Below are 224,624 nucleotides of genomic sequence, written 5' to 3'. Positions count from 1 at the left end.
TTCTTGAGATACTAGGGGAAAAGTAAAATGGTTGTTAGTTTGCAAATGCAATAGTCTTAAACTGATTTCCAGTTAACAGGCTGTGTTTCCATTACATTTTTAAATCTGCCTGGTTAAAACACCTTATATAAACACTAAAAATTACAAACAAATAATGAGATACTATACAAGGGTACAGGTTGTCTGTCAGCCTGTGAAACACATTACTCAAGGTGGCCAAATATATTGTTCTCTAGACTTAAATTGAAACCAGAGGTTTTGCTTTTAGCAAGAGTTATTCCAGGAGAAGCAGAGCGATAAGGAGGAATGGAAAAAGTCTTGTTCTGATAAACTGATAAACAGTAGCAGAAGATAAAGGAGATTGCTATGTCAGTAAGAGAAAATGAAAATCAAGTTAGAGATCTATCAAAACAGATTCTTATTCTTATTTACAAGTAATAAATAGAAGTGGTATTAATGGTTTTATGTTTTTCCTGAGATGAGTTTTTGTTAAAACTGTTTTTTTAACAAAATCCTGTTTAAAGAAGTGATCCAGAAGAGGGCAACATTAACAGCTGTTCTAGGATTCAGGATGAACAAATGCTTTAATGCTGATGGAACATGCTATGATGTTTTGAGAACAGATGGTGAGTAAAATAAAAGAAGGTGAAGTTAGAATGCAGAAAAGGGTAAAATAAAAGGAGTACCTGAAACAGAAAGGAAATATGAAAATATTAATTGCTAGATACTAGCTACAAGGGCTTTTTAAAAGTACTGTAGAAAAACAAGGCTAAAAAGCATCTTAATGATGCTAGTTACATCATACTCCAAACTCTACTACTGCTTGATGATATTTTTAGAAATACTTAATTATAACTCAGTAGATTTCAACTATTTTTCTGCTTGCTTTGATAGCAGTTTCATTTGGAATTCACCATAGTATAGCAAATTCTATGCGAAGGCACAATTCAATTCTCTTATTAAATTCTGTTCAGTTCTTCCATAAAACATTACTGGTGGGTTGTTCTGGATGATGGGAATCCTTTGTCTCAACCTTAAAGTTTTCCAGAAGTTGGGCGGCACATAATATGGAAAGTAAATATCATTCTCAAAAGAGAGTTGTTTTAGTTTTGAGGTGATGAAAATGAAGGCTAGAGCTAGTAGAGCTGAGAAAATATTTATTTAGCACAGCTTTTAAAAAGCTTAAAGCACCCATATTGATATCTTCCAGGTAAAAGTCATAGTTATCAGAGTTACAAGCCCGATCACTATTATCACACCATATTTCATAGAATATCTAGTATAAAAATATTACTGCAAAGTGTTAATGAAAATTATTTTAATTTCAACTTTAAATTAAATTATTATCTCCTCTTGTTGCCTGAATAGCTGTCATAGGCTTTAACAGGGATGGTTAGGAAGACTGTTAATTTCACTTCAAGCCAGATTATTTTCATAATCTTGCTGTACTGTACTTTGAAGCCTATGTCCTTTTCTTTCTCTGTTATATCTATGACAGTTTTTCTCCCCCAAGTCTGTTTTTTGGCCAGCTCCATTCATAGAGGCACAATCGAAGAATGCAAGATCAAGCTTAAAGTTCATCTGCTCTGTTGTGCCTACATGTTCAACAGATGTAAGCAGTGAATGAGTCAAGAATTAATCTCTAAGATGCCCGGTTTTCAGTAAATTGAAAGATAGTTCTGTGATTCTTGCCAGATGAACATACAATAATTTCCAAGATACACATTACCACTTTTGGCATTTGCTAGTCTGAAAAATAATTCTCAGTCCTTCTCATGAAATATAGCTCTTGCTCTCCTTCAAAAAACAGTTCCAGATGCAAAAGTAATCAAGCCAAGTGACCCTTTCCTGCATCAGCCATCATCTGACCTCTGAAGCCTTTGCTAGCTTGAACCATATCTAGACTAACAAGTCCCAGCCCTGCCGTCCTGCCTAATTTGTCTCCCAAACGTAACCATTATCCCTAGCTCTAGGAACCTCACTCATGCAATCCTGAAGACAAAATCTGTTTTGGCAGATTAGGCCAGTCCTCACCCAATACCTTAATCAAGGTCTGGTTTCTGGTTTCAGCCACAAACCCTCCTATCTTCCTCACACAGCCCCTATCTCTGGCCTTTAGCTGCAGCTCAGCAACACTGGCTACGCCAGCCCTCAAACTTAAGTCTGTTGATATGAACTTGTATAATTTCCTAACCATGCCCTGGTGACCCTTGCTAAGCTCAGCCTGATCTCCTGGCCTGCAACCTCACACTACAGTTGAGTGACTATTCCTATGAGTCGGGCCACTCACAAACCCATACCTAAACTGAGCTATACATCTGATTCTAATCCCAGCTCAGACTTTACCTTTAAAACCACTGATGTTTGGTTTAGCAGAGCCCCTGGCAGTTACAGCACCACTGCACCACTAGTGCTCCTAGTGGTGGTACCCCTTGGTGCCCATGTATGATCTGTGATCTGCTCCACACTAACTTTGGGCCACAGCACGTAAGAAATGCAGTAGTTTCTTATAATGAATTTTTCATTTGATGTTTAAATTAATTATAGAAAGCATTCAGCGGGACTGAATATAATAAAAAACCACATCTTTCTTCTCAGAGTTCTTTCATGGTTTACAGAATAGAAAAGTTTCCTTCAGCTTTTTCCAAAATTTCAAGTTCCTGTGTGACATACATCTGTTCATCAGATCTTTCCACTTTCCAGCCTTTGACACCTGAGACATGGGATCACAGAGGGAGAAAGGGTGGATGCTGCCAAGAGACGGACTAAGAGTTAGGACCACTTCTTCAACACAGCCTCACAAGAAGGGAATATTCCCAACACAGCCCAGCACTATCACTTCTTCCTCATCACACGTCCTGTGCCCCATACTCCCACCACCCTCACTCTAAGCAGCCCAGTGCCAGCTCACACACTTGGAGAAATTAACATTGCAAAGCTTGAATTCCAGAAATTTAGAAACAAGAGTTCTGGGTGATACACAGGAATGGTATATGGACTCAGGAATTGACTGGGTGGGCTGGGCTGAGACAAGAACTCCAGTGAAACTGCCCTGCAATGCTGATGACTCTCTGATGTAAGTAGTTCAGCAATTTAGTAAAACCACAGCTTTTTTTGTTCTGCATCATGAAAAATAAAATCACTCCTCCTCCTCCAGCCTCTTAGTTACTTCAGCTGGAGCAGCACTTCTCTGAATAGCTCAAGGAGTGCATTTAAAAACCTGACTAATGACAGTTTATCTTCCCAGCATTACACTAGAGCCTTATTGATATCAAAGGACCCAACTCGTCTGTGGCGTCAGCAGTATTAACATGCATTAGCACCAGGTTCTGAGCCAGAGCGCGGTATGAGTCGGGAATCAGGCTGCTTGCCCAGATGCTGAAGATGAGTGGAAAGATTAGAAAAGGGAAGAGGACAGAAGAGCAGGAAGGTCAGTGAGCAGGCTGGGAAGAGCTAAAGGAGGTATGAACTGACAGCAGCTATGGGTATTTGCTTGCGATAAAATGAATAAACCCTTCAATTCAACATACAGACCCTTTGGCACTATGGGATAGTTACATCCAGAGGCAGAAAAAGAGTATCTTCCATGCATACTGAAATCCTTCCTACCTTCTATATACAGAATAATCTTCAATAATCATCAAGCTTGAGTTAGTTTAACGTAGTCATTAAACATCTCTTCAGAATTTACCATGGAACCCTTATGCTCTGGAAAGGAAAAGCAAACATTTAGAAACAATGCAATATTAATTTCAAATTCTGTTATTTGCTCCTAATCTTGAGGTGCTCAGATTGAATTAGTGTGAGGCTGGATCTCAAAACTATTCACTCTCATTGATCAGATATTGATACAGGCTACTCTTTTTTTCTGGAACTACTGGGTTTGCATGCCTAACCTGAGAGACCTTGAGAACTGATTTCCCAAGGCTTTTGGAAAACCCACCACTTTTTCAGTGCTTTGACATTGATTCTGTGGCTTTAAAAAGCTGCTGTCTTGAATTTCAAGTACACAAAATCATTAGGCATTTTGGAAAATCTTATCCTAAATACATACTTAAGGAGAAAGAGTAAACCCATAGTGAGTCACTTTCACAAGTAAACAGGCTGATTTCCAAGACTGTGGTCCACCCAGAAGCTCTGTCCTAATGTCCTTCCTAAACTGAGAGGTAAGACACATGGTCTTTTCTAGTCCGTCTTGGAAGATTCATGTCAGGAAATGACCAGGGATGACTTATATGCTAAGGTAGACAAGAGGTCAAGAACAACAAATCCAGGACCTTTTTTCTCAGTGCATTTGTTCTTCCTCCACCTTGGGTCTTTTTTTTCTCTTGTTTGCAGCATTAAGCTCTGTAAAATGGGGCATGCCTCTGTCGCAAAGGGGGTGATTTAGGGTTCTTCTTGCTGCAGAACAGTGTTTAGATGTCTTAAATCTGCTGTGTGCATCCACCACAGGCTCTTACTTCATGTCTATACAAGTGCCCAGGTGTACTGCTAGAAGAAATAATCCGTATACAGGAGAGGTACCAGTAAGACTGGTAAGAGCAACACGACTGGTGAAGGGACTTGAACACAAGACCTATGGGGAGAGGCTGAGGGATCTGGGCTCGTTTAGTCTGGATAAGAGGAGGCTTAGAGGTGACCTCATCACTATCTAGAACTACCTGAAGGGAAGTTATAGCCAGGTGGGGATTGGTCTCTTCTCCCGGGCAGTTAGCAATAGGACAAGGGGGCATGGGCTTAAACTCTGCCAGGGGAAATTTAGGCTGGATATTAGAAAGAAATTCTTTCCAGAGAGAGTGGTCAGGCATTGGAATGGCTGCCCAGGGAGGTGGAGGACTCATTGTCCCTGGAGGTTTTTAAACTGAGATTGGACATGGCACTTAGTGCCATGATCTAGTAAATGGACTGGAGTTGGACCAAGGGTTGGACTTGATGATCTCTGAGGTCCTTTCCAACCCAGTCGATTCTGTGATTCTGTGATTCAGGAATGTGAGGAGCAGTGGCCTTTGCTGTGTGTGGGAAGGATGCTGGAATGAGATTTCATTCAGATGGGATGAAACATGAGGAGATTGGTTTCACAAACTTGATGTGTTCCATCTTACTTCTTTTTTGTGAAGTGGTCAGGGTCTCTATGGTGTTATGATTAGTTCAGCCAAGAGCTGACTATGCAGGAAGCAGCTTATGACCACAAAACTCAAAACTTGTAAGGTAATTTTGCTTTCTCTGAAGTGAGTCAAAAAATGGCAGAAAATAGGAAATATTTCCCCTCCTTCTAAACCTGGTGGGTGAAGTACTGTGCTCTGTATTTATTCAGACTTCTACTGAGATGTCTGAGAATGTTTCCTAACTACAGCTTGCAGAATTGCTCCTCTCAAGTTCAAATTATTGCACACTTGAAGATCTTTTTAGAACTTATAATCTGTAGCACTCTGTGAGAACTTACAGCATCCAAATCACATTTAGGATTGAAAAAATACAAAAGAGGCTTCTCTACCACTATTTTCATTCTTGTATCCATAGAAATAGAGGTTGAATCAGGAAAAATGTGCTATGTTATTTTAAATAATCACCATATAGTGATTACTGTAAAGCATGTACTTTGTTTTAACTGGTCTGGCACTCATTTCCATAGAAACAGAGAGAGGATAGCAGCCTGCTTGTTTGAACTGTTGTGTGGATTTCATCTGTGTCACAATGTAGGAATATAAAGCATTTTAAAATGTGGGAAAAGCCTGGGGTTTTCTACTTAGATTTTTTTTTTACCCTCAAAAGCCAAAGAGAACATTAGTGAACTTCTTAGAAACTTTATTCTGGGACGAGAAAATAAAAATGACATAGAAATTTATGGGAGAGAAAAGAGTAAGAAAAAGCAGTAGGAGGTATAGTGGGTAGATGTGTATATGTATGTGAAAAAGTATTTCTGAGATTGTCTTTTTCTGATAATTTTTGTTATGGTGCTATAGATCTTGTGATTTTTTTTTTTTTTACTAATAGAAAATTTTAAGCCATCTAACTCAACTGTCTTCTATTATTTTACATTGTTTGTTTATTTCCTAACTGACAGCACCAATTTTATTAGAATTTCCATACACTAAGCCATGATACGAGTTTCAAATTGGCAATTTGGCTAAAGTTCAGAGAAAAATGAATAATATGGAGAAAAAATAAATTAAGAGCTCAGATTTTGGCTTTGCTCCTGAAAAGCTTCCATGCCACAACACAGTTCCTGCATTTTTGACACTGTGAAATGATTTCTTTTGTCCCCAAGTTGAAAAGAAACTGTTTGAAGCAGACATGATATCTAGCCTGCATTTGAACTTACAGCCTGAAAGAAAAAATGAATCTCACTCCTGTTACTTATAAGGAAAGGCCAAGGCTGAGAGATTCTGGAATTTTACATGCTGAACGTGTCTGGATTAGTTAAATTGTCTTCCAATGACTGAACATTGCCAGCTTGTAGAAGCTGCTTTCAAGGCTATGGCAAAGAAACACATTCTGTACATCAGGATAAATAATGCTTTCTCCCTTCCTACCTTTGTGGTTTACACTGCTGAGGACAGCAGGGATTACCAAAAACATTACAGATTTTAGATTAATGTTGAATAGCAAAGTAGCTCCCATCCGGAGGGGGTGGGGGGAGAAATGGCAGTGCCATTTTACTGAAAACATGTCTTCAATTCCTGTTGGCTACAATGTCCAGAAGTTGCACCCCTCCACAGGGAGGCTTCCCTAAAAGGCAGACATCTACATATAGGAGCACCCAGCAGCCTCTTGTGTTGTTATTCAATCCTCACTGCTTCACCTCCCTGGGGGTTACCTACGACATTTTGAACCTCTCCAAGTTTAGTCATTGCGCTTGAAGACTGCCTTTGCCTTTGGGTTATACTTGCACAGTGCCAAAAACATACCAGGCTCATTCCTGCACTACTGGGATGTTTTTTTCGTTACTGGAAAGAGAAGATTCACAAGTTCTCATCAGGCAAACAGCCACGCAGGATCTTCTGATTCAAAGACTTTCAAGCATGAGTACATGATATTTCTCAGTGATTTTTGATGTTTTATATGTTCTTCTGCATTGTTTGTGCATTTGTCACAGTTCCACTGTCTACTCAGAGTCACATACAACAGTTGCCATTGTTGACATCTATGCTCCAGGAATTAAGGAGCAATTCACAGAGAAGAAGGTGAAACACCTCCTGTTAGAGCTATAGCAGGTGGCCTGAATACGAGAACTGTCTCCAGGAACTGTACAGGGACTGAGGCTCTGGCATCCTGAAGCCATAGATCACCTGACTGCACTCACTTGAAGCTATTGTAGATATGTAGTTACGGTAGACATGGCAGGTAGACAAGAAAGTTCACTGTAGTCATCTAAACACCTTTCTAGAAGATCCATGTGTGATCCATGCTTCTTTTATGGATGGGTAAAAATCTATGCCACTTATAACATTCCCCTGGCATTAATTTCTACCTTTGGTGGAACTGACCTCTCAGTTCGAGTGCAGGAAGTGTCAGATTAAATGACCAGGTATGGCAATATAAAGGGAAAAATTGAGAGGAGTAGGCAGGAGACTCCCACAAGTCTCCTTCCAGTACCACAGTTGGAAAGCACAGGGCAACTGGTTCAGTTCAGAGGCAAACACTGTCCTTATCTGAAGCAGCCAGAAGGAAGAGCTTCACACACCTGGCATGCTTGTTTGCAGTTGCAGATGCTTCAGAGCTGTTCTATTTTATCCTGTTTTTTCGGCATCTTTGATCCCAGTTATCTGAATTCAGTAAAACTTGATGCAATGTCCCTGACCTCAGGCAGGTTCATGTTAAACTTGGTTTGCTCTTATCTGCCCAGGACTAAGGAAACTTGGCTATAATATGTGTGTTACCCAGTTGTTGTTCTGTGTGTGAAGAGGGAGAGGGTGAGGAAAGAAAGTGGACTCAAATTCAAACATGAAGTTCAAGCTGGTCAAAGTTCAGTCTAACCTCCAGAAAGAGGTGCCAAAGTTTGGAAATTCAAACCTGGACAGGATCCAACTTCAGTTGGAGCAGGAGGAGAGGAACGGATTTAACAGAATTAGTTTGGTTCCGTCATCTCTCACCTATTCATGTTTTTTTTTTCAGGAGAAAGATCAGTGTGAACATGCATGACAGGATGTAAACAACTTGATGTTCTTCCCTACCCACTTTATACTCGAGCACATCCCCAAGGCAGAAGATGCTTTTATGCCCTGTTTCCAGTGTTGTTTCTAGGCTCTCTTTCCCAAGGGCAGCTCTTACAGGAACTAGGAAATTAGTATCCTGATTTATTTCCTTTAGTCCGCTATACCTTAAAAGGAGATTCAAATTATATTTGATGGTGGCTTAGCAGGTTGTAACGACAATTTGTTTGAACTTCCCACTGGTTTACTTTTCAGCCTTTCAAAAGATTTCAGGGAACAACCTGAACTCTCTCAAAGTAACGTCAAGATGTTTTCTCACTTTGCAATGCAAGCTTTCAGCAAGCCTACACACTTCAAACTCAGCTATGCTGAACTACACGAGTCTTAAAGCTAAGGGCTGCGATAAGGTGTTGTCAGGCAACAATATGAGGAAACGGAGAAAGGGAAAGTTTCTTTTGCAACATGGAAGAGTCAGGGCCATTTCTTAACACAGCTGTTTGCCCAGTGAAATCTCCCATGCAGGGATCCTGCCGGGCGTAGCTGTCAGCTGGGCTTTCCCCAGAGACCTGTGAGACAGCGTCTGAAGACAGGAGGCTGGGCTGGAGGGGTAGATTTGGCAGGGTCTGAAGAAGAAGGTCTGAAGGAGGGGAGGCAGGGAAATTGTGCTGCAGGGGACAGGGAGTGATGTAGAGCATCTTGCATCTGTATTGGGGATAATACAAGCAGGGAAAATATTGTCACATGAGTCAGGGTGTGCGTCTTAAGTCCGTGACAGCTGTCTATCCATTGCCAAGCAGAATGAGGGGGGAAGAAATAAGTTGAACACAAAGCCCTCCGCACAGGGTGTGAAGGCGAAACGACGCCCCTTAGCCAAGAGGGAGGTGCCGGGACCTCGAACTGCCCGGAGAGGGGTGGAGAGAGCCGGGGGAGGGCGGGCGAGGTGCAGCCGGGTCTGAGTCAGCCCGGCCCGCACGATGCGCGTTGAGGGCAGTGCCAGGCACGGCGCCGCCGAGGAGTCGCTTCCCTGCCCCACCGCCCCCGGGGGCTCCCCCGCAGCGGCAGCGACGCGTCTCCCGGGACCCCACGCCGACCGGGACCCACTCCCGCCGCGGCGGGGGGCGGCTGCGCTGCGGCCTCGGCCTCGGGCAGGGCTGCTCCGCCCTCCTCCTCCTCCTGCGCCCCGCCGCCAGCGCTGTCCCGGGGCAGCCGGCGCTGCCCCGCGGCGGAGGGTGCCCGGCGGGCCGGGGGTGGCAGCGCCGCCAGCCGGGGCCAGCTCCATCATGTGAGGAGACGGGTTTGCCCCCCCGCCCCGGAGCTGCCCTCTCCCGCACCATGAGGGACGGGGATGCGGGGCAGCACCCACGCCGGAGACAGGTAGAGCCCGGGCGGCTCCTCCGCCTCCTCTCCTGCCTGATCCTCGTGTGCAGCGCGGAGGTGGCGGCGCTCGCCGATTTCTCAGGTACGGGGCGGGCCGGCGGCGGCGGGGGAAGGGCCGGGACGTGGTGCCCGGGGCTGAGGGTCGCGGCGTTAGGGCTCGGGGCTCTGCCGTGGCGGCTGCGGGGCTCGGCGGCGGCCGCCGAGGCAGGAGTAAGGCACCTGCGCCAGGGGTCTGGCGGCGCTGCCGGCTGCCTCCCCTCCGTGACGCCGCCGGAGCGGGGAGCGGCCGTCGCACCCCGGCACCCCCGGCCGGGCGCGGGTATAGGGTGCCGGGGCCACCTGCCTCCTGCGCTCCCCGGCCGGCTGGCGGACCCCGCCCGAAACAGCTCGGGAAGCTGCGTATTGGACGGGTGAGCTCTAGGCACGGCGTGTCCCGGGGCCCGGACACGGGCCTGGACCCAGGGGAGCAGGGTCGGATGATTCAGATGTGCCGGAGCCGCGGTACCGTGTGAAGGAGGGAGGAAGGAAGAGAGGGGTGAAGGACTTCCAGAGGGGTCAGGTGGGAAGGGACGTGAGGACTCGGAGTGTCGGTTTCTTCTGAGCTGCGCGGTGGGAAAGCCACGCGTGAATCGGCCAGGGCCTGACGCGAAGTGCGTGGAAGTCCCTGGAAATGTTCCCACTTTCTCCTGGAGACTTGGAGTCGGGCCCTGAGTGAGCCGTCCCTAACTCCGGTAGCAAACAAACGCTGCGCTTCTCTCTGCTGGGAGAGCGTTTTGGCTGGTAGCGCTGGGATGGTGAGAGTCGCTTCGAAGCGAGCCGAGGGACTAGTTGTCATTCAGTAATAACGTATGTGATCTCTGCAGGGGTGCTGTCTCATTGCAAAATGTTACGACTGTAGAAATTGGAAAGATGTCCTTGTTTCCAGCAGAACAGAGAAGCAATTTTTCTTTTCTGATTGAGAAAACCGCACTCCTGTAACTTTTCTTGTGCTCCAGGACATCTCACTGCTGTTAGAAAATGATTTAGAAGAGCGGTTTCTCTCCTTTATGTATTTCACAATAAGCACAGCATATTCTTGGCAGTTGCAAGCTTAAGGAACTGCCTCTAGGGCAAAAAACAAACCTTACCCTTAATGAAGAGAGGAGAACTTTCCAAAAGTCAGTTGAGTGCACCAGAACAGTGTTAGTATATAATTAATAGTCCAAAAGTGTTGTTATGCATATTAATATAGTTAATGTTAATACAGTTCAAAACGCTGGTGATGGTTCTGCAGAAACTATTTTCTCAGCCATGGGAAAATACAGTTTATGATTTTATTATTGTGTCCAGCTCTGTAAGCCTGAACATTTCTAAATAAGCAACCTCCAAATATAAAGACCAGAATTATATACTTGGATAAACTACCTTTCTTCTATTAGATTCTTTTCTACATGTAAAGGCTTTGAAATGCTTGCTATCTCATTCTTCAGTGTTTTTTTGGCTTGACTGCTGGCTTGTAGATGTTAGTTTTGGAATCACGTAGTAGTTCTCCACAAGAAAATAAAGTAAATGTTCGATTTTTTCCTTTCAAATAGCCGCAGAGTTAAAAAATATCCCTTCATTTTATCTAGCAAAGTTCCTCTCACAAAAGTCTATTCACATTTCAAATGAAGTTATTTAGATAAGGTTATCCAAGATACATTTCAGAAGTGCAGCTGTATTCAGTGTTTCATTGTGTACTGAACTTTCTGAATAGGTAGAATGACCAAAGTAAAATCTCTGTCTCACCTCAGAGATCAGCATTAAAAATGTCCTGTGGACAATTTAGTAAATAAGTTGTAGAAAAGAAAATCCGATTCCAAAATTCTTGCCAGACTGGGAAGTTTCCAAGCCTGAACAAATTATGCTCCCATTTCCTTTTTACTTTTAACGTGGAGATGTAATCCAGAATGACAGAAAAGTCCAAGATGTTATGCCAGCCTTTTAAAAAAGGGTATTCAGAGCACACAGAGAAGTTTTTAGCTACTTCAGAAGTAGGTGCAGTGGGCCAGGAACTGTCAGAGGTAACAGGGCATCCTGCAGTGCCATCCCCAGTCTAATACCTGTTGAAGAATTACAACAAGCTCCATAACAGCAGCTTCAAGCTGAGCTTCTAAAAGTTCTTGAATTTCTTTCTTTGCACCCTCCCTCAGCAGGAACAGTGACTTGCTTTTCGTAAGCTCTGCTGAATTTACACAAAAACAAATCTGCCCGGTTTAAAGGGGCAGCGCCCAGCAGCTGCCAAGGTGCGGGCAGCTCCTGGGGGATTATCCCGAGGGATGAGGAGCGGGGAGCTGCTTCCCCCGGCTTTAACCCGCCACCTGCGCTTCTTTCACTCTTACAGAAAGGGTCAGGTCTAACTCTGCCCTTCTGAGGGTAAAGCTTCCAGGCAGCAGGTTACAGGTTTCCGTGTGATGGCAAAAGGAACTGAGATCTGGACCGTTAGTGTGCTCAGCACAATTTGACCTGACACTGGGAATTTAGGAGTGCACAGACAACTGGAAGTCCAGTGGCTTAAACTTTTCCTCCTTTTCACAGATTTCAGGCTTTTATACTCAGATTATCAGGTGCATGCTTTCTTGGCTCATGGCTTTTTCCACTCTGTGTGCTTCCAGCATCAGATCTCTACCTCAGCAGCCCAAACTCTTCCTCTCTCCTTCTCCCCTTGCCCCCCCCATTCTGACAGCTTTTTCTAAGCACTTCCCAGCCTGCTGTCAGATTGCAACAACTGCATGTGGCATCTCTGTTGTTCTCCTAATGTGTATATTAAATTGTGCTAGCAATTCTAACCCGCCCAGAGTCTGTTTGTTAATCACAAGACCTAACTGCTGCTTGTAACAAGGCGGTGATGACCCCTCTTGGGACTTGTTTGATGTTTTGGAAAGGGGAGCAAGGAACAGTGCATGTGGATAGTGAAGGGTTATTTTTTTTTCTTTTTTTTAATGTTTGACTTGTATTTATTTCCCCATTTAGAAAACTGTGGTTATTTTTTATGGATCACTTCACAGAACAGAAGCAGTGAAAGTATTACAGTACTTATTCCTCCCTTTTCATAAGAGAGAGGTTGGTGGCTCTGGCTGCAAGTAGAAACTCTTCATTTGTGTATTGCAGGTCAGTTGCCATTGTGGTCTTGTTATTACTCTTGCCCTTACAGGACATACAGCTGCAGGTTCTTGTTCTCATATGTTTCTCAGTCTGGCTTTTAACTATGAAAAGGTTTCTTTGTTGGTGGGTGTTGGGTTTTTTTTTGAGCGAGACATTTCTTCACCATGCACTAACATTTCATGAACTGGTATGTGAACTGGTGTTTTATAGGGAGAAAAATGTTCTGAAACAAGACGCCAGCAGCAGAGTTCTAAATCAAATTCTGTGAGGAGGACTTAGTGTCAGTAAGCAAAATTAGTTTCTCCTTTAAATAACAGGAGATATTTGAGGTAAAGGAATGTCAATACACATGATACTTGAAGATCTGTATAAGCTATTATTTTCTAGCAGTTTGGTGGCAACAAAGAACATATTTAGTAATTGCATTGGTTATTGAAAGTGGAGGTTTACCCTGAGGTTTGCAGTTCTGTAAGGTGGAATCCAAGCATGTATGCCCAAATTTGAAACTGCAAACTGGGGGTCCGGAAGAAGAGAGATTTAATCCACAGTTCTTTCTTTACATCTTCATGCATGTTGGTTTGATCCTACAGCTAGAGAATTTTCTTTTCCCCATGCCTGCTCTTCAAAAGACATCTAAAATACCTTTTCACCAAAATAATTATTCATGTCCACAGTTTCGTTCCTACTTGACAAAGCTCTATCCTCACATTGTTTTTCCCAGTGATTACTTGCAGCTTTCACATTTCAGATGAGGTGCCAGTCCAGAAGAATGGACACTGCTGTGAATTTTGCTGATTCTCTCATCTCTGGGAGCCTAAATCCTAAATACTCTGTGCTCCCAGGAGGCTGTCAGAAGTGAAGAGGGACACATTTTTCAAGAAATCAGGGCCGCATGACAGTTATTTCCTCACAGCTCCTCTCTGTTCAAGGACTGTTTCCCAAACCAGGCAAAATAAGGAGCTGGCAAGACCAGCAAACTTATATCCTGTACTTATATTGGTGCAATAGAAAGCCCAGTGGTCTGATACCACTGCTGCTGAGGGAGGGTTGGTTTTGCTGGGGCTGGTGGCATTTGCTCAGGAGCGTGTACCTTCCCAACAGCAGGAGCCACTGCTCCCTCGTCTCATCTCCCTGCCCTCCTTGCTGGCAAAAGTGACCTGTTCTCTTCTGGAAAAAAAATCCTTCTCCCTGGCAACACTGAGGAACACCCTTTCGCCTTTTTCTGTACTGCTTTCTTCCTCCTCTTCTTCTTTTCTCCATGCCACTTTGAGCTTAGGCTCTCAGCTTGAGCTGGCCTCCTTTGCTCACTTCATCAATCTCACTCTCTTTACCTGAGTCCCAGCCAGGTTTTCTGGGCAGCTTTCAAGAAATGTGGCTGTAACCGAAGATCAAAAATGAAGTAACTGTGTGATTGCATAACTGGGCTGAAGAATGACTTTCTGGATGTGAACAGAAAAAGCAGCCGCTGCTTAGGTAGAAGCTTTTCATCTTTGTCTGCTGGTGTCAACTTTTCTTTCTTTTTCCAGGGCAGTTCAGACAGAATTAGGCATTGCTTTAAATCCATAGACTTGATCTTCTGACCCAACAATAGAAAACAAATGGATCTAATGAAAGAACAAACCAGTTCACCCAAGAAATATAATCTGATCTTGTGGCCTTTCTGCATTAAAAGTTTCCATTAAGTTCTGTGGCATTCACCCCTCCCAGATTCCCCCAGGCAAAAGGAAAGCAAACCAATGCTTGGAGCAAATGCTTTGTTTGTAATAAGGTGGCAGGATCAATAATGACCAACCACAATGATGCAGAGGGTTTTTTGTTGGTTTTGTGTTGGTCACATAAAATCCTGTATAAATTTTCCCGAGTCGGTTCTGTTGACTCACCATGGCAAGTGGAGCTTGTCCTTTGACCAGGATATTTAAAGAGGTGCTAAAAGGAGTGATGTCAGTGATGCATCTTCTTGATACTGCTTTGTAAATGTCAAATGCAAATTTTGGTTGCTTTGTTTAAAGAAAAACATTTCATTTTAGAAACATGTTTCACTTCAGTAAGATGGGAATTAAAGTTCAAAGTAGTCTGGTTTAAAGTTTCTCAAAGTGGAATGGGTTTGGATTTGGGATTTGTTCTGCGGAACAAAGAAGTGTGTGTCAGAAGTGAGATTTTTAGTTTAGATCGTGGTGCTGAGATTCAAGGTTTAGTTTCAGACTTGTTGCTGCAGTTCTCACTGCTTTCCTGACGAACTGTGGGTTATGAAATCCCATTTTAGATGTGGATTTTGCATAAGATTTTCTGTTAGATCCACTGATCAGATTTAATAATCCTTGTTAGAGAAGCAAAATCTTTGGTTGTAAAGTTCCTGCACATTTTGTGAGCATCCCCAAAAAAGGATGCTGCTCCAGAAGCTTCCCCTGAAGTGAGTTAAAACATAGTGTGATGCTTCTGCCCCTACAACAGATGTTAGGAAATTCAAGCATGAGAACCAGACCTAAAGGAAACATGACTTTCTGAGGGCCACTGCTCAGAGACCAACATGTTTGAGTCTGTCTTGCAGATTCTTACTGCACCTTTAGGGCAGGGACTCCTTTTGTTCTCACTGTGCAGACTGCTGGCACCTGATACATCATACATTATTTTTATTCAAAATAAATAGCAGGGATTAGCTCCCCCTGCCTTCCTATTCTATCTGCTGCTGATACCCTTCTTAATAAGACTGAGCTTCCAGACAGTCTCAGGTTTATTAGAGAAAGGGGCTACAGACTTGTTCCAAATAAATACTCAGATTTTAATGGAAGTGTCCCCAGACAGAGAAAGCACTGTCTGACCAGTTAGCAGTTATCAGAATTCTGTCATCTGCCAACCGTAACCTACAATTAAAATTGAAATATTTTGATACATTACCAAACACAGAGAAAATAGTGTCTTAAAGGGGGCTAAAGAGCAGAAGGAGGGGTGATTGTGCCTTATTTTTCAGCATTGGTGAGTCATTTAGTCTGAATTTCTGTGCATTTTAAGAGTTTTGTTTCAAAGGTCTATTGTGTGGCTTCTGGCAACAAATTAAATACCAGTGATGTTTGGCTCTTAATTTAGAATTAATTTTAAAACATCACTCATAACATAAGAACCGATTGAAAGCCTATGGAGGTCACTGGAAGGATTCCCAAGGATTTCACTGGGCTTTGGATAGGGGTTTCGACCCACAAATATCTGTTTATTTTTCTTCATTATATTTATACTTGGACAGTAAAATAAGCATTAATTTTTCAGAATTGTTTTGCAATTTGGGACTTTTCATTTCCTCAGGCTAGAACTGAGTTGAGGAAGATGAAATGTTGTAAAGAAAATCATCAGGCTGTGAGGGTAAGGATGAGGTTTTTGACTTTTCTGACTTGGACCCACTGTGCTATGAGCCATCCTAACACTGTAGATCTGTGGGCTGCCAGAGGATGGACTCAGTGATTCAGTTGGCAAGTTCCCTTATCTCTAATTTATCTGGTTTTTTGAGTGTCAAATATAAATGGGAATACAAAAAATGTAGACTTTGAGTCAGAGTTCTGCTTACAAAATCAAACCCCATCTGTTTGTTTTCTGAAGGGCTGGCAATGAACAGCCCCCCTGTCTCAAAGTTTGCATGGGGGTTCAAGTCAATAAATCCAAGAAGAAATATTTTTCTCTAGTCCCCAGGGTTCTCCTACTTGCAGCCTTTGGAAAGATTATAACTTTAGTGTCTCTTGGGCATAACGATTCACTTGTTTTTTCTCCAGAAGCAGTTGCCACCCGCTGAGCCTTTCTCTTGTTATTTCTTCTTCATGGCACTAGAAGAGGCTACTCTTGTCTCCAGTCAAAAGAAGGATTTTCTGGCAAGGGCAGAAAGGAGCGTCACAGTCTCTCTTAATGGTGTTGCACCTCTTATCAGCATGTTGGGATAGGAGGGAGAAAGTCTTCCTTTTCTACTATAACAGTTCCATATTAAGTCCCAGGACAAGTGTTTGCCCTTATGGCTTTGTGGAATAGCTGAGGGAAGTGTAACCGGCCATAACATGGAGTTTACTACAGACAAAAAGTCTTTGGGGATCAGTAATAGTTTGCCTCTTCCTAACACAAGAAGGGAAGAAGGAAATGAAAAGAGAAAGTGAGTGAGAAAAAGGAAGCACATAAGGATCTCTCAGCCATTGGGATACAATGAAAAGAAGCATCTCTTGGGAGACAACACAAGGCAATATGAAACTGTATATCTGGAGGAAACAGAGAATATCTGTGGAAGGATATGAGAGAGAGAATAGGCAGCTGGTCTGTGAGTGCAGGATTCATGGATTTTCACACTCTGGAAAAAATTAATACACATAACTGCAAGTGTGAGCTGAGTGGCATGAATAGCAAGAGGTTATGTGTTTCCTGGAGAAACAATGACCATTTGGCATAACCAAAAAGCCACAGGAGATCTGTGCTTTCTTCGTGATATCTTGGTTTTGTTTTTCTAAAAAATGTCTATGACTTGCTTTCTTGTGTATGCTGCTACTCACTGAATAAACCCTGTTCACATACTAGTGTTTGAGTGGGTTCTTAGGCTAAATTATCTGCTGGTTACCTGAGTCCCTTCTCTGGCTTAAGTGTAACCAAGCTCTTGCTTAATTTGACCCTCAGATTTAGCAGACAGTGAGACTTAGGTTGAATAAGAAGGTCACAATGCAAGTTACGATCCATGAGGCATGACTATGAGGGAAGAAATAAATCAAAACACTTTCCTTAGTAAAGCACACATGTTCATAAAACAGTTCATGGAAGACCTGACTGAGGTCTTCATTACTGATGCCTGCTTTGGTTGCCAAACTGTCCCGAAAACACTTTCACTTTTAACTTAAGCATGTTCTTATTGAAGGCTTAATCCTTCATCTGTCATTAAGGCCAGTGAAAACAAATTGCTCCATGAGCAGCAGGCTGATTAACTCCCCAGTAAATGTATGCTGTCCCTTCAGCAGCCCCTTGACTTTTAGCATTAGTAAGGGATTGAGTTGGAAGTGACAGTTCTTATTTCAGTCTGTCTGCTCAGGCTTCAGTTTTCATGAAGCTTGTAGGAACTTTATTTCTTTGAGTCCTGTGCCCCTCAGGTTTGAAACTGGCCATGGAGCTTAAAAGTTATTGAGTAAAGCAATGGCAGATGATGATCTCATAAGCTTCGTCCCCTTTAGAAACAGTCAACTGAAAACTCACAAGGTTTGATTCTAAGAAAAGTAACAGTTTTGGATGCTCTGAAACCAAACTAGACATTTGGAAATTGGAACATTTTTTATGGTCGCTAGCTTATCAGTGAAACTAGATTACCACTAGGTTCTCCAAACAAACATCTATCCCCTTGTCAAAAAAGTTTAGATAATATAAAAAAATACAGGGATTATGCAAAAATTATTGTCCTTGCTTGGCAAACCAGCCTTTCATGCCATCTCCTGCTGTACAAGCAAGAGGACGAAGTTAGTAGGGCAGCAGTCACTCATAGGAGTGTTGAGAGGAATAGTGGAAAAAGGCATACTGGAATAAAAAAGGTTATGGAGGGAAATTAAATCAAATTAGTGACTATGCAAGACAGCATATGTTAAGCAGGTATGGATTTTTATGGGCATCTGCTGAGTGAAACTGTTACGCTGACTTCTGAACAGTGAGCACAATAAACAGTGCTTCTGCCTAAGGGTACTTTTTACTGATAAAATATGGTAAGAGGAAGCCTGGCTAGAATGACTCAAACAGTATGCCTACAAGGCATTTGGATGAAAAAGCATAAAATTATGGGGCAAGAAACATAATGCTGAGAATTTTAGGAACAGTGTCTTTCGTGGATAACATTTTGCCCTCTGTCACAATTATTAATTCTAAAAAAGATCTGTCACAGAGAGGACTTGCAGCAGCTGAGGTGAGAGACTGAAGAGAATTCTGAAAGCCGTGACCCTGACCTGTACGGTCTGTGGCACAACTGCTTCTGAAGACCAGTGGAGGGTATGGCAGAGGGGATGCGGGGGGAAATTTAAGGGTTTGTTTCTCTTCAATTCTTCCTTCGCAAACCAATGGAGAAAATATTGCAGGGGAAGTACTGCAGCTGGATCCCAAATGTCGATAAATATCAGATTGATGCTCCTAATGGTGTTTCTAATAGGCTTTATCAACAATTCTGTTATTACCGCATGAGATCTCTTCCTTCAGACTTGCAAGTCTTCCTTGTGTATTTTTAATGTCTCTTGGCACAGTTCTTCATAAAACTGTGGGAGATGATGTAGATTTATCAAATGGATTAGCCTTCTGGGACTCCCATAACAATATGTGTGCTATTTCCATCTATTTTGATCTAAAATGGATTTTTATGTCTTTAAAATGAGCAAGCAAATTGCTGTGCTAATTAAGCTAGATTGAATGATGCACAGGAACTAATATTACTGAACGGGTATATAAAGGCCCAATTCTGAGTATCCTCGTAGTCTGTGTGCTACTCAGCTTCAGACTCTAAAAATATTACATTGCAAAGCTGCTGTCTTGCCAAAAAGACATTGCATCAGTCAACACTGAGATTGCATTTAATGTGTGCTAGGCATTAGACTCACAGCTTGAAATGCTCTTCTCCTTGATGCTTCCATATGGTGAGGTTCATGCCAGTGCAGTGAGACTGGGCAGAATATACACATTTCTTTTTTACACTGATGCTGACAACTAAAAAAGGGCCTTAAGGCCTTGTGTTAGTGTCTTCCACCATAAGGAATGAATCCAGCAAATCTGAGTACCCTGTAGTGTCTTGTGCCATGCACTGGAGATGTAACACATCATTTTGCTGACCACGTCCAGGCTTTTTGGTAGTCATATTTTTTTAAACTGAAACTTTCTATGGTCCCAGTTTTTCACTGTTTTTAAGAGGAAAAAAAAAATCCAGATTTTCATACCTTCAGGTTCACTGCTGCCATTATTGTTGCTATTCAAAGCAATAACACCAGGGGCAAATGTTGAGTATAAAAACCATAACATTTTAAGAACTTTATTTCACACAAAGTGGTATCTGTTTACAACCTTTACTTCCTTAGGCCAGCTATTTTTGTCTGTCATTGTCATTACAGTTATCAGTCCCCCTTTGCAAGAAGAAGTGATCAGTAAAGATTAAAGTTTTGTTCAGTTGCTCAGCCTCAGTGTTTTGTGTGTTTTTCTGGTGCTGTGTTTTTTTTAGTTGAAGTTCTTTGTCAACACAGTGAGTGCTGTGACTAATTTGGCTAATTCTGGAAGAAAGGATTACGCTTGGAATCTGCATTGGTGTTTTGAGTCTCAGTAAAAAAGTTACAAAGAGTGAGTAGTCTGGGTTATGCAGGCAGTTGAGTGGGATGATACGTTCTGGCCTTCAAATCAATGGGATCTGTTTATTGCGGTATGATTCAGGCTCAACTTCTGAGCCTGTCTGTAACATCTTGTAGATTATTTTGTATGCAGAGCACCCAATACAATGCTTATGAGTGTGTGTCTTGGATAAATGGGAAAGCTCCTAGTGAGGCTTTCACACAGAGGCGTAGAGATGTTGTTTGAGCTCTGCAGTATTGCCAAGTTTTTCTAATTTAGGCAATCCTCACAATAGTTGGCATTTTCTGTAAAGTTTCCTGTTGTTTTAAAGATTCACGTTTATTATTTTGAAATAAAGACAGAGGAAACCCATAGTCCTGGTCATTGCAGAATAATGCTTGAAGAAGTGACTGTCATTGCTAATTACACCCCTTTCCCCCCCCATATCTCCCAACAACTCAGAAAACAAAGAGAAAAAAAACATCAGTTTTAAAACCTCAAGTTGTCTAAGGATTTTTATAGGGCCTGTGTAGGATTCTGTATGCTTAGGGTAAGAAACCCCAAAACTCACAAGTCTTCTGGTTTCTCAGTAGCTGCACATGCAGCCATGACCTGACTCCCTTCATGCTGGGACAAGCTGTGGTTGTGCTCCAGCAATCCCTGTGTCCTGCTTTCCAAGGGAAGGGAATCTCCTCATGTGCTGGCCGGAGAGAAGGTAGCAAGTAGTCCCCTAGCACGCATGGGACCAGGACTTTGAGGTGTGTTGTAATCCAAGCACAGCCTCTACCTCCCATATTAGATATTCTAAAAAAAAAATAATCTTAGAATTGACAACTGACATCTTGATTAATGAAACAAATGCAAACGAAGAGATTCTGAACAACAAATAGTGCCCCAAAGTGCCTGTAGCCCAGGCAATGTGCTGGGTTGATGCCTAAAAGTGACACAATCCTGCTGTCGCATTTGGACGGTGGCACAACCCCGCTGTCTGTTTTGGATGACCTGATTTAATTGTGCCAGTTGAGAGAAATGCAGAAAAGGAAGCGTGCCTCAGAAAGAGCGATGTATCCATTCAACTGTTACAGTCCTCTCTCTCCTGATGATCACAGCTGTTATTAATTGTAGAGACAGTAACTTATTTTTTTCCCCCCTAACCTTACATTGCTGTTCAGCTAAATTTGCTGCCTCCAGGGAAGTGTCTTTCTGTACCAAATTTGGTAAACAATATAGGGATGCTCATGTTCTCGCGACGATGAAGTTTTGTACCAGAGTGACTAGAAGGCCGCGCTGCACAGGAAAGGTGGGAAAGCAACTGGAAACTGCTCCCTCCTTTGCAAACGCTGCTCTGGGACCAAGGTGAGAGGCAGCAGCTACCGAAAAAAACTTCATTCCCTTGCCAAGCACAAGGCAGGCAGTGCCTGGTACATGAGGAAAGGAAAGAAGCTGGAGGTTTTGAGGGGAGAAGCCAGAGGAAATCATGACTTCTCAAGTGGGAATCTCTTCCCGCTGTGGCTGTGAGCTGCCCATTTGGCACTGCTCATTGCAAAGGGCTGACCGCTCCACCTGTGTCTACAAAGTGTGGTGCATAGTAATAAAAAATGCAGGTTTACGTGGACTGCCATGTGAGGCGAGCAATTCAGATACTAGTACGTCACCACTACTCGTATCAGACAACATTAAGTTTCAGCCAGTTTCCATTACTATTTTTATCCTTTATTGTGTGCAAATACACAAGCAGAGTCATTTTAAATGCCACTTGGAAGGCCAGAGAGCATGATGTCTTATTTTCACCAGTCCATCTAATGCTATTTTTACAAGTGAACCATATTGCTTATACAGATTGAGAGCAAGTTTTTTATAAGGGCATTTTTTAGAAGGATTGAATAGTTGCAATTGTTGGAGAAAGGTGCTTAGATACTGGATTAGGAATTTGCAGGATCAAAGTAGCAGTTAAGATGCCAGGGAACTCATCCAAATCACAACATAGCTGATATTCTTTAGGGAATACTGGGCTGTTTTGTGTACAGTACTCTTGGCTCCAAGTAACTTAAAACCTGAAGAACTGAAATGATTACAAATATCAGGCTAAATCTTTCAAGGTGTTGAGTGTCCACAACTCACGTTAGGCTGAATACTCTTTTACACTGTGACCCTTTATGCTATGATGGCAATGTCAACGGCATTCAGTGGCAATAAATGCCACTGGAGGCCCATTTATGGTATCTGACCGTAGCAAAGTCACTTGGGTGCAATTGGGCGTTCGGCCTATTTTCCTGGCAATACGCAGCACCTTTCAGGATCATGCTAACAGAGGGGTGGCTCTGGCAGGAGAGCTTGATTATTGGTGGTCTCAGTTACACAGAAAATGCAGGGGATGGATTTGTTGCGGTTTTGTTTTGGCTTGCTTTTTCTTTTGTTTGTTTTTGACCTGTGAGAAGTTGCCTCATTTCTGCTGGGCTGGTCTCCTTGAGGTCTAGACTGCAAATACAGGGCATGAAATTCTCTCCATCCTGACTTTAGTGCCAGCGCTCAGACTGGGTTCAGTGAGGTGAGGAACTCACGTCTTTACTGGGCTGGAAGGTGTGTGTAGCTGACTCCTGCCCTCTCTTGGGCTCTATATGTGGAACAGCAAACACAGTAGTGGAGTAGGCTTCGCCTTTCTCCAGACTTAGTAACTGATAGGGGAGCTGAATTTTCCCATCCAGTTGCACAGCTGGAGCTGGAAAAGATGCCAGAGAGCAGAAATATTTTGTTTTCCTATCATTTATTTAGAACACTTACATTTAAAACCCGTTTTTAAACTAACTTGTCTTTTATTAAAGGTTTAAACACAGCAAAACATGTGAAAGTGAAATAGCGTGAACAAACTCTCAAATTTTTTTTGAGAAATCTAATTTTTCTTTTAATGATACCAAAAAAAAAGTCTTTCTAGTCCTGATTCAGTCACCAAAACAAGAAAATAAGGTGTTTTTTTTCTCTGTTATACTTAATGGCAATAATGTTGCCGTCACCACAGTGGGCAAAGCAAGGCTTCTGAGGAGCAGATGCTGGCTTTTGTCTTTAATTAGGCCAATTATATGTTTGGAAAAGAGGCAAAGATGGGAAAATTATAATGTTGTAAATTAAAAAGGTACATATGTAGTCATGGTCTCAGTTTTTAAACTTCTAAAAATCTTTTCTCAAATAAATCAGTGGAAGCTCTTAGTTGCTTTCTCATTACTTAATATGTTGCATTTGAAGAATTTTGTTTGACCTGAATGTGGTTGATTTTAGAGAGAATTATACAGAATTTAATGCATGTGTAAGAATAAGGCAACTATTCAATTATAGTTATTTTATCCACATTAATAAAATGTTTGGCTAATAGTAGAAGAATTAGAAAACAGATTTGCTTTGATTGTAGTATATTGGGTTGTCATAAAACTCATGGGGGAAAAAGTGGTTGTGGGTGTAATTTCCATGTATTTATGGATGAGGGATGAGGAAAGATATTGCTTCATTTGTAGACTATTTTGTATTCTTTATCTCCCCTGTCCCTAATGCCTCTTCCTCCCCTTCACCCACAAACCTTTTCCGGTTAAAGATAAATTGCAATCAAGTGTGACAAAGTGGTGGAGATATCAAAGCTTCCTAAGTATAAGTGAGGAAAGTCTTTGAATTAAATTGCTCCTAATAGTTTCCCATCACAGCAGCTAATTCGTAATGGTCAAAGGTATCAGCCTGTATGTTTCCATTAAATTATTCTGCACAACAGAGAGAACGGCAGTAGAGGTTAAGTTCATAAATATTTGTGGTGATAACAGAAATCTTGGGTAAAGAGACAATATATGGTGAAATACAACTCAGAAGAACAGCTGTCATTAGCTCTGCTGCTCAAGGACCTGTTTATTAGGAGATGTGAATGGCTGGTACTGCTGGACAGCTGTATGCAGATCCTGCCTCTCCCCCTCCTGGTAACACCGACAAACGCTCTAGCAAATACAAAACTTTTGTGTATTGTACTTCTGGGTTTCTGTCCAGCACATATGGTGTCCAGCACTTCACAGTATCACAGTATGTTTGGGATTGGAAGGGACCTCAGAAGATCATCTAGTCCAATCCCCCTGCTGGAGCAGGAACGCCTAGGTGAGGTCGCACAGGAACATGTCCAGGTGGGTTTTGAATGTCTCCAGGGAAGGAGACTCCACAACCCCCCTGGGCAGCCTGTTCCAGTGTCTGTCACCCTTACTGAGAAGTTTCTTTCCAAATTTAAGTGGAACCTCTTGTGTTCCAGCTTGATCCCATTACTCCTTGTCCTATCATTGTTTGCCACCAAGAAGAGCCTGGCTCCATCCTCATGGCACTCACCTTTTATATACTTATAGACATTAATAAGGTCCCCCCTTAGTCTCCTCTTCTCCAAACTAAAGAGACCCAGCTCCCTCAGCCTTTCTTCATAAGGGAGGTGCTCCACTCCCTTAATCATCTTTGTTGCCCTACGCTGGACTCTCTCCAGCAGTTCCCTGTCCTTCTTGAACTGAGGGGCCCAGAACTGGACACAATATTCCAGATGGGGTCTCACCAGAGCGGAGTAGAGGGGAAGGAGGACCTCTCTCGACCTACTAACCATCCCCCTTTTAATACAGCCCAGGATGCCATTGGCCTTCCTGGCCACAAGGGCACAGTGCTGGCTCATGGTCATCCTGTTGTCCACCACGACCCCCAGGTCCCTTTCCCCTACACTGCTTTCTAATAGGTCATTCCCCAGCCTATACTGGAACCTGGGGTTGTTCCTGCCCAGATGCAGGACTCTACACTTTCCCTTGTTAAATTTCATTAGGTTATTCCCCGCCCAACTCTCCAGCCTGTCCAGATCCCGCTGGATGGCAGCACAGCCTTCTGGCGTGTCAGCCACTCCTCCCAGCTTGGTGTCATCAGCAAACTTGCTGATAGTACACTCTATTCCCTCGTCTAAATCGTTAATGAATATATTGAATAATACTGGCCCCAGTACTGACCGCTGAGGCACTCCACTAGATACTGGCCTCCAACTAGACTCCGCACCATTGACTACCACTCTCTGGCTTCTCTCCTTAAGCCAGTTTGCAACCCACCTCACTACTCTATTGTCCAGACCACACCTCCTCAACTTAGCAACTAGGATGCTATGGGAGACTGTGTCAAAAGCTTTACTGAAGTCAAGGTAGACCACATCCACTGCTCTGCTATCATCCATCCACCTTGTTACATTCTCATAAAAGGCTATGAGGTTGGTCAAGCATGACTTACCCTTAGTAAAGCCGTGCTGACTGCCCCTAATAACCCTCTTATCCTTGATATGCCTTGAGATGGCACCAAGGACAAGCTGTTCCATTACTTTCCCAAGGATGGAGGTGAGGCTGACCCGTCTATAATTACCCAAGTCCTTCTTCTTGCCCTTTTTGAAGACTGGAGTGACATTTGCTTTCCTCCAATCCTCGGGCACCTCTCCCGTTTCCCAAGACTTGGCAAAGATGATGGAGAGCAGTCCAGCAATGACTTCAGCCAGCTCCCTCAGCACCCGCGGGTGCATCTCATCTGGACTCGTGGATTTATGGATGTCCAGACTACTTAATTGCTCCCTAACCCAGTCCTCATCAACTAAAGCAAACTCCTCCATTGACCTGGCTTCATCCGGGGTCTCAGGGGTACAGGGCTCCCCAGGACAGCCTCCGGCAGAGTAGACAGAGACAAAGAAGGCATTCAGTAATTCTGCCTTCTCTGTATCTTCTGCCACCAGGGCACCCACCCCATTCATCAGTGGGCCTACATTGCCTCTGGTGTTAGTTTTATCTGCTATGTATTTGAAAAAGCTTTTTTTGCTGTCCCTGACCCTTTTCGCGTGGTTTAATTCTAAGGAGGCCTTGGCTATCCTAGCTGCCTTCCTACATCCTCTAATAGCAGCCTTATATTCCTCCCAAGTGGCCAGCCCCTCCTTCCATGACCTGTAAACTCTCCTCTTCTGCTTGAGCATACCCAACAGATCCCTATTTAACCACGCAGGTCTCCTGGCTCCCTTCCTTGACTTCCTACGTGTGGGGATGCTCTGATCCTGAGCGTGGAAGAAGCAATCCCTGAATGCCACCCAGCTATCTTGGGCCCCTTTTCCTTCAAGCAGCCTTGCCCATGGGATTTCCCCCAGCAATTGCTTGAGAAGGCCACTTACGGGCCACCTTTCCTCTGTTATCGCAGCATCTGATTCAGCGATACAGAGAGAATCACTTTTATTATCGCTTGTGTGAAACACAACTGCCTAGGAGCCCAGAAGTGCAAAGCATCAGTTTAAGATGAGGTGTGAGGAGCACCTTAGCGAGCTGGATTGCAAGAGTCCAGCCTGCAAATCCAACTAATAGCCCTTCCGACCTCTGCAGCCATGACTGGCAGGGACCTGAGCCAATTTATTGTCTGTGAAATGACACCTCTGACGCGGTGCCGGTGCCAGAGTGCTGGTAGGGCTCTGACTCCCTGCCGCGCCAACTCTTGTTTTGCAGACCTGAGCGTTACTAGCGTGTAGAAGTTGACCCATTCAGGGAACTATGTGGTGTGGCAGTGGGCCATACGGGTAACCTTGAATACAATGCCCTTTCCAGAGACTGATTGTGGTTTTCTTATTATCTAACGAGCTTGTCATTTCCTGTACTAGTTGTAACAGAGCTGAATATTTTCTAGGTTACCTAACCAAACTTCTGCAAAATCATACTGCCTATGCCTGCGATGGGGAACATTTGAGTCTTCACTGTCCTCGGCATTCAACAATAAGTATTCAGTCAGCATTTTATGGGCAAGACTACCACATGTGTAGTACTCAGGAGCCTGAAACCAGGATGACAGAACCCGTAAACTGTGTGGCACCCACCTCTTTGCAGGTATTGCACGTTGTAAAGGTTCTTAATGCACAGAATGTTTTTGATGGTTTCCATGCGGTGAGCTATGATGTGTGAGAACTGCAATTATTCACAACATTGAATGAAATGACATCATGTCTGTGTCAGATTACCATGAAAAGTATTAAAACTGAATGGATTTGTCTGGCCAGCAGGATGTTACCATAGGATTGTGAAAGCTTTGTGGATTGCCTTCTAGTTTAAAAAGTCTTGCTTTGGAAACCTTCTTCCCAAAGTTCTCTAGAATAATGAGTTCCCTTCTAATCAAGGGCTGGTCATGACTGAGCAGACCAGTCTTAATCCATCATATGGTCTCTCCTTGTCCCCAGGAGAGGATACAAACATCTGATGGAGCTGGGTTACAAATCCACTGAGTAAGATGGCGTTCTATTTGATGTTTGGCTTGTTCCATGTCTATCTTCACTCATGAGAAAGGCACTGTGACAGCTAAACATCAAATCCTTCTGCAGATGGCTGCATTTCTGTGAATACATTATTTGTATTGGTAATTTCCTATGGTTTGTCTTCTAGGCTCACTTAAGTGTAGCTTAAAATGATTTCTACTTCACAAATTATTACTTTCTGCTGTGGAGATTTTTGTAGCAAGACCTAGAAGGTCTGACTTACTGCTGTCAAATGTTTGTTTCATCATAGTGAAAATGCCTAGTGTCAAGCCAAATTCAGTAAATCATTGCAAAAATGAGTAGTCAGTAGAATCTGCGCATGTTCTGTTGGTGAAGCTGTTAAAAATGCTCTATGGAAGCTTTGATGAAGCTTGCAACATTGGTGCTTGCAGCCAACACATTGCTTCTTGACAACGTGGAACGTTTGTTGCCACTAGTGAGCTGAAGAGTTAAACAGAGTGCTTTGGTGGTCGTATCCTCTCTCCAGAAACAATATGAGCTCAGTTTTCTAAGTGTGGCTTGCCCCTGCTATACTGCAACTTCTGAAGACGTGCCAGGCATGACCTATGGGCCATGTGAAAGTACAGCTCCCTTCTAAAAACAGTAGGCCAGATGCATCCTTGATGTCATTTTACTGACTGCACTGAAGTGACACCAATGATTTGACCTTTGCGAGGTCTCTGTGGGTAGTTTTTTCCCTTGAATATCATAAACACAGCATGGAATAACTATTGTATAACCTATCATCGTCATTCAGGCACTGTCGCTGATCAAAGGCCTGAAGGCATTTTGACGAGGTCATGAACGTGAGAGATACGAATGCTCTGCATGTCACGGAGTTCCGGTTCTGTCAAGGAGAAGCGGCACATCCTGTGAACTGATTTCTTAGAAAAGAGCACCAGTGATCTCATCCCTCCTCCCTTTCCCTTTGGAACCACATCTGCAGTCTGCATAATTGGGCATGATGCTACCCTGCAGTCGGGAGGAAGCATAACAGGCATTTTTTACAGTGACCTCCTATTTAAAGGATCTCTACGAAGTTAGATCTGTCTCGAGATATTAACAGCCCAGTGCTGTTTCAGTATGAGTATCATTGTTTGCTTTTGTGGTCGCGTGTTTTTCTACAGCAACACGATAGAAAATGCGACTGCTCTTTACATTAAGTAGGAGACAATGCAAACAGATGCACAGGAGATGATTCAGCTCAGGTGCAAACAGAAGGTGACTCTGTAGGGCACAGCCATCTCCACTTGCTCAAGATGTAACTCTGTTTCACTGGCCGGTTCCAGAATAATCCCAATTAAGGAGTTATTTGTTTGACTTCCAGCTCTGTAAGAGAAGATTTGACTGATAAAATTAAGTCTGCTGTGCTTTTCCTTCCCTTTTAAACTCTTTAGAGTGCACTTAATGCTCAAAAAGTGCTGGATGCAAGTCCTCTTCTACCAACGGGAACAAAAAGGCAAGAGTGTTACAGGATCACTGCAATGTGCTGCCAATGTGGGTCGTTTCTGCTCGGGAGGGATTGCTTCCAGGGATGACAGGAGAGATTCAGCCACTGCCAGATTTCTCAGCCTGGAAACAAGAGTGCAGCTTGTGTTATCACAGTGGTAAACTTCAGATTTGGCCTTTTGGTATGACAGAGACCCCCTCTGATGAGAAACAAGGCCAACATTCCCATAGATTTTACAAGAGTACCTAAAACTATCAGAGAATGATACAGTTACTGCTGTCAAGAGCGGGGTGACCCAGAGATAGCACCCTCCTTATCACAGTCTGCTGTGCTTTTAAACATCAAGAATCCTGGGCACAACAACACAGAATATCCAAAACACAGTGTGTAGAAAGCCCTCTCTAAACTGGGCTTTGAAGGTGATTAGGAATTTCATAAGTATACTGCTGCATTTAAACTGGGGTTTTTTTAGGTGCTTTGGCTTGTGACTGTGTTAAGGTGGACTCAGAGTTGTCTTGGGCAATGTCTTTGTATTTTCTGTAGCTACAGCTCTGAAACCACTGATGAAGTGGGAACGCTAATGTGAGCATTAGCAGTACTTAATCCTTTTGCTGGACTTGGAGAGGGTCCACATGACACTTGTATATAACACTACTGACTTTTTTATTGTCCTCCTCTGTTGCCACTCACAGTGAAACAAGTACAGTAAGAACCACGGTATATTGCTGGGCCAAAAAATCTGGGGTAGATATGGCCTTAGAACAGCATAAAAAAAAAAAAAAAAAAGAAAAAAAAAAAGAAAAAAGACAAACAGGTTTAGGGTGGGTAGGTGCTTTTGTGCTATCTGATCAAACCAATTCTGAAATTTCTTCAAGTGGCAAATCAAGTAAATATCTGCAAGCAAGAAGTAAGTGCCCCTTAAGCAGGAGGTCCTACATATGGCTTAAAGGTTGTGCTTAAGTGTCACTAAGGGCACCAAGTCCTTAGAACTGTTTTAAGTGAAGATACTACAGAGCATGATCAGGTAAACTTAAGCAGATCAAGATGAAATGGTTAAAAAGACATCTTTTTGAGTTAGCATGCTTCACCCAAACATTGCATTCCCATAAATGTGCCTCAGGCTTGTCAGCAAAGGGGCTGGGGGCTGAGCATGTTCCCACTTGCTCTGGGTTCTGTATGGAGTCCCAAACGTCACCAAGGTGGTGGTGGCACACAGCAAGATCTGGCTGACCCACTTGGGGCAGAGGGAAGAGTGTCAAACTACAGCAAATTAGCAACATCCTAAGTCACCATGGTCATCAGCGTGATGAATGTGTTCCCATAAACTTGGCCATGACGCAGAGTCCAGTAGAGATGTGGCCTAAATCCAATGATACAGATGTTTCTTACATGTTTAAAGCAAAAAAGTTGTGAAGGAATGATTTGTCTCCTGTATAGAACAAAGTGCAACTAATTGTCTCATTGGTGTATAGTTTCATACCTTGTTTTCAAGCCTGTCCTTTTTGCCCGTTGTTCTAGAAAGTACTGGATGAATGCCAAAACCTGAGATCCTGCCAACTCCTTGTCAATAGTCGGGTTTTTGGACCTGATCTGTGTCCAGGGACCACTAAATTCCTCCTTGTCTCCTTTAAATGCAAACCTAGTAAGTAATCCACATGAGGCAAATGTGTTTTTGTGTGTGTTTTGTCGTTTGTTTTTGTTAAAATGCCACTGCACAAGGCTTTGCATAAATCCATGTGAAGCTTTGAGACTCTTAGATTAGTAGCGAATTGCTTTTTCTATTTTACCTTAGCACTTCATTGTGTTTGCAACTTCATTGTGTGTACTGCCAATTTCTTGACCAGTGTAGTTTGGCAGAGTCAGATGTCAGACATCAGACTAGAAAGGAAAAATGTTTTGGAAATTGTTTTTAAAGAGCTGGCAATGCTAATCTCATGTTAGAAAGATAGAGCTGAACAGCAAAAACAGGTGTTTGGGCTAAGGATCCAAATGATGAAGAGGATATCATAATAAGGAATATGCAAAAATGCTTAAGGAGGTAGCACCAAAGCTTTCAAGGATTCTGTGTTACTGCCTCCCATTTATAGAATAATGGCTGGAGGATACACATGCATGGCTAACTTTATCACAGAATTTCATTGTAGAATCACCTGTATTCTATGCGGTCAATTGATGGTGATACGTAAAGGGACACACCATGCCTCAAAGAGAATGCACTTCGTAAACATGAGAAAAGTGTAATCATCATGAGGTTTCATTTATTGGTGTTCTTTAATTGTTTTTCTTGTTGCTATTGTACATGAGAACAAGCCCCAGTAGCCCAGGGGCTCAGCTTTTTTTGGCAGCTAATCTGCAGTGTGGCTGAACTGGATCCCAAAGAAAATAGTTGGATGATGATTTATGGGTAGGTTCACCAGCCAACTCAGAAGTACCATCCCACAACTAAAGGAGAAAGCACAAAGGAGATTTTCTTTAATCAGAGCATTAAGATAGGCATCATTGGTGGAATCGGAACAGGGGTGGCAAGCAAACTGAAGGGCCAGTTTATGCAGAGTATTGAAGTCAGAGCAGAGATACGGGAATAGAGTGGGCAGATGTTACCTTTGGCAAAGCACTGACACAAGAACTCCCAATGAGATTTACTGGGCCAATCATCAGGGAAAAGAAAAGAGATGAAATTTAAAATTTTAATTATCTGTTTTATTACCTTAATAGTTTTTTGGGTTTTCTTCATGTTACAATTACTTCATGGTTAATAGTAGATAGATTTGAATATCATAGCTGTGTCTGTGTCATTAAAAAATCTCTTTTTACTAATCAAAAGTGGATTGGCATCCTGTTTGTTACTTTCATAAACTGCTTAATATTTTCCCACTGGAAATGAGCTACTTTGAATAAATAATCATATCTGTGGTCTGAATTTTACAAAAGTTGGTCAAAAGTGTATTTAACAACAAGTGCTGCCTTTAGAATTGAGAAATAGTCCAGTTCCAGTGCAAATTGCATGATTTCATGTGACAGGAAATTTATATTTGTAGGTAAGATACCAATATTGTTATGCTTGGCTGTGGAAAAACATCCTTTCTCAGGAAATCACTTTAATATAACTTTATTTTACAGTCTCCTTGCCTTCAAATGCGCACTTAAGCAATTGCCTGAATCCCTTTGTTTTTCATGTATTTAGAACTATTGTTGCTGTATTTCTGCAGAAGTCTCTTGTATTCCTACCCCTGTCTTGTACCACGTGTGGGTTTGTTTTGTTGTCTGTATTTCCATGGCCTCTCCAGCAACCACAGGGCACAGCCGTACAGACACACAGCCCAGCTTCAAGCTGTCAGCCCTTGGGCCAGAGCCTCTGTTTTCTTGGCATGATCCCCATGGGTGTACGGTGCTTCTGCAGAAGTAACAACCTGTAGTAGGCCAAGTAGTTTTAAAAATCACTGGGTTTAGGCTTAAACTTGTGACTGCTGATGAGCTCAAATGGAAGAAACTGGACTATTACCAAGAGCATTAACCCTTTTTTTTTTTTTTAAATCTGTTCTATTCGAGATGAAACAATAATGTTTTCTTTATTGAGTAGATAGGAGGTTTTTCTCTCTCCAGTTCCCCTAGCACCAACACTCACGCTCCACTCTCAGGGATACCACTCAGTAACAATAAGCTTTCCCTTTTCTCCTGCTCAGCTCAGGAACCTCCTTTTCCTGTTTTCACGTTTTCGAAGGACAAAAAAAATGGAGCAGAATAGACTCTTCTCCCTGGCCTTATCTTCAGTAAAAAGTTTTGCCACCATACCTACACCAGGAAGACTTGAGCACTAAAATGCTGCAAGCAGGGTGGCTGCTCAGGCCGGCAGGGAACCCCCTTGGCCAGATGGCGGATTTTAATGGGTTCCCCGGGAGGGATGAGCCGTGCTGTCTGGAGACCATCTCAGCAGCTTCCCCACCTCTGTGCCTGTGCCAGCCGAGAAAGGGAGGGGGTGTATTTTTCTCAGGCTCCTGATTCACATCGCCTTGTCAGCAAAAGCTTTCAAATGAGCCCGTGTGGGATAATCACGCCCAGGGAAACCCACTGGTCTTGGTGGAGCCATGGAAATAGAGCTGGGAGGACTCTGTGTCTGAGGATACGCAGCCCGTCCCCGTGCCTTTGTGCCTCCCATTCTTCAGCGCTCGCTCAGTGCTATGTGTGATGGCACGGGGTGATGGCAGCCCATCCCCATGATTGATGAGCGGTCGGAGGCTCTCGGCACTCCGGCGGGCATCTGAAGTAGGCACAGAATGCAACATTGTCCTGGGGGGAGACAAAAGGGAAGGAGGAGGCTTCTTCTGCTGAGCAGCGGTGGAAAGCAAGCCAGGAAATCAGGCGGGAAAGGGGGAGGCTGTTCCACTGGGAGAGGAGATTGGCAAAAATTAACTTTTTAATTCCTTTCAAAAACGAGCCGGAGGCTTTAGGTAGTCATATGGGAGCAATTCAGTTGGAGGAAACACTCCACTTTGCTGTTGGCTTTGCCTCTGGTTGCAATAGTGCCAAGTATCACTTGCAACAGAACTTGCAGAAAAGCTGTTTTCTGTCATTCTGCTATTTGCTATTAACAGTCCAGCCGAGTGAATTGCCTCATGCTACCATATTGTTGTTTGCTTCTATTTTAGCTGAATACAAAAGCAAATCAGCATGTGAAAACCAGGAACTGAAACTCCACTGTCAGGAGTCCAAGTTCCTTATCATCTACTCTGCCACCTATGGCAGATGGGCACATGAGGAGAACGTCTGCTCAAGAGAAGTGGAGCGTGTCCCCCCCTTTGGTATGTTTTTATGCTGTTGATAGACATTCTCTAAACAGGTGCACAGAGAAGGGGAGAAACAGATGGGGAGAAAACTTCGGGCACAAGGGCAATGGCATTTTGGAAGAGACAGTGGTTGAAACATGGAGAGATTATTTCTGGAAATCAAACAAATTGCCTAGTATGAGGGAGAAGCAAAGTAAGAAATGCAGACAAGTAATAAACTTTCATATAGTTAATCAGTCCTTAGTAAGGTTAACATCAAAAACTCTAGTTCTGTTGGCTGTCTTGAACTTAGGTGATGTTTACTAAATATCAGCTGTTGGCCTCTCTTCTTCCTCCAGCTTCAGGCAATGATTAGGCAACCTGAGTGTCACAATACCTGGTCTTACTGTTACCTTCTTCTCTGATCTCTCTTTCTGCCAACTCTTCCCTGGTTTAAGTGCAGACTGTAAGGCTAGAGTCCGTAGGTCAACGTCCATTGCTTTAGATGCTGCTGTATGACCAGACTCCAAGACTGTGCACAAAACTGAATGTGCCTGGGACTTCCCCCCGGCACCAAGTCCATGAGGCAGGAATGTCCTCTTTATGAAGTATTAAACTCTTCCCTCCAAAGCAGGGTGACTGCACGCAGGCTGCCTCTTGGGGCTGCTCCCTGGTCTGTGCTATGTCCTCAGCTGTGATGAGGAGTTACTGGGAGGACGCTGTTGGCCCAAGCCAGATGAGTGCAGGGACCACATTTATCAGAGCGGAGCACTCTGTTGTGATGCCAGAAACATGCCCCTCTCACTGCTGATTTACTGATACAGGTGTATCCCAATAGATATATTAATATATAATATTAATATCACTATATGAGTAGTTAACGTATAAACAATATATTAATGTTGCTATAATGTTAATATTACTTTGGTCAGACTCCGAACACTTTCAGGCACAGACTGTTTGTTTTTGAACAGGTAAAAGAACCCAAAACATCCTGAGTAGTTGTATGGTCTACACTGATAACCAGTCATCAACTTCGCTGTCTCAGATGGTGTATGATTAGTGACTTATGACTCACTTTCTATCGCTAAATATGTAAATGTATAGTAGTATGTGGTTGTGAGGGTGCTTGATGCTTGTATAAATAGTATGTGCAGCGTTTGACACCAAAGGTATGAAGGTAAATGTTCATGCCACGGAGAAGGACAGCACAGGATACGTGTGCTATTCAAATCCCTTAATACCACACAGGGAAGGACTTAAATGACTGATGCCAGCCCTGGGCAAAGGCTGACCTTTACTCCTAAGAAATATGCTTCAAGTGAAACATCTAAGAAGCATCTCTGAACATCAAGAAGAGACCGATAATTAGTCTTAAAAGCCACTTGTCTGCAAGCCAATGTTTCTATTTAGTTGTAGAGATATTAAAAATGTATTGGTTGAAAATTGCAATCTGGTCTTACACAAGAATCTATTTCAAATTGCCAGGTCTGTATTTCACACTGTCTGTCTTGTGTGGTGCTTCACACAGACTTCAGCTCTGCCTGGGTGTTCTGTGGAGAAAACATTTTTGCAAGTTTCTGACAGACCCATATGTCCTTCGTGATGGTGGCGTTAGCATATGATGCAAGGCAGAGCAGAGATAGCTCAGTTGATCGAGACAGGCTGCCATCGTACTTATTTCTTGTACTTCATTCACCTCTGGAAATCACTCACTTGCCTCTAATGGCAGCGCTTACAGTTCACAGATCAGAATACTGCAAGCTCCTCTGACTGGATAAAGTTTCCCAGTATAGAGAAAGAATTTGCAACAGCAACAAACTTGTCTGCAGCCCCCTGCATATGAGCCCTTCTTGAGCAACACCTTGGCTGTTGCTGGTTTTGTGTTCTATAAAGCGACCTGAAACTGTGGTAATAGGAGAGAGCATAAAACCTGAGACAAACACAAGGTGGATCTGTAGGAGGTAGATCCTTGTATAGATTTCCCATTACTTAAAGTGCTTGGCCTTTTCCCACATGGCGCCAGTAACCCTCTGCAGTGAGTATAATTTTCAAAAGCACGTGTGTAGCCTGGGAATACACATTCATTTATCGCAACAGACTTAGCGCTTGGGAGCCAAATCCAATTGACTCCAGATCAATCCATCTCAAGCTTAAATCTTATTTATGTGGTTATTTAGGCACATATAGATGTGAGTGGTGCCTGTGTACCTTTCTCTAAGGGAAAGCAATGGTAATTTGAATGTCAACTTGATTTAAATGATTTGAGACAATTTAGAAAACTTACTTCAGCTGCTCTCCATTCTTGAATCAGAGCCCACATACACTTGTGTTTGCACCAAGAGCTAAATCTGCCCCAAGACACACTGAATTGTTGTTTCTACCCATGTTTGTGCATCTCAGCCTAAATACAGAGCTTGAGCCTTTCCATTTCTTTCAGTGCATCACAGGGAAGCTGTGAGGTGTTTTTAGTACCATGCAGAAGAGAAGTTGTCTGTCGGTCCTAATGACATGTATAGGAAGTCTCTGTTGAGCTTAAGAGTTTTGCATCTATCCATACTGGATATGGCCCTTCTAGGAGTACTGGTTATTGAATTAATTAGATATTTCTCTACATTTTGGTGACCTCGTGTTACATGTAATATAGCTTATAAGCAATTAATGACAAACAGCAGCTTTGAACTGAGACAGATGTATTCTGAATTATTACTTTTCTGTGAATAATCTGTCAAATTGGCTGACAGATTTTTGGAGCTTTGCTTCAAAGGAAACACAGAAAGACATAAAATTTCTTTAACATAAAGGCACTTCTCCATGTAGGAAATAGAGCATATAAATCCATCTCTGGTATTGGTGATATCTGTGTGGCCTCAGAGCACTTGTAGGATCCTGAGCCTCAGCTCAATATTTAACATGACTGCCTCCCTTTGGAACTAGTTTTCTGTGAAGGTTTAATAACATAAATTCGGTGCCATTTTCAGTACAGAGGAGGAAGAAAAGCAATGGCATAATGGTGTCCTCCCTGATAGATAAAGCCTTTACAGTAGACTTGTCCCCTGGTCTGATTAAGTCTCACACTAGGCAGCAAAACAGCTTTAGCACGAGACAATGCCAACCAAACAGCCCATGCAGGATGGGTTATGGAAACACACATTCAGGTCCCTATTCTGATTTGGATAAAGGTAAGATTTGAATCTGGGTAAGGGTTTGAACTACTGGGCACAAGAAACTCTATACCATGTATCACAGTCATAAGACAGCACTACTTCAGTGCCAAGACTGATATGTAATTATGCATGTAACTTGCACCCTTCGTTTCCAATGTCTCTTGCTTTGGTTAAAAATGACCAGAAACAAAAAGCTGCACTTGGAACAACTTATCTTGTTCAGTGCAGTTTGGGGAAGGGGGAGGATTTGTCAAAGAATGTGAAATTTCCATGTAAGATCACCATGAAACATTTTTCGCATTTCTAACACTTTCACCATCAAACTGAAATATGGTGTTTTTACATGTCTCTGATCTTGCTCTCTGACTTGTCATCACAGCCATTGATTACAATGAGTAGTCACCAGTGCCCACTTTAAAGGACAGTGCAGAACACTTGTCTCCAGGCATTTTAGGATATTTTGCCTTCGGGAGAAGTTTGTTCTGCAGATTAAGCTCCTACTGTAAGTAGTAGAGTTCACTGAAGCACAGGGAATTATTTCCATTATAAGATCACTGTATCTTCACAGGAGAATAAAAAACTCCTGCTTCTGCAGCTGTTCGAATGACTGGCACTGGTAAGACTGTACAGAATTTACAGAAAGTAGCTTCCCTGTTTTACTAAGATTATCAAAAACGTCACAAGAAAACTAAAACTTTTTTGGGTGCGGTTTGGTAGCAGACAGTTCTGCTTAGAGGAATCTATTGTGCCCAGTGCCAAAGCAGGAAACTCTAGCTGTTCTTGTGTGAGTTGTTGCCTTTTTCTGGCATATTATCTCTTTTCTATTTGTACTAACATGTACACAAGGAAAGAGAAAATTTATTGGCCAAAAGACGTTAGAGAGTTGTGCCAGAACAGGTTACTGCAGAGAGTACAAGGACGATTCAGGTCAACAAACACTACTCAAATCAGAAATTACTCCTGTTAATACATGAAAGTATTCGACAGAAGGCTTGGTAGCGGGTCACCTCTAGCTGCAACTTGCAAGCTAGAATGCTAAAATGTCCTTCCCAGAAATATCACCAGGATGTGCACTGGCTGGTCGGATGTGCCCTTCTTCCAGCACTAATGACCAGCAGACCCCTGAATTGCGTCTCTTCTCTGCTGGGAGGTTGGGTCCTTTCCAGCACAGCCCTCTCTTTTGCCTGTTCCCTCTTTTGCGAGCTTGAGAGGGGAGGTGGAGAATTCAGGCACTCATCACAGTTTGCACCAGGTACGACATAACCTGAGGCTGAGTTTTGTCCTAATCCCCTCTTTCCGGTGAAATGGCATTCAGCTAAGAAGAAAGGATGTTAGCAAGGCAAGAGAGATTTCCAAAATCCTGCAGGTTCCTTCCAGCCCAACAAGGCGTCCTGGTTTTGTTATATAACAGTATTTTTGTGATACTGCGATTCCTTTTTTTTTTTTTTTTAAATCAGTATTGTGGACAATTCAAAAGACCTACATCTCTTATTCCCTAACGGTGATTGAAAAGCTTCAATTTCAAGTTTTTTGTCCTAAGAGATGGATACTCCTCCTAGTGTGAGCCAGTCCCTTGTATACGTCTCTCGAGAGCAAATATAAAGGAAGTAAAGGTACAAACAGCTATAGGCCAGTCTGGAAATGCTTACACACAGCAGTTACTAGGTTCATGCTAGCTATAGACTTCTAGGTGCCATAAAACACAAACTGCGTAAGCTGGCCAAAACTTAGGACGTGCTGGATATTGAAGTACAGACACTTCATGGAGCACTTAGTCGAAGTACACTTGGCACTTGAGTCTAAAATAAGCCAATGAACTTCTGCCTGGGTATAAGCAGACCCAAATGGTGGAAAACAAAGCAATGAGCATTTGAACAGAGGGAATCTGGTTCCTGCTGTCGCCAGCAAGTGTGGAGCTCCACTTGTCTCTTGCCCTTGGTGTCTGTGCTGGCAGATGGATCCCCCACTCTGCACATATGCATGTGCAAGAGGGAGAGAAAGACCAAGGGTTGTTTTGGTTTTGGGTTTTTTTTGTGCAAAATTCTTACAGACTGAATTCTGAACTCAGAGCCACTTGTAAATAAAACCAAGCAATGGGCTAATCTCATGCAGGCTTACAAGGGCCTCACAACAGGCACTACAGAGAGGGCCAGAGGGAGGGTGCAGCTTTTCAGAGAGCCTTGGTGCTGTATTCACTTCCAAGGAATGGCCTCTGCTGGCACTAAGTAGTATTTTTAGCATATTATACTGCCTTGTTTACTGACAGTACTTGGACCTGGAATATAAAGGTATCAGCACACTATTTGAAAGTGCTGAAACACTTCATAAGTGCTGCTCATCATATTGTGTGTTTTTGCTAGAATCCACAGTTCAAATGGCCCTTTTCTGATGCATAGGCAGGACCCTGTGTGCCATGCTCTTGCATAAATTACCATATTATTATGGTAACTTTCTTTAGGAGTCTGCAGCCTTAATTTGCTCTGAACTTCATAGTTGCCCCTTGTCAGTTCTTACCGCCAGAGCTGATATTTGGGCTCCACAAAGCACAAGCCATCCCAATTTGGTAGTGTGAAATCTCTGCTTTCAATTGATATTAAAAGCAAGCTCCTTATTCTTTTGCATGTAGGCACAGCCCGAAAAGCATAAAGCACCATAAGTTGGGATGAAAGCAAGGAGCGGCTAGGCTCCAGTGACAAATTTGTGGAGGGGCTCCTCTTTTGGGTGGCCTGGTCCTTCACTTTTTATGTCATGCAGATCTACATTTGAGACACGTCCCCTACCCGCCACGTCTTGAGTCTTGGCCTGTGCATAGTGATATGGGAGAAGGTGGCAATCAGTGCTGTCTGGACAGGGTATGACAGGATGCTGTTGGCAGAGCTTGGCATGAGATGCTCAGACCAGCTCTGGCAGCTCCATCACCTGCAGGGTCTTGTATGGCAGGGTGGAAAGACAAGGAGGGAAAGCTCCTGCTGTCTGCATTGAGAGCAGCTTTAAGAAACCAAAGACAAATTGCTTCTCATTAAAGCCTGCCTAATTTATGGCATGTCATTTGCATGCCAAAGCTTCCCTAAACAAAGCTAATTAGGGAGCTGAAAGAGCCTTTCCTCCAGAAACAAGGCTTTCTACACTAACTGTTAAATAGCTGCAGTCAGATTGATAGTTTATTACTGCATTAAGAACCTCTTCTTGACACCCGTATTTCTGGGCCATCCATATAAGTGTCTGTTTCAAAAGACCCACCAACAGTCTTGATGTGTACCAGGCAACTTTGGGAGGAAGGCGTGAAAAACAGAGTGTTTTCCCAGCCACACATTGCTGCTTTTTCTATCACTGCTGGTGGGTGCCCCCAGCCTCCTAGCATGCCAGGAAAGTGCCTTTCAAGAGGCAGTTTATTTTAAACACATGGTACCAATTTAGCAAGCCCCATGGCTCACTTAGATATTCAGGAAGAAGACACATGGCCTGTTTATGTTCATCTCCTGATTCATGGTTTCTTTGGGACCATTCAGTAGGACCATTCATTCATTTACTCAAAATGCAGCACTGACTGAATCCCCTCTTCATTCAGACCCTGCAATAAAGTGCTTGACCAGAAGGAGGACAAGTTATTCCTAGTGCAAGCTCTGTGTTGCTGCAGCTGGATTGCTGTTAGACCCCAAGCAAGTTTGGCTGAAACTGGCTTGACCATCCCTTTGGCACACACTGATGCCTCTGACTTTGGTGCGGAGACACTTCTGTAATGTCTGCTTGTGGGAGATTGTACAGATGAAGCTGCAGACGTTGGAAAAGTAGCCTTCGGTACCAAATATACAGAATTCCTCTGAGCTGAACTCATTGTTCAGCTGGCATCGTAGCTGCCAGGAAAGCTAACGGGGAGATAACAAGGATGCACATAAACCTGAGAGAAAAAAATTGAACACTTTTTGACTTAATCACTAAAAGCCAAAATCTTGTTAGATGACAGGAAGCTGTTAAATATATTTTTGTTGTTATAAATCTTTCCAGTTAGTTTCTGTGCTGTCCTGCAAAAGCAAGCCAGCCTTGCATTTGCTCACCTGTGACACCAGGCAAACCTTGGGAAGTTCTCCAAAAACTGGCCAAGAGCCTGCAGGCATATGACGACTGGCTCCTCAGGTAGAGGAGCCAAATCCAACATGAATATAGATGATAAGGAGGTATTAACGCCCACAGAAACATGAGCAAACATCTACCAAAGGCAAAGTGAAACATGTATTCACTGTACCACTGAATTTATAGAAAACCATTAGCAGAACAGCCGCCTGTGTCTTAAGACACTGTGAGTAGCTCAAAGGGCAGGAAATTTTGTAGAAAACATAATTCAGTTTGCCAGATTGCTCTTGTGCTCCCAATCCATTCATTTATGAATCATCTGATATTTCCTCCTGATATTCTTTAGCTGTTTTCATACTTGCCAAAGTAAGCTACTTGGCTGCCTCAAATGTCCACCCAAATAGATCCTTACTCATCTAAAATGGCCAGGGAGGGAAACAGCTGAGTTGCTTAGAACTACCCAATGGTTTGGGTCACCCTTCCCTGCCTGCCCAGCAGCCTCCCAGGACACAGGGGCATCAGGATTTTAGGTCTCTGAAAAGACAAAAAGTTGTTCTCCAAAAAGTCCATGTCCAAAGGTAACCTGCAAGTCCTTTGACAAGCAGACAGATCAGCCCAGTATCTCCCAATGCCTGTGCTCAAGTATATGATTTATTTAGGGCTGGTGTCAGGGAATTAACTCTAAAAATCATGAATGTGCCCCATTTTCACATACTAAAGGTGAATATTCTTTGTGAGAAACTCCAGTCTCAAACTTCCCGTTCTTTCCAAACAAGACTGATTTGAGGAACATTTGGAGTGTCTTTGTGAGCACTATTTCTCCTTCCTCTGAAGAGGCATAAATAAGCTTCAGCTGGAGGGTGACAAGGTGCCATGCTAATCTGGATTTTGTTATAGGAAGAAGGACTGGATTAATGCAGTATGTTGTCAGACCTCTATATTGTCCCTACCTCAGAAGACTGACGTGAGAAATATCTGTCATCCACAGAAAGTCACAAAATGCACGAGATATCGCTAACTGGAAGCACACAGCTTCAGAAAAGCATTACTTACTCCAGACTGTTTAGAAACCAAAAGCATGGCTTGTTTTTCCCTTGAGGCTTGGAGTTTAGCACATGTGAATAATAGGAATTCAATCACATCTCTAGATATTATTTCTTTTTTAAAACAGATTTTTAAAGTTTGTCTGATGCACACACTCTCCCACTCAAATAATTGTAGCGTCACTGTAAAATCCTGGCAATCAAATTTTATTATTTTATAAATTGTGGTCAAAGGCGTAAATCTTGAATAAGAAAATCCCAGCTCCAAGTGTAGGTGTTAGCGAGGCAGGTTTTCACACACAGCACATGCTTCTTACTCAGTCCATAGGGAGAGGTTCAGCAGTCCAGAGTCTCTTCATCTGCACGAAATTGGGATAGTTTAGGCTGCTTTGAAAATGTTGTGGGTTACCTCATGTAATGAGGGCATGAAGGCAGTGCAGTGTAGATGCCGTTGAGATTGCTTCAGGCAGGCAAACTTGGCTTGTGGTGGTAGCCTTACCAGAACAGCCTGGAATTTGGTACGGGAGGAAGAAGCCAAATGCTTCCCTGGTTAAATATTGAGCCCATTTTGACCTTTTCACCAGTACAGAATGGCTCCTACCAGCAAGAGGCATAGAAAAACAAAGCTACATTTAATACACGGAACTTCACTGTAGCCCCAGCTGTTGTGACACACAAAAATTGATCTCACCTGACTTGAACCGAATTTAATCATTCTGTCAAATCATCTCAATAACCCAGGGACCAAGAGAAAGATCTGCAAACAGGATTGCATCTCCCTTTATTTGCACACTCATCTTGAGATGGAATAGATGGAGAGCTTCCTTGCATTGACAAATCTCAATATTTAATTCTGAAATCCTGCTTAGGCAAACATATGCCTGAAGTCAATAGTAGATTTGTATCTCTAGTCGTGCATGTAGCACCTATCATTTCTAATAATGTCAGTGTTGTATGTTTATGCGATGTATTTTTCTTTCAGACTGTTTGTCTTACACAGCACTAGAAGTTTTATCAAAAAGGTGTTACGGGAAACAGAGATGCAAAATCCTTGTCACTAGCCGGGATTTTGGAAGTCCATGCCTACCTGGAGTGACAAAATACCTCAACGTCAGCTATGCATGTGGTAAGAGCAAATGTGCAGTCGTTTTAAAGCTGTCTTTCTGCTTGCAAAGCAAACCAGTGCCAAATGGTGCACACATACGGGGATAGACACACACACACACACACAAAGGCTTCCTGAATCTCCCTTTCCTTTTAGCCTAGGAAGTTTGTGACATAGCCATACAAGAACAACCAAATATGCAAACAATCCACACCTAATGTAAACTTGGGCAGTAAGGGGATTTTTTTCCCATAAAAATGCAACTGACAATAAAATATAAAGTATGTGTTTTAATATTTTGAGAAATGCTATCAAAATAAGAGTCTGTTCTACAGAATTCATCTGCAGCAGAACTAGGAAAAATAACCTGGTGTTGACTGCCACCAGTGCAGGTAAAGCAGCCCAGCATAATTGAAGTACTGTGTGCAAGCCCAGTCCTGAAATTTGATTCACCTGAGCACACCTACAGCCTTCAGCCTTGCAGAGGGATTTCCTTTCTCATGGGCAGAGTCCCATGAAAAGTAAAGGCCTGAGGTTATACATGCCCTGCAGGACTGAAGCCTACGTCAGCTCATTCTTCCGACAAGTGGGAACAGTTTTCCATATTCTTTACCATAGACTAATATATTTACATCAGGACAAAGCAGAATTCCCTGAAGTGCTTTTTCTCAAAAGTCAAGGCCATGGGACAGCAAAGTGTAATCTCAATAAAGGTGAGAGAAAAGGGGTTGCAGAACTTCAATGTGGTGCCTTATTTTGGCATTGCACATTTTTAGGAATGGCTGCGCGTTTCCTCAGGTTCTGCTTTCTGCTGCTGGCTGTGGGGTGGAAGCGTGAGGGTTGGGGGCGATTGTCTCTCTCACAGCTCCGCTTCAGCCAGACGATGCGGTGAAAACTTTTTCACGCAGTTACCACTCTGCTTACCATGCGCTGTTTGGAAAGCTGCCTGCCCTGCTCCTTTCTGGCTCTTTTTCTGGTCCGCAGGGAGTCACAGCAGTAGGTCCGTGGGGACAGATCAGAGAGACCTTTCGCTGCATCTCTAGCGAATAGTGGTCCAAGGGCACAGGTTATCTGAGACGTGCTTTTGGGAACAGCAGTGTAGGATTGATTACCAGATCACCGTGTACCTGAAGATCAGAGGAAAATGAGCCCTGGCTGCTTCCTTGCTGGCATGAGAGACTTTTCAGCCTCCCCATGAGTTAGTTGTCAGGTGAGAGGCACTGCAGTAATTCAGCTTTATGTTGTTGAAGAGCCTTGGAGATCTGTCTTTGCACTGATATGTTATGATACTGCACAGTTACCTTCATGCTGTAGTAACTTTATGAATGAGTTAATGGAATTTTCTTTAATTGGAGTAAGGATAATTACAACAGATCATTCTTTCTTGCACATCTGTTTACTAGAAAACCAGTGTATGTTTGTTTGCAGTGAGGTTATGCATTCTGTTATTTAGTGAAGTGGTTTTGCAAAAACACATGGGTAATAGTGTTCTTGTGTGTTACTGGCACATTTTGAAGTCATCTTCTTCTGCCAGATCCTACTGAGCTGTGCAATCTGAAGCACTAGCCAATTATTTGCAGGTCTAATTATTTCACAGATTATCTAGTGAACATGGGAAGAGTTTGGCCACATTCCAGAATAACATTTTACATTCTTTTCCCTCACTAGAACATCCCTGCTAACCAACCTGATGCTTCCCAAGATAAGGTAAATAGGCCTCCCCTGAAGTGACAGGAGCACAACAGAGCAGACCACATTCTCTGAGGTCTGTGCCACATTTGAAAGTATTTCTATCTTGGTCAGGAATGTCAAAAAAAATCATACTCCCCACCTCAGTGGTCAGCAACTGTTTAGGGCTGGTTTGCCTGGCTGCATTTTTATTTTTGCAGTTAATTCCTGCTAGAAGAAACTTCACAGGAGCCAGGAGGTGCTGGTTTCTTGCAGGCTCAGTGCCCCTGATGACCTGCTCAGCATCATCTCATGTTTGCATGAGGTGACATCTTCCTGGCTCTTGCTGAGGCTGGAGATCAGGAGCCTGTATCTGCACTCCTTGGATGCCAATCAAAATCCGTCTGTGGGTACCTTTGGCAGCTCTCTGTAGGTGACTGCCTCCAACCCTACTTGACAAAGTAGAGCTGGCACAAGTTGTAGCACAGATGTGATTATCTTGATAAAAATTCCTCATGCTAGTAGCAGTTACTCTGTTCAGCGACCTGATGCAGCCTGTCCTAGTTAAAGTCCTTGTGTCAGAAACAAAGCCATAACAAGTACGTGCAGTCAAGGCCCTTTTTTGTCCATGCTGTTTTGAACTCAGCATCCCCCTACAGCAAGTATTTGAATGGTGTATTAAATAGCTGTTCAAACGTTATGGGAAGACATGGGGAAAGGATTCAGTCCCGTAGCAAGTAAAGCCCTGGGAGAGGGGCAGGAGGAACATCAACACAGTGAAGGAGCCCCTGGTGGGCACCAGGCCATGCGACAGGAGCTTCAGGTCACACAAAGGCTCTGGGTCTGGTGTGTCCTCCCAGGATGTTGTTCATAACACATGCACATTATCATAACAACCAGGCCTGCAAATTCAAAGTGCAGTCTGAACACAAACCAACCTGCTCACTGTCTGCCTCATGCACCAACAAAAGCGCTCTGCTGCTGGAAAACGGTTCAGAATTCTGATGAGGTACAAGCCAAAATAGAAATGAGCTCATTCTCCCCTATCTCTGTTGGCCTTCTTTTGCAAACAGGAGCTAAGAGTCCCCGAAAAATTTCTTCATCGGGAAAGGACTTTGAGCCCACACACAAAGAAAAGTTCTGTTCAGAAAGAGTGCTATTTTTAGTTGTTTTTCAAAGGCAAACCATGCTAAGCCCCAAACCTCAGTCTCTTCTGTTCCATTTAACTTTCCCTAATGCTACTTCTTGGTAAATGTTTCTATGTAGGATAGAGGTGAGCTTCATACTTGACATTTCTTCCTTTTTCTCCCCCTTCACATCAGTCTGAAAATCAATCAATCTGCCTTCACGTAGTACAGGAAACAGGTGCCAAGATCTGGGTATCTGAAAGGCCCATTCATCTAACACAGAATATTTGAACTCTCGATGTTTGCATGATGCACCTGCTTTTAGCTCTTTTAATTATTTGAAGAAGAGTGTGAAAACTTATCAGGAGAAAAAAATTAATGAAGTGAGAAGGATACAACCCACTCCCACACAGTGCATCTCAGCCCGTCCTGAGCACCTTGCCCCCCAGTGACCATTTGTCTCAAAGGATGTGCAGACATTTCTCTAAGAATAAACATTTCTCTGAGAATTCCAGTGAACTATCTTCATTGAAAAACAGTCTCTAGACACAGTTTAGCCCAGTTGTTGGCCAGTATTGTCTCCCATGCACTGGTTGGCACATCCCTCATGGGATAAAAAAAGGGGGGGCCAAAACCAAGGGGGCAGATCCCTGCATTGTGTGCAGCTGCACTGGTGTTCTGGAGCTCCAGGTGGCCCAGGGCCTGGTGTGTGAATCCAGAGCTGCCCTTACTGGCCTCTGGCAAGAGATGACAGCATTCAGTGTCTGTTCCTTTGGTGTTTTGCTGATCTTTAGGTGAATATTACTAGCCCTCTCCCCGTGCTTCCCATCCCTCACGCTCACTCTTGCCAGTCACACTTGCCTTTTTCTCCCTTCCCTGCTCACCTCACCTTCCTTCCAGTCTTCTTCCCAGTTACTTTATTCCCTTTTCCACCTCCTTTCCCTTCCCACCACTGCTAACTCTGCGAGCAGCGTGCTCTTTGCCACCATCCTGTGCAATCTGCTCTGGGTGAACCTGCTTTAGCAGGTGGGTTGGACTAGATGATCTCCAGAGGTCCCTTCCAACCCCAGCCATTCTGTGACTCTGTGATCCTGTGCCGCAGCATCCTAGTGCTGTGCCTCCTGGTGCTCCAGATCTGTACGGGGTGGTGGAGGGAGAAGGACGTGTCACTTAGCACAGCCCCTCTTCTGGGGCATTTGCCAGCCATCAGGGTTAGAGGACAACTGGGTTAGTAAAAGTCAAGGTGACCCAGCAGCAGCCCCAGCCAGGGCTGGTAGGGTGGGATAAGCAGCACAGCTCTGCCTGGGGCTGCACCACGCACCACCTCTGCAAACACTCCTGGATTTCGGGCACAAGGCAGCATCTCTGGGCCACCAAGGAAGCTCAGGCTGGCTGCAGCACCAGGCCAGGCTCGCACACCAGCAGGGCTGGTATTTGCCCTCGCTGGCTCCAGGCACAGGTGCCCACTCTGATTTCTGAGCAGTGGAGCCACCTGCTCCAATCCCCTCAGTACCACCATCAGAAACACAGTTAATAAACCCAGGGCTGACAGGGGGGTTGGTAATTAACTGGGAATCTGGTTCCTAAAACTGACAGTAAACAATTTGTCTTTCATCTTTTCAGTTCCTAAATTTATCCTCACAGCTGTCAACCCCCTGGTCACTGATAGTAAGTCTTCTGTCAAACAGAATGATGGTACGTACTATCAAAAAAATATGGTTTGCTGCTTTCCTTTGTCTTTGATTGAAATAGGACTTGTTCCCACTGCAGAGCTTGGTCTGAGGGACATGGGACAAGGTAATGGAAACCCTGCTGAAATAGCTGCTGTCACGGCACCACTGCAAAACAAGTGACCCCTCCAGATCTACCCATAACCAGCGTGCTGTCTGCTAACTTTGATTGAACCATGGGAAGAGTAACAATGAAACTACAATTGTTTCAGGGTTAGGACTCTATTAAGAGTTATGTCAACACCTACTCTTCTAAAGACAAACAAAATTAATGATGTGCCTGCTGCATATTTGCTGTCATCAATAACAGGAATGTCCTGCTGGGAAGTCCGTTTGAGAGCTGTGAAGCTCAATGAAGTAAAATTATTTCAGAAATCTTAAAGGGAATAGGCAAGGGCTTTCATTTGGTAATAGATTCTTTTAAATAAATTTGCCATTTTCTAGATATTCAATATTTTCAATATATTTCAATATTTATTTTATTTATCAACCATTGTTCAGTCTAATGTTCCGCGAGGTTCCTACTGCACAGCACTACCCTGCCTGTGTTTTAGGTGTGCTTGCTAGTTTAAAAGTTATTAGGAGAATATCAGTTCAGTAGCTTCGTCATCTATGATGTGATTTAATGTGCTTTACCACCTTGTGTCACAGGTGTCGACCTTGATCCAAAGGAATCAAGACTTCCAAAGAAAGATGGAATTTTTGTTAGCAGCTCCTTGGCTACATTTGCATACATTAGAGGTAGGAAAATGAGGCTGAGATTGTTTGGTTGGTTAGATGGTGGCATTTGGGGAAAAGGGAGGATTACTTCAGAAGGTCATGACTGGTAATCCCATGTTTATAGTAATGGTATTATTACAATATAATCATGGTCTTGCAGATGGGACAATCGCAGCATAATTGATATTTATAGAATATTTTCCATCTTGAAGGATCCAAACTCTTTTAGACACTGCAGCCAAGAGTTTTTTTTAATGAATATTTATAATGGGGACTGTCGGTTGTTCAGTTTTTTTGGAAACCTGGTCCTGATCTGGGAGCAGTGCTGGAGGCATCCATTTTAGGAAATGTTGGTTTGCATGCATATGAGGATCACTGAGGGGCATTTAAAAAAAAAAACCAAAAACAAAAAACAAACCACACACATGCACAACAACAACAACAACAAAAACAACCAAACAACAACGACAAAAAACCCACCAAACCCAGCCATCTCTGGTATGAGACGTGGCAGGTTTTGTGACTTAGCAACACTAAGGCAAATTTGTTCAGGCAGATAAATTTGTGATCCGCAGATCTCTAACACCATAGAAGAAGTCACAAATTTTAGAAGTGAGCAAAGGCTGATGTTGAGAAATGAACATGCTGCCCAGAGAGGTTGTGGACTCTCCTTCTCTGGAGACACTCAAGACCCACCTGGACACATTCCTGTGTGATCTGCTCTGGGTGAACCTGCTGTAGCAGGTGGGTTGGGCTAGATGATCTCCAGAGGTCCCTTCCAGCCCCAACCATTCTGTGATTCTGGAGTGAAGACTGCTACTCTTCTAGAAAATGGCAAGAACCACGGAGCTGCTGAGCATCATCCCACAGCCTTTGCCAGGGCTTCCCCCACCAGCAGCAGCAGGCAGCCACGACCTGCTGGCACAGAGAGACAGGCTGTCCTCAAACCCGCAGACCCCACCACCCTTGAGACCTCCCAGCAACACCCCCAGTAGCCAAGGCCACATTTCACAACCCATCCAGAAAGGCCATTTCCACATCTGTCTTACTTGTTACTGTACTGAGAAGTGATCTCTGACTGTCTCAAGGAGTTAAAACACTGCCTACCCAGCCCGGGCCTAGAGATGCTGCCGTAGCTTCGCAGAGCCCAGAGTTGCATTTCCCATGCCCCCTCTTAGCAAGGGTAAGGCCCATTTTGGCAGGATGGCTGGGAAAAAAAAAAAGGATGTGCTTCTGGTAGCTGTTTGAGAATGCTAGGAAGCTGCTAATAAAAAGACAGGACAATGTTGTTATTTTATAATGTTATTAAGAGGCTGGGATTTTTGCACAGTAATTGGAAGAGGCAGGGATGGCAGTGTTCAAACTGCAAGTGCAGGGTGGTTTCAGTGCATGACAGAAAAAGCCTCCTCCCCTGACCCCCTCCCATCGTTATGGCTTCATAACGTGGGGTGCTTTGGAAATGGGAGCTGACTCTCATTGTAGCTGGGCTTTGGCAGAGTTTGTAAAGTGTTTAAGCACTAGCTTTCTGATTTCAGATCACCTTGAAAGAGCCGCTCTCCTCTTTGTGTCCAGCGTTTGTGTGGGATTATTCTTCACGCTGTGTGCTTTGGTGATCCGCGGGTCGTGCTCGAGTGACTTCCAGAAATTGCACAGGAAGAAGGATCAGTTAGTGCCAGAAAGTGACAGAGTGTACGAGAACAGTGAAAATGAGGAGGAGGAGGAAGATTCCTCTGATTCGGATGCCCAGGATGAGATAGCGGGACTTTACAGACCTTCTTACTCAGGTTATAATTCAGCAGCGGCAGCAGAACTGGCTGAAAGGATAGAGCGCAGGGAGCAAATAATGCAAGAAATTTGGATGAACAGTGGTTTGGATATGACACCTCCTAGAAATATGAATACATTTTATATTAATGAACAATAAATGGCTTATTTTGGATGATGCCTTAGCTCTTTTTTAAAAAAAAATAAATGTACCTTCTGTGAAGGAGCGTTTGTATGAGTGCATATAATTATTTGTAAAGTAAGAAGAAATATATGCAATAAAAGGAGAGTTTCAAACCCTTGACTGTCTATAAATAATTTTTTGAAAAACATGTTTACAAGCTTTCGTAGTTTAAAGCTATGTTATGGATTACTTTTCATGGTAATTTGGGACCAATTGCCATATGCAGGTTAAGGAATATTAAAACAGGACAAAAATATTTAAGCAGCATAACATGGAGAAACATCTGTATTAGGACATGGCACTTGTCACCAGTTAGTGTGTTGCGGCTCATAAATTATATGAGAATATGCTCTGTTGATGAGAAATATGAATATTATTAATAGAGTGAGCAGGACAAAGTGAAGTTAAACAAACGTTCTTTAAGATTTTTCTGGTGTTTTATTAACCAAACCATTCCCCAATAGATCCCGTTCCTCTGGTAACAGTGATCTTGATTCCAAGGGGGTTAAATTCTGCTTCCTTGAGTCCAGCTGATGCAATTACTTAGAAGACAGACGTGAAAGAAGGGTCCCTCTGGGCTGTGAAGTCTGGAAACTGAACTGCAAAGAAGTGCCTAGTATTTCAGTGAAAATTTTCAGGGTTTGAGAATTAGTTTCCTTAGTAGCAGTCCTCTGGATGTTAACTGCACCTGAAGTCAGGCACACTTCAGTGTGCAGAGATTTCACAATACCTCTTGGCGTCTACAGCTGCTGTTTTAAAGCGCACAACCAACAGAGTTGGCCAGCCCCAGGCAGAAATGCATTGCTGAAGCATGGACATAAAGGCCTTCTTGTTAAGGAAAAGATCACCATTCAAGCATCAGAGGATACCTGCCTGAGATGTAATCCTGCTGCTCTCCATGCTGGCACATGTGTGAAGCATAAGCTTGAAAATGCTTGAAAATGCTCTCATAAAAGGCCCTGTAAGTTGATATGTACTAAGAAGACTTCCTTATATCCCAAGTTAAACGCTGTGTCAGTTTTTCCGATATTAAAGGATGGTTTAGAGCCAGCATTTGATTGAAGGTTAAATTCTCAAGATTTTTTTTTTGAAGTTCAGAATCTTCACTTGGTAATTGTTCAGGCTAGTCAGATTTGGTTTCAGTCTGACAGAAAATTAAATCAGAAATGGGTCTAAGTTGAAAACACAACCTTCCTGTCTTTAAATAAAATGTCTCCGACATTTTAACTGCAGTCCACAGGGAATTTACTGAACAAAAGGAGGAAAAGCATCACTTCCTATTGGTAATACTTCATGGGTTCATTGTGCTTTCCCGCTCAGATGCTCTGCGTCTAGGTACAGTGCAGTAGTATGAAACGCTTGGAAATAAAGTGACATGACTTGTCATTTCCTACTGATACAAAGTCAAATTAAGCATGGGAAAACTTTAATGAGAGGAAGGGGGCTTGCTCGGATGACTAAGGCACAATCCTGTGCTCAACTGGAAAAATCTTAGCAGTGATTAGCATCCTATTAGCGGAAGGAAGAGGGGCTTAAGAGACGGACGGAAAGCTGAGGTCGCCGTGGTGCTGGGAAACCACATGAAACCCACGGTGCAGCCCAGGAGCCGGGCTGTGTGCCCGCTGGGACTCAGCTCTCCAACCCTTCCAGCAGAAAGTCATCATAGCCTGTGCCACTGCCCAATATTGATGAATAGGTTTTGGTCTGAAAGAAACCTCATGCCTTTGTCCTGAGGGTGGTGGAATGCAGGTTTTCCTTTCGCCAGCGCTGTGTGGGACAGCTCTGGGCAGGAGCTGGCTCCTCCTTCCTGGCTCATGGGGGCAGGTGCCACCCATTTCCTGGTCAGGGAATCACAGAATCACAGAATGTCCTGGGTTGGAAGGGACCCACAAGGATCATCGAGTCCAACTCCTGTCCCTGCATATGACAACCCCACAGTTCACACCATGTGTCTGAGGGCGTTGTCCAGTCTCTTCTTGAACACTGTCAGGCTTGGGGCCGTGACACCTCCCTGGGGAGCCTGTTCCAGTGCTCCACCACCCTCTGGGGGAAGAACATTTTCCTCATGTCCAACCTAAACCTCCCCTGGCACATTTTCCTGCCATTCCCTCAGTTCTGTCACTGGTCACCAGACAGAAGAGATCAGCACCTGCCCCTCCTGTGCCCCTTGTGAGGAAGCTGTAGCCACCATGAGACCTCCCCTCAGTCTCCTCTTCTCCAGGCCAAACAAACCAAGTGACTTCAGCTGCTCCTCATATGACTTCTTTTCCAAACCCTTCACCAACTTTGTAGCCCTCTCCTGGACACTCTCCAGTAGATTTATATCCTTTTAATCCTGTGTTGCCCAGAACTGCACACAGTGCTCCAGGTGAGGCCGCACCAGTGCAGAGCAGAGCGGGACAATCACCTCCCTGGCCCGGCTGGCAATGCTGTGCTGGATGCACCCAGGACACGGGTGGCCCTCTTGGCTGCCAGGGACACTGTTGGCTCATGTTCAACTTACCATTGGCTCATGTTCAACTTACCAGAACCCCCAAATCCCTCTCCACATCAGCAGGCTTCCCTTGGTCAACTAGGTGGGTAACCTTGTTGTAGAATGAAATTAAGTTGGTCAGGCAAGACTTTCCCCTCATGAACCCGTGCTGGCTGGGACCAATGACTGCGTTGTTGTTCAGATGTTTTTCAATAACTCCCGGAACAGCCTTCTCCATGATTTTGCCAGGCAGAGAAGTGAGGCTGACAGGCCTGTAGTTGCCAAGGTCACCCCTGTTGCCCTTCTTGTAGATTGGGACAACATTTGCCAGGTTCCAGTCTTCCGGGACCTCTCCAGATTCCCAAGACCATTGAAAAATCACAGGGAGACATCTCACTACAATGTCAGCCAGCTCTTTAAACACCCTTGGGCGGATCCCATCAGGCCACATCGACTTGTAGCAATCTAGCTGGAGTAGCAGATCCGTACAAGTTCAGGATTGATTGGGAGTTTATCGTTCTCGCAGCCACGGTTTTCCAGCTCAGGGTTATGGAGGCCCTCAAGTCCATCATCAGCGTTGAACACTGAGGCGAAGAAAGCATCAAACATCTCAACTTTGTTTATGTCCCTGTTAATAAGATCAGAAAGAAAGGGGAATTGACCTACCTCCAAACAATTCCTCCTGCTGACAAGCCATCCTAGTAAAGCAGAGGCCACCATTTCATTGCAGAGGGTGAGCTGGGCTCCACCACAGGGTGAGCAGGGCCGAGGGCAGGGGCTCCCAGGGGCTGCCCCTTCCCCAGCACGGGGCCCTGTTCTGGCTGTCGCCAAAATGCTGAGCCCCAGTCAAACTCCCTCCTGAAGAGCCTGGGGCCCACAAGCCAGCTGATCTCCAGCAGACCTATTTTTGTAAGTTATCTGTCTGGCAGTTAATACTCACTAAAATTTGTGTATTTTCTTTCTTCATTCTTTATCTGTAAGCTCCTGTGAGGTTTTAGTTATTAATCTGGCATCAGAACAAAACACAGCAGTTAGTCTTCCAACCAGACTTTCACTTTGCTCAAGCCTAGGTAAAATTAGCACATCCTAGGGTGGTTGAGGTTGGAAGGCACCTACGGAGGGCATCTGGTCCACGCCCCCTGCTCAAGCAGGGCCACCCGGAGCCAGTTGTCCAGGACCATGTCCAGACAGCTTTTGAGTATCTCCAGGGATGGAGACTCCACAACCTCCCTGGGCAACTCGTGCCAACGCTTGGTCATCCTCGTAGTGAAAAGGTGTTTCCTGATGTTCAGAGGGAATCTCCTGTGTTCCATTTGGTGCCCATTGCCTCTGGCCCTGTCACTGGGCACCACAGGTCCTTTTGCTGTTGTTTTGCTCACTTCATCCATGCGCATTTTCCATTTGATAGTCCTGCTTTGTGGTTCCCAGCTGAAAACAGGGGTGCTTATTCCTGGTGATGAAGCAACCAAAGTGGCAGCAGATCAGCAGAAACCAGTCTAACTTAGAGGTTGGACCCTTCTTTGGAGAAAAACTGCAAAATACTTCACTTTTCCCACCTCCCAGTTTTCTCAACTACTTTTACAACCCTGAAGGAAAAAAATCCTCTGTATTAAAGTGAAAAAAAGCAATTTATTTTTCTGTTACCTTTGCCTATTTGCCTGTAAATGACTTAACAGACCAGATTCTCTCCTGAATTCCCTCCCTACCTGCTGCCACAGGCTGCAGGCGGGCAGTGGAAGATTTCCATGGGTGACAGAGAAGAGCCTGATTCCCAGTCTGGAGCATTTCACAGCTTCAGGGAATGTGTTTTGAGAAAAAAAAAAACAAACGTGCTTAATAATGCATGCCAATTTAATGTATCCTCAAACATGGTGGCAAAGCCAAATCATGAGCCCCAATACCAGGAGTAACTCAGCAGAGCAGGGAAAGCAGCTTTTGCTCCAAACTGGGAGGTCAGGTTTCACTCGGGAGCTGTTCCTTTGACTGAATTGTTTATAGTCTGACTTTGGGTTGCTATTTTATTCTTTTTGCATAAACTTTCCAAGTCTGACTGGGGAAAGCTACCAATTAGTGGTTCACTTCATTCTCAAATGTTCACTGTTCCCAGCAGCCTGAAAATTAGAATGAAAACAACGAAAAACCTGAGAAATAGGCACTGAATTATTTCGATCTTTCTGCAATGGCACCCTCTGCGGAGAAAGGATCCAGCACAGAAACCAGAAAATTAATGGGGAGCTTATTTACCTGACCCAAGCCCATGCAAATCACATTTTTATGGAAAAACACAGCATATGCCCATTAAACAGCATTCACATTGAGTCAGGCTCATTTCAGTGGCAGGTCTGCTTTACTGGAACAGGAGCAATGGTAAGAAGAAATTGGATTTGCCTGGTGATTAGTGGGATGTGTAAACCGAAAAATAATAATTAAAAAAAAGAAGCAGAAATGCTGCAGCTGATATCTACTTCATTTTGAGGCTAAGGACAGAAATATTATTGAGGAGGGTGCCATAGGGCGGCAGCACTATGGCACTATGGGGGGTTGGGGGCGTTCAGGGCTGGCAGCAGGATGAAGTTTCAGCAGTAAAATCTGTGCAACTGCCCAGAAGAGCAGCCTAAGAGGAAAAACAGCACAAAGGAGAGCTTGCAAGTTGTTTGGCCGTAACTATTAGGTTCATGCTACATGCATGGCTGGGGAATGACATGTTTTTGAAAATGACATAACCCAGCATTAACACCTAAACTCCCTGGAGGGCAATGTGCACTGCTGGTGCGGCTGTTCTAGCTCCCTGGTCCTGCCTTTAAAATGACCCAGAGTTCACCACTGGGAATCCCCGGCTGAGGCTGCAGGAAGCAGTAAATATAATAAATCCTTCCGAAACTCGCACCTTTTATCAGCAGCCACTGAGGTGTGGCATCTAATGCCAGTGTGATGCTGTGGCCAAAAATCCCCAGTGTCACCCCAGTGATTTCGCAGGAGGTACCTGTGATCATCAGGCCAGCGTGCTGGTGCCCAGGGGGCCAGAGAGAAGGGATAGAAGGTGCAGGCAGGGCTGGGGGCGAGTGGGGGTGAGGGCAAAGCCTGGGAAAGCAAAACTGTACATGAGCAAGGAGCGAAACCAGGTGTGGAAAGCATCCAGTTGGCTTCATCTGCACGCTGGGAAGCCTGAGGGTTAAATGATCACTAACAGGTTTTTTTGTAAGATGTGTGGCTGAGCAATGGAGGATTGAAGCACAGGCCAAGAGAGGGGATTTCATGTCACCTGTGGTGTCACCTGTGGTGGGTTTTCTTGGGCTCACAAAGCCCTCCCAGACCCTGTGAAGCAAACAGGGGTCACCCTCCGGGGAGCTTTGGAGCTCAAAGCAAAGCACCATTGAGGCAGCAGCCCTGTTGTCCTCAGAGGAGACATGGGTTCAGGTGCCAGAGCCAAATTCCAGCTCGGGAACATGAAAGCAACAGATACCCTGCCAAGGAGCATGATGCAGCTCCGCAATGTTTGCAGCGTGCAGAGTCACGCACCAGGACCCCACATTGCCCAGGCCTGTGCCCAAAACACCCCATGGCTGATGCACCTCACCCCATGGCTTCAGCGGTGCCGAGGGTGCTCCCCACACTGCTGCCAAGTGTCACTTTTAGACATGAAGAGAAAGTGGGGATCCTGCCAGCCCCCGAGCATTACCACCCCAACAGATCCCCCAGGTGGCTGTCCCACAGTGGTCACCCTTGGCACAGGTGCTCTGAGATGCTGCTGGCAAACCAAGTCCTCCATGGATCTCCTTCAGCATTACAGGACTGTTTCTGGAAGAAAAAAGAACCCAGCCCAACAGGTAGTTGGCCCAGTACTGTAGTAAAAAACTAATTTTCCAGCACTATGGAAAATGGCTGGACTCGTGGCTTCTTGTGGAGAATGAGACAAATCCCATCTTGATGTTACAAACAGCTCTGGTGACATCCTGGTTACAGCCTGGGCAGGCATCAGATGCTGGGAACATGCCTTCAAACACAGAGCGCACCTGAGCAACATGCATCCAGGGAGGGGTGTGCATTAGTGACTGTCCAGTAACAATCCCTGTTGCAGACTAATTACGCCTATAGAGGATTGCTGGTGTGCCAGCCAGGGGGTGAGCACTGACCCAGCTGGGACAGCTCCCCAGACAATGGGACAACTTCCCAGGCTCTTATTAAAGACCGTTGCACTTTTAACACCATGTATTTTTAAGACCCAAAGACATGATGGCAATGCCCAGTCGCTCTTCTCCTGGGGTAATAAGTGCTCGAAAGCATCAGGCAGAGCTCACACCTTGATCATGCAGTAGAGTCAACCAGCTGGGAGATAAAAGTCTGTAGGAAACCTTTGTATAACAGGTCCAGTTGCAACAGAGCTGCCTGTTGTTTGTTTTTCTTTTGAAAAATCAGGACCTCAAGCAACAAGATCTAGTTTTGAAGCTGGATCAAGTTCAGAATCAGGCCCCGCTCCAAGGGCATGGGTAGGACCAGCTGCCCTCAAGAGGCTCTGCTGATCTAAGCTGTTTTATGAGCCTGTGACCAGCGCTAACCCCACCTGGACACCAGCCTTTGGAGCTGCAACAAACCCCCTCTCCAGCCTTTTGGTTGTGTTGCAACTCCACTGCCCTGCCAGTACAACCGCAGCAAAAATTTAAAACAGGGTTTCCAAAAAAATCACCGATGAGCAAAGAGATGACGTGTCCTTTTGTGAATGAGGCCACAGGGTGTTGCTGAGGGAGGGGGAGGCAGGAGGAAACAGAGCTTGCAAACTCAGGACTGACCACTGCGCAGGGGACAATTAGAGGTTGAAGCCTTAAACTGCAGGAGCTGTCTCTTGAGTGAGAGATAGAGCAGGGGTGGTGTGAAGTACCACCCCACCTATACAGTGGTGCCCACAGAACTTCACATGGTAAGGAGCAGCAGCTGCATGTTGATTATCAGGGCAAAAAAATCCCCACACAAGAATTTTTAGCTACGCCATTGTAAGTACTCAGGCTGTATTACTCAGCCTTTGCTGAGGGCTGCTCTCACAAACATAACTTTTGGAATAAAACAATCATTACCTTTTTTTTTTTTTTCTTAAGGAAGTGCCAGATTTCCTATTTTTGCTATAAACTTCCTCATTCACAACACAACTCCGCTGTAGCTGCTGTGCAGCCTGTACTCACTGGAGCATGGGGACACACACGGCAGGCAGGTGGGTTTGTGGGAGGCACATTTGCACCCCCAGCAGGTACACACAGCGGGGCTGGGTGGCAAGGAGGGAACAGCTCACCACTGCCTGGTCACCCAGCACCCTGAGATGGTGGCTGAGGATGGGAACAGCTGGAGAAAAGGCACGAGCTTGTGCTCTTGGTGACTCCCAACTCACACGCTGATGACAACCAGGCAGGTGGATGTAATTTGTTGCACCTTCCTTCAAGACCGGTGTGCCAGAGCACACAGGCTCGGGAGGTCACCAGCAGCTGGGAAATCCTCCCATCTGCTGACAAGACCTTGCTGCCCGTGGTGGCAGGTCTCCTCTGCTTTCTGGCCTCACCAGGGCAGACCTTTGCAGGCTCCCATGGCTGTGATCACTGAGCATGAACAAAAGCTGTGCCCCAGCAGGACATCAGGGCTGCTGAAAGCAGTGGCTCCCACTCCCTGCACCCACTGGGCCCCCACCTCCAGTAGCAAGTTGGGGGCCAGGGGCTCACTTCCCCGCAGGGTCACCTCTGCAGCAAGGGCAACCCATCACAGATACCCCATCACGCAGCCATGCAGACAGCAGTCCCCTCCTCACACTGGGAAAACCTCCGACTGAGCACAGGAGTTTGTGGGCAGAGAATGGGGGAATGGAGAGGGAAAATAATCAGGAACCGCCACCAGGGTATTTTAAACTGTGTTGCATACATTTGGCTCACCCTGCTCGAAGAGCTTCCAGTACAACAGCCAAATCCCAGCTCCCCAGTGGCTTTTGCCACTCATGTGGTAAAATGAAACAGGACAATACATTTGCGGAGCCAGCAGAAGCCACTGGTGGGCATGGGATGGGCAGATGCCTGGAATGTCGGCCGTGTCCCGGGGCAGAGCAGCGCCCATCCCACACCCCAGGGAGTGTGGCCACCATGGAACCATGTCCATGCAGCACCCAGTGCCTGTGCCTTGCTTCCTTCCTCCTTTTCTAGGAAACCTCAACAGCACATTAAGGACTACAATGGCATTAGCAACTCTCACAACACATAATACAAACTTCCATTAATCAGGATGGTGATATGGCCACAAAATAAACATTTCAGCAACGTTTTGCTGTGTGTGTCCTTTGATAGAGAACAGATTTTCCCTCTAGAAGGGCATGTCTGCTATCAAACTTCCAGAAATAAACAGTTTAGAAGAAAGATAAAACGCTTTCACACATTTGCAAACCTATGTATGGTGTTCCTATCTCATAATTCTCCAATTCTTTAAAGCAGATATATAATTATATGTAGGCTTTGCTTTGTTCCTTTGTACTCTTTCATCTTTCTCCAGCAAGTTCATTCAGTTTCAGCCACAACAAACGAATCCAGCAGATCCACACATGCTGCTGTGAGAACTCAGAAGAGCATTGATCCTACAGACCATTTCCCAGCTAAAGAAGAAAACTGCCAATTACAGCAGAGAACGGCAACCAAAGGTACATAGGATAACATGGAGTTTCTTATGTGTTAAGTACTTCCTATGCCTGTTTTTCCCTCGCTTTTAGAGTTGAAATGACAATATTATAAACACCATAATCAAAGGTCCTGTTCAAACGCCCCCCTCAGAATCCTCCATATAATGGTAATTTTGAAGTCTCTTTCCCACTGAAACAATAACTGTCAACAAGTCTTGGAAACACAATGAAGCTTCTTGGGCTGCCTTGACACAGGTACACCAGCTGCAGAGAGAACTCTGCTGGGAGGAAGGTGTGAGCAATGTGTGAGTTTTGCCACAGAAAACCATTTACTTGTGGTCATGGATGGGCAGTGGGGTTTAACGAGCAAGATCCGGGGATTACAGATATGTTACTGCTCATGTTATTTGTATTTTGCCTCCTCTGCTATTGAATACTTTCCTGGCATCAAGGACATTAAATCAAATGGCCAAAAGCCAATGATGACTTCAGTTATTTACAGGACTGGGAGCCCACAGAACAAACCCCTCGGAATAGTACTAATCTAAGATGAAAGCTCTATTTGTAAGAGGGATCCAGTTGGATATTTTCAAGCATTTGTTACAACTGATTCAAAACATCTGGGAAGCTTCCTGCCAAGGCCACTGATCTCAATGCTGTGATGAGAAAGTAATTTAAAAGAACCACTTTCAGATCACGGGGAGCAGGCAAACGAGTACTGGGGTGCATAAATGCCAATAAATAAATACCACTAGGTAAGGTCACGTTGCAACCCCTGATCCCAGAGCAGATCCCCACCTTGGGTAGCTCTCGGGCAGCCCATCTGTTGGGAGTCTCCCTCCCAAGATGGCAGGACAAAAACCATGTGGAACAGCTGGCCATCCTCAGCTGGTTTGTCAAACAGAAAAGATGAGATTTTGGGGAGGGGGAAGTGTTGTCAAAAGCAGCACAAGGAACAAAGCGACACCTGAAAGAATTCAGTTTGGGAACCACCAGGTTACAGCTCCCCCCTGGATACAAAATGTACCAGGCTGCCATAAAACTTGCTTTAAAAGCTTATAAACAGGGCTACATTTTTTCTGGCTGTCAAAAGGCCGTAAATATTTTAGAACTGTATTGGAAAAGAGGAAAACAAATGCGCAAAAACCCTAAGACATTAATCTATAAAAAGTAATTTGATTTTTTTTTTGGTATATGTATATATATATATGTGTATATATATATATATATATATATATATATATATATATATAAAAGAGCCCAAACAAAATAATTATTTCCAAGCAGGACCCGTTTTGAAATTTGGGCCCTTGGCCAGCATTTGCACACACCCCTGTGAAACCCATCAAGGAGAACATCGCAAAACAGAGTGAGGAGGAAGGGGAGGCTTTGTATCTGTAGAAGCCCCCTGAAAAGCCACAGCAACACCTCTGGCAACCTGAGCCTCTTACAACTGGCAGGACTGAGCAAGAGCTGGAGCTAAGTGACTAACAACCTTATAACAAATCAATGACTCTTAGGATTTTATAATGATTTTCCCGAGTTCTTCAAAACCCAGTTATCGATCGAGAACATTCACCATGCCACTGTGGGTTGCAATGCCAGTGATACGACAAAATTAAGTCTTTCCAGATTTTCTTCACTCCATCCTTTGATGATAGCAAAACAGCACACTAGGAAAAAAGCCTTCAGCTATGGGAATGGTTAAAAATCTCCAAAGAGTTGTACAGTACGCTGATTTTCATCTGATGAAGTTGTAGAACAAAGTGCACTGACATTCAAGAAAAACTACCAGACATCAAACTTTTCTAATAGTAAAAGAATCAGTGATAAAGTAAAAACACCATTAATAGTTCACTGGATGGCATTAATTCTCTTTTCTGCATTTCATCTTCCAGCTGCAAGTTCAGCAAACACTTCAGTTTCACTTGATCAGTCTCTCTTCAACCACACTAATACTTAACGAAAATGCTGATTTTTTTCATCATCAAAAAAGCACTAGTAAAACACTTTATCTTTGTTATTTCACAATGACGCAAACAAGCAGAGAGATTTAAGCCATAAGTACTGAGATTTGTGAATCTGGAGAGCCACAGCCAGATATTTTTAGGAGACAGTCAATGACCACAGAATTTGCTTCCATCATTTGCACTGGCAGGTTGGGCAAGGCAGAAAGCTTCTGGCTGATGATATCTCAGAAATCTGTGATTTCAAGTGTCTCTGCCACTAAGTCTTCCTGACATGAGGATTAGCATGTGAATAAAACAAAAATACTATCAATGACAAACATCAAATGCAGGTGTAAGTTCAGGCAGCAAACATAACCCATCTGATTGCCAGAGCTGCTGAGCAGCCCTAGCACCACAGTGCCACAACATAGCCATCTGCAAAAAATACTTCACATTAAAATTTTACTTAAACTACATCATGATGAGCAACTGCCTGTTCTTGAGACTGATGTAGTTAGTGAACACGATCCAGTTTGGCTCAGGTGGAAAAGAGGCACATGTCTGTAATGGCCACTTGGTGTCCTGAAGTCTACTGCAAACTACAGAACAAGACCCTCAGCTGGTTTGTCTTTTCTGCGCTGCAGAACTGTAAAGGTAGATGTTCTCAGTTCCTTGCTGCCCTAGGAACAACTGCTCTAGGGTGTGAATGAAGACAGCACTTTAGTTGTTGGCTGTGAGTGCCCACATCGGTTCACTTCTTTTTAAAAGATTCAGTTGATTCTCACAGAATCACAGGATGGTTGGGGTTGGAAGGGACCTCTGGAGATCACCTAGTCCAACCCACCTGCTGAAGCAGGTTCACCCGTAGCAGATCACACAGGAATGTGTCCAGGCGGGTCTTGAGTGTCTCCAGAGAAGGAGACTCCACAACCTCTCTGGGCAGCCTGTTCCAGTGTTCTGGCACTCTCAAAGTAAAGTTGTTTCTCCTCATGTTTAGATGGAACCTCCTGTGCTTCAGTCTGTGCCCATTGCCCCTCATCCTATCATTAAGCACCACTGAAAGGAGTCTGGTCCCATCCTCTTGACACCCACCCTTGAGATATTCATAAACATCGATGAGATCCCCTCTCAGCCTTCTCTTCTCCAGGCTGAACAGACCCAGCTCACTTTCAGGGCATGCGGGCTTTCTGCTGCTCAGTGACCTGATGAGGATGCATATCTGCCTCCATAGAAGAGCATCTCCTTTAAGGATACAGAAGTCTAAACATGTAGAACTTGAGCAACTTGTTTCTAAACATTAATGATCTACCTAGATAATTCTAGAAATTTAATTATCCATCAGTTATGCAGCATCCCAAATCAGAATCCTCCCTTGAAAAACAGACACAATGTTTGCTTCAGGCCTGCTGGCATTTCCTTTGTTAGTCTTGAACCCAGAACTGACTGATGATATGTTTTAGAAATGGTAACAGGATCCTAAACATCAAGCATCTAGTGGAAACACTCTTCAATAAATTTAACGATTTATCATTTAAAAATGCTGATTTGTTAGAAAATACACACTTCAAGTAATAATCTTAGAAGTACTTCCATGTTAGAGATCTGGCCGTATTAAACTTGGTTTTATTGTATCCAATCTACTTGCAAATGCTGCTGAGTTTTCTAAACAGATTTCTGCCAATCCTTCTATAAAAGCATCATGGCTAACAGCTTGTTAAACTGAATCAGATCATTAGGTTGGCTTCCAATGTCAGTGAAAACTAAACCAAAAGAATGAAAATGAAGCATTCCACAAGGATTTTAATGTTACTTGTGTTTATATAAAAATATCTCCTTTAAACAATTGCTAAGAGGTCAACTCATTTTGAAATGATAGTTTGGAACTAGCTATGTTGAAATGCAAACAAACACAGAAAAATCACCAACTTTCACTGGATTAGCCTGGGAAAACTGATTTCTTATCAAATAAATTACCTTTTACAGACCATATCATCTAAAAGAAATGCAAGAATCAGGAAGAAAGTATGAAGACCCCTCAAAACAATACCAAACAGTCTAGTGCATATTTACTAGATATATTATCTATTAAATAGCTTAATATTTCAATATTCAAACTACAAATTTCTAATAAGAAAATGAACTTAAACAGGATTGATCCTATTCGTTGCAGAGACAAGTGCTGCCACAGTTACATAATGATGTAAACATTTACTGAAAACCTAAGGCTGAAACAGGCATCTGCTACAGAAGTGACAATTTCAGCTTTTGTCAGCAGAATCTACCGCACACAACACAACTCCTGGTTGCAAACAAGTCGATCAACCAAACAGCTTAAAGAGGCAAAAAGGTGTTTGCAGAGCTTCATCTCGGCCCCCATTTGATGTCTTTTACACCGTGAAATTGCCTTTTCAAAGCGTGGTTGTCTGCCCACTCAGCATTTAGAAATGAGTCGTCATCATCCTCTTCTAGTTTCTGTCAACAGAAGTGAGACATTAAGGTGACAGCAATAAACGTAACCTGTGGTTAGTGGCTACAACTGCACAGCTCACACACAGTAAAAAGACACTGTTACCTTAAGTTCCTCCTGCTTTTTGTAGTAATACATCATCATCTGTTTTTGCTCTTCATGACTAATCAGAGGTTCACGCCCTGGAGCTCCTTGTCCTTTCTGAAAGGGAAATAATAAATTTTATTTATGATGGCGTTTGCGATATGAAAGAGAAGCTGCTATGCAGAGATAGAAAATTCTTTCTTTCAGACAATAGGGTTTCTCAAAATTAATAAGGTCCCACAGGACAGGAAAATAAATGTTGAGAAACTTCTGCTGCATTCAAGTAAGAATTATTTTTTCATCTCAGCATCTGAATCAAGCTGTCAAATTTGTGGACATCAATGGAAGCTACAAACAGGATTGAGTATATTTTACTTCTGCTGTAAAAGACATAATAAATCTCTCTGCTTTACATCTATTCTAGATGCCTCAGGATGGGCCCATCCACCTCTGGCTTCCCTGCTAATGCAGACTCAAAATGCCATATGACTTAGTAAAGCATGGAAAGAAGGCAGTTACAAAACACTTTTATTTTATTTTTTACTACGAATGTTTTTTTTTTTTCTAGGCAACTGTCTCATGGAAGAAATGATGCACACAGCAGAAAGTACCTGATGACAGCTATTGTCAAAATAGCAAATACAACAGTTTGAATAGAAATGGTGAACCCTCTCTGGAACAAAAAGGGTCTGAGGTGGTTTAAATTAACTCCCCAAGCCAAGAATGCAGGCATTCCTTGTCAGATAGAAAATGACCATACTACTTTGCATTCTCTGAAGAGGTCCATCAACTAACAAAACAGCAAGACAACTTTCCTGGGTGCCTATGCTTTAATGGCTGTTAAACTGTCACACAATTTTTCAGTCACCGTAATAGGAAAGAGAAAACAATTCTAGTCTTCTAAATGACAAACACATACATACTTGACTTATCTTTGACTAATTCTATTGCTGACATCTGCAGATAACAACATCTGTCATAAACATTAATGCTTTCTGTGGCAGAGAAACTCTGACTGACACAGAAGCAAAATGCAGCTCCAGAATAATTCTGAGCAATGGTTAAGTACTCTGAGACATTTGATAATCACAAAGCACCCTTTGAATGTGGTTATTTTATAAATATATATACATATACACACACACAAAACACGGGTGAGCATCTTCTGACAAAGCTCTGAAAGTCACTTGAAACATCAAATATTCTTCCCTTGAGCATGGCATTCTCAGAGATGAACACAACTGCACAGTTAGCACAAAATCACTTTGTCCAAAAACTAATGAACAGCCCCAGGAACTTGGTGCTAATTCTGATATTGCAAGAACATGACCATTGCATCAGACAGTGGTACACACTGAATGACTGGGTTTTGCTGAAGCATCAGGTCTACAAACTGAGGAGCAGCAGATCTTTGCCTCACTTTAGCGCATTACTTCAGTGGATGACTCAGACGTGTGTTCACAATTAATATAGACGGCCTCATCTGCTTCAGCACATCTGATGACTGGGAAGTCTAATTTCTTTAAAAAAATTTCAGCTGAGAGCTTTAGGTGAGCTGGAGCCAACAGCGCAACTGGGTGGTGCAGGCCCAGCAGCTTGTTCTTCCTTCTAGCACTTAGCAAATTCTCACTGAACACTTGAGGACCACATAAACTCAGGCCCTTCCACAACCTGTGGCCTCTCAAAGAGGAGACATCCACATTTCCAAGGCAACTGAGAGTTTGAGGACCTGCTGTCAAGAAACTCAGGACATCACAGGCAGGAAATTCCTGAGTTACGGACACTTTCTTTCAGACAATGAACAGAATGAAAAGGGGATGAGAGGTATCCACATCACATATGCGCTAAACACTAAAACTGCTTTTTAAAGGCCAGAATAGGGACACAAAAACATTCACAAGTACAATTATTAAAACTGAGCAGACTGAATGATTGGGTCTGTTCAGTGTTCTGCACTGAGAACCAGCTGAGGTTTTTTTAGACTTTTCAGTTTGTATTTCACCTACTTTTAAATACCTCTTTGCTGTACTTTAGAAAGTGCTATGAAGCAAGTAATAGCAACTACAGTATTTAACTCATAGGCAAATGAAAAAGAGAAGAAAAACTTAGAATAAAATAACTAAAACCTTAAAACAGATGTACCGTTCTAAGATACTCATCTATTCGATTTTATACATCTACTGACAATTCTCTTCCACACAGAATTAGCCAAAGATTAATAGTGTGAAGAAATTTTCAAGTGATACTTACTTTCTGTATCTTGACAATTATGGTTGTTTTCTCATTTTTGCCTACATAGTCAGACAGCAACTTTGTTTCTTTCAACTCCTTTCCTGCCCACCATAATTGTGCTTCTGATTCTTTTATAACTTCAAGTCCAGCCTGTGACAAATAAACAAACAAGCTGAAGTGTTGGAGGATGTTGGTTTTTGCTTTTTTTCAAAACCAGCAAAGTTTTCCAGGATTTTTTTTTCTGGAATTCCTAACAGAAAAGCCAGTGTAATTTTACACTATACCTCTGCCACATCTTTCTCCTCATACTAATCGATGGCATTTTTGTTCATATTCCATTCAATCTTGATCTAACAAACACTTTGGGCAATAAATTCTCAATACTGGCATTAGAAAGAAATTACAAGCTATTTAAAATGAGTCCCAGACTTATCTGAACTTTGTATGTGACATTTCAAACAAACTTCATTCATCTTATTTCTAGATAAGCTGTTGGTGTGCTTTTACATAAATTATCAGATAAAAATACTAAACAAAATCTGCCATGCAAATGAAAACAGCCATCATTGATAAAACAAAGAACAGCACAAGTTTATCCCAGGTACTACATATAATCCAAATACATTACTGCATACATGAGTTCCTGACAAGTCTTCTTTATCTTCAAGCTCCATCCTAACTGGATCATGTGGAGGCAATCCCATGGGATATACAATCATCACAGCCCCTCGGAGCTGGTCCAATGCATCTTTCACCATCTCCATCGTAACACACACATTGGCCTGAACTTGTTTCTGAAATACAGGCAGGGATCACGGGTAATTAAAAAAAAGTACGTAAAAAGACTTTGCTTTGCAGTCAGTTCAAAGGTTCAACAGTGAGATATTTGAGCAAAGCTAACTGGCTGCACAAACTTATTAGGAGTGCAGATTTTCTTATTTGAATATTGACTTCTGAATACATCCCTAAACTTTTGCCCCTTCTAGTTTGCTTTCACTGGTTGGGGCAGGGGGAAGAAAAAGGGAAAAAAAAAAAGAGATCTTCAACTAAATTGTGTAGGACACATTTAGTAACAAATGTCTGTGGGATACAGGCATTCAAACAAGTATGCATCTGATCACAGAAACTAGACGGGAAGTCTTTTCTTCCAAGTACTTGTGATTCATGAACAAGATTCAAACCAGCAGAATCCAAGTGAAGGCTAAAGAAGGGGCCTAAAACTTGATGGAAAAAACAGAGCACATCTGAGCAGAAGAGTAAAGCTTGGCATATTGCATGGCTTATGCAGAGATCTGTAAGATCAGATACTTGAGATCATTCCAAACCCTACTGCAATGGATAGAGGAAAACCAAGATGCATCTGGAAGAGAAGAAACAGAAGTTTTTGCTTACGGATTTAACAGTTCCAATATTTTAAGTAACTAGGTTTATTAAAAAAGAGAGCAAGAGAATGTTGCCTCCTTGTGGACATTCTTAAACTAGTTAACTGATAAGTACTATTGGTTTCTCAGTCTCAGATTATCAACTTTTAAAATTTTATTTCAGTAAATACACAGGCGTATGTCTTCATTCTCGTGATTGTAAAGTGATGAACCTAACAAACAACTTCCCTAACTGCCCTTATCTTCATTCACCAGTGAATGGCAGTAATTTGAGGAGTGAGCATGCAGTGTGTCATTTTTGCAACTTTTGATTGTTTTTGGTATATAACTGGAAGTTTCACCCAGGAAGATCTGCGAAGTGGAGACCAGATCTGCAGATATTTTTGACTCAGGAAGTAAAACTACACATTATTCATTTCCTCCCTGTTTAGAAACAGAGCTGATGGGATGCAATCCAACAGAAAAAAAAATAAAAAAGTCCACGTGGAGAAAATCTTTATAGTCCAGAAGCTTTAATCTGAAACACCTCTCATTTTGTGTAGATTTTGCTAGGACTTTCGACACTCTGGCTGAAATCCTACCTCAATTCAGGAAAGGTTTGCTGCAACTCAGTGCACTGGAAGCACTGACAGGCAACAGGGCGGCTCTTCACTTGCCTGCAGGAGGCCCTTGGAAACACTGAGCTGCTCACTCTAAATAACTGATACGACACTGTTATGAGCAACAGAACAGTCAAGAAGGCCAATTTAAGTGCACAGGCCACACTAAAAATTCAGTAACATTATCTACTTGCATAACTGGTTTGAAGCTTTTTAAGGTTCTACACATACCAATTACCAGAACTGTGAGGGAAGGGAGAAGAAAATCACTTGCGCATGTTTACAAAGAAGAAATCTGATAATAAATATTATTTAGTTTGTGTTTCAGAGTCATATGAAAGCTGAGACACAACACAGAGCACCTACAGGTTTGGTGAAGTTGAATAACTGAGACCATAGCCCCATCAGGGCATATCCTCACGCTTATCTTTAAACATACAAACTCACTGGGACTGAGTGTGAGCCCAACCGCTTGTAAAATCTAAGAGATTAGAACACATTCTTCAATTAATTATACATAAAACTCAAAAGACTATCTTAACGAGCAAAAGGTATTTTATTTCAGGAACATCACAGAATGCAGTTAATTTTTCACCAGAAACACGACAAGCATTTGCCTAAAGAATGTATCAATAGCAAATTAAGAGCGTGTGGATAAAATTAAATGTGATTTAATCATTCAGTGTGGTCTTGGCTGCCAGCATTCACTTGGAGTTTAATATCTGATTCCTTAACTTGTTGAACCAGCTTGCCAAAAGCCATTAAGAAAATCATTAACAGAAATGTCAGTTTTTATTAGACTATTCACATCACTTTGTGATACTAGTCAAAAACGGTCAGCCCTCGCCCTGAAACAGTCTATTTTTTTCTTAAGTTGCCCAACTACACAGAACCTATTAAGAAAGTCCCACATACCACATGTTACTTCAGGAAACTCACCTTAGAGATTAATGCCTTGGCTTCCTCTATTGTCTTCTTAATAACTTGCTGCATTTTTTCATTTGGAGCTAAAAATAACAGACACTTAGTTAAGACGCTACACTTACTATAAAGAAACCAAGCAAACAATACGACCAGCTTATTCTCTACAGTAAGCAAACGAAACACTATTAAATCACAAAGCAAGAGAGACATTATTAAGTTGCAGCCTTTTTACCAGTTTGATAGTTCATTGCCACATTTCTGACTAACTTATGAACAAAAAACCCAACAATATCTCTTCCGGGAGAGTCAAACTGACTTTTCCACAAAGACACCTGACTGGTATTTGGAACTTCACTTGGGACAAAGGTACTGAATAGAAAACAACCACCATAACCTCATAGTCCCCACAACCAAAACCAGGACTTTCCCATGGCATACTTAGGACTATTGTGGGCTTTACTGGCAAATGTGCTGTAACCAGGGACAACAGCTTGGAGTTTTCTGACTTTTTTCCTAATTAAAATCTCAACCTAACATTATATGCAGTTTTTTAAATACAATGTGCATTTCATATTGAAGTTATCTATTTTAATTGTTATAAAAAGCCTCTCCTCAACACAAAAATTCAATTAAATCATACTCATTCACAGCTGAACACTTAAGTGCATCATTTGATAGTATTTAGTTTGGCCCACATTTATACACTGTTCAATATTACAACTTTGTTAATATTACAAAGCTGTCCTCCCACTGACAAATAAATGCCCAAGTACAATACTAGTGGTACTGTCCTTATGTTACCGTTGCTTGCAAACTTCTGCTGTAAGGCCTGACATTGCTAACAACCATGCGAAACAAGACAGGCTTTGTCTGCATGCCTACACACGGGACACTCAGCTGTTTCTGAGAACACAGGAGGGAAAACATTCGCCAATAACATAAGCTCTTAATCAAGTTCATCAAAAGCTTAAATTTGATAGGGCAACATGTTGTGTTGGAAGAATTATTTTCCCTAAAATAAGACACTTCGAGTAAGCGGTTTGTGTATTACAGGTTAAGACTAATTCAAAGATTCCTGCTTAACTGAGCTGTCCCGCAATCAACGTCTGAAGGGCTGCAGACCAAATGAGAGCCGTTGTGGTGTCTGCGCAGTGTCCAGAGCAGAGGGACAGACACCAAGTAGCTAAGAGTGGTCCCTTCTGTGCAATCAGTCCCCAGGCTCTTGACTCTAAAGTGGTGCTCGATATACATATCAAATGCTGAGGCAAAACCACTTGGCAGCAGTTGCAAAAAGAAAAAGTGACAGGAATGAGTTCAGTGAGTCTGAGTCCCAGTGAATGAGAAAAATGGAGGAATATTAGAAAAACAACGCATTATGCATCTTGGAGCCTCTGGAGAAAAACAGTATTCAAGTATACATTTACAAACAGGGAGAATAAATTAAAGTGAAACAGTCAAACTTGCTTCTGATAATTGTTTACTTATCTTCGGAGTTTACTTCCAAGTACTACAGTTGTAAAGCTAAACAGCGTATGTGCTGAAGTGATATATGACTATTTAGGCTTTTAATTTAAATTACACCAGGTCCTAATCCAAGATGGAAGACTTATGTATGTAACTGACAGCTTAGCTATTGTGAAAACAGGCTCTTGAAATAGCTACTAAACAAATTTATAACTGCCTTTAATATAGTTTATTTATAGGATGATTTTTATAATTAGCAAATAAACATGAGCCAGCTGGCATGCTGGCTTAAAATCGAATTATACTTAGCATCTACCCATTTTTTATTTCTTCCAGGGCAGTGAGGTAAAAATGAAAGGTCCAGAATTATGGTTTCATGTTCCTCATTATATTGTAGATTATCTGGGTCTGCAGGGAAAGAAACAAACATTTATGTTTGATTACCGTGTCCATTTCTTCGCCCAATTTCATCCTTCTTGAAGACGCTTCCACCGCTTGGTACACACTTGTCTGCCCATTCATCCTTTAATTTCAGTTCTTCAATTTGCTCATCTGTCAGTCCTTGCATATTATAAGGCAAGTAAACACCATGCTCTGCCAGATCCTCCATCTCTTTACAGCAGTTAGAGAACAAGATTAAAAATGTGTTATTGAAAACATGATGTTTACAAAACCCTATCACATTGCATACATGCAGGCAAAATCCTACTCCTAGTCTTCAGTTTTTAGAGTTATGTATATGGAATAAATAACAATGTGTATAAATACAAGTATACAGATAGATGCACTGTAATTATATTACGATTCATACATTTCGCACACATATGAAACAATGTAACAAATTATACAGTACAGGTATGAAAGCCTAGATAATACTTGCCGGCCATTAACTATTTCTTTTTTATATTTCCTTGGCTTTAGCTGACTGCATATTCCTTTTTCAAAGTACTTTTGGGAAAGCAACTTCTTTCAAAATGTAAACATTTTACTGTTATACAATAATGGATTTCTTTGCTGTTCAGAAAATATGTAACTGGACTTGCTATAACTTTGTCAATATGACATCCAATCCAAGGGGTCAGATTCACACCCAGTACAAAATTAAAAATGAACAAAAGTCTCTATAATAATTTATTTCTAACCAAGAAACAACAGTACAGGGGAATTCTAGCTGAGACAACAGAGAGGTGTAAATGCTAGTTAACAATGCACAGTCTGATGCAGGGAGAACAGAAAGTACACGGATGCATTTTCCTAATCCTTTTCTCTAGCTGATCCATGGCCTGCAAGCTACACTCACTACTTTCCCCCAGAACAACTTATCCAGCTGTCAGCCCACTTCACAGCATCCTTTTCTTGAAGGCCCTCCAGCCTCTTTCCCATCACCGTATTAATTAAAGCAGATCCATCTCACAACAGACACACCAGAAGTACCCCAAGTCCCAAGACACGGTAATTCTGTTTCCCTGGCCAGGAATATAGGCACACATATGAAAACATAAAGGCTAAGACTAAATTAGCAATTACTGTGGAGAAACGGCAACAGATCTTTACAAAATAAGAGTGCTGAAAATAGGGTAACCACAGTATCTTGGGGTTGGAATGTTTTTTATTTCAAATTACTCTCAAAATGGCCTCATACACTACACATGTATTTGCAGCTGGAGCTCACCAAGTGTAGGATGGGCTGCACCCTTCAGGTCAGACTCATCTGAAGGGAATCCCAGCTCATGTGTTCCCAGACTTAGCCACAATGCAAGGTGTGGTCAGCAGAGAAAAACAATAAATGTTTTTCAAAGCCAACTCCTGAATTGAACTAAAGAATCAATTTAGACACATCCAGTGATTCTCCACCACATGGCAAGTGGACGCCTTGCACCATGCATGCACTACGAAACACAAGAATTCCGTTTGCATATTCAGTATACCTCTGGTCACAAAGAATTTATGCAACCGCTGTGGGACAGAACATGCTGCACTTCACAGAACAGGATCACAGAATTGTTTTGGTTGGAAAAGACCTTTAAGATCACCGAGTCCCACTGTCAACCCAACACTGCCAAATCCACCTCTATACCATGTACCTAAGATCCTCATCTCTCCATTTTTGAAACCCCTGCAGGGATGGTGACTCCACCACTTCCCTGGGCAGTCTATTCCAACCATGAAGAAAATTTTCCTAATATCCAAAATAAACCTCCTCTGGCATGACTTGTGGCCATTTCCTCTCATCCTATCACTTACTACTTGGGAAAAAAGACCAACACCCTCCATGCTACAACCTCTTTTCAGGTAGCTGTAGAGAATGGTAAGGTCTCCCCTCAGCCTCCTTTTCTCCAGGCTAAACCACTGCAATTCCCTCAGCTGCTCCCCATCAGACTTGCACTCCAGATCCATTCAGGGGTGCAATGGCCAAATTTTCAGCCATGTACAGTAGGAAGGTCAGAACTCCAAACGGCCTCCAAAAAAAATAAGTACTACGAAAAAATAAGTATTACTAAAATACCAGAAAATGGGAATTCGCACATGATTTGACAGTTTCGGTGGGGATGTGCAGTTCTGTTAAATTTAGGGGGCGATGGCTTTCCTGAAGCAAGGCTGGGATTTGAGAGGTATTTCTTAAACTCTGCCAGCACAGAAGTCCTGCGAGGCCGCAGCCAAGTAACCTCCGAGCGCCGCCCCTCAGCTCCCAGCCGGTGAGCAGCGGGGCACAAACTACTCAGGAGATCGAGCAGTGAATGCGGCCTGTCCCCCCCGCCTCAGCGCTCCGCACCCGCCCGAAGTGCGGCCCGGCCCGGCCCCGCCAGGCAGCGAGCCCACTCCAGCACGGGGGTAGAAGCCAGCGCCCGCCGGCTGCCGGGGGCACGGGCCCGGCGGGCCGGTACCTGAGCAGAGGCGCTGCACCTTCAGCCTCCCATTGTAGATGCGGGCGACGAGGGGCGCCAGCTCGGCCAGGCGGGTGCTGCCGGCCGCCTCCAGCAGGAACTGGCTCTCGTCTGCGCGCTTCACGTGCAGCCGCACCATGTCGGGGCCTGTGAGGGGAGAGGGGGAGAGCGGGAGGCCGTTAGTGCCGTTACAGCCGCCGCCCGTCTCCCCTTCCTCCACAGCAACCGCTCCGCGTCCCTGGATACCAGCGGTGGGAAGGCAGTGGAGGGGGGAAAGGCCGCGCCCGGCGCTGTGAGCCCGCCCCGCTGCCACTGCCCGCCCCTCGCACCGCCCGAGCGCCCACCGGAGCGGCGAGCAAGCTTCACTCCACCCGGCGCCGGCCCTCCGCCCTTCCGCTTCCGGCCCTCCCGCTGCCTCTTAAAGGGCCCGCTCCACCCCTCCTAGCCATAACTGCCAGCCCTGAAGCGCTGTGGTAAAGAGGGTACCTGAGGCACAAAGAAAGAGGAAAAAAAAAGCTAAAATTTCTTCAGGGCAGGTATGTTTATTTCATGAATACACCGCCGCCTTCCACAGGGCAGACAGGGTTTCAATAGGGCAGCCCCGGAGAGGTCGCGCAGCCGGGAAGAGTTCGTGTGCCACAAGCCAGAACATCGTCACATTGAACAGAGCAATTTGCCACAGGGAACACACAATTCATGAAAACGTGTTGAGCGTCTCTAATTTTAATTCTTAGTATTTTCAGAACTCCTGCTAGTAATTATTTTCGTTAATACACGGTCACAGTGGTTAGCTATATATAGATATATATATACACACACTATATTTTTTGAGCATTTCTTGTGATCTTTGCCATACTTTGCCATCAATTTCTGTAATCCTGTGAAGTGTAGAGGTGCTATATACCAGGTACATTTTAGACAGTAGTTTTTAATCACTGTAATTAAATATTCAACAAAGAACATATTTATCACGGAACTCCCACTAGCAAAAAGTTACCCCCAAAATTGTTTTGCTAATGTAAGAATATACCAAAACACCAATCACACAGATGTTTATAGCAACAGTTTAAAACAAGGTAATTCACATACTGAAGCACAAAGAGTATAGTACCACTGCTGTTTAAAATGTACGAGTACTGTTTAATGACCCAAACAGAAAAAAAGCACAATATTAAACGCACTATCATCACTTCTCTATCCAACTGCAGCTCATGGTTAACCATATACTGTTTAAAGGAAGAGTGGATTATTTCATAAATAATGTTTCAATAGCATTTGAGAATTTTTAAAAAGTACTGTCATCGTGTATTTTGCTACTATAAATATAATGCTAATCTGTTGTGTTTCAGTCCCTGGTTTTGCAGAACCAGAACAGTTTGTTCAGAAGGAAGCCAATGTGTGTAGGCATGTGTTTGCAGTCCCCCGAGAGGTGACAACATCGCGACACATTCAGCTTTGGATGAAGGTTCGCAGCTGCATATACCGGTCCTGCCCTAAGACGCTGCCAGTTGTAAGGAGAACTGCAGGGTTTTATAGCATACCTAGGTGGAGCTATGAAAATCAGCTAAATTGCCTCAAAGTAACAAAAGATCCTGTTTTATGTAATCTCCTGTGAGCTTTAGAAAATCATAAAAGCAGAAAGAATTGCGTGTTTATAGCATAATATGTGGAACTGTGACTCAGCCTTCATCAGCCTCAAAGCAGGACCACACAGAGGACGGTCCCTGTCTCTGGGCGAGGAGGAGACACTCATTCAGTTTTAACTGCGGAAGTGACAGAATGATATTGTTCAGCTCTGAAAATTACTCTTCTCTGGTTTCCTTCGAAAGTAAGACTTTAAAAACACAGGAGTAAGTCCAGCAGAGGGGGAGGATGCTGAGCAGACAAGCCCAGTCACAGGAGATGACTTTCTCCTTCACTGATGTTGCAACATGGTGGCTGATTCCCTCACTCGGGCCTTTCTACAGGACAGGAAAGCCCTTCTAATGTGCAAAAGAGTGGGACAAGCCAGCTGCTGTATCATGTCTGCAACTGGTAAAGCCTGCTTTGTATCACAAAACCCAAGGGGAATTTTTTTCCGGAGGTTGAGGGAAAGCTTACTGTATCATATGTTTCCAATCTGTGGGAAAAAAGTATCTTTAAAATAATAATGAATAAATGGATGATATGAAACAATTATGCTGAAGTAATGCTAGTGAATATATGTCACAATAGTATTTAATAGCTGAAATGTACTGACACAGAAAATTAGTCAAATATTGAATATATTAATGTGCACAGTTTTGCTTGTATTTTGAAATTAAACTATTTTTGTTGTGCCTCAAATTCAAATATAAGCCTTACAAATAACCATAGCCTCTGTTATAAATCAAACAACTTCTAAACAATACTTGTCAACATTCAAATCTCAATAAACTTTGGCAGTTCTTTGGTAAATACTTATAAATATCAATTAACAAAACAGTAAAAAGGGAGTTGGGAGGCTACCAGCAGGGAGCCTCTATTTTTGAAATTCCACAAAGGGGAATGGAAATGAGAGAGCTCCCTAAGCAAAAACTATTTCCAAGACTGGTATATTTTAATGAGATTAGTAGCTCATCCTGCTTATCTCTGTCTATTCAAATACTATCACATCGGGATTTTAATAAATTTCAGACCATTTTTTGTGCTCTACCATATATACATATGCAAAATTTATACACCAACAATAGTGGCTGTTTACGAGTAAAGTTAAGTTTCAGTGCATTTGACAGTTAATTATTGCACACAGAATAATCTCAAATGCCCAATTATTCTACTGGAGAAATGTAGCAATAAATGCAACCTCTCATCTTTTTGAACATCTATCTTTCTGTAAAATCTTGCGTTGGTGACACCTTAGGTGCCAAAGAAGTGAAAGGATCTGCGGGGGATCTGTTGCTGGTTGTTCTTGATGGGACAGGAGGTGCAGGTGGTCTTCTTGCTGGCATTGTGTAGAAGCAATCAGTAGAACTTTTATTCCAGTCATTATCAAAGTTAAAGTCTGAACCAAGAAAAGTATTTTGTTCAGTGCACAGCAAATCTGGAGATCCAGCTGACTTCCTGGAACTGATTTGCTTAAAATCTGTAACACTTTTAGATGGCTTTAGCTTTGCATTGAAATTCTCCTCATCATCATCAAACGTTACCCACGCTTTCCGCTGTACATTTTTTACCATGAGAGATTTACTTCGCAAGCAAAAAGTGTTTTCAGGTGCATCAACAGAAAATACAGGTTTGCTTGTATTACAGCTGGGGGTAGTTAGAGAAGGGAAGGGATTGCAAGCGGCACGTCCTTCTAGTAAACGTGAAGTTATTTCGGACTCTTGTGTTTCTGTTCTAAATGGGTTTCCAGCACTAGGAGTTCTTTCAGTGAATGGATTTGTGCAGTTCAGTCCAGCAGTAAATGGATTTGGAGAGCTGCGCTTATGTTCCTGGGACGTGTTAAAGGCCGGAATCGGAGGCATTGCTGGCATGCAATTTACGGTATTCAAAGCATCAGCATTTCTTTGTGTTGCTGAAGGCAACTGTATCAACTCCTTTTGGTTTAAAGTCGGAAGGTGTGATGTTCGAACAGATGTCTGCATCTTCGACACAAGCAGCTGAAATGACAAATCTTCAAAAGGGTCACTGTTCAACTGTGTTTCAAGTTTAGTGCAGTATGTTCCATTTGTTTTAGTCTGGAAAGAAAACGAGGTGCTTAGTAATCACGCAGCTGGCTGTTTTGAGATGATCAGTAACTCCCCAGTTCTCAGTCTACTTATGAGAAGAAAAGAAGCTCTTAACCTGAAACTTCAATACAATTTGGTTGCAATGTGCACAATGCACTTGTAGTAGAATGATTGCTTCTTTTCTGGAAAACAATAACCCTTAACCCCTTTTCTGAAGAAAAACCTACAAGTTGTTAAACACAATTTTCCCCCTTGCTGGTTGATGCAGCTTGACTCTACTTCATGCAGGTCAGAATCCTAGCCAAAAGCACTTGTGACCATTGTATAAGAAAATCTTTAAGAAATTTGGGAAATGTTGCTGAATTCTAAACAAGGGATAACCCAGCACAAATATGAAATAAAAAATTCTAGGTTTCATTGTTTGAGAGTTTATAACACTGATGTTACAAGCAGTATTTAAGCATCACAATGAAAGGAAAAATTAGTGTTATTAGTATATGGCTTCAGACATTTCTATGTACATGTATGCATCTGTAGGCATCTCCAGTGCCTCTTGGCATGCGAATGTACAATCATCAGTTTCTAATACTTTAAAATGGCAAGTTATCATTGTTTAGAATAATACCAAATGGAGCCAGCAGAGTTTTTTCCACAGAACTTGTCATCTTTTAAAAACAAAATATTCCTATTTTAATACATTTCTGCAAACAACGATGCAACATTTATACCTTGTAACAACTGTCCAAAAGGCAGACTATCTACCTTTGTTCAAGTCATCACACTGACAGAACAGAGTTTGGAGCTTTCCCTTATAAAACAAATGCAAAGAATTAAGCTTAAGTTAAAACAGCTTCTGAGAATTCAAATTTCACAAATTTGCCATTTTAACACATCACCTTAGTATATCCAAAGTTTGGATATTTAGCATGACAATTCTGTTAACTAACGTTTTGTTGAACTGGGATGCTAATTAAAACTGTCAACAAAAATACAATATTACTATAGCCTGACCTTAGTCTTTAAGCATCTTGGTTTTACTGTGTTTATCGTTAATAGTTTGAGGCATGTCTCCACGTAACTACTGCCTAAGCAGCTACGCAAAATTAGTCTGCAGGCTTTAGAGACTCTCAGGAATAATAAGAATATTGTTTCTCCCAATGTAACCAACATAGCAATTTCCTTAAAAAAACTGTATTTGTAATGTGAATTGGTCGGCAGGAGAAATGAAGCATGTTGGCAACAATGCATTTGCTCTGATGTTTTTTAGGAAACAACGATGTCAGTTACATGCATCCCTGGCACTACTATGTCAGAGAGTTTCTAAAATAGATGAAGGCTCATGTGAGCAAACCATAAACAGAGTAATTCAATATTGGTATTTTTATAGGTATATAGTGTTTTACAAAATAATATCAAAACAAAAGCATCAAGTAACTGAGGGGGGAAATGTGAAAAACTGAACTGTAGAAAGAATATAAATCAAATGCAGCTTGGCACCAGCTGGTTAAGTCTTGTGTTCATCAACCAAGTAATCAAAAAGTACAAGATCCCAAAGAAACTACGAATCCCAGTTGGTCTTTATTGTAAGTAGAATTTGCTCTGAACAATTCTGGAAGCAAATGCTTTTAAAATTGTAACAAACGATATATTTTACTTTGGGTAACAGTAAGTTATCGGTTCTTTGAGAAACGTGAAATATGTGGTTTATTTTGAAAAAACTTTGATAGTGCAATAGCATCAGGATTTATTTGCCTTAAAAAATAATGTTAACTCCAACACCTACTCGTTTTTTTCCAGATGGACTGAGATCAGGAGATTCAGCAGTGACTAAGCAACATATGTGAGGTTGTAATTGTTTCATAAAAGATGATGAAGCACAATATTTGCTATGGTGCTACTAAATACAGTTAACAGTATCAATTTTAATTGCATTATGAAAGGAAAAAGCAAACTATGGTATGACAGTCAATTCATTAATGGGGACAGGTGATTTTTAACGTGGATGAGACTGCAGATGTATGAAAACAAGATTCATACATCTTTTCTGCTTGAATAGATGGAGACCACATACAAGATTGGTAAATAGTCAGATACCTGTTACCCTGATGGTTGCTCCTGCTTGTGAAAGAGAAACAGACATCAAAGGAAAGAAAATTAGGAAGAAAATCCAAGTCACAAAGCAACCTCAAGTTAAAAATACTTCAAGTTTTCACAAAGCCATTTTTGGACATATGAATACAAACCAAAAATATCTATTACACACTACACTAAATTTTAAATTTCTGTTGTATTCTATTGTAAGACTTACAAGCTCTACCATCAAGAGTCAAAAAACCCAGCTCAAGCTAATTCTGACATTATTTCCATACAGACATTCATTGTGCAGCTGATTGTGGCTTTTTTTGAAGACTGATTATAAGAGTTGGACTACTGATGGTCTAATTCTAATCATCTGTTAACATGAAAAGCACTATAGCCCTCATTCTGGGAACTGTGTGTGTATAATCACTCTTCTATAGTAATAGTTTTCCAAGCTGAAAAAAAACATAAGACTTCTCATTCAATCAAAACCCAAAATCTCCTTAATTTACAATAAATAAAACTATTTAAAATAACTACTTTTCTTTTTGAAAGTATTGCTCAGTAATCTATAGAGTCCTGAATATTCACACTGTATGCAAGCAATTATTTTTATAAGGAGAGATTTAGGTTATTAAATATCACAATTGATCTTTGAATCAAAGGATGGGCTTGGAATCCACTACCTCTCAAAAGATTTTGTATTTACGTAAAGACCTTTTCCCAGAAAACTTTGTATTTACAATCAAAAATCAATAAATGAAAGAAAGGTTTAACTAAAAAAAAAAGAAAAAAAAGAAACAGAAATAAAAAACCCTAACCTGCAGACAATCAATGAAGCTGAAAGTGGGCCTTCCTTGTGATTGCAGAGCCTGTGTTAATCAAAGAAATCTGATTGCAAAGAAAATTAGAGTTCCATGAACTAGTCTTAAACTAGCAGGTTTGGATATTGTTATCAATCTAGTCACAACAATACGTAGCTCAAAAACCTCTTTACAGTGTTCTTGAGCATATTTTTGATTGCTGTGTATACACACAGATAAATGTAATTTTCATAACAATTTTGAGAGAACTGCTTGCACCTCTTCCACAAATCTGTTTCTATTCACAAAATCAGTTCGTTCTCAAGCACCTTATGCCTCCATGTATATTCTCTGCTGGCAACACTTCATACTTTCTACCAAACTGCAAGAAGTCCTGATATTCTATCTGTATATTCAAAAATATCCACCTTTTTTGGCCTAAGTTTCCAAAATGAAAAAAAAAAGTTAACAGGCAGAGAGAGGTTCAGCAGAAAGAAAGGAAAAGCATTTAGATTTTTCAATTAGAATTCAAGTCAATGAGGACTGAATTTGGCTTCTTCGTTGTGGTACAAAATAGGTATGAACTAACTGCTTTAGTGACAGTGGGCTTCAGACGTAGAGATAAGGTAAAATCTAAAATACTGATGAAAACTTATGTAGTTATAAGTAGCTACAGCTGAGTTTGTTTAAAAACACCCGAACACCAGAAAAAAACCCCACAAATTTACTTTTGGTAAGAACTGGGCACAAATCCATCAGGTTCAATAAATTTGTGCTTTTATTCAAGTAGTGTATTATCTGGCCTAGCACCTGATATTGTAAAAACTAACAGCACTGGCCTTTAGAGAAGAAGTTTAGCCTTATGTATATATAGATAACACTGTAAACCTACTTCTGCATTTTTTAAGCAGTAGTAAGAAAAGAAAAACGTGGTTTTTTTTCAAAATAACACTCTAAATGGTCCCACGAACAGAATATTTATGTTAGTGTATTAAATGTTCAGATTGTTTTGATATCTTTCTATATTTTAACTGACACTGGTGAATGGGGAGAAATGTATTTCTATCAAGTATCTATCAGTATCATCTTCCTGCAATGAATTATTATAAACATAAACCACCACATCATGCAATCTATAAAGCTTACTTTATAATCAAAGCCTCAGTTAGCTAGTTACTATAGAGCTGAAGTCATGCATGTGTCATAATAAAATGAAATTTCTTAGACTGACTTTCCATACAAAGCTGCCAAATGACAATGTAATTTTAAGAGCAAGGTGCCCATTAAGTTATAAGTCATCATACAAAATCTTAAGTTATATGTTTAGTATTTAAGATGTCATGGACACTACATAAGCAATTAAGTGTTACCCTACTAGAGCCTGATGATCTTTGAATGTAATCTTTTGACCTTTATTTTTGTTTGTTTGCTTGCTTTAGGAGTTTTTCACACATCCACGGCATTCAGTACAAGCTATGTTAATTTACTTAATTAAAAAAACATATATACAAGGTTTTATTACTTACTTGCTGCTGCGAAGGAGCAGATTCAGAAGGCAAACTGTGAGACGATCGGCTACGAGGAGGCGGTTGTGGGGGTTCCAGACTTTGTGGGGCACTTGACTGAGATGGATGTGATGTCACAGGTATCAGAGGTTCCTGCATCTTCAGCACAGGTGGTGGCTGAGTGGTGGGCTGAGTGGGTCCAGCAGCCTGAGGCTTTAGTGGTTCAGGAAGCACTGGTGAGCCTGTAAGTACATTTGCAGTGGTCTTCACTGTAAAGAATTGTAACAGAAATCTTAGGAATGGCAAGAATGAGAACACGTGGCTGTGGAAGTACCAGACGGAACTGCAGAAGGTGCTATAAAAATGATGGCTGTTCAAGGGCACTAGATTAGAAGTCATCACCAGTAAAAATTGTTACTATAGACACAAAATAGAGAACCAGAAACCATGTAATTCTTAACTATACTTCAGTTGTATTTAAAAGCATTTTGGAAGTCACTATTATAAAATGCATATTTTGATATTAATGCAATTTTAAAAACACTTTAAGTCTAGGAAGTGGCTTTGAAAGTCAAACATAAACACTATTCCAAATATTATGATTACAGAGAAACCACTCCACAGAATGACCAACACCTATGACAGGACACACCAATGTGCCCAGACCAGAACACAGCAATCCAATCAAAGTTTCTGATGGCATGAAATCTGTGGGTCTAGAGCTCCTCTGACTGCTGCCTTTTATCTGATGAGGGTTTACAATACTTGTGAATAATCAACACTAACATAAACTGCCAAATGTTACTACATTAGAGAATCCTAATTTCTAAAGAAAAAAGAGACATCTGTTGAAAACAAAGCACTCAAACCAGAGACAGCACCTCTTGACTGAATAGTAACTTAAATATTTAACTTCTAAAGTAAACTTACCCCTTGGTGGTTCAGCTGGTTTGGTTTGAGTTTCAGGGGCTGGTCTTCCCCCAGAAGGACGGACATGGCTTTGTGGTGCACTAATAACTCCAGCTCGAGGTGGAACAGTCTGACAGAATAATTGGTAAAAAGAAATTATTTTAGCTCTACTTTGGATCTGTAGTCATCTACTGTTAAATGATTCAAGATGATTAGGATTCTGTGAAAAATACATTATTTCATAACAGTTGCTGAGCTAATTTTTTAATGCACATAAAAAAGCAAAGATATATTCTCATAACATTATGAGGGTTCAATTCAAAGTAAAGAATTTTTACAACAGTTTTCAACTTTATATAAATATTTACCTGTGCGGCAATATTTGAAATACTTATTATTTTATTGCTCCTAGTATGGCTATTTTACCTAAATCTGCAAATTGTTGTAAGCAACAAAAACAACAACTACTTTATTTGGAGATCTCATAAGGACACAAGGACAACCTACTGTCAATGCAGACTGTAGACACCATCTACCTTTTTAGGCTATAGTTAGAGCCTGCCATTTGCAAATAGCAGCTACAGTCAATTTTATGTAGTGAAAGTCCAAGATATGCATATAAGACCATGGTTAGTTCTTTTCTCTGAAACTTCTCTTTGCTAACTATAAGGCACTTACTCTTGTTCCTCAGCAAACAGTATTAATGAAACATACATTCTGCCTCATCTGTAGGCTTGAGTCTTCCCACACTTGTTGGAATAGAAGTTAATATGCTGGGAATGGAATTGCTCTCAAAACAACAAAATAAAAAACTCAACATCAGTATTTAAAGAGAAATAGGAAATTATTCCAGATTACAACTGAAGCTGAATGAATTACACCACCACATTGGAAAGATTAATGTAAAGTATTTGGAAAAAAGTTGCTAGATTTCGGGGAAAAAAAAGAAAAGGAAAAAAAGAAAAAATGTAATCATGAGGCAAGATAGTTTGTAAGATTTGTTTCTTCTAGAATTTTGTGTACTTGGTATATTCTGACAAAATGTATGTTCTTGAAATGGTTTTCAGAGCAAACCCCATGACACAACTCTATACACAAGCATGACTGAAGAACAAGCAAAGAAACTTTACCACTACAAAACACGTATCCTCCTTGATCCCACTTTTACTAGATGTATGTACTTTAATTCAAATGCTTTGCATAAAACTTGATTCATTATACTTGTCTGAGTCCATTTAACAACGGGAAGGGGAAGGGAAGGAGGAAGGGGAAGGGAGCAGTGACACTTTGGTGACTGTCCCTGGTCCTGAAATCAGTGACATGAAACGCTGCCCAAGAAACGACCTGAGGAAAAGGAAAGCAGCAGGGAAGGGATCCCAACAGGGTAGAGCTAAGTCTTGAAAAGCCAAGCAGATCTTAGGTGACGTTTTTTTCAAGACCTTCTATTATATTTGCTTGGTTGGTTTATTGTGTTGTTGGGGTTTTGTTGTCGTTGTTTTGGTTTTTTTTAAGGAAAATCTTATCATCTGCAAAAGAAGACATGCAGTCAGCTTTGTCTTGTCAAATTATGCTGGCGCTGCAGTACTGGTGTCCTTTCTGGAAATGGGTAAGCAGCTCCAACTGCAGTCCAGCCTGGGTGTTGAGAAGTGCACCACAAGAGAACAGCACTACTTTTTCTGTGTCTTGTTCAAATGAACAAAAATTCTTGCACTTTTGCCAGTTCCAAGATACTGGTGGAGTCTCTTCTGTATGCCAGGGTTTTTTTTATTAAATTATTTGATATAGAAATGGCAAATCCTGTGCTGGCTCCAGATTAACAACAATATCAACAACAAAAAGTGGGCCATGTAGTGATATATTAATACATTATTTCCTCTGTATACTACATTTTCTTTACCCAGATTTTTAGAAGAGGACATTTTACATTTCTGGGAAAATAACATAAAAGTGCAAAGATCAAGTACTGTTCACTGTGAGATTCAGTCTCTTTAAAAAAAATGAATCAGCAGAAAGTGATTCAGTGGTGGCTTTCAGTGGTTTCAATACTGTACAAGAGTTCTATAGAAATGGCAATAGCAGGAAGGTAAAACTTTTTTAAACTCTACAAGAACTCTGGTATCTCTGCACTGCTGGCAGCATTCTTTTGTTTCTTGCTCATTTAAAAGGTGGAAAAGGAACTCTACAACCATTTATAAATTTATACAGATTTAATTTAAACTCTTGTGGTTAGCTGCACAGCTCCAAGTCTGACAACATTCAAGAAGCAATTGGACAACGTCCTCAGACACACGGTATGAACTGTGGGGTTGTCATATGCCGGAACAGGAGTTGGACTCAACGATCCTTGTGGGTCCCTTCCAACTCAGGACATTCTATGATTCTATGATCTTTAACAGCTTCTTCACACATTCTCTCTTTCTCTCATTCACAAAAACTGGTCTAACCCTTTACCTGGAAGAAAGATACAGCATTAAAGAAGAGGTGTGGTATTTGTTCATAGGTCAAAAAACTCATTGGTATCTATCCCACTGACATTTATGCAAGCAGAATGCTTTTCACCCTTACCAAAAACTCCTATCTGTGCTCTCCACCCTGTCAGTGTCTTTGTGAACATTATCCCAATGAGATGAGTGAAATGCCTTAGAGATGGAAAACAAAGTTCTCTAATGACCAAGAAACTAATAAGAAAGAGACAACTTTTGCTGATTTTTAGTCTGAAAAATGTCTAGGTATAAAGAGGTATGATCTAAGTTAAAGAGACTGGAACTCACACAAAGGGCACAAAGTAAGCACAAATACTGTGGTTGATGTAGACGTAGAAAGAAAAGTCCTTCATGCTGCTGCAAAAATTCCCTCTGAAATACGCTGCAAAGTCTAAAGAATTATCAACAAACAATACCATTTCTTAGTAATTCTTTAAGATGACCTATAGATATTAAAACACTTTCTCCTTCCCTAACACAAGGCTCCTACTTGGTGCTGTTAAGAGAAATAACATAGATGTCTTCCATCTCTTGATTTCTTGCTTGTAGTGAAGCATCCAAGTGCCCACGAATCCTTCATTCAATTCCTTCATTTCAATTCCACAAATAAAGAATGAAATGCAGAACTAATGTTTATTGAATGTTTTGTTGAAATAGTTGAATGTTTCACTTTTACATTAAGAACCTTATCAAAATTAATTTTTAAAACAAGGTACAGAATTCCATTACACATCAAGTAATCAGCAATATATCAGTTGCCTATATAATACATTAACTGCCTGTAACCAATTAACTGCCACCAGGATATACATTTCAGCACAGAAGATAATACATTTTATCATACAAATCAGGAACATACAATGCAAAGAATAACTTCACCCTTCACAGTTATTTGAAAGTGGACAGAAAATACAGAAAATACTATATAATTTGGGAGCCTATGAAGTGATTGCGTAGAGTGCAAAACAATAAAGTCATGTCCAGTATATATATTCTGAAGTATTTTTAGTCAACAGACAAGAATTGCTGGGGGAATTAACTCATATGAGCCATAAAATGACTAGTTAATTTTGCAGTTTTCTTACATCTGTTATGACTTACAAAACCCCACTGCCAGTGTAATAAACTGCTGAAACTTAAGAGAAGAATGATTTTAAGACAAAACACCTACCGGTCTGGTTGTACCATATCCAGCAGTTCCTGCGCTTGACATTCCAGTTGAAGGTGGAGGCTGATTACGAACTGGAACAGATATCAGAGATTGCTGACTTAGAACTTATTTCAAAATGAACTTCTTTCTGTATTATAATTAGTACAAAGCATCTATATCTGTATTACCTAAGTTATCTTTTCTTTGTGTTCCAGGACTTTTTGGTGCTTTGAAGCATGGAAAAAAAATTAGATTATCTTTGTTAGATAAGCTAGAAATGGGTATTATACAGCACTGGAACATTATCACTAATGGAAATGGGAGCAAAAAGACATTAGTGATTTAAGTTTTTACATATTAAAGTCTAACCATCAGCTATGCTGTTACTCTAGCACACGCTTATCCCATGGCACACGTGAAGCAATTTGACCCTTTGAATTACAAATTAAGTCAAATCACCTCCTATTTGTTGTAAGCTAAAGACGCCCACTTGTACAGGCACCCTGTGTTCTCAGTCGTGCTAGAAGCAGTTGTTTTCTTTTGTAGTATATTCTGCAGATATTCTAACAGCAGTCTTTAAAACAAAGAGAGCTTATGTAACATGCTGATTCAAAAGTCATGCGATCAGAAGAGTACATCTAATCATACATGGTTCAGCAAGCTACAGGGTCTACACCAAAGTTCTTGAACCTACTGTCTTTGTTTATGGGATAAATATATTACAGCACCAACCTCAACACTTACATGCTGATGCTAACAACAACCTTGTATGCAACATTCAAGTTGTGAAGTGCAAGATATGAAAAAATTACCTTTACCTCAGAAAAGTGCACAATTTCTAACAGGCAAAGAAGTTTACGATTCTGGCTTGTGTTTCTGTTGCCTGTTTCCCAGGAAGGTAAAATCACCATGTCAGTTACAGTAACTGGAAGGAATATTCTGTGGTACATAAGACACTTAGTTTATCAAATTGACTTCCAGTTTTCAGACAACCCTGCTTTCTTAGAACCTGTTAGAATGGGCTTCTGGGTACAGTTCTCAGTATTGCAACTTGTACCCTGAGCAACCTGGCACTAGTTTATCCTACTTTGAGCAGGGCGTTGGACTAGATAACCACCAGAGAACCCTTCCAACCTGACCTATTCTATGCATATTGTGATTTTGCCAATTTAGAAAAATGAACCAGCAATACAGCAAAAATTAATTGTAATATACAGGAGGACACTTTGATTTTAGCTATATTAGAACTTTCACTGCTATACCTATATTTGCTGCACAGGGTGCCATTCCTGAGGGAACATGAAGAAACCCCAAAACATAACTCCACTGGCATGGCTAGAACAGGACCCATTCAGCACTACATGTGTATATTCCAACTAGAATAGTGCAAGAGAGATGCTCCTCATAAATGTACATCACATACACTTAGGCACCAGAATGAAAATACATACACTGTATTTTGTACATACATCTCTCAAGGAAGCGATACAAACATTAAATTATAGGCTAAATTATTTAAATGGAGTTTTTTCTCCCCAAAACATATGAACATATGTAGTTCTTTATGGAAAAATTAGGCTTCCTAGTTTCTTGATTTAGTTGCAGGCATAGTATTTACTCTAGCAATCAGTCAGCTACAGCTTCTTCTTCTGAGTCAGGCTCCAAAGTGTTGTTCTTGATTAGTGCAGTCTAATTTTCACTTCATTTTTCATAAAGGAAGACTGCCTTCTATAACAATTCACACCATGGCTGAAAAGCAGCAAGCAACTTGCCTGTCTGAAAACTGTTAAAGAAAAGAAAATAAACCCTACACAATAAATACCTTCATGAAACCACCTTTAGTATCACAAGTGCAACAATATTACTTGGGTATTAAATTAGAAATCTGTTTCTAGAATACAAAAATTGTTATGTTACCTTCTACTTCTCTCCTAGCTACCCCAGGACTGGGAGGAGCTCCAAGACCTTTTCAGAGAAAGAAGAGAAGCTGTACATTGCATAAGAAAAGCAGTAGATTGAGAAAGTAAAAACCAGAAAGAACACTGCCACAAGACAGTTTGACATAACTTAAAAATGGCCTAGCTAGATTGTAGTTACTTGTAGGAGATAACTGTTCGCAGCAGCATGGGGAAACCAGACTGATATGAATTAAGCATCAGCAAGTACAATCATGTCTAGAAACATGCTAATATTTCTATTTTACATTACAGTTGAAAGAGAATTTCACTTCTTCAGTATTCACTCTCCACAAACTTATAAATTCAGAATGATATTAAATGTCAGTCTTGAAACTCTTCTAAAGCAGAGCACATACCTATGCTCAAACACTTGAAAATAAACCTGTACATCAGTTATACCCTGCAACATTAAGTCTGTTTCCTGTAATTCAGGAGCATAGTGTGTTTCTGCCAAGACTACGCATGAATAAGCAAGTTTGTGGATCTAATAAGTTTCCTATTTTATACAATGTAATGTTTTCTACAGAACTGTATAATTAAGTTCTCTCCAAGCAGCACTCTGTATGTGGCAAAGCTGTATTCAACTGGTGCACGGTAGGTGTTACAGTTCAGATCGAGAGAATGAAGATTTTCAGTCATGCATAACCATGCTGAATTATTCTATTGCTGCTATATGATCAAGTATATACGGCATCCGTAAAACTGTACGGTAAAAACACGGCAGGAAATAGATAACACTAGAGGGTATGCAAAGGAGAAATCTGTAAGGCATGCGCATAGGAATAACTAACAGTAATATCTGGCAACTCTGGAGTGGCTCAAGTACAGAGGAAAGAAAGGGAGCCAGTGTTCAAGAATCCTACCTTAAAAGCAACTTTTGCCTTAGCGATGACACAGCCTCATGCTTTCTCATCATGTGCCAATGTGTGGTATCTGCTCAGGAGCTCTCTATGATCTGGAAAGAGTGCTGTGAATTTTGTCAGATACGGGTGGAGGTGTCACTCAGAGTAGGAAGAGTGAAGGCTGCAGATGAGGCTGGTATGCGACTATCTCCAGAGATGTCAAATCTCTGGTTTTGCTGAACATCTGGTTCAAAGATGTTAAATACCTGCATATGTTATATATTCTGGGTGAGTTCCAGGCTCTGCCAATTAACCTTAGATTTCCATCACAAAAGCTTCTGACAGTGAACTTCTCTGAGAGAGAAACAGCGCTGAGGAGGGATGAACAGAGATTGCTTGTAAAAAGGGGCACAGGAGGAGAGTGCTGTCTGGGAACGTTTCATTGCCTTCAGGCACTAGCCCTGAAACCCAGAGGGACCCTGGGGCTAAAAGTGGAAACCCACAGGCTACAAGAAGCCTACCTGCTAACTGGGGGAAAATAAAGGGAGGTGAAGAGTAGCTCAAAAGAGTACAGGATACTCCTCTGAACCCTCTGTGGTTACAGAGTCATAAAGCTAACTGTGCATCTCAGAGTATTAATGGAAATGGACAGAATAAAACCTCTCCAAGGGCAGGGAACCAGCCTCTTCATTTCACAGATCTTCTGCACTTTCCCCTCCCAAAGCTCAACTCAGCCTGTATTTTGGACAGGTATTTTCAGGCTGCTCCTGTTAAGCAAGTCCTGGTTTATGCAAGATTGATTAATGAAATCAACTCCTTTCAGGAGAAGGAAGGCAGAGAACCTCTTTGCCCATAGCATATAGACGTGTTCCTATGTTGGGGTACCATGTCGGGGGGCACGGACTTCTGGTGCATGAGGTTTTGCAAATTTAAAAATGTTCATTATGTAGAAGAGAAACAGCATAAAGGTCAAAGACCACAAATTTCACTTACTAATAATATTCTTCAGAGATAAAGCAAAATTATGGTGCTGTGATAATACTATCACAGTGGACATTATAGGAAGATTTTCATCTTCAGGACACTGAAAAATGTACATCTTAACTTGAAACAAATTTTTTTGGGTATCATTTTAAACTGTTACTGTAGTCTGCATATAGCTTGAAATCTCTATTGCAGTTTGAAACAGTGCTTTGCAAGTAAAGATTTCACATACTTGTTTTAAATAGTATTTTAAAGAAAGGGGTTGGATTTATACAGAAACAACCTGTAACTTATGCCCTGACACATTTTAGACAGAACTGCATGTTTTGCAAAGACTACATTTACACACTAGCTTAATGGAAAATAAAGCAACCCCACCTTCTCATAAAGTAAAGCGTGCATTTGTGTGCACATGTGTGTGTGTGCGCGTATACATAGATAAAAAATCCAGGCCATTTGCCTACATTTGAACAATGCATTTACTGCTTTAGCATTAAGGCTTCTTGTTCCCTCCATTATTGAACATTCCTTCTTCAGTAAGAAAAGTGCTCTTCCCCATATTTTTTAAAAACAAACAAACAAAACCCCAACCAAAAAAAACCCCAAACACCATCAAAAAAAGCCTTTTCAAAATGACTGCTATATCCTAATGCACCCAAACCTGAACTCTGTTTTGTAAAAAAACGAAGAAAAATAAAAGCTGCAGGGCAAAAATAAAGATGTTGGGTGGTTCTTGCAAGGGTAAGTTTAATGCGTGACCATGAATATCAGTGTATACTACTAATAAGTACATGCTGCTTGGTGCATGTATTGTCATAGCTTAACTTACTTGCATTTCTTTAAATGTCAACTTTATTTCTTTATTTTCTAGGTTTATTTATTTATTTGGAGGATAATCACAATGAAAATAAAACAAATTTTACCCAAATTATTGCATATACTGAAATTACTGTGCATTCTCTCAATCTTAATGCCATTTTAACAGTTTAAACCAATGATAAGATACAACTGTATACCTTTCCTGCATTAATCAGGAAAAGTCTAATGTTATTAAAGGAAAAAAAGAAATACAAAACAAAAGTTATCTTTTAACTTCAAGTAATCAAATATCAGCCTCTATAATTTTTAATGTTCTGCAAGAATCTACTCTGTAATGTATTAAAAAAAATTCCTGGGTAAACAGAGTGCAACATTTTAATTTTTAACTATAAAAAATTGAGAGCATGTAAAATCCTCAGTGGAAATCTTCCATACCTCCATATCCATATCTACACTTTGCAAACCCCTGCAATGTGTACATAGCCTTGTTTCCTTGAATTCTGAGTTACTTCTGATATAAAATATGACCAAATTCTAAAAAAAGCTTTGGATGCCCAAATCCTGTTCCCATCTTCAAAGCATACTGAGCCATTAGAAGAGATGCTATGGGCACTGAAGGAAGTGAAGCACTCAGAAAATAGGTTAAAACACACGGGGAAAAAAAAAAAGCGTAACATTTAAAATGTACAACATTTTAAAGACATGATCAATGTCACTTTGCTACAGAAGTCTAAACCCAAAGTTGAATACACTTTAACAGTACACAGGGATATTTTCATGGGGCTTTCGGAGCTTTCACTCTAGGTAAGTGAACCAGATGCCATTTCCCCAAGTGTAGTGACACACTATGACACTTATACTGCTTCCAGTCCTGTGCTAGCTTACTCAGAGCTGAGCTCAGGTAACGCTGAAAAGCAAAACATTGTGACTTATAAATGTATGCCATGAGTGGAAAATGAAGAGGGTAGAAAATATACTACCGTCTCTTTTAAAAGATTGCATAAAAAGCAAGTTTTATGCAAGCTACAATTCTTCATGGAAAGCTATGTTGGGAAAGGGTAAAAAAAAGGTGACTGCTCTTGGCGCAATTGAGAGAGACTAGGCAAACAGGATTGTATCAGTGCACATAAAACTACCTAGGACTGAAGTAGTACAATTAATTAAATCTTACATATGTTGTGTGTTATGTATAAACTGGCTGTTTTCTAAAACTTCAGCATTTTAACTAATGTTCAAAATATTATGCCTTTGGCATAATAACCTCCTACCCTCAACTGTATCTAAGAGCCTTGCACATCTCCAGCCAACAAAAGAATGTTATAAGTTAGTTGATATTTATATACTGTGTAAAATAGTTTACTTATTTTCTGAGATTGCTCAAAACTTCTGAATTATTTTCTCAAAAAACCCTTCTTTCCTACCAACTCAGTAGCAACATCTGAAAAGCTATTAAGAAAGTATTTCAGAGCCACTAACTATTCTCTACTCCATCCCATGTATTAATGAGCTGATTTAAGTCCAAGCAGGACAGCTCAATGATGAAGTGTGTGACAAAGAAGGACAAGGATTAGTTTCATGTAGAAGCACTTTTGAGAATGTGTGAGTCATTATTACATGCAAACCCAGATCAAGCTGGTAAAAAACAAAACTAGCCTGAAGGGTTGATAAGGCCATCAGCATTATCAAAAGGGACGGAATTAGGGGAGAATTATTTTGGAATTTTGTTATTTTGCAAAGACCTGCAGCTCTCGAGTGCCTTGAAAGTAACTGAATAAATTATTTTGCTAAGTTTGTGTTTCTGAATTACATGCTGCTTCCAGGAACTATGGAGGATGTTTCATGTCTCTAGGAAGGCCTTAGAAACACATTTCAGACTTGGAAACAGAAAATAAACTACCTATATGTTAGTGTTCAGCTTAGAGACAAATACAGCTCAGTCATTTGGAGCTCTCTGTTAACTGGTCATCATCCAGGGGAAACAGGGCCAGACCAGCAGTAATGACAATTTGAACAATTAATTAATGGATAATGACTGCAAGTAGCTACAATCACAATCCATTGTACAATGCTCCTTGTCATGGACTGTGAGGAAAAAACTCCCCTAAACTAAAGACAAGTTTCTGCTTTCACAGAAATGCTAGCTGGGTGTATTTTGACCAGGACAAAGTAGTAAAACCCTGGACCTATCTGATTATAATGTACCAACATCTGGAGAAATATTTTTTCACTAAAAAGTCAAATGTAATTCAGAAGAGAAAACAAACCCCGAGAAAGGAATGACATTGATCTTTAAGAATTACTGATTTTTATACCTTTGAATGTCATTGTATTAAGTATTGTCACAACAGACCAACATAGTAGTTTTGCTATGTAGTCATTCATATTGAAAACAATTAAAATAATTACCTCCAAATTCTTTTCTAGCAGGTGCAGGACTCCTACCGCCTTACAGTATTTAAGAAATGAATGCAGCAATAATGAAAAATATCAGTACAGTAAGAGGGAAGAAAAAGAATGAGAAAGTTAAAAATGACAAGGGTCAGTTTGTTAGTAACTATGTTGCCCATATGCTTCTGAACATCCAGTTTCTTAGTGCTCAATTGCTTACATTCTCAGATGATCCAGATGAACTCTACATTAAAATCTCAGACATGACAAAATGCACACATACTGATGCAAAAATTAAAGGAATATAAATCAATGAATGTACAAGATTATTTACCTTTCATTTAAAACATGAAGATGCTATAAAAATGAAAATGTTGAGTAAACACTGCTGTGGGAAGCCCACATATTTAAACTGTGAAAATAAGTTTATAAAGATTTTAAAACTTATTCACTAAGCAAAGACCATAATATTTAAATGGTACGGAAAAATGTTGTTATTTCCCATGCTGTTATTGCTATTAAATGCATCAACTAAACATTTTACTGAAAAACTGGTATGTTCCATTGAGACCCAAACCAACATATAAGGTGTACTTTGGGCATGGAACTTCAAAGTTTAGCTCACAGACCTGAAACAAAATATTCCTGACCTCCTGATGTACATCACCACATTACCTGATGGTGGAGGTGGCCTCTGTGGTGGAGCAGGGCGTGCAGGAGGAGCAACGGGACGAGGTGGTGGAGGACGCTTAGGCTCCAGGCTCTGAGAAGACTCTTTCTGCTGCGTACTGTGCTGAGGTTCAGCTGGAGAATAATGACAGAAAACAATGAAAAAATTAAACACTTGTATATTCTAATCACACAAAAGCTTTTCTAATAGCAAGTTATTTTTACAGAGATGACAGTCAGTCCCCAGCCCTGGAAAAAATGATACAGAAATTTTTGCAAGAGGGAAAACAAGATTAACAAATTCCTGGTGAAAACAAACAGATTTCCTAAACCAAGATTTTTGTCTCATATGCTCTAATCAGTATATGCTTTTCTTAAAACCTGCAGGTTCCAAATTTTGATTTTGATGCTAATCTATTAATTAAGTGCTCTGTAAAAAAAAGCATTACAAGGGGAATTCTGAAGGCATTTTATCAGTCTTTATAAAGTTACTCCAAATTACATTGACATAAACTGTTCTAGAAGCCATTCCAAACACCGTAATTCTGAATGTACACTTTTTCACTAAAGTTGCGTTTAAACAGAAGCCTTCATATTATACACTCCATTTACAAATCTGCTGATTACCATTTACATAGTAGAGCTGAGAGAAGCATTAATTGAAATGGGCTGTATTTGAAAAGTATGGCTAAAGTGAACTGGGATTATACTGACACATTGCAACAGAATCCTTGAACAGAGGTTTCAAGCTAATCAACACAGAAAGCGTATTAATCGCATAGTTTTTTGAGATGTCTCTTTCATGATGAAATACTAAAGAACTAGAGCAAGTTATGCAGTTTGCAGCACCATAGATCAGTGGACAGTGTATTAAATATGACTCAGGAAACAAAGCTCTTCCACTGCCCGTTAGGAAAACCAAGACACAAAGAATGAGGTGATTTACCCAAGGCCACTTATGCATAAAATGCTAGACAATGACAAGAATAGCTTTCTATATTCTTCTAAAGGCTCTATTAAAAATCACATATAAGGTAGCACTCTACCAGTGGGCCATGCGGCTGCCAGATTGTATAGTAGTAATAGAGGCAGTTGAGCAATGTAATACACACTGTGTGTGGAAACAGGTGGTCCCGGGGTTTTTGTTGGTGCTCGGCTCGGTCTCACTGGTAGTGTAGGTCCATCTGACAGCGTAGGGGATTGACAGGGACTGGAACGTGGTGAAGAGCTCGGGGAGGTTCCAAGACCAGAGCCTGAAGTTGGCTGTAGATGCTGAGGAAGGATTTCTTCTACTTCAGCACTATAGTCATCGATGTCTCCTAAATAATAAACCCCACCCCCACAAAAGAAAAAGCATGTCAAATAAAGAGAAGAACAGTTATTTTACAGTTATTTTTAAAAGTGGGGAAATTATGAACTGATTCTGGGCATAGGATTTCCTGCAAAAAGCCCTCAAGTTCCAAGGAATTAGCTCAACAACGCAAGTATGATTCTTGCACCATAAAATTACACATGAAGAATGCATGTGTATTGAAACCAGTTGAACACACTCCAAATGCACAATATATATTATAGATCTATATTATAGGTAATTATAATAGTGTGGCAAGTGTAATGTTGCTTAATCTAAGAAACAATTACCTTTACAAAGAAGACCTTTGCAAAAATGATGTCCTTGGTTTGCAAAAGATGGCAAGCTTAATTTATTGTTCAGAAGGCTAAGCAGGGGATTTCAAGATATCTGCTATTTGTAATACCTTCTGTTTCAAAAGGTGATGATGTCTAAAAAAAAGGTTCAACATGGACATGTCTTTGAAAAGTAAACTGTCAATTTAGAATATTTTGATGTTGATGTTCAAAATGCCTAAACCAGACAGTTAGCCAATCACACTCCAGTAAGTCCACAATAACCTTTCTTCCATAACTTGTAGGCTTCACTCTCTTCAGGTGTGTGAATGACACACAATGCTCTACTGAAGTTCCAGCTCAGCAGTAACAGAGTAACCAGGCTACTAATTCGACATTAGCTCTTGAGCTAAGAGTCTTGTAGGATTTGAGATGTCACATTTCAAGAGAAACACACAATTTCACATACGACTATTAATAAAATTGACCAATCATGCAAGCACCTAAACTGGTAAAGTCCCATTTCCTACCTGCACTGGAAAACAGATAAAGTATTTCGTGACACCGAGACCAACACAAATTCCAACTTTTCATACAGGTTTTCCCTATCTGTACCCTTACCAAAACATATCTTCCTTTATGAAATGCCCGTACAAAAGCCCCTTAGTCTACTCTTTCCAGAATATATAACTGCCATCTCTTTTCTTGAAACTTTTGCAATGTTACGTTTGCCACTAAGGAGCTTTGATAGAAATTCAAAGCAAATGAGCTACTCAAACTTAAAATAAATAATTACAGACACAATGACTACATCTAGAAAGTACACCTCTTCAAGAAATTACAAAAAAAGGCCCTGTAAAATACATACAGGAATGCAATACAGAGGAAGTGTCAGCAGGTAAGGTGTGAGACATCTATTTTGCTGCTGTTCGAAAAACATGTTTTACTTGCCAAGGATGTAAGAGAATGTCTTTTAAAGTAGAGAGGGAGTGAAGCAGACCTTTCATTAAATTAATTAATAGTTTAAAATACAAGCTGTGACAAAGTACATAGATTAGAAACATGCAAGTAAAGAAAAGCAGAAATGCAGAGGCACAATTGCTGCAACAGTGATATTCAGGAACTTGAGGATTTCACTTAGAAAGGTATGACACAAAAATATATAGAAACCTTTCAGGGAAAAACCAAATCCAACAAAAAACAGAGAACTTGAAAACAGCAACTCATCAGTGCCAAAGATCAGCCTGTTTCAAGGAGCAATGGAGGCTGAAGGTTTCCTTGCCCAACTCACATTTGCCTGCCAGTCAAAGACTCAACAGGTGTCTTCTGGGGGCTGGTAAGCATATCGATGCTTAGCATGGGATCTCATTAGACCTATTAATCTATTATGTGTATTGGCAAAACAATAATTGCTTTGCATTCTGAAGCTGTGTATATCCTGCTTACAGGCAGTCTCCAGGAACAGTAGAAGTTGCCTGAATGAAGTGACCCTGAGAGGGGTGGTCACAGGATGAAGTGTGAAGAATAAATAAAATGTCAGCAAATTAGTAAAACCTAGAGATACAGCATGAACTGACACTGCTCAGCAAGTTGTCAAGGTACTCTTGGAAATAATGTGCTTTCTAATTTATCTGTTTTAGATGGGCATAAACTTGTTAAATAGAAGTATTGTACATGCATTAAATTATTTAGGACTGTAAGCATTTCAAAACAAGGAATACTTTATTTCAACAAACCTTCCATATCATAGTCTGCAGTAACCTCAGCATCTTCACAAAGCAAAGTGGAGCTTGTTGATGAAGGCAGCCCAATATTAATCTTCTCTAGATTCATTTCTTCTTCCAAAGTTCTGATCCAATCTGGATTTTTCAAGCTTATGTTTATAATCCTTCCTAGTAGCTGAATTGCCAAAAAGGTATGCAAAAACCAGAAATTGTTAATAGTAGGAACATTAAAATTCAGCATTCTAGATTTAAAAAGTGGGAAAAAAAATACTGAAAATATCACAAATAAGGTTATCAGAATTTCTGGGACTAAACAATGATTGTAACAAGTCAAAAAATAATTATCCTTTTCATTTTGTTGGGGTAAGTAAGTATGTTTAGGTAGTTTAAACTGTTAATTACAACAACAGTTTTCTAAAAAAAGCTAACAACTTGTTTCATAACCGTATTAATGAATTATTTTTAGAGACTGATAAAACAGCAGGCCTTCATTCTGCAAACTGACACATGACACTGAGCCCCCTCCTGCATGGACTGTCAGCAAAACTCTCAGCAGATGCAAGGACCCAACTGCAAACATCACATTACAGAATCCAAGTCTTAGCAACAACACAGATCAGTAAGAAGTTGAACATGAAAATTAAAATTTTTATAAAGATTAAATAGTGGCCCTACAGAAGTCAATTAGAGCTGAAATGTTGACAATTTAAGTGATTGCAGTACAGGAGTGCCGAATTTAAAATAATTGCAGGCTATAAATATGATAAACTGGTTCATACTACAAACTCAAGGTTAAAACTCAGCTTTTTAAATCACTACAAAAGTATATATTAAAAATCCCTCATTTGATGAAAAAGCCCCTCAATATAGGATCTTCATTTCTCTAACAGCCCATTCCTTCTAAAAATAAATTAAGTTTGGTACTTCTCTCAAATGGCTTTTGATAATCAACATAATGCTACGTGGCTATCAAAAGTGAAAGAAAGAAAAGAAAAAAGAAAGGAAAAGAAAGGAAAAGAAAGAAAGGAAAGAAGGAAAGGAAAGGAAAGGAAAGGAAAGGAAAGGAAAGGAAAGGAAAGGAAAGGAAAGGAAAGGAAAGGAAAGGAAAGGAAAGGAAAGGAAAGGAAAGGAAAGGAAAGGAAAGGAAAGGAAAGGAAAGAGAAAAGAAAGGAAAAAGAAAGGAAAAAAAAGAAAAAGAAAAGAAAAAGAAAGAGAAGGGAAGGAAAGGGAAAGGAAAGAAAAAAAGAAAAAAAGAAAGAAGAGAAGAGAAGAGAGGAGAAGAGAAGGAGAAGAGAAGGAGAAGAGAAGGAGAAGAGAAGGAGAAGAGAAGGAGAAGAGAAGGAGAAGAGAAGGAGAAGAGAAGGAGAAGAGAAGGAGAGGAGAAGGAGAGGAGAAGGAGAGGAGAAGGAGAGGAGAAGGAGAGGAGAGGAAAAGGAAAAGGAAAAGGAAAAGGAAAAGGAAAAGGAAAAGGAAAAGGAAAAGGAAAAGGAAAAGGAAAAGGAAAAGGAGATGCAATTGCCTAGTATGGAACTTGAAGAACTTTTAAGAATTAGAAACAAACAAACAAACAAGAATCCACCCAAGTATTCTTTAAAAAGTTGGATTTCCCCTTGCTATACATGAGTTCAGTAATTTTTACATTACCTCAGTACCATTCAAATTCATAACATTCAAAGCAGAGCTTCCTTCCAGAAATGTTACCCACATCTTGTCTTCCACGAATCTGCAAAGCCCATTGGAAAAATTAAAATAATTTAATCTACCTACTAACTTTTGAAGCCTCTTACTTAAAGGTTTTTCAATGTTTCACTTGACGGAAAAGAATAACTTTAAGATTGCTAAAATATATATAATTGGGTAACAAGCTTTAACTTAATGTATCCTTGCAACAACAACAACAAAAAAGCAAAAGTGAACCAGGTTAATATCAGACACCAAAAGCACTGTCCTCTTAAAAATTATGTGACTACAGTTACATATTCAATATTAATTGTGTGGCTACAGGTTAGGTATTTGTATTGAGTGTTCCACGATACATCACGCTATGGACTTGGGGCTATGCTGCTAGTCTTCTGAAAACAAAAACAAAACCAAAACACACACACAAAACCAACAACAACCAAACTAAAACAAGCCCCCCAGACCCCAAACAAAATACCACAACACTTATAGTACAATTCACAGCTCAGTGAAAATGCAACATTCACAGGGATCCTCTCATCTTCAGTTCATTTAAAAATACTAACCTAATTTTAAAATACAAATTTTGTATAAAATTACATAAGTGACAAATTTTAAGTGTGACTGGTTTCTGAGAAAGTCAGTAGGATACTCTATCTCCAAAACAAAGAGTATCTGGGAAAATTAAGTCTGAAAACAGAGTCACATACGGGTATGTAAGACTAATTTTCATTAAAGTTGAAGTCTAAATGTTAAAAATGAGGCAGATCATAACTGAAATGCCCGCTAAGAAAGTAACTTTATCCAGGAAATAGGTGGGAACAATGAAAAAGAATAGAGATTAAAAAAAAAGTGCTTTTAACCTTATCAGTATAACTTCGCCATAGCTTGCAAATTTTTGAAGAAGTTCATCAATCAAGTAATCATCAAAATAGTTTTCTTCTGCTGAAGAACTTCTGATGGAGACCATTATAGTACCATCAGGTGGTCCTTGCATTGCAATCACCTCCTTATAAACTTTTTGTCTCTCTTCTGCTTCGATTTCAAATATGTCGATGTCAATCAATGCAACCACAGGCCTTGGAAAAAAAATACATGAGAAAAACCTGTAAGCAGAGTATCTGAGCAACAAAATATACAGCATGAATACTAAATTTTCCATGCTTAGGAAGTAATGTATAAAATAAAACTGAAACCTGTGATCAGATGTCTTCAGCTCTGCCCTTCCGTAGTGCAACAAAGTACCAGGATTCCATGTATAAGGGACATTAGTGTCATCATGAAAACTAGCATTTAGAAGATCCAGGTCTTCAGCTACATTCAGTATTAATGAAAACAAAAGGGGAAAAAAAAGGGATTGCAGGAATATGCTTTACAAATTAAGCTATTTGTAAAAAGATCAAAAAGAAAGTACATCAAAACCAAGTGTTTTACAGAAAAAAATAAACAGAAGTTCCTCTTGAATTACAGAAATATCAGTAACTGGTATCTAAATCTTTATCCTCCTGTTCAGCCTCACTGTATTTACTGCAAATGCTATTACAAGTTTTCTGTCTTAGGCACAGTCAGGGACAGAAGCTCTGAATCACTGGCACTGTGAATGTAACTACATGGATTCTATAAGCCAGTTAAAAGAATATTTTAAACAATTAAGGAACCAGTCAAACCTGATCGATCAAAAGGCCATTTTCTTCTTCTCCAAAGAATACGGTCCGTCCATGCTGGTGTGCGACATTTTTCACTGGTGTCATAGTCATCAGAAAATAGATCATATTTGTATGTAGGAGCAAAATTTATTTTGCCTTCCAAAAATCCCCTAAAAATCTGTAAGAAACAAAGCACTTATGTGTCATGCCAGAAGACAGAAACAGATGGGTAACAGCTTGAAACTAATCAGAATTCTCTTTTCTAACAGTGAAAACCTGTATACACATCTCAAAAAAAAGAAGTTAATTTGAAAATATGAATCCTTCTCCCAAATTATATCTGCTGAAAACATGCTGCATTTGTCACTAAGACTAAATAGTGACCCAGACCTATCACCATTAAACAGAAGTATGTCAACATTTCTATCTTTAAACCCAGGCTCATGAGCAACCTACTGTTCCTCCAATGTTGTTCAGAACTTGAGGTCACCCAGAACACAGATGCTGTCTACAGCATTTTAATTAGTTGATCAGCTGCTCATGTGTCAGCAAACATTGGAATTTAAGGTTTATATTTTATGTACCTTTCTGAACATGCAAAACGTTCCCCCAGGTTGACACAAGATGCCCCAACAATAAACCGGAGATAAGGAGGAAAACAAAAAGTCTTTAATACATTCAATATTTCAATATGAACTGAAAGATTGGAGAGCTAATATCACCATTTCTTCTCAAGTGAATAGGAAAAAAAGAATAAAAAGAGATATGTGAAATTATGTGTCAAGGTATTGTATTTAGAGATACAGTCAGCTGAAAGGAATCAAAGAGTCCATTAGGTACTTTGCAACATAAACAGTTACAGCCAGCTGACACAACACTCTGGAAGGCCAGGAGATTTACTCACTCCTGAAGTGTTTAAACTAGACATAAGCTAAAACCCTTTAGTTAACCAGCTCCGGTCTTGAGTTTAATCTTGCATGGTCAGTTTTACTTCACATCAGAGATCTGTAAAATATAAATCTAACTTAGATCTTATGGTCTGCATCAGGTTAGCCTGCTTTTCTTGTTGGAAATAAAAATTGGAATCCAATCAACTTAAAAATCAATATCAGAAGATCAGTATGGGAAGATCCATAACTTCTGAGTCAATTTATTAATTTCTTTGCCAGCTGACTCCCTCTGCTGCCCTGCCAGCCACTTCCAAATACTGGAATGTTAGCCCAACAGTGCAATGCTATTCTTGTCCCAGCCAGGAGACTATTTTAAGTCTTCTTCATATTCCAGTAGTTTCCATAGATCTTCCCAGTTTCATAACTACTGGAAGTGTCCCCAAGACCCCTACACCTCTCTTGTTTCGGTTGAATTGACAGGCAATCATGCTGTCTGCCCATTTGAACATATATTGCTTTTTCTCGAGGAACAGGGCTATACAAAAAAAAAAATAAAATTATCAAGTGTTTTTCCTCCTGTTCTGGCACACAAGACAGCAGCACAAATGGAAGAGAACTCTAACTCAGAAAAAAACACTGCTTATGATCAAAGTGCTGGCAAGCAACCAAAACTAACAACAGAGGATTGTCTCTCATTTTACCATCTACAGCATTCCCACGTAAAGCTGGAAAGACATATTACTTTCACACAGAATTTGATTCGTTACAAATTTAATTGCTATGTGCTGCCTCTCAAGAAACCCTAAAAATCTAAAATATGGAGCCTTCTCCATACTTTGTTATTCCACGCTCTTTTCCTTTGTTAAGTAAAAAGACTACATTTTGGACTACTCCTTTTTCCAACAGAATGACAGTAACAGCATTAGACCTTTTACTGCAGCAATTTAAAGTAAACAGTAACATCACCAAAAGTACTTGGATAAATATTTTTTTAAATAGTTGCACCTGATAAAAAGAAAACCATTATAATTAGTAAATTGCAACACAAAGTTCTAAAAAGGTTATAGAGTTCCTTTTTTTTTCAGGAGAGAAAAGAAAAACCTCACTCCTACAACTAGCGGCTGTATTTGTATCACAGCCTCTTTAGGCCAGTTATTATGAATAAGTTACTAAATGTTGCTGTGTCCCACCCTTCCATACCAGTACCTGGACAAAAGCAATAAGTAAAATATGCTGGGGATATAGATTTACAGAAGCACCACAAAAATTGCTAAAGCAAAAAAGAAAAATAAAGTATTCTTAAGTGCAGTAACATTTGTAAGATACCTGTCCAGAATTCTTCTGATTGATAAGCTGGTCTCCTGCTATAAGGGGATCCCAGTTCTGTTGTCGTATTAGGTCCTTAACCTCCTCATTTGGAATATCTATCCGATAATTAAAGTCACCACACCAAAAGATATAGTCATGGGAAAAGAGCATCCTTCCCTGTAAAACAAAAGCACACAATGAAGTTAAAAACAACCGAGTGACCAATTTACTAGTTCCAGGTGCAGAAGTTCAGTTTTTGGCTGTAAAATATGCATCAATACTAGCAGATGAGCTGTTAGTATTTAGTGTTTATATGGTTAGAACAACATGGCCAACTGTATGGTATTCACACATATAGAATATGAAAGAAGTAACATTTATTTTGTAGTTTGCATTTCTAAACAAACATGAATCATCTGAATTAGATTCTAAAATTCTTCATCTTTCTAATCCTGTTTTAGAAGCCTGCTCTAAGATGACGACTGCTACCTGTGTCATAAAGAGGTTAGAAAGAAGAACAAAACACTACCCTAGGATCTTGTGGCACAATATCCCGACAAACTGAAAATTGCTTTATTATTCAGATTTAATTGAAGACTCTTCAGTTACATACAATTTTCATGGCTAGGGAGAGACAGAAGGGCTCTATTAGTTTAAACAAAGCCTAGGGTTTAAAGTGAGAACTTTCACTTCCTTCTTTGTTTTGATTTTTCCATTGCCCTTAAGTAAATCAAAGCAGATACACTGGTAGATTAAAACAGCAGCATTCGAGAAACTGTTTCTAGGGACCATAAGAATACAGTACTTTCAAGAAAAAGTGAAACTTGACCATGGGGTCAAATTCAGAAATCAAAAAACTCTGTAAAATAAGATGTCAGACTCCTGCAGAGTGCCATAGAAAAGAACAAAGGACAGTTTGACTACAAAATTTAAGACAGGTTTAAGTCTCAAGGAAGCGTCTTGTTGCAGTGATAAAACTATCAAGTATTTACTTGGTGTTTGGTAATCCTTTATGAGGATATGGTACAGAACTGTACAATCCAACATGACAAAAATGAGTAAGCAGTAAGTTAAAATTAGTTAGAAAAAAATCTTTCTTGTGTACTGAAAATAGTGCTATTTCCCATGGAAAGTCAGAAATCTATAAGGTCTGTTTTCTATGCTAAATCCTTGATGCAAGTGAGTTCATGTTTCACCCTTCTCTATCAGTCATTGTAATGGAAAGGTCTATTCTTTCTGCAGTCTTCTATCTTAATAAAAATTGTGGGAACTTAATTATCTCTGAGATCTCCAGCCCAACGAAATTCGATTTCTACAGGAATCTGGGGAGAGGAAAATAATAAACAGAGCTCTTGGATGACACTGCTGCAGTTCAAGGGGTGTAACTTCTCATTCTTTATGAAATTTTAACATTGTTGCTTACCATTGGAAAACTGAGCTTGCGAGCTATCTCTACGAAGTCTTCATTTCTCTCTTTAACTTGTGATTGCCCTGCAGCAAAATGGCTGCAGACAAAGCAAAGACTTGATGTATGAAACAACATCCGAATTGCTACTGCACCTTTATTACCAGTGGCTCCTCCCATGCCGGTCTTTACAGTGTCAACAGCAACATCCCTAAAAGAGTTAACAACTATTAAACCTTTAAATACAATGGCACAGAAGTTAATAGATGTAAGTATGTCTGAGTATGACATTATGTTGGTAAGAGAACATTTTCACACTGTCCTTTTAGCAGTAAGGCCACTGGGCTATTTTTAAAATGTGCCAGCAGCTATTGAGCAGGTAACAATATAACACTTCAGCTTTTCAAGCTTTCATGGCAACTGATGTGGCATTGAAAAACTAAGATAAAAGAATTTAAGCAACTAGCTCCCCAGAAGATGGAACAGCTCTTTTAGAGCCCCATATGCTTCTTAGTACACTTGTGTGTTCGCTTGCAACACAAAGCAAATTGAAGGTGACCCAACTTGGGCACAGCTGTGTGTTCACTGACCTGATAAAAGGAGCGTGCTGGGGCCTGATGAACACAAAAAGGCAGACGCCCACCAACTGCTCAGAAGCCAGCAGCACATACTTGTAATCTCTTGATATGGTCTTCTGCAGTTCAGCAGCCCAGAGTTTCTGATTGGTTGTGCTAGCAGCAAGATTAAAAATGCCAGTTTTAACATAAATCAAACCAAGCAGGTATCTAAACTGTACATCCAGTTAAATAAACTTCATACAAGAACCTTAACCAAGCCTTGACGTAGTAAGCCAAAGCCAAGTTTTGAATGGTGCTCAAATGCCTCTTAGCAGAGACACAGGCTATAGACTGTCATGACATCATCATTTCAAATTCAGCCTCATAAAATGCTGCCTCACTTTTGTCAACACCACAGACAATCTTAGGAGTCAAAGCTCTCTTTCCTGCATTTCTGAGGCTGGACTACAGGAGCAAAACCTAAGATTTTTTCTAGGGACTTAGTTCCAAGCCTGGAGCTCAGTCAATACTGGAAAACAGAGATGACCATGGTCTCTGATCAAGAAGAAACTTCCTTGGAGACCTAACAGATTATGGTTTTCAGAGCTAGCACATATAAATGAAAAATATCAAACCTGGAAATGGTGTTAACTCGATATAGTATGAAATCAGGGGATGACAAACTCCCACTTTGTCCTCAAGACAAAAGCCTGTGCAAAGGCTAACAGTGCTACAGGCTTTAGATGCTTTTTCTCAATGAGATGAAGCTTTCTGAACACCAGAAAACATGCAAAACAGGCAGACTAAACAATGGACAAAGTGTACACGATGCTAAGACTACACATAAAGCCTTCATCACTGGTATCACCCAGCACTTGAATATGGAATGACAGTGCAAACTGACAGTATGGAAGGAAGCCTTGCTTTATACAGACCAAAATCTGATGCAAGACACTATATAAAGGCGTAGCAACAATACACGCTTTTGGAAGAAATTTCACAGGACTTGGTGTTCCCAGCAGTAGGAAGGCAGAGACACTACAGAACACTATAAGCATTGAAGGTAAATTCCTTCAAAGTGTTAAATGAAGGAAAAAGTGGAGGGTCTGCTGAAGGTGTAATCCAAAATATGGTCAAGTGATGCCTGTTGGGATCCTTTATATTACATTATACATGATCTTAAGTGATCGCAGCATTGCTAGGAAAGCTGAGATGAAGTCTGCAGTCCTGGCACAGAAATCATCTGAGAGAACTGAATACAGCCAAAAATTAATCCAGACCAATCCCAACCATTACAAAACAGGAGAAAAAAATGTAAATAACGTTTTACTCAAAAGATGTGATGATCAGCTGAACTAGTACTGTATAGATTGTATCACCTACCTGGCATTCACAATGTTTCCTGCATTTAACTCCACCATTTCTTCAAATCCAATAGCAAATATGTCTACGGCCTTGCTTTTGCGATCTGCATTTAAATATTAAAAAAGCTGTTTGTCATTTATAATCAACTTAAGAACTAAGACCTCATATATCTATTTTAATGTTTACGAGCTAATTATGAAAATCAGATTTTTCAAGAAAAAATTGAAAGAATACAAATCCTACCTTGGAATTCATGGACACCAGCTAATTTGGGTGCATCTAGAAGCCAGTCAGTGAGGGTCTGATTTCTAAAAGCAATACTTCGAAACTGCTTCCCCCCGTTGACGTTCCATGTCCCAACGCAGACTCTAATTTTTTTCGGTTTTGCATACTTATAAAAGTTTTCACACATACTCTTTAGCACTTTTACAGATGCTGAAAAAAACATTTTAAAAGACATCATTTCTATATAGAATTTTCCTTCAGAAAACTTGGCAATGAGATCTTTCCCTTTAAAAAGTGGCAACAAATCCATGCACAGACATATAGAAAGTTAAACTGTGAAAGCAAGATGAATGCAGCTTTTCACGAGGGAAAGTATATTTGCAGACATATTACTTGTCTTGATAGGATACTGACTTAATAAAAGACAGTAGTAATTTGTTCAAAGTAATATATATATATATATATATATATATATATATATAAATAAATAAATAAATAAAAGAATTGTGATATCTATGTTTTCTAAATATCTGTCATTCTTTCAGCCTATCTGCAATTCTCCATGCACACCATTATTTTTCATATATAGCAACACATGTATCTACCTCATTTTCACAGACTAAAGTTATGAAATTCAATCTCATTGGACATTACAAAAACAACTTATAGATATGTTAATTTCTAGCAGTGTAAAAATGACTGATATATTACATTTACCCAAATAGATAGGTACATTATTTCATCATATTAGAGTATGCCTATTTAAGCCACAAATCTGAATTACTTTTTAGGTCAGCTGAATTCCTAAAATTCTGCTTTAGTGAGGAAAGTAGGCTAGGATTCAAAACAATTCAATTAATTTCTCTGTCACACCAGCCCTTCTCTGTGCCTTGTTTCTAATCTGCCAGATGGGAGAGTAATGGCCCATCTGTAAAGGCATTGTGAGAAAGTAACAAGATTATTCAAAGGTCAGACACTAGAGTTACAGAGATTTTAGAAATCCCTCCATAAAACAGTTGTGTAATATACAGATACATTTCCTGATGCAAACAAATATCTTTTAAATTATGCTCCTTTTTTCCTTTAATCTCAGTGGAATATAATTTTGCATCAGGTATAAACAGTACTGTTAGCACTGTACCTAAGTGGTACTAATTTACCTATTTTCAATACTCTTATGGTTATGAGACTCTGAGAGAAGCTGATAAACAACAGTAGATGGAATTCTTCCCTTCACTGCGTGCTGTCTTGCAAAATGGTCAGCTAATGCGCACAATGTTTTCATTCCCCAAAATAGGATGACTAGTGAGCTGTTGTTGTCTTTTTAGCTATTCTTTTTAAGTTCACCACCTTTGAACTTGTTACAGGATCTTGGCTGCCCAATTAAAACAAAAATCAGGGATTGTCTAGTCCTCGTGGTTTTAGAAACAAACTGGAAACAAGAGAAGAAAAAAAATATATTGTATTTGTTGTCTGTTAATTCTTTTCACAACTGAAGAAATTGTATATCCATATATGGGCTAATCGCATCTAAAAGACAACAAACTGACTGGTGTCTCCTTGGGGTACTACAAGCAGATCGTGCTTGGGATCATGCTTTCTTTATCATTATCCAGGTAAATGAAGTCAAGAAAGCAGTAAAGAGCTACCAGAATACTTCACACCTTCAGGTGAGAGCCCACTACTGAGTCTACTTTTGAATGTCTCCACACACAGGGTGACAGGCCAAGAAGTCCAATAAATGCCAGCAAAGCCCCTGAGGGTCAAGGACAGAAGCTACCCAAGCACCTGACCACTGAAGAGAAACCAACCCAAGAAATATTGTAGCCATGATACATCCAGGTACTGAAATCATCCAAAGGGTGATCTGAACCCAGGGAACCCAAAATAGCAGGACGGCCAGCTTTGAAGATGCGCTCAAATGAGCCTTCCTAGTACTCTGAGCAAGTTTAAAAGCAGAGTTTGGACTTCTATTATCTCCACTTCAGTTCCCTGTTTTTCTTTTGGAAATTTAGCTATTTTGAGCTTAATTTTAAAGAGTTACTCAAAATAATTCATATTTGCTAACAAGCAGCTTTCAAGAAAAGCTGTAAAATTGAATTATTTAACTCCTGACATTGTCATGAACCCCTAATAAGAAAAATCTTAACAGGACAGAATCTAATGTTAGAAGTGAACTGCCAACACACTTACTACAAACATGAAATTCATACCCTTAAACTAGTAAACTTTCTAAATTATAGAATGACTCTTTTCTAAATTAGAATAAATACATTTTTTTAAAAAGATTAATTTTTCATCAGTTTTCCAAAATAGTGAGTGAGCCAATTGTTTTTCAGAGCTCCCCAGCCTCCCACATACATAATTTTCTTACATATTTCAAGCTATTTAGCTTTTCAAAAAAACTGTGTCTCACTCCACAGTGTTAAAAATCCAATCAATTACATTTTCCGTTATTTTGCAGCAAAAATACTGTAACTTCTGTTCATACTATGTAGGCAGACATTTGGAAATCAGTTATATGAAGGGAATACTAATTTTATACTGTGCAACTTGATTGAACTATTTTACTACAACATCTAGATTACTGTAGATATGTTTCAACATATGCAATTTGGATCCAGATAAAAACCACAGTGAAAGGTTACATCAAAAAGTTAAAAAATAGTTGACATGTATGACTCTTTGTAAGTTACAAGTTCAGCTGATATAGTATAGATGGTAACACCATAAGTGACAATGTGACTGTTTATTCCAATAAACAGTTTTTAACGAGGATAAAATGCCAGTGAATCAGTTAATTTCAGGTGTCTATTACCTGTGACTCAGCTTTCATTGTTTGAGTACTCAGTAAAAGTTAAGTAGATACAGTAAGACACTAATAGCAAAGAAGTGGTTTTCCAAGGGGAAAAAAAAAGGGTGGAGATAGTACTGCAATGTGTCAAAGCAGAAGATATGGGGTTAACTATAAAATTCCCTCTTCAGGCCTCCTCTTCACCAAGAGTTTCACCTAAAGAGATGCTCTAATACTTTCATTTTGTATCACATGCAGAGGTAACCGTATCTCAGTGTTTTGACTGTACTTTTTCTCCACAAAACACAAGTGTGAGCACATTATTTCAATTCATTCCAGTACAATATTAATCTTTGCTGGGAGATACTACAAAATCAGTCCGTTTCATGCAAGAACACAAGCAGGTAGAGCCTTCTAACAGCAAAAAAGATGAAGTTACAAATTGTACTGAAGAATTTTACCTCTTATCCTAAAACAAACCATTTAGATAAAACAAAAATACAGAAGCTCCCAAACCAGATAAAAAAGCAAATTCCTCTACAGCTAGAATAAAGGTTTTGCAAAAATAAAACCCACAGGATTGATTGCCTCTTTTCATGACTCACACCCAAGCACAACTGCAACATTTTTCACCCTTCATATTTTCACATTTCTTGTATTAAAGAGCTTTTCTAGGATTCTGGGATTTTGGGGCACAGGAATGCCAGATCCAAACACTACTAGGAAAATGTGAGCCCACAACCAACTACTATGCAAATAGGCACAAGAAAAAAACCCAGAGAAGAACAATAGTTGCTCAGATATTTACAGCTTAATTTACTATACTATACCTGATTGTAATGATTGCTCTGAAACTACGGATGCAGTAAGAAGGAAACAAGAAAATAATTAGTCAAATAAGTAATTGCTTTTAAATTTTTTCCAGTAACATGTGAGAGAACATGCTGTAATCTACAGTTTATTACACATGAGTATTTGCATCAGTTAAAGTACATCTTTTATGCTGCAAAATCTAACAAGTTCCACAACAGTATTAAAAAATTCACTCTTCTTGCTTTATTAATAATGGATTTATATATGATGAAGTATCTCTCTAGTTAATTCACTGCCTAGCAGACAATGCCAAGATAGTATGTTCAGTGAAGAGGGATTAATGTTCCTCAGCTGACAGGAAGTACAAATATTGAAAGGATAGCTTGCATTCATAGAGAAAGTGAGAAGAAACAAAAATGACTTGCAACTAATTTTGAGTTGAGGCTGATTTAGCAGGTTTCAGATGCAGGAAAAGTTACAATAACATGAAACCTCTTGGTAAAGAAATGAGAGTAAAATAGTCTTTCAGGTTCCACACAGGAAATCTATAAACACCCATAAGATGACTACAACTGGGCAATAATTTTTTTTCTTGTGTGCCACAGATTTGCACTTAAGCTTTGACATTCTTTTCTCATTCTAGGTTGAGAAGTGTCCATGAGAAAGGTGGGGAAGAAAAGAATAGGAAAAATTAAGAATTTTGTTAAACCCTAAAAACAGCAATAACCCACCATTTAGGACATCCTTACCTGGGATCTTGGAAAGAAGACTCAAATTTAAGTTCTTTCTTTGCCCCAAAATTAGCTTCTCTAGTTTTTATATCCCAGGAAAGTACTCTAAACAAAGTCCTACATCTGGCCCACTTAGTATTCCCTGCCCATCAGACCTGTGGAAGGATGGGACATGGCCGTAGTCCTGGGGACCATGTAGGCCACACCTCTGTTTGGGGATGCAGGATGCTGTGGTTGAGCTCCCTCCTCTGCTTAGGTGACCCACCTTCCTGCAACCAAACCAGCCAAGTCCCACGTGGCTACTCTGCTTAAGCAGAGTTTCTTAGTGAAATCTCTCTGATTGTGATGTAGAATTTCACCCACAGCCTGACAAGCTTTTGTGGTGCGCACGTTCCTGGGAAAGACGACTTCTCACAAAAAACATTTTTGTGATGGAAAATCATTCATCAGGAATTTTATGATAGCTCTTGTTATCTTAAATTTTCTTCTATTACCAAAACCCCTTTTGTTCCTCAGTACCTTAGAATCCAAAATGAAGATAAATACCAGCATTTTTAAGCTTGATAAGAGCAAAAATGCTTCCTATCTAGTTTAACACCATGGCGAGAATTTCTTCAATGATATGACCAATCAAATTAAGGAGACAGTTAGCAAACAATAAAAACCCCTACTAGCTTAATAAATCAGGAATTTTTTTTCCCAAATTGAGCATGTAATTGTCATGATTAACACTCATTATAAATGGATTTGAAGAACTGAATGGAACATATCTAACATTCATCTTCAGTAAAGTTCTGATAAATATGCTCCACAAATATTTACTATTATACCACCAGACACCAACAAAATAAAAACAGTAAAGAAACTACTGCAGCATGTTAGTTTAGTAATATTAGTAAAGCAGAAGTAACTTTCATCTTTTAATAAGCCAACAGAACATAAAACAGCATTTATACTTTCCAATATTGCTTTGAAAACAGACTCCATACAGCTTTCTTAAACCAAATAGTTATCAGACAGATTAAAATCCTGAAAGACACATACCGCGTAAACTGCTGGTGGTTAAGAGAGCCCGTGCTTTATCTGCTAAATCACTATTTAGGGTATTTCCCAATAACAAAACATCAATGGCCTCCTGCTTGGAGCTATCAAAAAAGTTATTTTGGATCGTTCTGGTCACAGAACGAGCACCATCCTTCAGCTTTCCAGCCTGTTAGGGAGGAACACGTATAAAATATTTTATGTTGGACACTGCTCACAATAACATTGTCAATATTCAGTAACATATTTGTAAACTATGGTTTTAAAATCAAGTAAATGTCCTTCTTTAAGTGTTAAATAAAGTCTTCTGAGACTACTGTACTATGTGTGCTTCTGCCCCCGCAAATGCTAAACAACACAGTAGTACCTTCAAGGCATATCTAACAACCAGATTATTCCAGTTTAAATTATTTAAATTAAACAGAATACTACAGAGAGGGGTATATTTTCTTCTTCCCTAAACCTTTGGTCTTCAAAAATTGAATTGATATGATGCCATGCTTAGACCACGATATAGGATTTTGGGCTTTTCCCCAAATAGTGAGAGATGAGCAAGCACTTGAGTCCAAATGTCATGACACAGGAATATGTATGTATATACACATATAAGCACATTAGTTCAGAATTCACATTCTGAAATATCCATGTTAAGAAAAGAGACAGCTTCAACTTAACCCCCTAACTTTTTAAAATAACATGCAAGTCTCATGCAGTATCCCAGAAGGAACACATACACTAATCTATAGCTACATACATACGAAGACACTGTTGTTGCACACACTGCACACAAGTGGCACGACTGAACAGTGCTCCAAAAGAACAGTGTCCAACCACCTGAACTAAACGAGAATCTCCAAGAGATGTACTGCTACTACAGATATTCCCTGGGGGTCAGACACCTAGGGGATAATGTAATCAACACGCCATATGGTCTCAAACTTGATTAAAAAATCAGCAGTGTTAATTTGTGTACACAGCACTGACAATGATGGGCACAAAGACATTTTCTTGATTACATGGTTTATTGTGTCTTATGCAAGTAAGTGTATTTTGCCTGTGGGGTGTCTGTAAACGGCCTCAAGTTACACAAGAGGAGGTTCAGATTGGATATTAAGAAAATATCCTTCACGGAAAGGGTTGTCAGGCACTGGAACAGGCTGCCCAGGGAAGTGGTGGAGTCACCATCCCTGGAGGTGTTTAAAAGGCATTTAGAGGAGGTTCTTAGGGACATGGTTTAGTGCTGAGTTAGATTAGGTTATGGTTGGACTCGATGATCCTGAGGGTCTCTTCCAACTGAAATGATTCTGTGATTCTTTGTAAATACATGCCATTGCATGTATATGAAATACAGATCGTAATCCATCAGGGATGCTGCATGGTATTAAATTATTATTAAAAATACCCCAAGTTCACTGCTTGCATTGTTCTTGAAGGTCTCCCAAATGCATGAGAAAAAAAGACAAAAGCTTAAGAAAACTACAAAACTAACCCATAATTTAGTTCTACGAATTGTACTAGACAACAAGAAAGAAACTACTGTTTTGTCAAGGATAAGTAGTAGTAAACTGGCACCATGATTTTCAGAAGACAACATGGATGAGGTGTTGATAAGCATACTATTGCAATAGGATTTTAATAGGATGCTACTCCCTTTCCATCAGACAATGTATGACTTATGACATGATCCAAAAAATACACTCACCATTCACATATCAGGCAAATAATTGAAAGGAGACCAGAGAAAGCAAAAGAAAGAGTAGGTAAGGAGTTAGATTTAATGAGTATCGTAATACTTTAAAAAGGACTCGTTTTCAGTATAGAAATGTATATTAACACATTTAAGGTTAAAATATTTTTTATCCTATCCTAAATTTCCATATTTTTACTTCTAAGTACTCTTGGACTTTGAAGAAGCAAACTGACAGGCAAGAAGTGGAAGAATTTCAACCATTGAACTTCTCATTTTAGAAATGAGAATACAACTAACAACTTTAAAACTACATTTTAAAACATATTATTAGAGCACTCAAGAAAATATTGAGTAGTGACCTGGTCAGGTTTCATTGAAACAATGGCAAGTATTGCATGGCTTTGCAAGTATCAAAGATCCTCTTCAAGTAGATGGACTTCTGAGGGATGCTGTGTTTGATTTATGAGATGCAGTACTCATTAACGGTTGTACCAGGGCGGGTATCCTGTGTTCTTACACAGACAGTAGAGTAAATGTACTCTGTGTTTTAAATATTAAACATCAAAGTGTAGATACAATAAACACATTTTTTAAAGTAAAAAATTTAAGTAGCCACATGAATGGCAAAAACTATTAATTCGGGAAAAGAATCAAGTAAAGTTGAATGAGAAAGTCAGGAGAAAGGGAGACATCCCTTAAAATACTTACTGTAGTTTTCCTGATGGTCAGGGTGACATTTTTGTAAGAAAATAAAACTAAATGTCTTTAAACAAATTCCACTTTATACTAAAATGCAAGCAAATCCCAAATGAAAAAGTCTTGTATGCACCAATTAAAGGCAGAATAAACAACAAGTCTATTTTATTTATTTTCTTTTTATGTAGCTTACTGTGATGCCTTGTACATGTGCATAGAAGGACCCTGATATGGTATAAATGAATGACTGATGGAAAAACAAAACTGCTGACTATGAATATATAGTATACAACATGCAATATGGAGCAGCGCATTCTTTGATAAAAGAATGGTATGAAAAGAAATTCCTGAAGGAACAAAGGGCAAAAATTGCTATGGTTCAACATTTGTTTGTCTTGACAGGTATCACCTGATAAGAGAGAGGATAATGGAAACAAACAAAAAAAAGCAACATTGTTAGAAGAAAAATAAAAGATAGCATTAGGAAACATGAACAACTCAGGCATCAATAAAGACAAAACAAGAGAAACAGAGCATTACACCACCATGTAGTGCATTAGAAAGCAAGACAGAAACATAATATGGGTTTTTTTCAGTAGTTGCAAGACTAAAAAGAAACAGCTGGAGGAACATGCAAATGAAAAACACTCAGCTGCAAGCTGTTAATTTTTAACACTGTTAATAAACACTAGAGGCATAAACAACAACATTCAGTGAAACACATTTTAAAGGAAAGGAGATATACTGAATGAAACTGAAACCATAGGAGGCAGAGTCGCAGACAGAAAAATGAGAATATTCAAAGAAACTAAAGTTGATTTGAATATACATTTTTCTTGGCTATGATCTAAAGAAATACAAGTTTTGAGCCTCATTGTTTCCTACAGAATGGTATTGTCTGGGAAGCACAGGTATGGCTGAGAAAGGATGTACTGAAACAAGATCTGGTTATCAACATAAGCAACCTTTTAATGTTAATTTTTTTGTTTGTGTTTTTTTAGGATTACAACAAAAGCACATAGTTGTTATATTAATAACAAAATGTTTTAAATCCCACACTGAACACTGTTAATGTTTTTAATAAAAGGTACTTTACCTTAGCTTTTCCTTCAAGGGCTCCAGTTCCAGCATAAATTTTACTGACAGAATCACCATTCACAGACCACATGGATCGGAAAACTTCCTGAAAGCGAGTAACCAACTGAGGCTTCTCAGCTAATCCCAGTACCTCCAGTTGTTTTGTTAGCATCTGCAACAGTTGAGGACAACATTTGCAAAAGAAAAATCTTTACATCTATTTATTAAAGGTATAACATATTTATTCAGTATATATGCACCCCCCCAAAAAAAATCTTCGGTTTATATGTATCATTCTGAACAAACTGACACCATGTCATGTTTGAAAAGCTGCATCATACATGTAACTTTAGCAACAGCGTTTCATTTTCTTCTAAAAATAGGTAGTAAACTAGGAAAGTAATTATGCAGTTGATTTGTAAATATTTTCATTTAAAAAATCACTAGTTACAAGGTAAGCTATTTTTCATCTTTCTACTTACATAATTGTGAATTAGAGCAATTCATGTTCTTCCCAATAAAAGTGTAATACCAAACACACTGACCTCTATTATAAAAATGCAGCAGCAACCGAGCTCTGTGATCAGTGAAACAGCAATGGCTTCTGTCATTCACTCTTTTCATGCATAACACGCAGCAATCTTTACCCTTCCAATCAATATACCTGAATTAATTTTCCACGGTGCAGGGTCTACACTAAATGCATTTTGATTGTATACATATAATACATATAAGTGTATGGTTTTACATTTAAATGCATTACTTAAATGTAGCATTATGCTCCTGGATGTAGAATGGGTCACTGTAACATTTTTGAAATCCTGGTTTATGGAATCATGATTATTTTTTAAAAGTCAAGCAAGCTTCTAGTGTTTGTGGCTACCAACGTGATACTGAAAATAGATACCAAAAATTAAAACTAAATTAAAAAGCTATTTTCAATAGCTTTAAAAAATCTTTAAAACCTTGAGGTGTCCAACAGCAAGAAGGAGTCTAAAATGATGAACATAAAATGGCATAAAAGCAAAATTCTGAAGGCTGGACAGAAATTAGCAGGAGTCAAACTTAGTTTATTAAGATGAATGGAGCCATCAAAAGCTTTTCAGAGCTACTCTTCTAGCCCGATCAGTACTATTTTACTCCATCAATTCCTGTCAGGTTCATGTGTTCAAGCTCTATTTTATAAGCCCACAGGCCAGAACCTTTGTTTCAACAGCAAGCCAATATGCTGAAGCACAACCCTGCAGGAGAACTAAATCCCACAGTTAATTTCCAGCTGCTCAATTTGAGCGTGGCCGAAGCTTCAAGCATGATATCATCCCATGAAGAATTCACAGCACAGCACTGTGAAAATATGAAGACACAGCCCTGGTAGATGCTAAGAACAGCAATTCTATATGCTGAAGAACTTCATTTAATAGAGTTACTGTGAATACAAGTGTTTTTGTGAAGGACTAAAAAACCACTTCCTCTTCTGCAAATGCAAGCCTGAACCTTAAGAGACATAGGAAACTGATACCTAAAAAAGAATGAACATTTTTCGTAATGCTGCATAACTACTGTTTAATTACAACTACTACACAACTACTGTTTCTGTAACTACTAAGATCTGGTTCCCCCAGAACGAGAAAAGTATCACACTATAAATCAAACTGCCATCTACAAAACATTGCAATTCATCTTTCATGGGGAAGGTAATGGTACTTTTACAGCCTAATTACTACAGAAGCATCAAGAGCAGTTGTGTATCTGTACACTGTTTTTCTTACCTCTAAGCCAAAGAAAGCCTGCACGCTGTTTGTTCTATCCAGACAGTCCAAGCAGTTTGTTCTGACAGTGCCGCTTTGAGATCTGTGCCAAGGACAACGAGAGACAGAGAGAAAAAAAAAACTGAAATAACTACTCATTTAACACACATATCACCAACAAAGACAGGGACATGAAGATCTGAACCAGAACAGTAAATCAGGGTATTGCCAGTGCAATGCTACTGTCATCGTAAGTATGTTTATAAATGCGTCAGCAACAGAGGGTTATCTCCAATAACAGCAGTATTCACTATACAAAAATAATTTCTTTTCTGCAAATAACATGAATCTTTCTTATTCAGTTTTTCTCCATCCTCCTTGCTTGCTCAGTTCAAGTGTTACACAGGATTAAGTTTTCTTTTCAAACAATCCAACTAACACACTTCCCAAGAACATCAGACAGAAATAATAACTCTTAATTGAAACAAAAATGAAAAAAAAAAATTACGACACTTATTTGATTTAACTGAAGTAAAAGCAACAAATTTTTGTGATAAAACTAAGGCAAATTCCAACCCCTCACTACTTTATCTTTCTTCCCCAAATAAAAATGAAAAATAAGCTTATCTCCCTTAGCTTGACAGATGCTTGAGGCACTCAGGCACTCTGAACTGCTCCCCCTTCTTTGGAGATGCCCATTAAATCGCACTATAAAGCTCTCAAAAGGATCATATCAGGCAACATCCATGTTCTTCTTGCCTGGCTCTCCCAGTGATACACACTTATTCATCAGTAAGGCTTCATAACATTTAATCGGAGATGTAACCATAAACTGCAGAAAGTTTTGAAGAACTTTCTCCAAGATTGTTTTTCATTACTATTTCTGTGTTTGATTTGAAATGTAAAGCAACTTGTTATCTGTGTTAGAAAAAAACCCCCAAAACTTACATTGTCCATGAACTTGTAAAAATCAGCACTGTGTCTTTTGTTAACACAATTCTTCAAGCTATCACACGCCACAGCCTATTTTGCTTTCATTCTATTTTCAGTATTTTTGATAGGTGATGATATTATTTGAATCACCATCGAGACCAAATGGCGTTCTCCCAACACAAAGCGTCACACCACTTTTAAAGCTCTTTAGAGCATGGTCGGTGACGTTTTGAGGTGAAGATGGGACCTAAGCTCACTCACACTAAATCTAATGTTATTCAAACCTACTAAAACTTGCCCTTGGAGGATTTAATCCCACAGCCAGGCTAGAGCACAGAGCAGCACTGAAACCATCCTCTCCTCTCCCACCGCAGCAGAAGATGAAACCCCACTGCATGTGGCATGGACTCCTCACTCAACAATTCTCATTCTCATGGGGAATCGCACTCAGCAGTTTGCTCTGGTATTAATTAAAAGGAGGAAGGGTGTGGAAGGGAGAAGAGCAGGAATGTTGCCTCCTTCTAGCCCTGCTTCCCTTGGCCTGCTGAGATTAATCACCACAGCCTTTGCTCTGGGAAGAGATGTGGGGAAATGGGCAGAAGCACAAGTACAGCAGAATTGGGAAGTGCAGTGCAGGGCAGAAAACATGCATCCCATTCACAGTTTGTGGAGAACTGAAGCTCTCGAATGGGGGATCCAGGTGCAAACAAATTTAGAAAAAGGCAGAACTGAATATCAGCATTTAGAACAAACAGAAAATGGTATGCTCCATTGCTGAGGAAAATACGAACAACATTATACACGAAGATGGAAAAATATTCATTCTTTAATCCCATGTGGGTATTCCCAAGAAAAACGACACTTGCCCATTTTCACATAAATTGTGAGCTCATAGACCTGAAAATAATTCCTGCTCCATCAATGTCTCAGAGGTATTTTGCATTAAGATTTTTAGAGCATATTCAGAATGAAACAAAGTTTTAATAGAGTAAAATAAGTGACTTCTATTTCAGTTGTTGAGTATCATCGTGGATACAATAAAAACACAATAACACAAGTAACATTTTTGCTATTATCTTCTTGCTAATGGGTGAAAAGCATCCCAGAACCATTGTCTAATTTGAAGAAATATACAGAAATTATACACACAAACCTTTTAACTTCCTTTCCATCAAAATAAAAAAATCCACATTCTAAGAATTTCTGGACTTGAGGTTTAAGCACACTGTGTAGTTTTTCTGCCTTTCCACCTTTAACCATCTGATGATAGTCAAAGTTCACCATTTTGATGTCAGCTGAATGTTCAGATGCTTTCAAATGGCTCTGACATTGTAAAAAGAGAAGAAAAAAGTATAAATATACCGATATCTGAACACATAGTAGTACAAGCTAAATAAGAGGCTACAAACATTTTTAAAGCTGTTTAATTAGCCATCTTGTTTATTACATGCATTCTCTTAGGTAACATGAAATCATTTTTACCATTGTTGTTCACCAAATCACTCAGAACTGACTAACATTTCACCTGTTTTTTTCTTTTTCTTGTCACAATCAAAGTCAGTTTTTCTCTTGTTATACTAGGGGTCACTAAGACAGTCTAAAGCCTCTCCTACTGTTACAATTGCTTCAATTTGCAAAAAGCTGTTTTGGTGGAAACCCTTTTCACTAACAGTCACCATTTTAGACATATCTGCCAGCAACACTCCATAAACTACTACTGAAAACACCAGACAAATGGTTTAGGTTGCTGTGGAGGATGGCTTGAGCAAAACTTTCCCTGCTAGTCTCTGAAAAATCTTGAAGAGCTCACCCAGTCTTTGTTGGCAAAGCTGTGATCTGCACTGGGCATTGATACAGACCTGGGAGCACTAATGTCCCCTCCCAGGACAGCTGGATACAAAGAGATGCTGGGGAATGGCCCAAGATATTCAACCATTATCATACAAAGGAAAAAGGAAAACAACAGATGGCTCTTGACATGTTCCCTGGCTTCAGACAGAACTTCTCAATTTGTCAGTATTTCTGGACTACAATGCGACAGTTATTTTTAACCTAACCAGTGGGAACTCATGAAAATGGCCAACCATAGTTAACAGCTTCTGAACAAGCATTTCTATTTAACCATGAAGCAGCTTTTATGTTTAAATTGATCAATTAGTTTATGATTTTTTTTAAATATTGAGGAATATATAAGGAAATCCAAGGAAAATATTATTAAAAAGAAACATTACAGTATTAAATATGACAATGTATCATTTATTCCCTAATTTTATAGTGCAAAAAAGTTTTATTTTATAATTAAGCCACTAATAAGGAAGAAATACGAAAATAACTGAAAATCCCTCAACATTGTCTATGTTGCTGTTATAATTTTTCAGTAAAGTAAACCAATCTGAGCATAATGAAACACTAATTGCATATAGAGCTTTTAAAAATTCACTTCACCTTATGTATCTTAAGCAGTGCTTTTATGATAAAATACAATTTTAACTGCAAATGGTAGTTGCTCCAGAGCATAGCAGACCTGCTTCGGTTGTTGAAGCCTATATACAAGATTCATCACAAACAGGCAAATTCCAAGGACACGTACCGTAAGAGAATTGTCATGCTCACCTGAAAAGCTTTGCTGAGCATGTGCTCCCCTTCTTTTGCTCCAAGTAAATTTACAATAATTTGCTTGCCATATAGATTTTTAAGAGTTTGAAAATGCCTGTTAACAAAAGAAAAATTCCACACTCATCTTCTGGCGTGCAAAAAATTAACACAAACACCTGCAGCACTGACTGAGACACTGCAGAAATGTACCAGCTACTCTAAGAACTGCTGCAAGTCTTTTATTATGTCGTGTCCAAACAAATCAAAGTAACTCAATAACGGCATACAACCATTGTCTGCTATTTAATTAGAATAATAGCACCAATTTAACAACATAGGTGTAGCTAAAACCATAAGGCCGTGAAGCTGAAGTGCCATGGCAGGAATAAAACCAAAACATAAATTTTACTTATATACAGCAGCTGACAAATATAGGCTATTCAATTTAAACATGCCATAAATTTTTTAAATTTAACAAATTATTTCACTATTTTAAAATTTCTTCTAACTTTTCAACAAAGCTTTCAAAGGTCCGAGCAATACTGTAGAAATTTGAAAAAGCTGCCCAGGCAGTTAGCTGCTTTCTGAATCACACATTTGTATAACATGTGAAAACCTCCCATTTGGAATAACATATCCCATCCCTCTGATGCATCATTTATCAGAGGTTTGTAGTGCATAAACAAAATTTTAAGACAGTCTTTCACCTGTCAAAAGCTGGTGCATTCGCCTCAAAACCCCTTGACATTCTGACACGATGAGATCCCACCTAAGACATGAAGATTACAGTAAGTTATTGGTCTTTACACATTTGATTAATCACTTTTCAAAGACCTCTTTTGATCCTAAATATGGCCTAAAAATTCATTTCACTTTCTAAATCTAATCTCCAAAATGTATTCTGCATGCTATGGTGTGCATTCTTTTTACAGGCTTTTCTTAATGTCCTTTTCTTTTTCCTAAAAGAACACTTTATCACTAAATCTACTTAGTCATATAATCTAATACTTCTTCAGTAAAAAGGCATGTAAATGTTTCAACAGTTCTATTGCAAAATGCTTATATGTCTAGTTTAAGGAACCTAGAGTCACTGTAAGGCATGAACATTTGTTAGCCTTGCCTGCAAAAATTGTATCACAGTAGTAGTCGCTGATACAATTCCTGTTTCAAATAAACTAGGATGCAATTATATTATAGCAACTCTTGATCCATATTGACTTCTTGAAAAGACTTATCCTCAAGAACAATTCAGAATAAAACAGTCTTTTTGGGTTCCCTTAGATTACTATTTTAAAATAGCTATTTAAAGTAAAGGATAAAAATCCAGAACTTCAAAGAGAAAACATCTAAAAAGCAATGGACATTAAATCTTGTGCAAAACAGCATTCAGATACTCAAAAGTGGCAGGCTTGATGAATTAACAATAGCACCAACTTGCTCCCAAAGGATAACCTCATCCTGACAGGTAATGGTGCAGAAGAGCCTAAATACTACTGTAATATGTTTAAAAAGACATTAGTAAGAATTATCTGTATAATTAAATCTATCTCCTGCTTACCTGCAGGCCTGGCTGTTCCCAAAATAATGGAACAGATCCTCGAATCTGTATAAAAGATGACACAGAGTCATCTAAATATATCACCTGTTAAGAATAAAAGCATGGTATTAATAGGAATTAAAGGGTGTAAGGTTTTAGGTTTCTTAACCTTAGTTAAACGTAAATAAAATATATTTACATATTACATATTCCACACTACAAGCTAAAATATTGTGTTCCCCAGACTTTTTTCTCTATCCCCTCTGAACAATTCATAAGAGAAATTCTGGCACTCTCATGCTTCCTTGTAGAATCATGATTCAGAATATCTAAGAAAACACAGCAAGCATTTATTATTTGGGCCTGAACAACATCTGTGCTAAGAGTAACTTGTTTTAAAAAGCTTGATAAGTCCTTCCTGTAGGTTGCAATGTAAACCAATGCACAGATAACAACAATGCAGCCTACTCAGAACACCTGCATAGATTTTGTGCATCAGAATCCAGAATACAATGGTCTAGTAAGTACAAAGGAAAGGAAACCTTAAGTGGAATGATATGCCACAGTCACTGAGTGACATTAACCTGCCAGGAAACTTGGACAGAGAAACTGTAACAACAGTGTTCTGACTAAACTCCTGAAATCAGATGTGTACAAGCAGAGTCCTTCCTGGATAAAATCCTGCTGAAGTCAGCTAGGCTTTGCAAAGAGTCAGTGAGTCAACTAGAGACACCAGCTCACATGAATACAGTTGCAGGAACAACATCTTGGTAACTAGGTTATTGTAAGAAGCGAGCAAAGAAAAGCCAGCAAAGAAAGATTTACTAGCTTCTTACATTTCTGTATAATAAGGGCAAGGATACACCATCAAATGCAGTGGAATTACAGTGGCTTTAAAAATTACCTTTCAGTAGAGCCATGTTAAGTAACCATAGGAATGCTTTTATCTTTCCTGAACCACAAGGTAACAGGTATTTGCCAAAAATCTCTTTTGCTTGTTTCTAAGGTCTTTTACTTTACAATCAGCTCAGGGCAAAAGAAGTACACGCTCATCTACAGCTCAGGAGGCTAAAAAGAAGTACAGTCACCTACACCAGTTCAGCTGATGGATAACAGCTTCTTAAGCTATTGAAACTCACGCATGCCCTTACCCTAAGCTACACAAAAAACCAAGATCATCAAATTATGTAACCTACTTAGATTCCTTATTTAGCAGCAAAGGAATTATTTCAATATCTGTTGGTTACAGACTTGACTCGTGGTCTGCTGATTTAGCGCAAAAATCTAACCGCACACACGCTTATCTTGAGTTCATCAGCCAAGCAATGTGCACTGTAGCGTAACATACCTGCTCTGTTTCAACAAAATTAGCAACATGACCGTCATCGTTTGTTCCCCGAACATTAAATCTGGTGCCAGCCCGCTCACAGCTTAGTCGTGAAATGAGACAAGCCTTTGCCTGCTTGTGAGCCGCATAAATTGTCCTTATCTCCACTCCTCCACACATGAGACGTAACAGCCAGTCATCACAGTTCACACCATAGTGCTTCAGATGTAAATGGAGTGACTGGTTCCTATTAGGAAAATAAAATAATAAATTAACTGGAAGGAAATAAAATACAGCTCAAATTGTTAAGTCAGCTACTGACTTCTTACATTTTATGTCCACTACTACAAATAAGCAAAGGAAAATAGGCATGTTACAGTTTTATGGTATAACTCTTATTTAAACATACTCAAAACAACAAAGTTTACAAGAGAACAGCTTAAACATTTGCACAATGAGAATATGGGGTGAAGCCATGTATTTTAACTCCTTAAAAAAAACTCCCTTATAGCCTCTGCTCTTCATCCAAGCAAAAAAACAATACTCCAAGTTTGTTTATGTTTCTCTACTCAGCCTTGCTTTGAGAGGCCACACATTACAGACTCTGGGAAAAGCAAACCAGAATTCCAGATTTGGGGTTATTTTTTGTGATGAGTAAAGCACCATTCAATTTCACACCACCGTAAAATAAAGCTAGAAAAAAATTCTTGTCAAAATACACTGATTATTTCTATTATACATCACCATAATGAATCACTTGCCCAGACAAGCTTCTAGGAATACATTCGTAGCAAGCTGATTTTCAAATTTCTGTAAATATCAATTTCAAGGTTGAGTGTTGGAACACTATATACTGCATATACCATTCTCTAATACCAGCTACTGCTCAAATGAAAGAAAGATCCACAGTTTGGATATACTTGTGCACTACGCAGTACCAATCAACAGGGCAGTAACTAAATAAAACTAGAGTTTGGGTTTTGTGAGTTTTTTGTTTTAAGTCACTCTAGTGGGGCCTGGCTTTTGATTTTCTTTGGAAACATTCACTTGTATAAAAAGGAAGTACAGTTTTCAGCATAGCAAAGACAAGTAAACTCTAGTAAGACGGTTGGTTTTGTCACTGCCCAGAAAATTCTACATTAATTGTAAATAACATATTTGGTATAAAGGTCAAAGCTATTCATTTTAATGTTAGCCTATTCATTTAAAAATCCAATTTAAAAAAATCTGCAACTTATTAAACATCTCAGTTCAATCATTAGTAAAGATTCAAATTCTGTGAATCAATATGCATTCACTTTACAGAAAATTTTACAGATGCATTACAAGAGGTGATTGAAAAAGCAAACAACATTCTTTCCCTGGGCAATACGAGACTGGAACTTTTGAACAGAAAAAGCCCAAGAAAGCTTACTGAAGTGCACAAGCAGAATACTTTCTGTTATTGACTTTTAGTGTTTACATTTTTAGATCTTGGAATCTGGGACATTCAATCTACCTCCCGCAAGGACTGATTTTTACTGAGAAAAAAAGGTCAGATAACATAAGTTTTATGACCGGGGTCAAAAGCAGCCAGGCTGATTTTGATCGGGTCAACAAGCATCATCATTCCTCAAACCTCAAAATGTTGACTTATCAACAGAGAGCCTGGTCTTCTTCCAGATGCAGAGAGAGACAAACAGCTAGGTTCCTATAACTCCTGTTAACCTACATCAAGACAGATGTATTTCTGAAGACTACAGCTTATTTTCCACCTTAACACAGATATTTTTGTCTTATATAGCAATCTGATCATATTGCTCTATCTGACCAAAATAGTGGCAAAGAGTAGAATAGCACTGGCGCATATGCCAGAGCTGGTCTGGTGTATATTGGATAGAAGAGGGAGGAAGATGTAGCTCTTTACTTGTTCTAAGAGCATACTGCCAAGTTTTTAGGACCCTTCCAAGGCTCATGGACACATACATCTTTTTTAACAAAGGCTGAAAACATGGGAGGAGAATTTCTTATGTGACGGTATGCATCACTGGCATTATTTAAGCTGCTTATTGGCAGAAACAGCAGTATTCCTTTTACCAAGAATTCTCTGTGTGAAAACCTATACTTTATTCAAAAATGTTCTGTAAAAAGATAGTGAGTTCAGCAGCCAAGCAGTGTGCACTGTAGCATAACATACATGCTCTGTTTCAACAAAATCAGCAACATTACAATTATCTGTGCAATAAAACTTGTAATGCCCTTTCGTATGTTGGAAATCCACTTGGAAATTATATATAAACACCACACCATCTTAGAATCTAGAATATTCAAAAGATTAAAGTTTTCTTTAAAGTTCCATTACCACACTCATTTTAAAAAACTGACATGCTTGATGAAGAATTGACACCAAAGCCAAAACACAACATCACAACAATTGTTCAGGTCAAAGTACAATATCATAAGCAGTGAAAATCTGTGTCTTCCGATTAAGAAACTCCAAGTGGCCATGGAAACATATCATTAGCACCATATTTTTGCCCTTAGAGTTAAAATAATGCTGTTCCCTTTCATCAACATTTGTGGGACAAAGGCATACATTTAAGAGCTGATAAAGACAAGGATAAAAACTTGCCATGTCTTAGTTTATACAGGCAGACATTATTCTGTGTCCGATAAAACACATTATGAACTCACCAGAAAAACCTATTGTCAGTGGTGTGCTCCTGCATGCTGCGGTGAGCGTTGAGACTAAGATCTAAACTGACACCAGTTGCAGACCATGCAAAATAAAAGTTTCCTGAGTTCAAAACTTTGCGCACTTCTGAAATACGATCCTCATCTGTTGGTTCAATTCGTAATGATACGAATTCAGTGGAAGTAACTCGAAACACTTCAGAGTCTTGAATCTTCCCCACAGACATGCATCCTGTTACTAGAACCAGATAATGTAACAATGTGTCTCCTGTAAAACAAGACAAGGCCTGGGTAACAATGAATCTTACTGGAATGTGATGTTGATGTAATTATACGCTTAAATGCACACAATCTAACCTCAGTTTGCCTGAAAAAAAGTACAAAAAGAATCAACATCAAGAACTTATTCTTAGGTTCTACAGAAGAAAAGGAAATGCAAACAGGAAAAATTACACTGCAAATAAGAAGGATTGTGAAAACGGAAATTATTTTTGTCCACTCCCTCATTTCTGGGAGTGCTCCAAACTTGCAAGATAGTCTACAAAGAAAAAAAGAAATAAAAAAGAGAACCCAGCTCCTGTTGCAAAGATCCTGTTCTATGCAGTTTTACAGGAGCTGTACAATTTTCTTGAAAAACTAAGATTTAACATATTTTACTCACCAAGGTTTAATCTTAATACACCCAAAAGCCCGTATGCATCCATTACTTTGGAGTAGGTATTTTTGATTGTGTCTTTTTCTGCAGCAGCTATGGAGAGAAAACATAAGATTTTAAGATATAAAAGACGACACACTATGGCAGGGAGAATGAGTCCACTCTAAACTGAAAATCCAAGGAGAACGTTGGCATTTTTCACATCATCATCTCCTAATATAAAAAGCATCTAAAACAGGCAAATGAGTTCCATGAGAATGCTCTCCTGCAAATAGTTAAAATTAGAGTAGTGCTAAATGCTTTTTTTTTCCTGGGAAGAAAAAAAATCCTTTTTATCCAACAATAAAACCATGTAACAGTATTATTTTCAGATAAGTAAACAGGACTGTCACAAGTGCATTTTACCTAGTTTTAGATATATTCCAAGCAAATCAAAACTCTTGGAGGTCCACAATATAATGTTATTTAAAAGCCATATCTTAGATTAGGAAAACGAAATTTTCATAGACATAAAAAAGTAATATTTTAGAAGAAATTGAAGTATATCTACCATTATTCACCCAGGAGTTAATGTTAGTGTATGCTTTAGAACTTGAATCAGCACTTGAAAAATCAGGCCTACAAGCTTGACTACAGAGGCAGGGGACGAAGACGCTGCAGAGCAGAACCCGGATCCCACCTGCACTGAGCTTTTGCTCATGACTAAAACAGCACCTGAAGCACAAGGACTGACAATCCCAGCTGTGCCACTGGATGCACAGGGACCGAGATTTCTGCATCACAAAGGATCAGCCCCTTCTACCACATCAGAAATTATCTGCTAATTAATTTTCACTCTGACACTGAAAAAAATCAGAATTTGACATAAAGAAAAGTGTAAATTAAAATACCTATTGCCTTGGCATTCTGCTGTGCTCTCTCTCACATTTTCTATATTTTCTTCAGTATTGCTGTTGTGAACCTTTCTAAGGACTATTCCCTAAGCTTAGCATAGTCCTGCCTGTGCACAAGCCTATCCCTTCTGTTCAAATGTCCGCGAGCTCTGTTATTAAAGTGGATCAGAAACTCCAATATAGATGAAACAATATTTAACTTCAGCCTGAAATCTAAGCTCATCCAATGTTTTAAGTGCATTTTAAAAAAAGCTTCTTTGACTATTCACACTGATACACTGTATTCCTGTAATCCAGTTGCTAAAGATAAGAGTTATAGCAGCATGATTATTTGCAAAGTCCTTAGTCATAATAAGTGTAAAGACTCACAGACAATTTAAGCACATGGTTTACAGACAGTGATTTTGTCGGCATCACCAAATCATGTTTTTCTTAACCAGATCACCATCAGGCTGGAAAGAACAACTTCTAAACTTCAAAACCTGGTTCTTCCAAACCATTTCTCCAGCAAGCATTTAATGATATAACCGTACTCTCCTGAACTCAGCTTTTGGTAACCAAAGAATTGCTACGGTCTTCTTTTGCATTTCAAATTATTAATGAAAGATGAGGTTTAGCTTCAAACTTTTTGCCAGCATTTAATGACATTTCAGAACAATAGCTTTTCTGTCTTCTATGGATTTATTCTCTTTTTCCATTGCATAGAAGCCCTGTTATGCTTGCTAAGCCTTAATAAGTAAATGCTTGAAGTAAATTAAGTAATATGAGCTTTGCAAATTCAGATCAACAAAAAAGGCCATGGCTAATAACACAGCAAAGGGTCACAAAAACAAATTAAAAAAATGGAAATAGAAAAACTTACTGTGGCTACTCTATTATTTTTCTTAACAAAGCATCCAAGTACCAACCAAAAGCAGTTCATGCCACATTTTTCAGTTTCATTAGATCTAATACAGCGTGAACTCTGACCAAAGCTTTTCCACAGTGAGCGTGTAAGCATTTCTACCTTGTGCTGCCTGCACTTGTCTCATTGTTTTCTTTTGAAGGCCAAAATTCGCATGGGAAAATGGCAAACATCACACAGCTCAGAAGGTTCACTTCATCCATACTGTCCTGGCCCATCCTCACCTATCCTAAGAATCACCGCAGAATCTGAGTCTAGGTACAAGGTACATTTAACAGGCCCTGCGGCAGGCAGCCAGGATGCAGAAGAGCTTACATGCACCATGCTCCTACCACCCTCCCATAAGGCACATCATAACACATCTAATATAAATTCATACGGCAGATTCCCCTTCATTGAGAGCATCCATTTGAACCTCTAGCTGTCAGTGTTCATGAAACCTGAAAGAATTATGAGATTTGGTGATGACTGATATCAGCCAACACAGAGGGATTAAAAAATGGTTATCAGGCAAACTCATTTTTCTTAAGAAATGGAGCTAAAAAGAAAGCAGTCACAAAAGTAGCACCGGTAGCGGAAAAGGGAACAACCCCATAGCACTGCACTGCTGCCTTTTCCCTGCCACAACAGCACCAACCCACACTACGCAGGGATGTTTGGGATGGTTGACTGCAACAATGCACAGACTGAAGCATTGGAGGTTCCATATGAATATGAGGAGAAACTTCTTTACTTTGAGGGTGCCAGAGCACTGGAACAGGCTGCCCAGAGAGGTTGTAGAGTCTCTTTCTCTGGAGACATTCAAGACCCACCTGGACACGTTCCTGTGCAATCTACTCTAGGTGAACCTGCTTTAACAGGTGGGTTGGACTAGATCATCTCCAGAGGTCCCTTCTAATCCCAGCCATTCTGTGATGCTCAGGCTACTTTTGGGATAATGCACAATAAGGGACTTCCCACAATCAGGAGTGCTACAATATTGAGAAAAGGCACTTGAATTTTCTGAAAACCCAGATGAAATCAGGAACAAGACACAGCTACGCCATGCTGCTTTCCATTTTCTTCCATTTGAACTGTTGGGACACCATGGGGAACACCATCTCTCCGGGGGCTCCCCCAAGGAGGTAGGGCAGGTGGGGGCACTGGATACCGGGCACATCCATGGGGGTGGCCTGAGGCCAGGCCAGGATGTCAGTCTGTGGGCAAGGGTCAGGTCTGGTGAGGGTAACCAGGGCCAGACACAGTCCCAGGATGGCCAGGCAGGCCACAGGGACAGGGATAGGCCAAGGCTGGGCTGGGACATCAGCCCAACTCAGCAGGGCTGGGACATCAGCCCAACTCAGCAGGGCCCATGTGTAGGCTGGGCAAGGTTGTGGGAAGCTGAAGACCAGCCCTGCTGCACCACCCCTGGAGCATGGACTGACCACCCAAGAGGAACTAAAACGGGGTCCTGGGCTGTGGGCAGGGTGGGTGGTGCCCTCAGTACCTTGACATGAACAAGCAGGAACACTGTGAAAACTTGCAAGCGGTTGTACAGCTGGTTTAGAACAAAAGTTCATTTGGCCTCCAAAAATTTACAGGAGTTTCCCGAACCAGCACCTCCAACAGTGCTAGCCACAAGGATGCCTTTCCTTTACAGACACGAAAAGGAAAAAAAAGGGAAAAAGGGAAAAAGGGGGAAAAAAAAGGAAAAAGGGAAAAAAAAGGGAAAAAGGGAAAAAAAAGGGAAAAAGAGGAAAAAAAGGGAAAAATGGAAAAATGGAAAAAGGGAAACAGGGAAACAGGGAAAGGAAGACCACCCAGGCCAGAGTGTAACCTATTCTGACTGCCACTGCGCATGGGAATTCCCATTTCTGAAGATACCAAAATTAAATATACAGGTTTTCATATCACTCCCTACCAAACAGTCTGAATAACAAAGTGAGATTCTCGCTATAAGTATCATATTTAACTCTTTCTTCTTCACCAAAGCAGTAAGCTTCCTGAAGATCTGTGCTCCCTCACTTCATTCAGCATGCAAAGTCATCATATTTGGCCAGATGTGCAAGAGCTGCTGAAGTTACAAAAACACGTGGCTAAGACCCCATTCCTATAATATCACTACCTAGTGTTTGCAAAGCCAACTTGCAGTTTCCTCTGTGAATGGTTGAAATTACCAACTGGGTGAACTGCAGTTTAGAAGTTAAACCACAGGAAGGCTAAGGTAATCCTGATAGGAGCGAGCATTTCCAAGAGCATTTCCCCATTTCCTCTGTAACATTCTTAATTAATGGGAACACCTCTTCCCAGAACTGTAGGTTGGCCAGCAGCCATGAGAACCCTTTTGACTTTGATTTATGAGCTCCATATTTTGAAAAAAATGCAGCTAATATAAATATGCACTTAGAAAAACATATAGTCTTACAAATTAATGAACCTACTTCTCCTTGAGAAATTGACTTTTCTATTTATTCATCTTTCAATAGATGGAAATAACCAACACAATTAAGGCTGTCTGAAAAAGAAAACATAAACCACTTTTACTCAGTAAGAAGAATGACGATGTACAACTTCTAAGGACACAAATTTCCAACAGGAATGACAACTTTCATCCATAACACCGGACTTAACAGATTTCAAATTTTACTGTAGAGGAGCACTGAACAGTGGACAATACAAGCATTCATATGTCTGTGTATAAAGATGGACACAAAACATTATGAGGCAGTATTTCTTCTATTACTTTGTGTCAGTTCAGATGCTAAGCAAAAAGGAAATTAAAGGCAGCTTCTTGATTAACCTACTGCATGACTTCGATTCAAGCTGATTAATTTCTAAAACAGAAATAATGACTCGCTATTTAGCAGTACAAAACAAACAAACAAAACATAACACTTTTAATGTGGTTTTCAGGTCCAGTTGTAATGCATTCTTGTAGAAAGCCAGCAAGCCTCATTTGTGATGTCAAGAGAAAAATAAAATAATTTAAAGTCAATCTTTATTAAAAATTAATAGGTCATAGTATTTTTAAATGTTACGTTCTCATCTGTTCCAAGTTAAATCACAAGCATGCATGTGTAACAATCACATCTTATCAATCACTGCCTTGTTTAAGAAAGGTGGCTGATTAAATTATTTTAACGGGATTGTGCCAGCCCTCTTACTGTTACACAAACAGAACCCCATTAAAAATTCTGCCTTCAGGACAACTTGGTTCAACATGTATTCTGTTTAATTCCAGATCAGAAATTAGTTTTGTAATTTTAATATCAATAAAACTAAGGCTGCATCAGAAGTTATCATTTAGGCTTTTTACAGTTATGTTCTCTTCTTGGTGGGTTCACAAGGTGCCACGATGACACATTGCAAGTTAGTGGCTACAACTCCCAGTTAGAACATGCGACCCCAAGTTGGGAACAAAGACACACTCCTGAAATTATGTGCAGTTCCTTCAGAAACAAGACATCATTCAAGTTGGACAAGAAAAAGCTCATGCTACTATCGCTGTTAGAAGTTAAAAATCTAAAAATTTATGAACTATTCTTACACAGTTTGTTTTTGAGCTTTTACAATTGAGTTTTTCAAGCTTTTTGTCAAATTAGTACAGTTAAACTTTCAGTGTTTAAACTAAAGCTAACAATTTAATACTACCACATAAGCGACATTAAAGTGACACCAGAGGAGTCACCACTTTCATTTACAAATTAACCAACCGAAGCACCATTTTATTACTTTTTATTCTTTGCTGACATGAATGGATGCACAGAAAACTGGACAACAGCTGATATTTAAATCTGCCATAATTCATATGATATTTGCTTTGAATTTACAGGACTAATTTTTTTCCACTCTATTTGCTATAGTTCAATTTACGAGGTACCATTATTTACTCCACAAGGACATCTACACATTACCATGATCAACATGTATCTTAAAATTACAGGAAGGAACCCCCACATAACAAGTAATCTCTACCCAGCAATGAAAAAACCCTAGCTATCTCTAGATGTTAGCAATTATATTTAAATACTACACACCAGAAAAAAAAAACTCACTGTTTGGAACAGCAAAAAATAACTATAACAGATGATCAAATAAAAGGCATGGTTGCTTTAACATTATTTTTCAATATTATGCAAATTTATTTCACAAAATGTATCATTTCATCTAACACCACTGAAGGGGGGATGGGAAACAAACTGAGAAATAAAAGTATGAAAACAAAGTTGACCTATGTAACATCCTACAAGCACTTCCTTTCAATCAGATTTGGGCGTTCTGACCCAGTTACATGTTCTACACTGAAAACAAAAATATATAGCACCAATAATCTAAATATTTTCATCTAATACTGAATGCTTTGATTAAAATAGTTATTTTCACAGAATCAAGCCAACTGTTGCAACTTTTGCCTGTACAAATCAATTCACAAAATGACAAAATTTTCCATTTAAATATGTGCTAGGATGCAAAAATCTACCAAATTATCTGAAACAAAGAAATGCTAATTAGTTTTCCTAAATGATGTCTCAGTAACTCCAGAAGTATGCAAACTAAACTTCTTAACAGGTATTTAATTAGCAAGAGCTCTCACTCACTGGATGCCCAGTAGGGCAAAACCAAGACTTTTGCTATCACACGTGCTACCATAGAAATTAAAATGTACTGAATTGAGAAAAGAACATTTATAAAGAGATTTATTTGTTGCCAGTGCAATCCCTTGTTAAAATTATGCAAAGGGCTGTGGTACACATGCAGAACAGTCTTGATTATTGCTGTAAAGCTAGTCTACCTTAAGAAGCAGAAAGCCTTCAGATTTTAAGTAACAACTTTCTGCAATTTCCAGAACTGTGGACCAAATCTTTGCAGATCCATTATGCCATTCAAAGAGGTCATAGTCTTCCCAGGCAAGAGTTACTGTCTCCGCCGACCTCCTGGGAAGATTCACAGAATCATTCCGACCATACTTTTTGTACTTTTCAAAGAGTGCTAGGCTAGCACTGTGATCTTTGTTAAACCATGTGATTTTGTTGGAAATGCCTGGAAAGCAATGAGCAGAACATCTTCCTAGTAGATTTGAAAGGACAGTGAATTCTGGTAGAATCCTAGGAAAGGCAGGAGGACAGGTTAAAGCCTCTTCCACCAGCACAGCTGCTCTTGGCATTCACTGGAGCTGCTGCTTCCCTGCAGCTTCTTAAGTGTTTTAAGATACTGTTTAATGGGAAGGCGTAGTCCGGAAGATGACACTTAGTCAAAACAGTAATAAAGACAGGAAGGTGAAATTGCTGTTTGCCTTTGCATCCCAGTCCCTTCAAATTGGCTTCAGATGAATATAACATTACATCAAAATACATTCCAAAATTTTTTCTACCACAACCTGTATTTGAACTTTCCTCTCTAACATAAAGACACCTTTTCGAGAGGACAAATTACTGCTTGAAGAAATTTAATTCTTCTTATTATTGTACATTTATATATGTACATAAGGCAGGAAAACACTTACATTATACTTATTTTGTAGCACCCCATCACACACACACAAAAAAGTAATATAGTAATTTATTTTGAAATATTCTCCTTCCCTAATTAATGTTTTAACTCTGCATAAACATTATCTGGGAGTGGGAAAATATCACACATTGGTAGTTTATTACTGGTGGCAGCAAACACAGAAGTAAACAAACAAACAAACAAAAACAAACAAAACACAAAACAAGACCAAAAAAAAAACCCCACACACAAAAAAAGCCCACACCACCAAAAAAAACCAAACCAACAACTCTGGTTGTGAGCATACAGAAGAATGTTACCCTCCTTAATAATTATGTACATACAGCAGTTGTACATACAGCAGTTGTATTTGTCAGCATGTTTCTTGTCTGGGTGTCTAAGTTTCCACGGGCACCATACCAGCTTAAAATGGTTTGCAAAATTATTATATCCCGTCTGCTACTGTGGACAGATAATAGCATATCTGCCTTTTTTTTTCCCCCTCCCATCAAGAACGCCGTGTGGAAGAGTTTTCTTTTTAAAAAGAGGTGGAATGTGAATAGCTGATAGAGGAGTGTTGCTAAGCATGCCAATGAAAACCAGGATGCCTGCTGCACACAGTTTTTTACATCTCCTGCTTTATGTAGCTCCACAGAAAGCTCAGCTTAGGGTGGGCATAAGTGCCTCTTCGTGTTCGCACCTGCTCTCTTCTCAGCTTTACCATAACATTGAAGTCAAAGGATGTGCATGAAGCTTCAGCTCTCTCCACTCAGGGCTCAGTATTTTCCCAGACAACAGAACATTCTCCTTTACTCAGAGGCGACAGGAGTAAAGACAGCTTCCCACTCATTTTGTTATGACTCACCAGAGAGGAACAGTGAGAGAGAACATCCTCCTGCTCAGTCAATGAATCTTTACAGGTAAGATATCTCACTAGACAGTCTTATTTAAAGGAATAAATATCCTGCCTATTTTATACATCAAATGAGAAAAAAATGACATCCTCCTACTAAATTCTAATCAAATCAGCAGTGAAGCTGCTGACATTTAAAACTAAGTGCTCTTACAAGGCCTGGAGAAGCAAGTTGGCAGGATCCCCTCAGACTTCAGCATCTTGGGTTAACTCAATACTAGGAGTGAATTGATAAAAGAGATACTGAATATACAAAGGCAAGCAAAATATTTCTTAGATGTTTCGGTCACAGTAACATTAGCTAATCCGCGTTACAAGCATCACATAGAACACTGCCAGCAGAAGCAATGCTTGGGCTGTTTCCAGGTTAAGAGTGAATGATTATGCAATAGCCACCACTGCAAACACCCCTTCCACCCTCTTCCTTTCTTCCATCCTATTTTATTGACTTGAATAACAGATTCAGCACATGTACAACACGCACTGAAAAAAAATCGCACACCATAGAAGTTGTATAGCATTTCATACATAGGCCTAACTAAACCCTCTGAATCATCTTGCAATGCTTCATCGAATGTAAAGGGGATGAAGGTTAATGCTGTTATCCTTCCCTTAGCAAAATGACAGATGTACTTCCTTTAAGATGACATTTAAAGGATCAGCAAGCTTTCATGCCTTTCTCTTAGCCCATTTCAAATCCAAATTTCTATATATGGATACCTCAGAAGATGCAGTTCACTAAGGCTCTCAGAACTGAGCCACATGAACCACTTTTAATGGTATTTCACTAGGTTGTGCCTCTATGATACATTCTGCATACAGGTAAGAACCATGATTGGGTATAATGCTGGATACATTATTTTATCTTCAAGATTTATTAAAATATTTTGAAAAATGTCAACAGTTTGAGATCAGTATTATCAATTTTTGTGAAGTCTAAAAAACATCAACACCATCAGCAAAATATGACTCTTCAACAGTCTGAGGAGATGCTATTCTGGATTTAAACCGACATATACTTGATCTGACCATTTTTCTATCTATTCAGACAGATTTTGCAAACATCTGGAGATTCTTCCTAATGGCCAGTATTTCATTAACTGTACCTTTTAGATTTGTAGCAATATCCGAAAGTTCGTAAGGCTACAGACTAGAATAATCTGACTGGTTTCTGTGGCATGACCAGAGAGTTGAAGAAGTACTACTTTGCAAATCTTCCCCAAGCACTAACAATTGTACTCCTTTAAATCTGTATTAAAAAGAATAGATACTAGAAGCAAACAGCAAGGAGAAAAAGAAGGAAAAAAAATCCTGAGCTAGGGAACTGTAGTGCTTTTTTTTGCTGTCAGTTTAAGGGTATGATTGTAATTTTTCAACCATTAACAAAAGAATCATGTTTCAGTACCTAAAGAGTTTAGGTGCAAAAAGGGAAATAAAGCAAAATGCCACAGCTAAATATGTATTGGGAAAATATGCCCATTTACCAGATACAAAAAGAGCAAGCACTTTACTGGTTAAGGTTACTGAAAACAATATTTAGAGTAACTACTTCTAGCTAAGCACAAATGTTTACTACGTTGTAACCTAACAATTAGAATACCAAAGACAAACCTTTACAAACCTTTAATAACATGCTATTACTAAGTACAGAGCCCAAGAGGAGAGAGCCTTTCAAACTTCCTTTGAGTTCTACTCCCTCTGTTTGGTAACAGTGTGAGGCATAGAAGAGAGCAGGAACTTTGATACAGCTTTTAGAGAAGAAAGTTTATCTAGGTGCCCACAGCGTATCATAGCACAAAAATCAGGTAACTTACTGTCCTTTTTGAACATAACTTTCAAGAACAAATTCTTTTTAATAGATTGCTCCTTAAGTAGCTTAAGCATGTTTAGTAATTACTAAATACATGATAAAGTTTTTCACAAATTTTCAAAACATTTTTTCCTGTTTTACAGATTCCACTAAACCTGTTCACTAGCTTTATGACTCCACACTTATTCCCAACCCAATCCACACTACACTGTGCCTTTCAAATACTGCTGCCAAAGTCAACGAGATTACCTAGATATGTAGCAAGAAGAAATTGCACCAGAAAAAAATAAACAAACAAACAAACAAACAAAACCAGTTCTCAAAACCAGGAGAAAAGCACCTCTTTTCACGTGGATGGTCATACAATTACAGCTATAATGTCAACCACGCTGCATGTCCCATTGCCAGGCCTCTAACAGTTAATGCCAGCTTGTTCAAGTCACATATTGAAGCTGCAGATGAAGCTGTATGCTAGAGAGCACTTGTTCTTACAGCCTGTCCTGTATAGACGACTCTATAGCTTGACTTCTAAGTACCTTACACAGGACACATGGACAGGCAGGTGCCTCAGAAAGGGACCACATCACTGTCAAGGAGCACTCTCACATACCAATTACAAATACCAGAGAAACGAAATACATCTCAAGTTCCACTCTTCTTTGGAACTCACACTTCTACCTCTGAGTCCTGTTAAAGAATGCACTCCCCATTCAGCCTACTCCAGTCTCAAAGCCAGAGCATCCTCCTGAGGGGCAGGTCTCTGAGCGCTCTCAGGCTTCAGGCAGGGAATCAAATCTGATCAGGTGCTTAGAATAGCTAGGCTAGAAAACTACAAACAGGCACCAGAATGAGTTAATCAAAATGTTATTGATTAAAAAAAGAATACTTCCTTGGTATGAAAGCTTTCTATAAAAGAGCCAAAAACAAGCTTAGAAACCCTATGCAACCAGGTGCTCAGACTTCCTGAAGAATACAAACCAAACTACATTTTAAAACCCTATCTATAGGCTTCACGGATCTCTTCTGCACTTCTCATTTTAGTGTCCTCCTTCAACTATGACTTTAAAAAGGGGGGTGTGGAGAGAAAAAGAATTTAAAGGAAACATTTAATGCATTTATCACTGAAAAAAATGTAAAAATAACTTTGCAATGCAAGACACCTTGCTCGAAATATTACTCATTTTATTACAAGAAAAACCAATACAGAGTCCAAGATAGGTTAAAAATACAGGAACAAAATAAAGCTAAAATCAAAAAGCCACCAAAAATCATGATACAAAATGAGATTAAAAACAAATTAGGATGATATACCAGTTAAGAATATAGAACTTTTTATTATGAAATACAACATAGAGAATTAGCTTTTCAACGAGTTATCGTGTATTCAAAAGGAGGTTGTTCAGAACAAGAGAAATAAGCAGATGTTGTTGGAAGCTATTAGAAGAAAATTTAGCATACATGAAAATATACATGCATGATGAAATGTAATTAAATGTGTAAAATTCTCTCTCAACAGATGAACATATGAAAATGGTTTTTTTTTCTCATATAAATCAGAAGCCTCTCCATTAGCAAATAAGAAAACAGAATAGTTGCTTCTTTACATTCCATAAATAAACAGCCTATACCATGCCAAGTCTGCTAACTTTTTACATTGTAGTTATCAAAACATATCGACTTACAGAGGACAGCCACAGCTCCGGATTCAAACATGAGACATTCTTCTCTGTTTCTGGTTTCCACTATCACACTGAATGGAAGTGGATCCAGCTTGTGATAGACACGGTATCCTTTACTGAAAGCCATTTTGCCTTTATCTGCGGCAGTCCTGTCCAACACAAGATGATGTTAGTGAAACCTTCTTGTGCTTCCAGATACCTTCTACAAAGCAGGTCTGACTTGCATCCTTTCCCAAGGATTTTACATGTTAAACAATAAGAAAAAAAAAGACCTGCTAGCTCTTCCTACCTCATGAGACTTATTTTATCTCACGTTCCAAAGCAAATATAGGGTCTATCTAATGAAAACATAACGTTTCAAAAACACAATTACCCAGAGAAACATCTTTCGAAATAAAGGATTTATTGAAACGTTTCTCAGAGAGAAGAATTTATTTTGCAATACTTAATAAATAGGATGAAAAAAAATAATGAAAACAATGTTTTCTAGTGGCATCTATCTTAATCATAAACTAATGCCAAAATCGGAGCAACAGACGCCTGGGCAGGCTTCAATTTTCAGATCTACTTTACTGATTCTGACCTTGTACAAAAGGACAGCATATTTTAAACGCCAAAGCTGTTAAGACGTTTTAAAAGATCATACTGAAACATTAACCTATTTTTTTTTTTTTAATGAAAGTAGCTTTTTGTTTGGATGTAAGCCCTCCCCTGCAGTAGCTGATGCCTGAAACATTGCAGTATTGTACTAGTGAAACTGCCTGTAAGCCACAGAGATAAGATCTTCCTTTAAAACAATAAATAACCCCAAACAATAAGAAACTATAAACAAACACAAGGGCAGCCAAATTTTAAGGGCTTAAGCTCAGGACGCAAAATTCTTGAAATCCAGGAGCAGGGTTTTCTGCCCTGTCCCCTCCCTTCGGCTCGGTGTCGGCACCTCTAGGGCGGACACGGACTTTAAGCCGCCGGTACGGAACACGCCGGTGCCTACCCTCCAGCTCAACCCCGGCGGGCGCAGCAGCAGCACCGCCCGGGGAGCAGCGGCGCCGGGCCGGCCCTTCGCCCGCAGCCCCTCTCCCCTCCCGGGCAGGAGGGAAAGGGGCCGCCAAACAGCCTCCCCAGCGCCCGGCCGAGGGTCCGGCCCGGAGCCCACACCGGGCCAGCAGACCCCCACCCCACTACCACCTGCCGGCCGGGGCAGGCTCGCACCGCCGCCTGCCACAGCCCGCGGCGGCCGGTGCCCACAGCGCTGACAGAGCCTCCATCTTGTCTGGCGCCAGCGGCGCCCCCGCGGCCCGAGCCCCGCAACGGCGACAGCCGGGCCGGCTCCGCCGCGCACTGTCAGGCGCCGGGCTCGCCGCGGTAGTGGTGCCGCCGCCCTCCGCCTCCGCCTTCCCCTTCCCCTCCCGGCCGCAGCGGTACCAGCGCCTCCCTCACCGGCCGCGCCACCTGCCACCAACGGCCGCCCGCTCCGCTCCGTGGCGCGGGAGCCGGCGGAACCTCACTTCCGCTCCGGCGCCGCCGTCCCTTCCGCATTGCGCCTCCCGCCACCGGAAGTCGATAGAGGGCGTGAGGGGACGGCGGTACCGACCGCGGCGGGGCGGAGGGAGTCGAGGGCTGGGGGTGTGGAGCTGGCGCGAGTGTGGCCGTTAGGGTGGCTGCAGGCCGCCCCGCGGGGAGAGGGAGGACGGTTGGGCGGCGAGAGAAGGGGCGGCGGTGCGGGCGGGGAGGTGTTGGCTTGCGGGAGCAGCGGCACTGGGCCAGGTTGAGGCTTTGCCAGAGCTGGGTTCCCGTGAACGTTTAACGAAAGAATGTTATTTATACAACTGATCTGGCGCCTGACCCCAGCAGGGGGGAAGGACTGAGAGACATCAGACTAGGAATCCTTAACGAAGCCTCTTCGAACTAATCCCAGAACGCAAACTGATTCCTGTATTTAAAAAGTTAGGCTAGGGGGAAGGGTAGCCAGAGAGCCGGGAATCCATACTTTAAATCGATAAGGGGAAGGGCATGGTTAGAATTAGATGAATGAGATATGCAAACTGAGGCAGGTGTCAGGTCATCTCTAAACCCTGCAGTACCAGCCAGTGGGGAACAAGGGAGGGAATTTGTGGCCGGGATTTGGGGGGGATATAACCAGGGGCTTTTTGCCCTATTGGGTGTGCCTGCCACTAGGTAGAACACACGGTCTTGCAAAATAGTTAGTAAAATACGCTTTGCTGAGAGATCCTGCCTGGGCCTATTATATTGGCAAGGTAATAGTTTGCTACAGTTGCCGGCACCCTGCAGGGGAGAGGAAGGGTGGTTTGTTGGTGGGAGAAGGGACGGGCGTGCAGGTGGGGAGGTGTTGGCCCACGGGCGCAGCAGCACCTGGCTGGGTGGAGACTTTGCCAGAGCTGGGTTCCCGTGAGTGGCGTCCCTCAGATAGACCCTGTATGGGGCAGCTGAGCTGGAGCGCTGGCAGTGAGCATTGGGCAAGGCCTGCTGTTGGGGTGGAGTTCAGCCTGAGAAAACCTGGCCCCTGAGGGAAAAGAGGATGGCCCTTAGAAGAAGGATCTGTTCTCTCTGACACGCTCATCGTTTCTCTCCAGCAACCAACGACAGAACCCAGGGGAATGGCAGGAAGATGTGCTGGGGAGGTTTAGGTTGGACATGAGGAAAAGGTTCTTCCCCCAGAGGGTGGTGAAGCACTGGAACAGGCTCCCCAGGGAGGTGTCACGGCCCCAAGCCTGACAGTGTTCAAGAAGAGTCTGGAAAACCCCCTCAGACACATGGTGTGAACTGTGGGGTTGTCCTGTGCAGGGACAGGAGTTGGACTCGATGATCCCTGTGGGTGCCTTCCAACTCAGGACATTCTATGATTCTGATTTTGCTTTTGGTGTTGTCTTATGGCAGTGCCAGATTGCAGGCTTCAAAGTTGAAAGATGTGCTGTGGATGCACTGCGAGGCTCTGTTAAAATGCTGTCAGCCTCAGTCCCAGTTGTGTATTTATTGAACGTGCAGCATGGAGAAAAATCCCAGTGCTAAGCTTACAAATAGCAGTGCATGCTGAAAAACCTCGCTGTGCTGTCTGTGATGGGCATAGGAGCTGTCAGCACAGAGGCTGACCTGAGTGCCTCGGGTTGGGTGGGAGTGCTGAATCACAGCTAAAGCCTGCCTCTTCCTGATAGGCTTCAGAAGTTTTAGGGACAGACTATAAGCATTTGTTTGGAAATTTCCATTCAGCTCATCCATGGAGGAGGAGTATTTCTTCACAGGAGCTTTACTGTATTGTGTTGGTGAGACATTGCAAGCTGCGGAGGAGAGTACAGAAGGCAGGTTTGAGAGCTACATGCTAAAATGAAGAGAGAAGTGGGCTTTGCTGCACTTCAGATAATGCTGGGGCCAGGATGGCAGTTTGAGTGGAGAGCTGAAGTAGAAAAAAACAAAATGTGAAAAACTCTGTAAAAACTCCCTTCACTGAGACTATAATTTGAACTAAAGAATGTGCATAAGGGCAAACAAGAGAAGTATAGCTACCTCCTGAGAAAAGAGCTGGGCCATGTTTGATTGTAGATTGTAGCATTTCTTCCCACTACCTTCTCATCAAAGGTCAATTCCCATTGTGAAAGGTAAAAAATAAAAATGGAAAGACCTTTTTATTTCTTATAACCTTTATACTGAAACACAAAATATTATGTTTGGTATGTATTACCTGAAGAGCTCTGGTCTATTCTAAAAAAATAGTAAATTGCATACATAATATTTTGATATTTAAATATGGGCTTATTCCACATACCTACCGTAGGCTATGTACCAGTTGAGTGGAGTACAGTGGTGGGAGAGAACGCAGAGCAAATACTTGTGATATAAAATACAGCATAAGTAGTCTTTGTGTATTTTTAGCTGGCCAGCTTCCTTCAAGCTTTATGATGACCCCTGTGAAAATGTTCTATAGATAAATAAAAGTGTAATATTTTAAAAGTCTATTTAAAGGTAAGTTTCATGTATTCTTAAGTTAAAATTCATACTTGCTGATAGCTTACAACAGCTTATGCTGTTTCCCACTTGCTTGTGATAGATGTTCATATGTAATTGAACTCTCTCTAGCATATTATCAAAAAGAAACACATGAAACTTTTTTACTGTTGAGAATGTAAAAATAAAAGAATGACAGTGGCTGCTGTGGAAGCAAAGCAAGAGTGTCCTGGTTTTAACCATGCATAAAGATCACTAACAGGGACAGCAATTTAAAGATTGTTTTATAAGATATATCCAAGGCTAAAATGGTATATACTTGCAGCATAAAATAATTGATGTATAAAATTCATTAACTTTTCAGCAGATAAAATAGATTCAGATGGCATGTGTGCTTGTTTTCTTACGAAAATATATCTTTTGCCTCAGGGTGATATATTTTTTTTTCTGATAGCTAATCATTATTATGCAGTTGGAAATGGACTACTCCATTATTTGCTTAGTGACTTTTCAAACATCAGAGAAGGGCATCAGTTGAATATATAATCACAGAATAATCAAATCACAGAATAGTTTGGTTTGGAAGGGACCTTAAAGATCATCTAGTTCCAACCCCCCTGCCATGGACAGGAGCACCTTCCACTAGACCTGGTTGCTCCAAGTCCCATCCAGCCTGGCCTTGAACACTTCCAGGGATGGGGCATCCCCAGCTTGTCTGGGCAACCTGTTCCAATGTCTCCTCACCCTCATAGTAAAAAATTTCTTCCTTATATCTAACCTAAATCCACCTTGTTTCAGTTTAAAACTATTACCATTGTCCTGTCACTACATGCCTTTGTGAAAAGTCCATCCCGTTCTTTCCAGTAGCCCCCCTTTAGGTACTGGAAGGCCGCTCTGAGGTCTCCCTGGAGCCTTCTCTTCTCCGGGCTGAAGAATCCCAGCTCTCTCAGCCTTTCCTCATAGGAGAAGTGCTCCAGCCCTCCAAAACGGGAGGTCCCTATTTTTGTGTCCCTCTTCTGTTCTGACTCCAACAGGGCCATGTCCTTCTTATGGTGGAGGCCCCAGAGCTGAATACAGGTGGAGTCCCACCAGAGTGGAGCAGAGGGGCAGAATCGTCTCCCTCAAACTGCTGACCATGTTTCTTTTGATGCAGCCCTGGATACAACCGGCTTTCTGGGCTGCAAGCACACGTTGCTGGCTCATGTCCAAATTTTCATCCACCAGTATCAGTTTACATCAGCTGAGAATGTAAAAAGTGTATTGCTATCCAGTAGTGGGAGCTTTGATAAAGCTATTATTAACTTTAGAAAACACTACTGTTGATACATTAATGGACAATGAGAATGAATATTTTATTCTAGCTAATTGCCAACGTAGTATAATGCATAATATGGCAAAGCATATTACAAACAAAGCTTAATTTGTTCTTTGGTTTTGTGTAATAAAAGGTTTTGGTAATTTTTACTCATCTGACAACTGAATTTCAGAATCACCAGCCTTAAATATATGGAAAGGTTGAGCCATACCTCTGTAACCAGAGCTTGCGGAGTGGGGAGGAGCTAGAAGACACTGGGAATGAAGAAGTGAAGTTGAGCCTGGGATATAGGGGCTGGGGGGGAAGGTGGTGTGTTATCATGGTTTATCACTATCCAAGTTTATTTTAATTGGCAATAAATTAAATTATTTTTCCCCAAGTTAGGTCTGTTTTGCCCATGACAGCAATTGTTAAGTGATACTCTAATCTTTCTCTTGACCCACAAGTTTTGTTTCTTCCTGTTTTCTCACCCTGTCCTGTTGAGGATGGGAGTGAGAGAGCAGCTGCATGGACATCTGACTGCAGCCCAAAGTTAACCCACCACAACTTCACTGAGCTTCAGCACAGAGCCCATTTAAAGCTGCTTTGCTGCCTGAAGGCAGACGGCATCTCGGCAACCTAGGCAACCTTAGGTGTCAAAAAGATGAGGAAGCCTAGGGCAGTGCTGTGTCTGTCTTACCTGTGACAGACAGAATTGGGATGCCTGAAAAGCGAAGAGGAAGGTTTCTGGGCCTGCAGATCCTGGCAGCAGCAGCCCAGGGCTGCCAGACATTGGCACATGCACCACTGGCAGTGAGGCCACCTGCTATTTTACCCATTCCACTAAGTCTTCAAACCAACATTTTCTTAGGGCCATCTGTGGTGCTGTACCTTGCTAAATTGGCACACCAACAGCAAATAGACAAAGGTTTTGAAATTATATATAATTTGCATATCCTTCCTAACATTCACTGTAGGTTTTACTCCTGAAATCTCTTATTGCTCATTAGAACTTTAAAACTGGTTTGCTCTATCCATCACCTGTTTGCAGATGCAGGTTCTCTGAACTGCTAGTTCTTTGAGGTAGTAACCATGAGTGTGCATTATAATTTTAGTATCTTTAGTTCCATGAATGTCTTATCCAGACTTGAGCTTTTGGGTAAAATGGCAAAGGGTAATTTAAGTACAATACAATGGTTTTGAGCCACATGTCCCCAGGGTGTGTGAGGCCCATAGCCACACAACCTACATCCCACTTCATGTTTTCTGTTGGCTAGGTCTGACAAAAGTCTTAAGATAGAGTAGTAGCAAATGCTCAAGAACATGTATGGAATCCAGGCTATGAAAATTTGGGCTTAAGCATGTAAGAAAAAATCTACACCAAATCTTGGAGATACATCTGTGCTTTACTTCAGGTCTCTGCTCTATGAAAATATTTAACTATGCACATAAAGTACAAAAGTAATGTGAGTGGAGTCAGTACGACTGTTCACTTATTTGAACAAAACTGTATGCTTCAGTCACTGTTTGGAGCAGAACCTGAAATTGCAGGCCATTGTATTAAGTTTGTCTCTATGCTATTATCCTATCCCTATTCATTTATTTCTGCATATTTAGGGCAAGAGTTTTAGTTATACACAGAAATTAAGTACTCTTGGACTAAAAATACTACACTATTTCACAGAATCACAGAATCACAGAACGTTAGGGATTGGAAGGGACCTCGACAGATCATCTAGTCCAATCCTCCTGCCGGAGCAGGAACACCTAGATGAGGCTACACAGGAATGTGTCCAGGCGGGTTTTGAATGTCTCCAGAGCAGGAGACTCCACAACCCCCCTGGACAGCCTGGTCCAGTGCTCTGTCACCCTCAATGAGAAGTTTCTTCTCAAATTTAAGTTGAACCTCCTGTGTTTCAGTTTGTACTCATTGCCCCTTGTCCTATCATTGGTTGTCACCGAGAAGAGCCTGGCTCTATCCTCATGACACTCACCCTTTACATATTTGTAAACATTAATGAGGTCACCCCTCAGTCTCCTCTTCGCCAAGCTAAAGAGACCCAGCTCCCTCAGCCTTTCCTCATAAGGGAGATGCTCCACTCCTTTAATCATCTTTGTTGCTCTGTGCTGGACTCTCATCAGCAGTTCCCTGTCCTTCTGGAACTGAGGGGCCCAGAACTGGACACAATATTCCAGATGGGGTCTCACCAGGGCAGAGTAGAGGGGAAGGAGAACCTCTCTCGATCTACTAACCACCCTCCTTCTAATACACCCCAAGATGCCATTGGCCTCCCTGGCCACAAGGGCACAGTGCTGGCTCATGGTCATCCTGTTGTCCACCAGGATCCCCAGGTCCCTTTCCCCTACACTGCTCTCTAATAGGTCATTCCCCAACTTATACTGGAACCTGGGGTTGTTCCTGCCCAGATGCAGGACTCTACACTTTCCCTTGTTAAATTTCATCAGGTTATTCCCCGCCCAACTCTCCAGCCTGTCCAGGTCCCGCTGGATGGCAGCACAGCCCTCTGGCGCGTCAGCCACTCCTCCCAGCTTAGTGTCATCAGCAAACTTGCTGATAGTACACTCTATTCCCTTGTCTAAATCATTAATGAATATATTGAATAATATAGGCTTCAGTACTGACCCTTGAGGCACTCCACTAGATACTGGCCTCCAACTAGACTCTGCCACATTGACCACGACTCTCTGGCTTCTTCCCTTCAGCCAGTTCGCAGTCCACCTCACTACCTGATCATCCAGACTGCACTCCCTCAGTTTAGCTGCAAGGATGCTGTGGGACACTGTGTCAAATGCCTTACTCAAGTCAAGGTAGACCACGTCCACCACTCTGCCATCATTCATCCATCTTGTTATGTCCTCATAAAAGTCAATGAGGTTGGTCAAGCATGACTTCCCCTTGGTGAAGCCATGTTGACTGCCCCTAATGATCCTCTTATCCCTGATATGCCTTGAGATGGCACCAAGGATAAGTCATTCCATCAGTTTTCCAGGGATGGAGGTGCAGCTGACCGGTCTATAGTTACCCGGGTCCTCCTTCTTGCCCTTTTTGAAGACTGGAGTGACATTGGCTTTCCTCCAGTCCTCAGGAACCTCTCCCATTTCCCAAGACTTGGCAAAGATGATGGAGAGCAGTCCAGCAATGACTTCAGCCAGCTCCCTCAGCACCCGCGGGTGCATCCCATCCAGACCCATGGATTTATGGATGTCCAGATTGCCTAACTGCTCCCTAACTCAGTCCTCATCAACCAAGGCAGACTCCTCCATTGTCCTGACTTCCTCTGGGGCCTCAGCGGTACGGGGCTCCTCAGGACAACCTCTGACAGAGTAGACAGAGACAAAGAAGGCATTCAGTAACTCTGCCTTCTCTGTATCTTCTGTCACCAGGGCGCCCACCTCATTCATCAGTGGGCCTCCATTGCCTCTGGTGTCAGTTTTATCTGCCACGTATTGGAAAAAGCTCTTCATGTTGTCCTTGACCCCTCTCGCCAGGTTTAATTCTAAGGAGGCCTTAGCTTTCCTAGTTGCCTCCCTACACCCTCTGACAACAGCCTTATATTCTCCCCAAGTGGCCAGCCCCTCCTTCCAGGATCTATAAACTCTCCTCTTCCACTTGAGCTTACCCAGCAGCTCACTGTTTAACCAAGCAGGTCTCCTGGCTCTCTTCCTTGACTTCCTACGTGTCGGCATGCTCTGATCTTGTGCCCGGTAGAAACAGTCCCTGAACACTAACCAACTATCTTGGGCCCCTTTATCTTCAAGCAGTCTTGCCCATGGGATTTCCCCCAGCAATTGCTTGAAAAGGCCAACGTTTGCCCTGCTGAAGTCCAGGATTGCAATTCTGCTTGCTATTCTGTTCCTGCCACATGAGCTCCTGAACTCCACCATCTCATGATGGCTGCAGCCAAGGCAGCCCTTATTTCATGATGCAGATAGACTAATTCGACTAATTCCACTAATAATTGTAATACTACCAAAGTTTTATGTTTATGCCTCACATGCAGGGCAAAATGGCTCAGCTCTGGTCCATCCTGTTGGTTGTGTGCAAGTTTCTCAAAAAAAAAGCACCAAAAAAACAACCGTCCTCCTCCTTGCAAGAACCATTTTTGAAGCCTCCTCGGAGTTCTCTTTTCTGGACACACTACTATTGACTCTGGCAGGAATGGTTTGTTTGTGACTTCACAGGTAAAGCTAATGTGCAGATCACAGGTATTGTTATTTCCTTTTAGAGCATTGATCACAGAACAGTTAATTTTCACTGGACAACTAATAAGCCTGAGATGACAGGGATACTGCTTTAAAGCCCCACCATGGGTAAGAGGACAGTTCAGCCTCCTAAGACAAACATCACAAAGTCATTCTACCAAAGCTGCAGGTGCATACCCCATCCCCCAGTATATATATATTTAGGATTCTTTCTAAAAAAATACCTGCTTTGTAGAGTAACTTATGGAGAACTGAAAGCAGAACCACCAATTAGCAAACTTTTGCAGAAAATTAGATGTATCTGAAAGGAGGTGAAAGAGGAATCTTGGGGCTTCCTGTATCTGCACAATTTTTCTTCAAACTCCTCCATTTCACATTTCAGATTTCATTTTGTTTTCCTTTATAGCAAAGGACAAGGTTTTCTCTTTGCTATTCATGTCCCTTAGGGTAAAGGTAATTCTGTAATAACTGTAATACATAACTGTGTAATAAAATAATTATAATAATTATACTGTAATAATTCTGTAATATATTATCCTGTTCATAAAAATGTCAGACTGACAATTTTCTGTGCAATTTTTTCTTACGTGTTCTACATCTTTCCTTTTCCTAAACAACACTAACTACTAAGAAGGTTATTAGACTTTCTCATGAGTCCCTATAGAGGTCTGGGCAGAAATAAGATTGCCATGTCATTTAGTGTGTTAGTACCTTCTCATATGGGATTTCACCATCATCTAAGACATCAGCCTCCTAACATGTTGTAATTATTCATGAATTTTGATAGTGAACAGTGGGATACACATGGTAAACTGTGGGACAATAATGTTAATGTCCTCCATTATACCTCAATCAAGCAACTGTCGTGCAACATGGTTTAAAGATCATTGCATGTAGTATGACTGCTTTACTACTAGCATTAATTTGCATCAATAAATGAGATACAGGTGAAGTGGAAGCAGTGAAAGTGGTCATTTTGTTTATGAATAAAATTGGGTAACACTATTTACATAGAGTCTTTAAATGCCTGTACAATTCTAACCCTTTATTACATACGAAAGGTGACACATTGCTCCAAATGAGAAGTTAGATTACACCCATAAATTTACTTCATTGCAGGTTTCTGCAAGCTACTGTTCTCCAAATGTGACCTTGTATGGGGATAGGAAGGAGAAACTCCTTGAGTGCACAAGGGCTTGGACACCACAGCCATTTGGTATCTTTGTTGTAGAGGAAGGACAGGCCAAGTGCAATATGAATAGCTGGTCTTCCACAGCAGTTAATTAGGAAAATGACTACAGGCTCTCTTGAAAAAAGATTCTCTGTAGCTGTAATTTATAATGAGGTTACAAGGAAGATGCTATCTTCATTCCCTCCCTTACAGTCCTAGTCACAATCCAAATTGGAGCAAAAAGCCTGGATTTTTAATGATGAATGTCTTGAACTTTGCTGCTCCACTAGTCTGGAGCTCCATTAGTAGTGTGCACACCTGCTGAAACCGCAGTTGCGAACCTGCATTTAAGTTTTGTAGTTTATATATGTATATATACATACTGCTAGAAGAAAAGCCAAGTTGGAGGTGATAGCTGAAGGCTTGAATTTACGGCTTTTCTCCTCCCTAAACTACAGCCAGGGAGTGAGTGGGGAAATGACTCATCACAAGTATTCTTCCCAGTGAGGCAGTAGAGTCTGTGAATAAACACCATTTTCAACCCAAATCCGGTTCCTGTTGTTTTAATAGCCCAGCCCAACACACCACCACCCCAGGCAGAACAAGGCTGAAGAGGGCTTGCAGAGTAGGTGGGCCACTGCTGAGCACCTTTTGGGAACGGGCCACCTTTTTCAAGAGGCACCTGGCCCCAAAAGAGAATAGTTGACTCCAACCCCTTTCCTGCACTCTCTAGCATTATTACCCCCACTGTTTGAAAAATTTCGTAATTGAAAAGCCAAACTCTGACACCTCCTGGTCAAGTGCTTTCCTTGTTTCCTGGTGTTGAAATCTTGGAATCTGGCTTCAGCATCAGATGGCAGTCAAAATTCCGGATGCAGAAAAAACAGTGAAAAACTTTGAATTTTAGGTTGTTACTCAGTGATTCTGAACAAATTTGACAGTGCACAATGCAGATTTATCTTAATATATTCAGAGAGGACAAGCTCCTAAATTTTTGCAACTCTTTGAGTAATGTCAGTTGAATTCCATTATCTAAATTATCCAAATAGAAATTAAGTACATTTTTCATCCCTGCAGTAACATTAGTTGCTTACATTCAAACAGTAACAATAACTATCCAGTTGGACAACTGACCTAACTTAGCAGCACCGTTCTTAGAACTACTTGAACATGTTTTATTCTGTCCACAGAATATACCACCCCCTCCACCCACATGTATAATCACAGGTGTAAGGGTAGCAGCTGTTCTGAGTACTGGCAGTAGTTTTGTTGCACCATAAAAGCCTATGTTAAAGGCTTTAACTTGAAGCCAACAAGTTAACCTTCACTGAGCTTTGTGCTGCAGTGGCTACACTAGAAAGAGTAGCCAAGCTAGACCATGCAAAAGGTGTCTGAGCTGGGCATTCTCACCCTTGAGACCCTGTGAGCAGAAGGGAGGGCATGTGTTAAGATGCAAAAAAGTCTCTGTGCAGTATTGGTCCTCCAAAAAACCAAACAAACAAAACCCCCCAAAACCACCAAAATCTAATTTTGTATATTTTTGTTGATTATCCCCCTTCTCCTTCCCTCAACCAAACATGCTACAACTTTGAACCTCTCTGATGTTACTTGAGTATAAACAAATACTCTCTTAGGAACATAAGCAGCATGGATTATTTGTGTCCTCTTCAGTCTAACAAAATACTGAAATCAGTAAAATCTTAAGCACAGAAAATGCCAAATCTGTCACTACTGAAAATAAACCATGTAACTACCAGCATGGTAATATTTTGAAATATCTTAACTACCCTTCACATCATTATATGAAGTCCAGTATTTATCCCATTGTTTTTTCAAAGTAAAGACATTTTTATTCACTCCAAAAATCCATCTTCTAAGGACCTTTTTTCTGACATATTGAAATAGAATAGGCCAGCACACACATCTTCTCCTCTACCACCTTCTCGAAGGAATAAAGCTTACCAAGTTGCTCTTTGACAGACAAGTTTATTGAAACAATTTTTAAAAGCAGGTATTTCTGAATGTAGTCCATCAATCCCAACAGTTCAGAAAAACAATGGTTCAGTGTCCAAATGAAGTGTGCAAGTTACAAATTATACATTTTTAATATACTCATTTATACCACAACATGAGCATAGAATACAATGATTTCTTATGTTATTCAGTATGCCAATTTATTGCTACAGATCCCCCCAAATGCAGGGCACACCTGGAAATAGCTCTTAATCCAAGGCCATTACAGCTAATTCCATGCCTTGGACCACAAGATCAAGTCACTGGTGTTTTGCTGTAAACCACCAGATTTTTAAGTTGTTTTCTTTTTAATTTACATCCAAATTACATGTTTTGTTTTGCAAGACTATTCTTAGGTGGTATTTAGTGGACAGTGTAACATTTTGATATTTAGTACAATATAAATACTTCAAATCACAGGATATACAATTTTCTTCACCTTCATTTTGTTTGATATCTTTAGCCATGCCAATCAGAAGAAACAGGTTCCACATACGAAAAAAAAAAAAAACCAACTAACCAAACAAACCAAACAAAACCAAACCACAAACAGTGAGCAAAAGGAATGAGGGCCCAGAGGTCATGGCTAAACTATTACTCCTACAAAATGAAAGGTGTTTGGGGTCTAGGAAGTGCTGTCATGTATACTTGTGCAATAATCACAAGCTCTTATTGTATGCCTGTACCAAAAAAAAGCAGTATTGATTTGGGTTTTCCTTTCTTTTATTTCTAAGAACGGGCTTAAGAATTCCATATTCTGAATGCAAATAATGTTTTAGTTATTGCAATGAGTGCAACACAACTGCTTTTTAAAGGTCAGGTTCCATTTGAAAGTGTCTCTACTCTAGCTCAAAGGATTTTCACATTTTTTAATGTTTTGCCAGCCCTTTTGACCAATACTATGATCATTTTATTGTCAAAATAAGTATTTTTTTTAGCAAACAAAAAGCTTGAAAAGCTTATTGAACAGTACAAGATCTCTATATCCAGTGTGAAAGCAACATGGTGGTATAAATATATGCATACATTGCATTACACATAATATAATATACACATTCCAGTTAACCATGGAACAATTAACAGGAGTAGATGATTACTAATCATGGGTACAAAGCATTTTTGTAAACAAGATTTTGAGAAACTTTAAGGAAAATCTGATTTCTGGAAAGATGACAATCTTGGGATTCCATTTTTGTTTTCAAGTAAGTCAAATTTTTTTTCTTTAAGGATGCTGTATATAAGAATGCACTTTGTATTAAAACAAAGATCAATACTTTACAGTTTAAGAAACTTTACATATGTACATAAATTACACATCAGGAATGGTTTTAAAGCTCAAAATGAGTTGTCAGAAAAGTCTATTTTCCTTCTATTAAAATCTTTAACTCTTTTACATTGTGATCATTCGCAACTGTCACAGCATGATCAAGTGCTCGGATACTTGCTAGAAGCTTTATGATCTGCTTTATGTGCTCCCTGAAAAAGAGGAAGGAGAGATCAATACAGGAATGGAACAATCATGTACAAATATTAGCATTGACTGAAGACTACGTTATGAATCCATAGAGCAAATAATTTTCAGCTAACTTATCGTCTCCTCCACTTGCTTAGTCTGATGAAATAAGGTTGTTATCAGCTTTGTACTGAAATTGAAAAATTTATATTGGGAGTAGGAATTAGTCATACAGTGTGGTTTAATACTAGATACAGTACAATCTCAAGGAAAATACTTGGATTACTTATGGTACTGTGCAATGAGTCATAGCTCTCCTGGTAACTAAGGTGCAAGCAAAAAAAAAAACCAGTCAAGGCAGCAAATATGCTTCAATGCATGCCTCAAAAACATATGAACTTCCCATCAACAAACTGCATTACAATTCAGGTCAGTCCAGGGAGCTTAGATTGAACAAACTGCTAGAAGGACTGTTCTTTGGCTGTCAAGAACAATTTTGGTATCTTGGTACGGGGATGGACATGAAATTTAGACAAGTCTCACAAAAAAATACTAGAACTTCAAAATCTACCTTAAAAATGCACCTAGCTGACTTGTGAAAAAGCATCCAATGTTTGGAAGACTAGCACCAGACATAGGTAAAGATACACTTCCCTCTTGGCAGAAGTTAATGCATTTTTGTTTCAAGTAACTGTACCAGGTTTTATATGAAAAGACATTACATTCTTCAGTTATAAAAAGAAATATTTCTCCTGCAGTCTTATTGTATCTGCTTAATGGCGACAATGGCAACAGATTTGTTGAATGCTGGGAAAAAGGAGGACAGAAGAAAGAAATTAAATTAAAACCCACTATGAAAAAAGGAAAAAAAATTGGATGTTTCTCTTCCAATACTAAGTTTTTACCAAGTTCTCATTTCAGCTGGTGAAGAAAGTTCTTTCAAATTTACAAACAGGCTACCAAAATTAGTCTCTACTGGATTCTCTCTCAGCTCCCTTCATTTCAATTCCTGTATCACACCAGGCTAGGCATTTTGGTTTTACAAAGGAAGGAGCAAAAAGTCTGTTTTCAGTTTGAATCACAGGGAAATTTAAATTGGTATGTGACACTGTGGATACAAAGTTCTGAGGCATAATCGAAGCATGGATGAAAAGTTGTTTGAGCACAACTCCGTGTGGCACAAAGCTCAGTGTTTTCTGAAAATGAGACAATTCATATGCCACAACCAAAAGTGACTCTAAAGACAGCAAAGTGTCTAATAAACAACATGGTAACTGTAAAAAAACCTGATACCACAAAAACCCCGAAACTTCTTAACCAAGATTTTTGTGATATGGTTTAAGGGTAATTTCTGTCTCTATGCTTCAGTGCTATGTATAAAATAAAAAAGGGAAAAGACTCTAATCCCCCAGAGATCTTCAATAATTGAAGAGTAACTCAACAACAGCTCAAGCAAGTTCAAATATCTAGAATGACTCATGCAGGTAGCAAGGGTTTGTCTTTTCAAGTTTCAACTGAACCATTAACCTTGAAATCTCTCCTTTTCATGCAACAGAACAGAAATAAACAGTCTTCCAGCCTTGTTGTATTTCTGTGTATCTGCGTAACAATTTTGGTTTTAAGTTTATTATTACTTAAAACAATACACCCATAGCATTTCAGGTGACCTAGCAGCAACATTTACACATCTAATCCAAAATTTAATTATGCTGGTTATCAGATACAAGTAAAGTGACTCCTTGATCTAGGGGAAAACAGGTTCATCTAGTTGGCTGTGTAAATAAAGCCAGAACTTTTGTACTCTACAAAAGCACAACTTGTAATTTAGAAGCCATGATGCAGGAATCTGCATCACAGTTCATAAGGTGGAACAGTCCAAAACCAGTAACTACAAAATTTGCCAGAAACTTGCCAGAACCAGGGATGCTAAGCATTACAAACGCTTCAAGATTTCCAGCAGTTGCTGTTTTCAGGCACCTTAAAAATCTCCCCATCTACCATACCATAATATTTTAAAAGTTTGAGTTCACAATTGTTTCAAAAGACATGGAGCAGTATGAAGCTATTTACCCATGTTTGCATGCATCAGCAAAATAACACAAAGCACAAGAACTGCAGTGCAAGAATTGCATTAACGCAAAATAAGTTACCTTGCATTTCTCTTCTCTACATCAGAGCAACCAATGCTGTTTCTATAAATTGTATCAGCCAGATGGACAAGGTATCTACAGAAGTTTTCCAACTGAGAAATAGTCTTGTCTCCTTTTAGATTAGTGAACCACTGTTTAGGAAAGCAAGCAATTACCTAGACATAACAGGAAAAACAAAGTTAAAAAAATGTAACAACATTTTAAAGCTACCTAACATGATTTGCAAATCTGCCAGGTAAGACTGCAGTTCCAAGGTCCAACTGCGTGAAGCTGGAGAGGGGCTGGGAAGGGAGAGATACAGAATTCAAGAAGTAAAACACTGAAACTTACACTATACCTAAACCATCTATAGGTATGAGCCAGAGAAGCTTCCTTTAGTTTACGTACTAAGAAAAAAAAAAAAAAAAAAAATCTATATTTTTCACTGGCATTATGATATCAATATATCAAAGCCAGTATTTTATAGATAACCTCAAGTTTTAACTACATTTTTCCTTAACTCACAAATTCCAAGTGATTTTAAACCTTGTTTGATTTTACTTACACTTTGAGCTTTCTTAATGCTGTCCTCTCCATACTCCGAGTTTTGAAAAGCCATAAGAATATATCTGTTTAGCAGACCATCTATTGACAATTCCTGAAGAGTTTTGTTTGAAAGGATTCCATACCACTGGAGAAAGTTTCCTAATAACTGAAAATACAACACAGGGAAACTAAGTATTTTAAAATGTACTGAAACGAGAAAGTTGATCAAACACTCTAGAGCCTCTTCAAATGCAACAGCACAGCCAAGATAAGCAGAGGAAATATGCCTTCTGTTCATTTCAAAACTATTCAGAATCAATAAAGGACCAGCTAAGAGTGTTATGAATTCTCACACAACCACCCACAACCACAACTTTGCTCATATTTTGCATGAGAAATCAGAAAAAAAAGAAGTTTTAAGTCACCTAGTTCTCAAAATTTGATGTCAATGTCAAGTGAGGCCTAGCATTGCCATAGGGGGACAAATTCACAGCCCATTTGTCAATCAAATCCCCAGCTATGCTGACAGGATACCCTGATTCCCAAGGCACAGTGACACAAGAGACAGAGAAGGTGTCACAGGGGCTGCTGGCTAAGCCACCTGTACAGCTGCTATTCCCCACTGGTGTATGGCCTGTGAATTGCTCCAGCCTCCTACAAATGAACGTTGCCAGCAGTTTACTGATGAGGCAGATCACCAGGAAACAGCAGACGAGCGCTTGCCTCCCAGCTTCTATTTCTGCCAGTCTGCGATGCTATAACTGACTTGCTAGCGCAAGAGAGATGTATTTTTAATGCCTCCCTAAAATAAAACGGCGGTAACAGCACGCATAGTTCTCAGCTGCCCAGGCGCCGATAGACATTACCAGAAGCAGGCAATTTCACTCTTAAAAGAGACACAAGCCCTAAACAAGGAACCTTTTAATGCTTTTAACAACATTTTAATAAATGATATTTGTACGGTTTTTGCTCTAGACAGCATTTAAGGAGTCAACTTCTATTTCCAAGTGAAATAATTTAGTGCCAAATATTTTATGAAAATGAAGTGATTGCAAACCTATTCAGAACACAATCTCCCCTGCTGCTGCAGTTTACACAGAAAATTCCAGATAAGAGTTCTGTTAGCTTGATCGTGGAGATCAGCAGTTTAATTGACAGGGGTCTCATACTTTATTTTCCTGTTCAGTTGGGAGTTTATTTCCTTCACAGCCTTATATTGGACATACACTACATCAGTCATAGCTTCTTACATACCTCTGCAAACTCTACATTGCACATTCCGCACACAGAGACTTTCTGTCACACTCTTTAGCATTTCAATGAAACTAAGATTACAAATGCTCTCACACTTTTTCAAATAGCAGTGAGTTTTCCAAACAGGGTCAAGTTATTTTCATGAAGATTCTCATACTATATATTCAAAACAAAACAAAGCCCAAAAAACAAAAACTCCCCCAACAACAAACCAAACCAAGCTCTCTCATTTGCGCATAAGGGAAATAAATGCACCGTATTTTATTCTGTCAAGCACAATGACATTAAAAAGAAGTGGGTTGAGTATGCTAAGTAAACCCACAACACACAAGTTAAAATGATGATGCTTTCACTTGGCAATCTTTTGAAGAGTGCACAGTGCATTATCAAAGACTAAGAATCCTAATTTAGAGTTCTTTCAACTAAAGTCAAAGCAATTTCCATCTACCATTTTCCACAAATTTGAAGAGGATTTTATTGCTACACTAGACCAAAGATTCAATGGATGTATTTACTAACTTACCTTGACAGAGGACCAAAACTGACGTTGGAAAAACAAATATGGACCAGAGTTCTTGTTTTCTAAGACGCTGGAAAGTAAGAGATTTCTTTAATGAGCAACCAAGAGCATCTCTGTCTGGAGTTTGCTGGCTTCCTCCTTCCCACACACAGATCATTCCTATAAACATTCCCTTCCATCCTGCTTGTCCTTGCTAAATCCTCACAGCACGATAACGATCTCCTGTATCCAGCCAGTGAATCATACTGGGAAAAAAAACCCCGTCAACTACAGACAGAAGACACTGACTTGCTAATAAAGGTCTAACACCATAGTTAAATGCAAACTTACTTTTTTGGATATAAGGGCATGAATACATCATCATCTAGTGTTCTCCTCATTCTTAGCAACAATGCCTTTAAAAGCATCTGAAACAGATAATTTTTTAAAAAGTGTCCAAAGCACTGCTTACTAGTTAACCACTCAGAAATCAGTTTTCAAAGCAACAAAAAACATTTGTGACCCCAACAGTAAGAGACATACATATTTAAGCACATGTACAAATGAAGTTTTAGAGAAGCCTATGATAATTAACAAAGCTGAAATTTGACACTTTCAATAAAAACTGAAGGCAATGGAATTACTTCATAGTTAAGCCTGGCTACACAATTAGCTACTGTGAAGTCATGGCTTTTGTAATTTTTAATAATCTGCTAACTTCCCCATACACACGCACTTAGACCCTTCTCCCATTATTCTAAAAGCAATGCATACATTGCATTGGCTACAGCACCTGAACTCATGACATCAGCTACTGTATTCATAGAAGATAAGTAAAACAATCAAATTTCAAGGCAATGCATTTGAAAAGGTTACAAATATCTACAAAAGAAAAGCCTAACTATTTGTGGCTGACCCTCAAAGCAAAACTGCAGACCAAAAAGTCAGTACATTTGGTATCTTTTTTCATCTCTATCATCTATTTTGGGGAGACTTCACTGAGTTTCTTCTAATTTATCACTGTACTTGGTTCTCTGTAACTAGGCTGCAGAGCATCAAATAATTGCAAAATTATCTTTCTTGCTCCTCACTAAGCATGTTGTGTTCCCCAACATAGTATATTAAAAAGATATTCAAATTCCTTAACTTATCTAAGATATTTAAGAAAAAAAAACTTACTTGTGTATTTTTGTTTTCTGCATTCACCACTGAAGGATATCCATCTACTAGTTTCTGTACCATTTCTACCATTCTAGATGTTTGTGTTGTAGAAAAAGGATCCCATATATTTTCAGAAATCACTGTGAGAGATCAAAGAATTACTCCACTTTGCAAATAATCAAATACAGGTACTAAGACAGCCAGACATTAATTTAAAAAACAGTAAAATCTCAAAGCACAAACAAGCACAAGCTCCCACAGACATCCCTTTTCCCCAGTTTTCTTTCTAAGACTATACCTGTTAATTTAGGGAGAACAACTCTTTCTACAATGGTAGGCAACAGTGAAATATCCGCATCATCTTTCACTTGCTCCTGTTCTTCACAACCATAAAATAGCAATGATTCAAACCACAACATAGTCTCAAAATCTCGACACTTGCCCTAATAAAAAAAGAACGGAGGTTAGATTCCTAAACACAGATTTTAAGCCAACACACCATCAACAACAACAACAAAATATTTGTGCAAGTATGATACACTCACAAAACAGAACAAAACTACTTTAAAACAGTCTACCAAGTAGCCTACGAAGTGTGCTAAGCAAGCAGACTAAGCAGCAATTAAGCACAACAACTCAAAATCTAGTCCTTTTTGTCCACATGTCAGGTATTCATCCGCACTGGAAAAAAAAAAATAATAATAATTAAAAAAAAAAAAAAAATAAGCACCTCTCTGTAGTCTCTTAACCTGGCACAAGGATGGGAAAATTACTTCCCCTCCTGCTTTAGCTCCTCTGCTTCTGAAGCAGAGATACTGTTTCCTTCAGAAACACAGGCAAAGCCTGATTCCTACAAAGTGAAGAAAATGGCCTGCCTCTTTGCCTGGACACTACTAATCATGCCATCACAGGTCAGATTAGTGTATATGGGCAACCCAACTCATCTGAAACCTGAGAGATGATGGGGAGCAAGGTCAATTTTCCACAAAACCGCTGAATGAACCAATTCATTCTACAAACACAGAATCACTAGATCTAATAAAAGTGAAAATGGTTGAAATAAGAGGTTTTTTGGCAGCTGTTGCCCTACAGATTTTAGCTTCTAATTAGACCTGAGTCAAATAAAAGCCCACAGATTGGGTAAAAGTGAGAACTATAGTTCATTTGTGCTTCATTATAAACCCATGTTTTCTGGATTAAAAGCCTCTTTTTATGAATGATTTGTAATTTTTTTAATTTAACAAAAAGCTTAACAGGACCAGTAATATGGAGTAGTGAAAACGATCACATATGAGAATCGTGTACCACGTCTCCAATGAATCTGAGCTTTTTTTGCCAGCTGGGAACTCACATAGAAATAGCATGGGAGAAGAGAGAATTTATAAAAACAGTTTTGAATTCAGTGAGGACACCCTTCACATATTTTCCCCAATTTGTTCAAATTAAATACTCTGAATGGTCTCTGCAGAAGACTCTTGCTTCCCTTCCTCTGCAATCAGAGCAGAGGCGACAGAAGATCCCCTTCTACAAATACTTTCTTAGTAGTTACGAAAATAAAAACACTTCTGAAAACAGGAGAGATTAGGTCATTTGTGAGATAGGCTGACACATTTGCAGACAGTGCTGTAGATGAGCTAAGTTTTGAAAGGGGAGAAGAGAGTCTGCCTTATAAGCCCACTTTCCTAAAAAACCAAGCTCATGCAATTGCACTCACTTTGCCCAGACACACTCCTGTCCCACACTAAAAGCCAACATGGCAGAAAAAACGTAAGTTCCTACCAGTATAGTGAAAATAAGCAGCTGACTGCAGCAGAAATACTTTACAAGAAGTTCCACTGGTAGGAAGAACAGAGCGGGAGTCAAAAGTAACCTGAACTGTGTGTCCTGATGGCTACTCATGTCAGCACCCGTGTGCAGACTGGACACTGAACATGTGCCAGGGATACTGGGCTGTGACAATGCTGTCCTGCTCTTCCCATGCTCTCTACTTAATCACTGGGCAATGAGTACTATGAGGAATACTTGGAAATTGCCAACCAGTTCTACAGGGTAAGAAGGTGTAGGAGAAAGACAGACAGCGTAGAGACATAAATTATAAATGAATATTAAAAAAACTTCTGAAGAAACAACATCTCTAGAATCACAGTGTTCTGTTAAGTATTTTAACACCTAAATGTATTATTTAAGGAGTTGTTTGGCTCTTGGTCTATACCACTCATGGAGGTGGTACTGGCACTGGTACTGGTACTGGTGAACTGAACTTTGGCCTGCTGTGAAGACACAGGACAACATTCCAGAAACTCCCCAGAAAAGCTTCACCCCAAGAGGGGTTCCCATTTTAAACTTCATGCCTAGGACACCACATTTAGAAGCAGCACACATTAAGGGTGCAATTTACTTTACTCTGCAGAAGCATGAAAGAACAACTATCTAGAAGCTTACACAGAAGTTTCTTGCACATGATCTTACCTCCAAAGGAGTCCAAATAAGCAGCTGAAGTCTGATTAAAGGGTTAAACAGCTTTGGTAAGCAAAGGCCAATATAAGCATCCTTGTAAGAAGCAAAATACTTTGAGCGCCAAGCTTCAAACTGTGACTTGATACAATCAATTGAGTAAAAGCTTTCCAAAACATCTTCAAAAACTTTGCTGGATTCTTTCAATATACGATCTGGTGGGGAAGAAAAACAGTAATAAGTTAATCACCTATTGCCTGTAATACCTCTTTCAAGATGGACTTTGATGCTTACTGGTCTAAGCTAACTCCTAAGAACACAACCAAAACAACCATCACCTTTAGAAGTTCCCTTACTTCTGCCTCAAATGCACAAAGCAACAAAAACATGAGCACATAACTACTTTCTGATATACTGTTTAATCAAAGGTCTTACTTTGAACATTTCATACAACGATTTTCATTTAGTAGACACTAGGCTGGTGATGAACTTGGCTGTACTTGCAGAGGTAAGTGTGGATCTAACTTCGAAGGTGGCCTTGCTCTGCATGGGAGTTTGGAACAGCTGATCTCCAGGTTCATTCCAACCCAAATTGTTCTACAACTTCGCTCATCCAAGTAAAGGAGGGGATTTCACATCAGCCTACTGAAATGGCACTTCAGACAGAGTGGGTTCTGGCAGACACCATACTAGACAGCTGAACTGGGCAACCATTACAATCCCTCAGCATCTTCCTTAATTTTTTTTGTATTTACAGTACCAATATTATATGCAGTCCAAAACTTTTTCTCTCTGCTTTATTTTCCCTTTATCTTTTCTAATTCTTAGGGTTAATTTAATTTTAATCAGTCATTTTTGTTGCAGCCACAGTTTTAAATGTTCGGTTACAGTAGTAACCTGCACACAACTAACATAACTAGTGCACACAGCAGGCAGAGACAGGGCCGAAGGAATATGAGATTATGTCACATATACACACTTTTCACACTGGGACCAAGAACAGATGCTACAAATAAAGTTAGCAGGTTCCGTATAGCTCACTGCTGATTCTGGACTGACCTGAGAGCTACGAATGATTAAAAGAAACAGCTTTGGAAATACTATGCTTACTCAGAAACTGATGAGACTCCTACAAAAGATTTTTGTAGAAGTGCCAAGTTACAAAGAGCAATTCAACCACACTGAATTTTTAATCTAGATAATTTAACTTAGCAAAGTTAATTATAGCACCTAACAACCCTAAAACAGTTACTGTGTTTATCAAAGAGTTCTCTCCCTGCATCTGCAACTTTGGTAAATCAGCCAGTAACTAAGGTGTAGAAACTGTTCGCATTTCTGAAGGATCCAACTGCTAGACAGTTGATCTAATTGCTTTTTTAATCTGTTCATACTTTGGGTCTCCACAACCACCTACAGCAATGACTATGCCTTTTTTATTACACTGTCTGTGGGAAGTGACTTGTTTACTTCAAACGTATCTTGTCACTTCACGCCCCCTGCATCTCCCACTGTGAAAAGTCAGCATCATTCTCCTAGCTGAAGAGTCCAAAACCATTTAATCCCTCCTCACATACAACCCAAGCAATTCTATGCACGTGATCCTTGCTGCTCCTCTTCTCCACATTTCATCTAATCTCATTAAATCCCCTTTAAACAGAGAGAATGATAATTGCACTCAGGTTCAAAATGAGAACGTAACAGGATAACTACAGCAATGTTCTACTTTCTTCACTACTGTTTTCACAGTAACTACTGGATTTTTTTTGCCTTTTAACTGCTGCTGTAGCAGATGACTGTTTGATCGAACTATCCCTACCTCCCCAAACCTCAGGTTTCCTGAAGTTCTCCCAGTGCTTAAGAGGCACTAGCTTAATTTACAACCCCCTTCACTGCATAATTAGGGTTATGCATAATTAAATAATAATGGTTACTTTGAGCAAACCAATCATAAAACTGCAGATGAATTTCAAATCAAGTCAGTACCAGAAAATCTTTCTGCAGAGTTTGCATTCAACATGGTTTTCTGTCATCTGCAAAGTTTGCCTGGCTGTAACAAGAGTCTACAAAACTTTCGTCATTGGATTTCTAGATGCTTACGCAAAACTCCAGAAAATACTTCCTATTAGACAAAAAAAGGTTTCTAAAGCACTGAGGTTTTCAGAATAAACCACATCACAAATTAGAAGGAAGACATAGTATCCACTGAAGGTATAAAAAGCTTATTGTTTGACAGCACAATAATGTTCAAATTAAATAAAAAGAATCTCACTAAGGATAGTGTATTTAGTTAGCTGCAAGCTATGCAACAGGTTGGAGAAAGAGACTGTTTTGGTCACACTGACGATCCAACAAGGAACAGTTTCTAAACTTTCTCCAAAATACAGTGAAATATACAGACAAGGCTGCAGTTGGATCAATTGGTTTTTCTGCCAAATTTTCTGTATTTTGTTACATGAAGCTTCAGTAGCTTTTCTAACCTCGCTCCATGTTGAAGTTTGTAATATCTGTTGAAGTTTCCTCATCATCACTGGAAAGGCCTTCAAGGTGATCTGCCATCTTCCCAGTTTGCTCTCTTGCTTGTCTACGGCGAGTTCTGAAAAAGACCAGTGGTATAAAACAGCTATAACTTTCTTCTCCCCCTTATACAATGAACAGACCTGCCTAAGCTTGCTGTAACTTTTCATGCAAGGAAATTCAGATTGAAAAAAACTTTCACTATGTCACCACCTCAAATGTTCCACTATGTTGCTGCCTCAAACAATGGAAAGAAATCAGAGACCATATAGATATGGAACGGGTTTACTATGCTTTCTTTCAGCAATTTTAAATCACTACCATGTAATGGTGCCTGGTTTTGTACACTTATGGGCTAAGATGGGATATAGAAGAACATCCCTGCCCAGCACACCAGCTTAAGGGTTTTCTTCCTTTTCCAGGAAAGAAGCAAACATTGCTACTTATGTTACTGTGTCACACAGGACAACTGTATTCTGCAAGCAGGTAGAGACTCGCAATAGACAAGAAATCTCAAAACTCTACCTTCTAGCCTCTCTTTCTGCAGTCCGACGCTTTACTTGTTCTTGATAGATCACTCTGTCTCGTCCAAAAGATTCAAGATTTGGTGCCATCAGGGCTTTATCTGTGAAATTACATTGATGAAAATTAAAATGCTTATCTACAATTACATAAATGTGTTGTAGGCAGTTTCGTAAGAGCCTTTTACCTACTTTAAACTAAGTGCAATTTGAAGCAGAAAGTTGAAGTTTTCAAAAAGGTGCACCCAGAAGCCTGAATTTGCAAGTGTAGAGGTTAAAAGAGGAAGTAGTGGAGTGTGAAAAAATCTCCACTGAAATGTCAAATAGTTTTCACTAAACTTCACTCTCATCCCTCTCACAACAGTGCCCAACTATATAAAAGCCAATAGTTTTTATAGAGATTGCTCAAACTGAATGTTCCAAGATGAAAAGTGCGCCTTATATAAACATGTTCACCATGTATCTTTTGAAAGAATAAAAAGAAAAGCAGAGAAGAGTGACCAGAGCAGATATGATATTTCTGAGTTCTAGTCACAGTGTTCTCTAAGTTTATATGCTTTAGACTGCCTAAAGTTTAAAACACATCAAAATCTACAGCATAATGAATCATCTTCCTTCCTCTTTTTCAGCTGCAATTCATTATAGATGTTTCTGATGATAGAAAACAACACAGCTAACCACTGAAGCAGCAGGCAGACCCAAGCGTGTTTCCAGTTCATCCTTTTCAGGTAAATCTTTAAAAGTGGATTGAATGTTAGCCAGTGACCAAGTCCACCCACTAAAATACAAGCATCAAAATTCAAACAAAAGCCTACCCAAATTTCAAGAGTAAGTTTACATGTCCTAAATAAATCTATTTACAAATCCATTTAAAAAATATTAATGATGATCTGTGTCAGTATTCCAATTCTATACCAGAACTACTAAGAGCTTTAACATATGGATGATGCCATTGATTTTCCACTTTAAAAAATGTTATTTGAAGCTGAGCTACTTGTCTTTACTCAGAAGTTAAGCACAAGTGGGCAGGCCAACTTAAATTCACTTCTAGCCCCTTAGTGTCGCTACACTGTATGAAGAAAAGCAGATCATCTATGTCTGCAACACACCCCAAATCAAAGGCTGGCATCATTTCTTAGTTTCTCTGATGATCTGAGGCACAAAACTGAACTATGTCTAGACACAGTGAAATTCATTCTCAAGACTCCCAGATACTAAATAAGATCTCCCTTTAAAACCTAGCCTTGACAAGTACATGTATTCCCACCCCACCATTAAATTCCAGTCTAAAATAATTAATTCCAAGCTTCTTTTAGGAAAAATGTTCCAAGCACATCAGGTTTCTAGTTCTCATAACAGCATTTTCATGGTAAAACAGCAAGGCCTACATGCGATGCCTGGGGCTCCAAATAAAGCTGTAAAGGGAACAGGTATGCTAACCACTCTTGTCAAGGGATGGGCAACTCTGATGCCCTAACGCTTTATCACCCTCAGTAAGTTCTATCTAATGGTATTAAAAAAATTCATCTCTGGACACACCCTGACAGAACAGGAAATGGATTTCTTATGGCATTTTAGGTCAGCAACAGGACAGAGAAGAAAGCAGTGTTTTAAAATTGGAAGCTCTCCAAAGCAGAAAGGCAATTACTATTAATATGGTATTTTACCTGTTGTTTAACATGCTGAATAAAACTTCCTCCAAGGAACATAGAATTCCATACAAGTTAACATTCATACTTTTGTCGAGTTTTACAAATTGAAGATTAATCACAACAAGGACTCTTCAATGAGAATCCCCCATCCACACACTCACAGTAAGCAGGCATTTTAACTGGCTAATTTTAAGCTGTATTTCATACAGAGTCACCTTGTATTAGTCTGAATTTTAACAATGGCATCAGTCTCTTCCAGTTCCTTAGCTATACCAGTCAAGTGCCTGAAATGAAATACTATGCTGCCTACAAAAGAGTGCATTAGATAGAAGTCAACTCCAGCCCAGTGCATCATGGCTTTGTACAGAGTTAAATGTAGATGTTATGGGAAATTTATACATTCAAGGAGATTAAAAAAAAAAAGTCCTGATATAAGAGGAAAATTGATTGTCACATGCTACCACTACTACTACTGCCACCATGCATACATTTTCAATGCTAGGAAAGAGAAAATATAGTTAAGAGCAACAGAAAGGAAAGATGAAGTTAGAGTTACAAGTGGCTTTGAGTTTAAAACAAAAAATATTAGAGAACTTTTAATCTAAACTTGCTTCTACCCATCTCAAGGATAAACTTTTAGTCATAAACATTTACATTTAATTTAAGCCATATTAAGTAAACAAGGTTGTTTAATGAATAATAAAAACCTTCAAGATGGACTGACTTGAATGGCTTGAAAACTCCGAAGATTCATCTTTAATATCATCTTGTCGTCTTTGGACAAGGCGGGAAGCTCGCTGTTTGTACAGCTGGTGCATTGCAGATTCAAGCTCATTAATCAGAGGCACCTGTAAAAATACAACACACTACGTAACACCAAATTCTTCAGGTGCTTAGTTTCGGGGGTACCGTACTATTCCGAAGCATAATGCTGTCACTGTACTTCTAGCAGCACAAACTGTTGCCTTCTACCCATTTGTATCACTTGGACCAGTAAATATTTCAATGTGAAGAAAATGCATGCACTTAATAACGTCGACAGCTTTCAACTGTAGCAACAGCATTCTGAAAGTAACTTCTGTTGGCTGAATGAGAGAGTGTGAAATGTTATTTCAAGTGTGTGTTTTCTCTATCAAGTGTGTTCTGTATTGTGTTAAAATTATTACAATTCTCAGACCTTAGTTTCTTCTCTATCTTTAAACAAGAATGGAGTAGTATTCTACACATTAATGTGAAAATAACTGGACTGTACACAGTGAAAAAACAAAACATGAATCTAACCTCCTGAAGTCAACTTTTAAGTGGACTAAATTTCAGTAGCAACTATAGCAAAAACAGATGATGTTATAACAACTAGGAATTTCTTGACATTAAATAGTAGATTCACTGCTTACTTTTGCAAAAGGTCACTTCCTGGGACAAGCTGAAATTAGATCATTAAAAATATTCAAACACAAACCAGAACTCTTCAAAATCTCTGAATTTGGAAAGGTAGCTCGTCTTGGTATGAACTTTAAAGCCATATCCTCCTTACCTCCAACACATATGCTTAGTCCACAGTCTTCCAGCTTTTAGCTCAAATATTTCATTGCTGCCTATCATCTAAGCTTTTTTTAATTCAAAACAAAGGCTAAAATAAATGTTTCCTGATGTAATTTAGAATGTGACTCATCATCTATTAAAGAACCTCCTCCAGTAAAACGTAAGATTGTGAGATTATAGCTACAGGGCCATTTCAGCTGTCTGAGGCAGACATCAGGAGATATTAAAAATAAAGAAATATTAGCTCTTTGTGGGATAAATTGGGCTACAGGGATTAAAATGAAAGCAACTCCACACCAACTCAAAATATGTAGAACTTCCTTTCGGAGAAAGCAGCAGAGAGAACAAGGAGAAGGTAATATCCCAGTGCTGGAAGTGTATATTCTGAATTTTAGACAATTTTGTAAACAGAAAAAATAATTAAAACCAAACAAGCTAGTTTTACTGTAGTTTACCATAGAAAATATAGCTTCTTCTCTTAAGTGTGTAAAGGGAATTCTAAAATTGAAAAGTTAAATGAAAACTTTTCCAAGCATCTGTAGAGGTTCTTTCTAGAATTGCCTCAGGATTAAAAAAAAAAAAAAGCTATGGATTCAGATATATCAATCCACTCAAAATATTTCCTATGTAAAACACAAGAGACTGAGAAGCCACTATTCTTCTATAATCGATACTGTGGTTGGATGAATGACTAACAATTTCATTGACTACTATAAAATTACAGCTCTCGTTCATTGTGTTTTGTTTAGTCAGTACCTCAAAAACTGTGTTTTGGGGTTTTTTTCCTTCATTTTCACTGTCACATTTTCACAGTCTAGGAAGAAAAGTGAAAAGCTCTCTGAATATTTAGGTGCCAAGGATAATTTTAACCTACAGCCCTCCTCTCTGACACACACAGTGTGTTTTGATAATTTGCTTTGCAGGTAAAATAACAGTTCATCTAACTGTACTGTCAAAGATATGCTCAGAACAATTTAATCTTTCTGTATCTGTTACACATCCCTACATTCAAAATGTAAAGACACCGTTACAACTTTCTAGCCTTCTCTGAACGCATAATTTTGACAGTAATTACTTGAAAATGAAGTCATGCAAGTATCTCCAGCTCCACTGGTTTTATCACTTACGGAAAAAAAAAAATCATGCAGGATTCGACATTTCTGTTACTTGCTTCTAAAATGTGCATAACTGCTGTCTCATTATACTCTCCATTGCACCTTACCAATGAGCAAAGTGTTTCTAACGTCCAGAATCTCTTCAAAACAGAAAACAAACAAAATGTTTTTGATTGGTTGGTGGTCACAAAGGACTGAGCAGAAATAAGATGGTAGGGGGAAGAAAGTCTAACTTACACCTTTTTTCTTCCCCGAAATGAATTCAATAGACATATGAGAAAACTCTAGGGGAATGGACAAGTACATTGTGCACCCATTAGTACTTCTTCAGCAAACTACTTCCTCATTCAGATCAGTATCAATGTGAATTCGACTAATAATTGTGACTAGTCCTAATAAAATAATAAGAAAGCATCAAAACATCATATTTGAAAGGACAGGGAGGGATCTAGCTTTATACTTATTTAGGATTTGTGTTCATATATGCATGTGTGTATATATATGTACATACCCATATATATACACACAATATTGTTATTACACATATTGATACATATTTTATATGCTTATGTATGTCACAGTAACAGCTACCTACATTATAAACACACACAGTCTTTAAATATTAAGTAATCAGGGCACAGGTTCTAGAAAAAGCCAAAGGTAATTTATCCCTACACTCAAAAGATAGGAATTTACTGTCCTGCTGCATTTTGTTAGTTCATTTAAATAAAAACTGATACTGATTTTATAACTTTGTCGCCTTCCCCCACCACCTTTTTAAAAAACCTTGTGGTGTTCTGTGGGCTATTGTTCTTGAATTTGATAGCACTTTTATCATGCTGAAAGCACTGAATTCCCAAACAGATTATATCAAGGAAGTGAGCAATTTTAGGACATAATAATAAATGTAATGCTCCTGTTAAACTGATCACGTCATCTCCCAATTTTGCAACTCACTGTACATACAGATACTGCAGCAGCCTCCAACTGAAAACAGCAAAACTCTGCGAATGCTCCTAAGAAGCATGAGATGATACAAATCACATCTTAAAAGTTCAATGGAGTGGCACAGCAGATGGAGCATGGGGAGGGTGGGAAGGGGGAAGAAGGTATTCAGGTGTAGAATCCTTAAAAGACCAGCTACCAGGAAAGCAAAGGCATATTGTAAGAAAGCAACTTTAGAAGCTTGTTAAATTATCAGCAGCTAATTTGCTGTATAATGGCTGGAATTAATTTATTCCCTATTATAGCTAGATAGGTCAATAATCTTCCTACAAAGTGAATGGAAATCGTTACGCTATTAATTAACAGTAAGGTTTCCCGGTTTATACCCAATCTGGGAGACCAAAGGGCTTGGTTTACGCTCAGAATGGTGCATTCTAAAACGATCTGTTTAGAGAAAACATTTGAACAAGACAGCATGGGCTATCAAGGAGAACCTCCAGACATGCATGGCTTATAGTTACCACAAAAGAAATGTAACAACAGGCCTTTGGAAAGCAAATGCTGAACAGATACAGGTATTTAATTTGTCTTCTGAAATACAAATTTATCTCAGAGAAAGAATGTAAAAAGTGATCTTTAAGTAAGAATCTAGACATCTGGACAACCAGCACTGACACAGATGCAAAGGAAAGTACCTTTCCTACCCCTCACCAGCTAATGCAAATACAGACTCCGGAATACTGCTGCTTCAGTGAGCAATATCTACTGTAACTAACCAATTTGCTGAGTCTATTAGTTGGTCCACACTTCCTGGCTTTGTTCACGACAAAGTTATTCTCCAGTTCACAGGGTTGAAGATGGGACTCTCCCAATACCAACTAATGCTGGACAATTAACGTCTAACTGATTAGCAACCCCTTATATTCCATTATATTGTTCTCCCACACCTAACAAGTCAGGTAAGCAGTAGTTTCAACTACTGTAGCAGTTCTCACAGCTAACATACTAAGAAGATAATATACTGTTGTATTCAAGTCAGAAGACAAGGAAGAAATAGGCTATGTACTGCTAACTGCATTTTATAGCTCCTGGCTTTTTTATTTTTATATATATATACATATATACACACACACACACATATATATATATATATATATTCAGGAGCTCCTCTTACAACAAAGTAAGTAACTAACTCATAATGAATAACGTAAGACAGACTAAGTTTTCAAATTAGACATATACAAAAGTATCACACTACATGAAAGAAGTATATTTTTAAGTTTGGGTGTCTTCAGACAGCTATACTAGTTTTACTAGAGCAATACTGAGTATTTGAAACTGCCTGGCAGGAAGAAGTTCATAATAACACACAAAATACAAGTCTTTGTTGCTGTATTCATAAAGCATTCCAGAAAATAGCAATGTTGCAATTCAGCCCTTATTTTTGTTAACCTGATATCCAACACAAGAGCAGCATCTGAGTAAAGTTGAAATGCCAGAATATCTACCAAAATTCTAAAGACATACAATCTCAGTGTATTTTTAGGCGATATAAAGTCAGTGATCTCTTTAATTCTGAAAGAGAGATTTTTGATAATCAACTTAACGTGATGAAATTTATCTTTTCAACCCTCAAATAATCAAACCTTTGGAAGAATATGTTCTCAGGGCACTGTTTTTTCAAAAAGAGGGAGATGTGGTGTTTGGCATGTACTACGAAGCTTTTTTTTTTTTTTTTAAGAAAAAAATATGAATGTTTTTGCATCCTTACCTTTTCACTGAAACATTCAAGCAAGTCTTGGACATACCCTCGCATTTCTTGCAAAAACTTATACTGTTCACCAATACCCCCAGAAGACCCTTCTAATCTTTCAATTGCCTTGGTAGAGTCCTCTCGGCTTTGCTGATGTTTCTCATATTGCTGCCGATTAGCTTTGTGCAATTCTTTCATAGAGTCCAACCTGAAGGGCAATGGATAAATAGCAGATTTACATCCCAAAGTCTATATATTTCAGACCGTTGAGATATTAAACACAGTGCAAGCACCAAATCTATGTATGGGAAATACTGCAAAGACATATTCTCTAATTTTCATGTGTCACTTTCTCCCCTCTCTACATAGAAAGGAAAACCAATGGCTTAAATTTATTTGCTACACTATGCTGAGCACATTGCACTGCCAACTCCAACGAATTCTTACAGGAGTTGGCAGCACAGAATAGTGCAAGGCTGGCCCTAAAGTGAAACTGGGAGGAAAGGTTTTGGGGTGGGGAGAACTACAGCTTATACATAGCAGTTTTATTCCTCTACTAACTTGATTCACTGTCAAAGGCTGTAACACTACAAGGGGCATACAAACCAATTTTGAAGACATGTAAAGTGCAAGCTGTTCATTACAAATGATTTCTCACTGCAGCTGTTCATTCAGTAGGACCTTTTGAACACCTGACAAGCAGATTACAGTGTTTAAACAAAAAAAACCCTGTATACACTAAAATTTAAATTATTTACCTACTGAAGCAGAAAAATCTGATTCACAGTTTAAATAATGCAACTTGACAAGCTAAAACCTCACTGGCCTTTCAATTCTTGACTATAAGACTGTGCAGTGTCCAGAAGATGCAACTCAGACCTGTCTTCAACAAGATCAATGGCCTCACATTTAAAGCTTCACTTCCAGAGAAGCAATCCAAGGAGATTTTCGAACAAACTGTCAATGTCATCTTCACTTTGAGCTTTTTTTGTTTGCCTTTTTATATATTTTTAATGGATGCGCCAGTCAGTACTTTTCCAGCGATGAAACTCTGTGTTTGCTCACCAGACTAAAAGACGCCTGAGGAACAGAAAGCTAGGGGACAGGTCTTTAAGTCTAAAAAGATGGTCTGTCCTACCTGTCTTTAAGCTGTTTCTTTACCAAATCAATAGTAACAGGAGTCATCTCATTACTGGGAGTTTTGAAAGGAACTGTATTATCTGTTTTTTGAGACTTGTTTTCCGATGATCCATACGCAGCGTAAGTGTATGGAACGCCATATGATGAACCGTAAGACAGTGTCTGGTAAGTGGTCTGGTAGTACAGATTATTGACTTCAGCAGGCTGACTTGGTTGAACCTAATGGAAGAGAAAATGCAATTGTAATATATTACACGTTAAAGAAAGAATAAACATATTTTATTTCACATCTCAAATGTTATGAAGTCAAAAATGTAGGCAGGTACATTTGCAAAGCATGATTATCAAGTGGATTTAAGTGTAGAACTCCCAACACATAAGGTGGAAGAAACTAATTCCCTCAGAAGCGCCTTCTTAAATGGACAAACTCTTAGCAGTATTAAAATTCTAAATATTTATACTTAGAACAGTTATTAAATGACAATCTGAACCAGCCTATAACTCCTGCAAGTATTTAGCACTATACCACATTTTGCTAAGACTATTTAATAGAATGGTCTCAGTTCTTTTGAGTCAGGGTGTTTGGTTGTGATTTTGCTGCAACGTTTTTTTTTAAGAAAACCTATCCTCTTCAGCTGAGTGGCAACACCACTACGAATGCACAGAAAGCATATGGTACAACCTGCTACAAATTCTAACTCTATGCTGCAATACAAGGTACAGAGACAGCAAAGAAGCAGACACTGCTTAGACAGACTCTACAAACTCAATGATAAGCAAGAACAGAGGTCTTTTCAATGGGGCATTATTCTAGCTCTGGTTTAGGCTGTAAATAAATGCTGGTTAACAGCACCACAAACAATCACCATCTACCCAGAACACAGAGACTAATGAAACCAATAACACCGGATACTTAAAATCTGACTTCTCATTTCTCTTTAAAGAACATCAGAAGTTACACACTGAACTTGTCTGATGACACAGCTTTCTGTAAACTACTCCAGTTTACAATGGATTTAGCCAATATATGCAGAAACAAACGAGTTCACAACTAAATACATGCCTGAGGTATGTTGATTCCTTTCCGTATCTGTTCTTGCTCCCATCTACTGAGTTCTTCATCTTGCTCCCCTGACCCCAGTGCTTCATCATCGCTTCCCTCAATACCTTAATATGAGAAAAACAGACAGGTAATGAAAAGAAGATAATGTATTCATGGTAAGCACCAGGGGTTCAAAAACCTGAGAGACCATGCTTTGCTGGGAACATCTCAGTGCACCCTCATTCTCTCTTCACGAGGAACTAAGGACGTTAGCCTGTGAATTATTATCACAGAGGTTCCACTTGAAAAATCCAATGGGTAAATTTGCAATTAATTACTGGTAAAACCCTCTAATGTTAAAATCCTATATTATCTTACTAATTTTCCTCTTCCAAAAGGTTATTTTACCAGCTTGTTAGCAAGAAGAATGTTATATCGAAGAACTCATGTTTTTCCTTTCACGCTATGTACTTCCTAAGAGAGTACAGGAACAATACTAATTGTGTCTTAGTGTAAGTTTCTACCAGATTCAATAGAGTTGTGTGCTTCTAACCAAAGAAACATAGTTTGTGCTAAAAAATTTATATGCAGATTCCAATATACAGTACTTTTCCTTAGAAATGGAATACAACTCCAGATTCATGCCTGTTTGGAAAACCTGTTGTTTAAAAATGCTGAATGAGAGCACTTGCGGTGAAAACAGTGTGAATGTTTATCAGCTGTCCTAAAAAGGTTTTACCTATTTCCTCAGCAATCTTTTGCCTTTGGGATTTTTCCTTCACTGTAAAAACTATCCTCCTCTTCTCGTCATCATCTTCATCATCACTGGCATCATTTTCATCTTCTCGAACAAGGCGGCTTTTACCTGGTTCACTGTCAACGGGGGTAAAGTCTCCAAGTTCACGAGCCATTTGACGTTTTTTCCTAGCGGCATGAATAAATGCAGCATCTGGAATTTCTCCTAGAGACAGATATTTGCACCATTAAACAACGACTGCAATGAAACAGGTACTATGACTTCTTATTACTCACCTCTGCCACCCTACCAAATCATCTGTGCAAACAGAAAAAAAACGTGAGAGGAAAAAAATTCCATACTCACAGAAACATTTGCAAGCAACTTACAAGCTGAACATGCAAACTCTCTGACCAGAAACAACTCAAAGCTGGGATCTTCCCCAAAAAGTGTGGCTCTGCCTCCAGCAGCTCATATGCCGTAAGAGCAGAAGCCTAATGTCCCTATGGGAAATATTCTGGAAGAAGAGGAAGCCTTTTACAGGAGTTGCCTATGGCAAACGGAGAAAGAAAACACTTCAATATGACACCTCCTGTCCTTATATTGCTCCCAACTCTTCTTAATTTGGAGGAACAAAAGAATTGGCCGTTCCAACAGACGATGATAACTCAGAGACTAAGAGGACACCAAACCAGACAACGGTAATATGTATGAGAAGACTGAAAAATCAAGGGGAAAAAAGAAAAGCACACCTAATTAAAAAACAAAACACTAAAATCCCTAGCACAAAATCAATGCAACTTACACGTGTCATATAAAGAATAGTCCCTCCAAATCAAGTTTTTGAAACATTAATAATTTTAGCACTACTTTGATTAGGCATGCACATAAGGTTAAAGTTCAAATTTTCTTTACGCTTGACATGAGATACTCTATTCAAGCCAGCAATATCTTTACAGATGCAATAATGTACATCTCATACCACTGTGCAATTATCCCTAAAAGGAAAAATTATTTCGGGGTCAACCAGGAAATTCTTTTTCCCTTGAAAGGGGAAGATCTTCTGTCTGGGGAGCCAGCTGCCATGAGTTAGCCAGCAATTAGTAAACGAGTTTCAAAAATACTTTCTCAGACCAATTTCTTTGGCCTCAGCGCCTGAGCAGAACCTCATTAGAGAAAATGAGATAGGAAAACAACTGAGGTACCATGCAGACCTCTAACTGAGACATTCAAACTAAACTGAGACATTCAAACTAAAGACAGAATTTTAATTGAACGCAGTTAAATTTAATGTAAGTCACCTATTCCAAATCTAGATTTTCTTAAAGCTTGTCATCACTTAGACAAATTCCTGCTTTTGACATCAAGATCAAGCATTCCATAGTAAAACATTTTTTCATAAGGCTTGTAAAATTGAACAGCTCTGGAAAAAAACAAGTTTTCAGAATTCCAAGATGTTGGATAAGTTGCTGGAAAATATTTCCTAATCTCTCAAATACATTAGACTGCTGTAAATGCTGGCTAAAGCATTTGTTAACATATCAGACATATTACAGTAACCAACCTGGGCGGAGAACATTCAGTGATGACAGAGCACTTGAAAAAGCCCCACCAGCTTTTGTTTTTTCTTCTTCCTTCTCACTTTCAACTTCCATTTCTTCCTCACCATGCTCACTGTTTGCAGTCCCATCTTCTTGACCTATATCCTTAATTTGTCCTGTCTTGTCTAGTGGTGGTTCAACTGGTAAGACAACAAAGTCCATGTTTTACTCTTTTTATAAAGATCACTCAGAAGTATTTTTTAAGGTTTAACAACCAAAGGTAAAAATTAAATGAAAACGTTAAATGATAATTTTATTGCTTAAGATCTAGTAAAATACGCATTCTTAATTGTGATTAAGTCACTGACATCCTCTCAAAGCAACACTTACAAAGCAGACACCCCAGCAACCACTGAACTTTCTACATATTGCCAAGTACTAAAAAAGTGAGGGAACTCAATAATTAAGATCATGTGTGCAACCTTCACACAGCCTCTTAAACAAGTAATTAGAAAGCATTGCCTCTGTTACACCAAATTGTCCCACAAGAACATTCATTTCAAAAGAATATTTTCATATTCCTCTTAGGCAGGGTGCAACATTACCCTACATTAGGTGGGTAACATATATATACAGGCAGAAGGTACAAATATTATGAAAAAGCATGTTAAATCCAGCTATCCAATGCAAGCTGCACATATCTGAGTTTTCAGACTTTAGCATTTGTTTAGAGAATCTAGACTACTGACTCAGTAGCAGCCATGGTCTTTGCGCTATAACCAAACCAACTACAGAGACTGCAGAACAAACAAAATTAAGTACACACTAGCCATGTGCAAAACACAATTTTTTAAGTATCTCTGTGACAGAGGCAAGAATTAAGATCAAGGCTTCCACAGATCACCTGAACATCGGCCACAGAAATTATTATTTCTGTTTTTGCTCATGCCTCACACCACTGCATAGGTAACTTAAAGATTCTAATAAGAAAGAATTTGCGTGTTTTTAAAATGCAGACAAAGCCTTTAAAAATCTCAAAGATTTTTCAAAAGACTAATTTAATTAACTTAAACTAGGGCAATTTTCTGCATGGGACCATGTTCAACTCTCATATGCTTCAGCTATATCATTGCAATCTTTAGATCACAGGCCACTCAGCTTGTGCTCATAGTGTTGTAAGTTACTACTCTACAACGACATCAAAATTCCAGTCTCTACTCTAAGCTCTGGAGGACTGTACATTGTTAAAGATCCTTCTGCTCCAACACTTTCATCCTGTCAATTTGATCATAAAGTCTACTCTAAGGCCCAAGTCCTGAAATAGACAGCTCTTGAATAATTTACTTTAATAACAAATAACACCGCTCTGCTCACCTCAAAAATCTTCCTTTTCGAGAAGATGGATTACAGAGACACATCCTGACAGATAAGCACCAGACACAGTTCTAAACTAATGTAACAACTGACAACTGTATACATAGCTGAGAAGTTTCATTCTTCTACACTCATTTCCACAAGAGAGAGAATCAAAGAACTATCTACAAGCTTCAGAACAGCATTTGGAAGGTTCAACTGAACGTCTAATGCATGCTTTACTTCAGTTCTAAGTGCTAAATCCTCTAAAAAGACTAACAATTCATCTTGAAAATAAGTAATTTGTATTTACTATACTTAATCTTTCCCATTACAAAAGTTACTGTTAGTTTTGCAGTTACCATCTGTTGGAGAATTGACCTCTGTTCTAACTTTTGATTTTTCAAGATCTTCTTTGTATTCTTTCTTCAGTTGTTTTACAATCTTTTTGCTGTAACTTGATTTCTTCACTTTAAAAACTTCTTCAGTTTCTTTAAAAGAGAAGTTGGAAAACATTTCATTAGACCTGTCAAGAAGTATACTTACCTATTAAGTTTCTTAAATTTGTACCTAGAACTTAATAAATGTCACTAGCAACATAATTTAATGTGACTTCACATTGGTACTGTTGCAACAAAACCAGTCCCACACTCTTTCATGCGGACTCATGTCTGCCTCATCTTTTTGGAGTTATTTTCAAGTGTATTCATCCTGCTCACAACATGGTCACAGAAGAGCAAAGCAGAAGTTAGACAAAAGTGTACACACACAGCCTGCTCTTATCTGACTGGAGTTTGTTTTTTTTTTTAATATAAAAACAAAACGAAAAAAACCCAAAACAAAACACCACCACAAAAAGAAAAAAAAAAAAAACAAAACACACCACCAAACAAAAAACAGCTGATCCTTCACTGCAACTACAAATTTGGAATGACATGAAGCCACAACATTTTGGACCAACAGTCTTTTCACAGCCACACATATACACAACTCATGAACAAGGGAATGGCTGGTTTTGGTTGTACTACCAGTTCAAATGTCTGCAGCACTACAACCTACCAAAAGGTACTAAGTAAGTTAAAGAACTAAGTAGCATAGAAAAAAAAAAATCAAAGTTTGATGTAGGAAATAAACAAACAAAAGACCACCAGATTTGTGCAAGTCTGTAGTGTAACTCCATGTTTCCACTACTTCTGTCAAGATTTCAAATCACTAGTCTTAGAATCCAAGTTCCAATGATTACAAAAGAATTCCTTCTAAGAAAATTCAAGATGCACACTAACTCTCCTGATAACAACGGTATCACAAAAACAAGCTTCTCATTTTATTCACCCAGACCTTCTGGGATGTAATGAACTCTGGAGTTTGAGCAGTGTTTTTTGATAATTCTTAATATGTGATAACTGTTATCCATGATCAGATTATCTGAGTGTGAATGGACCAATTAATTTGTACAGCACCTGCTGGAATACTGCAGAATTACTTGCTGAAGCACAGTACAAATACAGCTATGCTATTTTTCCAAAAGCTGAGGTCCAGAAGCTGCTCAACCACTTTTTCCACTATTTGCGTAGGTTAATCTAATAAACGTTGTGGGCAGCTAGGTGAACTAACTGCAACAAAACACCAGTGGCTTCCCATGGTGTTTTCTAGGACACCATGCAGCCCTACCTGCAAACATCAGCCACATCAGATAAAAACAAAACTGCCCCTCAGACAGCACTGCTGGTTCTGGCCGGGGGGCTGCACAGGCCCTAGGACTAGTACCTGCTACTGCACAAACCCAGCTCAGGCTAAAGCCTGTGCCCAGCTACAGTGAGCCTAAGAGGGGTGCAGCAGTCAGGCACCAGCTATACAGACGTAGAGGCGATCTACCCCGCTAGGCCGGAATTAAGCCCGTGGGACACCACCCCGGTGCTGGGAGTACGCTGGCCCCGCGGGAGAGGGCTCTGGCCCGGGAAAGCAGCGGGGCCGAAGGCGGCTGCCCACGGAGCGCTCCTTGCCCCCCTGCGCTGCACCCCGCGGGCCCTCCCTCGCTTATGCGACCCCTCATCACCCCTATGTCACACGGGGCAACCCGACTGCCTTTTAAAAAAAAATAAAACCACCCCGGCTGTTCTGGGGGACGGGGTTTGCGCGGACGCCGGGCAGAGACCCGCTACAGGCTGAGCAGCCCGAGGTCCCTTCCAGCCGTGCAGGCAGCGAGCCAAAGGCCGCCCGGCCCCCGGTGCCCGCGAGCGGGCAGCCCTCCGCCTCACCCTCCTCCTCGTCCTGGAAGCTGAGCAGGCTCGCCCGCGGCACCTCTTTGTTCTCCCGAGGCCTCTTCTTCTCCTTGGGGCGCCCGGCCCCCGGCAGCCCATTGCCCTGCTGCGGCGGCGGCGGGGGGGACAGGAGGGCGGGCGCCGGCAAGGCCCCCAGGCCAGCCCTGTCGGCTCCCATCAAGCCCAGCCCCAAGCCGAGAGCCGCGCCGTAGCCCGCGGCGCAGGCGAAGGCCGCGGGGCTGCCGGGCAGGGCGAGGGGCACGCAGCCGGGGGGCAGCGGCAAGAGCCCGGAGCCCGCCGCCAGCGCCATGGAGGCCTCGCCGGGCCCTTCACCCCCCGTGCCGGCCGCCGGCGCCGGCTCCTGAGGCGGCTCCTCGTCGCGCTCCTCGTCTTCCTCCTCTGAGTCGTTCCGCTTCCTCACATTCACCCTCCGCGCCTTACGGAACATCCCGCCGAGCACCGACCCCCCGCGCCGCTCTGCTCCGGCACCGCCCGCTCCCGCCACCCCGCGCCGCGGCCCAGTCCCGGCTCCCCGAGCATGATCGCCGCCGCGCCGGCGGCCACAGCGCCACCTGCCGCCCTCCGCCCGCTGCCGCCTGCCCGCCAACGGCGAGCGGCCGCCCGACCACAGAGAGGCGGCGGAGACGGAGGATAGAGCGTACACCTCAAGGAGCGTAGAGAGCCAGGGCTAGAGCAGCCCGCCACTCCCCCTCTTTCCTTTCCCAGCGGCCGTCGCGGCCGCCATCTTGTGTCCAGAAAGCCCGCCGCGCGCGCGGCGCCTGTAGAATGCGCCATTGCCCGGCGCGGGCGGGGGGTGGTCGTGGCCGGTGTCTCCCTCGGGTGAGGCGGGATGCGGAGCTTCGGCTTCTCCGTCTCCGCCCCGGTGGGCTTGTTTTCGACAACCAGCTTGGGGACGGCGGCAGCGGGCACCCGGAGAGGGTGCAGATACCCAGGTCCACCCCCACAACGTCATTCTCGGCGGGCAGGGTGCTCCGCGGCTCCACACGGCCTCTGCCGGAAAGCCGCTGCCCTCCCTGAGGAGATCTTGTCTTCTGCCTTGGAGGGAGAAATAATGTGGTCTTGTCTTCATTAGTGTTACACAGTAGCATCTTTTATGTGTGGGGCCCCTTGTGGTTCAGTTTCGTCGGGGCTGAGGGCATCTGCGGGAGTCTGCCGAGCGTGCCTTATAGAATCACAGGTTGGTTTGGGTTGGAAGGGGCCTCTGTAGACCATCTAGTCCAACCCACCTACTGAAGCAGGTTCACCCAGAACAGATCGCACAGGAATGTGTCCAGGTGGTGTTTAATATCTCCAGAAAGGGAGACTCCACAACCTCTTTGGGCAGCCTGTTACAGTGCTATGGCACCCTCAGAGAAGTTTCTCCTCATGTTTGGATGGAACCTCCAGTGTTTCAGTGTTAAGGAAAAACTGAGTTTGCTGGCAGATATCAAAAGATCAATGGCCTTTTTGAGGGCAGTCTTTCTAAGTACAAGTGTTTGGAACTGGAGGAACATCTTTTCAGTCCTGCCATATCAGGAGTGCAAGACTCCCCTGCAGCCTGTCTCTGCCAGCTGCCTTGGGAGGTTGCCCAGGAGGAGATAGAGGGACCTGGCTGGTCTCCTGCAGCCTCTCACTGTGGCTGCACAGCAGGATCTCCTGTAGAAAGCATTGCATTACTTCTGAGGTGTTTTCAGTCTCTGTTGACTTCCTGAAGTCACACCAGAACCACTGGTAGGAAGGAGAACTGTAATTTCCATTGATTGGCATATCCAGTAATCATGCATCAAGGTTAAGGACTGGCAAATACATACAGGTTGAATCTGATACATCAAGAATTAAGCCATTGGGTATATAAACATTAATTGCTGTGAATATGTGATCAAGTGCCATAGGATGTTGAGTGTGGTTAGGTGTGAGTGGCTTACACTGGGATTTAAAACAGATCCGCAAAATCACAATTATTTCTGCAGAGTGATACTTAATGTACCGTGTGTAGTTTACATGCAGACAAAAGAAACTTCCACCAACTGATAAAACGTATGTGGTATATGTTTTCTATGCATTGCTCTGAAGAAAGTCTGCAAGCTTCTAATACAATAATTTCATATGGCAAAGCCATATAAAATTGAAACTGGGAGAAGAATGGCGGTGTTGAAAAGATCACTGCAATATTGGTGCTGTGGATTTCTGCTGCACGTATAACTGAGAGGAGGGTTTTTTTGCTGATTTCTGGAAGATCTGCAGTGCTTACTTGGGCACAGGAATAAAAGGTCTTTTACATGAGTATTATTGAGAACACTATAGTGGCAAAAGTAACTGAAACTGTAATTTGCAGTGCTAGAAAGCCCATGGATTTATTCATGTTACGGTTACTTCCTGACAAGGCCAGAATACATACATTCTGTTACTGCTGCATGTGTGAGTTTTGTAACAGGAACAACAGCCAACCACTGCTGTCACTGCAATGTGGAAGTACTGTGTTATGCAGCACGGTTTTTACTAGAGGGCAGCAGAACCTCAGTGAGTTCACTGAAGATCATTTATATGTGATTTTCTCAGATTTTAAAATAGAGGGTTGGTAACATTTAAAAATGAAGATATTTGTGTGTGCCAGCTCTTTTTTTTTTTTTTTTTTTCTTCCCCACAAAGCTATCCTGTGAAGGATTAGTAAGTAGCCAGTTTGTGAAGACAAGGTTAGTTGCACAGACAGTTGGAGCATGAGATTTTTGGGCAGACAATCTGAATTATTTGCCTGTGGCTGCAATACATTCCAGGCATGCAGTGTGCTCAGAACACCACCCCTCCACCCCCGCTACTGCCAAGCTCTGTCAGCCCTAACCATTTTGTAACCTGCGACACAACCATGAGAGGTGTCACAAGAAATATTTGTGATCTGGGTAGAAGGCTTATGGTTTTTTGCCAAGGTGCTGACAAAAGAAATAACATCGTTACAACAGCTGATTTAATAGTTACCTGATTGAGTTAAATTGAGTTCAGTCCCCTGCCTTCAAACACCTGTGTGCTTAAATCTGTCAATTTGTAATTGCAAGAAGACCCCATTAATACAGTAGTTACTGCATTGTTGATTTCAGTGGGAAAACTCACAGTAATGGAAGGTGTACATGTATTTAAGTATTCTGAAAAATTAAGTTTTGCTTCCTAACAAAACTGCTCCATCATTTATTATAGTTATACAAAAAGTATTTCTTTGAAGTTGTTGAAGCGAATTCATTGGTTCCTCCAAATCTAAATAGCCATTCTCCTCAATACACATATTTTATCACAATTTGTTGTAATCCTTTTCTGGCAATGCCAGACTGTTAGGACTTGCTAAAGTCTTTATTGTACTATATGGATGAATGCCAGCCTTAGTCATATCTCATAGAATGCAAATCCTGCAGACATGGGCAAAGAGCACTTTGGGCTATATGAATAGTCCTAACATATGTTTTTCAGGGGATGGTGATCTTTCTCTTACAATGCATCTGAAAATTGTTTGCTACATGGCTGCCAGAAGCCTTGCCTCCCTTATCAGATGAGAGTCTTTGGATGGGGCTTTTCTCTCTCCTCATAGAGGAGAACATGAGCAGTACTTGCTGTTATCACAAAAGGTGAAGTCAAGCTCTCTGAATTTGGGGAAATTGCAGGTGTTGTCACACCTGACATGAAAGAGGCAGGACTTTCCCTGTGAAAAGCCCCTTTGTGAGCATAGTGGTGTCTCATCTGTTAGGTGGCCTCTTGCCCAGTGCTTTTCTGTGATGCGTGCTGAGGCTTGGCAGGGAGCAGAGCATCCTGGTCACCCCCAAAATGCACTTTTGGTTGTGCACAGAGGTTGGAGGCTGCCTGCGTAGCACAGCCTTGCTTTCGTAAAAGGCTGCATCACCCAGCCTGAGCAGAGGGTTCCCAGCTCTGGTGAGTAGCCAAGGGCAAGGACAATGCTGTGCTTCCAGTCTGAGTAACCTGTAGCTACCTGGCACCCCTTGAACCTGACAGCAGTGGGCCGTATCGACAGGGTCATGGCCAGTAGATGAAGGAAAGGGATTATTCCCCTTGTCACAGCACTTTCTAGGTTGCATACGGAGTGCTGTATGTGGTTTTGTCCCCACCAGTACAAGAAGGATATGGATTAATTGGTGTGGTCCAGTGGTGAGGCACCGAGATGGTCAGGGGCTGATGCATGTGACTGAGAAAAGTGTGAGGTAACTGGGCTTGCTCAGCCTGGAGAAGGGAAGGCTGGGCTTAATATATGGACAAACATTTCCACCTGCAGAGCAGGTTGCCCAGAGAGGTTGTGCATGTTCTGTCCTTGGGGGTTTTTGGGACCCAACTGCAGAAAACCCTGAGCTGCCTGGTCTGATCATAGAGGTGGCCCTGCTTGGGGCAGGGGGTTGGACTGGAGACCTCTTGAGCTGCCATCTAACCTAAGTGATTCTCTGAAGGCTCTGGTTCTTCTACAACTGGAGGTACATAGTTACGTCTCTTTCTGTCCAAGGCATAGCCTTAAACCAAAATTTATCTGCAGATTTAAATTCTTAGTTGATGATATATATAAAAAGAAAAATGTACTGATGCTTTCTAAAACAGTCGTTTCACATTTTCTTCTTTAAGAAAGCATTTTGCTGAATTAGTCGGATGAGTCTGTCTCACTGTAAACACCTCCTTGTGGAGTGCTATCACAGTCAAAACTCCATCCCATAACAGCTCCTCCTGGCCAAACCAAACAGACTTAAAGAGGTCCCATCTCTCTCCTAGAAGTTTACCATGCCTCTGACTAGAGAATATGTTAAGTAACTCAGTAAATGAATGTTACAACATAGCTCTTGTTGTCTGAGGTTGAGAAAACATCAGAGTAGAGCAGGCTGGGAAAGTGCTCTGTGATACTAGAGACGTTTTCCACACTGTACGACTTCAGCAAAGAATATCCATTGAAAAGTGAGGTATCCAGAAAAGAAATGTATGCAAGCATTTGCCTGTCTTTGTTGTGCACTGCAAGCAAGTCTTCGTTTTCATTGTTGTTGCTGCTGTGGATGATTACACTCTGCTCTGGAAATAGTCCCTTGACCTTGTTTACCCGGAGCTTTCGAAGTCCCCAAATGGCCAAGTATTCTGTTGGGAGAGGAGTGGTGCCACAAAAGGAGAGCTTCAAATCCCACACCCTTGTGAAGTTGAGGAGCATCTCCAGCACAGAGGTGTCTGTGAACCAAATGGTCAGGTGGCTCTTGTAGGTAGTTTTTTCCATGGTAGAAGGCAACACTGTTTTGCAATTGCACATCAGGTTTGCCAGGCAGTAATCACAATCACGGATATCCACCGAGCAGCTGCAGTTGCGAATTGTATTTTCCTTGGTGAAAATTAGTGTATGGTTCTTCTGACTTCTCACAAAACTGCCAGTGATGTGTATGCCAAGGAGGCCAACCAAAATGAGAGCCAGCCAAAAGAAGAAAGCAGAGAAGGCTCTTGGCTCCATTAGTACTAGGGCGCCAAGCTGCCAAATGTCTTCTTTTCCTCAGTGAATTATATCACTTTCCTTCACCTGCTGAGAAAAACAATTCATTATACTGAAGACCACTCAAAGGGTAATATTACTTTGCTTTTCCCTCTCATTATCTGTCTCATCTGTTCAGAACCATATTGCAGTTTTGCAGGTTGCCCTGCTTTAGAGGGGAAGTAAACTGCACTGACTGAGAAAAATGAATTGCAACTCATGTTTGGGATTCGTCTTTCACTCCTCTTTTGCTCTAAATGGTTTCATCTGCTTATTGGACAGCTTGGACCCACTTCTCTACCCAGGCAGCTCCTCAGCCTGCCCAGTCTGAATGTAAGGGCAGAACTCCTATTACTCTTTTCTGCTTTCTGCTTTCCCTTTGTCTGTCTCCCAAATGACCGTGTTCTCCACTCTGATGAGTAACACAGTCTGGGAAGGGCTAAAGACAGAAGCTGGAAGTGGTTTGTTTCACACCTGAATTGTTTAGTAAGGGTTGTGATAACCTTCTCTTTAAACTGAGCGTGGGATATACAGGGCAAAAAAGGGAAAGAAAGAAAGGAAGGAAGAAAGGAAGAAGGAAAGAAAGAAAGAAAGAGTGGCTAAGGGCAGAAGTACTGCTAGATGCAGCACATGTGGGATGCTAACAGCTTGTTGCTGATAAAACCTGCTTTTGATCCATATGAAGCTACCTCTGCTCCAGCCTCACTCTGTAAGTTTTCGGGAGCAAGGACCATCCCTCACTGTGTCTCCACATAGTAACTAGCGTAGGATAGTTCCTGGCTTTGTTGGTTGCTCTGGCCCTCTTTATTTACCCTGGCAAACAAAGTAGAACCTCCATGCATGCTTATGACAGTGGAACAAGTTTCCATCCCAGCCATGCTCCACTTCAGATGGTTGGGAGCAGGTTTGGTGAGGACTCTTTGATTCTCAGCTACCAGCCCTTTGGTTTTCAGAGTGGGGTTGGGTCTAACCATGAGCATCTGGGTTCTCCTGACATATTATTAAATGATGGTACAAGCAGAATGTCATTTCTCAAAACAAATTATAAGATGTTGGAAAGTTTGTCAGATTTTACTGTAATTATTTTGAAGCACCAAGAGACATTAGAGCCAAATTTTGATCAAAAGCAGCAGGTCTTAGTGAAGGCATCAATAAGGTATGCACTGGACAGAATTTGGTCCTTAGCACGTGAAAAGATTTTTCCAGGTCAAGAATGCATGTGTCTAGCACTTCAGAAAACATGGCAATACACCTACAGTTTTGGAGAAACATACCAGATAAACAGGAAAATAATAGTATTTATAATAAATATACAAACTGGTTTTGTCTGTTACTCAGTCTTCCATCATTAGACAGTGGAATCTTCTGCTATGAAATTCATAATCATTTAACAGACTAAGAAATGTGTCTTTAGGATCACACTAAAGTTCTCGTAGTCATTAGCGTTACCATATACATGGTAGTTTAACAGGTATGTGATTTAGATCTAAATGTTTTAAGTCCAATTCCTGCTGAAAGTTCAAGTGAGAGTGTTCTTTGCCTGATATTAAATATTAGGAAACCCACAAAACTGTGTCTTGACGGAGTAGTTTGTGTCCAACTTTCCACATTTCTCAATTATAGAGGATATAGTCCTCTAGTCTACCTTTTTTCTTCAAAATTCATTCTCCTGTCAGTGAATCTGTAGAAACTGTGATGCTTGGGAAATGACTAGCACTTTGCCATACATAGGAAGAGGAAGAAAAGGGAAAGTTATGTGCACATGGAGGAAGAATCTGCACATAAGAAATGGTGGACTCTGGGCCAGACATTACCACCAGATCCTTTCCAGGAATGAGATCTTTAGCTTGTGATAGACAGTTGCATGAAAACATCAATTCATTGCTTAACAACTATTGAAAAGTAATTAAATTGTTAAGATGTAATAGGAAAATAATGGAGAAAAAGAGACTGTGGTTTTGAGCTACTGCATAAGTCACTTGTTTGCTGATACTTGCCTGTTGTGTGCAGTTCATATCCCACTATTTCAGAAAGGAGACCACAGGACTGGAGTTCAGAGAAGAGCAACAAGAGTGATGAGATATGGAAAGGCTTCTCTTTCAGTAAGGTGCAACTGTAGATGAGAAAAGAGATGGTTGAGGCAGGATACGGTGGTGACCTATAACAGCACAAATAACATGGAGATGATGCATAAAGGTCAGTTTTTCCCTGTTCCACGCAAGAACAAAACATCTCAAATAAAACCAGTAGGGTCACAGCTGACTTGTTGATCCTTAGCAAAGGTGGTGCAAAAAGTTTTCACAAATCCAAGGCAGGACTGGATAAGTTCAATGAGGACAAGTCTGCTGCAGTTATGTGCACATGCACCACACATCTGGCTACAGAAGGCCCTGTGCTGAAAATAGTTGGAGGCAAAGGAAATTACAGCAGTAAGTATCACATGTTCTTATCCCATTTGACATCTCCTATGCACCATCTTATGGCTGCACATGGAGATGGCTACTGGACTAGAGGGGTCTTTGGTCTGACAGAATATGGCCATTCGTGTACAAGACCCATATAGGGCAAATGTATGCAAACTGACTTGAGTGTGATTTAATTCTGTATGTACTCCCTGAATTCAGTGTGTTGTTTTCTTAAATGGAGGATACAGACATTTTAGTGCTTATATCAAATATCTAATCTGTGTTGTGGGACATACCAGAAATACCAGTCTAACTGTTGGCTAATGTTTAACTTCAAAGGTCAGACTTATCTAAGCTGTGTCATAACTACTGGTGTCATAACTACTAGATTAATTTGGTCTCCAGTATCTAAGCATCTAATCATGCATCACAATGAAAATCCTATTACTAAACCTGCACACCGTGCTTACTAACAAATGTGATAAATCAGAAATCTGTAATATCACTGCTGTTTCACAACTCGCTAAAATTATTTTTATTTATCTGTTTTGGAGGTAATATTTTAAAGAAGAATTCCTAGACAATGCTAACAATATGAGTTTGAACTAAGCAAAAGAGATTTTAATTGAAGACTCGACATGTCTGCATTTCAAACTCCCACCTTTGTCAACACGGTGATATTGCTTTTCCCACATGTGAGAATTTACTAGTCATAAAACATTATAATAAAATACTTCGATGCATTCTCATTAGTTTTAACTCTTCGTTCCTTTTCATATTTTTTTTCAGTACCTGAAGAGCGGGGAATCTTTAGTTGTCTACTGTATTGCAGCCAACCAAACCCCAATTTCTTCCAAGGTTAGCTTAGTTGATAGCATTTGGGCTCTGTCCATCAAAATCAAAACAAAATTCCTAATTTTGGCATTCCAGGAAATGTTATCTCCAGAAATACTTGATATCTTCTTCTGCTCCCTGCAATGCAGAAACATTCCTATCAATTCAGGTCTTGGTATTTAGTTTCTGTGTGGTTTTGGTGAGTGATATGCAAGCAGTGAAATATATGTTGCAGGTTGTCCATCAGTGAAGTGTCAAATGCACCTGCAGTGCACCTTTCCTGAAGCTACCAGTTATCTGTAGAAAAATGTATATGTTAATCAAATTACTTTGCTGTCTGCACTGATTAAGGCTTGGAAAAAGCTTGGCTTAAATTTTAAGGGGTGAGAGGAGCTGCCTTGCAAGGAAGAAGCAAGTTAAAGTTAACTGCACTAGGTTGTTGACTCTGAGTTGTATCATTTTGAACTATTACTGCTGTCAAGGCACTGTTAGAAAGGAGGGGGGTCACTAGTTAGCAAGAGTTTCTTTTCACTAAAAGCCTAGGAGGGGAGGTCTTTATCTTGTCTTCTCTAGGGGTGGCTCAGAAGAGTCTGAATTTCAGTAAGGAAGATAAAGAAAAATGTGAAGCAAAAGTTGCAGACATGGCAGTTGACAGGACTTTGCCAGGGCAGAAGGAGGGGGGAAAGGAAAGAGGATCAAGGAAGAACATGGGTCTGAAAAACTGGGCCAGGGCCTGAATCTATGCAGGATGATGTCTTGTTAGTATGAAGCTAAATGGCTGAGGTGATCTGAGTTTAATCATTGAAAGGACTGAAACGCAACATTGTTAATGTTTTTTTAGTTAGCTGTGTTGATGTCATGATGAGCTACACAAAGTCTCTCAGGAAGTAGTTTTGAAGTTGCAAAAGCTAATTGAGTTATTTTCAAAAATCTTCCTCCTTTGCAGAGATTCCTTATATTTTTGATTGCTTGTAATGCAAAGATGCTTTCAGCAAGGCTCTTGGAGATGCAGGAAACACCTTTGTTGTAATATCGTCAGTAAGCTGAAAGAAAATATGGGGCAATTCTTTTGCCTGTTTTGGGGCTGTGTTCTCCATCATCTCCACATTTACAAATAACAAAGGAATGTCTTTAGAAAACTGGAGAATTTGGTCTATGGGATAGATCTTTCCATCATGCTCTCTCTCTGAGAATTACCCACTCCCCTTAACAGAGGTAATTTACCCATTGATCTCACTAAAATATTTTTACGTATAATCTATGGAAACCCAAGGAATGCATCAGATTTTGGTAAATGTCAAGAATTTATGTACAATTTTCTAGGGAAAATTATGGATATGCCATGTTCCCTTCCCTAATTTTTAAATCAAGCTTAGCTAGATTTATGATATAATCAGTACATATTCAGAGACTAAGCAACAAGTTCTGCAGCCTTCTGCCTTGATTATGGCTAGAAGGCAGCATTTTAGTGATAAAACAACCCAACAGACTCAGTCTATGTCTTACTCTTCTACTATGCTACCAACTTCCCAAAGGGAGGTTTATCGTATCATGATGAGTGTTGTTTCTCCTTAACATTTTAAAAAAATCTATAGATATTTAAAGACTTTTCCACCTGACACAATTAATTTTACAGCTTGTTTCCATAAGCCATTCAACATTTCCTTGCTTAACAGCATAGTGGGTATAGCAGTCTTGTAAAAATAAAAACATAAGCATTTTTCATCTTTTCAGTTTATTCTAGAAGACTGATGAACTTCAGAAATGAGAATTGTACTTCAAATCTGAACTTGGCAAATGATCTGAATGTGTTTCCCTTACAGGTCAGTAAACAAAAACCTGCCTGCTTTTATGCATGTGTTCTGTTGCAGAGAATAATCCCTTTGTCTGCAGAAGCTCGAGCTAAGAAGGAGCTGGTCTGCATTTGATTTCCATAAAATTCAATTCAGCTGTTCTAGACAGTCATTCTCATCCAACCTTACATGTGGTGGTCATCAGTCTTTGAAAGGGACTGGAGCAATAGAAATGGTGACACATTTTCATACCAGGGGTGATTGGATTTGTTCATTAACCAGTTGCAGTGAGCTGATCGATAAATACATTTTGATTGAAACACACAATGGCTCTGTAGCCTAAGCGTGGTATGTGCTATAGGAGTCCTGTGCTACTGCTGAAGGTTTCATTTAAACTTTTGAGTAAAAGAATCTAGAGCTCTGCTGGGCAACAAGATGACCTCCAGCAGAAGTAATACCACCATGGGTTCACTTGTTTGTCCAATGCAGTAAAGAAGTAATTTGTTCAAAAAGATGGTGATTTATTCTAACAACATGGTTTCTTCATGGTGATATTCCTTCTAACAATAACCTAATCAATCATGTTTCAAATGAGGCATAGGTGGGATATAATAGCAAGCCCTTCACCCAAGTGCACTGATACTTTTTCTAAGTTTGTCTCATACAGTGAGCAAACAATTATGTAGTGTTCTGAAATTATGCACTGTAATTGCAATGTTTCCTTTCATCTGGTCAGTTTTTGTTACAGCTACAACATTCAACAAGTCAAGATAAATTGGATAAAATAAATCGAAGTAAATTGGATAAAATAAAGCCTGCTTTCTTTCTATCTTTACATAGTCTGGTTTTGGAAATACATTTTGAAGTGGAAAAACAAGAGGTGAGTAAAATTAGTAGATAAATAGCTGCTGAGTCACACCCCCACACTGCCTTGCCCTCCAGAGTCACAATGTAGTAAGCATTTAATGTTTGAGAATGAAGTAAAAAATTAAATCAGTGTATGAGAATGAGCCAGCGCCTTGAATAATAATTAGACTGCATTGCCCCAGAGGTCTTTTCTTCTGCCTGCTTTTTCTCTTAAGCAGTCACCCAACTTCACTAAGCATTGATAGAGTATGACTGCCCTATAGGAATTACTTACGGTTGATCCAGTTCTCCTCTAAACAGCTGACAGTGTTTCCTCGGTATTTACCTGCCAATTACAGCCTGTCAGAAAGATTTTAAATAATGGATTTTGGTGTCTGTGAATTGAAGAGGTACCTTGGTTCAAGTATCAGAAAGCAAAAATTCAGTGCTTACAAAAAGAGTACTGACAGAAACTCTGCTGCTGCAAGGGCTTCCTGGGAAATGGGCAAGTAGAAATGGGATGTGTTCAAGATCAAGAGATTCTTAATTGACCTGAAAATGTTAATTATCAAGATGGCTTTGGTGATCGGTATAATCTTCTTGGTTTTCATCTGTCATTTAAACTTCCTGAAGTCCAAAGCTACCATCCAGTTTTCATCATAGACTGCTTCAGAAAAGTCTTCCTTGACATTGCCAGGAAACTCTTGCATCATCCCCAATTGGAGGAGTGTTTGATACAGCCAGGCCTTTTGAGTTGAATACTTGGAGAACAAGGAAGAAAAGGCAGCTCTAAGCACTGAGAGCAGCTCTATAGCAACTGAATAAGTCCATAGTAAAGCATGTCTAAGAATACCTGGACACAGTACCTCAACCACAGAGCACAGACTCAGCAGATGCAGGTGGGTGAGGAGGAAACCACAGCAGCTCCTGTTGTGGAACAAGGAGGAAGCTGTGGGCAAAGGAGGCAGCTGTAGAATGAAGGGGGAAAGGTGGTGATAAGAGGCTTGGTGGAGGAGAGACAAGTGCAACCCAGGGATGGGATGAAGGAGTGAAGGAGAAGGAAGAAGTGGGAAGCCTTCCTGAACACATCAGCTCTTTAATAGAAGCTCTTTAATAGAGCAGAATATAGGGAAAGAGTATAAAACTGAGGTCCTGGGGCAAATTTTTTTGCTAACTTCACAAACATCTCCTAACAGAAAGGTGTTCCTGCTCCGGCAGGGGGATTGGACCAGATGATCTTGCGAGGTCCCTTCCAATCCCTAACATTCTGTGAATCTGTGAAACATTTTTCTAGAAGAGCCACCCATTCTGCTTCCGCTTTGGCTCCTGATTTGTGCAGTTTATAGGCAGTCCAATATTTGTTCTCCAGTAATGTGTTGTTCCTTCAGTGCAAAAACCGGAGGAAAACTAGATCCCAGCAGCTGCCTTGGAGTCCGTCCAGCCTACTGTGCTGGCCCGGGGAGGGGGAAGGAAACCACTGCTTCGGACCTGTGATCTCTGTGGTAGGGAGGGGAGAAGAGAAGCTACATTCTCTGCTTATCAGCCAGCAAAAATCATAATGATTTTAGGGAAATTTTGCTTGCTTCCAGTAGCAATAACCTGCTTCTGAAAAAAAAAAAAAGAAAAAAAGAATAATCTAAATCTAGCAAATAATTTATTCATTTTTGTCCTGAGTGGAGGGCCTTTGGAGTGAAAATTGGATTAGACATAGATACCAGCAGAAAATTATTCCAGTTTGCTTGCTTCAGCCATGCATGGTTTTAGATGTGTATCCTTTCTTCAGCATTGAAATCGCTGTTTTGTAACACATTATCACAGAAGTTTTCTAGCTCAAGCTTCCATCCCCAATCCTTTCTCTTCATAGGTTTTGTTAGCTGAAGGAGATTTTCAATGCTTATTCAGTAATAGTGTCATTTCGAGTTTCTGAATTTGCTTTGATCATTCCACCTTTTTTTTTTTTTTTTTTTTGCTAATTGCAGATCTGTGTATTAAGAAGACTGCAAAAAAGCAATAAAAAGCGTTTGGCTGTTGTGTGAGAATGCTACTGTCTCAAGGAAAGTTAATCCTATTCAATGGAAGTCCCAAGCCTATACAATTAATTTCTTCACAGGGTGCTTTCTTCCATTCTCTATTCAGAAAAAAAAACTAATTAAAACCCCTCATTGATCACTTGTGTTAACATGTACTATGTGAAAGTGCTGTGTTAAGCAAAGAGGAGCTTAAATCCATATAATCTAGTGTAGCTTGAGTAATGTACACAGGGTGAATACCAAACCCACCCATTTTAGATCAAAATAACATGAAAGGCTGGACAAAACCAAAAGCATTCAGCAGTAGAACTGCAAGACTGCCTCTATCTTTTCCTGTATGCATGCAGGTATGGGAGGAACGTGTAAAAAAATATGATGCATTTCACAGCAAGGGTGGCAATGAGGATGTGGGGGTCAATGGGCTCATATCACTGCAGCCGATGTGTCGCTCGCCAGCTGCCCAGAAACCACAAAAGGGAGGCAAGAGTGAGAGGAGCACAGACAAAACTCCCATTACTCTAAGGAGCAAAGCATGCCCCAGATTTGCCTTCATCTGTGTACACTCTCAGTGATACTTAATACCAGTCTAACCTGTAAAATGCTAGTTGAAAAAGGGATTTTTAAAGAATGCAGAGGGTGGCTGTGTTTGCATCATGACTAACTGGAGGTTTTTGAAGTGCAATTTCTTTGGCCTTTGAAAGAGTAAATGGAATTTTTTGTCATTGTGGTTGTTTGTTTGTGTTGTTTATTGTTAGTTTTGTTTTTTGTTCAAAGATAATGCTAACAATTTGTCTGAAAGCCTGTCGGATCTTCTGGAAAAAAGAAAAAAACTTTTATTGTTAAATCATAGCTGAGAAAAATAAGATCTGTGGTCTGCAGAGAAACAGCAAGTTTAGCTTTTAACATCTACTGAACTAAGCAGGTGTTGAGATACAAGTTTACAGGAAAATGTAAAGAGTTATGTTAAATCTGAGGAGTCATTCTCTTCATAAGTCTAGTCTGAGTCTTCACTGCAGCATAGATGCATTATCTGACCAGAAGGCCCTAGGGAGTCTCAGGCCTTGAAGGAAACAGATGGCTGGATTTGACCTTTTTACTCTGTGGGAGTTTGAGGAGTTCCCTAAGTGGACTGATGGCAGAGAGACTGGTATTTTGTTTTCCATGCCTTTGTTTAAACAATTACCATATTTATTTAGTTACTGTACAGATAAATGTAGGAAAATAGCTCAATGATAAAAGCTGACATTCTGCAGACTCACAGGCTGCAGCATGATCCATACTTATTGTCAATAAGTTGAAAATTTTATTTACATTCGCTTGTGCAGCAAAAGCCAGGGCTGCACTGGCTCAGCAGCCAGTGAAGAAGCAGTGGTGCCATCAAGCGTAGCGAGACGAATTCCTTCCCAGCAATGGTAAAAATGCAAGATAAAATAGGCAACTTGAACAACACACGGACCATTGAAAATGTTAATGTCTGGGTATTTTGGTATTCAAGTGTACATGGGCTCTGAGACAGACAATTCATCTAAAATCACCTCTGCAAAATCAGGTTCTCGCAATGCAAAGAAGAGTGTTTCTGTTAAAGGCCACTTGGGAGGGGTACAAGATGTCACTCCTCTGAAAGAGCAAAGGAAGTTGTTTCTCATGGATCCTCACTGGGACTCGGAATGCAGGTGTCATCAGGCCCGTCTGTCCCATACAGAGCTTCTGTCCATACTGGAAGCAAATGTTACAGTGGGGAAGGTTGTGACACGCTCTCTACAACTACCTGAAAGGAGGCTGTAGCATGGAGGGCGTTGGTCTCTTCTCCCAAGTAGCAAGTGATAGGACAAGAGGAAATGGCCTCAAGTTGTGCCAGGGAAGGTTCAGATTGGATATTAGGAAAAAATTCTTCACAGAAAGGGTTGTCAGGCATTGGAACAGGCTGCCCAGGGAAGTGGTGGAGTCTCCATCCCTGGAGGTGTTTAAAAGACGCGTAGATGAGGTTCTTAGGGACATGGTTTAGTGCTAGAATTAGGTTATGGTTGGACTTGACGATCTTAAGGGTCTCTTCCAACCAAAATGATTCTATGATTCTATGTAACTGCAGAGAGGCAGATAATAGGAGAGGACCCAAGGGAAAGGAGGAAGTCTTGTCCTTCCAAAGAACTAGGAGTGATGATACCTTCCTTTTTCCCTTGGATGTATGTCACCATCAGCAGGTCACAGCCTGATTAATTCCAGCCCTGATAGTAGAAACGATGCATATGTAAGGTCTTCATTTTCATGCCTTGCTTCACACACACGGTCTGCGCTTTTCCTAATAAAGAGCAGGGGACTAAGATGAGTGACAGGATTTGCATTGCCAGGACAGACATGGAGCTATTCCAACTATTCCAGCACAGTACGTGCTGTCCAGGAAGGCTGATACACACTGATGTGACACATTGATCTGGGTATTCACCTTTGAATTGCACCAGGATAAGCATTTACTTCAATGAAAAGTGAGAAGAAAGTGGTACAAAACTTTACCATCTCGGGAGGAGAGCACTGCTCTGTGCAGCTTTGCAAAGCAGCAGCAGATAAAACATACCTTACCTGCTCGAGCACCGTAGGCAGGATTTGTCATTACACCTGTTTAACCGGGTTGAAATCAGTGGTATCTAATCTAATCTAATGAAACCGAAAATCAGAATTTTATTTCTAGTAGTGCCATTATGGCAGCGTGTTTCCATCCTGCTTGCCTTTACAGTCTATGACTACAAATCCCAGTTTTCTGTTCAGTGGTTATGAAGTGCTTTAAGAGTCTCAGAGGGAAGGCATTATAGAAGAATAAGTTTCTTCCTGTTGCTGTCTAACCAGGCAGCTATTCCAGTCTGTTGACTGATATTTCTCTGCAGTGCCTTCTGCAGCTTTCAAATAATGGAAGCATTAGTGGCTTGAACTCTGGTCCTGATGCTTAAAAAATTGCACCCTAGCTTTGCATTAAGGAGATACCCCAGAGTACACAGTTATATGTTACACTGTGAAAATATCTTCTACTCCAAATCATAGATCATTACTTTTCAATAACTTCCTCTTTCGCTTCCTGAACAATCTAGCCTTTTGCCTTCCAGTAGGCTATTTTTATTTATTTTTGTGAAAAAGTAGGCTTAGCAAATACAATTTTCTTCAGTACTGGCACTGACTCTGAATGTGCTAAATGCAGGTAAGCTACAATGTTAGGGGGTTGTGCTTCCTGTGGTTTAAGGTCTGAGTATTCAAAAAAAAGTGTATATACATGCATAGAGCATGCATTTGTATGCTCACAAATGCACAACATTTTCTTAAAATAAGTACTTTTGTAACCGTAAGATAGGCACAATCAAATCCCTGTTTATTTATCTGTCCCCAGAACGGGACACCTTCTGGGAAATCAGGTGTGCTGAGGATCGGTGATCAGCACTGTCTGAAAACCAGAGTTATCCTTGATGGCTCAGGTTGAACACTGAGATACTAAAATTAATTTTAAGTCCACTTTTAAAAATTATCTGGTTTTTACATCAAACCAGGTACTCCCTGGAGCAAGGGTACTTGCACTGTGTGAACTTTAGGGAAGAAAACTTGCCTGCAACTTGTTGTTGTTATTATTTCCAAATGCCCTTTCTAACCTAACCTGAACAAAAGTTCAAGTTAAGCATTACATGAAATTAAAGATTTGCCAAGCCCAAAACATAATGCTTACTTCACAAATGAAAATGGTATAAAAAGCCTACTTTAACACTTCCTTTTCTGTTGTTCAAATCCTAGATTAAGAAAAAAAAAAGATGTGAGAGGAGAAAGGTGCGTGACGGAAAGCTGTTATGAAATGTTAATGGCCACTGAGCAGCTGGAGACAGAAACTCTGGAGTGGGACCCCCTGGTGCTGGGCGTCTCGGGTCCTGTTTGCTCTCCCGGATAGTGGATGTTGACATTGCCATTAAGACTCCGGAGGCATATAATGATGGTGTAGGTACTTCGTTTTATCCTTGCTGTATTACTGGCCAGATTTATGCGTTGAGTGACAGAAAGAAACACAGTTCTAAAGCACAGGTAAACTAAATGACAGAATAAAACACAGGTCGTAGCTGTTCTTTTCCCAAGCCTCTTCTTCCAGTGCTCTTCTCAAGGCAGTTTTAACAGAATAAATGACCCAACTCCTGTCAGCTGGAATAATTCCCGCCAACACTTTTGTCACCTTTAAAAATTTGCCCGAAGAAGTGCCTGCAAGATGTAGTAAAATCTTTCCTGTGTTGTTTGTGGTTATTATTCATAGAGCTATTAATTATTACCAAAGACATACAGGTACAGTGTATAAACAATTGCAACATACGAAAGAGAAACTCTGTAGAATCTGTTATTTCACCATGATTACAAAACAACAAATCTGAAACAAAATACCTGCCAGGAAGAAAGAGTTACTGGCAAAAAAATAACTATGCTGGAAGAGAAACGGCCTCATTTATAAAAATACAAGCTATTAAATGTTCCTTTGTTATTTACACCCCCTTTCTGAGCTGAAACAGAGAGAGCGACTTACTCTTTCACCGGGTGCCAGCAGATGGGTTCGTCACCACCCAGCTTCCCGCTTGGCCGCGCTTGCCGAGGCAGGGATGCTGGGCTGTGGCTGGGAGTGGGGTCAGCCCACAGGGCAGCTGGCACTGCCTCCTCTCCCACTCACTGCTGCTCTTTTTATGTTTTCGAAGAGCTGACAACCCGTGCTGTTCCCCTGACAAGCAGGAGAGTGGTCCAAGGTCTACCCCTATCATTAATGCCACCGCAGCAGGATCTCTACCTGTCTTTATTTCCTCTGCTCCCATGCCATTGTACATGAAGGGATCACCTGGAAATGCTTAGAGGTGGCTGACGCCCTCCCCAGGAGCATTAATTCTGGGAGGGGAGCTGGGGTGTAGCTGAGTGGTGGCAGCTGGTGACCAATGTTTGCAAGGGGGTGTCCAGCCTGCTGCACAGGGAGGGAGGGAGGTGGGACCTCGGGCGTGCTGTGCTCCCCTCCTAGCTCTCCATTTGGGGAGCCCCGTGACTGTCCCCATGGGACAGATTCTGCTCTGCCCGCTCTCCGGGGGCTTTGTGTGTAGGTTTAAAACAGAAAAAACCCAGGTGCTGTTTGAAGCCTGTTCACCCAACTGGAAGGAGTAACTGGAAATTTTCAACTCACAGCTTAGCAGAGGTGCAACATAGCTCTAAACGCTGTGCATGCTTCTTCATGATCCAGCATGGAAAACGATATCTTTGTGGCATGTTTCATGATGTTATTACCACAAGAGAGTACCTACTGAAAGCTGAAATCTCTACAGCTAGACTGGCCAGCAGGTTTATTTATAAGGAGAGGCCAGTCATAAGTAGCTTCACAAAGAAATGCAGTAGAAATGTCTCAAAAAAGCCACGAGGCAATGTACTGCAGGGCAAAGGTACTGTGGCAGGGTACCTGCAGGGAACAAAGAGTAAGAATTTCTGTGATTCAAATGAAAAGATATTTGCTGCTTTTTCAAAAACAGTGCCTGGCCTTTACATGAACAAGAGCCCTCTGGGAACTGCTGGTGCTGTCATCTCAGTAAGGGCATTTGGCCAAAGCCAGGAGTGATAGCGTCATTTAGGCCCAATTCAGAGAAGTGTTTGGGCATTTTGTCGTCACTGAAACCAATGGAAGTTAGACACTAAAATGCTGTTCTGATTAAAGCCCTACCTACTAATTTATGAGACATATTGCATATGCAAATGTAAGGGAAAAATTCCAACTTGATTATGCTATAGATATTTCAGGCAAGTTGTCTGATTTGTGGATTTGTGAATTTGGGATTTGTGCCTGTGCTTTTTCTTTCCTGGGAGACCTGGTGCATGAGAAACTCCAGTTCCCTCTCATCCTTATTCAGAATTGAAGGAGCACTGTTTCGCTCTCTGCCCATCAGAACTCCATTCAGACCCCTGAACTCACAAGATGCCCGTTCAGGTCCTGAAGGAGACGTGCTCTGGGGAGCCCTGTTTTGTAATAAATGCATGAACTGGGCATTAGGTAAACATGAGGAGCACACAGGAATTGTTGATGTTACACAATGATACACTTTGCCTTACTTATATCACACATAAGGTAGTGGCAAATTTGACTTAATATATACTTATCAGAAAGTCTGTTGTATTTCAGGATAAACTCCACTTTAAACCCATTTTGTCCCTCTTGGATGCATCTAATAGGGGAATACTTTTGTTCCACCTTGCTCCATACCATCCTTAGCTTTGTGTTTTCCTTTAGGGCTAACACAAAGTGCCTTTATTTCTGGTAATTTTAGTCTTCCTTTGGGTCACCTGGGTGCTGCCAAGTAACTTAAGAAAGTATCTGGCTGGCAGCCAGCTCAATAGCCCAGCTATGGAAACTGAGTGAACCTGAGTTTTACGCCTGTACGTACCTCCAATCCAAGGACATGTTACCCACAGCTTTACAGGAACTCTGAATGAATGTCCTCAAAAGACAGCATTATTTGCCCTTGTCGTTCAACAACACAAAACATCAGAAAAAGGTAAAACCAAGAAAGAATCTTCTCTTAATCAAGTTGTAATCCTTTCTTGCAAGATATAATCATCTGGTACAAGTAATATGGAAGAAAATGATAGGTTGTTAAGGCTGGCTCATCCTTCCTTTTTGCAGGGCTAAGCTGTCCCTGGGGCAAATGGAGAGATGGTTTGAAGCTGAGTTACTGCCAGCTTCTTGCTCTTCCACCTTGGCACCCCACATTGCTTGCTTGTGTTTCTACTGCGATTTTGTGTCACAAGGAAATGAAGGTCCTTCCATTGATGTGTCTCACTGTGAAAATATGAGATGCTGTCAATTGCAAAACGTGATTAATTAAAGGTTATTAGATTTTCCTCATGCTTATTTTTGTTGCTTTCAAATACACCAAAAAATGCACATGCCATTTGTGCTGTGAAATACAGTGTTAATTTATTTTTTCTACTCCAGTGATTTCTAAAGAAGTTTTGTATTGCTATGCCCAAGAGCTTGATTTTCAAGAAAAGCAGGATGAGGCCCACAGTCTTACGAGTTATTTCATCTTGCTGCTGAAAATTTGTAGACAATGTGTTTATTAGGCATCACTTGCACAGAGTTTGATGTTGCAACTTCATATTATAGGTAGGATCAATAGGAAGCTCTGGTCAGGACTCATTTGTCTCTCACACACTTGTGTCTGCATACATGATATTTGACATTATGAAAAATTTTGCTCACCTTTCTCACATGCAGCTATGCAGGCGGTTAGGTACAGAACCAGCTTTTGCATCCCAGCTCTTCAGCCATTACTGCTTAGGGGCCTACTGTCAGGTACGTGGTTACATACAATCCCAGAGTCGCTCAGCTGAAAGGGCCCTTAGGAGGTCTGTGGTCCAACCTTTTGCCCAGAGCAGGGCCCAACCTCTCTGACATCAGACCAGGGTCCTCAGGACTTTCTCCAGTTAGATCTTGACAACCTCCAAGGATGAAGCCTGCACAACCCCTCTGGGGAGCCTGTTCCAGTGTTTGAGAATTTTTTTCCCGTATATCAAGTTGGATCCTCCTGTATTTCCCACTGTCTATTGTTCTCCCATTGTGTACCTCAGTAACAAACATAGCTCTGCCTTTTCTATGACTTCCCAATAGACTTGAGGAGGTGGCTATTAGGTCCCTCCCAGCCTTCTTTTCTCAAGGCTGAACAAGGCCCTTCCTTCTGTTTGTCCTCATAGGACAAATGCTCCAGCCTTCACTATCCTGGTGGCCCTCTCCTGACCTCACTCCAGTTTATTGATGTCTTTCTTGTACTATAAACCCCCAAACTGCATGCATTACTCCAGATGCAGCAGCAGAAGTGCCAAATAAATGGCAAAAATCCCTTCCCTTGATCTGCTGGCTGTGCTCCTGTTACAACAGCCCGGGATGCTGATGGCCCATGTGCTGCTGAGGCAGGCTGCTGGCCTGTGCTCCACTTGCTGTCAGCCCAGACCCCCAGGACCTTTTCTGCAGAGCTGTCCCCAACCAGTCAATCCCCATCCCTTGCCATTGCGAGGGGCTGTTCTTCCCAGGTGTAGGATTTGATAACTGTCCTTGTCATATTTCTTGAGGTTCCTGTTGGCCTTTCCCGCAGCCTCCTGAGGTCCCTCTGAGTGACAGCCCTGCCCTTAAGCATCTTGACTCATCCCTCCCAGTTTGGTTTGTTTGGTACTGAGCTATTCATCCCAGCCTTTCAGCTCAGCAGAGTGCTTGTTTGCATCAGGTTGCTGTACAGCTTCAGCTCTGGGAATGTTGATTGTCAAACCCGGATGAGACGACGAAACAAATTGCTGGTAGCTTCAGGTCTGTGCTAAAAATACTGAGAATTTCTAGAAAGTGAGATTTCAGTACCTGGCTATAGCTACACTGGGGGACGCAGCTTTCCGGGCCTGTGGTTCCCTTCAGGAGACCCGTTATACAAGCTGCTTATCTAGCAAGGGGAGAGGGAGGTGGAGAGATGGTGTCTGCAGGCCAGCGAAGTGCACGGCTGCCATCTTGTGGCACCCTGCTCAGCGCTGGGCTGCTGCAGCCCAGAAGCGGGGCTTCCAACACCTATTAGTACTTGTTATTAATATCTGAATTGGAGTAACATCTGAGCCCAGCTAACATCATACTGCTATTTATACAAGCTCCTGTAGAAACCAAGAGGAGGCCCTTGGCCTGAAGGGTCTGGAGAGAAACAGGGAACCAGGAGCAGAGCTCCTGATGTGACACACACAGGAGGAAAGTCTTGCTGTTCCAAGTAAGTCTGTGAACTATGTAAAAACTAAAACAAAACAAAACAAAACAAAAACCAACCCCAAACCTGTTGAAGAGTTAATTCCCAGAGGAACGAGGTCCAGTTTCAGTTGTACCTTCCTGCTCCAGAGAGCCTGTCTACATTTGCTGTGTTCCAGCAATGTAGACATCTTAGGTGACTCTCCTGGACACATTAAAATTAATCACAGAAACACAGAAAGGCAGAGCCTGAAGAGACCTGAAAACCTTGTGTACTCAATTTCCCAGGCTGCAAAGCAACTTCAGATAATTGTTTTAAAATCTCCACTTAAAGAGATTAACTTCCTTCAGTATTTAATCAAGCTTAGCATTAGAAAGTTTTCTTAAGTATATAACCTGCAAATAAATTTTTCCCCCTAACTCTTGATGGACCACATATTTAAGAAATAAATTTAAAAATGGTCATTCTGAATCTTCCCTCTTCTAGAATAAACAGCTCTGTCACCCTGTGCTCCTAAGCTGAGTTTCTAGACGTGACTTTGCCAAGATGATGGCTGAAAGCCACCCCAACATTTAGCCTTCCTTAAGCCTTTGCCCTCTGACACCCTGCATCTAGTAGGTCACTGCAGCAGGACCATGCCCTCTTTTCCACCTGTGGGTAGCTCTCTGCTAAGCCAAGAGGCTACCATAAGCAACCACCAGCCTCTGTAGTACCATAGCCTATTAGACAGCAATTGGTAAGTTACTTCCCTGAGGACCAGATTCTGCACTATGCCAGGCACTCCCGTCCCTGTCATTTCAGCTCACACAAGACTGCAGGGTCAGGCTCTAAATGTCTACTTGATTTAGAGCCAGGCTGAGGAATAGATATCAGCCTTGCCTGGGTTTAGCTCTGTTTTACACACTTGTAAGTGAGCTGAATGGCTTTTGTCCAGCAGTGTTCCTGCTTATGTGTGTCCAGCGTCTCTCAGTATGTTATCACGGGGAATGGTATTGTGTTCCCGTCTGTGTGCAAAGTGGACTGCTGCAAAGGCACTTGCATAAGATGACTGATACCTTTTCCTGTTTGAAGGAAAAGAAATACACCTGTTAGCTGCTCTGTGCATGTGCATGTGTGTACATACATACATTTTTATGTAGCTTCTTGAATCAGAATTATTCTGAGTTTCAACATTCCTCCAGGGAGAATGTGAAGGCTTGGGTTTGGGGTACTTTTTCCCCTTGTCCTCTGCATTCTTCTCCTGTGAATGTGAAGACAAATCGTATAACGCATCAGAAAAGCTATAGCCTTAGGTAAATAAAAATAAACAGCAAGAGACTGAGTAGCAGAGAGGTTTTATGGAACAGAGCATACATCTCACAGTATGGAACAGTATAATTTCCCATATTATGACATAGAGTAATAATAAACACATTATGTATGTATGTATGTATTACAGCAGTATTAGAACCATGTGAGTTGAATGATGACTTGGTGTGATAAATTAATGCTTGCTTCTGAGTTGACTAGGGTTGCCCATTAGGGTTGGTAGTCACTGTTCAGTTTCTTCCATAAAGTGAACTGGATGTTTTGTCCTGTTGTCAAAGGATAAACATTTCTAAACAAACACCAAAACCCCACTTTGGATAAGCATTTCTAAGAAATGCCAAAACCCCACTTTCACACTTGGCAACAAACAGTGCTTATGTGAACCCATGGGCCAAGGACTGTGTACACATAAGCGAGATTGTGTCTTTTGCTAAGGCTTGAGAAACCTGGTGAAAAACAAGGAAAGAAGCTAACTGTACTGATAGCCAGATTATATCAGAGGTCTTTACCTTGGTTTCTTCTCAGAAGGAGGTCAAAACAATGTGCTTAGCCTGAAATGCGTAGCCCACCTGACATAATGCTATTTCTCAAGCACAGCCTGCTTGCTCCTACTGCTCTATGTATAGTACTAGCAATTTTACTGCACACTAAGGTCTTGACAAAAATCAATCTACTCCTGTTAAAAACCATGCGCATTGAGGACCTTATGCTGGCTTCACCCAATTCAGCAGGTGATTCTGAGGAGTTTAATTCTGCAGGGCCCTTAATTGTGTTTTCTCATTGCATGTCATAGACAAAAATGTATTATTTTAATGTTGTTTGAAACAGCTGAGCAGGATGGGCCTTGCCCATGACAAACAGACATTATTCTGCTGGCACTAACGTGGGGTATCTAGGTCTGGGCTTACACAAAATTACTGCAATATTGATTTAGGAGCTGTAAGTCAGGGCTTTCTTGTTGGCTTGAAGCTGGTCACACCTGCCACTCCCCAGAGGAGCTCTGCTGTCAGTTATGGCTGTAGTTTTTGTTGTGGAGACAGTCATCTGCTAACAGCTGGACTCAAACCTCTGCCTGATTTAATGTATGGCACCATTTGGGTTCATGGTGGTTACAGCTAGATTTCAGCTGATGTGTGACTCCACTGATTTTGGCTTTATGCACATCACTGCACCAGGGCATCTGGGTGCAGTTTCCCAATAAACCTCAGCTCTCCCCATCTCCCAATGAATGCAGCAACTCCATTTCTCCATGTCCTTTGACAGCAAGAAGCTCCCATGTGCCATCTGGAGTCAGTGGTCTCTGAGGGGAGGAGAAGGACTGGGCCCCTGTGTTCCTCAGGGACATACAGCCTGTAGCAGGGTCATGAAACTGAGCCAGTGTGCAGTCGAGGTGCAGGCTGAATTTCCCATCCCATCAATCTTCCCTTGCTATTTCTCTACTTCTAGTGCACCAACTGCCTCCTTGGCTAGTCTCTGAGTTGATTCTACAATGATAAATATAGCTAATAACAAGCAACATGCAGTAATCAACAACTTGTTTGATCTTTAGGGAAGGAAATCACTAGCTTCCCTTGACAGTCCAAAAGCACCAGAGGCGCAGGAGAAGCTCGGGTGTTGCAGACGGTGTACACAAACACAGGCACGTTGCAAGAAGAGCCAGAGGCCACGAATGCATTGCAAAGAGCAAGTTTGATTTTAGTTACCTCTCTACTGGGGGATCTCCGAAGCCACACCTAAGCTCCCAGGCAGAGGTGACACCAGCGGGGACACAGGCGCTGGTAAGTTCAGCCCTGCTGGAAGATCACTGGGCCTGCTGAGCTCGCCTGTATTTCAAGGCTTCAGGCAGGCGCAGCCTCCCGCTCTTTCTCACAACAAAGCAGGAGTCTCAGACATAGTGATAAGGTGCCTAGAGTTTCTCACAGGCCTATGTTATCTAACACAGAGGTTCTACTCATCAAGCACACAAGGTCAGTAAAACAATTAGTGTGATGTATGTGCTTTTTCTACAGACAGCTGCAAGTCACTTGAGCGTATTTGCATTTAACCAACCTCCTCGCCAATCTTGTGCTACATTCCCATACACATACACGTCTCTGTGGTCCTCCTCAGGCAGCAGAGAGGTTGCCCTGCTGCTGTGCCAAGCATGAGGTGGAAGAGGGAAGGGCAGAGGATGGAAACCATACTGCCAAATTTCAATTGGCAGCTGACTTTTGTTTGGCTGGCTCAGGGTGACGGCAGCTGGAGCTTGTACCTGCCTGCAAAATGCTGCCTAGACATAGAATCACAGAATCACAGAATCACAGAATGTTAGGGATTGGAAGGGACCTCGACAGGTCATCTAGTCCAATCCCCCTGCCGGAGCAAGAACGCCTAGATGAGGCTACACAGGAATGTGTCCAGGCGGGTTTTGAATGTCTCCAGAGAAGGAGACTCCACAACCTCCCTGGGCAGCCTGTTCCAGTGCTCTGTCACCCTCACTGAGAAGAATACTCGTGGTTTGAAAAACCTGCTGAATTGAGGTGGCAGACATTGCAAAGATCTAGGCAGCAAATTAAGGAATTAGTGTCAATACAGGGATTTCCAGTGCTGTAGGAGGGATTTATCTTTTATGTAAGCAAAACACAGATGTGAGAGCAAAGCTGAGGGGGAAAGCAATCAAAAATTATGGTTCGCGAAAAGCCCTGGCCAGGCTGCTGCGGTCTGGGTTCACTTGCGCTGCTGCCTGCCGGCATTCAGGGATAGGGGGCAACAGCAGCTAAAAATACTCCGTCTTGGATTCGTCGACCCTACCAATACCGCGGCGCCGGGTGGGCAGCAAAACCAGCCCGCGCTGACACACGTGTCCGTGCGTGTGACACGGGCGGTGAAGTGGCGGCTGGGAGCCACCGGGGGGCGGTGGTGCCCCTCCCGCCGGCGGCGGTCCCGGGAGCGTGGCCGGTGCCGCAGCGCCTGCCCATGCCGCCAGGGGGCGCCCGCAGCCTGGCTGGCCGGGCAGCGCGCGACAGGAGCGGGCAGGCAGAGAAGCGCGCTCCTGCCTGCGCGCTGCCTGCCCGGCCCCGCGGCGAGCGAGCGCCGCCTGGCGGCCTGGAGGGGGGCGAGAGCGGGGTCCTCCGCACCCCTACCCCGGGCGCTGCAGCAGGGGTGAGACTGAGGTGGCGTTGCAGTACCGGCCTGCATCCTCCTGCCCCCGCAGCGTTTTCTGTCACAAACCCGACATTCCTGGCCGAAATGAAAGGTCAGGTCCCTGGCTGGTATTGATCAGGTTATGTTGCAGATTTAATCTCTCCCAATTAATGAGCAATTTGAGGCAGTGCACCGTGGGCAGCAGTGTCGCTGAATCATTTGCAATACAGAAACTTTTGCTCACACCTCAGGCTGTGGAGGACATGAATTCGTGGCATGGCCATCATGTACCACGCCAGCTGAAGCAGCTCCCAAGCAGGAGGAAGACCCCCCTGCAGCACACAGCCAGCATAGCTGAGCCCCTCCAGCTCGGGCCCCCTGGCCAGGAGGGGACACAGATGGCTGGGGAGAAACCAGAGATGGCTTAGGGTTTTCTTTGCTCTGGCTGGGATTTCCCTCCAGCCCTCACTGCTGTCCCCAGGTGGCTTTGATTCTCTGCCGCAGGCAGTTTTGGGGCACTGCTCTTTATCATCACAAACTGGGAGGCTCCTGTCGCAATGAGAATGCCTGTCTCAATGAGAATGGGTGCTCATGGACTCCAGGTGACTGCTGGCTTTCCTTGGGGCAGATCCTCTCTGGAGCCTCCCTGGAGATGGGGGAGCAAGACGTGGTCATGAAGGGGACGGGACATGGGCACCAGGGAAGCTTCAGGCTGCTGGTGCCTGTGGCTGTTCCAGCTTTGGCAGGGTCACCTTGCCTGGGATTAGATGTACCTGTTTGTAGCTAAATGCTGCAAGGGGTTCCTGAGCAGTGCCCCTCTCCAGGTGCCTGCTACTGTTCCTGCTACTGAGGTCTGGTGGGACCTTGGTACCCTGAGTGACTCCCTGCTTCAAATCACTCATGTCAGCATCATGTGAGCTGTTAGGCTGCACTGCTGATCGTGTATCTTTTCCTTCCTTCTTCTCACCTTTTTATTTCCAAAGAAGAGGGAGGTTTATGAAGCTGGGGAGACCTTACATATTAGGCCTGGGCAAGGGTAAATTTGTATGGGGGAGACAGAAAGAATCATGTTATCTGTCTCCCTGCCTGAGTCTTTGGAATTACTCTTCTAAGAGCCTGATTCAGGGAAGATGGTGGCTTGGTTTGTATGCTTGAAAGTAACAGGAAATGAAACTAAAGGCAGTATTTGTATTAAAGATGAAATGCAAGGATCTTATGGCTTGGTCAGAAAAACAAAGCAGAATGTGCTTAAGACTCAGTGGTTTCAGTGGGAGTTAAAAAGTCGGCTTAAGCAAGAGTGAGACATTCCTGCCTATGTTTTGACCATATGCTCATGGGAAAATTCATTGCTCCTCAGAGGCAGTGATGCTAGTAGAAACCAAATAGTTTTCACTGCCATTGAAATCCTTTACAAAAATGCCTGATAAAAAACAGGCTTAAGGTCCAAAACCATGTCACTCTTACCTTACAGACTTACCTGCCATATTTTTAAGGCCATCTCTGCACATCCTCTCTCAGTTTTCCTAAAGTGCACCTAGTTCACCTCTAGACTAATAAATCTCATTACTGATGCTCTGAGTTTCCTTTTATTACAGTTCTGTGTTTGAAGTGGAACACTGGAAACAACTGTATCTTTACTGATGATCAGTGTCAAATCATTTGTAAATGTTGATGCAGTACACTTGCACCAAGTATCATGCAGGATTTCTATAATATATCCTTCCCTTTGTGTCACATCTTTATCTCATTACCAAAGACAGGCAAGGCATTGAAACAGAGCACATTCATTTCTCACTGAGGAGAAATGCCTCTTGTTTCCTATATAAAATATCCCTGTTTATGTTCCTCCAGATTAATTGCTTTTCCCATATTCACTGACCAGCACACAACAAGGCACCATCCAGTGAAAAGGACAGGTCCTTACTCAAAATGAAGGAAAGAAGCCTTACAGTAGAGCTTTTAATATCCCAGTCCTACCAAACAATTTGTTCAGGCATGATTCAGGGCTCTGTATCAGATGAATTCCATGCCAGCAAACTTCCTCTTAATCCTTATCCTTTTACAGAAGGCTAAAGGGCTTTCGTTACCTTTGTGTAATCAGATTTTGAAAGAGCAGGCAGAAGAAAGAGGTGTGAAACATTCACTGAAGCAGAATCTCTGGCAAGCTTCATCTCCTCTGATCTCTCTCTGTTCCTATGACATACCCAGCAGTGAACATTGGAGGCAAAGGCTTGAAGCTTGTTCTAAGTTTAGCTGACATTTTCTTCTGGATGTGACCGTTTTTACACACTTGAAGTAATAGACTCAGGCCTACTACTGCTTGTTGGATCCCAAATGTGCTTCCAACATTGATACCCAGCTAAATTACAAATCTGATCAGCCAGCTAGCTTTCCCCTTAGCACTCCTCCTGCCTAATAGGCTAGGAGTGCAAATCCACCCAGGACAAAAAAAAATGAGGTATTCAAATACAGACTGAGGATGTGAAAACTAACATGTTTCATGAACGAGGTGAATCTTCAGAGTGCAGGAAGCTTCCTAGCTAAAAGTATCTCAGCACTATGCTTTACCCCTGGAAGTCAGAGGGCAGCAGCTGCCCAGTTGTGCAGAACAGTAAGTTTCACGTAATTAAGAAACACCAGTAAATGAATACAAACATTTTACAACCATGGGATTTTATTAACTCCCAACTACAGTCTGTGGAGAGTAAAATCACTAAAAAGCCCTGAAAAAATTCTCCAGAGTAAACATGATACTGACTTTGTTACAATTACTGGAGTCAAGTGTGGAGACACACATGACTCCCAATGCTGTTGCTACTCTAATGTTATATTAGTTCTTTGAACTTCATACAGCCTTCATCAACTCAGTTATTAATATGAAAACAGCTTTTCCATTTAATTCCTTCAGATTAATTTCATGGTTTTTTTGAAAACTTTTTCCTTTCTAGGATGAAGTCTCATCTTTTCCCTCTTTACTTGGCAGGGATAAATCCCAACACAGTAATAGGGATTGTCTCGAAAACAGTGAATTGGGAGGATTTGGGAAGAAATATGAGACATTTTAGTTAGGATGGTATTAACGTTTCTTAATTATTTCAAATTGTTTCCTGGTAGGTATATACATAACTTTATTCCTAGAAACCTCTTTCCAGAGGCAACAGCCCCTCACACTTTTACTTGGTAAACTGCTGGTTTAAAGACAGTTCCTTTAGCTAAAGTTTACTATCCTGATAGTTATTTTGCTATGAAAGTGTATACTGGCTCTCAGCATATCTGAAGTTATTTCTCTGAAATTATGAGAAATCTATTTAACATCGTATTGTGCTGCCTGCAGATTTTTCGGGTCGTTATGGTTTGAGACCATCACTGACCCCATATTTCATTGTCTTATCATCTGTTGGTTAAATCTTCATGAGTGCCTGCCATGGATAAGGTCCCTCAAGAGCTCTGCACTTAGATTTACCCTTGCCAGCTCTTCTGTCCCCTCCAGCAAGATGGTGCCTGGGCAATGGAGGCACCAGTGGGGAGAGCTGACAAGGACATCAGGAGCATTACAGGGGGTGAGAGAAGAGCTTAGGGATTGGAGTCCATCATCACAAGGAAAACAGCTACTTTTCTCTTAGGATGAAGTATGTCTTATGATCTAGTCTCAAGGCTAGTGAGGCATCCTAGGCATTGCAGAGCTCAAGGACAGCAAGGAAAAAGGTGAAAGGGGAGACAAATATGTGTTTGAGGGGCATGTAGACAATATTTGTCCCTCTGCAGACAGCAAGTACAAATGACCATGAACTGAAACCCTTCTTTGGCAACAAGGGCATTGTGGGCCCAACAGCAGCTGTGTCCTTGGTCAGTCAGGTCAGGATGTAGTTGGAGGAGTCGGTGTGGTCGAGTTGCCTTATATTGAAGAACACTGAAGGAAGGAGAACAGGAATAGTGTGGTCCAGGATTTATATGATGCAATTAAGTTTGCCAGCATTCAAGTGCCAGGAGAGCCTGTTTTGACGTGCTTCAAATGCATAAGTGGTTGCTCAAGTCTAGTGCCTGAAGCTTGTGTTTCAGACATATCTTTTTGGCACATGTTACTGACTGACTTGGGCAGGACGGCTGCTGTGAATCCCATCCCAACCCAAACCTCTTTCAGCCCATAGGAAGCCTGAGTGCCTATCTGAGCAGCAGGGATTTTATGTCAGGACCCAGGTGTTTAAGGGTTCAATGTTGAGTTAATGGATGTTGTAGCCCTGAAGGATTTGGCCTTTGGCACCTAGATAGGTGGTGCTTCTGCATTTGCTTGTGCTGGAAATAGTCACTAGAATAAAAACTGCTTAACTTGAGAAATGAGATCACAAGCCATACTCATGTGGCTGGAAGTACGTACCATATGATGTATACATCATTGGAATAAGGCTTAATAACTCCTGATGATGGATACCAATTGATGCAGCTTTTAATAATACCACTTTCAAGAGAACTTGTTTTACCACTGGGTATTCTTACAGGTGATAAAGTCATAGGATTAAGTCCTGCTTTACTTGAGTTGATGAGGACTAAAACCACAAAGAGATTTAAAGCCAATCCAGTAAACAAGCATAAGGTATATTGGACCACAGAAAAGTGTGTTGTGCTTCCAGCAAGTCATATAGTTGATAGTTACCATGAAGCTCAACAATTATCTAAAACGCTACCCTGAAGAAAGAACATTTGGAAAGATGCCATATTGTGAACTCCAATGTTTGTAATCGGACAACGCAGGCATACTTTCTTTTAGAAAGTGGGTACAAAGAGAAACAAATGACAAAAGCATTTGATTTTATGTGTGTGGTCTTCATCAAATTAGCAAAAAATCCTTGGAGGGCAGGATGAGAGTTTGTAGGCACCATTAAATAAGTTTATTTTTAAAGGGACCTTCAAAGAGGGCTGTTTGAACAGCTGGCGGGAAAAGTCTGATTGGATGGTATACAGACAAATTAGAGGAGTTATTGCTAATTTTTGTTTCCATCTTTGTAACCAGACTTAAGACATTGTGATTTCCTGGAAAGACCCGTTATTGTGAAAAGAAGGTCTGTTTAAGAGATTCCCAAGCGCATTATCCAAAAGTAGAGTCCCCACGCTTTGGTGTTAACACATGGAAATTTGGGCCAGCACTAGGCCAGTGCCATTATAGTGTGGGGGGTTTTGTGTGTGTAGTGTTTTGTTGGTGGTGTGTGTGTTTGTTTGGGGTTATGTTTGTTTGTTTGTTTGTTTTTTCTTTTATGTGAAAAGCAGGTTGGTTTAGTATAATATATGATAAAACTCAAACTTTTATTCTTTTCCTGAGATAGGAGTGATCTGACACTGAGGCTGGTCATTGCTTAGTTTTGTGTTACTCTTTAAAGGTTTTTTTTGTGTAAGCAAAGAAGATAAATACTGACTGACAAGTAAAAAAAGATACTAACAGGTGTTCTTTGCATAATGTGCTCAGTGCTCAGTGTTTTACTGCTCAGTGTTTTACACTTAGCCAACTGTACACGTGCTAGGATGTGTTGTGGGTTTTTTTTTCCCCAACTAAACCTAATTAGTCCACTTGTTCTACATGCAGCAGGCATTTGAAGAAATATCTAATGAACATGTGATCAGCTCTGGTGCTGTAAATACAAATGAAAGGTCACAGGCAGAACAGCTTCTGCTTGTGAAGTCTCCTGATTTAAAATGTGGCTCCCAGACTGATGATAACACTGATCTTTTACTCATCCTTTTGGATGGCAAATGCCTGCCTAAAACAGCAGCAGCCAGTCAGATCTAGCTGCTGTTCAGGTGAAGTGTCAATCTCACCACTCAAATAAAATAAAAATTAAATTAAAAAATCTTTTCTTCTGTCGTAACCAGCCAGAAGCTCTTTTTGAAGAAACATAGCTTTCCAGAAAAAAAGATGACAGAGGAGAGGATGATTTATCCAGTTTCAAAGTATATGGAAAATTGCAATGTTGTACCCTTTTGTCATCTAATTATGGGAAATTAAGGCTTCCCCTTTTTACAGTTTTACATTTGCATTTATAATAGCATGTTGCCATGGCAAAATCTTATAATCCTTGACTTCTTTGATGGAAACACATCCTTACAGGAATATAAGGAAAAACAAACAAACAAACAAACAAACAAACCAAAACTGGTGGCATCCAGTGTTTTTTGCTTTGCTGGGTAGACCCCTCCCTGCCGGCTGGCAGTTCCATGGGCAGTGGTGGATCCGGCAGCACCAGTCTGGAGGAAGGGGCTGCCCGGGGCCGTTTCATCTCGGTGACACTCGGGGAGGGTGTCCCATGCGGAGCACGCTGAGGTGGTGTGTCCTCACTGGAGGCACAAAAGAGGGCTAGATATGTCAAACGGAATCAAGCCACAAAAGGCTGGAGAAGCTGCCTATTGTCCCCAGCTCGTGCTATTAAATGTGGGATTAAGGAGGAAACAGCCCCCTGGCTCATTGGGCCCATTCAAGAGGAGCTTGTTCCAAAATTTTTTGACAGGGGTGGCTTCTATTCAGAGCCCCAGCTGATATCACCAGCTACACAAAGGGGCTTCAGGGGGTTAATTAAAACCAGGTAATGGAAAGAATCGAGTACTGACACTTCACAAATGCCACCGTGGATCCAAAGCCAGAGAAAAGACATATGGTAGGAAGAGCAACCTCCCTGCTGCCACCAGCTCTCTTGTATTCAGCGGGTGAATGACACTTGATTATTTTTCAGGCAAAACTGAACATTAGCGGTTAGTTCCCATTCTTCTGCTGTGAAACACAAGCAGGATAGGTTCACAGCTAGCATTGCAAAGATCAGCAGCCCTTAAGAGCCTTGGAGAATCCCAGATGCTCCCCCAAATACTCCTGTACAAATCCCGCTGCACCTCCCTAGCACTCATCTTCAGGTTATGAAATGCTACAGTCAGTGTTTCTTCCCTTGTTGCTCCCCACGTGAAAGTATGCAAGATGCCATAAAGCTAATGATGTGCTGGCTCCTGAATGCTGTGTTTGACATCCATCCAGGAACCCACGGTGTTTGCCATGGAGCTCCATGGCAGCCAGGGCGCTGGGGCAGAGGAACGATTCCATGTGATGCTTGCAGCAATCACTCTTGGAGTATATGGAGTATATGGATGCAACAAGATTGAAAAGAAAAAACCTGCACACTTAGAACATTCACTAAATGTCATGAGCTTATGCTAGGCTTACTCATTCGTGGAGTCTTTGGGAAAAGCAGCCAGAAGCTCTTATTGTTTACAATGGGAGATTTTGGATGTGTATTACTTAGGCATTTCTTTTACTAAATTTCCTTCTGCTTTATTTTCTAAAACTGAAGTACATAAAACCAGAACAAAACATTTCTATCTGGACCAATGCAAAATTTTGGCTTTGTGGTTCAGTTTATATTTTTCTGCCATTTTTAAAAAAATTAGTTTTGTGAAAATCCCCTTTTTTGATTCCCTACGGGGACTGAGCTCCAGCTAATACTAGATCAGCAGTTCCAAACTTTTTGGATAATGCCACTATTTACAGAGTGAGCGCTTTTTGTAATTTAACTGCTGAACGACATTGTATTTCAAGTGCAGTCTCAGCTCCTAAATTCAGAAGTGCTGCACTAACTAGACATGAATATTACTGCCTGGAGAGAGGGATCTATTCTAGACATATTGACAGATGGACAATTTGCTGTAAATCAGCCTGGGCCACTAACATGCAGTACAACAGCTACTTCATGGTAATTTGTTTGCAAGTGGGCTACCACTCAGCAGTAAATGTGAAACAAGTGTCCCTTCTTTGGGGGAGCAGAAAGCTTCCTTCCTTCTCCCACGGGTTACCAGGGTAAGAGCAGAATTGCAAGCAGTAAATGCAAAAATGCAGAGATATAAGCTGTCTTACCTCTATGGACCCCAGTCTGCAGGGGGTGCAGTGGTACCACCAGAGGGATGAAGTTGACATTGGTGGATTGGGGTGCACAAAGTGTACCACACACATGGAGGACACTGTGTGGTAAACCTAACCCTTGCACATGTTACAGTCTTCCCTGCCCTCTAGAATGGGCTTGCCAGCATCTCCCTGTTTCATACGTACGTCATAAGGATAAATCAGTTCATGCCTGGGAACCATTCAGATATGAAGGCTGTGGGGGATGCTGGAGAAGTGGAGAGAGATGGGGCACATTATTCCCAAAGACAGATAATCTTCTTTCCACAAAAAAAAAAAACAACAACCAAAACAACCAAACAACCAAAAAAGCAACCAAACAACCAAAAACCAAAAAACCACTGTGTTTTATTTCTTAAATTTTAAGATATTTTAATTGTATCTTCAATGTAAATTGTAACAAAGATTGACCTGTCCTTTGCAAAATAGTGGGGAGCAAATGTTACACAGTCCTGAAGGCCAAAAGCTATCATGAAAGTCTGCCTGCCACTGAGCACACACATCAAGCAGAAACTGAAGCGCCTTGACAATTTGGGCAGTAAACTGCTCTTAGCTTGAGGTGGAGGCTTCCTTTTTTTCCCCTGGAGTCAAGACCCCAGTCCATCCTTGCAGCTTTTCCCTGACTTAGATCCTTCCCGCTGGTCCCCTTCGTTCCTTTTTTTATAAGAGATTGTACTGCAGAGACCCAAACATTACAAGTGTCCTGTTTGTCTTTGCTCCCACCCTTGCTTTCTCCCATCTTTTTAGAAGAACAGAATGAAAAGAAATGCTTCAAGCCCAAACAAGGGTGAAGGAGAGTCAGGTGGAGAGCTCAGTCAGGTCTCATGTTGTGCCCAAAACTGCCCATCCCTAGGAGCAAGGCAATTAGTAATGAATCTTTGCATAAGAAGACAAAATATTCTGATTATTGTAATCCATTATTGTTTAGGGCATGCCTTCACAGCATTGAGTGTTTTAGTAGAGGCTGGTTTTTGCCCTGCATCAGACTGCCAGGAAGCAGATATGGGATTACTCACCTCACACAGGGACTTCTATTCCCGGGTGTGTAAATCTGGCACATCCAGCAAGGCGTGTTTGTCAGAGTTGCTGCAAAACAAGATGTGCTGTGGGTATACCGGCTCTGGAGATTTTTATGGTTAAGCAGCTACCAGTTCCTGACCTGTTGTTAATGCCCCGGCCTCCATGTAACATTAATAGTAATAAAATGAAAGCTAACTAGGGAACTCAAGAAAGAATCATATGCATAGAGCTTTTATGTTGTTTTAGAGGTATTGTCAGATCCTATCTGATGCACATTGCTGTTGTTTACTTACATAGACTGGATAAAGGAGAACTGAAAGGACAGCTGAGAGCCATCCATTCCTATAAATCCAGCTGTGTAGTAGTAGCAGTGATATCAAAGTCTTAAAGAAAAAAAAAAATCTTTTCTATGTTGTAGGCTTTCTCCTTTTTCTAGTCAGTTGAACAAGTGTGTTCCAAGGTCTTACCAGATACTGTTTGGGGCTGAAGTTTCACTGGTGGAAGATAGTCTTCTACTTTCTGGGGAAGCAGACTATATGCTGCCATAGTTTTATCTGGTTTTTGGGTGTAAGGAGAGGCTGCATCACAATGAGGTTTGTAGATAATACTATTGTCAGGGTGAGAGAAGTAGAGGTGGAACATTGCAGTGAAAAGCAGAGATCCAGAACTAATGTTGCTTTGGCCCAGCATGCGTGACTGCTGTGGGCATTCAACAAGAGCTGAGTGTGACTGCAACTAGAGTGACTATAATCCTTGACTTTCATAAAATTGACCTCTAAATGGATGCCTCTGTATCATAAAATTCAGTGCCAGCACAGTGGCATTTTTCAGTCTCAATGTGTAAATGCATATAAATCATCCTGTGGCACTTCCACCCCATGCACGTGTTGCTGTACATCCTCTCATGGAATCGGAGCCGCAGGGGCTGCTGATGTGGGAAAAAAGATTTGCAAGGTTTGACCTGCCACTTTTGCCCTCCCACCTCGCCACCACTCTCCTCTTGCTCCCTCCTGGATCAGATGACAAGAGGTCAGCTTCAGTTACTCAGACATGGCCAGCCTGGGTGTTTGCCTGCTGGGGAGCAGCGTCTTGTGGCGGGTGGGGGGAAACCCGAGGGTTGCTCCAGAGCCCCAGATCAGGCACTCACCGATAACACCTTTTCTTGCAGCTTTTGCCAGCAGATAACCAGAGGCAAAGAGGCAGCTGTTGTTTGCTTGCAAGGGGTTTCTGATCAAAGACTTTGAAGTTGTTTGGCTAAAGAGGATTAGTCGTGGTCCAGCAGAGACAGGGTAAAGACTAACTAGATTGAGACACAGTTCATATGGTTTCATGGGTCTGTTAACAGAAACATTGCCTTCTTGTAAAATGGGCATTTTGTGCATTGTCTCTATATCAGTCCTTTCCAGTACTTAGACTTTTGGCTGTACAAAAGATGTTTCATTATTACCCTGGTAGCACCTCCAAAGGAGGGAGGCCTGCTGCCTCAATGGGCAAAAAGACACACCACTTCCAAAAAGCCCCTGTTACAGGTGGGACTTGGCTGGACAGACAGGGGGTCACAAGGGTGGTGCGGGGAGGCTGAGATGCTCCATCTGGCCGGGCAGAGAAGCTGCCCTTGGGAGGGAGAGAGGGAGGTGACAGGACAAAGTGGGTCAGTGAGCCTTGAGGAGTGGGATTTTCTGAGCAAAATTCCAGGGAATATGATGAGAAGCTTAAGGACTGGTGCCTGCTCAGGGAAGAAAACCAGGACTGTATAAATTACTGTATAAATAATAATAATACCCAAAGGAAATTCCCATTTCCACACCGAATGTTTTTTCGTGTTGATATTACTCATATTAGTTTTGCATTATTTTCATGGCTTGGCAACAGCCATGTTTAGTGTGATTTGTGTCCATTCATAGTACAGTGAGATAATTCAATGGTGTGACACTACTGGCAAGATACTTTGCTTTTAAATTAAATAATTCAAGTACAGTTTCTACTAACATTCATGATCACAGCAAGTCAAGGAGAGATTGCTTTGAATATAAAATGAAAGATGAGATGCTCTAAGGAATACGGTACAAGTGGTTCAAATTGGTACCCAAATTAGCAAAATAGCTCCACACAGAACAAGTTCTGGCCCAAAAGGACTAATTAGCTGAGACTCTCTGGCAGCCCTGATGCCACCAGAGCTGACTCTGTGGCACAGATATAGGTGTCTCTGCATGGTACTCCTCTCTTTGCCTGGCTGCAGGAATACAAAACCAATATCCAAGTTGTATGGAAAACAATAATCCCTGTTGGACCCTGATTAACTCAGCATTAGCACTAGCTCAGGTGTCTCTGCATCGGTGGTACAGTTTACACCCAAACTAGGAGTAAACCTGTTATTATACCAGAAGCATTTTGCATCATCACTTAAAATATCTCAAAAGTAAGTTTTGTTACCTGACATAATTTCCCAAACTGTTGCCATTTGATTTCAAAAGTAGTCAAGCAAACAACATATTCCTTTTAAGTACCATCAGCAGACTCAGTGTTTTACCAAAGGTGTCTATGTGTAAGCTCTGAAGTGATGTTTGTCAGAGTCTGATAACAGTGATTTTTGATGTTGCAAACCTTTCACTGAAGTGTCGCCAGAGTTACATTCAAAGTTTGTCATGAACAGGATGAACATAGTAGTTGTTCAATACACTAATTCTACACACAAAAAATAGGTACCTCATTTGTAAACAAATTTCAGTACCTGATGTACATATCCCAAATTGTGACATGTTTCTGTTAGTTTCACAAATACTAAATATTGGCATATTTTCTACTGAATCTCTCAACAAACATACAAGTTCAATCAGGAGAATGCCTTGAAAGCCCAGGCCTGAACTAGCAGCAGCTGTCCCCATGCTCTCAGCAGCTGGTCCATGTTGACCAGATGACTGTGCACATTTTTCACTATACTGTTTCCAAGAGCTCTGGTAACTTTGTCTTTTGAAGCGATATCTTCTTTTGCATCAAGAGACGTCTAATACATAGCGTAATTTTGTAATATCAGCTGATGCAGTTGATCAGGCCCATTCTAGAAGGAAAGGCTGGATATGTACCTCCCATAAAGGCCACAGATACTTCTGACCTGGCCTCACCTTTTGCTTTCTCCCAGTGTTGACACACTCTTCCCATCTCCCACAGATCTGCAGACTGACTCATGGCCTGAGGACTCTACTCCATGGATGGCATGCTTCCCCCACCATGGTGGCTCCTATCGCCCTTGGTTACCCATGCAGAGGTCTTACACCTCACTGGCTGCTTAGGCTGCAGGCATTTCACAGGAGTAAACTATGCTACCATCACTAGTTAAAAGCAGATCCCACAAAAAAATTCTACTTTCAGCAATTTTTCATACGAAGCATGACTTTGAAATACAATGCTAAAGAGCATTAGTGTTTAAATAATGAGTTTTTCAGTTTGTTAGAGCTGTTGGAGCATGACCATCTCTCTCAAACGCCATCAGACCACCTATTTTCCCCGCCCCCCCAAATTAAGAAAGAAAAAAGGGAGACGGAGCCAGATTGCTCCCTTTGGAGGGGAAGAAGGGAGCCAATACATTTACTCCTTTTTCAGTTTGTTTCTGCATTTTTATCTTGACTTCTTTTACCACCCTCTATCCCAACATCACCCTCCTGACCAACTCATTGTGCTGTCCACCTCCAGTGGCTGACCTGGAGAAGGTTAAAGCTTCCTGCCCTACCTTGCCAGTTTTATTCAAGGAGCTTTCTAATCCCATATTTTAAGAAGAAGGAAAATATAGAAGAGGTTTTTTTACTTTTTTTTGTTATGGGCACCAGCACAGACTGGAGGTTGTGGAGTGATGCCTACAAAAAAAAGTCAACTCTGTATTTTTATTATCCAGTTGCTGGTAGGAATCATAGTAATAACTAATGGCATAGTTTCCACTCTGATCCCCCTTTCCTGTTGGGTAGCTTTTCAGAGAAATGCTTTTGTGCTAAAGCTTCCTTCTTGATCTCAGCTGGAAGAGGCCGTTTTGGGAAGCCTAAAAGAAAGCCTGCTTGAGACTTCTTGGAGTTACGCAAAAGAGGGGAGAGTTTTATATTGCGTTCAGATGGGAATGCTGCATGCAGACTCACTGTTATGACCAACCTTGCTTAGTTTTATTTCCCTTACTTGTGAAGAAATACAAGATTGAAGAAAAAATATTTTGTACTTACAGAGCTCCACATCATTTAAACCATAATGGAGAGATATGTGCCATTCACAGTGGTGTGTATGTGTTAAATAGCTTGGGAAAACCCATGATGGATTAAAAATGTGAAGACTCAAAGATATATCAAAGACATGCTATGAAAATGGTTTAAAATCTATTCCTCCCTAGTCTTTCTCCTATTTATCTTCGTCAATAAAATGAAAACAAGGCAATGAGGTGAAAAATGCCAATTATTAGTGACAAGGTTGCAAAATCAAGCCATAAAAGTGGGGACATTCAAATTATTAGGGATTATTGTATTGGAGCAAGTTGGCCACGTTATGTTTAAAACTAGTTGTATTATTGCTGTGCTAAATTTGTACATGTTTTGATGCTGCCCTAAACAGTTTCTTTCTTAATATCTTTGTCTTCCCAGCTGGAGCACCGAATGAATAAATAGCCCCTGATTCTATGAATTCAATATATTGCCCTCCCCACAGCTACCCTTAACAATAAGAAGCCACAGATGGACCCAGCTGATTTTGGAAGATCTTGGGGCATTGAAGCTGCTGGTGTCCAGGGCAATCGTCTGGCGGGATCAGCTGAGCAATGTCCTTCCTCACCAAGCTGGTTCCCAAATGGAGCTTGCTGAGGTGAAGAGATCTGACAGCCTGTGAAAGGGGGGCATCAAGTAACAGAGAAAGTTATGCTCCTCTTTCACATCGTTTTATCTGGTAGGGGTGGCAAGTGGGCTCCAAAATTGGCAGTCTGGTGAAAACTAAGTTGGTGGCTGAATATTATTTTAACTCCCAGAGGTCAAGAAGCTGTGTTACAAAACCAGTCCCCAGTGGGACCAAGAATCATTGGTGATCCCAGCAACAGACAAGGATTCCAAAACAGGTGGCTTTTTCCTTTTTGAAGGGTTTCCTGCTGAGCTCCTGCACTGCCTCCTGTGCTGTACCTGTTGCATGGGATGGTCAGAGGGTTTGGGCCAGGGAGCTGTCAGCAAGACCTTTTCTTCAATCTCTGCTTTCATGTAAAATTACTGAAGTAAGTTTTACACAGGGCAATTTCCACAGTGCTCATGTGCAAGGCAAAAATATTAATGCCTTTCCCCGTGCTGAACAGAATAGTCTCACTAATCTACAGTTTAGAAACTGCTCTCAATTAGCAGGTGCCCCTTTACCAGGCCAGCTGCATGAGAACTTAATTAAATTTAATGGATGCCATTTTTTATTTCAAACCACCTTTTATTTAAAGCTTCAGGAGGAAGAAATTAATTGCAGCATGTACTGTGGATTCAAAACGAAATGAAAATCACATAAAAAATGTGTTCCAGTCTGATTTGCAAAACCAACACAAGTCTGCATTTCACGCAGATAGGAGGAAAATATTTGCCTACTGTTCAAGGATTCTGATTCTTATTCTGCCCATGAGAATCCCATGAAGAAAAATTTCTAGCACAAATAAATTTCTGGCTGTGGGACCTGCCTTGATTTCAAAAGAAAAAAAGAGAAAACAATCAGAGAATCTGCATTAGTTTCTGTTTTGTAGTTAAAAGACCAGGGCACAAAGCCACTGAATTGAAGTAGACCAGGCTGTATTGCAGTTCACTAAGACCTCAAGAATTGCCACCAATTTAAGTAGCTTTCCAGTTCTGAACAAGAATATAATGTTGAAATGCTGAGAACTTCCATAAAGCGAAATCCAAACAAATATCAGCTCAAACAATTAGCAAATACCATGTTACTACATTTTGTTTGAAAAATTACAAAAGTCTTTATTTTAAGGGCGAGGGTATTTTTTAGTATATGTCTGACTATAAATTCACTTGACATGGAGTGTCATTTTCTGTCCATACTGTATTTATAATACATGGCCCTGGTTTCCAAGTGGGTAACTGCAACCCCAGAGCAGCCTAGCAATACATGCTAAATCATCAAAACAAGAGGGGGAAATGCCTGCAGATAAATAGAGTTCCTGCCATTTTCTTCAACTGGGTACAAGCAAATAAAAATAAAGTCTCTAGCCTAAAAACTAACAGTCAGAAAGACTCTCCTCTTTTGTTTTTATAGAATCATAGAACAGTTTGGGTTGGAAGGGACCTTCAAAGGTCATCTAGTCCAACCCCCCTGCAGTGAACAGGGACATCTTCAACTAGATCAGGTTGCTCAGAGCCCCATCCAGCCTGGCCTTGAATGTCTACAGGGGTGGGATATTGATGCTTAGGAAGAATAACAGTTTATAATTTTACTGAAAATAGCAAACTATTGCAAAAAGAAGTAAAGCATTAGTTTTTATAATTTGAAAACCACCTCTGACCCTAGTAGTCTCAGATTAGAAAGCTGGGTAGGAGCCTCATCTCATGTATTTTGGCACTCCCCCTTGGCTATATCGGTGGTTAAAGGCCCGATCCGGCACATACTGAAGCCAGCAGGAATCTCACCTTTGACTTGAGCTGGCAGTGAGTGGTGTCCTCCAGATCACATATTCATGTGGACCTGCAAGTGGGAAGCTCTCCTGAGCCAGTACAATTATCCTTCTTGACATAATTGCTGGACACACCGACTGTCCCACTGCAGCAATTGCACCAGCCACCCTCTCCACCAAGAAGCTGTTTGTGTGCCGCCATTTCCATCTCCATCCTTTCTTGTAGCTGCAAGGCCATTGCAGGTGGCAGCTCCTCACAACCCCTCTGGTTACCCAGAAAAGCATCTGCACCACTCCAGCCCCCTAAAACCACCCCCACCAAAGCCAAAAAAATCCATCTCTCTCCTTGACAAGTGTGTAAAGCCTCACCTCTGCTGGGCTGCAGCATGATGGTTAAATTCAGCTGTAGCCACGGAATAAAGAAAAAGGAAAACTGAGGTTTGCCTTCAGTCCAGGGGGAAAATATATAAGTGCCCTGCACTTTTTTTTCCAGCAAGTGAGGCAGGGAGGGAGGAAGAAAAGGGTCTTTTGGAGGTTCTCTTTTTCATCTGAGAGCGAGTTGGCAATTAAAGCTGACTCTGCTTATTCATTAGATCACATTAAAAAAAAAACCAACAGCACAAGTGGAGGGGCAACTCTCTAAACAAATTTGGTGCACTCTTCCCTCATTCATCAATAGTTATGACTAGTCAATGTGCTCAATTTGTAAGCTAACTGCTTCTGAAGTAGAACCATATGGTTGCATTAAAACATCTTTTTCGTGCTTAATTTGAGGCAATGATGCACCCTAATCAGCCGTGTGTGGATGAGACCCCTAATTGATGAATAATGAATCACGTGCTCTTGCTCTGATTGCAGCATCACCAAGTTAATCCTTTTAATCACTTGAAGCTGAATTGTTTTGCAGGCCGAGGTTTGTTTTAATGGCCAAATTGCAGCACAGCAGGTGGAGGGGATGTCTTGTGAGGTGCTGTCCTCCACTTGCTCTGGTGGCAAGGCTGCTCTTCACCCACTTCTTCAGGGCACAGAAGACATGTGGAGGAGATCACAGCAAGATCTGCAGCATCAAGCTTTAATTGTGAGCAAAGAAAGAGCTTACTTTTCCTCTGGTGTCATCATGTCACTGCAGTCACTGTCCCCACTCACCCCATGATGTGAGGTGATGGAGCATGCACGGCTCTGGTAGGGGTGGGGGACAGCACAGGCACAAACTGCAATGTTGCTTCACATTGCTCATTAGCATCCTCTCAGGAAGCTTTTAGGACATGGCTTAGGCTGTGGAAGGATTCCCCCTCCTGCGACAATAGCTTAACCGGGTGAGAACAAGCAAGTCACAACGTTGAATGGTAAATACCAAGCCTGGATGAAGGGTGGCAGTGCTTCCAGCCCACTTTTCTGCCTTTATGTAAGGGGCTGTAATGCCTGGCATGCTGGCCATGCCTGATGAAGCTCAGCCTGATTACGCAGGAAAACCTAAGTAGGAAAGGGATCTCCCTGTCCATGGTCATAGCCTTATGGCTTCACATTTCTTTCCTCCTGAATTTGTGATTGCAGATTTCTCCCCAGGGCTCGTTCTGTCTCCAGTGCCCTGGCTGTGCACACACAGGGCCAGATTTTTTAAATGGCTTTCGATGCACCCAAGTCTGGATGCCTACCAACATGACGAGAGCTCAGATGGTTGCCTTTCCCTCTGCAGCAAGCCAGGTCAGGACATCATTGCTGAAAATTTTCGTGGTGGTTACCTGTACAGACAGTAAAACTGCAAAGAGAAGACTTTGCTACATTTCTGAATTAATGTCCTCGCTTAGATTGGGACAGATACTGAACTTAAAATTTTAAAGTTACATTTAATCAAAGAAGATACTTGTGTGCTAGCACTTAAAGTAAGTTAAAAAAAAAAAAGTCAATAATGATTGGTCTGGTGTTCATTATAACACTGAAACTTTTGTGCTATTTTATTTTTCCATTGCTACCTCCAAGCCTTTCATACAGAGGCTGAATTGATTATCCCTATCTGTCAGAAGCATCCAGCTCTGGCATTATTGACCTCATACAGTTAATTGCACAATTATCTTTCAACTCTGCAATGAAGTGCTGCTTATTCTTATGTTTTGAATTTTAAAAATCTTACTGTTGAACTCCCGTGTGCAGACCTTTAACTGCAGCTGAATAAAAACTCCTTTTTTCCCTTCTTCCTCACACTAATAAACATAAAATAGCCAGTCTAGACTGTATTGTCCTTCCATTTTTTAATGGCAATGCAGTTCACAACTGTTTTAATAGTACAGTGCATAAACAGTACATATGCTCATGGTCATGACTAGTGATCTCAGGGAGCCTATAAATAAGACAGTAATTTACATCAAGAGGATGTGAATGTTTTAAATGAAAAGATGAAAGGCTCAACAACACCGGCATGGAAAATTGTTCCGAAACATTGCAGTGACTTCATGTTACCAGGCTGCTTTGGTGCCCCATACCTTCTCATATACAGAATGAACTTGTCTTTCTCTTGTTGATAGGATACTAGGCAAAAAACCCCACAAACCTACACAATAGTGTTTGCCCTTCATTGTCTCTACAAAAGCTGGGACACGTGTAACTTCTATCCTCCATAGAATGCTAAAGGATGACCAGGTGTCCGAAGGCCGAGCTGTGCTCTTTCAGCTGGCAAGCCTCTCAGTCCTGTGTTTTTGAAGGGCCTACAAGCTGGAGAAGGGGGGGCTCATTGTCAGGGAGGATTATTTTACTTGCTGTTGCTCTGATCTCAGAAATTCTGTGTGACTGCAACTGCCACTGAAGATTTAAAGAAGTGGGGGCACAGAACTTTTTGGTGATACTTTAACCAATGTGTTCCTCTTTATTTTTCAATAGATTGATAACTGTCTATAACACTATCGTTTTTTAAAAATATTTTCACCCAAAACACTACTACAGCTCCACTAAACCTCCCCTATCAGACATCCATGCAGATTCCACCTTCTGTCCTCCCCAAAATACAAAAGTTCCTTTGCTACCCTACTGGAAACTCCATCACTTCCACACAGCTCCTGTTTTTCACCAAAGGACATCAGCAATTTTTTTCTTAGGCTTTTTTCTTATTTGCATTTCAGACACTCTCATCTCCACCTCGTCTAGCCTTCCATCTAGATCCCTGTGTCTCACCACATGGCTGGTCCACTTTGGAGTGCCTCTACCCTTCAATTATAGCTGTGCAATCTGGATACACTCATGTCAACTTTCAAACAAGCGATGTCTGGTGGTGGGCTGGCTCCAGGCTCAGGGATGTGGCCAGGTGGGAAGAGCTGGGAGATCAGGGCTGCAGATACTACCAGAGGTAGCTACGTGAGAACTGGGGTAGAACTACCACGTGCTTTCTCTTTTTCAGTGGATTCAAGCACAGACCTCCTTGTCTCTGTCCTCTTCTGGAGCTGCAGCAGTGGTAGCTGTCACCCAGATCTTTGCAGCTAACTCAGGATACGTTGGGGCATGAAATTTATCTCACCTTCCTTCATCCATCTGAGCTAGGTGACCAGCCTTAAGGTGTTCTCCAAGCTCCCTCTGTAGTGAGGGAAGAGGGAGACCAGCTTCTCCAGAGGAGGATGATTTTGCCCTGTTAACAGACTTCAGACATGCCCAGTTAGGTGCCGTGGGGCCTGCTGTTAGCCCTACCACTATCTCAGCATCCTCAGACTGGTTTGAAAAAGACAAACAAAAAAAAATCCTTGTCACCTGGATAAAAAGATTCTGTCTGACCCAGAGGCTCGTGGGCTTGCAGCATACACCAAGCATCCCCTTGCCTTATATGTCTCCCACAGAAGCAGAGGCTGTTGTCTCAGCTAAAGAGATCCTGATGCCATCTTTGGTGCCCTGCAGAGTTGGGCAGTGGCTGCTTGGCAGGCTGAAAGGCCCCACAAGAAGAGAAGGGAAAAATCACAGAATCACACAGAATCACAGAATGTTAGGGGTTGGAAGGGACCTTGAAAGATCATCTAGTCCAATCCCCCTGCTGGAGCAGGAACACCTAGATGAGGTTATACAGGAAGGCATCCAGGCAGGTCTTGAATGCCTCCAGAGTAGGAGACTCCACAACCCCCCTGGGCAGCCTGTTCCAGTGTTCTGTCACCCTCACTGAGAAGAAGTTTCTTCTCAAATTTAAGTGGAACCTTTTGTGTTCCAGTTTGTACCCATTACCCCTTGTCCTATCATTGGTTGTCACCGAGAAGAGCCTGGCTCCATGCTCGTGACACTCACCCTTTATATATCTGTAAACGTTAATGAGGTCACCCCTCAGTCTCCTCACATCCCTCCTCTCCCTGTTTCTAATAAAGGAAATCACATTCACTGTAAATAAGACCCTTGTCAAATGGGAAAATCTTGCCAAAAGGCCTG

The 224,624-nt window shown here is 40.9% G+C and overlaps 5 protein-coding genes and 1 long non-coding RNA gene across 17 annotated transcripts; 2 read left to right on the top strand and 4 right to left on the bottom strand.

The window, feature by feature from the left end:
* Window positions 1–9,146: 9,146 nt before the first annotated feature.
* EVA1C (eva-1 homolog C) lies at window positions 9,147–65,900 on the top strand. Of its 5 annotated transcripts, XM_082043133.1 has the most exons (9): window positions 9,147–9,612; window positions 26,637–26,833; window positions 30,224–30,347; window positions 33,352–33,504; window positions 42,732–42,875; window positions 47,273–47,344; window positions 48,031–48,120; window positions 59,050–59,181; window positions 64,229–65,900. In XM_082043133.1, exons 1-9 carry the CDS (start codon window positions 9,486–9,488, stop codon window positions 64,273–64,275), a joined length of 1,086 nt encoding a protein of 361 aa, XP_081899259.1. In that variant the 5' UTR covers window positions 9,147–9,485; the 3' UTR covers window positions 64,276–65,900. The 5 variants fall into 5 exon arrangements, with proteins under 5 accessions (XP_081899259.1, XP_081899256.1, XP_081899258.1 ...); XM_082043130.1 differs by lacking the exons at window positions 59,050–59,181; window positions 64,229–65,900 and adding an exon at window positions 49,635–50,038; XM_082043132.1 differs by lacking the exons at window positions 33,352–33,504; window positions 59,050–59,181; window positions 64,229–65,900 and adding an exon at window positions 49,635–50,038.
* On the bottom strand, window positions 62,890–73,562 carry LOC309435188 (cilia- and flagella-associated protein 298-like). 2 transcript variants are annotated; one of them, XM_082043135.1, is made up of 8 exons: window positions 73,491–73,562; window positions 73,147–73,293; window positions 70,706–70,873; window positions 68,813–68,880; window positions 66,528–66,686; window positions 65,911–66,042; window positions 63,682–63,777; window positions 62,890–63,581 (listed from the first exon to the last, which is right to left on the bottom strand). In XM_082043135.1, the coding sequence occupies exons 2-8, from the start codon at window positions 73,283–73,285 to the stop codon at window positions 63,471–63,473; spliced, it is 873 nt and encodes a 290-aa protein (XP_081899261.1). In that variant the 5' UTR covers window positions 73,286–73,293; window positions 73,491–73,562; the 3' UTR covers window positions 62,890–63,470. The 2 variants fall into 2 exon arrangements, with proteins under 2 accessions (XP_081899261.1, XP_081899262.1); XM_082043136.1 differs by lacking the exon at window positions 73,491–73,562 and adding an exon at window positions 73,393–73,482.
* A 291-nt stretch (window positions 73,563–73,853) lies between these two features.
* Window positions 73,854–139,355, bottom strand: SYNJ1 (synaptojanin 1). 5 transcript variants are annotated; one of them, XM_082043125.1, is made up of 30 exons: window positions 139,269–139,355; window positions 137,832–137,977; window positions 126,167–126,253; window positions 125,506–125,773; window positions 122,854–123,079; window positions 121,527–121,610; window positions 120,676–120,737; window positions 119,987–120,083; window positions 118,527–118,696; window positions 116,462–116,543; window positions 114,712–114,864; window positions 111,233–111,398; window positions 105,869–106,060; window positions 105,644–105,728; window positions 104,294–104,434; window positions 103,722–103,914; window positions 102,317–102,475; window positions 100,122–100,278; window positions 99,651–99,768; window positions 99,318–99,533; window positions 98,419–98,497; window positions 96,787–96,949; window positions 94,537–94,743; window positions 93,431–93,559; window positions 87,682–87,729; window positions 85,953–85,991; window positions 85,786–85,856; window positions 82,153–82,261; window positions 81,244–81,464; window positions 73,854–76,844 (listed from the first exon to the last, which is right to left on the bottom strand). In XM_082043125.1, exons 2-30 carry the CDS (start codon window positions 137,953–137,955, stop codon window positions 75,990–75,992), a joined length of 4,701 nt encoding a protein of 1,566 aa, XP_081899251.1. In that variant the 5' UTR covers window positions 137,956–137,977; window positions 139,269–139,355; the 3' UTR covers window positions 73,854–75,989. The 5 variants fall into 5 exon arrangements, with proteins under 5 accessions (XP_081899251.1, XP_081899252.1, XP_081899253.1 ...); XM_082043126.1 differs by having other exon boundaries at window positions 139,254–139,319; XM_082043127.1 differs by lacking the exon at window positions 85,953–85,991.
* LOC309435189 lies at window positions 107,619–130,447 on the top strand. Its single transcript, XR_014183123.1, has 3 exons — window positions 107,619–107,692; window positions 114,730–114,922; window positions 130,423–130,447. It is a non-coding gene; the product is annotated as an uncharacterized lncRNA (long non-coding RNA).
* Window positions 139,356–150,447: 11,092 nt separating the features above from the next.
* On the bottom strand, window positions 150,448–178,643 carry PAXBP1 (PAX3 and PAX7 binding protein 1). Of its 3 annotated transcripts, none has more exons than XM_082043665.1 (18): window positions 178,099–178,643; window positions 176,203–176,331; window positions 174,511–174,687; window positions 172,950–173,171; window positions 172,232–172,335; window positions 171,167–171,387; window positions 170,047–170,236; window positions 165,398–165,521; window positions 163,026–163,125; window positions 162,464–162,579; window positions 160,002–160,201; window positions 157,831–157,975; window positions 157,551–157,672; window positions 156,723–156,799; window positions 156,396–156,462; window positions 154,638–154,784; window positions 154,094–154,248; window positions 150,448–151,966 (listed from the first exon to the last, which is right to left on the bottom strand). In XM_082043665.1, the coding sequence occupies exons 1-18, from the start codon at window positions 178,547–178,549 to the stop codon at window positions 151,849–151,851; spliced, it is 2,865 nt and encodes a 954-aa protein (XP_081899791.1). In that variant the 5' UTR covers window positions 178,550–178,643; the 3' UTR covers window positions 150,448–151,848. The 3 variants fall into 3 exon arrangements, with proteins under 3 accessions (XP_081899791.1, XP_081899792.1, XP_081899793.1); XM_082043666.1 differs by having other exon boundaries at window positions 173,076–173,171; XM_082043667.1 differs by lacking the exons at window positions 150,448–151,966; window positions 154,094–154,248; window positions 154,638–154,784; window positions 156,396–156,462 and adding an exon at window positions 156,494–156,637.
* A 4,250-nt stretch (window positions 178,644–182,893) lies between these two features.
* On the bottom strand, window positions 182,894–183,568 carry EPCIP (exosomal polycystin 1 interacting protein; the record flags this gene model as incomplete). The annotated part of the gene is made up of 1 exon (XM_082057800.1): window positions 182,894–183,568. One exon carries the CDS (start codon window positions 183,566–183,568, stop codon window positions 182,894–182,896), a length of 675 nt encoding a protein of 224 aa, XP_081913926.1.
* Window positions 183,569–224,624: the final 41,056 nt, after the last annotated feature.

This window comes from Streptopelia decaocto, assembly GCF_964273445.1.
Source record: "Streptopelia decaocto genome assembly, chromosome: 1".
NCBI classification, from domain to species: domain Eukaryota; kingdom Metazoa; phylum Chordata; class Aves; order Columbiformes; family Columbidae; genus Streptopelia; species Streptopelia decaocto.
Note: the sequence above shows the minus strand (reverse complement) of the source record. Positions and strands in the feature narration are given on the sequence as shown.

What these genes read in the sequence shown, in the direction of transcription:
- EVA1C (XM_082043130.1), top strand. Translation starts at nt 9,486, where the DNA reads ATGAGGGACGGGGATGCGGGGCAGCACCCACGCCGGAGACAGGTAGAG. An exon ending in GGCGCTCGCCGATTTCTCAG is followed by an intron (nt 9,613 to 26,636) that starts GTACGGGGCGGG and finishes AATATTTTCTAG; the next exon opens with GTTACCTAACCAAACTTCTG. An exon ending in TGGCACCCACCTCTTTGCAG is followed by an intron (nt 26,834 to 30,223) that starts GTATTGCACGTT and finishes CCGTTGTTCTAG; the next exon opens with AAAGTACTGGATGAATGCCA.
- LOC309435188 (XM_082043135.1), bottom strand. Translation starts at nt 73,285, where the DNA reads ATGGTGCGGCTGCACGTGAAGCGCGCAGACGAGAGCCAGTTCCTGCTG. An exon ending in CCAAGGCATTAATCTCTAAG is followed by an intron (nt 66,687 to 68,812) that starts GTGAGTTTCCTG and finishes CCTGTATTTCAG; the next exon opens with AAACAAGTTCAGGCCAATGT. An exon ending in AAAAGCAGGAGGAACTTAAG is followed by an intron (nt 63,582 to 63,681) that starts GTAACAGTGTCT and finishes TTCTGTTGACAG; the next exon opens with AAACTAGAAGAGGATGATGA.
- SYNJ1 (XM_082043125.1), bottom strand. Translation starts at nt 137,955, where the DNA reads ATGGCTTTCAGTAAAGGATACCGTGTCTATCACAAGCTGGATCCACTT. An exon ending in ATCAGAAGAATTCTGGACAG is followed by an intron (nt 100,279 to 102,316) that starts GTATCTTACAAA and finishes TGTTTCTTACAG; the next exon opens with ATTTTTAGGGGATTTTTGGA. An exon ending in CTGAAGACATCTGATCACAG is followed by an intron (nt 99,534 to 99,650) that starts GTTTCAGTTTTA and finishes TTTTTTTCCAAG; the next exon opens with GCCTGTGGTTGCATTGATTG.
- PAXBP1 (XM_082043665.1), bottom strand. Translation starts at nt 178,549, where the DNA reads ATGTTCCGTAAGGCGCGGAGGGTGAATGTGAGGAAGCGGAACGACTCA. An exon ending in GGTCAATTCTCCAACAGATG is followed by an intron (nt 174,688 to 176,202) that starts GTAACTGCAAAA and finishes TTGTCTTACCAG; the next exon opens with TTGAACCACCACTAGACAAG. An exon ending in TTGAATGTTTCAGTGAAAAG is followed by an intron (nt 165,522 to 170,046) that starts GTAAGGATGCAA and finishes GTATTTTTACAG; the next exon opens with GTGCCTCTGATTAATGAGCT.